Source organism: Rhodamnia argentea, chromosome 11, assembly GCF_020921035.1.
Source record: "Rhodamnia argentea isolate NSW1041297 chromosome 11, ASM2092103v1, whole genome shotgun sequence".
In the NCBI taxonomy this organism is placed as follows: Eukaryota; Viridiplantae; Streptophyta; class Magnoliopsida; order Myrtales; family Myrtaceae; genus Rhodamnia; species Rhodamnia argentea.
In genome coordinates, this window is record NC_063160.1 from 15298585 (window position 1) to 15508939 (window position 210355).

General features: G+C 40.7%; 20 protein-coding genes, 2 long non-coding RNA genes and 2 other non-coding genes across 42 annotated transcripts; 8 read left to right on the forward strand and 16 right to left on the reverse strand.

The window, feature by feature from the left end:
- The first annotated feature begins 11533 nt into the window (after nucleotides 1-11533).
- Nucleotides 11534-24866, forward strand: LOC125312767. The gene is made up of 3 exons (XR_007196814.1): nucleotides 11534-12155; nucleotides 19932-19934; nucleotides 24855-24866. It is a non-coding gene; the product is annotated as an uncharacterized LOC125312767 (long non-coding RNA).
- On the reverse strand, nucleotides 18341-27430 carry LOC125312765. The gene is made up of 5 exons (XR_007196812.1): nucleotides 27279-27430; nucleotides 27181-27190; nucleotides 25101-25110; nucleotides 24029-24031; nucleotides 18341-18351 (listed from the first exon to the last, which is right to left on the reverse strand). It is a non-coding gene; the product is annotated as an uncharacterized LOC125312765 (long non-coding RNA).
- Nucleotides 27431-32955: 5525 nt separating this feature from the next.
- On the forward strand, nucleotides 32956-51532 carry LOC125312762 (MDIS1-interacting receptor like kinase 2-like). The gene is made up of 4 exons (XM_048272126.1): nucleotides 32956-33187; nucleotides 35206-35210; nucleotides 49729-50716; nucleotides 50983-51532. Exons 3-4 carry the CDS (start codon nucleotides 50009-50011, stop codon nucleotides 51028-51030), a joined length of 756 nt encoding a protein of 251 aa, XP_048128083.1. The 5' UTR covers nucleotides 32956-33187; nucleotides 35206-35210; nucleotides 49729-50008; the 3' UTR covers nucleotides 51031-51532.
- Nucleotides 51533-54023: 2491 nt separating this feature from the next.
- Nucleotides 54024-57973, reverse strand: LOC125312924 (transmembrane protein 33 homolog). Its single transcript, XM_048273002.1, has 9 exons — nucleotides 57659-57973; nucleotides 56843-56960; nucleotides 56597-56697; nucleotides 56309-56434; nucleotides 56108-56228; nucleotides 55919-56003; nucleotides 55163-55276; nucleotides 55019-55058; nucleotides 54024-54560 (listed from the first exon to the last, which is right to left on the reverse strand). Exons 1-9 carry the CDS (start codon nucleotides 57833-57835, stop codon nucleotides 54408-54410), a joined length of 1035 nt encoding a protein of 344 aa, XP_048128959.1. The 5' UTR covers nucleotides 57836-57973; the 3' UTR covers nucleotides 54024-54407.
- Nucleotides 57974-58674: 701 nt separating this feature from the next.
- Nucleotides 58675-63246, reverse strand: LOC115731055 (proline-rich receptor-like protein kinase PERK8). Its single transcript, XM_030661679.2, has 8 exons — nucleotides 62029-63246; nucleotides 61211-61621; nucleotides 60743-60829; nucleotides 60254-60324; nucleotides 60066-60142; nucleotides 59791-59938; nucleotides 59341-59502; nucleotides 58675-59238 (listed from the first exon to the last, which is right to left on the reverse strand). The coding sequence occupies exons 1-8, from the start codon at nucleotides 62984-62986 to the stop codon at nucleotides 59026-59028; spliced, it is 2127 nt and encodes a 708-aa protein (XP_030517539.1). The 5' UTR covers nucleotides 62987-63246; the 3' UTR covers nucleotides 58675-59025.
- A 4203-nt stretch (nucleotides 63247-67449) lies between these two features.
- Nucleotides 67450-91500, reverse strand: LOC115753447 (probable endo-1,3(4)-beta-glucanase ARB_01444). Of its 3 annotated transcripts, XM_048273000.1 has the most exons (3): nucleotides 88432-88437; nucleotides 85270-85273; nucleotides 67450-69711 (listed from the first exon to the last, which is right to left on the reverse strand). In XM_048273000.1, the coding sequence occupies exon 3, from the start codon at nucleotides 69657-69659 to the stop codon at nucleotides 67590-67592; it is 2070 nt and encodes a 689-aa protein (XP_048128957.1). In that variant the 5' UTR covers nucleotides 69660-69711; nucleotides 85270-85273; nucleotides 88432-88437; the 3' UTR covers nucleotides 67450-67589. The 3 variants fall into 3 exon arrangements, with proteins under 3 accessions (XP_048128957.1, XP_048128956.1, XP_030547914.1); XM_048272999.1 differs by lacking the exons at nucleotides 85270-85273; nucleotides 88432-88437 and adding an exon at nucleotides 91458-91500 and having other exon boundaries at nucleotides 67450-69707; XM_030692054.2 differs by lacking the exons at nucleotides 85270-85273; nucleotides 88432-88437 and having other exon boundaries at nucleotides 67450-69807.
- Nucleotides 70888-72602, reverse strand: LOC115753470 (protein trichome birefringence-like 19). Its single transcript, XM_048273001.1, has 2 exons — nucleotides 72043-72602; nucleotides 70888-71942 (listed from the first exon to the last, which is right to left on the reverse strand). The coding sequence occupies exons 1-2, from the start codon at nucleotides 72595-72597 to the stop codon at nucleotides 71130-71132; spliced, it is 1368 nt and encodes a 455-aa protein (XP_048128958.1). The 5' UTR covers nucleotides 72598-72602; the 3' UTR covers nucleotides 70888-71129.
- LOC115753438 (protein trichome birefringence-like 19) lies at nucleotides 74602-77281 on the reverse strand. The gene is made up of 2 exons (XM_030692042.2): nucleotides 76666-77281; nucleotides 74602-75463 (listed from the first exon to the last, which is right to left on the reverse strand). Exons 1-2 carry the CDS (start codon nucleotides 77266-77268, stop codon nucleotides 74675-74677), a joined length of 1392 nt encoding a protein of 463 aa, XP_030547902.2. The 5' UTR covers nucleotides 77269-77281; the 3' UTR covers nucleotides 74602-74674.
- LOC115753462 (protein trichome birefringence-like 19) lies at nucleotides 86712-91659 on the reverse strand. The gene is made up of 2 exons (XM_030692080.2): nucleotides 91117-91659; nucleotides 86712-87613 (listed from the first exon to the last, which is right to left on the reverse strand). The coding sequence occupies exons 1-2, from the start codon at nucleotides 91630-91632 to the stop codon at nucleotides 86795-86797; spliced, it is 1335 nt and encodes a 444-aa protein (XP_030547940.1). The 5' UTR covers nucleotides 91633-91659; the 3' UTR covers nucleotides 86712-86794.
- Nucleotides 91660-101864: 10205 nt separating this feature from the next.
- On the reverse strand, nucleotides 101865-110044 carry LOC115753476 (E3 ubiquitin-protein ligase rnf8). Of its 3 annotated transcripts, XM_030692103.2 has the most exons (8): nucleotides 109952-110044; nucleotides 109506-109648; nucleotides 109215-109348; nucleotides 108220-108406; nucleotides 106321-106989; nucleotides 105287-105466; nucleotides 102915-103089; nucleotides 101865-102124 (listed from the first exon to the last, which is right to left on the reverse strand). In XM_030692103.2, coding segments are annotated over exons 1-8 (1524 nt in total). In that variant the 5' UTR covers nucleotides 109986-110044; the 3' UTR covers nucleotides 101865-102122. The 3 variants fall into 3 exon arrangements, with proteins under 3 accessions (XP_030547963.1, XP_030547964.1, XP_030547965.1); XM_030692104.2 differs by lacking the exon at nucleotides 101865-102124 and having other exon boundaries at nucleotides 102559-103089; XM_030692105.2 differs by lacking the exon at nucleotides 101865-102124 and having other exon boundaries at nucleotides 102559-103089; nucleotides 109973-110031.
- A 667-nt stretch (nucleotides 110045-110711) lies between these two features.
- LOC115753450 (protein FLX-like 2) lies at nucleotides 110712-114685 on the reverse strand. Of its 4 annotated transcripts, none has more exons than XM_030692060.2 (5): nucleotides 114575-114685; nucleotides 112615-113213; nucleotides 111990-112135; nucleotides 111818-111915; nucleotides 110712-111713 (listed from the first exon to the last, which is right to left on the reverse strand). In XM_030692060.2, exons 2-5 carry the CDS (start codon nucleotides 113175-113177, stop codon nucleotides 111219-111221), a joined length of 1302 nt encoding a protein of 433 aa, XP_030547920.1. In that variant the 5' UTR covers nucleotides 113178-113213; nucleotides 114575-114685; the 3' UTR covers nucleotides 110712-111218. The 4 variants fall into 4 exon arrangements, with proteins under 4 accessions (XP_030547920.1, XP_030547919.1, XP_048128469.1 ...); XM_030692059.2 differs by having other exon boundaries at nucleotides 112615-113203; nucleotides 114569-114655; XM_048272512.1 differs by lacking the exon at nucleotides 114575-114685 and adding an exon at nucleotides 114248-114271 and having other exon boundaries at nucleotides 112615-113203.
- Nucleotides 114686-116545: 1860 nt separating this feature from the next.
- LOC115753448 (probable inactive ATP-dependent zinc metalloprotease FTSHI 3, chloroplastic) lies at nucleotides 116546-122177 on the reverse strand. 4 transcript variants are annotated; one of them, XM_030692056.2, is made up of 5 exons: nucleotides 120722-122174; nucleotides 118680-119003; nucleotides 118031-118331; nucleotides 117539-117768; nucleotides 116546-117191 (listed from the first exon to the last, which is right to left on the reverse strand). In XM_030692056.2, exons 1-4 carry the CDS (start codon nucleotides 121826-121828, stop codon nucleotides 117566-117568), a joined length of 1935 nt encoding a protein of 644 aa, XP_030547916.1. In that variant the 5' UTR covers nucleotides 121829-122174; the 3' UTR covers nucleotides 116546-117191; nucleotides 117539-117565. The 4 variants fall into 4 exon arrangements, 3 of the variants coding, with proteins under 3 accessions (XP_030547916.1, XP_030547915.1, XP_048128349.1); XM_030692055.2 differs by having other exon boundaries at nucleotides 116546-117286; XM_048272392.1 differs by lacking the exon at nucleotides 116546-117191 and having other exon boundaries at nucleotides 117333-117768.
- A 5355-nt stretch (nucleotides 122178-127532) lies between these two features.
- LOC115753414 (EVI5-like protein) lies at nucleotides 127533-132625 on the forward strand. Of its 3 annotated transcripts, none has more exons than XM_030692017.2 (9): nucleotides 127535-127731; nucleotides 128360-128586; nucleotides 128682-128877; nucleotides 129292-129462; nucleotides 129541-129657; nucleotides 130927-131124; nucleotides 131216-131275; nucleotides 131352-131450; nucleotides 131892-132625. In XM_030692017.2, the coding sequence occupies exons 2-9, from the start codon at nucleotides 128444-128446 to the stop codon at nucleotides 132003-132005; spliced, it is 1098 nt and encodes a 365-aa protein (XP_030547877.1). In that variant the 5' UTR covers nucleotides 127535-127731; nucleotides 128360-128443; the 3' UTR covers nucleotides 132006-132625. The 3 variants fall into 3 exon arrangements, with proteins under 3 accessions (XP_048128785.1, XP_030547877.1, XP_030547878.1); XM_030692018.2 differs by lacking the exon at nucleotides 127535-127731 and adding an exon at nucleotides 127758-128077; XM_048272828.1 differs by lacking the exon at nucleotides 129292-129462 and having other exon boundaries at nucleotides 127533-127731.
- A 607-nt stretch (nucleotides 132626-133232) lies between these two features.
- Nucleotides 133233-135681, forward strand: LOC115753409 (pentatricopeptide repeat-containing protein At5g38730). 4 transcript variants are annotated; one of them, XR_004016868.2, is made up of 3 exons: nucleotides 133233-135208; nucleotides 135294-135415; nucleotides 135573-135681. XR_004016868.2 is itself a non-coding variant. In XM_030692011.2 (2 exons), the coding sequence occupies exon 1, from the start codon at nucleotides 133429-133431 to the stop codon at nucleotides 135205-135207; it is 1779 nt and encodes a 592-aa protein (XP_030547871.1). In that variant the 5' UTR covers nucleotides 133233-133428; the 3' UTR covers nucleotide 135208; nucleotides 135573-135681. The 4 variants fall into 4 exon arrangements, 1 of the variants encoding a protein (XP_030547871.1); XR_004016867.2 differs by having other exon boundaries at nucleotides 133233-135420; XR_007196965.1 differs by having other exon boundaries at nucleotides 133233-135415; nucleotides 135557-135681.
- A 466-nt stretch (nucleotides 135682-136147) lies between these two features.
- On the reverse strand, nucleotides 136148-143032 carry LOC115753415 (WD repeat-containing protein 43). The gene is made up of 9 exons (XM_030692019.2): nucleotides 142796-143032; nucleotides 142047-142105; nucleotides 141282-141428; nucleotides 139947-140102; nucleotides 138153-138388; nucleotides 137958-138040; nucleotides 137133-137244; nucleotides 136843-136917; nucleotides 136148-136762 (listed from the first exon to the last, which is right to left on the reverse strand). Exons 2-9 carry the CDS (start codon nucleotides 142102-142104, stop codon nucleotides 136583-136585), a joined length of 1047 nt encoding a protein of 348 aa, XP_030547879.1. The 5' UTR covers nucleotide 142105; nucleotides 142796-143032; the 3' UTR covers nucleotides 136148-136582.
- Nucleotides 143033-145502: 2470 nt separating this feature from the next.
- On the reverse strand, nucleotides 145503-153133 carry LOC115731559 (kinesin-like protein KIF21A). Of its 2 annotated transcripts, XM_048272826.1 has the most exons (10): nucleotides 152911-153133; nucleotides 152136-152194; nucleotides 151366-151512; nucleotides 150046-150201; nucleotides 148788-148931; nucleotides 148366-148518; nucleotides 147974-148123; nucleotides 147695-147792; nucleotides 146909-147119; nucleotides 145503-145734 (listed from the first exon to the last, which is right to left on the reverse strand). In XM_048272826.1, exons 2-10 carry the CDS (start codon nucleotides 152188-152190, stop codon nucleotides 145649-145651), a joined length of 1200 nt encoding a protein of 399 aa, XP_048128783.1. In that variant the 5' UTR covers nucleotides 152191-152194; nucleotides 152911-153133; the 3' UTR covers nucleotides 145503-145648. The 2 variants fall into 2 exon arrangements, with proteins under 2 accessions (XP_048128783.1, XP_048128784.1); XM_048272827.1 differs by lacking the exon at nucleotides 150046-150201.
- A 2909-nt stretch (nucleotides 153134-156042) lies between these two features.
- LOC115753417 (putative ribosomal RNA-processing protein 7 homolog B) lies at nucleotides 156043-158344 on the reverse strand. The gene is made up of 3 exons (XM_048272829.1): nucleotides 158242-158344; nucleotides 157456-157666; nucleotides 156043-156290 (listed from the first exon to the last, which is right to left on the reverse strand). Exons 1-3 carry the CDS (start codon nucleotides 158329-158331, stop codon nucleotides 156205-156207), a joined length of 387 nt encoding a protein of 128 aa, XP_048128786.1. The 5' UTR covers nucleotides 158332-158344; the 3' UTR covers nucleotides 156043-156204.
- Nucleotides 158345-166938: 8594 nt separating this feature from the next.
- LOC115753418 (stress-induced protein KIN2) lies at nucleotides 166939-168046 on the forward strand. Its single transcript, XM_030692022.2, has 3 exons — nucleotides 166939-167094; nucleotides 167427-167495; nucleotides 167685-168046. Exons 1-3 carry the CDS (start codon nucleotides 167035-167037, stop codon nucleotides 167757-167759), a joined length of 204 nt encoding a protein of 67 aa, XP_030547882.1. The 5' UTR covers nucleotides 166939-167034; the 3' UTR covers nucleotides 167760-168046.
- A 4400-nt stretch (nucleotides 168047-172446) lies between these two features.
- Nucleotides 172447-174680, forward strand: LOC115753413 (zinc finger protein CONSTANS-LIKE 2). Its single transcript, XM_030692016.2, has 2 exons — nucleotides 172447-173348; nucleotides 174091-174680. The coding sequence occupies exons 1-2, from the start codon at nucleotides 172554-172556 to the stop codon at nucleotides 174448-174450; spliced, it is 1155 nt and encodes a 384-aa protein (XP_030547876.1). The 5' UTR covers nucleotides 172447-172553; the 3' UTR covers nucleotides 174451-174680.
- A 5705-nt stretch (nucleotides 174681-180385) lies between these two features.
- Nucleotides 180386-180469, forward strand: LOC115753489. Its single transcript, XR_004016880.1, has one exon. It is a non-coding gene; the product is annotated as a small nucleolar RNA R12 (small nucleolar RNA).
- Nucleotides 180470-180605: 136 nt separating this feature from the next.
- LOC115753487 lies at nucleotides 180606-180695 on the forward strand. Its single transcript, XR_004016879.1, has one exon. It is a non-coding gene; the product is annotated as a small nucleolar RNA SNORD24 (small nucleolar RNA).
- A 1130-nt stretch (nucleotides 180696-181825) lies between these two features.
- On the reverse strand, nucleotides 181826-185101 carry LOC115753411 (6-phosphogluconate dehydrogenase, decarboxylating 2). Of its 2 annotated transcripts, none has more exons than XM_030692012.1 (2): nucleotides 184821-185101; nucleotides 181826-183604 (listed from the first exon to the last, which is right to left on the reverse strand). In XM_030692012.1, exons 1-2 carry the CDS (start codon nucleotides 185084-185086, stop codon nucleotides 182131-182133), a joined length of 1740 nt encoding a protein of 579 aa, XP_030547872.1. In that variant the 5' UTR covers nucleotides 185087-185101; the 3' UTR covers nucleotides 181826-182130. The 2 variants fall into 2 exon arrangements, with proteins under 2 accessions (XP_030547872.1, XP_048128264.1); XM_048272307.1 differs by having other exon boundaries at nucleotides 181826-183608; nucleotides 184821-184925.
- A 4926-nt stretch (nucleotides 185102-190027) lies between these two features.
- LOC115753412 (probable galacturonosyltransferase 9) lies at nucleotides 190028-193456 on the reverse strand. Of its 2 annotated transcripts, XM_030692015.2 has the most exons (4): nucleotides 193056-193456; nucleotides 191407-192639; nucleotides 190827-191130; nucleotides 190028-190118 (listed from the first exon to the last, which is right to left on the reverse strand). In XM_030692015.2, the coding sequence occupies exons 1-3, from the start codon at nucleotides 193209-193211 to the stop codon at nucleotides 190855-190857; spliced, it is 1665 nt and encodes a 554-aa protein (XP_030547875.1). In that variant the 5' UTR covers nucleotides 193212-193456; the 3' UTR covers nucleotides 190028-190118; nucleotides 190827-190854. The 2 variants fall into 2 exon arrangements, with proteins under 2 accessions (XP_030547875.1, XP_030547873.1); XM_030692013.2 differs by lacking the exon at nucleotides 190028-190118 and having other exon boundaries at nucleotides 190547-191130.
- Nucleotides 193457-197070: 3614 nt separating this feature from the next.
- On the reverse strand, nucleotides 197071-197936 carry LOC115753416 (basic leucine zipper 43-like). The gene has a single exon (XM_030692020.2). The coding sequence runs from the start codon at nucleotides 197832-197834 to the stop codon at nucleotides 197259-197261; it is 576 nt and encodes a 191-aa protein (XP_030547880.1). The 5' UTR covers nucleotides 197835-197936; the 3' UTR covers nucleotides 197071-197258.
- Between the last annotated feature and the right edge of the window lie 12419 nt (nucleotides 197937-210355).

A 210355-nucleotide genomic window follows, 5' to 3' on the forward strand; every position in this document is an offset into this window, starting at 1 on the left:
ACGGTTATAGTCTTCCGTGACCCGCAAAAGGAAAATGTTCATTCTTTACCACATTGATTTAAGCGTCATGCGTGACATTCTAAGTGTAAGTATCTTATTCTTGCACAAATAATGACAATACAACTATGGAAGAAATGTACTAATTTAAATTTCTACCAAAAATTATTTGCCCAATAATGTAGTTAAATATCACCGGAATGTTTTGACAAAGTTAATCACATAATAGTCCTAGTTTTTGTAATTACTCGATTAAAATCTATCGCGACGAACTTTCTCGACATACTATTATTGCATAAACCCAAGGAGGGTATTTAAGCTCCCAAAGGAGCAAGAGATTTTACCGAGGTGGAGAAAGCAAGCTGGTTTGTATCATAATGCGACGAAGTTAAACTGGGAGTACTCCCTCTAGACCTTTGTGGTAATGAAGTAGCCTAGAGATCATTATAATTTGGGGATGGTTTCGCCTGTTTCCCAACGAAGCGGGCTGCAATCCTCTAGAATTCTTATTTGTCAATCCAAGGCCGACCCTCAAGCCCTCCAATCCCTATCAAATTATTTTTTCTTTCCCTGATAGGATGGAAAGACCATAAAGTCTTATGAAACGCTTTTAAGTTTTCGTTAAGCCTTTTTAAGTATATGCTCGAGTCCACAACTTCTTATAAGGAAAAGATGGAGACTCTGCAAATATTGCCAAAGTCTAAGATTAACTATTTTTTTTTTTTGGTAACCGAGGTGTCCGCGCGGCCGGCGAGCTATGGCTCAAACCAGCGGTGAAGCACGACTAGTCCTCGGGGGTGGCTAGCGCAGCATCCCACCACCACGACCCCCCACTTAAATCACCGACGCCTACGAGTTTCGAACCCAGGACCTCTCGTGAAAGGAACCGAGCTCAAACCATCGCGGCCACCGATGGGTGGGTTCTAAGATTAACTATTCAAATGTTAGAAAAGTATGAAATCATTATTTTTACATTTATATGCCAACATTTGAGAGTTGTGAAAGATCTAGGAGTTGTGGATTTAAAAAAATAAAAATAAAGAGCGTGAGTGCGATTTAAATTAAGTAACATAGAGTTGACTTTCTTTTTGGACGGCACGTAGTATTTGAAGAGGGGCAGCGGCTGCGGCAACTGAATTACGGATTTGAAGAGCATGTCTAGGATTTTCTAAGTATAATTGGCATGGAAAAGTGGCAGGTGCAATTTCGGTAAGAAAGTTGGCAATTCAGGGTGCGTATGGAAACACTTTTGCCCTATAAATTAACTTCTGGATAAAAATTAATTTTTTAACTTGAGAAAAGTAAATATTTTTTCACTTCTTCAAGTGGCTATAAAAGTAAAAAAATAAAACTGTGTAACCAAATGAATTTCTGTTTCAAAAGTTGCGTTATCAAATAAATTTCTGCTTTAAAAGTACTTTTAGAGCAGAAATTCTACTTTAAAAGTATTGTTATGCGCGCCTTTGATAATCAAAATCACGTGATAATCTGAGGTGAGATGAAATCTTGTATCTAATAGAAGTGAGGCTCCGAATTTGTAGTATCAAGAAGAGATAACAGAAGATAGTAACGGATTGGAAACGCGTGATACTTTTGAGTCGGGCATATATTGTGAAATTTTGTCAATTCACTTGGCCCTATGTCGGGTGAAAAATTGACGAGAAGGATGTTTTCTGGGTCCACTGAGATTGATGTCTCCGAGCCCTCACGAGCTTTCTGTCCAGATCAACTTTGATCTTTCGTCCCGGTTGAGAAGACTAGGGATAAGCCCGCGAGTGAAAAAGAGCCAACTCAAAAGTAATTTGTCTGCCATATGGTCATGGTCATAGCCGGTCATCGCCCTGCCTGTCTTTTATTATGGACGCATTCTGCCAGAGACTTGATTGATATGCCTTCCAGAACAGAGAACGTTCTACAGACTTCTTCGTCGCGTCTTACGTGGAAAGATTGAATGATAACGGACGAAATTCGCCAGCAAAACGAAATTCCTGGTTCTCGGAGAACTACGTGCTGCTTACAGAACCAACTGTAGTTTGTTTTTTGCGGGAAAGTAGAGTGAACCTTCTTTCCTTTTCCTCTTCTTTTGATAAGGAGAGATCGCGGCGTCCGTGAATGGAAGCGGTTCGGCCCCGGGTCTCCAAGTCCCAGGTCGTAGCGGCGACGCCATTGGACAACAAAAAGGGCAGTCTTTGAGCTGTAGCGGGGGGGGGCGCGGGGCTTCGTGTTAGAATTATCCTAATATGGGCTTATATTAATTGAGATTGTAATAATTGACTTGGTCTAATAAAGATTGGATATAAAGATTCTTAATGGGCCTAATATGGGCCTGGCTAGTGTGGGCCGAGTTCGGCCCGGCCCGTGATGAGAGGGCCCGCCAGAAACTCTATAAATGGCGCTCGGTCCCTCCTCTAGCCCTTAAGGATTTAGAAATCACTTCACATAAAGTTTAGAGAAAAAGTGACGGGCGTCTCATCGAGCTAGTCATTCGGAGGGTGATAGAGGAGAAGATCTAGAGCTTCGAATCATTGCGATTCCGCCTGAAGTACAATGGATTCGAAATCGGGTGCACAAACTCTTTATTTTCTCCGTATAGAGTTCTATTTCTAGTTATGGTGATCATGGGTTAGCCGCATTAAGGTTTATAGCGGCCAACGGTTAGTATTAGAGCGGTTCCATAGTCCGGATCCGGAACGTTCGGTTTTTTCTTGTTTCCGAAAATTTGGACGGATGAAAGTTGAATTTTATTACATTTTTGGGTTCTACTCGTCATTCCGAGCGTTTCAAGGGGTGGCCGGCCGCCGGAGGAGGCGGCACGGCGCCGCGCGCGCGCCACGCACCACCACGGCATCGGACGACGCGAGCCACGCGCGCCCACGCTCGGCGTGCGTGGCACGCCTCAAGCGAGTGCGCAGCACGCGTGCGCCGAGGCGGCCGCCGCGCGCGCTCGTGACACGCTTGCGACACGTGTCGCTTTAGGGCGACATGGCGCGCCCACGTGGCCGCCGACGTCGGCGGGTCACCGCCTTTGCCCCCGCGACCCAACCCGGATCCGGCAACCCGACCCGGATCCGGCGACCCGACCCGTTGACCCGACCCAACCCGTTGACCGTTGATCGGCTTGACCAGATCATTGGTCGGACCGAAACCGGTCGGACCGATTTTGGGGTGGACCGATCGGACCGGTCGTTGGACCGGCCGAGGAGGGCTAGCACGTGCATGGCACGTGCGGTGCGTGAGGCCCACGCGCCGAGGCTTTAGGCGGCGCGTGCGGGTGCATCCGGGCTTCGTTTGGGGCGTTTTTTGTATCGGCGTGCTCGTATGAAGATTCTCTACATTGTGGTATATTTATTTTAAATATTTTGAGCTTTTAAGGATTGAAAAATGCATAAAAACCCTATATATGTGTATTTCTAGGGGTATTTTTGGCATTTTTCTTATATTTCCATATAGTTTTGGAAATACTAAGGCTAGCTCATATGAGTATGACCACATACGGGATGTGTAGAGTATTCTTAAGTATTGGCATGTATAAAGGTTAACATGCATCAATAAATGAAGCAATATTATTGGCATCATATGTAATTTTAATGACAACTGCCTATGTCTTTATGTTTAAAATTACATATATATGATGAAAGTGAGACATAAAGATTATATCCTTGATATGAGAGAGTTTCAAAGATTCGGTTAGGTCGTGACCGCCAAAGTGGCACACTTGATTGAGTTTGAGAAATATCAATCTCGTATTGTGGTGGGATGTCTCCTATTCTAATGCATGATCATACTCCCAAAGGAGGTGATTGTGTATTGATTATGGAGGGATACATGTACAGCATATGGTTAATGATTGACTAATTCTAGTGGCTCATCTACCCAAAGGTGGTGATTCACGAAGATTGGAATATATTCTGATAATCGCTGACATGTGGAGAGTTTACAATCGCACGTTATACAATCCGCCCAAAGGTGATTGTATGATGGTACATGTAACTCTCTAGTTGTGTACTTATACGGTTTTTTAAGTTACACAGTACTCACTTGATGCTGATTATATGCACCGCTTGTTTTTCCCAGTCACCTTCTCTGTGAATGGCAACTCAATTACGATTGAGGTTCTTCATGGTTCAAATTTTAAGAAATGGAGAGAGGATTTTCTGTTTGCTATGGAGCTGGCGGATGTTCATGTGGCTCTTTATGAAAATAAGCCAGCCGGTCTCGTTGAGACCAGTACAGCAATTGAGATGGCACGTTTTGCCGCTTGGGAAAAGAGCAACATGATCCGCTTGTTATCAATGAAGCGATCCATACGGGAACATTTAAAGAGTAGCCTGCCAATTGACCGCACTACAAAAGAAATGATGGAAGTTTTGATGGCCAGAAACCGAGTATCATCTAATGCTGATGTTGGGACACTCATCCAGGTACTTTTTAACATGAAGTATAATATGGGTGTAGGAGGAGTTAGGGATTATATCCCGAGAATGCTGGATTTGCAAACAAAACTTAAGATTCTGGGTATTATAATTCCCGATGCTATTATGGTACATCAAGCCTTGAACACCCTTCCCCCTGAGTTTGGTATGATCAAAACTAGTTTCAACACACGGGATGAGACTTGGTCTATTAATGATTTGATAGCCAAGGTGGTGGCAAAAGAAGAAAAGCTGAAAAAGGAAGGGGGCATTATGCCATGGTTGCCTCCGGTTACGGCACTAAGAAAGGTAAGGGGTTCAAACTTCGTACTCGTAGAGGAACTCATCTTGCCAATGGTTCATCCGACAAGACGAGTCATAAGAAAGCGTCCTTTAAGAAGGATAATGACCGCTGCTTCTTCCGTAAGAAGAGAGGTCACAAGAAAAAGGACTACTTAAAGTATAAGAATTGGATGTCTAAACGTGAGGATGCAGGTATTGATTCTTTAGCATCTGTTTGTGAATCCAACCTATCTGAAGGCCCATCTAGTTCATGGTGGTTAGATAGTGGTGCAACTAATCATGTTGCGTTTACCATGCAGGGATTCATAAACCGGAGGAAGCCAAATCAGGATGAATCAAACCTCAAAGTGGGAGATAACAATAAAGTCGACGTTGAGTTCGTGGGAGATATAATTTTGGTTTTAGAATCTGGTTTCAACTTAATGTTAAGGAACACTTTTTATGTACCTTCCTTGAGACGGAACTTAGTGTTTGTATCATGTTTGGACATGTGTGGTTACTCTTTTGAAATAAAGAATAATGTGGTTTCCATGTTTTTTAATTCGGATAAAGTTGGGTACCGCAATATGTCCAATGGAATATACAGATTGTGTTTGACTCCCAATGATATATACGTCGTTTATACAATTGAGAATATTATCTCCAAAAGAATTCTACCTAAGGAACAATCTTAAGCATTGTGGTATAAACGTCTTGGTCACATTTCTAGGGAAAGAGTGGAAAGGGTGATAAAAGCGGACATCCTACCTACTCTTAAAAGTGACCTTGAAACTTGCGTGAGACTTTGTAGAGGTAAGATGACTAAGATAAAGAAGAAGACAACAGTCCCATGATTCGACCTATTGGAGGTCATTCATATTGATATCAGCGGACCTTATATTGCGACCTTGTGTAGAAATTTTTATTTCATCACTTTTATTGATGACTATTCCCGATATGGTTATCTGTACTTGATTAAGAAAAAGTTTGAGTCTCTTGACAAGTTTAAGATATTTCGGATTGAAGTCGAGAAACAGTTGGGAAAAGTCATAAAGGTTGTCAGATCTAACCGAGGTGACGAATATTATGGTCGACATGGTGATGCTGGACAGCTTAAAGGGCCATTTGCCATATATTTAGAGGATTCCGAGATAATAGCTCGGTTTACTATGCCCGGGAGTCCCGAACAGAATGGTGTAGCCGAAAGGCGTAATCACACCTTTATGGATATGATGAGGAGTATGATTACGGGAACCAACTTGCCACTTTTTCTTTGGGGTGAGGCTTTGAAAACAGCCCTTTATGTTTTAAATCGGGTTCCCACCAAAGCTGTACCATTGACTCCTTTTGAATTATGGACTGGATGTAAACCCGACTTAAATCATCTAAAAGTTTGGGGTTGTCCTGCTGAAGTGAAATTATATGATCCAACATTAAGTAAGTTGGACTCCGTAACTACTCGATGTTACTTCGTGTCTTATCCGGATCATTCAAAGGGGTATCGGTTTTATAACCCTAATGGAGGTACAAGAATTGTGGAGTCACAGACAGCAAAGTTTCTGGAATTTGATGTAGCTGAAAAGGGTAGCTGTTCGAAGACTATAGAAGAAAATAGTATGGTGGAGACTATCGTATCGTTTCCTCTACCAATACAGACAATTATGGAGCCTCTTATACCTCGGACGGAGCCTGTTGGGCTTCGGGATCCAATTATTCCCGATGAAGTTATTCGGACCCCACTATTGCGGGATCAAGCCGAGGTAGCTCCACTTAGAAGGTCTATCGGGCAGAGAAGATCAGCGATTCCACCGGACTATATAGTCTATTTGGGAGAGCAAGACTACGATATCGGCTGTATGGTTGATCCAGTTACTTTTACGGATCTTGTTTCTTGTCCTCTATCGGATCTATGGATGGATGCGATGAAAGATGAGATGCGATCTATGAGACATAATGGTGTCCGGAAACTTGTTGAATTGCCTGACGGTCATAAAGCAATTGGCTGCAAATGGGTGTATAAGACAAAAAGAGACTCTAAAGGAAAAATAGAAAAGCTTAAAGCTAGACTAGTAGCCAAAGGTTTCACTCGGAGAGAATGAGTGGACTATGAAGCAACCTTTTCTCCAGTCTCTTCTAAAGATTCTTTCGGAGTGATCATGACATTAGTAGCTCATTTAGATATGGAGTTACACCGGATGGATGTAAAGACTGCTTTTCTAAATGGGGATCTTGATGAGGAAGTCTATATGGTACAACCCGAAGGTTTTGCGGCCGATAATTCGGGTAAACTTGTGTGTAGACCGAGAAAGTCTATTTATGGTCTCAAGCAAGCTTCCAGACAATGGTATTTGAAGTTTCATAGTGTTATGACTTCTTTCGGTTTTGTGGAGAATAGAGTGGATCAATGTATATACTGTAAGGTCGGTGGGAGGAAATTCATTTTTCTCGTTCTTTATGTGGACGACATTCTACTTGCGAGCAGTGATATTGATTTCTTGCGTGAAACAAAGCAAATGTTGTCAGAAAACTTTGATATGAAGGATCTTCGTAATGCGTCTTTTGTTCTTGGCATTGAGATCCATAGGGATCGTTCTCGCCGGGTATTGGGTTTATCTCGGAGGGCATATATTGATCGTATTCTGGAAAGATTCAATATGCAGCATTGCAAGCCAGGTATTGTTCCTATACGTAAAGTTGATAAATTGAGTCTTTCACGGTGTCCTCATTCGGACATTGAGAAAGCCCGGATGAAGGATGTACCTTATGCAAGAGCAGTTGGTAGTATCATGTATGCACAAGTTTGCACAAGACCGGATATTACTTTTGCAATAGGACTTCTAGGCAAATATCGGTCAAATCCAGGACACGATCACTAGGTTGCTGCCAAGAAAGTTTTGAGGTACTTAAAGAAGATGAAAGACTATGTGCTGATTTATAAACATGTTCAAGACCTACAACTAGTTTGATATTCGGATTCGGATTATGCTGGCTGTCAAGATGACAAAAAGTCGACATCGGGAGACATTTTCATGTTAGCAGACGGTGCAGTATCATGGAAAAGCGAGAAGCAGAAAACCGTATCATCCTCTACCATGCAAGCGGAGTTTATAGCATGCTATACAACTGCTACTCAAGCTATTTGGCTCCGGAACCTCATTAGGGAGTTGACCGTATTTGATTTTGTTGATAGGCCCATATAGTTGTACTGTGATAGTAACTCTGCAATGTTATTTATTAACAACAACAGAGGTCTCAAGGGGTCTAAGCACATGGAGGTCAAGTTTTTGACCATAAAGGAATCTATGCAAAATGGTGACGTTCAGTAGAGTATATTTCTATAGATGATATGGTTGCAGACCCATCGACTAAAGGTCTTCGCCCTTGTGTATTTGAACGACATGTCATTAGCATGGGCTTAGTGGCATCGTTGGATGCTGTTGTCTAGTGGGAGCCTTTTTGCTTTGCTCTAATAAAGATTACATATGTGATTGTTGCATAGTGTAACATTTTCATATGTATTAAAGTTTGTATACAATAATTGTGATGAGTATATACATATGACGAAAATCTTGAGGTGTGTGTAAACCTTGAGTATTGGCTATGGGCATTTGGTTACTAGCCATATTGATATGTCTTGTTACACATGAAATAAAGTTAACTATAAAAATAAGACATATGAAGGTTCATCGGAACCATATGGATATCTCTCCGCGACACATTAAGGTTTGTGACACATAAGGTGAGAGAATGGTGACTACCAAAGGGAATGACACAAAAGATATACCTATTTTATGAAGTGTCATTCAATTGCCACACTATCATATTGAATCCATATCGGTAGAGTTAAGAGCACTCGTGACCATGGATGGCTCTGTGTATGATTTTATGCGATTCTTGTCATGATTCGGTGTTTGAGACTCTATGGGATCGGATTGGCCGTTAAGAATAATTCCTAGACCAACATAAAGGTGCACACTACAATACACTTTCAATTAATATAGCCCAAGTGGGAGAATGTTAGAATTATCCTAATATGGGCTTATATTAATTGAGATTGTAATAATTGACTTGGTCTAATAAAGATTGGACATAAAGATTCTTAATGGGCCTAATATGGGCCTGGCTAGTGTGGGCCGAGTTCGGCCCGGCCCGTGATAAGAGGGCCCGCCGTAAACTCTATAAATAGCGCTCAGTCCCTCCTCTAGCCCTTAAGGATTCGTAAATCACTTCACATAAAGTTCGGAGAAAAAGTGAAGGGCGTCTCATCGAGCCGGTCATTCGGAGGGTAATAGAGGATAAGATCTAGAGCTTCGGATCATTGCGATTCCGTTTGAAGTACAATGGATTCAAAATCGAGTGCACAAACTCTTTATTTTCTCCGTATAGAGTTCTATTTCTAGTTATGGTGATCCTGGGTTAGCCGCATTAAGGTTTATAGCGGCCAACACTTCGAGCCGAGCGTACGGCGGCACGGACGCGTTGCGAGTCATCCCCTCTTTGTCGCTCCGCCATTGCATCTTTGCAATGAAATTGTCTCACTCGTTGATAAGGAGGATATATATATTTGTATGCATCTTGAAGAATGTTTTTCTTTAATCTCTGTGGCTGTTCTGAAAATTTAAATCATTCAATAAATTCGCGTTTTAGCATTTTAACTACTGTAATAAATTAATCGGACAATAGTTAATTGCGGCAAACACATTTAGATGATTCATCACATTGGAATTTGAAAGAGAAGACTGAAACCTGAGACAGGCCCTATCTCCATCCCATCTTTCCTCAAAAGATACAATCTCCATCCCTGGATTTTTTTTTTTTTGGGGGTGGAAACGAGTCTCCATCGAAATAATCGACTTCACTCGCTCCTCTATTCGGTTGTCACGGCAGCGAAGTCGTCAAAACACTTCATATTATGATGCGATTTGGCTGCCATGAGCAGCTTAATTTAGCTCGCTCGTCTCACGGCCCCGTAGGGCTAGCCAGCAGACTACGCGGAGGGCCATGGTGATTGGGACCACACCTTGCCAGGGATGATGGCAGTCGGCACGGTTTATCTTTGGGCCCATGTCGTCCGCACGGCGGTACTGTCTCTATCGGTCCTGCTTACATTATCAGCCAATACACACAGATTTTCAGATGATGAAGAGAGAGAGAGAGAGAGAGAGAGAGAGAGAGTTCACCTTTCTGAAGGAGTGCTCGAGCTTCGGTGGAGGGAAGGAAGAGGAGCAAAGGAGGTCAAGAGAGCCAAAACAAGAAGAAAGACCTTCCCCATTATTAACGTTGGAGAGGTATTTTTGTAGTTTTGGCTAGGCACATTTTGCTTCCCATCAGGTGGCTATTTATAATGTAGTAAGGTCACAAGCTAGGAATTTGATTATGTTAAGTTTATCCTATGCTTGATATGAACCTAACAAGTTATTTCAATGAACATTGCAGCCCAGAGAGGGAGAGAAAAGAAAAATTTTAAGGGGATTTATGTAACACGCAACGATTTGTGATAGAAGCATGACGCAAATAAAAAACATTACTATAACTAATCGTACTATTAGCATTATTACAGGGAAAACTGTCCAAAATTTTCTAAATCTGTTGTACGGCGGCCAGTTCAATCATAAACATTTTCAATTACCTCGATTTAGTCCTAGACTTTTTTATTGTGTCAGTTTAGTTCAAAATCTTTTTATAATTTGTCAATGTAGTACATAATAAATTTATAACTAAATTAACACAATCGAAAGATTTATAAACAAATCGTCAAAAGATTTAAGTCTATATTGATATAATTAAAAAGCGTAGAAGTGAATAGACCGCCGTTGCGGGCAATTGTCCTCGTTATGACATGCGGTGTAAAGACCTCGTTGGCCTGCAGATTGACTAACCATGCCATTAGCAGCATCGTCCTATGAGGTGTGAAGACCTCGTTGGCTAGCATGTTGACTCCAAGTCGTTGCACAGTCAATAAAGAAAGATAAAAGTTCTAAAATCCTAATACAATATGGGCCACATGTGTCGAATATCAGATAGATAGATACATCACATCATCCAGATATGCCAAATTCAATTGACTCCAAAGTCTTGGCAATCTGTCTCTACCCTGGTGACACAAGAGCCCAATTGGGATGCGATTATACCCTCCATCTATTGAAAAGCACGAAATTTTTAACGGGACAGCTCCTTGAAACGCCACAGGACTTTTACGGTTCGAGTTAATATCTTATAATTAATTTGAGTTTAGGTCCATAAATATCTACCGTACCGACCATATATGATTTTTTTTTTAATTGAGGACTGTAACGAAATGATAAAAATTATTAATTATAGTGGAATCCTCTACTGTATGTAACCATAATTTAAAGGCGAGCCGAGATAAACTCTGTATCTTGATTTCGCTTATTGTCTTTACTCTATATTTCATTGTGTTTATACATCTAATCCTAACAAGTCAAACTATCAAATGACAAGAATGACACCTCATCAACATCGCTCAGTCTTTCTTTTGCCCCAACAAAGAAAATCTTCAATTGTGATCTGTTCGAGTGTGATGGATAAAGCTTTGATGCTAAGAATTGCAATGTTGGATAAATAATACATTGCAACTACAGAAAAGATAGTACTGACTTTAACTTCTACTTGAAATTATTTACCCGGTAGTGTAGTAAAATACAATTGGAATATTGAGACAAAAACTATCGCGCGATAGCCTACTTCCTTTAAATACTCGATTCAAGTTTACCATGACATGTCGTGAAGTAACTCCGAGTGAACATTCTCGGAACGTAAACCCGGAGGAGCTCCTAAATTGAACGAGGGATTTCACTGAAATCTTGCCATCAAATTTGACACTTTCTCCACTTTTTTCCTCATGTGGCAGTGCAATGAAATAGTCTTTCCGATCATAAAAGAGGATACATATGTATGCAACGTCAAGAATAATGATCTTATTTCTGTTTTCTCAAAAAAGTAGAGAATAATACTTCTTATCAAGAGTACGGTGCCGGCTATTTTAGAAATTCGAATTATTACAGAAATGCGTGATTTGATAATCAAATACTCCGACAATTTTATCAAGATGACAATTGATTGCAACAAAAGAGCACTTCATTGCACATACATCTACATAATTCATTACAAACTTGAAAGGGAAGATGGAAACCTGAGACGGGGCTGTCTCCATTCCTTGTTTGTCGCTCAAAAGACACACAGTACCTTAAACCAAACGGTTCTCCCGTTGCTTTTATGGTTTTATACCTTAAAATGCATCTTACAGTAACATTCTTTATTCGTTAAGTAATCGACTTCACTTGCTTATTTACTCTTTAACTAGGACGGTGTTCACGAAAAGTGCTTCGTATTGTGATGCGATTTGGTTGCCATGAGCGGCTTAATTTAGCTCCCCGGTCTCATGGCCCTCTAGGGCTAACTGGCGGAGAGCATCCTGTCCTCTCATAGGGAGAGCATGGCAGAGTTTTTGTCGGAGTTTTTGGCGGTATGCATGGTGTATATCTGCCCACAGGTGAAAATCGTCCGCATCCCGACGCCTGCCGCCCCGGTCCTGCTCACATTAACGTATAGAGGAAGATTCATCATATTTCTTCGACCGATACACATCGATTCAAAACAAGAGAGAGAGAGAGAGAGAGAGAGAGAGAGAGATGGTGAGTTCACCTGGAAGGACTGCACCTTTCTGAAGGAGTGCTCGAGCTTCGGTGGAAGGGAGGAAGAGAACAGCAAAGGAGATCAAAAGAGCACAGGCAAGAAGACAGGCCTTCCTCATTTTTATTTTTTTTCAATAGCTAGAGAGGCATTAGGTCGTTTTGGCTTGGCACATGTTTCTGCTTTCCCCAAAGGCGGCTACTTATAGTGTTTTTCCTCCCGTTGAAGTGACAAATTGTGAATTTGACTTAGTATATCATCACGTAAAAAAGTTGTCTTTTTTAACAGACAAACCCTGTTGACCGCCGGGAACCACACAGGATGTGTTGTCATGAGACCCAATAATTTTCATGTAATAGGTGTTACTAAGACCAGCTGTGTAATAGCTACAACCTCAAGTTGGAACATATAACGCAGTAATTGATCTTGTGATGGAATTATGATGCAAACAATAGACATTTGCTATAAGTAACCGTGCCATTAGTGTTGTCCAAAAAAGTCATAAACCTACTGTACGACGGTCATTTCGATCATAAATCTTTTAATTGCACGAATTTAATTCTAATCTTCTGACGATTTGCCAATTTAGTCCTAAAATCTTTCAATTGTACCAATTTAGTCCAAATTCTTTTGATGTTTTCACAATTTAATCTTGAGTCTATTGAAAATTTATCGAAGTAGTTCTTTCAGCCAATTATTCAAATAATAGATTTATGACTTTTAAAAAATTTAAGACTAAATTGATAAATTATAAAAAAAAATTAGGATATGATAAGTCATCGTATAATAGATTTCGGATTTTTTGGACAATTATTTTAGTGTTTAAAGGGTGTAGATACCTCATAAACAAGTTGACCCCAAGTCGTCTCGAGTCAATGGAGGAAAAAGAGAGAGAGAGAGAGAGAGAGAGAGAGAGAGAGAGAGAGAGAAGGAGAGAGAGAGTTCTAAGTCCAAGTCTGTGTAGCCATACCTGTCACGATCGGATTGGTACACCATCTAAAAATGCCAAATTCAGTTGACTCCAAAGTCGTTGCGATGCAAAGTGTTTGTATTGTGTGACGCAAGAGTCCAACCCTCAAGTGACCAGTACTGTATACCACCTCATCGAGATCGGCCCTAGTCTTAAAAGGGGGAAAAAGTACACTAGAAGTGTCATAATTTATGTACGGTGTTCACTTGAGTACCATAACTTTCAAAAATCGTTCACTTAAGTGCTACAGTAACTTTTCCGGCATGCCACGTCAGCTTTCCGGCGTGCCACATCATCTTTCCGGCGTCTACGATAACTTTTTCGGCCGCCACGTCGGCTTTTCCAACCGCCACGTCAACATGACACTCAAGTGAACGATTTTTAAAAGTTATGGCACTTAAGTGAACGTTTTGAAAGTTATGGCACTCAAGTGAACACCGTACAAAAGTTATGGCACTTCTAGTATACTTTTCCCCTTAAAAGGAAACCCAAGTAGACTTGCTCGGAATATGCTCATTGGAGTTCAATTTTCTTTTCTCTTTCCTTCACTGTTTTTTAACTTTTCCACTCAATCAATGTAGCCCACGTTAAAAACACGGTGGAAATGCTAAATCTAATGGTGGAAATGCTTTGGGACCATATTGCATATCAATAACATGATTCACGACCAGGCTCCCGAACTATTTCCGCCATTAGATGCATGAACCTCTTAGGCATTAACAGAGAAAAGGGAAAAAGAAAAATTGTTTGCTAAATCTAGCAATTGAAATGCGAATTTGGAGTGCAAAGCTTAGCACCGGATGATACAGTGAGATGGTAATTCAAAGTAGTTCATTTGGATCTAGTCAAACATAAGCTATCTATACTTTATTGGGGAGGGACAATTTCTTCTCAACCGAGAGCCATACGGACGCTACACCGTAATCGACACGTTTTACCGATTCACTAAATGAAACAAGATTAAAAATCAGCATAGCTCGTTTTCATTGCATTACCTCACATATTAGAGAACGTGGATTATTTTGTCAACTTCAAAATCAATCGAGGTTTTTTTCCAACAGCAAGAAGACTTCAAAGTCTACTTGAAGTCTTTCGAAGAACGACACAAAATGCCAGAGAAAAAAGGTTGGACGAAAGAGAAATTGCGGGAAGACTTGAAAGTGTACTAAATCCGGAGGACGACTTTTCTCAATGACTTGTGATGTGTGATTAGCAAATTGGAGAAAATGCGGTAGAGGCTAAAAGTTTACCCCGAGCACCAATTATAAAGAGCGAGAAGCGGCCATCAAAAAAATCGTTTATCTATAGCCTTTTCAGTAAGATTAAAACGAACGCTGGCCGATAAATTGAACTGCTGATAAATTTAAGGGTTTGTAAAAGAGACAAAGAAAAGCCAGGAAAATTATAATAAAAGTTGATAAATTTAAAAAAAAAACAAACAAAAAAAGATCAATATATTCATATAATGGTTGGGAAATTTAAGGGAGCAGTAAGAAAAACAAACAAAAATTAGTAAAAGATAAGAACAGTTGATGATTTTGAAAAGAAGTGATGATGATTTGTCAGCAAATTGCTGAGAAATCGGGTGACTAGCAACTTAATCATCGGGTTTTCAACGCATACCGACTATTCGTGGAATTTACCTCGATTTCTATGGAGTGAAGCTTTGAAAACAACACTTTATATTTTAAATCATGTTCTTATGAAATTTACACCACTTACTCCTTTGAATTATGGATTGGACGTAAGACTGGTCTAAATCATTTGAAGGTTTGGGGATGCCTTGCATAAGTAAAATTGTATAATCCAAATTTTTAATAAGTTGGACTTCAAAATCACTCGGTGTTATTTCGCGTCTTATACATATCATTCAAAGGGACATTGATTTTATAATCCCAATAGAGGTATAAGAATTGTGGATTTATAGATAGCAAAATTTCTGGAGTTTGATGTGGTTGGAAAAGGTAATTGCCTACATATTATTGAGCATAATAATACAATGGGTACTTCGATGTCGTTTCTCTACCTACACGGACAATGGTGGAGATTCCTACATCCCGAGCCCGTTGAGATTCGGGAACCTATTGTTGAAGCAGTTCCTGATTAAGTTCTTCGAGCCTCTTAGGAACAGAATAAGGTTGAAGATACTCCTTTAAGGAGATCCGTTAGGCAGAGACGATTAACTATACCACCAGACTATATAGTCTATCTAAGAGAGTGGGATTATGATATCGATTGTGTTGTTGATGAAACATAATGAAGTTTGGGAGCTTGTTGAATTGTTTGAAGGTTATAAACCTATCGACTGTAAATTGGTGTATAAGACTAAGATGGACTCCAAATGAAAGATTGAAAAAATTTAAAGTCAAATTGTAGCCAAGAGATTCACTCGGAGAGAATGAGTAGACTATGAGACATCTTTTTCTCCAGTCTCTTCTAAAGACTCTTTTAGAGTGATAATAGTTTTAGTAACTTATTTTGATATGGTGCTTTACCATATGGATGTTAAAATTGCCTTTTTAAATGGAGACCTTGATGAACAGGTATATATGGCACAACCCGAAAGTTTTGCAACAGATGATTTAGGTAATCTGGTTTGTAGATTGAAAAAGTCTATTTATGATTTGAAACAAGCTTCTAGACAATAGTACTTACAGTTTCACAATGATGTTACTTTTTTGGGGGGTTTAACGAGAACAAACTGGATTAATGTATATACTACAAAATCAGTGGAAGGAAATTGATTTTTCTCATTCTTTATGTTGATGCCATTTTGCATGCAAGCAGTGATATTGAATTCCTACATAAAACAAAGCGAATGTTATCAAAAAACTTTGATATAAAGGATCTTAGTGAGGCGTCTTTTGTCCTTAGTATTGAGATCCACAAGGATTGCCCTTATCGCATTTTGGGCTTATCTCAAAAGGAATATATTGATCGTATTTTGAAAAGATTCAATACACAACAATGAAAAGTAGGAATTGCTCCTGTCCGCAAATGTGATTGATTGAGTCTTTCACAATGTCCTCATTTAGATATTGAGAAAATCCAAATGAAAAATATACCTTATGCTAGAGCATTTGGTAGTATCATGTATGCTCAAGTTTGTCCTAGGCCAAACATTGCTTTTATAATAGGACTTTTAGGCAAATATCAGTCAAATCCAAGACGGGATCACCGGGTCGCTGCCAAGAAGGTTTTGAGGTACTTAAAAAGGACTAGGGACTATAAGTTGATTTATAGATATATTTAAAACCTGCAGCTAGTATGGTATTTAGATTCAAATTATATTGATTGTCGGGATGACAAAAAGTCAATAACATAGTATATCTTTGTGCTAGCAGGTAGTGCATTATCATGGAAAAGTGAGAAACAAAAATTGGTATTATCCTCTACCATGCAAGCGGATTTTATAGCTTGCTTTTTAGTTGCTACTTAGGTTATTTGGCTCCGGAATCCCATTTGGGAGTTTACCGTATTTGATTTTGTCGATAGGCCCATACAAATAAATTGTGACAATAACCCTGCAGTGTTGTTCATTAACAACAACATAGGTCTTAAGGGGTCTCAATACATGGAGGTCAAGTTTTTTATCATAAAGGAATCTGTATAGAATGGTGGCGTTACGGTAGAGCACATTTTTACAGATGATATGGTTGCCGATCCACTGATTAAAGGTCTACGCCCTTGTGTATTTGATCTACATGTCATTAACATAGGCTTAGAAATATCGTGGGATGCTATTGTTTAGTGGGTGGTCTACAATTTTTGCTCTAATAAAGTTTATATCTGTATTATGTTACATTTAGTAACAATTTTGATATGTATTGACTCTTTTATATTCAATAAAGTATTTATGAATGTGTTATTTTCATTTTGAATACATATATGTTTAAAATGTCCAGATATTATGTGAATCTTGAGTGATTGTAAACCTAATGGCTGGGGCAATTATTTTTTAGCCATATACATATATCTTGTTACACATAAAGTATAATTAAAATGCTTATGACGAAATTGATACCAATATAATAGATTGGGGATTCTTTTTTATACTTTTCCCACCAAAGGAGGGTATCTTGACAAAGCTCCTAAAGGAGCAAGAGATTTTACCGAGGTGGAGAAAGCGACATGGTCGGTAACGCGACAACTTATAAGACAAAAATTGTGCAAACATTGCCAAAATTTAAGATATACTCTTCGGATGACAGAAAACTATGAAAATATTGTTTGTACATTTATATATCAACATTTGAGTGCTGTAAAAGATTTAGGAGTTTAGATTTAAAATAAATTCAAAGAGCCCGAGTGCAAGATTCAAATTACTTAACGCAGTGGAAGAGATAACAGGAAATTCTTTCCTAAGAACAAACTCAATTTGATAGAATGATAACGTGTGGATTACATAGGGCGGGCGTCCATTATATAGAGAGGACTCCTTTAGGAATTAGAATTACTAAAAGATAACATTAATGAAATCAAATCTAATCTAATCAAACAGAATTCAAATCAAATATTGCAATTATCTATACCTCTAAGTTTCCTAAAATAAAAGAACTGCGTGAAAACCTATCTAAACGATCCCAAACGCGAAAATACGACGTACGTCACAGCATAGCTGTGAGTATTGATCGGAAGGCCGTTTCGCTTCAGCCGACCAAATTTGAGCGCAATCCGAGCTCGTCCGATCCGATCAGTGAATTAGCGGCGAAATCGCCCTGATTTCTGCTGATCACGCTTCTCCAAGAAATCACATGCTAGATGTTCTACATCATTACTTAAGATTTAAAAAGTAAATATCAATCCCAGCATTGAAAATTATCTAAGAAGTATTAAATATATTGTACTTTTTCTAATTCAATCCTAAATCATTTACTTTTGTCAATTGAGTTCTAAACCTTTTTCACATTTAAGAAGAGAGAGTCATGCCCTCTTTGTGAAGTGCGCTGCTGCTCAGACGCATTGCGAGCATGTCTTCCATACAAAGCGCATTGGTGAGTGGTGGTCAGAGAGCAGCGATTCATGCCCTCTTTGTCCCTCCGCCATGTTAGTCCTAAGCTTAATCCTATTGACTCTTCCCTACTGTTCTACGCATCAGTAGCTTCAAACAGATTGGGAACAAAGCTCGTTTTGCCTTCTCCGATTTCGTGATCACAAATCTCGCAAAGACGACCCCGCGCGTTACCTCCTCAGTAATCAAAAGTAACACTAATAACCTCCTTAACCTCCTTGCGTCAAGCAAGAAGTTATATTTTGCTTCATCGCCATTGTTTTTGCTTCTCTCTTTGCCCTAAGAAGTAGAGATTTATCTTCTTTTCGAAAGAGATAAAATTCGCAATTTAGCACTTTAATTACTCCAACAAGTTTGTCGAGCAATGGTTGATTGCAGCAAAAGCCCATCATTGCACATACATCTAGATAATTCATTACGTTGGAATTTGAAAGAAAAGATGAAACCTGAACGATTGTTTCATCGCTTTATTTCATACACCATAAAATGTGTTGTAATATAACACGCAGAAATTAACTCAGATCTTACAAATAAGTCAATGCGAAAAGCCTAGAGAAATAATGATGAACAATAAAAGATACCGGAGATTACGTGGTTCGGTCCGAATATCGGTATCTACATCTACGGGAGAGCCAGCACGAATAATCCACTATAATCGAAGAATCGGAATTACAATCGCTCAATACGCTCGTGTTTTCCGCACCTAAATTATACCCAATCCAAAGTGTTTACAAATAAATAATTTAATTGAATATATGAAAACTCACGCAGCACAAAACGATGAATGTTCAAGCTTGAACAAAAACTCTCGCGCACGACCGTCAAAACCAAAACACTATACGTGCTCACCTTTTTTTTCCTCTTCGCGTGGCGGCCGCTGCTCTCTACTGCAAAAGGAACTTGGAAATAAAAGTCCTATATTTTATTTCCTTTGTTTGTGCAGCTTTAAGAAGTCAAAACAACTTCTTTCTTCATTGACCGACCAATCACGGCTAAAGGTAGAGTCCCCTGTACGAGCAAAGGAGTAATTCTCTTGGGTGGCAATCTTGGATAACCTTCCTTTAACAGAATAATAAATCTTCACGTGATTTGATGAGGTTTAAAAAAAGTCCTAATCCAAGATTTCTTTTCTTCTCAAATATATCCATTTACGAAATTGATATACTTTCGTCAATCTGTTCGGATTCCGCAAACGGTTCAAACTCGAGACATAATTAACAATTCTCCACCTTGACTCGAAGTTTGAAACCAAGTCATAATGCTCATCATCCATGCTGCTCTTCTAACGCCCCAATGGGTGATAATTCTTTACAGACGCCAATAGTGCTCAAGCAAAGCTTGAGTTTCGCCAACGGAACAGGCTTAGTCATCATGTCTGCTGGGTTCTCTTTTGTAGTAATCTTTTTCACAACAACTTTACCCTTTGCCGAGACATCTCAAATGAAGTGGTACCTGATATTAATATGTTTCGTTCGTTTGTGATAAACCGGATTATACGCCGGATATATCGCACCTTGGTTGTCACAGTGTATATCAACACTTTTTTGTTCTAACCTAAAGTCCAAGAGCAAACTTTGTAACCATATCGCCTCTTTCGCTACAAAAGTCGGTGCTATGTACTTCGTCTCAGTAGATGACAAGGCTACGTGGTCCCGTAAGGACGCCTTCCAACTAACTGCACCACTTGTAAGTGTAAATACGTACCCGGCTAAAGATCTGCACTCATCCAAGTCACCTGCATGATCGGAATCCACAAAACCAGTGGTCTCACTGCCATTATTGTCCCTCCGGTACACTATACCAATGTATGTTGTCCCGTTCAAATATCTGAGGATCCATTTCATGACTTCCCAATGAGTTTTACCAGGATGCTTCATATAACGACTAACTACACTGATGACTTGTGAAATATTAGGTCTAGTGCATATCATAACATACATAATACTACCCACGACACTAGAATAAGGAGCACAAGACATATGTTTCTCCTCCTCCTCGGTCTACGGTGATAACTTAACTGAAAGTTTAAAGTGATTCGCTAATGGTATACTCACAGACTTCGCTGATTACATATTAAAGAGTGCAACAATTTTCTTAATATATTTCTTTTGAGACAGACGTAATAATCCTGCAATCCTATCATACAAAATTTCCATACCCAATATTTTCTTCGCGGCACCTAAATCTTTCATCTCAAACTTAGCACTCAACCGCCTCTTCGACACATCAATATCGGACATATTTTTCGATGTTATCAACATATCATCAACATATAACAGCAAATATATCAAAGACCCATCCTTCAATCTCCTAAAAGAAACACAACTATCCATCTGGCTCTTTGAATAGTCTTGACTAGCCATGGAAGTATCAAAACGTTTATACCACTGCCTAGGAGATTGTTTCAGCCCATATAATGATTTCTTTAACAAGCAAACATGGTCTTCCTTACCCGAAATAGCCAACCCCTCTGCCCGCCTCATGTAAATCTGCTCCTCCAACTCACCGTGAAGAAACGCCGTTTTCACATTAAGCTGCTCCAACTCGATATCCCGTGTAACAACTAAGGCAAATAAAGCACAATTAGAAGTATGCCTTACCACGGGAGAAAACATCTCATTGTAGTCAATGCCCTCCCGTTGGGTATACCCTTTCGCAACAAGCCTCGCCTTATATCTCGTTGCCTCGACACCGGGAATGCCCTCTTTCCATTTGTAGACCCATTTACTTCCGACAATTTTCTGGCTCTTGGGTACTTTAACTAGCTCCCATGTTTGATTTCGATGGAGTGATTCCATCTCTTCACTCATAGCCCCTAGCCACTGCGACGACTCGGAACTAGCCATCGCCTCAGAGTAAGACGAAGGTTCAGCTGTCTCCACCTCGTCACCTACGGTTAAAGCATAAGCAAAATCTGTATAAGCATAACGTGCTGGTGGTTTAATTTTCCTTCTCTGTCTGTCTGCGACTATACTATGATGTGGCTATACTGGTTGTTCACTACCACCAACTTCAAGAATTGCAGCCTCATCTGCAGTCTCAACATCTATTACCTCCGAGGTCTCCGGAGTCTCCACCTAAAGCTTCACCTCACTACTAACACTATGATCCGTCTACTCTCTTGGTTGTGTCTCGGAACTCCTCTATTGAAGCATTGCGGTCTCGTCGAAGATCACATCTCTGCTGATTAGAAAATCGAGTGATCTAGGATTGGTAGACCACAACCGGTAGCCTTTCACCCCATGTGCATAACCCAAAAATATGCACTTATTCGTCCTCGGCTCAAGCTTACCATCACTCGCATGAGCATACGCGGGATATCCGAATATTCGTAATCCGGAGTAATCAACAAGTTTCCCCGACCATACTTCTTCGGGAGTCTTCCACTCGATAGCAGATGATGGAAATCGATTAATTAGGTAACAAGCCATGTTCTCTGCTTCAGCGCAAAATTCCTTGCCTATTCCAACATGTGAAAGCATGCTCCGAGCCCGCTCCAAGAAAGTTCTGTTCTTTCGTTCTACCATGCCATTCTGCTGTGGTGTCCCAGTGCTTGTGCGGTGTCTCACAATCCCTTCTCTCTCGCAGAACTTAATAAAATCTTTACCACTGAATTCCATGCATTTATCGGTTCTCGGGCACTTGATCCGTTTATCCGACTTCTTCTCAATCAATGCCTTAAACTTCTTGAACCGATCAAACACATCAGATTTGTGCTTTAGAAAGTATACCCATACCTTCTTGGAATAATCGTCGATAAATGTCAGCATATAACGAGCACCTCCTTTTGAAGGAACCGAAGACGGGCCCCCAGACGTCGAATGAATATATTTTACCGGTTGCTTAGTCGAATGAATACACGTAGCAAACTTAATCCCGCATCGCTTCCCAAAGATGCAGTGCTTACATAAATCTAACTTACTTATTTTTTGACCCTTTAACAACCCTTTATCACTCAGCATCATTATACATGCCTTACTCATGTGCCCTAGACACATGCCATAAATGAGTTAAATCAAAATCTAACTCACCCGATGAAACCGTAGCAGCTCCTGTCACGGTCTCTTCCAGTTGATGATAGAGAGAACTCACTTTCTTCCCTTTCATCATTGTCATGGCACCTGGAGAGATCTTCAGCACTCCACCTTCAACGGTGTACTTACATCCGATATCATCGAGTATCCCCGGAGAAATAAGGTTCTTCTTGAGCTCCGGTACATGCCTCACGTCTGTCAATGTGTACACTACACCATCATGCATCCGAATCCGAACTGTCATCATCCCCACAACCTTGCAGGCTGCGTTATTCCCCAACAGAACTCTACCACCATATGTAATATGGTAAGTAGTAAACCAGCTCTTACAAGGTGTTATATGATAAGAACACCCCGAATCTAGCACCCATTCATTTCCCGACGAACCCGCAGTCACACACAAGACAGCCTTTGCATCACTAGTGCTCTCTTCGAGAACGTTCGCCACACTGGTTGTGGCTTTTCGCTTATCACCTCTTTTTCTCAACTTGGGACAATCTCTCATGATGTGCCCCTCTTCGTGACACTCAAAGCACTTCACGCGTCTCTTGGACTTTCTATGGCGTGACTTAGACCTGCTTTTACATCTACTGCTATCGGACCCTCGCCGTTGCTCTCTACCTTGAATCACTAGTCCTCGCGCTACATCCTGCGCTAGGCTGTCATCTCGCAACTTTCTCTGCCACTCTTTAGAAAATAAGGCGGACTTTACCTCTTCCGAGGTAATCGTAGTATGCCCCCGCAATGCTGAATCGGTAAAGTACTCCCATGACTCTAGTAGGGAAGCCAACAACATCATACCCTGCTCTTCATCATCAAGTGTCTTATCGATATTCTTCAAATCCATCATGAGTTTATTAAATTCATCTAGATGGGTTCTAATAGACGTACCTTCAGTATATCCGAATTGGAACATCCTCTTTAACATATATAAGTGATTGTTCAAACCTTTCGTTACATAGAGCGCTTGAATGCTCACGGTGCTACAGTATCCTTCTCCTCGCCTACCTCTATTAACACTTCATCCAATAAATTCAACAGAATTAAACTTTTAGCTTTCCTCATTACTACATCCTTTTCAGCATCTGTCATCGTTTCGGGCAACTCGGCCTTGCCTTCCAATGCTTCTGCTAAATCTTGAGTTGTCAATAATGCCTCCATCTTGAGGCTCCATAACCCAAAGTTGTTCCTCCCATTAAACTTCTCAATTTCAGCTTTCACTCCAAACATAGTTGCAATCACAGAATATCTAGATAATAATTAGACAAGCAAAAGGCCCAAATCACAATCTAGAATATCCGAACCTGGCTCTAATACCAATTGTTGAGAGCGCACGGAAATTAACCAAGATCTTGCAAATAAGTCAATGCGAAAAGCCCGGAGAAATAACGATGAATAATAAAGGACACGGGAGATTACGTGGTTCGGTCTAAATATCGGTACCTACATTCACGGGAGAGCTAGCATGAATAATCCACTATAATCGAAGAATCGGAATTACAATAGCTCAATACGCTCGTGTTTCCCGCACCTAAATTATTCCCAACCCAAAGTGTTTACAAATAAACAACTTAATTGGATATATGAAAACTCACGCAGCACAAAACGATGAATGTTCAAGCTTGAACGAAAACTCTCGCGCACGACCTTCAAAACCAGAACACCGTACGCACTCACCTTTTTTTTTCTCTTCGCGTGGCGGCCACTGCTCTCTACTGCAAAAGGAACTTGGAAATAAAAGCCCTATATTTCATTTCCTTTTTTGTGCAGCTTTAAGAAGTCAAAACAACTTCTTTCTTCATTGACCGACCAATCACAGCTAAAGGTGGAGTCCCCTGTACGAGCAAAGGAGTAATTCTCTTAGGTGGCAATCTTGGATAACCTTCCTTTAACAGAATAACAAATCTTCACGTGATTTGATGAGGTTTAAAAAAAATTTCTAATTCAAGATTTCTTTTCTTCTCAAATATATCCATTTACGAAATCGATATACACTCTTCAATCTGTTCGGATTCCACAAACGGTTCAAACTCGAGACATAATTAACAAAATGTATCATCCTAGATACCATTCATCCCTAGATTTTTTTTTTTTTAAGTGTGGGAAACGGGTCTCAATCAAATGATCGACTTTTGCTCGCTTCTTTATTCGGTCATAACGACGTCGTCGTCGTCTTACACTTCATATTACGATGCAATTTGGCTGTCATGAGCAGCTTAATTAAGCTCGCTAGTCTCATGGCCTCGTAGGGCTGGCCGGCGGACCGCGTGGAGGGCAATGGTGCTGGGGACCACACTTTGCGAGGGATGATGGCAGTTTGCACGGGGCATCTTTCGGTCCATATTGCCCGCACGGCGGCACCGTCTCTATCGGTCCTGCTTTCATTGCCGTGATAAAGTTTCAGCCACTACACAGAAGTTTCAAATAATGGAGAGAGAGAGAGAGTGTGTGTGTGTACCTTTCCGAAGGAGTGCTCGAGCCTGGGCGGAAGGAAGGAAGAGCAAACGAGATCAAGACAGCGAAAACAAGAAGAAAGCCCTTCCTCATTCCCAATATTGGAGAGGTATTTTTGTAGCTTTGGCTTGGCATGTTTTTGCTTCCCATCGGGAGGCTATTTATAATGTTCTGGCCAGGCGAGGGCCATTAGTGACCAGATCTAGCCATAGTGGGGATGGACGAGGGCTGCGACGCCTTGCCAGCGGCCACAAGGGCGTCGCTGCCCTCGCCCGGGAGCCGATGACCCTTGCCGGCCTCTGAAGCCAGAAAGGGAAAAAAAATTTAAAAATAAAATAAAAATTATAAACTTTTTTATGAAATTATCAAAAATTGTCAATGTCGTCGTCAACAGCACTATATAGGCCGACCAGCGTCCACTTCAGCAATTTTCGGCTAATAAGACTAAATTGAAAAAAGATGAAAAGGTTTATAACTGAATCGGCAAACTTAAAAGATTTATGATCGAATTGCCAAAAATATGAAAGGTTTGGGACCTTTTGTCGATCATTTTTAAGATCAACAAATTTTCATATTAAGGATATTGTATTCTTGATATGAACCTCACAAATGATTTTATTTTAAAATTGCTGGTAAAGAGAGGGAGAGAAAAGAGAAATTCAAGGGGGTTTATACGATCACGTGACCATTCTGCGACTGAACTATGATGCAAAATAACAGACATTACCATAACCAATCGTACCATTAGCATTATCTTTTGAGCTGTAAGGACCTCGTTGGCCGGCATGTTGACTCCAAGTCGTTGCACAGTCAACTAAAGAATGATAAAAGTTCCAAACCTTTCAGATAGATACATCACATCCTCTTAAAAATGCCAAATTCAGTTGCCTCTGAAGTCAGTTGTAGCCTGTTTGTACTAGATGCCACGAGAGCCCTATTGAGGGTGGGGTTCATACTCTCCATTCCCATCGATATGAAGGCGCGGGAGTTTCAACGGGACAGTGCTCTCGCCATACCAAAGGCTTCTATAGTTTGAGCCAATATTTTATAGTTAGTTTGAACTTAGGCCCATGAGTATCTATTGTGCCGCCTATATATGAGTTTTTTCTTTTGTAATTGAGGGTTATAATGGAAGGGTGGGAATTGTTAATTATAGTGGAATCCTCTACTGGATGTAACCCTAATTTAAAGGCGAGCCGAGATAAACCATATATCTTGATTTCTCTTATTATCTTTACTCTCTATTTCGTTGTGTTTGTACGCCTAATCCTAACAAGTCCAACTATCAAGTGACAAGAATGACACCTCATCAACATCGCTCAGTCTTTCTTTTGCCCCAACAAAGAAAATCTTCAATCGTGATCTGTTCGAGTGTGATGGATAAAGCTTTGATGCTAAGAATTGCAATGTTGGATAAATAATACATTGCAACTACAGAAAAGATAGTACTAACTTTAACTTCTACTTGAAATTATTTACCTGGTAGTGTAGTAAAATACAATTGGAATATTGAGACAAAAACTATCGCGCGATAGCCTACTTCCTTTAAATACTCGATTCAAGTTTACTGCGACATGCCGTGAAGTAACTCCGAGTGAACTTTCTCGGAACGTAAACCCCGAGGAGCTCCTAAATTAAACGAGGGATTTCACTGAAATCTTGCCATCAAATTTGACACTTTCTTCACTTTTTTCCTTATGTGGCAGTGCAATGAAATAGTCTTCCCGATCATAAAAGAGGATACATATATATATGCAACGTCAAGAATAATGATCTTATTTTTGTTTTCTCAAAGAAGTAGAGAATAATACTTCTTATCAAGAGTGTGGTGCCGGCTATTTTAGAAATGCGAATTATTAGATAAATGCGTGATTTGATAATCAAATACTCCAACAATTTTATCGAGACGACAATTGATTGCAACAAAAGAGCACTTCATTGCACATACATCTACATAATTCATTGCAAACTTGAAAGGGAAGATGGAAACCTGAGACGGGACTGTCTCCATTCCTTGTTTGCTGCTCAAAAGACGCACAGTACCTTAAACCAAACGGTTCTCCCGTTGCTTTTATGGTTTTATACCTTAAAATGCATCTTACTGTAGCATTCTCTATTCGTTAAGTAATCGACTTCACTCGCTTATTTATTCATTAACTAGGATAGTGTTCGCGAAAAACTCTTCATATTGTGATGCAATTCGGTTGCCGTGAGCGGCTTAATTTAGCTCCCCGGTCTCATGGCCCTCTAGGGTTAACTGGCAGCAAGCATTTCCTCACATGGGGGGGGCACGGCGGAGGAGGTGGTGGTGGGCATGGTCTATATGGTACCCCAGGTGGTTGTCTTATGCATCCTGACGTCTGCCACCCCGGTCCTGCTCACATTAACGTAGAAGAAGATTCATCGTATTTCTTCGACCGATACACATCGATTGGAAACAACAGAGAGAGAGATGGTGAGTTCACCTGGGAGGACTGGACCTTTCTGAAGGAGTGCTCGAGCTTCGGTGGAAGGGAGGAAGAGAAGAGCGAAGGAGATCAAAAGAGCACAAGCAAGAAGACAGGCCTTCCTCATTTTTATTTTTTTTTAAATAGCTGGAGAGGTATTAGGTCGTTTTGGCTTTGGCACATGTTTCTGCTTTCCCCAAAGGTGGCTACTTGTAGTGTTTTTCCTCCCGTTGAAGTGACAAATTGCGAATTTGATTTAGTGTATCATCCCGTAAAAAAGTTGTCTTCTTTAACAAACAAGCTCTGTTGACCTCGTGGAACCACAAAGGATGTGTTGTCATGAGACCCAATAATTTTCGCGTAATAGGTGTTACTAAGACCAGCTATATAATAGCTATATTCTCAAGTTGGAACATATAACACAGTAATTGATCTTGTGATGGAATTATGATGCAAATAATAGACATTTGCTATAAGTAATCGTGCCATTAGTGTTATCCAAAAAAGTCATAAACATATTGTACGGCAGTCATTTCGATCATAAATTTTTTAATTATGCGAATTTAATCCTAAATCTTCTGACGATTTGCCAATTTAATCCTAAAACCTTTCAATTGTACCGATTTAGTCAAAATTCTTTTGATGTTTTCACAACTTAATCCTGAGTCTATTGACAATTTATCGAAGTAGTTCTTTCAGCCAATTATTGAAATAGTAGGTTTATGACTTTTAAAAAATTTAAGACTAAATTGATAAATTATCAAAAAATTTAGGACATAATAGGCCATCGTATAATAGATTTAGAATTTTTTGTACAATGATTCCCGTGTTTAAAGGGTGTGGATACCTCATAAACAGGTTGACCCCAAGACGTCTCCAGTCAATAGAGGAGGAAAAAAAAAAGATGGAGACTTCTAAGTCCAAGTGGAGGCCATACGTGTCACGATTGGATTGATACATCTTCTAAAAATGCCAAATTCAGTTGACTACGATGTCGCTGCGATGCGAAGTGTTTGTACTGTGTGACGCAAGAGTCCACCACTCAAGTGACCAGAACTGTATAGCACCTCATCGAGATCGGCCATAGTCTTAAAAGCAAATCCGAGTAGACTTGCGCGGAATATTCTCATTGGAGTTCAATTTTCTTTTTTCTTTCTTTCACTGTTTTTTAACTTTTCCACTCAGTCAATGTAGCCCACGTTAAAAACACGGTGGAAATGCTAAATCTAATGGGGGAGATGCTTTGGGACCACATTGCAGATCAATAACATGCTTCACGACCTTGCTCCCGAACCATTTCCACCATTAGATGCATGAACCTCTTAGGCATTAACAGAGAAAAGAGGAAAAGAAAAATCTTTTGCTAGATCTAGCAATTGAAATGCGAATTTGGAGTGCAAAGCTTAGCGCCTGATGATGCGGCGAGATGGTAATTCAGAGTAGTTCACTTGGATCTAGTCGAACATAAGCTATCTATACTTTGTTGGGGAGGGATAATTTCTTCTCAATCGAGAGCCACACAGACGTTATGCCTGCATTGACACATTTTACCGATTCATTAAATGAAACAAGATTAAAAATCAGCGTAACTTGTTTTCATCATATTAGCTCACATATTAGAGATCATTGATTGTTTTGTCAACTTCAAAATCAATCGGGGATTTTTCCCAACAGCGCAAGACTTGTGACGCTTTCTCGGCGCAAGAAGACTTCAAAGTCTACTTGAAGTCTTTCGAAGAACGACACAAACTGCCAGAGAAAAAAGGTAAGACAAAAGAGAATTGCGGAATCCACTGGGTTCCATCCGGAGGACGACTTTTCTCAACGACTTGTGACGTGTGATTAGCAAATTGGAGAGAACGCGGTAGGGGCTAAAAGTTTACCCAAGTATCAATTATAAAGAGCGAGAAGCGATCATCAGACAAATCGTTTAGCTTTGGCCTTTTCAGTAAGAGTGGAACGAACGTTGGCCGAGGAATTGAAGTGCTGATAAATTTTAAGGGTTTGTAAAAGAGACAAAGAAAAGCCGGGAAAATTAAAATAAAAGTTGATAAATTCAAAGAAAAAAAAACAAACAAAGATTAATATATTCATATAAGGGTTGGCAAATTTAAGGGAGCGGTAAGAAAGACAAACAAAAATCAGTAAAAGACATGAAAAGTTAATGATTTTAAAAGAAGTGACGAGAATTTATTAGCAAATTACTGAGAAATCAAGTGACTGGCAACTTGATCATCAGGTTTTTGACGCATACCGACTATTTGAGGAATTTATTATTATAATATTTTATAGATAGTGCAATCCCACATTTGATTCTTTATTTGATTATTTCATTAACGTTTATTGATCGCATTAACTTGAGTGATAACTGTTCTTGTCCAAGAGTCACAACGCCCAAAGGTTACGATAACATCTTGATGGACGACGTTATCCGAAGGGGTGCGAAGGGAAGAATATAAAAGAGTCATCTAAGCCAAACCCTCTGTCGTCAGTTTTTATTCTAACGTACATACAAAACGTACGTTTCTACAAAAAAGACACACCATCGCATAGAGAGGGCAATTGGCTAGAAGCACCCATCATTGATCGTTTAACGCTCCACAAATTCCGATTTTTCAATCGTCTGCATCAATGGCTGGAAGTAAGTAAAGATTCCTTGCGTTTCCGCATTCGGTTCTGATTATACGTGATTTTGTTCGACAACGTATAATCGGGACATTCGGTCTTTAGATTTTCTTACATTTGGTATCAGAGCATGTAAAATCTCTGCCTTGATGATTAGCGTTTATTTATGATTGAATTATTGAGAATAATACTTCTTTTCAAGAGTACGGTGCCGGCTATTTTAGAAATTCGAATTATTAGATAAATGCGTGATTTGATAATCAAATACTCCAATGATTTTATCAACACGAGAATTGATTGCAACAAAAGAGTACTTCATTGCACATACATCTACATAATTCATTACAAACTTGAAAGGGAAGATGGAAACCTGAGACGGGGCTGTCTCCATTCCTTGTTTGCCGCTCAAAAGACACACAGTACCTTAAACCAAAGAGTTCTCCCGTTGCTTTTATGGTTTTATACCTTAAAATGCATCTTACTGTAACATTCTTTATTCGTTAAGTAATCGACTTCACTAGCTTATTTATTCGTTAACTAGGACGGTGTTCGCGAAAAACGCTTCGTATTGTGATGCGATTCGGTTGCCATGAGTGGCTTAATTTAGCTCCCCGGTCTCATGGCCCTCTATGGCTAACTGGCGGAGAGCATCCTCCCCTCACATAGGGGGAGCACGGAGTTTTCGGCGGAATTTTCGACGGTATGCATGGTGTATATCTGCCCCCAGGTGATAATCGTCCGCACCCCGGCTGCTGCTGCCCCGGTGCTGCTCACATTAACATATAGAAAAAGATTCATTGTATTTCTTCAACATATACACATCGATTCGAAACAAGAGAGAGAGAGAGAGAGAGAGAGAGAGAGAGAGAGAGAGAGATGGTGAGTTCACCTGGAGGGACTGCACCTTTCTGAAGGAGTGCTCGAGCTTCAGTGGAAGGGAGGAAGAGAACAGCAAAGGAGATCAAAAGAGCACAAGCAAGAAGACAGGCCTTCCTCATTTTTATTTTTTTTCAATAGCTGGAGAGGTATTAGGTCGTTTTGGCTTGGCACATGTTTTTGCTTTCCCCAAAGGTGGCTACTTATAGTGTTTTTCCTCCCGTTGAAGTGACAAATTGTGAATTTGATTTAGTGTATCATCACGTAAAAAAGTTGTCTTTTTTAACAAACAAGCCCTGTTGACGTCCGGGAACCACACAGGATGTGTTGTCATGAGACCCAACAATTTTCATGTAATAGGTGTTACTAAGACCAGCTATATAATAGCTAAAACCTCAGGTTGGAACATATAACGCGGTAATTCATCTTGTGATGGAATTATGATGCAAATAATAGACATTTGTGATAAGTAACTGTGCCATTATTATTTTTTTTTTTTGGTAAGGTAAACTGTGTCATTAGTGTTGTCCAAAAAAGTCATAAATCTATTGTACGACGGTTATTTTGGTCATAAACCTTTTAATCGTGCAAATTTAATCCTAAATCTTCTGACGATTTGTCAATTTAGTCCTAAAACCTTTCAATTATACCGATTTAGTCCAAATTCTTTTGATGTTTTCACAATTTAATCTTGAGTCTCTTGACAATTTGTCGAAGTAGTTCTTTCAGCCAATTATTCAAATAATAGGTTTATGACTTTTAAAAGATTTAAGACTAAATTGACAAATTATCGAAAAATTTAGGACATACTAGGTCATCGTATAATAGATTTAGAATTTTTTGGACAATGATTCTCATGTTTAAAGGGTGTGGATACCTCATAAACAGGTTGACCCAAGTCGTCTCGAGTCAATAGAGGAGGGAAAAAAAAAAAGAAGGAGACTTCTATGTCCAAGTCAGTGGAGGCCATCCGTGTCACGATGGGATTGATACACCATCTAAAAAGGGTGGGAATTTGGAGTACAAAGCTTAACACCGGATGATGCAGCGAGATGATAATTCAGAGTAGTTTACTTGGATCTAGTCGAACATAAGCTATCTATACTTTATTAGGGAGGGACAATTTCTTCTCAACCGAGAGCCATACAGACGTTACGCCGGCATCAACACATTTTACCGATTCACTAAATGAAACGAGATTAAAAATCAGCGCAACTCGTTTTCATTGCATTAGCTCACATATTAGAGAACGTGGAATGTTTTGTCAACTTCAAAATTAATCGGGGTTTTTTTCCAACTGCAAGAAGACTTCAAAGTCTACTTGAAGTCTTTCGAAGAACGAGACAAAATGCCAGAGAAAAAGGGTAATACAAAAGAGAAATTGCGGGAAGACTTCAAAGTCCGCTAAATCCGGAGGACGACTTTTCTCAACGACTTGTGATGTGTGATTAGCAAATTGGAGAAAATGCCGTAGAGGCTAAAAGTTTACCCCGAGTACCAATTATAAAGAGCGAGAAGCGGTCATTAGACAAATCGTTTATCTTTAGCCTTTTCAGTGAGATTAGAACAAACGCTGGCCGATAAATTGAACTGCTGATAAATTTAAGGGTTTGTAAAAGAGAAAGAAAAGCCCGGAAAATTATAATAAAAGTTGATAAATTAAAAAAAAAACGAACAAACAAAGATCAATATATTCATATAAGGGTTGGCAAATTTAAGGGAGCGGTAAGAAAGACAAACAAAAATCAGTAAAAGATAAGAAAAGTCAATGATTTTGAAAAGAAAAAAAGTGACGATAATTTATCGGCAAATTACTGAGAAATTAGGTGACTGGCAACTTGATCATCGGGTTTTTGACGCATATCGACTATTTGAGGAATTTATTAGCACGGAAGAAGATCCTTTTCCTTTTCTTTGCTTTTACTTTGTAAGTGCCGTCGTCCCATGAATATGGCAAAACACAAATATTTCTGAGGATAACAGGGGACTAAACAATTGTCCGACCACAGCAAAAGAAGAGGTCGACTCAAGATGAGCATAATCTGCAACATGTCCTTGGTTTTACTGATTACATTGTTGCAGCACCAGCACCAGCACCAGCACCTTCTAATAAGTCAGAGGCAAGTGCTTGGGAACCTCACGAAATTGAATTATGTTGATTTAGGTTGGAACAAGTTTACTCGTCCGATTCCGATTCCGTCTGCTAACGGGAAATGGACGAGATTGACTCATCTCTATTTGCAAGAGAACAGCTTTGCTAGATCTATTCCTCCGGAAATAGGGAACTTGACGAGGTTGACCCATCTCTATTTGCAAGGAAACAAACTCAACGGACCTATTCCGTCGGAAATAGGCAAATTTAAAGTGGTTGAGCTTGCTGAATTTACGGGAAAATAGATTCGATGCTGCCATCCCATCGGAAATAGGTTATCTATGTAATCGAGATAAAGTACATTAAAAGTGTCAAAACTTGTGTACGGCGTTCACTTTAATGCCAAAACTTTCAAAACGATCACTTCGGTGCCAACGTTTTTAAAAAACGATCACTTCGGTGCCAACTCCGATTTGAGCTAACGCGGCTCGCTGGAAATCCAACATGACCTATTTTTTATTAATATTTGAGCTGACGTGACTCCCCGGAATTGTCACCGAGGTGATCGTTTTTCAAAAATTTTAGCACTTAAGTGATCGTTTTTAAAAAAGAAATAGCATTTAAGTGATCGTTTTTCAAAAAAATTTGACACTTAAGCGATCATTTTGAAAGTTTTGGCACAATATGGGAGAAGTATCAAAAAAGTCCTAAATCTATTGTATTAGTGTCAATTCAGTCTTAAACCTTTTTTTAGTTCCAATTCAATCCTATACCTTTTGCGTTGGTGTCAATTAAGTCCTAAACTTTTATTAGTGCTAATTTAGTCCTAAATCTTTTAGATTTATACCAATTGAGTTAATCCTGTCAATTTTGATCGAAAATCGCTGACGTAGACATTGATTGTCCTACATGGCACGGCTAACGCTAACTTAGATATTTTTTAATATTATTTTAATATTTTAAATAATTTTTTAATCATTTTTTGGTTTTTTTTTTCAAAATTATTTTTAAAAATTATTTAAAATATTTAAAAAATTCACATTAGCACCAACTGTGCCACATAGAATAATTAACGTCTATGCCGGTGACTTACTATCAAAATTGACCGAGTTGACTCAATTGACGTAAATACAAAATTTTTAAGACTAAATTGGCACTACTGAGTGGATCCTGAAGGAATCGGCAAGAGGAAAGAAGGAGAGAATATCTCCCGGGGATGAGTCCGAATCAGAAGAGTAAGTTTCAATAGCACACAAGGTGTTTGAAGACGGTTCTTCTTCAATGGAGAAGATGGATTCAACGTCTTCATCACCGAGAGAGATCCCAGTGTTTTGAGAGATCTTCCGGATCATGTAACTGCCCTGTTTCTTTGCTTGGGGGCATTTCTTTGCAAAATGACCTTTCTTGTTGCAAATATAACATCCGTCGGACTTGGGTTTCTTGCGGTGCTTTGCAGAATGACCGCGAGATTTCTTTCTGAGGAATTTCCACTTGCTTCTGCGAGGCTTCGCAAATGAAAACTTCTTGAAATGGACTTTCTTCTTATGACCCGAACAAGACGGATCATTACGGTCTCCGGTGCACTTGATCTTCCATTTCGGCCTTTCACAATTCTTGTCATATTTGCGGTTTTCTTTCAAGAATTGGTCGAACTGTCTTTTTTCTTCTGCATTTTTCTTCAATGGCAATATGAACGACTTCTTGTATTTCTCCGAGTGTAGATTCAAGGAGAGGCCTTTGAAGATGTTTATCAACTTCATCTGCAATCTCTTTAGGAATGGAGGCTAAAAAGATTGGTTTAAGATTGATGTCTGCTCCGAGATGATAAAAGAGTCGAATCATCTCTTTGAAATGTCTGTCAAGATCCTTTGGAGAAGTGGAGCAGCATTTTCTTTCAAAGAACTCCTTTCGCTTGAGTTCTCTTTCACTGGTGGGTTGACCAACAAAATACAAGTGGATGCCCCGCATAGCCTGATTGAAGTTCATCGGGAGAAAAGCAATTTGGTCCTGTTCTGAGATGGAGGTCCACCAGTCTTTCGGGGTTCCAATGAACTTGCTAGTGAATTCTAAGAGAACCCCATAAGTGCTTTGTTCAACTAGATTTTCGGCAACAAGCCATGTATGGAACTCCTGGATTTTCATAGGCCAACGATGGTAAGGAACATCGTCAAGAGTAAAATATGTGCTTGATGAGGAATGGATTTGGACGAGATGATGGACTCGGATCCGAAGGGTTTTTTAGATTGACAAATTCCACTTCTTCATCTTCTTCTTTTGGGACTGCTGCAGCCATCATAATGGCTGGGATTTGTTCTGAAATGTGTTCGGGGTCATTTTCGGATTCTGAAGAAGGAGATGTTTCTGATGGTGGTGCAGATGATGTCGAAGAGGAATCATCTTGTTCGGTGGCTTGGATTGTGGAAATGGATGGAATTTGTTTCCTCAAAAAGCTTTCAATAGGATTAGAGACCATGAATGAAGGTAGTTTCTGTGAAGGGGAATGTGGGGGTGAGTCGGGAGGTTACGGTGGTGCTGTGGGAGGAATTGGAAAAGTAGGAACCGATGATGACGTATCGGAGAATTTTGTTCTTTCGGCATCAGCTTCAGCCTTCTTGATTGCTTTGAGACGAGCACGAAGAGCAAGGACATTTAGACCTGAGTCCGAGGGTACTGTCTCAAGAACTTCTTGGAAAGGGGATGAAGAAGTTTGGCTAGAAGCTTGGGACGAACGAGTAGCATACTGTATATAGGATGGAAATGAAGTAACGGGAGGAGTGAATGAGGAGAAAGGTGGTCGATACTCAAGTTGAGCTTTACGGTTTTCAAGGATGAGGATCTGTCTCTTGAGCTTCTCTATTTGAGGAGTCCGGTCTTCTAAGTAATGGTGATGGAGCTGCTGATTTTCCATCATGTAGACTCTCTTCCGAAAATCTGCGAGCATTTTGCGGATATGTGTGGAAGCTTGATCAACTCGATCGACTTGAGTGGAAACTTTCTCAAGAGCCACATTCTGGGCTAAGGCATTTTCTATTTGCCAATTGAGAACAGTTTCGGATGGAGTTGGACCTTTCTTTTTCCCATGTAGGTCGATCTCGGTGGGTGCGGGTATCTTAGGAGCATGGTAATACTGTTGCTGAGGGTCAGAAAATTTTCTAAGTGGTGGAAAATTTAAAGTGGATGAATGAGATTCATCTCTGGGCTGAAGTGGAGGAAAATCGCCAGGTTGAAACATACGGATGCCTGGAAGTGGTTCGGGGATAGGAACACATGTGTATGGTTTTGGGAGTTCAATGGAGCAAGTTGGATTTTTCTTGATCCATTTTTGGATGGGTTTATAAAAGGGACCGGTAACAGGTTTCTGAGGCGGTGTTGGTGGAGATTTTGGGGGGTCTGGTTTACAAGAGGATGAAGAGGGAATTTGGGGTATTGGAGGAGTGCCATACTGAACAAGGTATTGCCAATTTCCGCCATCTTCGCCAAGAGGACCTACGGTGGGATCACCGTCAAGGTATCGTTGGTACAAAGGATCTTTCTTCTTTTTCTTTTTCTTTGAAGCGGGCCTGTCGTCTTCTTCAGCGGGAGAAGTACAAGAAAGACAGGAACATTACGGATCCCAAAAGCAATGACCTGAAGGATCCTTAAGGGCATGAATCGGTTGTCCATCGGAACCAAAAGATTGGACAAATTTCTTTGGATCCGGGTCTTCCATACTAAGCATTTCGGATGGACATGGAGTGAAACAGAGAATAGTAGGGAAAGAAGGGAAAAGGGACGAGGAGTCCTCCTTTTCCTTTGCAAATTTGATGGTCACTTGTACCATCTTTCTTTTTAGTGAGCGAGGTTCAGGTGATTGAACCGGCCTTGTATTCTCGGTGAAGCTTTTCATAATTGGTTACCTAGCTATCGGGAGAAGCTTGATGAGTCGTTCTCTGGGTATTTGTCGGGAACATGACCACAAGATGTCCGGTCATGGTCTATTGAGATGATAAGGGCATCATCCGAGGTGGGATGGTTAAGATCAATGGCATGATTCTGGACCCCGTAAACCATCTGATAATGGAGTGTAGCAGCCAATGAGTTAGGAGTCCGGGGAGCTCCGGTAATTTGCGATTGAACTTTCAAGGCCGACGGTAGTCCTGGATGCGCTAGTGCCATGTTGAAATTTGGAAACAAAGTAACAAAGACTGCCCCAGCATTTAAAGTAGTCTGGATTGTGCCAATACGGGCATGCTGGTAGTCTAAGAACCGTGTGTCCAAAAGAGCAATTCTGGCTACAACAGGGAGACCTTTACGGCCATGAAATGAGAGAGCAAGTCTGATGGCTCCGAAATGAAGATGGGTGAACCCTTGCTGGATCCATCGGAGTGGGAATTCGGGAGGAATTTGGAGCGTTACAAACTGTTCTTGTTGTGTAGCTAGAATATGATGCTGGTCAAACTTGGAGGATCGAACATACTCCTTGACGGAGCGGGGAGTCCGTCGGATAAGGTGTTTGATGGAGCGGATTGGGGAAAAAGAGGTGGGTTTGGCAAAGGCTGAATATGGATTGATTAGAGGAAGATGTGTTTGAGAGATTTTGCTATCTTCAGAAAAAGGCTACCTCATAGAGATAGTCGATTTTGGAAGCAGTTGATTTTCGTAACTCTAGAGGTGATGCAAGGGAAAATGGAGACGATCTTTGTATAGGAGCGAGCATGCTTTCTTCTTGTTGAGTTTCCATGGTGTATAAAAGTTTCTCTTCATCACGGACCTTCAAACACTAAAATATCAATACTAATCTATCTTCAATGGCATATGGCTCTGATACCAAAAAGGAGCGGAAGCAAGAACTTGATCTAAATTCCCTTTAAGAAAAATGGAGAAATCAATCCCACCAAAGCAAGTCATTCGGGCATGAACCCGGATCACCTTGCTCTGGCACAAGCAGAATGTGCTCGGCTTCTTTCTCGGGGACTCATTGAGCCCTCTGACTCCCCTTGGGCATGTGAGGCCTTCTATGTCAACAAAAGAGCAGAACAAAATCGTGGAAAGCTACGGTTAGTCATAAATTACCAGCCTCTCAATCTGTTCATCCAAGATGACAAATTCCCATTGCCCCATAAGAACTCTTTGTTCTCCGGTCTTGCCCAGGCCAAGATCTATTCCAAATTCGATCTCAAAGCAGGCTTTTGGCAATTAGGAATTCATCCCTCAGACAGATTCAAAACTGGTTTTCGCATCCCTAACCAACACTTCCAATGGAAAGTCCTTCCCTTTGGACTTAAAGCTGCTCCGTCCTTATTCCAAAAGGCCATGTGCAAAATTTTCCAACCCATCTTTGCTAATGCCCGGATCTACATTGATGATATCCTCTTGTTTTCCCATGATGAACATTCTCATGCAAAACTCCTTCGACAATTTGCTGAAATTGTGCATACTCATGGCATCATTTTGTCACAGAAGAAGATTATCATAGCTCAATGAGAAATTAAATTTCTCGGTATGCGTCCGAAAAATGGAACCTATTGCCCAGGTCCACATATTGCGGAAGATCTCCAGAAATTCCCGGATGAAAACCTCTCAATTCACCGGATTCAATCCTTTTTAGGAATTGTCAATTATCTCGGAGATTTCATCCCAAAAATTTCCCGGATCCTTTCTCCTCTGCAAAAGATGTTGAAAAAGAATCCTCCTCCTTGGTCACAAAAACAAACCACTTCCATTAAGACTTTAAAGGAAATACTGCAAAATTTGCCCCCTCTCCAAATCCCTTCCACTGCAACCGGAATCCTTCGGACGGATGCCGGTGACAAACACTTGGCAGCCATCCTCCTTGAAGAAAATCAAGGTAAGCGAAGAATTTGTGCATACAAAAGTGGAAAGTTTTCAGCAGCAAAAATGCATTACCACTCCACTTTCAAAGAAATTCTTGCAGTCAAAAATGGAATCAAAAAATTTGAATTTCATCTCATTGGTCATCATTTTCTAGTCGAAATCGATATGTCCTCTTTTCCTCGGATGCTCAAATTCAAGCAAAAGCAAGGTTCTCATCCTCAACTCTTGCGTTGGGTAGAATGGTTTTCTAAATACTCTTTCGATTCAAAACACATTTACGGAAAGAAAAATATTTTGGCTGATTTCTTTTCTTGGCCAAAAGAACCTTTCGAATCCATAAACATGTTTATTCGAAAAGAGTTTTCAGGATCCTTCAAAACCCAGAATATGCTTGAACACCAGTGGCCATCACACCGATATCCACACGATATTCCTCCACTCCTCAAACGGAATTCCCTCTCCGATAATTTTCACAGATTATTTTGGAACTATCATTATGTTATCTTTAAAGATTATGGTGGATTATTCCTCAAACCAGGTCTCAATTGTGATTATCCGTTCATACATCCACTAAGATGGTCTTCTACCATCCCCTTCCCTTCTGATCTAAAATGGATGTTTTGGTTCATGCTTCATCTCTACCAAGTTGCCATAGAGTTCCCTTTAGACGAAATCATTAAGGTTTTGTCTGATTCTCTTTTTGGAAATTATCGGAACCATCCCCAGAAATTCTTCCTTGATATTCTCACTTGGTTTCAACCCCTTCAAGCATGGAAACACTTGTTCACACTTCAAAGACAAGTTGGTAGACCCGAACCGTGCGGACGCACGGTGGTCCTCTTCCATCACCCCCGGTCATTCATCGGACCCTCGGGAGATAAAAGATCCAATGCTGCAGAGACAGGCACCACCGCTTTCAAGCCTGTACTTCAAGATCAAGTCTTCAAGATTCACAAGACGTACTCCAGGATTGTATTTGACATTCCTCATGAATACAGAGAACTCCAGCGAATACTCTGCCAAGAGAATAAGGTTATACCACCCGAGATATGGCCTTACAGCTCGGCGAGCTATTCTTGGGATACACCCAGGACCCATCCTCATGTATTTGAAGCTCTCCGGGAATACAACAGCAATCAACCAAGCTCTTCCATGGATACAGATACTCGGTCCTTTGACCCATGGGGCGGACATTGTCACAAGATCCATACTGCCCACAACCCGTCATGCCCGACGTCCCTTCCTCATCCAGAAGCACCTCGGGCGTTCCACATGATCCGCACTTGGACCGGATCATCTCGGACTATGAAAAAGAGCAGTTATTGCGAGCCTATAGAAGTCAGAAAGACGGCCCCTCTGATTATGATGGACCAGACAGCTCTAACTCGGACGACGCCAATTATCATCCCGACCCGGACGGGAGACGATAAGGCCACCTGCTCCACCTCCAACAGACAAGGCCATGTGCTCCATCGGTCTAAAAAGAAGACGTGTGTTTACCTGCTCTCCTGCTCCACTTTGTAAAAAGGTCAACAAAGCAGCAGAGTTTGCGTGTATGTTTGTCTGTAATAATGGCTTCCTCCGAAGTCAATGTTTGTTGCGTGTGCTTGTTGGACCTCAATTATAGAGGTTCCTTTGTGAGTTCGCCTTTGTAAGGCATGTTTACCCCTTGTAATGGCCAAGACTTGGCTTCCTCTATGAAATCCAAGTAAGAGTTTGCTTCATAATGAGTTTCTAAAAACTTCCTGTTTTCTCTTCGACGAGATCCTTTCGTGCTAAAATGTCTCTACTTCTCTATTACAATGGTTGGTTCAGTATGCTCTCCACTTGCCACAAATTCTGTGATCATCCGGAAAGTTTATTAGATCTAGTATTGGGTTAAAGCGCGTGTAGAGTCCGGCGGGGCCTCTCTCCACTTGTTGATTAACTTCGCAAGTGAGCGCTGGATCTATCCAATATTGTGATCGGGATAAACCTATGGTGGTAATGGATAGTGGATCCTGTGGATCAGAAATCGATGTCTTAAAGGATTAGTTCCAAGAGTGAGATCTAGAGACTAACAGGCAGTCCCTTGAGTGGCCAGAGAGCTCGTGTGGGATAGCATACCTGTCTTAGATCAAGTTCTTGCTTCCGCTCCTTTTTGGTATCGGAGCCGATACTCGTGTGATGGCCACTGGTGTTCACGCATGTTCTGGGTTTTGAAGGACCACGAAAACTCTTTTCGAATAAACATGTTTATGGATTCGAAAGGTTCTTTTGGCCTAGAAAAGAAATCAGCCAAAATATTTTTCTTTCCCGAAATGTGTTTTGAATCGAAAGAGTATTTAGAAAACCATTACGCCCAACGCAAGAGTTGAGGATGAGGAACTTGCTTTTGCTTGAATTTGAGCATCTGAGGAAAAGAGGACATATCCATTTCGACTAGAAAATGATGACCAATGAGATGAAATTCAAATTTTTTGATTCCATTTTTGACTGCAAGAATTTCTTTGAAAGTGGAGTGGTAATGTATTTCTGCTGCTGAAAACTTTCCACTTTTGTATGCACAAATTCTTCGCTTACCTTGATTTTCTTCAAGGAGGATGGCTGCCCAGTGTCCGTCACCGGCATCCGTCTGAAGGATTCCGGTTCCAGTGGAAGGGATTTGGAGAGGGGGCAAATTTTGCAGTATTTCCTTTAAAGTCTTAATGGAAGTGGTTTGTTTTTGTGACCAAGGAGGAGGATTCTTTTTCAACATCTTTTGCAGAGGAGAAAGGATGCGGGAAATTTTTGGGATGAAATCTCTGAGATAATTGACAATTCCTAAAAAGGATTGAATCTGGTGAATTGAGAGGTTTTCATCCGGGAATTTCTGGAGATCTTCTGCAATATGTGGACCTGGGCAATAGGTTCCATTTTTCGGACGCATACCGAGAAATTCAATTTCTCATTGAGCTATTATCATCTTCTTACGTGACAGCATGATGCCATGAGTATGCACAATTTCAGCAAATTGCTGAAGGAGTTTTGCATGAGAATGTTCATCATGGGAAAACAAGAGGATATCATCAATGTAGATCCGGGCATTAGCAAGGATGGGTTCGAAAATTTTGCACATGGCCTTTTGGAATAAGGACGGAGCAGTTTTAAGTCCAAAGGGAAGGACTTTCCATTGGAAGTGTTGGTTAGGGATGCGAAAACCAGTTTTGAATCTATCTGAGGGATGAATTCCTAATTGCCAAAAGCCTGCTTTGAGATCGAATTTGGAATAGATCTTGGCCTGGGCAAGACCGGAGAACAAAGAGTTCTTATGGGGCAATGGGAATTTGTCATCTTGGATGAACAGATTGAGAGGCTGGTAATTTATGACTAACCGTAGCTTTCCACGATTTTGTTTCGCTCTTTTGTTGACATAGAAGGCCTCACATGCCCAAGGGGAGTCAGAGGGCTCAATGAGTCCCCGAGAAAGAAGCCGAGCACATTCTGCTTGTGCCGGAGCAAGGTGATCCGGGTTCATGCCCGAATGACTTGCTTTGGTGGGATTGATTTCTCCATTTTTCTTAAAGGGAATTTAGATCAAGTTCTTGCTTCCGCTCCTTTTTGGTATCTGAGCCATATGCCATTGAAGATAGATTAGTATTGATATTTTAGTGTTTGAAGGTCCGTGATGAAGAGAAACTTTTATACACCATGGAAACTCAACAAGAAGAAAGCATGCTCGCTCCTATACAGCATCGGTCTCCATTTTCCCTTGCATCACCTCTAGAGTTACGAAAATCAATCGCTTCCAAAATCGACTATCTCTATGAGGTAGCCTTTTGCTGAAGATAGCAAAATCTCTGAAACACATCTTCCTCTAATCAATCCATATTCAGCCTTTGCCAAACCCACCTCTTTTTCCCCAATCCGCTCCATCAAACACCTTATCCGACGGACTCCCCGCTCCGTCAAGGAGTATGTTCGATCCTCCAAGTTTGACCAGCATCATATTCTAGCTACACAACAAGAACAGTTTGTAACGCTCCAAATTCCTCCCGAATTCCCACTCCAATGGATCCAGCAAGGGTTCACCCATCTTCATTTCGGAGCCATCGGACTTGCTCTCTCATTTCATGGCCGTAAAGGTCTCCCCGTTGTAGCCAGAATTGCTCTTTTGGACACACGGTTCTTAGACTACCAGCATGCCCGTATTGGCACAATCCGGACTACTTTAAATGCTGGGACAGTCTTTGTTACTTTGTTTCCAAATTTCAACATGGCACTAGCAGATCCAGGACTACCGTCGACCTTGAAAGTTCAATCGCAAATTACCGGAGCTCCCCGGACTCCTAACTCATTGGCTGCTACACTCCATTATCGGATGGTTTACGGGGTCCAGAATCATGCCATTGATATTAACCATCCCACCTCGGATGATGCCCTTATCATCTCAATAGACCATGACCGGACATCTTGTGTTCATGTTCCCAGACAAATACCCAGAGAACAGCTCATCAAGCTTCTCCCTGATAGCTAGGTAACCAATTATGAAAAGCTTCACCGGAATACAAGGCCGGTTCGGTCAGCTGAACCTCAGTTCACAAAAAAGAAAGATGGTACGGTGACCATCAAATTTGCAAAGGAAAAGGAGGACTCCTCGTCCCTTTTCCCTTCTTTCCCTACTATTCTCTGTTTCACTCCATGTCCATCCGAAACAGTTAGTATGGAAGACCCGGATCCAAAGAAATTTGTCCAATCTTTTGGTTCCGATGGACAACCGATTCATGCCCTTAAGGATCCTTCAGGTCATTGCTTTTGGGATCCAGAATGTTCCTGTCTTTCTTGTACTTCTCCCGCTGAAGAAGACGACAGGCCCGCTTCAAAGAAAAAGAAAAAGAAGAAAGATCCTTTGTACCAACGATACCTTGACGGTGATCCCACCGTAGGTCCTCTTGGCGAAGATGGCGGAAATTGGCAATACCTTGTTCAGTATGGCACTCCTCCAATACCCCAAATTCCCTCTTCATCCTCTTGTAAACCGAGACCCCCAAAATCTCCACCAACACCGCCTCAGAAACACGTTACCGGTCCCTTTTATAAACCCATCCAAAAATGGATCAAGAAAAATCCAACTTGCTCCATTGAACTCCCAAAACCATACACATGTGTTCCTATCCCCGAACCACTTCCGGGCATCTGTATGTTTCAACCTGGCGATTTTCCTCCACTTCGGCCCGGAGATGAATCTCATTCATCCACTTTAAATTTTCCACCACTTAGAAAATTTTCTGACCCTCAACAACAGTATTACCATGCTCCTAAGATATCCGCACCCACCGAGATCGACCCACATGGGAAAAAGAAAGGTCCAGCTCCATCTGAAACTGTTCTCAATTGGCAAATAGAAAATGCCTTAGCCCGGAATGTGGCTCTTGAGAAAGTTTCCACTCAAGTCGATCGAGTTGATCAAGCTTCCACACATATCCGCAAAATGCTCGCAGATTTTCAGAAGAGAGTCTACATGATGGAAAATCAGCAGCTCCATCACCATTACTTAGAAGACCGGACTCCTCAAATAGAGAAGTCGAAGAGACAGATCCTCATCCTTGAAAACCAAAAAGCTCAACTTGAGTATCGACCACCTTTCTCCTCATTCACTCCTCCCGTTACTTCATTTCCATCCTATATACGATCCGCTACTAGTTCGTCCCAAGCTTCTAGCCAAACTTCTTCATCCCCTTTCCAAGAAGTTCTTGAGACAGTACCCTCGGACTCAGGTCTAAATGTCCTTGCTCTTCGTGCTCGTCTCAAAGCAATCAAGAAGGCTGAAGCCGATGCCGAAAGAACAAAATTCTCTGATACGTCATCATCGGTTCCTACTTTTCCAATTCCTCCCACAGCACCACCGTAACCTCCCGACTCACCCCCACACTCCCCTTCACAGAAACTACCTTCATTCATGGTCTCTAATCCTATTGAAAGCTTTTTGAGGAAACAAATTCCATCCATTTCCACAATCCAAGCCACTGAACAAGATGATTCCTCTTCGACATCATCTGCACCACCATCAGAAACATCTCCTTCTTCAGAATCCGAAAATGACCCCGAACACATTTCAGAACAAATCCCAGCCATTATGATGGCTGCAGTGATCCCAAAAGAAGAAGATGAAGAAGTGGAATTTGTCAATCTAAAAAACCCTTCGGATCCGAGTCCATCATCTCGTCCAGCCCATTCCTCATCAAGCACATATTTTACTCTTGACGATGTTCCTTACCATCGTTGGCCTATGAAAATCCAGGAGTTCCATACATGGCTTGTTGCCAGAAATCTAGTTGAACAAAGCACTTATGAGGTTCTCTTAGAATTCACTAGCAAGTTCATTGGAACCCCGAAAGACTGGTGGACCTCCATCTCGTAACAGGACCAAATTGCTTTTCTCCCGATGAACTTCAATCAGGCTATGCAGGGCATCCACCTATATTTTGTTGGTCAACCCACCAGTGAAAGAGAACTCAAGCGAAAGGAGTTCTTTGAAAGAAAATGCTGCTCCACTTCTCGAAAGGATCTTGACAGACATTTTAAAGAGATGATTCGACTCTTTTATCATCTCGGAGCAAACATCAATCTTAAACCAATCTTTTTAGCCTCCATTCCTAAGGAGATTGCAGATGAAGTTGATAAACATCTTCAAAGGCCTCTCCTTGAATCTACACTCGGAGAAATACAGCAAGCTGTTCATATTGCCATTGAAGAAAAATGCGGAAGAAAAAGACAGTTTGACCAATTCTTGAAAGAAAATCGCAAATATGACAAGAATTGTGAAAGGCCGTAATGGAAGATCAAGTGCACCGTAGATCGTAATGATCCGTCTTGTTCCGGTCATAAGAAGAAAGTCCATTTCAAGAAGTTTTCATTTGCGAAGCCTCGCAGAAGCAATTGGAAATTCCTCGGAAAGAAATCTCGCGGTCATTCCGCAAAGCACCGCAAGAAACCCAAGTCTGACGGATGTTATATTTGCAACAAGAAAGGTCATTTTGCAAAGAAATGCCCCCAAGCAAAGAAACAGGCGCGTTACATGATCCGGAAGATCTCTCAAAACACCGGGATCTCTCTCGGTGATGAAGACGTTGAATCCATCTTCTCCATTGAAGAAGAACCGTCTTCAAACACCTTGTGTGCTATTGAAACTTACTCTTCTGATTCGGACTCATCCTCGGGAGATATTCTCTCCTTCTTTCCTCTTGCTGATTCCTTCATAATCCACTCCCCAACATTCTACCCCCCACATTTTCCGGTCCAGCTCCACCTTCCGTAAAACACCAAATCCATCCAAGTCATTGCTCTCATTGATACTGGCGTAGCTGCATCCCCGCTAGACACCAAAATCCTCCCAGAAGAATACTAGACACCATATACCGGATATTTCCAAGCGGCCTCGGGAGAAACTTTTACTACCAAACTGCGTAGTAAACCTCTCACCATTCATATTCTCCCTGGTTGTGAAATCACCACCCAAATCCTTGGATGTCCATCTCATGACAAGGATCTCATCATTGGTTGGAATATTCTCTCTAAACTTCCACAGCTCAAGATTAACCCTAAGGGGTTAAAATTCCAAAAGAAGTTCCAGGAGTTTGTTGAAATCCAGAGACTTTTTCTCATCCAACCGGAAATCCTTGATCCCATCTATCAATCTCTTCTCTCTCATTGTTCGGAATCTCATCAGCGGTTTGCTCGGATTTGCTCCAACCCTCTTTGGCAAAATTCTGACTTTTTTGTCAAAATTCCCTTTAAGAAAAATGGAGAAATCAATCCCACCAAAGCAAGTCATTCGGGCATGAACCCGGATCACCTTGCTCTAGCACAAGCAAAATGTGCTCAACTTCTTTCTCGGGGACTCATTGAGCCCTCTGACTCCCCTTGGGCATGTGAGGCCTTCTATGTCAACAAAAGAGCAGAACAAAATCGTGGAAAGCTACGGTTAGTCATAAATTACCAGCCTCTCAATCTGTTCATCCAAGATGACAAATTCCCATTGCCCCATAAGAACTCTTTGTTCTCCGGTCTTGCCCAGGCCAAGATCTATTCCAAATTCGATCTCAAAGTAGGCTTTTGGCAATTAGGAATTCATCCCTCAGACAGATTCAAAACTGGTTTCTGCATCCCTAACCAGCACTTCCAATGGAAAGTCCTTCCCTTTGGACTTAAAACTGCTCCATCCTTATTCCAAAAGGCCATGTGCAAAATTTTCCAACCCATCCTTGCTAATGCCCGGATCTACATTGATGATATCCTCTTGTTTTCCCATGATGAACATTCTCATGCAAAACTCCTTCAACAATTTGCTGAAATTGTGCATACTCATGGCATCATGCTGTCACATAAGAAGATGATCATAGCTCAATGAGAAATTGAATTTCTCGGTATGCGTCTGAAAAATGGAACCTATTGCCCAGGTCCACATATTGCGGAAGATCTCCGGAAATTCCCAGATGAAAACCTCTCAATTCACCGGATTCAATCCTTTTTAGGAATTGTCAATTATCTTAGAGATTTCATCCCAAAAATTTCCCGGATCCTTTCTCCTCTGCAAAAGATGTTGAAAAAGAATCCTCCTCCTTGGTCACAAAAACAAACCACTTCCATTAAGACTTTAAAGGAAATACTGCAAAATTTGCCCCCTCTCCAAATCCCTTCCACTGGAACCGGAATCCTTCGGACGGATGCCGGTGATGTGACACCGGCAGCCATCCTCCTTGAAGAAAATCAAGGTAAACGAAGAATTTGTGCATACAAAAGTGGAAAGTTTTCAGCAGCAGAAATGCATTACCACTCCACTTTCAAAGAAATTCTTGCAGTCAAAAATGGAATCAAAAAATTTAAATTTCATCTCATTGGTCATCATTTTCTAGTCGAAATGGATATGTCTTCTTTTCCTCGGATGCTCAAATTCAAGCAAAAGCAAGTTCCTCATCCTCAACTCTTGCGTTGGGCGGAATGGTTTTCTAAATACTCTTTCGATTCAAAACACATTTACGGAAAGAAAAATATTTTGGCTGATTTCTTTTCTAGGCCAAAAGAACCTTTCGAATCCATAAACATGTTTATTCGAAAAGAGTTTTCGAGGTCCTTCAAAACCCAGAACATGCGTGAACACCGGTGGCCATCACACCAGTATCGGCTTATACCAAAAAGGAGCGGAAGCAAGAACTTGATCTAAGACAGGTATGCTATCCCACACGGGCTCTACGGCCACTCAAGGGACCGCCTGTTAGTCTCTAGATCTCACTCTTGGAACTAATCCTTTAAGACATCGATTTTCGATCCACAGGATCCACTATCCATTACCACCATAGGTTTATCCCGATCACAATATTGGATAGATCCAGCGCTCACTTGCGAAGTTAATCAACAAGTGGAGAGAGGCCCCGCCGGACTCTACACGCGCTTTAACCCAATACTAGATCTAATAAACTTTCCGGATGATCACAGAATTTGTGGCAAGTGGAGAGCATACTGAACCAACCATTGTAATAGAGAAGTAGAGACATTTTAGCACGGAAGGATCTGCTCGAAGAGAAAAGATGAAGTTTTTAGAAACTCATTATGAAGCAAACTCTTACTTGGATTTCACGGAGGAAGCCAAGTCTTGGCCATTACAAGGGGTAAACATGCCTTATAAAGGTGACCTCACAAAGGAACCTCTATAATTGAGGTCCAACAAGCACACGCAACAAACATTGACTTCGGAGGAAACCATTATTACGGACAAACATACACGCAAACTCTGCTGCTTTGTTGACCTTTTTACAAAGTGGAGCAGGAGAGCGGGTAAACACACGTCTTCTTTTTAGGCTGATGGAGCACATGGCCTTGTCTGTTGGAGGTGGAGCGAGTGGCCTTATCGTCTCCTATCTGGGTCGGGATGATAATTGGCGTCGTCGAGTCGAGCATGCGGTCCATCATAATCGGAGGGGCCGTCTTTCTGACTTCTATAGGCTCGCAATAATTGCTCTTTTTCATAGTCTGAGATGATCCGGTCCAAGTGCGGATCATGTGGAACGCCTGAGGTGCTTCTGGATGAGGAAGGGACGTCGGGCATGACGGGTCGTGGGTAGCTGTATGGATCTTGTGACAGCTGTCCGCCCCATGGGTCAAAGGACTGAGTATCTGTATCCATGGAAGAGCTTGGTTGATTGCTGTTGTATTCCTGGAGAGCTTCAAATACATGAGGATGGGTCCTGGGTGTATCCCAAGAATAGCTCGGCGAGCCGTAAGGCCATATCTCGGGTGGTATAACCTTATTCTCTTGGCAGAGTATTCGCTGGAGTTCTCTGTATTCATGAGGAATGTCAAATACAGATCTGGAGTACGTCTTGTGAATCTTGAAGACTTGATCTTGGAGTACAGGCTTGAAAGCGGTGGTGCCTGTCTGCAAAGCATTGGATCTTTTATCTCCCGAGGGTCCGATGAATGACTAGGGGTGATGGAAGAGGACCACTGTGTGTGTGCACGGTTACGGTCTACCAACTTGTCTTTGAAGTGTGAACAAGTGTTTCCATGCTTGAAGGGGTTGAAACCAAGTGAGAATATCAAGGAAGAATTTACGGGGATGGTTCCGATAATTTCCAAAAAGAGAATCAGACAAAACCTTAATGATTTCGTCTAAAGGGAACTCTATGGCAACTTGGTAGAGATGAAACATGAACCAAAACATCCATTTTAGATCAGAAGGGAAGGGGATGGTAGAAGACCATCTTAGTGGATGTATGAACGGATAATCACAATTGAGACCTGGTTTGAGGAATAATCCACCATAATCTTTAAAGATAACATAATGATAGTTCCAAAATAATCTGTGAAAATTATCAGAGAGGGAATTCTGTTTGAGGAGTGGAGGAATATCATATGACCGAATCGACACTAATAAAAGGTTTAAGACTTAATTGGCATCAATACAAAAGGTTTATGACTGAATTGATATCAAAAAAATGTTTAGGACTGAATTGGCATTAATGCAATAGGTTTAAGACTTTTTTTGACACTTTTTCCCTAAAGTGAGCATCGTATATAAATTTTGACGCTTGTAATGTACTTAAGCCATATAATCTAGAGATTCTAGATTTGAGCTCGAACGACTTGGTGGGGATAATCCTTATTGAACTTGAGAATTTGAGCAGGTTAAGCCATCTCCATCGTCACAACAATTCTCTTTCTGGCTCGATTCCCACGTTTAAAAACACTACTTTCTTAGGTCACCTTGACTTATCATGCAATCATCTCAAGGGCCCAATTCCAGATTAATCTCAGGGTTGCTTTCCCCGACACCTCTTTCATCGGCAACGAAGCCCACAGGAGAAGGTCCAGCGTTCGTCATTACATGACGCTGTTCATTCCGCTGGCTGCAGTATTCATTTGCTGTATAGTTCTTGGATCGTGCTTCCCATTTCGACGTGCCACCAAGAGCGTGCAATCAGAGACTAGAGAGACAAGTGGAAATTTCTTGTCAATATGGAATTATCACGGGAGGATTGTATATGAAGATGTAATTAATGCAACGGAGGACTTTGACATCAAGTATTGCATCGGGACCGGAGGCTATGGTAGCGTCTACAGAGCTCGATTGCCCGATGGGAAAGTCGTGGCACTGAAAAAACTTCACCATGTCGAAGCAGAGGACCTGTCCTTCGGCAAAAGCTTTCGGAATGAAGTGAAATACTTGACAGAAATAAGGCATAGGAGCATACTCAAGCTCCATGGTTTCTGCTTACATAGGCAGTGCATGTTCTTGATTTACGAATGCATGGAAAATGGGAGTCTTTCCTGTGCTCCGAGAGATGACGTCAGAGCAGTGGAATTAGATTGGTCCAAAAGAGTCGATCTCATCCAGGATACCGCACACGCTTTGTCTTACATGCACCATGACTGCGCTCAGCCAATAATTCATCGAGACATATCTAGCAACAACATCTTACTCAGCGGCAAGATGCGAGCTTTTGTATCAGATTTTGGCACCGCAAGACTTCTGGATCATGATTCCTCATCTAATTTCATTGCAAATATCCCCGGCACCTATAGATATATTGTACAAGTCAGATACTGTCACCGTTACGGTTTAGTTAAACGACATTGTTGAAGTTTCCTCATCTATGCCCATCAATGAGTTGTAGTGTACTAGCCAACAATATCCAAGAATTAGTTGTTCCGTGATTAGGGATGGCAAAATGTCCCCGTGAAAAAGTTTCCCCTCACGAGGCAGCGACGGCCGATGGGGCAGGGGTTAAGGGTGCAGCGATCCCGTCCAAAGCATCGATCAACGTAATTTCTTATGTCTTTTGTATTCTTTTCTTTTTTCCAGAGCTCGCATATACTTTGGTCGTTAATGAGAAATGCGACGTATAAAGCTTTGGAGTCGTAGCAATGGAAACAATGATGGGCGGGCATCCAGGAGACAATTGTATCTACGTTGCTGACATCCCTTGGGGAAGATATCATGCTGGATACAATCATAGACCCGCGGTTGCCTTTTTCAAGAGAGAACTCTGTCGGAAGAATTATTGTTCTGATAGTTTCTCTGGCGCTTGCTTGCTTGAGTGCAAACCCAAAGTCCCGACCAAGTATGAAGCAAGTCTCGGAAGCTTTTCTAGCTCGAAAGTCACCATTGGCGAGGCCCTTCCATGAGATCTCATTGGAAGGTGGATCGACAGAAGCTTCATCGGGATTAAGCGATGAGTAAGGGTCATTGAGTGTTTGTCCAGTAAAGAGATAGATTTAATACAATGAAGCTGCAATTTGGTGAAAGTGATTGAGGTTATAAAAGTGTATGGGCTTCTGCAAATTATTTAGGTCGTGTTAAACGTTTTCCCGGACTATGCTAGAGCAGTGAGAAGCAGTATATATAGGACAGCAGTCTATTTTTCTTATTTTCCATAAGATCGAGATGTCCGATCTAGGAACTTAAGTCCAATGCAACGTCATTCATGAACTTTTGATTTGGTCAATATGGTCCGTGAATTTTGGTCTAATATTCAATTGGATCCACAAACTTTTAAACTTGTTCATATAGTCTAGGGACTACATCAAGGACCATATTGAACAAATTATAAATTTGGGGACGACATTGCTCATTGAGCCAAAGTTCAAGGACCGCATTGCACAAATTAAAAGTTCATGGACGATATTGCATATTGAATCAAAGTTCACGAACCATTTGTACCATTGTCCCCAAATTCTATCTTGAGAAAGGTTAGTTTTTTTTTTTTTTTCTTCTTTTTGTTTGGCTGAGTTGGAAAAGGTTAGATTACTGCTCAAGTTGTCTGTATTTTTTGTGGCCACATATACATATTAATAAAACTCTTCCAGGAAGAAGGCCATGTGCATGATTTTTTTGTGGTGCATTACTGGGAAGGGAAATGACATTAATGAGTCTTAATTTTTGGCTCAACATGCAATATCACTTTTAATTTGTTAAATATACTTCCCGAACTATTAACAAATATTCAATGTAGTCTTTTCATTTGCTCAAACGACAAATTGAACGTGAAAGAGGAGATTTAAAGAGTCTTACTTGTCTAGATGCGAGCTTTAATGATTTGTCCGAAAGAATCCGTGTTGAACTATTGAGAGTTTGGTTGAGAAGAGGCTAAGCTTAACCTCCTTCACGTGCCCCATACCTCCATCCTTGGCCAATTTAACAAGCTTGACCGTTATTTTGATAAAACGATGCTGCAAATTGGTGAAAGTGGTGGAGGATATAAGCTTTCTATGGCATCTCCGATTTTATTGCATAAAAATTTGTCCAAACTAACTAAAGTTGTAGGAGTCATGAGAGGCAATTTATATGGATTACTGTAACCAAGTACCCCAAGGAAGTATGGTAAGAAAGTGCTGCACAATTATAGCTATGCTATGATCAGAGCTTATTTTACCTAGTACCAGTCATCTTAAAGGCGAGCAAATAAGACAACAAGTGAGTTGTAATCAATAGAACAGTTCCAATAAGGTTGGAATTCATGGTCAATGTAATTGGTTTAATATTTGCACGATGTGTGTTTGTGTTACATGGATCGTTTTTTTTCTAAGTTAGAGGCTTGTTACTCAAAAAAAGAAAGAAAAATTGCGAAAAGTGTTAGAACAGTACTAAACTTATTGCGGTTGTGCCAATTATGCCTAAACCTTTTAATGGCATCAATTTATACCTAAACTTTTTGATCTAAAGCCAATATAATCCTTCCGGTTAATATTGGTCGGATATTGTTGAGGTGGACATTAAACGGCTTACGTGGCCAACCAACGCTAACAAGGAAATTTGTAAATAGGGATTTCATATTTTTCTTTCTTTCTTTTTTCCTCTTCTTTGCCCCTTTCCTCCGGTGGCCCGCATGGCCATGGCTAGCAAGGGCTGGCCTCGCATGAGCAAGGGTGGCTCTCGCTGGGGTGACGGCGAACACCGGCGAGGCCGACATTGCCGTCACCCCAACGAGGCCGACAGGCAACGCCGGCCTCGCCAAATCTAACAAGGCCGACCGATAAGCATGAAATTACATATGTTCAACTTTAATGTTTTGCCGACCAAAAAAAAAAAAAAAAAAACTTTAATGTTTTGTCTCCGGAGGAAGACCGAGTCTACAGATGATGTTTCCTTCCATTAATAATAATTCGTAAGAAAATAACCAGTAGTCACTTCAAAAGGGCACTCACCACCAAACGTGCCATCAGATTTGACACTCCTATGTTGCACTGCAAAGGTAATTAACGTCGAATTTAGACCTTATGGATCTGCTCAAAGGCAAATCAATCACAATTGCACGAGGACATTTAACAAGGTAATACATTGTTGATTTAAGTTTATATGAGGTTCTTCCGAGATAGGAAATACTTTTGCCACTAGTTAATCGAAGCAACATCACTGCCATGTCCCCTGTGATCGCTTGAGTTACTGTCTACTTTATCGTCATCCCTTTGCTTTTCCATCAATATAACCATGGAAGAATATTTTTTTCCTGATATCAATTGCCAAAAATATAATGTCGCGAGTTACATTGCAATGATAGTTTAGGTCACGATTGTTGGCCGAGTTCATGTGATTGTGAACGTCAACAAATACACTACAGCAGTGAAAAAAGACGTCACATGTGCGGACAATGCCTCTTGAATGATTATTCTAATGTACATAAATTCATATCTTGATAATGGCTTTCTATCAATCTCAACGCTAATTCCTATGCTCGTAACAATCAGATGAAACATGAAGTGTTGAGAACAAACATAATAGATCCCCAAAAAGAAATCCAAAAGTGTCTAAATACTGTAGATGACGAATATTTTCAATACTGTTAAGACAGGCTTTAACAAGCAAAACATAATGAAATACACGAGCATACATATGACTCACGAGTAAAATAAGGCAGTTATTTGCCTAGGACATGAATGCGTTTCAGGTTTCATGCCAATCACCAAGAGGAGATTGCAGAGTATCAAAGACAACGTGCCATTTTAAATGATGTCAAGGCAAATTCCAACCTCCAGATTTGGCCTACCGAGCAGATGGATCAAACTACCGACGACAAAGCTAGGAGGACATCAGTGAGAAAACAGGACGTGATGGCCCACCAGAACCAATCAAGAATCAAGAACAGAGACACAGTTTCAAAGTATTAATTACCATCCATCTACAGTTTAGGATGGCTTTCTCAGACATTTATCAGTGTGTCCCCTCCGACGAGTCACCAGAAGTCCTAGCAAGAAAATGCCCCCCCGAGTCTCCTACCTTTTAGGCACTACCTGAACCACCATCTCTGAGCAGCAGATAATGGAGTGTTCAAGAATGGAGCATAGCATTGAATAAGCGGATTTACACTCCTTCCAACCTTAGCCCATGCGCTTTGATGATAGCCCGCAGTTGCAGGGGCATGATACATGAGCTTTAAAAGCTGCAGAGGAAAAAGCAAAAATCCTCATGTCAGAACTCATAAATCTGCAGATAGGCAGACTTTTCATTCTCTGAAGCTCCTTCTCTTTTTGAGGCTTCAAACCAGAAAAGGGATAGAAAACACCTAATGTTTGGAGTGGCGAAAAGGTCTTTCTCAAGTACTAGAATAACAAAAATGTGGTCCACTCATCACAACCTCCATCTAAAATTTTTGGACTAGCCAAGAAAAGGTTATTAGTCCTTTTGGTGCCAAAAAAAAGAAAATTCTAAACTATTAATCGCATAATACTACGCATGGTTCTGTCAGCAGCGTCTCAGGTCATCCACATTCTCTCATCAGCAGCACATTTTTCCAATACCATAAGCGAATTCATAGATTCAGTACATTCTCCTAAAATGGTACTAAGTAGTCTGGTCCTTATCAGCTGAAGTAGAAGAAAAAGGGATAATAAGACCTACCTGCCAGTACATGAATGTCTGTATGATGTTGCGCTGCCACCTGAAGATGCACAAACACATAAAGTCATGTGATCATAAAAATTGACAGTGAGAAAATCAAGCAGCTCAGTGAGCTTAAAAAAACAAATTCCATAAACAACGTACGATAACAACGAGATAAGTAGCAAAATGCCAACTCCAATCTCAGCTTGGGAGGACAATATGCTAAGTGTAGTTGTGTTTGACTCCACCCATACACAAGGCTCTTCCAAGTACTTTCTATTCAGAAAAATTGAAACAGCAAAGTCAGTTGCAAAGGGAAAAAAGAATACAAACAGAAAGACATGGCATTCCACTCTGCCTTCCAAACTACAGCGCAGATGAGCAACCGTGCATTTGAGGAACTTTGTGAATGTTGCTCACTACTGAAGAACCAAGATATTCTATCCACTCTGCCTTCCAAACTACAGCGCAGATGCGCAGAGAGAGTTCGCATGGCATTCCACTATAGACATAGTAATCTCTAGAACCCAATATGCAATTAAAGTCAATGGCAAGTCGCCCGGTCATCGTTTATGTAATATTGTAAACAGAACTCAGATAACTAGAAGAAGAGCACATGAACTTGACCTTGTTGCAGTGGATGTATAGCATCCAAATACTTGTTCACATGTCAGAAAATATTCACTTCAGAAGAAAATGATTCCTTTAACCAAGAGGGTTGAAAATACAAATAATTCTAGCATGAGTTAATCATGGCAGAACACGAATGTTACGAACTCATGACAAATTTAATAGCGACATTACCAGACAAGAACATAATAAATATAATAGGAAATGAACGATGAAGATCACTTCAACCCGGATGATCAAAATTACTCGTAAACCAAATAATTCTAGCACGAGTTAATCGGCACTTACCTGTACAAGGAAGAACGGCTAAAATTACGCCTTAAAAACTTGGCCACATGCTCAAGAGTTCGGCACATGATGGGGATTAAAGCGACTGAGGCGTAAAGCAATGTCATAAGAACAGGAGAATTAACAAAGCAGATCTACGAACAGTCAGGAAAAACCAAAATAGAAAACTAGAGCCCAAATTCTGCTCACATTTAAGGTAAAGATGTGAAGTGACAAATGTCAGGCAGTAGATGAAGTAGATGAAGTCCTTGGTCACTATTATTGTTTGGAAGTATACTTGCAGAGCTTGCATATTCCATGCCCTAGGTTTCTGCAATTTGTGTGAACCATTAATGGGAGCATAATATAGCAACAGTCTGAATCAGCAGATTAAAGGATGGCAGATCATACCCCATATAGTGAGTACAGAGAATACATAGAGGAACATGCGGTGCCCATAAATGAAAGGCGATAGGCCCTATTTGAAAGATTTCGAGGCACAAGTGGGAATATGGCCAGTACAGCCACAACAAATACCTGCCACAAAATGACACAAGATGGCAATCAGCATGTGCCTGATCAAATACAACAGCTGGTTGACAAAGTTTATCCCATGAAAGCTTTTACAAGGGTATCCTTCAATGGAAAGCGCAACATATATAAGCACATAATGCAAAATGGAGAGAAATCTCATTGTACCCAAGCATTGACAGAAAATTGTATAGTTTGCCGATCCCAGCGCAAAGAAGTTGGATTTGAAGCTGAAGTTGCCGATGCACTAGAGCTCCTGGTAGTAGACCCTAAACCAAAGAATAGGGCTCAAAATCATCAGAAAGAATTTGAAACTGGTACCTGATAGTGTATCAAAGTCGATACATATTATAGAATTCCATTGACACATCCAACGCAATTCCTATCACAGTGGCCAATGTCAATATAATTTACCTGTGTTATGGGATCGAGGCTGCTCATTGGTCGTTGATGAAGCTGAGGATGGAATAGATTGCCTTGCTGACTGAGAAGAACTACCAGAAGACATTGGCTCAACAATGAGATCGGGATCCTGCATACAAGGAGCTAAATTGTCATCACGCAGAACATAACTGCGATAGCCAAAAGAGTAGAGATATCACTGCAGCTCAAAAAGAAAAAAAAAATTCTATTTGTGCTTTAAGCACAATGTCCCATCATCATTACAATGCTTTCTCTCCAAATTATCCACAAAGCCAATGTGGTAAAGCCCAATCATCTAAAAATGTCCTCCTTATCACCCTCATTAAAAAAGAAGAAAAAAGGAGGTATTCACGCAGGAACCCACTAAAATGGAAGGCAGAAAAGTCTCCCAAAATATAAACGATTGCAGATGAACTTAATAACAAAAAGAGCCCCTTAATCGGAATACTTGACCAACCAAAGACACAGACTCAACAAGTTAAGATACACCCACATCTTAAGATTAATTCCTAACAAAACAGCAGTCGCAATTTCAACCAATAAATTACAAGCAACCACAACCGTCGACATATCCAACCACAGCACTTCACCATATCAAACTGAAGAGGCCAACTCGAACGACTGAAATAACCTAAGCAGCGCATCATCTACTCAATAAACCTACCGCGAGCTTCCAATCCTACCAGAACCAATCCAATTCTCAAGTCCAATTAAACATCCATACTCTCTCGACAAAAATTAAGAACATCAAATCGCAAGAAAATGCAGGAGAGAGAGAGAGAGAGAGAGAGAGAGAGAGAGGAATACGATGAAGCGCTGATAGAACTTGCGCTTGTAGTGGCCTACGACGTCCGGACGAGAGGACATCTGAGGAGGGATGAGGATGTTGGACCAGTAATCAGCCCATCTCGGATCGTTCTCGTAGTCGTACGCCCCCGCCGCTATCCTCTTCAGCTTCTGCGAGTCCTCCTTCTCCTCCCCCATCTCTCTCTCTCTCTCTCTCTCTCTAGAAGTTTCCGTGTTTCTCCCAGAGACCTTTTTCCCAGAAGAGAGAATCCAATCGAAGATGACGACGCCGACGACGAAGGTGGAGATCACAGGGACCCTAGGCCTAGAGTCTCTGGGACTCCTAAAACGCTTCGTCGTATTTCTAGTGCTCCGACGTCGCCGTTTCACAATTAAATTGGCTCCACATATCTTATTATTCTTTCCATCTTTTTCCCTCTTTCCTTTTCCCCTTTCTATTCTTTTTGGTTTTACCATCCTCCCTTGGTCAACGGTCAACGATTCAATGCAAAAATGATGATTGAGGCATATTATCAGTCAAAATTATTGTTGCCAAACAAAAATTGGTCTTTTTTTTTTTGGCCAAAAGAAAAAATTGCAGCCCGATGCATCAAATGAGGATTTATCACTATTTCATCTAAAAACAAAAATTATTACCAAATCAAAATAAAAGAAAATGTTTCGCGGATCGATTTCGGCTCCCTTAAAGGATCGATTTTAATGGCCCAAACGAAGAAAAATCTCCACTGAATTTCGGATCTATTTGTTTCGAAAAAAAATAAGTGATTTGAAAAATATTTTTTTAAAAAAATATTACTTATATTGCTAATAAAAATAAAAATAAAATTCATCGTTTGTACAAATATTTAAATACAAATTACTGTCGATGAGAAAAATATTTTTTATTGACTAATAATTTAAAAATATTTTTCAAATCACTATTTTTTCATGAAACAAACTGAACCTTCGATTGCATTATCTTTCTCTTCCATGTCTCCAAGGAATTAAAAGAGGCTGCTTTATCAGCATTTCAGAAATCAGCCGAAGAGCCCATATATATATATATATATATATATGAATGATAGATGGATACAATGCAACCAATTGCTAAATCAAATGCTGAACCAAACGTCTCTCTAAACATAAACGGATCTTCCCAAACAAAATCATCGTATAGCGGGAAGAGCAAGAGCGCGGGAAAAAGAATGTCGTAGTTCACGAGATTTTACACGGGAGTTGCCTCGTTTCCAGGAAGATGCGACAAAATGGCTCCTAATCCGGCATCAGGTTGTTACGACTGAGCGTCGCTCGGAACGAGCAGTTCTGTTTGTACTCGCCTCAGAATCGACCCCCAGGACGAGTTCGTTTCGGTACTCATGAGTCCGGCACTACATACTCTGGTCAGCAGACCCGCGGCTTCTCCAACTGCTACGAGTTCTGTCGAAAAAATCACTGCTATAGTCTTGACTACCAAACGCCATCCGCCTGAACATCCTGATCTGCGCGGATTGCTCTCTCGAATCGTAGATTTCGCTTTGCCCTGGTCTCATTCCATTGCTGAGATCTGACAATTCGTCCAACGAATCTAAAGCCCTAACCACCTGCCCAAAGACAAAGGACCCGAACAGTGCTTGGAATTCAGCATAAACCTTCACAATAGACCGAGAGCAAGAAAGTAACAACAGGTGAGAAAAAGGAAGTACCTGACTCATACGTGGCCTTTTTGTGGCCGAATGCCGAACACAAGCTGCAGCCGCCTCTATCATTCGGAACATCTCAATTTCAACGTACTGTTTTTGCAGCTTTGGATCCACCAATGCCTCAAAGTCCTCATCTTCAAGTGCTTGAGTGAGCAACGGTCGGGCCTGACAAATGAGGTCCAACCGGATGAATCTGTTGTCCAAGGATTTACAGGAGACGTGTGTTCGCGAATACAATCGCCACAGAAAGTGAGGCCATTTAAATTATAGTTCCAAAGCTTCCGAGTATTTTCTAAAGGTGTAAAACAGTCTTACACATGTCAAACACTTCCAGAAGGGTGACCAACCACAATGTGTTAATAATGTCTGAATGTATGCTGATTCATCCTAAACGACAAATTTGCGCAGAAACAGTATGGCAGTAATAACCAACCAACATTCACCATAGCTTACCCATTCAACCAGGCTCTCATCACCAAGTGGCTGAGAGGCATCTACAGGCTTGCGTCCAGTAATCAGCTCCAAAAGAACAACCCCAAAGGAATAAACATCAGACTTTTCTGTCAACTTTCCACTAGTTGCATACTCAGGAGCCATGTATCTGAATTGCCGATAAACTAGTTAGGGCCAAAAAATGACATGAAAAAGAAAGCAAAAGCAACTTCTAGCTGAGCAAAAATGACATGAAATCTTGCATGATGGACTGATGAATGGAAGCATTTACATACCCAAAGGTCCCCATGACACGTGTCGTAACATGTGTATTTGAATCCAATGCTAACTTCGCAAGACCAAAATCTGAGACCTGCAGTAAGAGAATGCATCTTGCCAGAATTGGTAAAGCTAAATGCCAAACATAATCCAAGGCAAAACTAGTCCATCCCATAGAACTTTCATTTGCAGAGTAATCACCCACCTGAGCTTCAAAGTTCTTATCAAGAAGGATGTTCGATGATTTTATATCCCTGTGTATAATACGAGGATGGCCTGATATGAGAGAGAGAGATCAGCATTGAGTATAAATCTGCAATAATCTGATTAAAGAAAGGCAAATGGACATCATATGTAAGCTTTTCATCTTATTTCCATGAAGTCCACTGCTTGGAGATGATGATAAACCAAAATAATCAATTGATGAAGCTCTATGTTGCATGAAAATATTGCTAAATAATTCAATAGCTCTACTGCCTGTTTCCTTCTCATTGTGAGCCGTCAAAGTCGTTCATGCGCCTCTGTCAAAGCACTGGTATTTGGGAAGACAACACATCAAATAAATTTTTAACTCATTATCACATGTCAAAGTAGCAGGAAATATTTGTTAACAGGTGTATGCATGGAGAGGAATCGAGGGGAATTAATTTAAAAAAAACGAACTGGGGATTGACAGAGAGAGAGAGGGCATTACAATCTTCATGCAGGTAAGCTATCCCACGAGCAGCACCAGCAGCAACCTTCACTCTAGTTTCCCAATCCATAACAGGCCGGCCTTGACCTAAGATTAAAGAAGAACGAAAAAGTAAGGAAAGGAATCAAAATAACAATGATGCTGAAAGACTCAGTATTGAACTAACTTAATGGCTAATTGAGAAGCAAGATGGTAAAGAGGACTTGCAAGTGGATCATCTGCTTTCAAGGAAGTAAAAGGATCATAATGGAGTAATCAGCACATTATTTGCCGAAATTTGACTACTCCTAAAATAGAAACAAATGGGCAGTGTGGTTAGATATCTAAAATTCAACCTGTGAATCTAACAAGAGCAACTATTAGTTCATGATGCCATGCTCATTTATGAGCAATATACACATATGAACATTGTAAAGCACAAGGATTCAAAGTTGATTCTTTGACCTCTGAATCAGAAGTATGTCTTACCATGGAGATGGTAGTGAAGGGTGTCATTTGGAACATAATCATAGACGAGCAACCTATCGTGCTCAGATATACAGTACCCCACCAACGAAACTAAATGACGATGGTGCACTCTGCTAATAATCTCGACCTCTGCTCTAAACTCTCGCTCTCCTTGTCCACTGCCAATCTTAAGCTGCTTCACTGCAATGTCTCTTCCATCTACCAACACACCTTTGTATACACGACCAAATCCACCTTCTCCCAAAAGATTTTGGGCTGAAAAATTGTTAGTCGCGTGAGCTAGCTCATCGTATGTGAACCATGACTTTGAGTTGTTTATGCCTCCTTGCTCTGAGGGTGAATACATGAAATTGCTGCCAGAAGCACTTCCTACTTGTATTATTGGCGAATGGGGCTTCAAGAATAACGATTCTGCAATTCAAATGAAGGGATCAAACTACCAATGTAACTAGTATTAGTGAGGCAGATGTTCAGCTACTGTTCTCTTCAGTGTAGCATCACGGACTCGGTTTCATAATGGAGAATTGAATTTTTTTTACCGTCTGGATATGTTGGATCACTTACTGCCTTTATAAATGTGATTAGTATCAGAACAGACCAGGAATGAGTAAAGACCAGTTATTGTTCACGCCAAATTGATATTTTTCCTTCAGGTGAATTTTACCTATTGGAGATGTCAACTGTCTAGCCACTGGATATGGAACCCAACTTGGACTAGTTTAGCATAAAGAGAGATCCAACCATAACATCATTAAGAATGAAGTCACAAGATAAAAACCAATGGACACAACTTATCCATCAAATTTTTAGTGCATTACCTGAGTTTTGGGAGGAGGCCATGGGGGAAGGCATATTGTATCCATCATTTGACTGAGCACCCCGTCTCTTCCGTTTTCGTGCAACCCACACAGCCATAACAAGAAGACTCAGAACCAGGAATCCAACTACCAGGCCAATCACCACAGCTCCACCAGTCTTTAGTCCCCCTGTGTCCGTGGATGTAGAATTTGCAGATATATTTGTCCCGTTAGTAGATCTCGCTGTTGGCTTTTCCGTGGGAAGGGAAGGCAATGGTGACAAAGTCGGACTTCCTGCTGCTGATGAGTTGCTGGGAGGAGAAGGAGGGGACGGCGGGGGAGAGGACGATGAGGGAACTGAAGGAGGTGAAGTGGACTCCGGTGGTGAATTTGTTGTTGGAGCTGGAGAAGTTTTAGGACTAGATGGTGGTGGAGGTGGATGGGAACTTGCTGGTGACTTTGCTCGTGTAGGAGGTGGAGATTTAGGTGATGGGGGTGAGGGAGGACTCTTCGCAGGTGAAACTGCTTGAGGAGGAGGAGGACTAGGAGAAGGTTGAGAAGCCGGCGGGGTCCCTGCTGGAGGTGTTGGGGGGGTTTGCGGTGGAGATTTGACCGTAGATGGTGGCGGGGGTGATGGCACATTTGGAGGAGGTGGTGAGCTCACAGCTTGGGGAGGGGCAGCCAGAGGTGATGGCAGGGGTGATGGTGGAGGAGATGCTGGAGGTGATGGCGGAGGAGATGCTGGAGGTGATGGCGGAGGAGATGCTGGAGGTGATGGCGGTGGGGAAGGTGGCGCTGTGGGAGGCGGCGGCGGCGGTGATGATGGAGGTGGCGAAGGAGGTGGCGCAGAAGGAGACTTGGGGGGTGGAGATGCAGCTGCCGCCGGCGGAGGCCGACTGGCTGAAGAATTGGAGGGATTAGAGGATGGAGGTGAGGCCAGGGAAGGAGAAGAAGTTGGAGAAGATGAATTTGATGCCATCTTCCGCAAACAATCACCTCAGAAATGACATGTCCCAAGTGCTAATCCATCTCCAAAGATTTTTGAAGACTAGCAATAGCAAAAGCTCCAATACCCCAGTCAAACTAAACAAACACTAATGCATCAAACCATACGCAGGGGCAAAACAATCTAGTTATGCGCCTCCAAACCCAACAATAACCAGCCTCGTCAGTCAACCACAGAATCGCCAGTCAATGACCTTTTTTTTTTTTTTCCAGAAACGCTTTCTTGAAGGAAAACCAGATGAACAGACTAGAAATCCCGTCCTTACCCAAAAAAAAAAAAAAAATAACAGACTAGAAATCCCGAGCAGCAAGCAGATCAAGAGACGCACCTTTAACTACCCAACTCAAAAATGGCAGAAACTGCTCAAACAACGATCCAGATGCAACTCCACTAAGATCACGAAAACCGTAAGACGGGCAAATGCAGCCAGCCCAGATCAGCCAAAACCCATGCCCAAGAAATCCCAGAAACTCGAAATTCAGCAAAGCCTTACCTTTCCGTTGTCCGGGTCGAATTCTATCGTACTGGAATTGTGAGGGAATCTCGAAATTCCCAGTGGGGTACAAAAGACGAGATAGCTTCTTGGTCGGACAAAAAAAAATGGTGGCCAAATCGTGCAGCCTCAAGAAATGAGGACACTAACGTGGGGGCGACTTGCGGCGGAGTCTTTCCACATGTAGTTGGCAAGAAAGAGAAAAGGATTGTAAAATCCTCGCCATGTTCGCACAAGAAGATGAACAGTGTAAACTGTCCCAGCTGTTTTCTCTCTCTCTCCTCTTCTCTTCTCCTTTTCTTTTCTGGCTCCGAGAATTATTGAATCTTTTGCTCCTAAATTCACAATTACCATTCCCAAAAACGAAGGAAATCATCGACGGTGCTACATGTTTTAATTCAGAACATGCTCGTCGAGAATATCTCTGTCCAAATTCTCAAGGATTCTTTGCTTATATATACACAGTATACACACATTTACGCCGGTCGTTACTTTTGTACTGTATTCGATAAGTATTTTCGGACACTCGTTAACATAACCATGTTTTTGCTTATGTTTGAAAAGAAAATGTGGGCATCGATTTTTAGGCAAACTAGCCTATTTCATGTTTAGCCCTCTTTAGATTGTGGCAAAGACGGGTAATTCACGACACGGGAGATTCAATTCGAAAATGCTTATTCTTCAACTAGTGCTCCCTTTCAACCCCAAAAAAAAAAAATAATAATAATAAAAAAACAGTGCTTCTTGAAATTAGGTGATGTTTCAATTATGTTATCATTGCGACGCTCGGAATATCACTCATCTTATGAGTGCTCCTATCTAAGCATTGCCATTACATAAAAAAAACTTTTTCGTGAGTTAATTCCAATTTTTCACGTATATAATCCACAATCGCTCTCTCCATGTTCGGTATAGTTTATTCCTGTCCTTTTTACCATCTTAGAAGCATGATGGGTACTGTTCCTCGTCTAGACCCGCTAGCTCTGTCGATCACTCCCCGATCTCATCGGACCGGGTGGTTACTGTCATTGCGGTTTATGACCTAATTACTTGTATTCTTCCATTTATTTTTTCTTTGAGTTTGTGGGACATATGTTGTGACTTTCATTTTACATGAAGACGCCCAAAATAATCCAAAACGTAATATGCATAGATTTTTCATAGTTATTTTAAAGCCCAAAATAACTTTTTCATCGAAATTTAATCGGTGAACGAAAAAAACAAAAAAAAAAATGCTCGAGAAAGCTACTCGAATGCCCAAACGCGCTCATCAATTTTACAGGTATTTTCATTTTTAGTGTATTGATTATTCGTCGTGGAGAATGAATGAGATCGTGTTTTAAATAATCAAGGAACAAGACATTAACCAGAGCAGAATAGAATTGTCAAGATATCTATAAACAAAACAAAAACAAAAAATTCAATTATTTACACCGACAGCATGGTTTGACGAGGTCGGATTCATGTTACTGGATCGGTTTTATGGCAGTCCGTTGCGGACAAAATGATAGAATATATTGTGAAGACAGAGCTGGTTTGCTATTGTTGACGCTGTTTTATGGTACCATTTAAGCCAAAACACGTCGGTCCATGCTCCTTGTAATCACATATCATATGCTTCCCAGTTTGACTTTCGAGTCCCTGGATTTTTGTTTTTTTTCATATTCATCAGTGCTTGTTCAACAAATCTGCACATTCTCGTTACACAAAATAACAATCTCCCGACGAAATCAACTGCTGATGAACCCGAAAACCGTGCCCGACGCGCGGGGCTTCCGTCTCGGGGATTCGCTTCATTTATCGTGGGTCTCTCGAACTTGCGTTTAGCACTCGTGCGAAGACATACTACAGACCATTCCTGGTGATTATGGACCGGATGATGCCGAGTAGTTGGGGGATGAGATCTGTTGTTTTGGTGTTTTCCTGGGAAGATGGTTCTTTCACCATATGTTTAATCCAGGGCAGTGTAAAGAAAACGCCACAAAGTTTGTTGATCTAATGATGGAAGATGGGTCTCTAATTGCTGTCTTACAAGCCAAGAAAAAAAAATCGTTGTAGCTTGTCTTGTTCATTTTATTGCCCTCCCGAGGGAAAACCAGAGTGGGTGTTATCATCATCTAATCTTTAAACTAAGCTTCTGAATTCCCATGCCAGGCAAGAGAAGAAATAAACAAATGCAATCTTTCAGCTTTAACTCGACTCAACTTGGGAGTTGATACCTGTTCCTAGTTTCTACATGCTTATCTCGAGATCTCACACGGCACAACGCAGAACCAGACCCCGGATTAAAAATCTAGAGAAAGCAAAGAAAAACGGCAACTCGTGGAGCGTTTTCTGCTGTTTAGATTTACACGGTTGAGTAATGTTCATTCTCCCTATGAGTCTAAAGAAAGTTTGATCAGCACGACTGTTAGTGTGGCGATTGCCAGTGATGCATACGAAAATGGCAATCTTCAACCCATTTTCACTGGTTTTACCAGGATGACTGCTATGATGATTGAGCAAGGCCTGGCTTTGCTGCCGGTACAAGATCCACATGTTCCACGAATTCCACACTGAGACCAAAGAAGCAGGCAAACATCACTTCCCATAAATCTTCACAATCTAATATGAGGTGGAGTCCTTAAGGGGATTGCAGATTTGTTATTTCCAGGGCGTCAGCATAATGTCCAAAACCAGGTGGCATAATTGACCTAGAGGAACATAAGTCTCTTCAGTGAGAGAAATTAGTGTACTGGCTCGTTATACGAAAGAGAACTGTAAGAACAAATTCAGAAGGAATGACCCTCACCAGAGACATTACATATGGCTTCGAATCATTAGCCCCCTCAAACCGTAGACAAGGCTTCATAATTCCCTTGTACTTCGCCAGAGCCACAAAATTGACGATGTTGGACACCGCACCGGCCTGAGGCAATTACTTCTCTTTCTGAGCACTGATAGACAAAGATTTCACTTTAGCAATAGCGCAAGATAACCCTGCAATTTACGAATATCAACAGAAGAGACATTGTTCCACTGAAAGACAATATTTGGCAGGGCCACTTCTTGGAGACACATGAATAATAAACCAACAAGGCAAAACAAACATCATGAAGTCCTTAGGTCATGAAGTTTCAATTGAGTGAGCGGTAGCTCCACAAATGCAAAGAGTTGGAAATGAATAGGAAATGCTGTTCACCACCAAGCCTGCCAGCTCCAGCATTTCCAGCACACTAAATAGCAATAGCTTTAGCGCTTGGCATATAACTTGAACATTTTTGGTGAGATATCCTACCAAATGTCCATGTCAGGCAATCAAACGGGCTAGCAGAAAACATCTTTGACGACTCTCAACATCGACAACATACAAAATCTGTGTGAGAGCATGTGCGCATGTGACTGTTTCCTGAGGTATGACATACCACCGCGTCATATAGAGGATGAACAATACCTGTATGTTTAGAACAATAATTTAGCAAATTAGCTTGGCATGTACTTGCAAGAACTGTAAAACACATTGAATATGAACAAGCCGTCCTAAAGCCAATAATTTAGTTCGCTCTCTACTTATTGGCCCCCTAGAACCAGCAGATTTACAACTAGTTGCAGTTACCAGAGCAACGAAGGTAACTTTAGGGTAAAGTTGTGAAGTTTGAGCTGCATAAGACCACTTTCTCTCATACCTTGAAATTCAAAAATCCACCAGGTAATGAACGACTTGTTGCATGAAGAAGTGTATGTGGTCTCCTTCCATCTAAAGGAGGAATTTAATTGGGTATCAGTCTGATGGAATACTAGAATCAATTATGTCAGATGAACCTACTTTTCCTTTTTAACTAAAACAGAGTGCAAGAGATTTAACTGATATCAGCGAGCATCTCACAGGCACAGAAGTGTTCGACAGAGTGAATAATGCAATTGTAGTGACGTGCGACAATAATGAAGGATCCCAGAGAGAAGAAGAGTTATTGAATCATTTTATTCCGAAAATAGATACACCACGCAAAGCGATTCTCGTATAAGTACATGAATGCTCCAAAAAAATAAACAGCAAAAAGATCTCATCTACCAGCAATTTAATCGGTCCCTGAAAGAACAATTTCAGTGACAATAGTGACCAAACCAACAGTACTTCCCTCCATCACTGCATCCTGTCTCTTCTTCATCACCTCTACTATGAATCCACCACAGAAGATTCGAAAGAGAGTTCCCATCATCAAAGCCGCTCAAGCTCCTCACTTTTTCCAGCACACTACCTTTGCCAAAGATCCCTTCCAAGGCATACACAAACCCTTTCCATCCTTCAATTCCCTCCCTGTTCAGTGCTGGGTATGTCCAATCCACTAGCTGTTTCACAAACTGGATATCTGAGAATAAAACCTCAGTGATAGGCAACAAAGGCAAAACCTGAATTCCAAGCCTACAATCTCTTCGCTCTGGTCCAGCGAACCAAAGACCACTGTCCCTTTTGTTAGCCCACAGAACACCCACCACCCTGTTCTCCCTAGTGAAATCTTCCTCGTATAGATTATCACCTTCTCTAACATGCCACCATGTTTGAGCTGCGTGAATTTCCATTGCAGCGAGCGTCGACCCGACGGCAACAAGATGGGTGTCTCCATAGGCCAATCCCATTAAAGCAGCTGAATAGTAAGCATTCACAGCCTCACTCGTGCTCTCCTGGTTCCGCCCATCCGCAAATTCAGTCAATCCACCAGCCCAGGAGTGCAATTTATACAGGTCAAAGCACCTCAGACGCGGATAATTGGAATTTGTTCTTCTCCCCAAGTTCATGAAATCCGCCATCAGTGAATACGCCTGAGGCCTGTACTTCCTTCCCCATGCAGGATCAATCTTGGCGAGGACAGCAATTGCATAAAGAAAGTACCCTAAATGATAGTGATGATCATTGTACAACCCAAAGCCAAAATCTTCACCAGGATTGGTCGATCCTAGCTTGGTGACAATCCCACCCCATTTGGCATCATACAAGAATCCATTACGATCAAAAGTCCCATCCAACCATGGCTCTATTGTGCTCTTCAAATATTTTCTGATCGCCGGGATAACTTCAGGATATCGCACCTCCTCAGCAATCAAAGCCAACCTCGCCGCTCTGGCAATCAATTTCCCATAAAAATAAGATGAAGCTGTAGTTATTGCAGCTGGATTAAGGGACTCGACATCCCTACTAACGGCATGAATAATTTCATCGTATGACTCTTCCTTGATGCCTCTGATTGAATGCCAAGTAACAGAGACAGGATCAGATCTCAACACCCAGGAATCTCCAACCACACCAACAAGATCACCATCAATACTCCTGTACCTAAAATCCTCCAACACAGTGACACCCTCACGGGACAAAAGTCGAGCATGTAGCGGGTGCGCAAGCATGAGCAGATCCCCCCACCCTTTCTTCTCCCATTTGTACTCCAAACAAAACGGCCTAGTCAACACTGCATCACCAGATAGAGCATAGGAAGAACTGAACCTATCCAAAACCTCCTCGCTTAACGACCCACCATCGGGCAAACAAGCAATCCTAATAACCCCCGAAAACCTTCCGGAAGTAATGGAACTGAGACTCTGACTGAAACTGATCGGCGAAGAAGTGTAAACAAGCCAAGTCTGATTGTTGTTGAGCTTCACAGTATGCTTGGTGCGACTACTGTTCGAAGAGAGCGAGAGGATCGCGTGAATCGTGGAGATCGCAACCTCCGTCCCGCGGTTGACCAAGCAGGTCAAGTAGGGGCTCCCTCTGACGAGGACAAACCTCAGCTTCGAAGCCGCGAAGTCCAGCGTGACACCGAGGTCGCTGTACGACGAGATCACGTGCCGTGGCGCCTCAGGCGACGAGCCGAGCGCGGCGTCGTCGCCCGAGACGGCGGCGGAGATGGTGAGGTCGGCGACGAAGACTTGGTACAGAAAAGCGGAGGTGGCGAAGCGAGAAGGGAACGAGACGGAGACAGAGGACGGGGAGGGCTTGACGAGGTAGGGGTGGATGTACTCGGCCTGGTCGCCATTGTTGAGAGCGAAGTTCTGGAAGAAGGAGTTCGTCGGAAGCGGGGCGGAGAGGAGGCTCGGTGAGAAGAAGGGAGCAGGATCGGGGAGGACCGTGGACTGGACGCGCGGGAAGACGAAGGGGAACTCGGGCTTCGGCGGAGGCATGGGTGGCGGCGGCGGGGGCGGGGATGGAGGAGGAGGAGGAGGAGGAGGGGGACGGCGTTTGCGGAAAGGCTTAGTGACGAAGGTTTCGACTCTTCGCAGCAATTTATTCCCCATCCCTAAATTTTATTTATTTTGTTTGGTGGTTGGCGGGTTCGTTAGGCCCGTTCAGCAGATTTCTCTCTGTTTTTTTTTTTTTTTCTTCAGTTGAAAACGACTCACCAGAGAAAGGGAAGAAGAATAAGGAAATGGATTATTACAATGAACTAGGAAAATCAAACCTCTCGAGTTTAAAACTCGTTGTTTTCAACTGGATCGCGATCAAATCATCAAGAATTGATTTCTCATGAGCTTTTTTCTCGGTTCCAGAAGGTCTATTTTCAACAAGATCAATGAGAAGAGCGTGATGTTTACCTAGAGAAGCTCGACGAAGACTTAGGATGAGGACGAGGATGATAGAAATGGAGTTGGTGAGTCGACATCGTGTTTTTTGTCTTTTCCATTGGAGAGAGAGAGAGAGAGAGAGAGAGAGGATTGGAAAGGGATTGGATTGGATTGGAAGTGGGGTTGTGGAGGGACTGGGAAGGCAATTTAAAATGGATCTAGGAATGTGAACGCGGGAAGCAAAGGATCAATGCAGGGGAACTCCCGGAATCCTTCCAAGGCAAGGCAAGGAAGAGATGAATGCTCGTTTGGAAAGGTCTAGTGAAGGTGAAGCCACGGAAGATTGTGTGGAAGATTGAAAAGGTATGCAGACAAAAGAGGAAAGAGCCTGGACGGAGGACCTACTAAACTTTGTTCCTAGGAAAAAGGCCTTTTGGACGACATTGTACTGCAAGTATAATCGTTGAGGATGTCCAAACTCCTATCCTTGGCAAATCCTCTCACTTCCCTTTGAGAGGAAAAAGGGCAAGTCGTGCGATTCGGCTACTCGGCGAGGAAAACGTTTTCTGAAGAGAAGGAGCTTGAGTAACTGGTGTTACAAAATTCGGACACTGATCCATTGCCCTAGAACCATCTCCAACAACTGCCGCGTGTTGAACCGAGGCAGCTCGCACCTTTTGGAATTCCACCTCCCCTCCAAGAACTCGGTTCCGGGCATCCGACAGACTATGTGGTTCGTTCTATTCAGTGTAGTACGTGTCGTTGGGGTTATCGCATCACGTCGCTTGATTTGCCTCGCTTATCAAGTACCACACGACAGACTATGTGGTTCGTTCTATTTCGGGCAATGGCTTTTTCATGAACCAAACTGTTTATTCTAATAACAAGTGAGAATCGTTTTTAGGTCCAATCAAAATCGTTTAAACGTACTAAGGGGACGGACATTGTTTTAGTTCTGCAACTTCTCATCACACCAGTTATGTTGTGTGTACTGTGTAGCAATGGCAGAGGGGTTTTACAGATGAGTGCAGAACATTAGGTTTGGATAAATTCTGCAACGTCTAGAACAAACAATCTGCGGTTTTCCCCTCATCGTCCACTCTTCCACGTCTGCCCCTGAAGAGATTCTCGACTCTCCGGCCTCATAACGTGAAACAAGAACTCGTTCCACAAGTCGATCGGACCCGGCACACACCAATGCACGCAATCGGCCATCGTCGTGTTCCTCAGCGACAAACGCCCGAAACGGTCAGGGTGTCCATCGGGTCTCTGGATCATCGCCTCGGTAGTGTCCAGCAACCTAAATGTCAGGCCCCTCTTGATTCCCTCCCTCTGGGCCGCCCTGAACTCCTCCACTTGGGTCAAGTAGAACTCCAGATCGTCCCCTTCAAGCTTGGCCTCTCCACTCGCAAATGGCCTCATCCTTGCGCAGCTCCCGCCGGTGTTCCACGTGCCGTTCTCAAAGTGCGCAGGAGAGAACGTCCTCAAAAATGTCATGCCCTTATAGGCCTTTTGACTCAGGAGTTCTCTAAAGGCGGTTCGAAAGGCCATTCTGTAACCGTAGAACCTGGTGAGGTCGGTGATGTTGTTCAGCTCGCAAGAGCAGCAACCGACGACTTCGCCCTTTTCGTGGAACATCAGTGGCCGGAAGAACCATTGGCCTGCCGAGATGATGACGAAGTCGAAGTTTGCGATCTCAGAAGCCCAAGATGGCTCGGGCTCGTCTAAGTAGAGGCTCATGATGCTGTTGAAGGAGCGGCCATTTGGGTCCGCATCTCTGGACTTCACCAGGAAGGGAGCCCAGAATGCGGCCAGTGTGAACTTGTGATCTGAGAAGTACCACCATTTGAAGTTCGTCGTGTCTAGTGAGTGTTTGTAAGATATTTCCTCAGGAAATTCCACCTGAAAGATCATCTTTTGAAGCTGAGAACCAACTTCTTATATTCTGCATCATCCAATGCACCAAAGAAGTTCTCAAAAAGGACACTGAAACGGCACTTACGTTGGCCAGGAGGCAGAGCAGTGACTGCATTTGGTTCCTACCGACCGAATCCCCCACGAACGCCAGCGATCTCCCTCGAGCCACCTCCAAGAACCGGCCCCCATCGAATCGAGGCAGATCACACTCGTCAGGCTTCCACCGCCACTTCAAGAACTCGGCGTCGGGCCTCCCCAGCTTCAGGCAGTTGTGCTGATCAACGATCAAAGGGCAAGTCACATTGGTGTAGTAGGCGGCATTCGGGGAACGGACCCATTTTCCTCTGAACACATCGCATCGCTCGTCCACCCGCTCTATTCCTTTCGAGACGCTGGTGCTGATATCCAACTCCCGAGATGACAGGACATTAAGACGCGGGCTGGTGACGAACAAATAAAGGGGAATCACAGCGAGAAGAACCGGCGTAGAGGCGAGCATCACTATCCTCTTGGTGCCAGTGGTCCTCTGCGGCGGGATTTTCACTGAGTGAAGCTCAGATACTGGGAACTTCATGGTTGAGTGAGGCAAATGTGTTGTACAAGAGAATAATCCTTCATCTAGATCCATATATACATTCATGAGGACACTGGCTTTGTCACAGTTACTTCGTTAGGACATTAATGTTTGTATTACATGGGCCGTAACATGTCGTTTGTACCTTCACTGTCCCTCTTGGGGTGTGCTGAGAAATCGCGTGCCACGCGCGCTAGGGCAACCAAGCCGTCCATTATCAGGCATCATTTCTCGAACTGAGTTAGCGCCCGCTTAATCAGTCGAGCGCGCGCGTCGCGCTCTGCTTCTCTCGGCAACTCTTCGAGCACGACCCGACCGACGCGCTTTCGTTCTACTTTCAGCCGCACATCTCCACGAGCCGACAATTTACGGTAGTATGAGAATCTGAAAGAAGCCGGTTCTTTAATTCAAATAGCCGCCGTGTGTCGTGGTCGAGTTAATTATGGCTCATCCTTGGCTATGCGCTCGTTGAAGGCCTTGTCTTGGTCACAAGCAGTCATTTTTTAGTCCTTTCGATTCAGTTCATTCGCGAAGAAATCTAGTGGACTAACGGGACATCAAAGTTCACTCAAAAGGGTTCGTAAACGACTTAACAGACTCTACGTTCTTCATCATCAACTTGAGGTCACTAGAGGGGAATGACTGGTTCAGTTGATGAGCGAGTGAGATCCTGTAGAGTGGCTTCGGAGCCAAGCAATGATCGACTGATTTCATGAAGGGAAAAGGGAAAACAACGACATGCCTGGCTATGGCCCGTGCGCGCACGACAACTCCGCGCACCCGGGCCGAGAAAAGAAGGGCTTAATAACACTGCAAGTACCCGACTTTCGCTCGTCATCAGAAAAAAAAAAAAAACAACTCCTTTTTAGTTCGATCGAGTATTTCGTCTTTCGAACGCGACTCGACGCGGAGCACCTTTGTCAAATGAAATCGCTATGTCGTGTGTCCGAAACTCGAATGAAATGGACGAGTGTAAAGATCCGAGGCGAAACCGAGGAATCATTGGACTCCATCCATCCGAAAACACAGAAACTTTCGAGGACCACAACGAAACGAAGTTTTATTCCTTCGCCAGATGTGAAGCAAAGCGTCGGGTCCCAAGTGCCGACGGGACCAGGCGGGCGCAACTGGCAGAAAGCATCGAGACCCCACCGATCCAATCTCGGCCAATGTTCCATCGATACGCCATCCGGGGTTCGACGCCACTACGTCAAGCAATCTAAACTTCATTCGCAATCTTTTGCCGCCCGTATATTCCGAAGCAAAGCAAACCATTTTTTTTTTCCTTTTTCCGCAGAAGCACACGTCCCCTGTGGCAGCAATTTCGTCCGTCATTAATTCACGTATGATTCATTGCTTCAAGAATTTATGTCTCGCATAATGTTGTTATTCTAATAGTTACTCAAAAATCGTTATGCTAGCAAAATCCTATACTGTACCTCATGATTAGACCTGTTAAAAAAGCATTTAATGGGTTTAATAAAATAAAGAGATTAAAATAAATGGGTTATAAATTGGTCCGTTATGAACTCATTTACATCCCACTTAAGAAGCCTCCACTCTTTCTTTTACTTTTACTTTTTACTTGTTTCTTCTTGCTTTTTTCTCTCTTTCACTTTTCTTTTTACTTCTTTCTTCTTTCTTTTTTGCTCTCTTTTATTTTTTTTTTTATTTTTTTTTTGTTTTTTGCTGTTTTACTTTTCTTTTCCTAGGAAGTTGGCGAGGCCACCAGCCGACCCTCATTGGTCACGATTGAGGGCTTCACGGCCCTCGCCGATCTTAGAAGAAAAATAAATAAATTACCAATTTTTTTAAAAAGAAGTAAAATTAAAAAATATAAATATATTAAAATTATCTACAATGATTTAGTAATATAAATTTTTTTATAAATTTATGATTAATCTTTCTTAGATTGGATTAAATATAGAAATATTTTGGTAATATGAGTTGGGTCGGGTATGGGTCAAGGAATTTGCACTACCTATTTATGCGTTATATATAATTTAATGGGTCAATTTAGATCGGACCATTTACGACCTAACCCAAACTCGATCTGATCCACATGTTTGACATGTGATTGCCTTTTCCATTCCGCCGGATACATTGTACAAACAACCATCAGCTACGCACGTTTCGTTGCTTCCTATTGAGCAAACTTTACACCTCTGTCCGACTTCATCACATAAAGCAAGAGCTCGTTCCACGTATCGATCGGGCCGGGCAAGCACCAGTGCACGCAATCGGCCCGGCCCACGTTGCTCCTGGGCCAGTTGCACTGGCGGTTCGGATGTCCGTCGGGCCTGAGCAGCATGGCCCGGGTCGTGCCGAGCAGCCTAATCTTCAGGCCCACCTCCCTCGCCCGCCTCTCAGCTTCCAAGAATTCCTCCACTTGGGCCAAGTAGAACTCCAAGTCGTCGCCCTCCAGCTTCTTCTCGTGGCTCGCGAGCGGCCTCGTCCTCGGGCAACTCCCTCCGTCGGTCCAATCGCCATCCTCGAAGTGCGCGGGCGAGAACGTCCTCAGAAACGTGATGCCGCCCTCGCGGTCCTTCCTTTCCATGACGGCTTTCAACGCGGTACGTAACGCCATCCGATACGCCTGGAATCTCGACACTTCGGTAGCATTCTCCCGGCCGCACGCCGAACAGCCCAGGAGTCGCCCGTTCCGGTAGTAGATGAGCGGGCGGTAGAACCATTGGCCCGCTGAGACGATGACATGGTGGAAGGCGCCGATCTCGGCGGACCAAGAAGGGTGGGGCTCATCTAGGTGGAGGGTGAGGATGCCCTCGAGGGTTTGGCCGCCGCGGGCGTCCGTGGTGCGGACCAGGAACGGGGCCCAGAAGGTGGCTAGGGTTAGGTTGTGGTTCGGGAAGTACCAGCGCTTGAAGTTGTAGTCCGTGGTGTACCTCAGAGAGATGTCCTCGGGTTCGTCTACCTAATGATTTTACACAGAGACGATAAGATATGAAGCAAGAGAGAATATAAGATAAAAAAAATAAAATGACAACACACTATTCTTAATAATAACTCGAGTCAACCTTAGTAGAAAACTTAGAATACATACGCTAGGATCAATATGAATACACTTGTCACTATCTAGGCAAGTATTTTCGTAACCTAATTCTCTAAAAAAACTCAACTTTAGATCCAGTCTCAAATTTATCCCGAACTTTTTTTTAATCTAAAAAAAAATTTCAAACTTTAGGTACTGTCCCAAATCTATCGCGAATTCAATGTATTCTCAAATCTATCCCGTGGTTCATTGCCAACTTGACGTAACATTTATACATGGTTGAAAAAACTCACATTAGCAAAGTAATGGTGCAATAGGTACAGATCAACGTGACATTTCCACAAATCCACCCCGATAATAATCTCCAAAATGAAATCATTCTAAAATATGAAAATTAGGGACGACTAACAGAGATTTTTGGACAAAGGGCTAATGGGGTAGATTTGAGATTAGAGTAAAAATTGGTGATTTTCTCCGAGACAAAAAAAAGTTCGTGGCAGATTTGAGATCGCACCTAAAGTTTAGGATTTTTTCTGTGACAAAAAAAAAAAAAAAGCTCAAGGCAAATTTCGAACTAAACCTAAAGGTATAGGTTTTTTTCTGAGACAAAAAAAAAAGTTCGGAGCAAATTTGATACATGACCTAAAGCTTGGGGTCTTTTTTTTTTAGGGAATTAATTCGTATTATCCTTGGGCATAGAGGATAGATTTCTAACTACATCCCCTCAAATATCATTAGTCGTCGTTTAGATCTCACTTTCTCACTTGTGTCCTTTTCAGAACAATAATTAGGAGAAAGGAATTTGTGGACATGTGATTTTCGTCTCTTCGATATCCAAATGAAATATAAAAGGTCTTTCTCAGAACAGCTCATATTGACGTTGCACCCAAAAAAAAAAAAATTTATTTTTGCAAGCTCATGGCCATACCGGAGTAAATCGGCCATATCAAACATAAAACTAAGTTACTTAGACGAGAATTCTTAGGGCTAGGCTCACCGCTTTTAATAATCACATGATAAACATGGTCGATCATAAATCGTTTCTCCTGTTTTTATCAGAGAACGTGATTAGCTTGTCGCTCCTAGAATAATCTGGACAACCATTAACTAGATCGAGCACTTACGCTGGACAGGAGGCACAACAGGGACTGCATGTGGTTCCTCCCCAGCGAGTCGCCGACGAAGGCGATCGACTTCCCCCTCGTCGTCTCCATGAACTCCGCCGCGGCGAACCACGGGAGCTTGCACCCGTCCGGCTCCCACCGCCACTTCAAGAACTCCGCGTCGGGCCTCCCGAACTTCATGCAGTTCTGCTGGTCGCTTATCGCGTGGCAAGTCTCGTTCGTGTAGTACGCCGGCGCATCCGGGCGGTACACCCATTTCCCCCTGAACACGTCGCACTTCTTCTCCCCCGCCACCGGCACCGCCGCCCAGGCCGCCGCGCCCGGTTCCTCGGGGCTGCCGTTTTGGTCTCCCATCGCCTGAACTGCGGGATAATCCTGTGGCTGGACGGGCGAGCTCGCGAGGAGGAGGAGGAGGAGGCACAGAGGGATCGCGGCAAGAAGAATCGCGGCCGGGGCAATCGTCGCCACCCTCTTGAAGTTAACAGCAGCGCTTTGTCGCAGCTCGTCCTCGTCGCCGCCGTGGTGCTCCGAGAGTGCGACCTTCATGGTGTACACTGTACAGTGTTCGTGCAAGCGCGAGGAGCGCAGCTTCTTGGCGTGCATGAAAGCTACGTCGCAATATAAGAGGTTGTTTAAGAGCTAATGCCTGGGGAGATTATTTATCATGAAAAAGGGTTTTTCTTTTCCGACAAAAGATAATGTTACAGACATATATATTATTTATTTATATTCAAACGACACCGCGGGCTTATTGTTAGGCATCGTTGTTCACGAATTTAATAGTAGAATAAGAGTAGACATAAGACAAAGCCAATAATTGATCAATGGACCATAGAATCTCTTCTGGTGAGGCATCGCTGTCCACTACTTAAATAGCCAGAATAGAAACACCCGCGGGCTTATCGTTGTTCGCATGGGGGGATTATAGAATTAGGTTAGAATGGCAGCGGCACGTCATTCTCTTTCTATCGTTCTATTTAGGGCTCGAAATCTACTTTCATAATTAGCAATAATGTCGATGGATCCCGTTGTTTATTTTATAACTCAATGTGCTTAGCTTTCCATACCGAGTACGATGACGTCATCTTTTGCTTTTTTTTTTCCCTCCCCTAATTGATTTCCCTCATCAATCAATACACATGTGCAAAATTGAAAATGGAGTTGACTGGGCATTTTGCTCTTACTAAAAGTTAAGGGTAAAAGATAACTTCTTCAAAATTTTTTTTTTTTTTTTTTGTGTTCCAAAGTTCTCTCGTTAATGAAGCGCATTGATTGGAGGACACAGGTTTAAAAGAATGTATATAGATTGAGAAATACCGTTCACGCTAACTATTACTCTTTCTTAAATTGATGGCATTCATGATCAGAAGGTATACGTTTTTAGGATGTGGCCGAAAATGTAATGATCACAACCTAACCGGATCTATAAACACGACAAGAACAATAATTAGGACATATGGCTGCCTTTATTTTATGAAGAATAGACGATTTGAAAAGTATCTTTCTAAAATTATCGCTTGTATCACTTGAAATAATTAATCAGTAAAAGATATTTTTACTGTCGGCAATAATTTTTGTGAAGAAGATATTTTTCGTTCATTATTTTTTGTACGTTATACTCGTGATCATTTTTAGAAAAATATTTTCAAAATCATTCAATTTTCGAGAAACAAACGGAGCCTAAGAAACAAGGTAAAAAAGTGTCGTTCAACAATCATTTAGACTTGTTAAACATATGTTTTCAAAGCTTAAAATTAGCTATTTGAGTAAGTAATTTTATTTGTAATTCTCCATTTTCAAAGTGCCTACAATGTTATAACCAGTCGGAGTTGAATTAATTAATGCCTTAGAAGCTTTAAAAGTGATTTTGAATGCACATGATATCACCGGCCCGGTGAAGACCAAGGAGGAAGGAAAAAAAGAAAAAGGAAAAAAAATCTTGATGGAGAATAAATGTGGGGCACAAGTCTAAATTTGGGATTTTTTGTGCCATAAAAAAATTAGGGTAAATGTACCACATGGATACAAGTTGGGTTTTTTGTATCGCAGAAAAAAAAAATTTGCGGTAAATGTGTCACACATGTATTAAATTTTGGATAAATACATGGATGCAAGTTTGGGAAAGTATATCACATGAGTTAGCACTGTTCATTTTTCATCATCTATGTGGGCAGCCACATAAGATTTTTAGTAGCATTCCATAACGGAATTTTAACAAAGAGTCAATGTGTCACATAGGTATAAGTATGGGGTTATTAGGGTCACCAAAAAAAAGTTTAGGATAAATATGTCACGTAAGTACATGTTTGGATTTTATGGTATCACATAAAAAAAATTAAAATAAATGTGTCGTAGTGGATATATTTTGGGATTTTGTGGCCTTTCCCTTGAATTTTATCAACTCTTATATGACAATAAAGTTGGTAATTTACAAACTATCAAAAAGAGAGTGTGCTTTCATAAAACTCTCACTATGTATCAAGAAGTAAAAGGAAAATCAGATGATCGGTAACTTTTTAGTCAACAGTTTTTTAACACTCACCATCTCTTTCAAAAATCTGTTATAGGAAAAAAAAAATCTATTTTTCTAAACAACCATACATATAAGAAGAATAACTTAAGACCTGTTTGGCAATGATTCTGATTCTCTAATTCTGTTTTCCGGAACAAAAAAGGATGAGAAATGTGTTTGGTAATGTAAATTATTCTGATTTTGATTTTGTTCCAAGAAACAATTTTGAAGCAAAAACAAAAGTTTATTCTGGAAAAAAGAATCACTTTTGAAAATCATAAAAAAAGAACAAAGTTTCAATTCTTTTAAAAAGATTAAGTCCACATGGACTTTTGAATATTAAAAAAAATTAGAATTAGATTTGAAAATTTACTAACAACTAATTTTTTTAAATACATTTTTTCAAAATTATATTTAAAAATGATCTTTAAAATTTAAAAAAAAATTAAAAAATTTTAAAGTGGGGAAACTAAAATATTTAAAATTTTCAAAAAAAATGAAAAAATAAATAAATAAAAGGGGGGAAATTAAAAAAATTTAAAAAAACTTTAAAAAAGTTGAAATTTTTTTTAATTTTTTTTAAAAAAGATGAATAATTATAAAAAGAATTTTCCCCACCTAGTTGTTCCCGGGAACATAAATTTTGCGCAATTACTAGATGTGTTTCTATTTCGGGAACATAAATTTTGTGCAGTTACTAAACATATTCTAATTCTCTATAAATCATCCGGGGAACAGAATCAGAAAATATGATTCTAATCAAGATTACTTTTGCAGATCGGAATCGTTGCCAGGCAAACCCTTAATAGCTCCCCACAATTTGAAAAGTTCGAACAATTTTTCACCATAAGGACTTAATCGAGAGTGAGGGTCATCAAATATGTAGTTCGATCGAAAATGGTCTCGACCCAAATTGATCTATTTAACATATTTGGACCCATTTATATGCTAGCGAATCCTACTTGTACCTAAATCGACTATAATCCAACATATGAAAACATGTATCCACCTACTTAACTCATTTTATGCTCTTAATGTGTATATATTACGTGGACAAAAACTTCATATCAAATTAAACAAAGCAAATTAGCACCATAAAAAAATGTAAGTAAACAAAGTAAAAAACGTATGAAAAAAACCTATAGATTGAAATACTTCTAAAGTATTAGAAATGTATGTATGTGTTGCGATGACACATTGTCGCGACCTAAAAATTTATTTAAGGTTAATGGATTATAAGGTTAATTAGATGAATTAACTAACCCGATACGGACTCTCCCAAGCCCTACCAATTCGCAACTTAGGTTTGAATGATTTAGATTTTCGGAGCCGCCACTAATCTTTTTTTGTAGGTAGATTAGATACCTAAATAAAGTATGAGAGAATACTTTATTTTCTGCTAACCAGAGATTTAGGGTTCGGGGACTTGATTATGTTAATTAATTTTTTTAATTAACACCATTTTCGTACCGGATTCCATGAAATATGTCTTTTGGATTGATTTACGTGACTAGATTTTTTTGGTTTTTCTTTTTATTATTTTTTTGTTTTTTTTTTCGACTTTCTTTTGAACATGGATTTGAACAAAGTTAAACAAAAATGCCCATAATATACCTTTTAATCCGATTTTCCGACAAATCTTCTCATTCCCGAAGATCCGGGCTAGAACGAGATTTTATCTGCTACATTCTCGAGGATTCGAGCTAGTATGCGGATAATGGTAGAAGACGTCATCATCCCTTCTCGCCGGAGGGCAGAATACGAAATCTTATACTAAATTGTCGTCTCATCCCATAAGATCATGATTAAGGCTTGCAATTTAATATTCCTAAGGGTCGGGCTCAAGGGAGCATATATTATGGGCAGTTTTATTTAAAAATGTTCAAACATTTATTGAATTTTCGAAAATCCATAAAAGATTTCGAAATTTTCAAGGAGATAAGCTCCTATCCACGAAGGATTGATATCTTTTAAAATGAGAAAGCTTATCTTCTGAAATTCTCAAAGTATATTAGATAATTCCCAAATTTTAAAGATGCATTCAATATTCCTAAAAAAAAAAAATCTGATTGAATGTTGAGTTATTTGAATATTCCGAAAATATATCAATATTCTACAAGATATGATTATATAAGAATAATTCGAAATATACAACAATATATCTAAAATATATTCATATTACAATTGTTACCTAATTCGTAGATAACTTTCCGAATTCAAATACCGAACCAATCTCGTGATTCAAGCTTGAAAACTGAACGGATTGGCTAAGGGGATTTGCGCACGAATCAAAGGTTTCGGTGAAGGCGCATCTCGACTTGCAGCAGTAATTTTGACCACAAATCCACCTAAAAATCTGCACAAAACAGTCAAGAAACCATTCGTAAATAGCAGTAAAATTGATTATGGACAGCGGGCAAAATCTACATTGAATAGTTAGTGAAATTGTCCAAAAACAGTGCTGTTTTTGGTCACGAACAGCAGCAAATTGGACTCCCAACAGCAGCGAACTGATCCCTCAACTTGTAGCAAAAATTCTTGGAACAAGGCTATAAGGAACCAGAGACTTAATGGGATTCACCGGGAACCACGATGAGCAACTATAAGAGAAACCTTGCGACAAAAATTTTGATCACGGGATGGCTTATTAATGGAACCTGCAATTCAATGAAACTTGCAATAATTTCAAGGCTGGAACAGAAGCAACCATTGGGTCAATAGCAAGTTTATGAGACAATGGTCTATAATGGAGAATGGGAACTCAATTGAGACTTCCTGTTGGATTCATCCTGCTGTCCTCTCCTGCCCATGCTACGTGTGTCTCCTTCAGGGTCAAATTGGTGGAGGAATCTTGACTGGATTTGCATTCTTCTAATTCGGTGGTGATCTGGGATTCATCATGTGACCATCTCAGCCAAAAAAAAAACAAATCCACAGCCTTTTCGTCGAGCGCATGTTCGGAGAGGTCACGAAGGTGTTCCGCGAGGGAGAAACTTCATGGACTTGAGATTGCAGCAATATTGATCACGGAAGGGAGGAATCGGTGTTGCGAGCGTGCTTGAGTAGTCTAGGCGTCACAGCTTTTGAGCATGACAACCATGAACGTCCTCCCTTTTCTGAACACCTCTGCCTCTCTCTCTATATGCCGTATGTTATAATGTGTGGCCTCTTCTATTTTGTTTGCTCTTTCAAGCAATCACAGCCCAGAGCACACCATGTGGGCGTGGTTGGTCTCAGTACACCTACAAAATAATATTAACCTCAATTAAGCTGCAAGTGGAATCCACAAAGGGAACCTAAAAGAAAGTGAGAAAATGCAAAACAATAGAGGAATTGGAATAACGTGATACTGATGAAGGATCACTTCCCCTTTTTCCTTGTCCCTTTCCTCTCTCTTTGTAATTGGCACCTTCGGAATTGCGTAATGAATTTTTTAACGATGGAAACACCCAACCACTTTCTTTTCTCTAATCTCACCATGGAGAACACGAGTTCTCCATTGGTTTCTGAAGCTCTCTCACTGTTCCTTGAATCTCCAATTGCCTATGGCCGTATATTCAAAGGATTGGCCCCAAACCTGCAGAAAAAAAAAAGGGCAAGACAGAGGACCCTCTCTCTTTCTTTTACCTCAAAAAGTGCCGTGTTTGACAATGAATTGGCCTCCCCCTAAACCCTAGGCTTAGCACTCTATTTACAGACTAAGGGTTTTCTAGTCCTAGTTGAAGTAGGACTCATCATCGACCGTCGGATTAAAAATTCTGATTTTCAAAAGTCCGATCTCATTAAAACTCCTCAATAATTTTGGCCACAAGAGAGATTGTCATGGGCTAGCCCAATTTTATGCTCTTGCGGGCTTGATTGTGCATTCTTGGGCTCAAATTGGGCTTTAATTAATTAAATGAATAATTAATTATGAGCTTTTAACATTTAAATGAGCATAAATGGGCTGAATTAAATCAGAAAATAGGTTCAAGCCCTCTTAGAATTTTCGGCAATCTCCTCATGCTTAGCCGAATTTTTCATGCGATGCCTAGTTGGTCCGCTTGTCAATTTAAGCTCAATTACTTTCTCCGGCCCGAATACAATGATACGCACGATCGACAAAAAGTAAATATGCAATGACAAAAAGTAAATATGCAATGCATGAGAAATTTATTTTTTGTGAGAACTATGACTAGTTCTCATTTTATGCTCAAAATGAATGATTTTTAGAAATGTCAAAATTTAGGTGTCAACACACATACTGTGAATGCATGCTTATTCATCCAATCCAATTTAATCATTTTTTTTTCTTTAGTCACCAAATACAATTTCTCATCGGAACATTTAATAAGTGGAAGATGCATAAAAACTTGTTAAATCAATATGTGAGAAAACAAAGCCTCGATAACTATGCTTTTTCCCCAAATTATTTACTTATATTTAAACATAGTTTGATATTCATTTCTATTACTCTTATTAATTCTTACCTTGTCAAGATCATATAAACATGATCTCATAAGATGATGAGTTTCTTTTTGTGAAAAATAGGTTGAAACTTAACTAAATTCCGTCGCTTTCAAGTTATTAACTTTCATTAAGTTTCGTAATCAAGTTTGATATTTCGATCTAGATTCCGGACATGAAATAAATATCGAAAACATAACATCTTTTTGACATGTCTTCACCCGTTTCAATGTTTGACATCATCGGTATACAAAACTCCTAGAAAAAACAATGACAAAATAGTCAAGGCAATGCACTATGGACCCTCCTATTGCCCCTCACCATCAACAGCGCGATAGTTACTCCCGTCAGTACAGCCACAACAACATCCAGCTCAGGAATTTCATCGTACCCCTTGACAACTGCTCGGCTTCCACACCGCTAACTCAGATGCAACGAACAATTCAGAACAGTGGTCAAGCTATACTGGTTCACCGCCAATCCAAGCCGGCACATTTCCACAAACACCTCCTTCGCACTCTCATACTCTCCATTCCACACACAGCCACTAACCGTAGCTACCCAAACCACATGGTCCACTCCTTGAAATCCTCAAAGCACTTCTCCGCAAACCCAACCTCGCCACAACCCGCATAGTTCTCAACGAGCCCAATCACCATACAAGGGAGAATTATTAAAAAAGTCTTACACCTATTGAAATCGTGTCAATTCAGTCATAAATTCCTTTTTTTGCCAATTGAGTTGTAAACACTTTACATTTGTCCCAATTCAGTCCATCCGATCAATTTTAATCGGAAATTGCTGACATAGATGTTAGTCGTACCACATTAGTCATGCTACATGGCACAACGACGTTGGCTTGAACAAATTTTTAATAATGATTTGATATTTTTACCTTTTTTTCTCTTTCTTTTTTTTTTTTCCCCTTTTTCCTTTAGATGGTTGCCGGACCTCAACAACCAACCAGCGACAAGGGCTAACAAGGTCACCTCGCCATCGCCGGGCGTGGGGGGTGAGCCCCTAGCGAGGCCGACCTCGCCTAGCGAAGGCAAGATCGAACCTACCAGCCCTCGTCTCTAGCCGATCACCGAGGTCCGGTGACCGACTAGAGAAAGAAGGGGAGAAAAAAAAAGAAAGAGAAAGAAAAGAAAAAGGAATAAATAATTAATAAATAATTTAAATAATATTAAGTATTATTAAGAAAATTTTCACGTCGGTGCCAGCGGTGCAGCATAGGAGCACGCCGGTTGCACGGTCGACGTCCATGTCAGAGACTTCCCCTCAAAATTGGCCGGATGGATTGAATTAGCAAAAATGTAAAAGGTTTAAAACTCAATTGACAAAAAAAAAAAGATTTAAGACCAAATTGACACAATTACAATAGGTTTAGAACCTTTTTTTGCAATTTTTCCCATGTAAGCCCCGAAGAAAACCCATTCTTCAAGCAAACCTCAAGAATGATCACATTTCTCCGAACGCTTCCACGAGCATTGACCAAGGAACTGAAGTACACATTGGGGCAGAGACCCGGAAGTCTTATACCTATTACAATCGTGTCAATTCAATCATAAATCTCTTTTTTTGCCAATTGAGTTGTAAACACTTTACATTTGTACCAATTCAGTCCATCCGATCAATTTTGACCGGAAGCTGGCGACATAGATGTCGGTCGTACCACATTAGCCATGCTACATGGCACAACGACGCTGGCTTGAACAATTTTTAATAATAATTTGATATCTTTACCTTTTTTTCTCTCTTTTTTTTCCCTTTTTTGTCCTCTAGATGGTTGCTGGACCTCAACAACCAGCCGGAGACAAGAGCTAACAAGGTCACCTCGCCATTGCTGGGCGTGGGGGGTGAGCCCCAAGCAAGGCTGACCTCTCCCGGCGAAGGCAAGATCAAACCTACCAGCCCTTGCCTCTAGTCGATCACCGAGGTCCGGTGACCAACTAGAGAAAGAAGGGGAAAAAAAAAGAAAGAGAAAAAAAAGGAAAATAATAATAAATAAATAATTCAAATAATATTAAGTATGATTAAGAAAATGTTCACGCTAGTGCTGGCAGTGCAACGTAGGAGCACGCCGGTTGCACGGCCGACGCTCATGTCGGCGATTTCCCCTAAAAATTGGCCGGATGAATTGAATTGGCGAAAATACAAAAGGTTTAAAACTCAGTTGACCAAAAAAAAAAGATTTAAGACTAAATTGACATAATTGCAACAGGTTTAGATTTTTTTTTTTTTTTTTTTTTTTGCAATTTTTCCCATGTAAGCCCCGAAGAAAACCCATTCTTCGGGCAAACCTCAAGAATGATCACATTTCTCTGAACGCTTCCGTGAGCATTGACCAAGGAACTGAAGTAAACATTGCGGCAGAGACCCAGAAGCCTCAGCTCGTCCAGAAGGGCAGGAGCGGGCTCGGGGCGGCAAAGCCATAAATGAGAGGGCGTTGAAGGCAGCAGTGTCTAGGGAGGTGGTGTCGAAGAGGAAGAGGGAGGAGCACGAGAAATCACCGTTTTTCGCGGAATGAAGATGAGGGCTTGGAGAGGAAGGGGGTGGCGGCGGTGGCCGGACTTGAGGAAGACAGCGTGGGGCGGTGAGGGCGAGTCACGGTTCTTGGAATCGAAGAGGGAGAGAGAAAAGAGACTAGCGAAGAACGAAGATGGGCTAAACATATTCATTTAAACCCATTTATTTGGACTTTTCTTTTCAAGGTCCGTTATGGTTCATACGACAAATTTGAGTTGACATTCATAAACTCATTTTTTTTTTTTAAATAAGGTTTAAAACACAAGTTGACGGTCCATTTTTTTGACAGTCCTGCGGAGAATTCCCGATGTAATTTGAGATCCCTACAATTGTCGTGCAGTCAATCTAATTCGCAAAAACATTGCAGTTTGATCGGATAATTGAATTTGTTTTTTCTTTCCTTTCTTTTTTACCATTTTGCTACCCGATCGAAGGAGAAAAGAAAATAAATATAACTAAACTTGCTTCACCTAACTGTCGAGGACACATAATTATGGCCAATGCATGAAAGCAATTCATCTATTTCTTGAACCTGGGGATCAAACCAATAGGACAACCAATTTCTCCAATCTCCCTTCCCCAACAAAGAAGTGACATTACCAATCGACAGATTAAACTTATGTACTAGGACTATTGCGTGCGCTAGGCCTTCAACTTCCGGTCGCTGAACCGGAGCTTCTCTTCCCTCGACCTCCGGCCCTCGGTCTTCAGCATCTCGAGCAGGATGTCGCCCCACGTGTCGATCGCCCCCGGCAGACACCAGTGCACGCAGTCGTTGTACAGGGTCACGTTCTCGTGCGCCCAGTGCCCGTACCTGCTCGGGTGGCCGTCGGGCCGAAGCAGCATCGCCTGCGTCGTGTCGAGCAGCCGGTACTTGAGCCCCTTCTCCCTCCCTTCCTGCTCGGCCTTCCGGAACTCCTCCACTTGGATCATGTACAGCTCCAGGTTCTCGTCGGCAAGTGTGGTCTCGTTGCTCCGGGACGGTCTCGTCCGCAGGCAATTACCGCCCTGGTTCCAAATCCCACCTTCAAAGTGAGAAGGTGTGTAGGTCCTCAGATAGGTGATGCCCTTGTAGTTCTTGAGCCCGTTAATGGCCTTGAATGCCGTCCTGAACGCCTTCCTATAGCCGTAGAATTTGGTCAAGTCCGGGACGTTCTCTAGCAAGCAAAAATGGCACCCCACAATTTTGCTGTTCTCGTAAAACACCAGCGACCGGTAGAACCAGTGTCCGGCAGAGATGATCAGGTAATCGAACTCCCCGGCCTCGGACGTCCACTTGTCGTCGGCCTGGTCGAGGTGGAGGCTGAAGAGGCCGGTCTTGCTCGGCCCGTTTGGGTCCGACTCCATGGACTTGACCAGGTGGGGCGTCCAAAAGTTGGCGAGCGTGAAGTTGTAGGTCAAGTACCTCCAGCGCTTGTAGTTCTCGTCCGGCGTGTGCGAGACATCGATCGGATATTCCACCTGCCATCATCAGGAAAATGGTACAACTTATGGCAGAACTTCTTCAAGCAACAATACGACATCGTTTCACTTCTGGCGCACAAGAAAATTCAATGCCTTTTAAGAACCAAAAATTAAGAAAGACGAATTTCAAATTTTAAAAAAAATAAAAATTTTGGAGCGCAGGGATGTGGGGCTGAATAGGGGGTGTGCCGCCGCCCCCTCACTCTAGTAATTAAGGGCCGCATAGCTCCCGGCGACTAGGCAAGGGCAAGCACCCTCGCTAGCACGGTGCCACCACCGAGCAAGGGCAAGCAGCCCCCTCGCCCCTGCTCACCGGGAGGGCCGTGACCCTCGCCAGGCCATCCACACCATGGCCCTCACAGTGAGCAAGTGAGAGGGGTTGCTTGCCTCTCTTCGGTGAGGGCTGCGAACCTCTTCACCGGCCTAGCAAGGGCCGAAAACTCTCATCCCGACCTTGGGAATAGCTTACACGCCGCCTCTGTGCTGTTCCCAATTGACGGAATGTCGATATGGCATTTGCTTGGTGCCACATCAGCACCACGTGTCTAAAACAAGAAAAAGATCATAAAAAATTTTCACCTGGGTCCTAAACTTTCTCTCTTCATTTGAAACTAACGTCGATAGCGGAATCAATCATACGACGAACTTAAACAAATTTTAGAACTTAAATGATCTAAAAAAAAAGTTTAGAATTAAAGCGATAGATCCACATAAAATTTAGAGCTTTCGTCGTCATTGTCCCATTCGAAAAAAAAAATGAATTCTATCAGAAATTATTCCGAAGGGACAAGGACAATAAGATGTGGTGAAATCACGAGATGCGAGATTTATCTTTTCTAATGGATGGTCGATAAATTAAATGTCATTGGCCCCTCAAGTGGCATCAATCCCACCATGGAACATGTGTGTGCATGTGAGCCTTACGTGCTTCTCGGCTTCTTCTGCTTTTATTGTTTTATCTGTGTTTGTCGTTTCTAGCAACCTTTTTCCTTGCACAACATTATCATAAAAGCAACAAGGAAAAAATATTCTAATAGGACAAGCAATTAGCATATGTATATGTTCACACGGAATAAGAGATAATTAATACTTAATAACGCATCATCGTGGGGTTACAGTCTTTAGGTTAAATATTACTTCAAATAGCGGCATGCCGACACACAAATGCAAGATGTAGTACTTTGAAATTGAAATACTTATCTGGATCCAAATCTAAATTGACCAATGTTCCCTACTTTAAAACATCAAAGTCTTTGAAAAGTTATTAATCCAGAGAGCGAGGACGTCCGAAAGTTCAAAATAAATAAATAAATAAAAGAAAAATGCTTCTCAGACAATACTATCAGAGATGGTACAATCTTAACTATAGATCTACACGTCATCACCGCTTATTTTGTATAAAATACACATTGATTGGCCGGATCGTGTGACCAGAAATAACCGACAATCTTGTCGGACCGTCAGGTTAGCAACTTTCTAAATAAAGTGTACTCATGATTGTTATGATGTCCTCACTCTTCCAGTTGGATTGGACGAATCAATCAAAAGGTCGAAGCCTTTAAAAACTGTTCGGTCCGAGAATATAAAATCGTGGTCACCAGCAAATGGCCTTAATTAATATGCCAAAAATCACAAATCTTGACCATCGCTAGCCTTATTAGCTGGCTACACCCTATCTTTCTCCTATTTTCTAGTATGTCTTACTATAATCTCAATGTCACCCATTAATCAGACAATTATATACATATACGTATATGAGTGTGTGTTCTGCGCGCCCATTAAATCAGACTTGACGTTTCAACAAATTAGGTAAAATATGTGCTATAGCTGTGCATCTAGAAAACGGTGGTAAAAGGGGAAATAAAACGTCTCAAAACATCAAGTGGATACTGATACAAATTGAGCCGAGCTAAACAGTTAAATTTGATGGATCTTAGACTAAATTTGACGGATCTTAGACTAAATTTGACGGAATTGATCGGACTCTTAGGGTTCGTACATGAACCAGAGGCGCTTGTACTGTAACTTGCGTCTCTACCCTGCTCCGAATCGAAGACAAAAACTTTGATATGCTAATTGAAAGTCATGCATGCTTGAAGTGAAGGCAAAATTGATTGACTAGGCCATCTATGATGAGGCTGCTTGAGCTGATGTCTATGTAATCTATTGCAACATATGATGATGATATGTAGCAAGTGCTCATCATTTATGGCTGCTAAGTGACCAAGTTTACTTGCACCTCAAGAGGCTTCAGCGGCAAGCATGTCTAGCCAAATCTATGGAATTAGGGCAATTTCCCTTTGCTCCTCTATCAATTGATGGGTCCCAGCAATGGCGGGCCAAGATTTAGAAAGCAAGAAAAGGAGGAAAATGACAAATTCTCAAGGCTCTCATTGTGATATTATCCTCCCCATTTTCAAACCAATTTTGAAAAATAAGATGATTTTTTTTAATTAACATTTAAACCTATTAAAGAAGAAGCCATCAATGAATGGTTTCGAGGTATTCCAATGCCATGTTATCTTCACCTGCTACATCTACCTAAACCTTGGAAAAAACAACATTTCTCCGTGGGTTTTGGTCAACAAACCCATTACTTTATTGGGATGGATTAGTTCAGGAAAAAAAAAAAAAAGCAGTCTCAGAAGATGTGAGAACAACTATGTCTGAGGAAACTTCACACCTAAAGTCAAACATCTAGCTCCAAAGTCTAGATCACATGATCGTACTGTTCCTCAAAAATGAGAGATCTTTTAACTCGAGCAAAGACGTGCAAACTTGTCGTAGCTAACGCTTGTAAAATTACCAAACGCGATGACGTGATAAATACTTTCAGCTTGACTCGAGTTACTCGAGTGAATAACACAAGATCTAATCTCGAAACACGCTTGGTTGGTGGGCACTGTGTATTCTTTCTGGCCCTTAACTATCTAAGTTTAGTAAGCTATTGAAGTCCAAGCTAATTCCATTTTCCGGATTCTCACACGTCGTTAATCGTGACCTTAGTAAAATGAAAAAATATTAATAATTTATGCTGTACATTCGTGTCCTAAGCCACATGGGTGGTGAAAAAAAGATTACTTTCAATCGGGCCACGTGATGTGTAGCATCAAACTTCTAAACACACCTTACGCCACTCTAGGATGCTTAATAGGACAGATGACCACAATGTCCGTCCTGAAAGAGCCAGATCTATTGCACAAAAAAAAAAAAAAAAGATTGAACTATATAATAAGGAATTTACTTAGTTTTTCATGTTAATCATTGTTTGGTCACGGGCATTTTTATAGCAGGGGAACAATTAGATTTCCATATTAAAATCTGCCCATGTGAACCAGTGAAAAACCCTTTATAGTCATGTTAATTAGAAAGAAGAAGAAGTAGTGAACCTAATGCAACTCCTGAAACGAAAGTAGCAAGTACGGAGAGAGATGCACTTCAATGGGGGTGACGAAGAAACCAAGAAAAGCAAGGCTCCGCCAGTGAAACTGTGTACGTACCCTAGAAAGGAGGCAAATCATGGACTGCATTTGGTTCCTGGCCACGGAGTCACCCACAAAGGCCATGGACTTGCCCCTCACCAGCTCCAGGAACTGCGCCGGGTTGAAGAGGGGGAGCTCGCAGCCGTGGGGCTTCCACCGCCACTTCATGAACCCGTCGTCGGGCCGCCCGTACTTCATGCAGTTCTGGTGCTCGTGGATCGCCCAGCAGGTCTTGTTCGTGTAGTACGGCGCCCTCGGGTTCGGCACCCACTCCCCCGTGAATATGTCGCAGGTCTCTGCCGCTCTCGGGTCAACAGCGAGGTCATCTTCTTTGCGGGCGACGACAACGGCATCGTCCGAGGAGGAGGAGGAGGAGGAGGAGGAGGACGTGGTTCTTGAGGAGAGGAGGAGGAGGGGCTGAGAGAGGAAAGGGTTGTAGAGGGAGATGATGATAAGGAGGGCAAAGAGGATGGTGACGAGGAGGACTATCTTCGGGGTGCTTCTGTGGTGGTGCGACTGCGTCTCTCCTTTCATTTTTTCTGTGTGTGTGTGTGCGTGTGAGAGTGAGAGAGAGAGAGAGAGAGAGAGAGAGAGAGGTGTAGAGATGGGGGAACTAAATGAGCATGGGGATGAATGATTATGACCACATTGGAGCGATTTTGGTAAACGAGGTGGTGATAATTTATTAGGGTTTCGGCAGACAGGCTGAGCAAAGAAACTATAGTAAAATGGAAATGATGAGAGTTAATACCATAATTTGTACACGTACTTCCAAGTTGTAGCTGTGCTTAATGACGCTCTATAATTAAATGGCACCACATGCACATATATAATCTATAGTTTCTCACTGATCGATGGCACACTGATCTTCCTTCTCTCAAGAATCCAATTATACATTGGTGGGTATTTGTAATGTCTTATCAGAAAAGAAAAAGAGAAAAAAAATAGAACAGCACCACATATCCTTGAATCTACTCCTTTTTAATTCACTAATGATGTGAGGTTGTATATTAGATGATGGTAAATTGGTGAGGACAAGAAAATTGTGTCCAAACACGGCGCCATCACTAGCTACCTAAAAACATTAATAATGATTGGTGAGAGTTTGAAAGCTCTTTTTTTTTTTTTTTTGTTTCATGATAAATGGATGATTCGGAGCTAACATTTTCCTAAAAATGATCGTCCGTAAAGCTTAAAATAATTGGTCGATAGAAAATGTTGTCATCGTCGATGACAATCTATGTCTAAATATGGTCGCGGAACGAAAAATATTTTCGTTTATTCAATTTTCGTAGGCGATATAAGCGGTCGCTTTCGAAAAAAATACTTTTCGAAGAATTCATTCTCCGTGAAATAAAGAAGCTTTGACGAGGGATATTAAGTAAGTATAACTTCAATAAATTTGACATGGTCGCTTGGATGAATCAAGTGCAAAAGAGCTCACAAAAGAAGCAACAACTCTGCTTAGACTAGTTAGTACAGCTGGGAAGAGTTGTTTTTGTCTTGAGAGCTGACTAATGACTCGGTCCGAAGATAACGTGCACATGAGCAGTTGAAAAGCCCACGAGTCATATAATTCCTGGCTTCGAGAGGGGCCTCGCACCAACTAGAGGGTACGCCATTCACATCAAAATAAATTAAGTTAGGTTAAGGAAAAATGAATACGATAGGATAAGATAGGACGGGGCAATAAAAGCCCGCGTTTCCACCCTCGGTACAAGGTTAAAAAGGAATCTCGAACCCGATGTAATTCTCGACTAACCCGAGTCGGCACGACTATATCCTTTCGCAAGAACTGACTCTAATGTATTGATAGAAGGTTCGGTTTTGTGCAAACACAATGCGCATGCTTGTGTATGTACGTTTTGAAGATGCACGAAATGCTACGGAGTGAAATTGACAAGGGATTTTCCATGGGCACGGCGCATCAACATGCCAACCAATAATCCCATTTCTTGGAATTAGCAAATCAGTCAAAGTTCGAGGCGCGTCGTTTGAAATGAATGGCGACTAAAACATAAGAATCCCAAAGCTGTTGAAGTTTTGACTTTATTAATTTCATGAAAAATGAATGATTTAATATATATATTTTTAAATTAGTTGCTTGTTTCAATTTATATAATTAGCTAATAAGCAATGCTTTCATAAGATAACATTTCATGTCTAAAGATTTTCGTGAACGATGAAATAATTTTAATTGAATCTTTTATGTAAGTAACACAAACGATTATTTTTTGAAAAATTATTTTTCAAAATTATTTATTTTTCACAATAAAATAAAATAAAGTAAACTTATTGTTGCAAGTGCACAGCAGAAATCCGATACATTCATATGGGGATATCGCCAAGAGGAAAGCCAAGTCTGAATCCGTCAATATATTCAGTTGGACCTGCATTTCACCAATCAACCATCGGCTATGATACCATTTATTGCCGATACCGTCGGTCAGAACATCGTCAAGGGGGAGCCCGAGTCTAAGGGCGTCAACATATTTAATTGGACCCACATTCATTCAAAAATTTAAGCTAATGATTTATGGGGTAACTAGGATATATTAACGATTCAACACCATATTAATTTTTCGATGTGAGACTTTTCTAACACAAGTCACAGGTCCCTCTCAACATTTACGTCAATTTTGCATTGTGGGCCTTGGATTTTTATGAACAGGAGAAGACAAGTAGGTTTTTAGGGTATTTATTGTCGTCGTCGGAAGGTTGGCTAACGATTGCTAGGACCGTCGCCAAAAATCTTCAATTTCCTCTACAGGATGGTCCCCTTCCTCCACATGCGTGTTCGTTAACCTCGGCCTTCTTCGCCATCAAGGTTGTGTACGAATTCACTCCTTTCGAGCCGGTCATAGGCCGCTAAATAAGCACCGTCGATTTGTGATGCAATAGATGAGGCTCTTTTGAATAACCTACGACACACAGCTCTACGAAGGACGAAGGATCGTGTTCTAAATGTCAAAAAAAAAATGCTTGATAAGGATGTCGCGATTAATTGTACTAACATTCTAAGATGCGCATTTAAATCGCACGTGTGGAAAATTGAGGATGTAGTTCATTTCCGGCACGTTTTAAAGACACAAACGAATGAAACCCGAATTTAAAGAGCTCTCGTCATTATTAACAAGTGCCCTCCTAATCACTTCTCCAACATGATCAATAATCAACAAGAACCATATTTCTAGAGCCTAGTCGTGCGTTGGCATGTTTTATTTTATGTTTCCGTCGCTAAAAGTGTGAACCTTGGGCTACACAAAATTTAATCTTTGTTCTATGAATTTAAATGGCTAAACATGAAGGGGCCGTGTACTGGCCCAAAAGAAAAACTTGATGGGCCAAATTGGTACTGGAAGTTATTGGGCCTAACCTTCACTTCTCTTATGGACATGTCCAAGTTTCGGTTCACGTCCAATTGGAGCATGTGGAAGTCATTGATGATTGTCATCAATCACCAGCATGTGACTGTAGCTAACAAAATGCATCTAACATCCCAAAGATAAAAAAAAAAAAAAAAAAATTGCCCAACCAATTCTAAATCCACGCCAATTCAGATCTAATTTTTTCAGTTTTGCCAATTTAATTCTAAGCCAATTCATGAAATTCCAATAGAGACTTTCCAAGCAATTTTCGCCGGTTGTCGACATGGTGGTCTCATCCTACATGACACATCATTGCGTTAGCAGATTTTGACGAAAATTAACTGGAATTACTATTTTGGAACTTGGACAAATTTTCTGTAAAAGCACTAAGAGAATTGAAGCTCTTTCTTCTCCATAATTCTTTGATTCATGCCGAATTATCACAAAAAGTGGCGAGGGAGTTAAAGCACTATACATTTCAGAATCCTGAAGGTGAATCGTAATGCTTTCTTGCCTATACAAGATCTGTCGTTCTTTGGCTAATATATCTCTTTGATACCGTTTCAACCCGTCAATTTCCTATCGTAGTCGATTTTTGTAGGTTTTAACATGTTGCGACGAACTCCTTTGCATGTTAAGGTTTACATTGTACAATAATTACGAATTGATTGTTGGAGGTCGCCTCCATTTGTGCATTTTCGAAATTTTTATTAATAAAACATGAGATATTCTCAGTATTTCCAGCTATGCCTTCACAATGATAAGTCAATTTCTACCAAATAATTAATAAAATAGGAAATGAAAATATTTAACTTTATCGTTGCGATACATTAAACAATGAATAATATATATAGCAAAATCCTCAAATTTCTTACCAAAATTTGCATGCATGTGTTTTTTTTTTTTTTTTTTGTCGGAAAATTTGCATGCATGTAGCTCGGTCCAAAGATAAAGGAAAGAACAAAAGAATAAAAATAATCAAAAGGTAAAATTCAAAATAGAAATAAGAAAAAGAAAAAGAAAAAGAAAATAAATAATGCGGAAAATTTCAAAAAAAAAGGCTCAAAGTGTCTTCATTTTTTCAAATAAGAGCCTGAAGTGGACTTTGTTTCAAATAAGGGTCCGAAGTGTCATCATTATCTCAAAAAGGGCCTGAAGTGGTTATGGTTGTTTCAAATAAGGGCTTAACCTCGCAGGCCTGTCGACCAACCAAATTTTTCCTCCAATCGAGGGTATTTTTCTAAAAATATAAATTTAATCTCATTTTTTATTAAATTAAATTAAAACTAAAAAGCAAAAACATAAATAAAAAAAAAAGGGCACCCACCCCGATCCTATCCTTGCCGATGGCCGCGGCCCCCACAGAGGCGTCGGCTACCCTTACGACCATAGCCTTCGCCCCACCAACGGTGGGGTGGAGGCCACAATCGGGAGGTCAAACCTCCCACCTGTTCTTCTCTCTCTCTCTCTCTCTCTCTCTCTCTCTCTTTTAATTTTTTAATTTGTTTCAAAATTTCTTAAAAAATAAACAAATAAAAAAAATAATAAATGACCAAAATATCCCTACCTAAAATGACGCAGGCCTTTTTTTAAGACTAATATTGTCACTTTATGCCCTTATTTGAAATAATGTGTACTTCAAATCATTTTTGGATGTAATCAAAGCACTTTAAATTTTTATTTGAAATAATACCTACTTTAAATTCTTATATGAGAAAATAATAGCCGTATGACTTTTTTTTTTTTTTTCTGGTAGTTTTCCCTAAATAATGCCACCACGACACAAAAGGCTTCCACTGAAGTCCGGAAGCTCATCTCTTGCTCTTCGCTCTCTCTCCGTCTTCTTATTGCTTCTCTGCGACGCTCAAAACTCAAACCCGGTTCATCCCCCCTCTCTCTCTCTCTCTCTCTCTCTCTCTCTCTCTGTGAGTACCCAAGAACTGGTTCTGTTTCCTCACGTTAAAAATCTCTCCTTTTTCACTTCTTCTTGTTTCCAGATTTCTCGTCTGCCGTAATGTTTTCAAGCTCTGGTGTTCTTGACCCGCTCTTGTTTTTTAACAGGGTTAATCGGCGGCAAAAAAAAAAAAAAAAATTTGGGGAGATGGCGATGATGGGCATCGAGAGGCTGATGGGGAGCTTGAAGTCGAAGCTGAGGTCGCTGAAGATGAAGAAGCCCTTCTACGACAAGATCGAGAAGAGCGACAGCATGAGAGTCGAGATCAGAAGCCGCAAGGCCCGCAAGCTCATCGAGGAGACCCTCAAGATCGCCGACTCTCCCAAGACCAACAAGAGCTACTACGCCTTTTGATTCGTCCCTCCCAAACGATAAGCTCTGTTTTTCCTTGGTGGAGAGCGTCCGTGCTTTCTCACAGTAAAGATTTCGAAAGGCGTGATTTTTACGACTCAATTCGAGCTTCGCGACGAAGCAGGGAGTGATTTCTCTTGATTTTTTTCTAGTCGTCCCGAAATGGTAAAAAAAAAAATCATCAATCGGTAAGCTTTTCACTCGATTACGGGTGAACGGGAGAGACAACTTCGAGCGGCGCGCCGCCTGCGGTTCGAGAAGTACGATGACGTGGCCGGTTCCATGGAACCGCCGTTTTCGGTTCTTAAAAAAGGTGGAACCACCGGTTCCGGTTCCAAGACTCAATTGTTCTTTTCACCAGGCCTCGTCCCTTTTTCTTTTTTTTTGAAACCGGCTCGGAACCGGTCCTCTTGAGGGCCGGTTCCGGTTCCGGTTCCGGTTCCAGGCCCGTGGGTCCATTTGGCCACCTCTAGGTGGAACTGTTGGTGTTAGTCTTTGTTCGCACATAAAGATAAAGATATGGTGAACATCAGGGAATTGGCAAAAAAAACGGGTCGGATTCAAAATTGCCTGGATCGGACCATTCGATTCGGTTACCGATTCTAAAATTGAAATCGACAATTATCGATCCGGTTTCGAGCTCTACAGGGTGGAAATGCCTTCCATATCGAACCGATTTTTTTTAAAAGAAATCATTTAAACTCTTAATTATTATGGATATTTCTACACATTTAAAATGTGAATATGTGTTTCAAGCATACGTAATAGATTTAAGACAGAGAACCTATGAAAGCTCTAGTCTCTCTTGTGTAAGCTGCGGAGAGCAAAGCATGTAAAGTACAGCCTGGAGAACGTAATTAGGCACCAATGCTGATTAGATGATTCGGTCGACCCAATTTCGAAGCGGACAGAGTCGAGTCGTCTTCTGCTTCGCAAGCTGCGGGATGTCTTCTGCTATGGAGCTCGACATTAGGCTTCGCACTCGAAATTCGGCCGGAACCGGAAGGTCCGCTCGCTCGGGCGCGTCGAATTGTGGCCGTTACCTCTTGAACGCCACCAAAACAAAAAGCTCTCGAGACTGGACTTTGTAAGTGATGTGATGAATTTCAGTTACGTTACTACCAGTGAGATCCACAGAGGCTAAAGGGCGCACTCAGTTTTAGACCTAATTTCCTGAAAAAAAAAAAAAAAAAAAAAAACCCTTCAATTTTAAGTCTCGTCTCAAATCTGTCCCGATCTTTATTTTTTTGTCTAAAAAAAAAATCACAAACGTTAGGTCCAGTCTCAAATCTTCCCTAAATTATTTTTGTCTAAAAGAAATCCTCAACTTTAGGTCCAGTCATAAATCTGCCCCCGCATTTTGTTTTGTCTGAAAAAAGATCACCAACTTTCAATTTATTTGCAAATTTACCCCAGTGATCCAATCCCAACTTGACATGGCATTTTCACATCAATAACAAATCCACATAAGCAAAGTAACGAGGCGATAGGTACGGATTGATGCGGCATTTCCACGTCAAAAAGAAATCTACCCCAATAAAAGTTATTAAAAGTTCTCCAAAATGAAACCGTTCTAAGGTATGAAAATCGATGACGACTAATAGTGATTTTTAGACAAGACCAAGGGGGGTAGATTTGATATTAGAGTAAAAATTGATTATTTTTTTAAAAATTTGGGGTAAATTTGGAACTTAACCTAAAATTTGAGGTTTTTCTTGGATAAAAAAAGCTCGGGTAGATTTGGAATTGGACTTAAAATTTGGAATTTCTTTGGGAAATATGCCTTGGGTTTTGTCCAAACTCGTGGAAAAGTCTTTCCGAACCAGCACCGTCAAACAAAAGATGCGTGCACGACCTAGACGCGCACGTTTCTCTATCATCCATGCTTTTGTGGGGGTATTTTCCTTCCACGCTCGACAAGCACAAGCCTAGTAAATTCTTCTGCATCCATCATCTCCCCTTATCCTCGTCCACATAACAAAAAGCTGTAATTGACTTGGGATGAGCCGAGCTGCTTTTGCTGGACTTCCCTCATGGAAATTGCTTTCTATCAACGTACTCTTAAGGAGATATTCCACCTCGCAATCACGTCACGTGACGCGACGACGACACGAAAAGAAGCCATCTATAATCCCAAAAAAAAAAACCGCAAAACTTACGCGCAATATCCTTCAAAATAGATTTCGATGGGCACTTCGCCACTGTCAGTTCTCCAGCGAGGACAAGAGCGTGAGAAGATAGAGAGGACAAACGGGAGTGGGAGTAGATAGTGACGCGGCAAATTGGATGCACGCAATAAAGCACCGGTCACTTAGGCTGCGCATGGTAACTATTCTGTTCCGAAAAACCTGATTCGATTAAAATGACTTTTTATGATTCTGATTCTGTTCTTGAATGAGTTTTAGAGAATCAGAACGCGTTTGATAACTTCCCAAAATTTATGTTCTTGGAATAGAAATGCGTTTGCTAACCGCACAAAATTTCTATTTCAAAAAGCTGTTTCTCTTCCTAATTTTTTTCATTTAAGTCAAATAACTATCTAGTTACTTTGTAAAATTTCATTCTAAATTGAAGACTAATTTTCAATGCACACTAAAATAATTTAAAATACATTATTTTTTAGCATGTCATAAATGAAACACAAATTTTAATACATTACATTTGAAGTTCGATTAAAGCATGGGACAATTCCCATATTAAAAACTCCTTTTTTTTCTTTAAATGTTGCGTTATCCAAAATACGTACAAACATAGCAGCCGAATAATCAAATTATTCAACGATAAAAAAAAAAATTTCTCCTTAATACAAAGTACAAGTCCTTCACAATCATTTTGCAGCTTTTATCCTAAATCCAAGTGGGTGTTTAGCTTCAGCTCAACGTGCAAATGTTTACATTTTGTGACACACGGTTACGAGTATATATGTTATCATCCACATGTTCGATGCCAACATCTTCTGTGACATTTTTTGTAGAAGAGTGAAATCTAAGAAATTTAGCCCCAAATTTATGAAAATGACATCAAACTAGTCTAATATAAGCTTATTATATTTTTAGGGATTTTCTAAATTTTTTGTGATTTTTTTAAAAATTTCCAATTTTTTTGAATTTTTTTTTTATTTTTTTATTTTATTTTTATTAGGTTGAGGGAAAAGTAACGAGAGAAGCGAAAGGGAAAAGTGAGGGATCTGAGACTTCATTTTGTTTTGTGATTCTTTTTTCAAGAACTAACTTTTTTTTTGTTCTGGACTTTGCTCTAAAACCGATTCTGATTCTCTAAAACCGATTCTAGGAACAGAATCAGAATAAAATTTATTTGTGTTACAAAATGCGATTCTCATTCTTTTTTGTTCCCAAAATCAGTATTAGAGAATGACAATGATTACCATGCTAGCCCTTATGATGCGCATGACAACACTTTTGTTTGAAAAATTAACTTCGGGCTAGAAGTTGATTTTTTTACTTCTGCTCAGAATCAGAAGTTGATTTTTCTACTTCTGCTTAGAATCAGAAGTTGATTTTTTTACTTCTGCTCCGGAAGTTGATTTATTAGATAAATTCGTTTGGTAACGGCTGAAAATTTCTACTTCTGAAACATTATTAACACATTCCATAAAAAATTATTGTTAGCGTCGGAAAAATTTATACTTCAATTTCTTAAAAAATAATTTTTATTATTAAAAAATATTATTTTTACTTTTTTAAAATAAAAAATAATTAATTATTTTTTACGCCGACGACCGAAGATGGTGACAAGTGGCAGTGGTCACGGTGGTGGTCGGCGGCTCCCAACGGCTAGCGGCGACGAATGTCGGTGGCGGCCGGTGGAGGTAGGCAATAGATTGCGGCGTGAGCAAGGTAGTGGTCGACGGTTGGTGACGATGGTAGTGGTAGAGGGGGGGCGGCGGCCTGCTGCGGGTTGTGATCAACATGGACGATGGTCGATAGATGGCGGTGATCGCGGGTTGCGGGCGCGAGAGGTCAATGATGGACTATGGTTGGTGGTGGGTGGCGACGGTTCTTGGCGGCGATGGGCGGCGATAAGTGATGGTCAACGATTGACGATGGTTGCGGGTGGCGGTCAACGGGGGTCAGAGGTGGGCGGCAGCAAGCAATGGTGGGCAGGGGGCGACGGGTGGTAGTGAGCGGCGGCAGGCCATGGTCGGCATAAGGGTAAGGGAGGCGGCGGGCGGCGGCAGGCGGTGGTAAGTGATGGACGGTGGCAAAGGTCGGTGGCAAGCGGAGATGGACCCGATCAAACAAAAGATGAGGACATAATGAAAAGAGAGTAAGGCGAAAAATACCTCTTGAGTTGAGAAGCAATTTTTTTTTAACTTCTTAAATTGCGAAAAAAAAAAAACTTTGACACAAAAAAGGGAGAAAAATTAACCTCAGAAATAAAAAATTTTACCAAACGAATTTTTGCTTTAAAAATTATATTAATAAATAGATTTTTGCTCCAGAAGCATTTCTGGAGCAGAAATTTACTTTTAGAAGTGTCACTATGCACACCCTTAATAATCAATGGTTGGAAAAGGCTCTGTTGTTAGAATTTACTAATAAAGCAAATGGTTAATACCATGAAAAACCCTAAACTGGAACACCCGTGACAAATTTTCCCCCAAATTATTTTTTTACCACAAAAAACCTCAAACCGGTACACTTGTGACAAATTATCTCAAACTATGTTTTTGACCACCAAAAACCCTAAATTGGTATATCCGTGACAAATTTATCCTAAACTAATTCTTTTGACCTCAAAATACCCAAAATTGGTACACATGTGACAATTTTACCCATGTTAAATTGATTTAATATCATAAAAAATCACAAATTGATAAACCTATGACAAACGGAGGGTCAAAACCTTATAGTGGTATATCCGTCAACTGTCACGTGTTACCAAATCAGCAATTTAACAGTTAAATTTAACGAAAATTAACAAATGGTAAATTTGTCACGGGTGTACCAGTTTATGATAAATTTGTCACAAGTGTATTAGTTTGACCTTTTTTGTGGTCAAAAAAATAATTTATGGTAAATTTGTCACGGATATACCAGTTTGGGTTTTTTCGTAGTATTAATCCTAAAGCAAAGTCCAAGTTGATCTTCCCATTTTCCACTCCTGTTGAACAGAGACGACAGGAACAGTACAAAGCATATGACGCCCGAGCCATACTGCTTTTCCGGAGAATATTCTCAATAATACTGCAATCCATCCGGGGTCCTTCCAAGCACAACGTGACAAGGATCTCACGAGACAACATTGTTTGATATTGAAACTCCTAGTTTCAACAGATTGCGTTGGAAATTAGGGAGATCCAATCTCGATCCTGTTATGAGTAGATGGACTCTGCAGGATTCCTATGTTGTGATTAATTTTGTCGATCACGACATACACGAATTGCGTTTGTACAATCCTTTTGAATCTCACAAGCAAGAAAGGACGGACATGGTGGTTTTTTCGGGAGGAGTTAGTGTTTATCACGAAAGAAGAAGCTTGGTTCAAACTGTTATCATTTCGTTCTTTGCGTAGTCTAGGTCAAGCTTCTGGACAATGGGACCTAACGTGCTGAGGGAAGGAACTTTTCTTCTTTCAGAGCAAGAATCTATCGTGGATTTAGCAAAGGGATCTATCACTAGAGCTGGGCAAGTCCAAAAAAAGATGAAAACATGAAACCATGAGTTTCACAAAGAGACCTGATTGAACAGATTAATTGATGGAAAAATAGAACATGCACGGTTAGTGCAAAGGAAATTACATACAAGCAGCCTTATCCGCCTTTCATTCAAGGATAATAACTACCAATTCTTTTGAACCAATGATGCATAAAGCCGCCGGTGTAACATACTGTTTTTACCACGCCAACGGAGTGGAACCTCAGAAAATGATTGCATGCTGGTGTATCAACACAATTCCTATGGATAAACCTGATAGCAAACTATCAAAGTGCACAAAACTTTGCTCATGGTATTGAGATGATCAGTAAGAGCAGCTATCTCGACAAAACTAGTACAAATTACAAACTAGCCATCCCAGGGAGGTTACTTCATTTGAAAGTGGGCACAAGTGAATTGGCTTGTGGTTTTCAGATAACTATCAAGAATAGTCGATCAATATTTGAGTTTGACAAAATACATATTAGCGGGGAAGATGGAAAAGCATCTGGAGATCCTTGCAGTGAACGCATGTCCACGGTAGCAAAGGGGGATCCAAGCAGTAGGAATGGATGCAACGGGTATGGCACAGGTGGCAACTGATGAGAAGATCCTCCGGTTCACGAGAGTGACATTCACTACAAACTTGTGCTCCAAATGACTGTGGCACAGATAAGGAAAGTTGGATGTGCAATCAGCATCTAGAAAAGTCCAATGAGAGTATATTGATCTCCCCCAACAGAAAATTGAGAAGTATTCAAATGATGAGCAAAGGAACTACCAGCTTTCTCTGGTTGGTGATTTCAGACAAGCAGAATTTCAAATTTCCGTACTAAATTTAAGCCAGTGTCCCACAAATGCTAGGCTGAAAAGAACTTGTGGTAATCGATCTTAACGACTCCTAATTCCAGTAATTTATCCATGAAAACTTGATCCATTTTTATTTCCTTTACCTTTATCTTTTATCTTCCGTCAATTGGTGTTTTGTTGCACCATCATGATTTAGGTCTCAGGATCTGAATTGTTATGTTTTTAGTTTGTCTGAAAGGAAAGGAAATGGAAACAGATGCATCTTTATTTCCTTTTCCTTCTATCTAGGTCATCAAAGTCTAGCATGCCCTTGGACAAAGATAGAGGCATACTAAGGGCTTGCATGACAATCATTCCGATCCAAAAAAGTGATTCCGATTAAAGTGACCTTTTCTGATTCTGTTCCGTGGATGAATTTTAGAGAATCAGAACATGTTTGGTAACTACCCAAAATTTATGTTCCTAGAACAGAAATGTGTTTGATAACCGCACAAAATTTCTGTTCTTAGGAACAATTGCTATTTCTAATTTTTGTCATTTAAGTCAAATAATTTCATCCTACATTTCGTATTAATTGAAGATTGATTAATATTGATTCTCTTATATAACATATTACATATTGAAATGTAAAAATAAATATCAAGAATCATCACGAGTCATTTTCGTCATTTATTGTAGGGTTTCATCAAACTCTTTTGAGCGAGCGGACAACCAATACGAGTGACACATTCGTTTCTGCAAGGAAAATGCACCGCACTTCTCTAAATTATGTGCGTTTTTGGTTCTAGGAAATCAAATCTCGGTCTTAATTCATCGAAACTTAAGGACGAGAGCTTGCTAAGTGCTCACAATGGCTATTTTTGTCTTTTTCCAAAAAAATTTAAAACTAGACTAAGTCTAAAGTATATAAACCTAGGCAAATCACAACCAATGAAATCAAGTGTACAGCCAAGGAATCATGGAATTGATAAATCACATCATAAAACCCTAATGAAGCCCTAAGGTCTTAGAGAAATATGGTTTGAGTTTAATTGTAAATGCGTTTATGATTTTTCTAAAAAAGAACAAAATCTATTAAATCTACGGGATCTAGGCCCAAATTTATGAAAATGAGATCAAATTAGCCTAATCTAACCTTCTTTTATTTTTAGGGATTTTCTGAAATTTTTCTTATTTTTTAGAATTTTCCAAATTTTTTCAAATGTTTTTATTTTTTATGTAATATTTTCTTATCTTATATATTCTTCTTTGAAAATGAGACCTTGTTCTGTTTTAGCTTGAGGAAAAATTGAGAGAACTGAAAAGGAAAAATAAGAAATGTGGGATTTCATTCTGTTTTATGATTCTCAAAAGTGATTCTTTTTTCCGTAACCAACTTTTTTTTTGTTATTGTTTTTGCTCCAAAACTATTTCCGGAAACAGAATCAAAACCAGAATCATTTACGTTACCAAACAAGATTCTCATCTTTTTTTGTTTTGGAAAATAGAATCATAGAACCAGAATAGCTATCATGCAATCCCTAAGGCACTGAAAGGTGCTCTACCATTTCAGAGAAACTCCGGCACCTCAACTTAGCATCAGCAAATGATATTAAACAACATTTCCAAAGTTCGAGTGCATGATGTTCTAAACTTCTATATAAGCAACAGTAGTGTGACCTGATTTATTCTCCCACATTAAACATCTACTGGAAAACTCATTCTCTAACCTCATATGCCCGATTACTAATAGATAAGCCTCGAAGTACTAGCACCCATCCTTCATATTTTCTTTTTTCTCCCATATTAAACGTCTATGGTAAAACTCATTCTCTAACCTCATATGCACGACTACTAACAGATAAGCCTCGAAGTACTAGCACCCATCCTTCATATCTTCTTTTTTCTTTTTCCTCTTGGAACAGCAAAAATAATTTCTGTGAAATGACCCCAAGGAATTGACGGTACTTACCGACCAAAAAAATGTGAAACGTGTACTTATCAAGGAGTGTTAGTAACTGTCAAATGAATATGCAGAAACGGGACAAAACAACACAGTTAAGAAGTACCTCGGATCTGGAACTTGTTCTTTCTTGATCAGTCACAACATAGACTTCGCTAGTTGATTGGTCATGTGGAATGGTCTGGGAGTATACTTTTTGCTCTGAACCAGAAGAATCTTCCACCTTTGTGATGCTAACAAAACTTATCTTACACAGGGGACAAGTTGAAGTTTTTCTCCTTGAAGACTGCAAACAACAATTTCCCTAAGTTCTGATCACTTTCAACTCAAACCAAGGAGCATAGTGTTAGCAAAATAAGAGTCCAGAAAGTAGAATATGACACTTTGAAGATGCAACTTAAGCAGCTTAAGCTGATTCAAAACTTCCATCAGAAAAAAGGACAATGTGGCCTGTTCCCGAAATAAGCACCAAATAGCTAGTTTTAGAAACTTTTATAAAAAGGTTCAGCTTCTTCTGTCACTCCAATATACAAAATTCAGCTTTGCAAGTGACATTTGACTAAAGTAACAAATAACCAGTTCAAGAGAGAGAGAAAATATGATCATTAGTACTTCAACAAATATTTAAAGATAGAAGGCCAGGTGTAATGCAGCACACTTCTGCCAAATGGTTGCAAATACATTCTATGAACTTCACAGGACGAAGTAGAAAAAATTATATCCAGTCAATGCAAGAGTATCCATTGACAGTACCAGGTGAAGAAAACTAAAGAGGTATCGAAAACTAGATGGACCCGACATAAATAACACTAGGTACAAAGACAGATATTCGAACTCTTTCTTTACTAATTAATCCAGAAGGAAAAGTTAAAGAAAAGTTTCACACTTGTCATGGGGTGCTAAGTATATATAAAGACATCTATATAAACGATCTAGGCTTGTGTTCGGAGTTTCCCTAGGGTTGGTAAGGCAAAATGGGGCTACCCTAGCCCATTGAGTGCTCTTCCTCGGGCCAGCAACATGCCCATGTACTATCATGAAGAATTTTGTCACACTGGCGAGTGTACAAGAACCGAAGCAATTTTTAGGTCATTCACTATTTTGGAAAATGGACAAAAATGACACCAAAAGAACACATACCATATGGTCAGACCAATTCCGAATGCATGAATAACAAAATCTATGTCCACATGGTAGTATCCCTCTGGTTGAACTGTACTCCGTCCAACATATAACACACGATAACTCCACTGATGACGGTAAACTGTTAATATAATCAGTCTGGCTTACATCATCAATCTCAATACGTAACTTCTCTGAATTTGGTTCATCTTTTGAAACTCTTTCAAGGGTATCCGCTAAATCCTTTAGAAATAATTCCTCAGGAGAAGGCCGATGATCGTGATTCCAATCCTGAATCTCATCAACATCTTCAATAATGCCATTCATTGCTCCCTCATGCCCATAAAATCCATTTCGTGTCCCTCCTTTTCGGGTACCGACAAACTCACCATTCAAATGTTCAGATGGAGTTGTTAAGTCCCTGTGTGTGTCATCAACTCCAACTACATAGCATTCCCGGTCAGAGTCTGAGGCAGTTAACTTCAAAGTCTCTCTTTTAGCATTCCTTTTCACCAAATTTCTGCGCCTTTTAGAAGATTCAGCCGAAGAAGAATCTCCTTTGCCACTGAATAACTTCACTTCTCTTCTCCCAAAACATCTAGATGGACTAACATGTGACTCTTCATGCGGGGTAGTGATTCTTTTTCCTCTCAACGACCTTTTAGATGACCGATTCAACTCTGGACACTTCACAAAATAGAGGAGGTAAAAGCTCATTAGTGGCAATCTGACTTCAGCAGAATAAACATCTATCATAAAATAAAGAAAAAGGTGAAAGAAAAATATGTGGAGAAAAACCGGTAAAACTAATTTCAAAACCTGGCCCATGAGACTAAGACAAAATTCATCTCATGCTGCTGAAATACTGCACCTTGTGAGTATAGAGTAGTTCAGAAGAGAAATCATTTCACTAGATGTACAAATTATTGGATGGTAAATTTGATTCTGATGATTGGAAAACAAAACAAGCTGAAAAGGAGAAAAAGTTAAAAAGAGATTATGCTCAATTACTTAACATAAGCTTTTTACACAAAAACAAAGCAAATCCAGGTAAACGTTGGCAGTGAGAAATTTGCAATTCAAAGTGACCATAATTATGTATTCGAGTTTTGAAACTCCAAAAGGAAATGTCATCTAGACTGAGTTCCACTATGCTATGCTGTCTTCTAGATCGACCTGTGTCTTGAGGGAGAGACTCTCAGCTTCTTTGTACAAAATATAAAGTGTCTCTGTCAGTTCAGTGAAACTTGATATCATAATTCTAACAACATGAAGTTTTACCGCTTGGTTTTTCCTAGTTGTACATTTCATGAGAGTGTCAATGGAAGTATTCAGAATGTCATACAGAGGATAGAACAAAAGTATACAAACTCAGCGAGTCATGGAAACTACAATGGCAGGAAAAGATCAGTTTGATCTAAAATCATTACTTCCAAAGTATCTTAGCTACCACAGATAAAAATTAAGTTGTCGCTGAACATCATTTTCTCAACCAAGTGCAAAATTCATGAGCATCAGCATGTCCGTCAGATTAGCCAAGTCTCGTATGAGAATAAGTCATGGCACCTGCGTAACCCAGACAGATCAGGATTCTGTGTAGTAGCTATTAAGAATGGTTACTGCAAGAGCCTTCCGCAGTATATATAGAATACATTATACATATACAACTCATTGACTAAGAGACTGAAAGGTAAAGCATAATGCTAAGCAGGAGCAGAAGAGACGAAATCATCAGCCCCATTACATTCAACGAATGATACGAGTCAATTTGACGAACTAGGAGCGCACAAATGCAGCAATCAATGGCAAAGCCAAGTTATCCACACAACAGAACCACAGAAAAGTACATAAAAACTGCAGGACATGATGAATTTCAAGAAGCAAAAGACGAGATTCAAAATGCAGTCTGGGCCATACCTCCTTCAACAAATGAGAGTCAGTCCAAACATCAGTTCCGTTATCTTCAAAAGCTGAATCAGTTATTTGTCTCATTGATGAACTGGCAAAATTCGACCCATCAAAAAGTACTTTATGCTTCTTCACCATGATGTAGGGGTTAGGATTTATGGGGACTGGCAACAGCAATGGTCCCGCTTCTTCCCCACTACATAAAATTCATCAGCATCAGCACATTGTAATTTAACAACAAAAACATGATTAGCAAATAGCAAAGGTAACAATTTTCTGAAACAATTTGGAGAAAACAATGACCTCTACAGACGATAAAACAAGGGTGCTAAGGCCATTCATCTTGAGTCAGAAAAATTATGTAAATCAGCCAACATCATTTTCATCCGTAGCAACTGTCACATGAAAAGAAAAGAAAGAAAAGAAATAGATGGATGGCAGAGCCACTATGACTATTTGAGCAAACTTACAGAACTTCCTCTTTTCGTAAACGTGGAGCAAACTCAATCCAATAATTCTTTTACCACCTCATAATCATTATACAGAAAGGAGAAATCAGGGCGTATCAAATAGTCTCATATTAAATGACATAGCTTCTATCGTGTACAAGCTTCTACATCATGCATAATAGTTGCCATGAGATATTAATTTTGCTGTCGGACTGTCATCATTGTGAGGTTCACAGACAAAAAAAAGGCATAGTTACATCTAGTGCATGCATTTTCCTTCAACCGGAGGCAATGCTAACCCACATCTAGAGCTATCTTAAGGAGAACTACGAAATTTTCATTTAAGGAGATCTCCTTGTTTGTAATGTTCAGAACACAACGCATCTAATGTCCACAATGGAGAGCAACAAGGAATTTTTTAGCTTAATTGCCTGTGACAGGAAAGTTTTAACAGTAACATTCAGATCAATCTGATAATAAATCAAACTGACAGAAATTCTAGATTGTATCTCATATCCTCATGTCTACATCAGCTAAATCGACTATCATCCACACCTTTCCAATGTGTAGGGATGTTCTGGAACACGCTTTCCTTGCTTTATGCACTCTTCCACCCACCAATGATTGACTACATGTGTTTTAAACTTCCTGGCGAGATCATATTTTTGCCCTTCAAATCTTCTGCAAACCTGTTAATCCAGACCCAGAACAAACCATAAGACCAAATTGTAAGTCAGTCTACGACTCCATATCATGCTCTCGCGACCGGAATTCCACCGCATCCAGCCAGCCAGGCACCAAATGAGTGCGGATATTCAATTCCGAGATCGGGGAACCAAAACTCACCAAATGCGTGGTCGAGCTCGACATGGCTCCAACGTAGCTAGCTCCAACTGAAGAAATTAGCTTAATAAGATCAAAGCGCTCCGAACCATGGTATCCACTGACGGAAGCCACAACAGATTCCATGCCTCGGACAGGACCAATAACTGAAACAACAAAGCAAGAAAACAAAACATCAAGGAAAATGCCATAAACAGACAAAACCATTCAGGAGCTTCACAACTGCCCTTCGGGCAGCATCTATCGACGAATGAATCCACTTACTCCACATATGCTACCGAATGGTGCAAAATCGAATCCAAAATGCAAATAATCTAGAAGAGGCAGTTCTCAGAATGAGAAAGCCCGAGTGCAAACCCTAAAAGCAAAGCGATCAACAGCATGCTCGAAAAGAGAATTTCGATTGGGTGCTCGCGTGACTACTATTGCACAAGCTAAGAACGAATCACCATGCGTGGGATCTGGGGGACCTTCGTGCGCCATGGAGACGAAGACGTTTTGCCGCGAAATCGAAAGTTTGAATTGTGAAGCGATGACTGTCTGACTCCTCTGACTACGGGCTCGGCCAGCCAGGACGGATGTAAATACCGGGTTAAAACAAACTCGCGGTTCGGATCTTAAATCGGGTCAAACAATGAGAGTGAGCCCATGGGCTTTGTTCCCAGAGTCCGTTTGCTTCCCCCCGCGCCCCCCCTCTCTCAATTCAGCGATTTGATGGACCGTACGCATGACAACCTTTTTTGAAGAGAATTTAGAAGTCCTTTTGAAGCAGAAAACTATTTAGCAACGCAACTTCTGAGACAAAAATTCGTTTGATTACGCTTCATTTTTTTACTTCTGATGCATTTATTTTGCTCGAAAAGTAATTCCAAGGCCACTCGAAGACGGCAAAAGTAGAAAATTTAATTTTTAATCAAAAGTTAATTTTTAAAATAGAAATGTTGCCATACGTGCCATGACTTTATGCCAAATTCTTTCACCGCTAAATAATGTTTATTTGGGTTAGAAAATACAGTTATGCCTTATCATCAGAACTTAAGAGCTTACTAATTTAGATACTATTGATATTCGAGCAATGTTCGATTACAAGGTCATATGACCACCGGGGCTCTCCTTAGGACCCGACTCTTAATAGTAATGAAGCTCGGTTGGAGTAGTTCTTCGTAGGAAAGAATTAAAACTCAAGACCTCTAGACCAGATCAATCAAAGCCCGCTAATGATGATTGCATGAACAGCAACCCAATTTGAAACCCAACATACATTGGATGCAATGTTCTCGAAAGGCCTAATGATCACTGTCATCAGCTTGTGAGGAAGAATGACTAAACTCCCAACCCTCGCGCGATGAAGGGCTCGGCTCAATCAACACGGCGAATCAATGAGAGAAGCTATCCTCTTCGCTTGTACAAACATCTATGAAGGAGCTCCAAAGAACGTAAGCGAAACAAAATCGGGGTCTTTGTATTTTCTTTTCCCCTTTGAAATGCGAGTCGGATCGGTGACAATGGTTTTTCACAAAAGAACCCCTCGTCCCATGTCCAGGAATACATCCTCCATCACGATGGGAACCAAATCGAATCCCTAAAGTAGTGCCCATTTCATTGCCCCGATGCTCTAGGAAGGAGATCCATATTCCAGGCAAGAGGCTGCACAGATTTTGATACTGTCACTGAGAATGTCGAACAAGCCCACCACCAGGTTGCAATGTTATGAGCCTATTTCCAAGCTGGGTTTCCACCTCGAGGTGGTGCATCAGAAGCACCCCCAGGGCGAGGAGGCGGGGTTGAGGATGCATGGGGCACATTGTTCACCGGAGGGACGGGCCCATGCTGCTGTCCAGCAGCACCTCGGGATTGTACATCATATGGTGGACCCTTGGATGCATCATAAGAAGGTCCACTCGGCACCTCATGACCCGGTGCCTTGTACACATTATTGTAATTTCCTCTCTGCATATCGAAACCAGCTCCTCTCTGTGCATCATAACCGAGGCCACCTTTCTGTGGATCATAAATGGGGCCTCGGTATGGATCATAACTGGGTAACCTGTGGGCGCCATAACCAGCCGCAGTTGCATCATAGTTGGGCCTCGGAGGAGCAGGCCTAGATGGAGCTCCAGGATATGCGGGAATTCCAGCGGGCGGAATGGGAGCGGTGGGAGGATTAACCCCAGCATTACCAGCCGCATTTGGCGGAGGAGGTCCGCCAGCCTGTGTACAAAGCAATAAGTGAAGTGAACCAATGCAGTCAATTTGGAATAACAAGAATGCTGCAATCGAGAGAGATTTTGGTGGGGCAAATTAATGTATTTTACCTGAGGAACACCGTAACCATCTCCATGTGCAGTTTGCGCGGAAGAATTTCCAGTAACCTCACTTCCAGCATTTACACTGGGGCCACCTTGTGGTCCTAATAAATTATGACCACGTGTAAATATTTTACAAAACAATGGTAAAAGAAGTAATTGAGGTTGCTAAAGATGATACCAGCTCTTCCTTCAACATTAGATGCATTCGAAAGCTCAGCTCGTAGTTTTTCGACTTCAGTGGCCATGGTAACATAATTCTTCTCCATCACCTGAAGCTGCTGAAGGTGATCATCAAATAATCTCTTCTCGTAATCGAAAGTGATCCTGAAAAATCAGGACAAAAAGCAATGGTGAAAGGACCATCTTAGATGAAGTGAATGAGCCAGAAACATTAGAAGATCAAGCCAAATCATAGATCACCACAAGAAAGAACGGTCAATTTCACCTTTCTCAGAAATGGTTTATCAAGAAAACATTGTCCACGCAATCACAATGAGAGCTTACATGGAGAAATCATGAAAATAGGGGAAAATAGAACAATTTCGTAACAGAGCTATACCGAGTTTTCCGACCTAAAAATTCGAGTCCGCTCAAGAAAAAATAGCCTTTTCTATTGCAGAACCTGCCAAATTCACAGTACCTCACTTGACCGCCTTCTATGTTTCAGTTTAAGGATGGACCACTAAAAAAAGCAACCTCTCCAAGAAAAGTAAATTTGTAATCATATAAATTTGTCAGTCTATAAACTGAACTTTATCTAGAATTGCACATCTATGAACCTGAAAAACACCACCTGTAAGTACCTGCAATGATGGTACTCCTGCCTAAGGCCCTCAAGTTCAGACATCAGAGCAGGAAGCTGTTGCACATCAGCATGTGCCCTTTGAAGATCCTGAGTCAACTGTTGTACTTTAGCAAAAAGTTCCTGCCTTGCTACAATTAACTTCTGAGCATCAGCTCGAGCCTTCTGCAATTCCAACTTAAGAGGTTCTGCCGCTTGGATATCAGCCTCCATCTTAGCAATCCTATCCAGAAGGCTCCTCATCTGCTGTTCTCTCTCAGACTTCACAGCTCCAACTTGAGCATGTAAAATCTGCAACTCATGTTGAGCAGCAGCAAGTTCCTGTCTCAATGCCCCATGAGTATTAGCAAGCCTCTGGTTCTCTGTAGCAAGTCTTTGCATCTCCACATGCTGTGCAGCAAGCTTTTGCTCCATAACTTCTGGTGGGGGAGGCAACATATCTACAGGAGAAAAGGAACCTGGTGGCCGACGTATTCCTGACACAAATGACTCAGTGTGCACCAAGCCAGGACCTGGTATAGGACGTCTTAAATGAGGAGGTGGAATGCGGCTTTTGCTTTCCATTTTTTTGATCAGATTGTTATGATTTCCTGTAAAGAAAATAGCACAGAGAAGATATAACAGGGGCACTTCAGGAAAAAAGGTGACTATGCTAATGAGAGAGCAATAATCCCCTCCAACTCTCATAAATCCTTGGACACCTTAAGCAATAAATGAAAAAAAGAATGAAGAATACCTCACTTGAGAACCAACACAACACAATCCAAGCCAAATGAAGCATCAAAAGATGGATGAATAAGAAGAAAGGAAACTTATGCATCCACAGAAACCACAGGAATGGAACGGGCACAGCAAGTATCAGATAATATTTTTTCCTTTAATGGGCCCACAAATTGCAGCAATAGGTTGGAAGTTCGAACATAGGTACGGTCAGAAAGCAATTGTAATTTGCAGCTCTCGCAGAAATTTCTGTTCGCCAGTTGTTCCAAGAAAAACTATCTATTGCTCTTACATGAAAACTCTGCTAATATATGCATACAACGCATTGGTTTGGACAAAACTAAGTGTATATTATAGATTGTCAAACAAGCGTTACAGCATATAGAGTAACTTAAATTATCAATTTAACAACAAACTCTCCATATATTTTTAACTCTTAAAAGGATAAAACGCATATTACAACTGTGGAGATTATTCATTAACCAGAAGTCTTGAACCCAAACCATACAAGAGATGTCAATGCTCAGGAAATGCATATAGATCCAGAGTTATGCATTTGCTTGAATATGCCAAACTTCAACTTTCCGTCCTATGTAAAGCCCACAGCAGGGGAAAGGAACGAAAATTCTTTAAAACAAGCTTTCTAAACCTCTATCCCAGTATTCATTCCTCAAGTAGTTCTAATTACAAACAGAAATTACACTGATGCCTCAACACATCGAAAGCGAGCTTAAAATGACCAAACACCCACATGACACAAAATATAACCCTTAACACCATTCTAAAAAGACTTTACTATAGAAGATGCCATCTTGTAAGCATATACATGAATCCAATCCCAGTAAGAACATATTCTGCAAATCCCAATGTTCTATACCAATTACCCGCACCGACTCACTACACCACAACTTTACTCATAATTTCCAGAAATTCGCTAGAATCATCACTCTGAGCAACCAGCGTGGACAACTGAATCGAGCAATTTTCGTTCGCGCGCAAAGAAGCGCAAATCAAAACAAGAAAAATAATAAGGGTAAAAGGAATTTGCCCATTCGTCGTCTGTGCATTCTAATCAAAGAAGCGACGAATAGATTGAGATATCACCTGAAACAACCCACAGAAACCGATGACCCACGCCACATCAAAATCACGTCCGAATTTCACGAGCTAAACATGATAAGGAAACAGGATTCTCGACCTCGATTATTAAGGTTTGCAAGAGAAAAAAGAGATACCTTGGAGGAACTCTCTTGGACTGAGAAGAAGGTAAACTACTGATGCTATTGCTAGGAAAACGAATTTGGAGAGGAAGAAGCTCTCCTCTCTCTTCGCTGGTAAAATTGCAGTTTTTATTACTACCCAAGCCCATTTAAAAAAAAAATCGACCAAAAAAGCCTATTTAAAATTGACCCAAAAAGAGCCCATTATAAAAAACAAAAAGCCCATTTAAAAGTCCGGTCTTTCTTCTTTTTTTCTCGCAATTATAGATACATTAAGAATAATTTTACAAAAAAAAAAAAATGTGTATGTTTGTTTCGCGGTGTCAAAAAACATTTTCCTCATTCTCCGAAAAAGTACGACTTTGATCCCGACACTAGGAGCTAGGGCAGAGGGATCCTAACGCCCTTTGCTTAGGTCCTCGGAGGTCAGGCATAAGTCCACAGAGGTTGGGCCTAAGTCCTCGTTGGTCATGCCCAGATATCGGGCTCTTGTGCGCAAGTCACCAATGTCGGAGCGCTGGCCCGTCTAGGCCAAGTCTGAGTTCTCGGCACCTATGCCCAAATTCCAATCCACTACACCTCGAGAAACCTCAATTCTCGAGCTCGGGATCCCGACGCTCGAGTCTGAGGACCCTAGTGGTCAGGGCCGAGCCCCCTGAGGCCAAGGGCCTAGTCCGAGGTGCCTGAGCTTGGGTCCTTGGCACACGAGCCCAGGACCTTGGCAGCCGAGCCTAGGTCCCTCAAGGTCATGCCCGTGACCTCGATGCCCGTGCTCAAGTCTTACCCAGATTTGGAGCTGATGAATTTGATTAGAAAATCTATGCATATTCAACGACTCGGTTAAAAAAAATTAAAACTTCTAAGGCGATTAGGAAAAATACACAAATAGTTTATTACGCAAACATATGCAGCTCTTATATCATGCCCGTCTCTCGGGGAAAATAAATGCAAGTTTTCCTTGTCAAAGATGCAAAAATAATATCCGAAAGTATTATCATTTTCCTGAAAATAATTTATTGGAAAACAATTGCAGGAAATGTCGAAATTTTTACGAAATAAACGGAGCATGAACACGATATACTTTACATGTCACATTGATATTCGTTTTTCCCCTTATACATGACTCTAAAATCATTAGACGCTGAATTCCTTAACACTCATTATAGATATTAATCCTATCCATAACATTTAAACGGTATTCGAAACTTCTGACTTAATTAATCTTTAGAATGCACATAATTTACTGCATTCACGTGTATCGAATAATGAATGGATGATGCTCCATTCAATGCTAGCTTGAGCTAACCCAAAGCACAACTCTATACAAGAGATAAATTATGCGAACGTGGAATTTGTTCATATAAATGAACTTATATGCCTTTTGCTTAATTAGTCTACTAACTTCGATAGCATATGTACATCATTTCCAAAAGTCGTTCTTCTTTTATCTATTGATAAATAAATTATATTTTTTTCTGTAAAATATTACTCCTTTTTGGCCCAGTAAGATCTTATCTTGTTGACTGTACAAGGAGCAACTATCTTTTAACGTGCATTTATTTCGCCGAAAACTTCATAGTAAAGGAAAATATTTTTCATAAAACTCGTTTTCGAGGAAATTAATTAGTTCTTATTTGGTAGACGGTTTAGAGAAAGCGATTTCCTTCCTACCATAAGAGGAACTCGTTTTCCCCTTTTCTCCTAATCTAAGCTTGTTATTTTTCATGAATCGATTAATTTTCCGTCATCCAAATACCAAAAAGTCGAAAAACATCCCACAACAAGTTTCCTTCAAACAAATAAAACCCTTACTATTCATTCATTTCCAAGTTAGAAAGCGAACACGAAAAGTCTTTCTCGATCGTCGAGGTTTTATGGGAAATTTTTATATGCTCTTGGAATTCGACATTCTATTCACCTTTACATAATATAGTACATTAGAATTTGCAACACTTAATATGAGAGATATGAACACATACATCACACTTGGAATTCTCTGAAGACATGTTCAAAAGATTTCTACATAATAAGAAAAAGAAACTCCCGATATGGAACGTTTCCGTAACATCCAGTTACAAAGCATAATATCTCGAAATCAAAGGGTGTTTTGAAGCTACAGGTTGCAAGCTACAACAAAGAAAAAAGGTTGTAAGATGGCTTTATACTGTTTTCAGTGAAAATTGTGTCATGTTGGGAATGTAGTCCCAGCTTTACCCAAACCAGTAGAGGTGCCATTTCATGAGCATGTCGATTGCTCAACCAAACTCCAATGCTAGGAACAAATTTGAAAATTCGCCGAACATTAAGGACCGTTATTCACAGAGTCCGTCCGATGCTATCTTCAGATAATGAAAGGACAGTTTGACATCATGTAAGTATCACGCTCGACAGAAGATGGATCTTGAGCACGTAATTTTGTCGCACAACACTTGCATGATCAAAATCATAGACCATATTCTCACAATTGTGGTGTAAGACTAACAGGAGATTTTAAGGCACTCAATAAGATCATTCAAACAGCAGTTGGCACGCAATCGCAAGGCGAATTCCCAACTGCCAGCAATTATGTTTCCATCCTCAGATCATCTTCACAAGCACATATCCTCTCAAAGGCACGCATTTTCCCCTGCGGAAAAGCCTGCTTATAAGTGGAAAGGGCTCATCTTTCTCGCGGTCTCTTCCTCCAATACATGATGTGAGGGTCCAAGGCACTCGGTGCAATGGCTTCTCTGTCTGTTCATGATTGATATAATAAAAGAGGATCACAACAGATTGCTGAAGGATGAACCAGCAGTTGCAAGACAAATAAAGACGTCCCATTCTTACAGATGTGATCCAGGTCAAAGAAATCGTGGACATTAGTGTTTTTGTGATATTCATATACAAGGTTCTCAACAGAAGTGGTGAGAGATTATATGTATGCCGAATTGAGGAGAGAATCCCATTTATGCTATGTACTAAATTACATCGAAGAAAAAAATGTACCTGAATGGACCGAAAGGCTACCCTTTTTCATCCGCTTAGAGTTTGATAACCCATGGGACCTTGAAGTCCATCTTCTCTTGTGTCATTCCTTCCCATCATGGATGGAATCCAAGGAAACAATTTTCCTAGCTCCTTGCTGATTGTATTTGGCCTTAGTTGCTTGTCATTGATACCATATTTAGCTCTTTCAACCGCTTCCATAATATCCTCCCTTGACACTGCTTCACCGCCTGCAAATTTCCAGAAATCACCATATATCCCTATTCATCATTTCAGCCTTCTCACTTCATGAGATGAGAGAAACCACAATAGATAAAGAGAAAAACAGGGATTTCAAATAGGTAAAAGCAGTTTTCAATATGCCTGAGCCAAGTTACTCAACTTCCAAAGTCCCTTCTTCAGTTTTTGTTTGCAAAAAAGTTTTCAAGATGATTCTTCGTCTGGTTAAGCAATAGCATGAAAAAAATTTGTATAGCAATTCTTTTGACACACCTCTACGAGCAGCAAGCAGAGCCGCTTCATTCACAATATTTGCAAGATCAGCGCCCACAAATCCTGGGGTGAGAGAAGCTACTAGATCACAGATAAGCTCAACGCCTTCCTCAACAGGGACTCCTCTCAGATGTACACCCAAAATCCTTCTCCTTCCTTCCTCATCTGGCTCTCCCACAAGAACTTTTCTTGAGAAGCGACCAGGACGGCAGAGAGCCGGGTCCAATGCTTCAGGTCTGTTGGTTGCTGCAAGAACAATCACTTTTGTGTCTGACTCAAATCCATCCATTTCTGTCAGCAGCTACAGATGTAGAATATATTTAGAATGCAGTTGACGCTAAGTAAGCAATAAAATGACATATCCTTCTACATAGAATCCAATATTTGCATGATGAAAATTCTACCATTCATTTGACCACAGGAAGAACTTTCATACTTAACAAGAGTAGCAGAAGGTCAGCACTACAGATCTCTCAGAATTTTCCAATGTATTGCATGACTAATCACCTCCACCAGTGTAAGCATTGACCAAAGAAGTCAGCCCTCATATAACTGACGTGACGGAATTATAACGACCCTCAACTTCTCTGGTGTTAAACAGCAAATTAAGATAACTGAAATAATTCTGAAAGTTCCATAGCTAAGTTACCTGGTTCAGTGTTTGGTCCCGCTCATCATTGAAGCTTCTACCACGCTTTCCCCCAACAGCATCCAGTTCATCGATAAATATTATTGATGGGGAACATTTTCTCGCAGCAGTGAACAAGTCTCTGATGCGAGCAGCTCCTCTCCCAACAAACAACTCCACAAACTCGCTGGCAGAAACAGTGAAAAAGGGTACTCCAGCTTCTCCCGCAACTGCACGGGCCAGCAGTGTCTTCCCAGTTCCAGGAGGACCCACCAGCAGCACCCCTCTAGGCAACTTAGCCCCTAGCTTTTTGTAGTTAATTGCCCCTTGAAGGCAGGACACTATCTACAAATTGGGACAGATGAGACGCAACGTAAGTATACATTAATTAGCAAAGACAGCCACATTTAAGTAACGTAAGTACTAAGCAGTGAAAAACATTGATATGTCTGGAATGTTTAAGGTCCAACCAGCATTTTATATAAAAGCTATCAAATCAAATGAGCTGATATACCACTTCAGTGAAAAAACTGAAGGACCTTTCCCAGAATGTGTATTAGTCAAACCAACGTAGATAACCAGAAAGACATGGAGAAGGACAGAAGTAACCACACAGAACATTAAAGGAACCAAGCTTGTACAAGCTCCAAGCCTAACTTCATAGAAAAAATCCAAGGAGCCAAAGTAAGATCTATAAGTTCCATTCCGGCATAGCTTTAGAGTGCTCATTACCCAAAGACATGACTTTGAGTTCAAACCAATTGTCAGTAGGAATGACCATCGAATCTTTCACTGGTTTGAGATAGAAGCCAAGTTAGAAGTGTATTAGAATATGAATATTGAAGTAATGTCTATATCTAGACATAAGGATATTCATGATATAAGGTTGGATCTCTCTTCATTCGCTCTATTCGTCACCTCAATGAAATCACAGTAATTGTTGCAAAAGCAAGCAATCTAACAATAAAAATACACAGGACAAAAAAATAAATAGGACACACAAATTTACGCGGTTCGGTCAAGTGACCTACATCCGCGGGAAAAGCAACAACGAATTCTACTATCGATCAAGCGATATAATAGAGATTACAACCATACTCGAGTCGCTCAAACACTTTTAGCGTTTCCCAACCTCCAATTACACCAAACAGCTCATGCAATGTTTAGTCCCATAATTCCTTAGGAAATAATTTCTCAATCTCACGAAGGAATTCATAAATCTTACTCACAAGATTTATTTGGCTTGAACACCAATTCTTCTTGGTTGTAATTCACGAACAAAACCCACGAAGATAATCCACTATCAAGTACTGAGCGGCGCTATATATATATCTTCCAAAGGGACGATCGGTGGCCGAACTCAACATTAAAAGGAAATCCAGGCAAGATATTGTTAACCAAAGTTCAAGTTGGATTTCTTCTTTTAAATTCCATAACCGACTTCAGCTTCAAGAATCTCACATCAACCAGAAGACTAATTTGTGTGCCCCTCCTTTTATTTCAGTTTCACGGCAGAACCATATATTCCCTTTTACGTGACCATTCATCACTTCGCTTCAGCCCGGATTTTATCCATCCATACCCAAGTTGTGGAAGTAGGCAAGTCAAAGGTAACTATCCAATCCCAGACATCAACAATGTATAGCTGAAAATGGACCAGTCAATCAACATGCTATATTCTTAATTGCCACTCATTAACTTAACATTAGTTACTTTTGTCGGGACCAGACAGTTGTAAAGTCCTTCAGCAAGAGCCATCGGGTCAATGGCTGTCAATTTGGGATAAACCAGTTAATCTTGTGGTTAGGAACATATTTGAATGAAATGAACATTTCTGAAGCGTACGTTGTACACTTGTGGAACAAGAGAAACCTTCTCATTGGGCTTTCCTGTGCAAAATTTTGTGCAATGAACGTTTTATCACAGTCATCAAGGCCATTCTGTACTGTTATTGGTGTCTGAGCAGTATCAGAACAATGACACGTAACCATTAGATGGACGAGTCCAACTATAAGCCAAATTAAAAACATGCAGTATTACATGTCCAAGAGAGAACAGCTTACCTCCATAAGCTCAACCTTAGCAGCGTCAACACCCTCAACATCATCAAAGTTGACTGTCTGATTATTAGGCCGCGTCTTTTTTGCGGGGCTATTAGCAGCAGAAAGTTGTCGATAAAGAAGCCACATCAGTGGAGTCAAAGGAATCCACAATGATATTATAGTTATCAACGTATTCCTGACGGACATCAATACCGACTGAGGGGCTGAACTATACGTTGTTCCTTTTTCTCTCATCAAACTTAGAAGAAACTTTTCATCATGATCAATCTTCCGAGTGGAAAGCTGCCACTGTGGCATAGCAGCACGTGCTCTCAATGATTTCTTAGGCATGCTTGCACCAATCATCTTTCCAGCTGGAACAACTTCCTTCTCTTCAGTTATATCATCCCAAATTCCAATCGGAGCATTACTCTCTGTCGACTTTTCCCCTGGAAATTTATCATCTACACCACTTCCTGAGCTTGTGTTGTAATATATCCGACGAGACCCTTCTTCGAGCAAAACCTTAGTAACATTGCCATTTTGAAGGCTCATGATAAAGTCCGAGTAAGGAACAAGTTTTGGAGAAGGCAAAGCCGTTACTTTCAGAAAAATATAACAAAGAGCCAACGCTACAGAAACTGAAGCTGAAAGAGTCACTCTCTTCAAATTCTTCCTCAAGAACACCCCCAAATCATTCAACGTGGACATAGCAGAGACCCTCTTGAATCTCGAGGCCAACAACCGAAGTCTGGGGCGCAATCTCAGCGAGAATTTCCTCCTAATACCACTGCGTCTTTTCCTCACATAACCCCGCTCAATATCACTAAGTTCACCGCTCCCGGTCTCGTTTCTACTTCTACAGGACAACCCGGGGGGCGACTTAGAACTGCCGCGAAACACCCACGGCCGAATCCAATTATGTCTAGAGAGCTTTGGTATTGAATCAATATTACACGACAACCCATGTTCAGATTTGCACAAAGTTTGGAACTTCACTAGACGAAACAGAGCAAGACCGCCGCGAACACTGCGATCCGCGCAAGAACCGGTCTTTCCAGCGTGAACGACCAAGAGTTCTCGAGACTTGAAGAACCGATTATTGCAAATGACAGAAAGACAAGCCATGTCCTAGCATACACCAAGAATGTCTACATACACATCGTTTCCAATACTATTTGCAATCTACCACAGTGGAAGAACGCGAACTTTGGCAAAAAAATTGGAGGTCAATATAGTCTGCGGAGAAGAAAGATGGAACCTTGAAAGCCACTGATAATGGTGGGATTTGGGGATAACCAAAAGGAGCCAATCTGAAATCACCTTGTTGTCATCGGTTCGAGGAGAGGGAAATCAAGAATGAGCACGAGACGGGGGACTTCTCAGGCTGAGTGACACTGACTGCGTTACTCGCCGCGGGCCGTGAGAGGATAAGAAACGGCGGAGCATTTTGCCGAAATGTTGGGCGTAGTTGGAATTTTAAGCCATCGTTTATTACACAAAAAATAAACGATTAAAAAGTATTTTTTTTAAAAGATTTTTGTGGTCGAAAAATATTTTTTATTAATAAATAATAAATTTTTATTACTCACAAAATTAATATACATATTTTTTATTGATTAATTATTTCAAGCAATACAAATAATTAATTTAAATAAAATATTTTTTGAACCACTTAGTTAGTTTCACAAAAAATGAATAAGTAATCATTTTTAAAAGAGTTTAACCAAAGAGCATTTTCGTCATTTATTTTTTTTAAATACTTTTCTATTTTTCATTTCATTTCTTTTTTTACCCGTTTATTTTTCCTTTTTCTCCCCTCTTCCCTTCTCCTCCCCTCCCTAGGCCATTGCCGGCCTCGGGCAAGGGTGTCGGCGTCGGGTGAGGGCGATCTCACAAGCCGAGGGGAGGGCAAGGGCGACCCTCGCCGACATCGACCGAGGGAGCCCTTGCTCGATGCTGGCCCAAGCGAGGGTAGCCCGACCTTGGCCCAAGTGAGGACGGTAATGGCTTGGGGATGGGAGAAAAAGAAAAAGAAAAGAAATGGCAAAAGAAAAAAAATTAAAAATTTAAATGACAAAAATTTCCTCCAGTCATTCCCTTCTTTGAAATAATTTACACACTTCAAGTCCTTGCTCAAAATAAGGCTCACCTTAGGTCTTTATTTGAGAAAATGACAGATCTTCAAGCCCTTTTTTGGAAGTTTCTCAAAAATAGATGAATGAAATTATTTTTCGTCGTCCATGAAAATGTTTAAATTATTTCGATGGATAATTATTTGATGTGATGCATGCGATCATTTTTTATGAAATTTTTTTTAAAATTATTTATTTTTCTCAAAACAAATAAAAACCGATATGTTTTTTCGATGCATTTGTTTTCCTTATTTTGGCCAGCGAGACGCATGGAAATTGGAGAGAGTTTTATCATCGCATGGATTCGAGTACATGCATGCATCCTCTGTCTACTTACACCACTAAACTTGGTAATTTCGTCACGAGACTCTTTAAATTAAGTGGCTTAGATACATTTAAGACGCATACTTGTGAGTTTTACAAGCTCAAAGATTGCAGTAACGTACAGGTCGATTGACATTGGGAGACACTCCACTTAAAAGTTAAAGACTCGTGGTACATAAAATTATTCACACTCAATAGTGTCAAAAATCAAACATGCCATGAGATTAATCTAAGATCCTGTTCCGTTCATTTCGCGAAAAACAACTTTCAAAAAGATATTTTTCGAATTTATCAATGTTCATTTCATAGCAAATAAATAAGTCAAGGAAAATATTTTTCACTCATCGAAAAACTATTTTCAAAAGTGGGGAAGATCATTTTCTCGTTTTCACGAGAAGAAATCATTTTCCCCTCATTTTATCTCCGTTTATCACTTCACCTTCAATTCCTTTTTAAATATTTAAAAAAATTACAAAAAATTAATAAGTCTTTATCTTTATGTTTTATTTTTGAGGAATCATTCATCAGTGGTTGTGAATGAATGATTTTTTTTTTTTAAATCTTTTCGACCTTGGTTATGTAGGAGCAATTCAGAAAAATTGAGAAATAGAACCATCCGATTTGATTCGTTCTCAACATCCATGAGATGATCCTTTTGCCGACAGATGCTCCTATTACACTCGTAGTCTCAGAAGGATGAGAACCAACTATGTCGCATTCACATTGAGAATTCAAGTATTATATACGTCATTAGTTCGATCCTTTGTAGGAATACCCACTTTTAATGATTCTTGATTTTTCTCTCTTTTTTTTTTTCTTCTTCGTCGGACGATGAGCTTTGAGCTCGTCATATCTCGGCAACCCTTGAGCTCATTAGATCATGGCAAGCCTTGCTGGCATGTGGCGAGGCTCTAGCTCACCCGCAACCGATTCCCGTGACCGCAGACCGGCCGAAGAAGAAGGGAAAATTTAAAAAATGAGAAAAATAAAAATAGAATTTAAAAAATGTAAAAAAATAAAGAAATAAAAAATAAAAAAAAAACTATTAGAAGGAGTGCACGGACAAAAACCAAATTTGAATTTTCACGACGAAAAATATTTTTCAATTTATTTTTAGGTTCCAACCGAACACCGCAAAATATTATCATTTTTCTAAAATGCATTTTCCAGCAACACCTTAGTTTCCACGAAACGAACCAACTAACATTTTTAACCTTCGCACTCTTGATAATGAATGCTTTCGCAACTCTCTTATTGTCCACCAAATAATCAAAGGCATATAACGCAAGGGTGGCTTAACCAAAACCTTCAACCTCCATCACTTCTTTGTAGAGCTCGGCAACATTCAATTGATTTTTACTCGTCATAAAATGCCATTCATGAATGACTCTCTTCTCAGAATATCTGTCGCCCCATGAAATTGTCATCCTCCATAACTAACATACCAAATGCCGTCACCGGCATTGTTGCACCCATTATTGCTCCATTAACATCAATTTTTTTCCTTCTACAATCAATAATAAGAATTCTCACTTCTTAATCTCAGAGCCAATCAAGACGTATATTTATCTCAAAGGTAAACCCAACGACAAACGTTCAAACGAAATAAAAAAAGTCATAAAAAAGTAAAGACAAATGCAGCTTAACTTACATTTTAATAGACATCTTGCAAGCTCAAAATGACTAGACTTTTCAGGAATCCAAACTCGATCCGTTGAGTTTACTAGAGAAACTATAGAAAGGTTCAAGAGCTTTGGACTCGGTGCAGTAGCAACACATGTGCGCGATGGCTAGATTATAGACAAAAAGGCTTATGAATGATTTCAACGAGGCATTGCAATACATTATAATCAATTGTTTTCTTTCCATCTTGTCATTTTAACAAACACTTTTCATGCTTTTAATAATATGAATTGCACAGTTCAAGGAAACAAAAAATGATAATGCTGTCTATCCCCCAAGTGAACCAAAATATGAAATGCAAAATCTATGAACTACTTTATCAGATTCTACACAAGAAACTATAGGAAAGTTCTTTCAATCAAATTCTATGCAGCAACTAGCCAAAGAATATTCTCAATGTTGCCAAAGAAAGTGTCAATGCTATGAAAACTCTGTCCGATCGAAATCATAAAACGAACCATGATAAAATTGGAATACTCGTCAAACCATGAAACACGGATGACTCGACTCATCTTGATAGATTACCTCGTGTTTCATAAAAGCACATATTGCCGAAAATTTCGAGCAAATCAACGAAAAATCGGGCAAAGAGTCAAGCGGTAAGATATATTACATTATAGCTATGCGGTGACGTAGAATCTCCAATAAGCTTGATAAATGGAAAATCTAGGATCTACGAAAATTTTGAAATTGATTTTTAAGATTTTGCTTGAAGAAGATCATCGAAAACGATAATCATCAAATTTTCAGAAGTTATTTTCAAATTGGAGAGGGGAGAGAGAACCTGGGGCTATGTTGAGCATCATTGAAGAAGAGCTAGCTTCAATGACGAAGATGAAGAACGTTAGTGAAGAAGAGCAGAACCTTCCATGACCAAGATGATGAGCAAAGTAGAGGCTTTTGTTTTTTTTTTTTTTTTTTTTTTTGCGCGGGGGGGGGGGGGCATATGAAAAGAGGAGTACATAACTTCAAGACGAAGATGCAAATCCCACAAATTAAATAAAATAAGTAAATCTGAAAAGTGAATCAACTTATTGCTGCTTGCAAAGATCGGCTTCTTTCCTAAAGATGGATTTGTTGAACCATCAAAGCTTGTACGACGGCCAATTATCGAATCTCACGTCATCATCGGTGATGACCACACATCGAGAAATTCCTCTTTAGTAACTATGGTTTTGTCATTAGGTAGTGCGCGCCTAGGTTCGGAGTCCCCATCATCATCATCGTATTAAAACTATAACAATACTAATATGTTGTAGAAACACAAAAAACATCTAATTAATCCCGGATCTATCTCTAGATCGGGATACAAGAGCACACAAATCTAAATCTAGCTTTAGATAGGGAGAGAAGGGCTACTAATTAGATTGCAAATCACTCTCAAATAAGCCCATTCTGTTGAAGACAGCAGCAAAAAAAAAACCACCAAGACTTGTGGAGTGCTCGACTATTTGGGACAAGCACTCGAAGCCGAATCTAGCAAATTCTTTCGAGGTAGAGTTGAAGAAAGGAAAAAAGAGCGAATGAAAGAGTGTCCCTACATAGAAAGCAAAAGAGTGAGATTTGGGAAAGTGTTTTCACCTTCTTATTTTGGGAGTTCACTTTTCTTAATCTTATGAATAAATTTTCTGTTGACCGAAAAATATTTTTCGCATACCACATCATTTTCAACAAATCAAACAGCATTGAATCAAAACGGATGAAAGTCCCGAAAACACTTTCCCTGGAACAAACACAATCGAAGCACACAAATTCAATCCTTAACAAGTCAGCCAATTTTGTGGACATACTTTCTATTTTTTTTCCCCTTTTGATCTGTAAAAGCTTAAGGGGGAGGGGAGGTTATTCCATACTAAGGTCAGGATATGATGATATGCAATAAGCAAATGTTAAAAATAGTAGTCTTCCAAGTCCATGTGCCCGTGGTGCTCACGAATGAACCAACTTCGGACACGGTACTCTCCAGCCCCAACCCCCAATCGCTCTACAAGCAATGCGGCATGCATGTTGGCTAATGTGAAATTAGAGAAGTGATTATTTGAGTTATTGGACTCATCTAAGCAATTGATAATAATCCGTCGCATCACTTGGTATATTAATTTTTGGACGAATTTCAATATAGGCAGCATAATCATAATTCTTTCTTTATTAGGATGAATTTCAACTCATCTCATCGGCACTATGTTTGAAAGAAACAGTAGAAGGTGAAAAAGTAAGGTAGCGCACCGCGCATGTCCCTTGAACGGGGACGCGAATTTGAAAAGCCAAATTACCAATTTAAGACAAGTTTCAACTTGAAATAAATATATGGTTAATTGTATAAGACTTGTCTACTTAGTATATTGCTAAAAAGAATAGGTGACACATCAATTTGCTTTAGGACTAAATTGCAAAATCACATGAAAATAAGAATCTAAAATGGAATTGGCCGCAAATTGGAAAAGCCAAATTACCAATTTAAGACAGGTCACAACTTGGAATATATGGTTAATTGTATAAGACTCGTCTACTTAGTATATTGCTAAAATGAATAGGGGACACATCAATTTGCTTTAAGGACTAAATTGCAAAATCACATGAAAATAAGAATCTAAAATGGAATTAGCCGCAAATAACGTGCCGGAGAAATATATGAAAAAATCGTTTTCTCTGGACCGAATTAACTGTAACGAGCCAATCGCCATTTGTTGTATCTGCAACAGAACGAAAGCGAAAGCAAGGAAGCTGCCATTTTCGGAAGCTGTCTTATGATACTGTACGATGCTCCTTAGCTGTTCATCCTCATTTCGCCCTTTCTCAGTCGATTCGACCCGACACTGAGCTCGATGATTTGATTCGCCGATCACGCTCGCAAAGCCTTTTGAGAGGAGAAGAATCTCCAATTCCCAGGTTCGTCCTCGCGAAATTTTAAAAATTCCCATGTTAATTCACTGATTCGCCTTCGATTTTCTTGCCATGCTTCTTAGGTCTTGTTCTGAGTCGGATACGATGAAACGGAATTTTTTTTTTTGTTTCCTTCGGTTTTCTTGGCTGTAGTTGTTTGTCTGTTGAATTTGAGGTGACGATTGACGAGTCGTTTGTGCTGGCATTGATACGCGCTTCTGTCCTGTTGTGGCGTGAACTGGGTGGAATTTCGCTCTGAATATTGATATTGCCTCCTGGGTTTGTTTTCTCTGCCTGGAGTTTGGGAACTTTCTGGTGTTCCGCTGGTTGTCTGGACTCCGGTTTCTGTGAGGTGTGTTGCTGATATCGTTGATGTTAATAGTCTTTTTGAGCTTTTGCAGCTACTGGTGATCTGTGCCTAGTCCTTCCTTACTGTGTATTGCATTTTATGCCGCTGTGATGCTTTCATTAGTTTGATGTTGGTATCTCAGTTTAATTAATTGGGCCCCACTTTTCTTGTCCGGTTTGTAGACTTGCAAGGCCGGGAGGCCCTTTTTATCTTTGTGATGATATGTTGTCAACCTTATGTCACGGTTTTCCCAAAAGATTTTGCGTTTTCCTTTTCCTTTCCCAGGTCTTGAAAGATGACCATGTAGTAGAAGAAGATTAATCCGTGGTATGTATTTTGATACGCTGGAGCTTCGCTTTGACATTTGACATGGAAAAGAAACGAACAGACGATTGCGAAGTGGGGCCACTACCTTCACCGAGACCATTGGACAGATTTGGTTTCGTCAAGCAGGATGTAAATAGCTCTCCTGAAGGCGTAAACAAGGGGAAGTCAAAGGATGAGTTTGAAAGGTATGATCTTCATTCTCTTCAACAGGTTTGTTGGATCATTCAATAAAAAGCAGTGTGATCACGAGAATCTGCCAAATGAATTTCTCTGTTCTCAGGGAGGAAAGAAGGGTTAAGAAATGGAGGAAGATGATTGGGGTTGGAGGTAGTGATTGGAAACATTATGTTAGGAGGAAGCCTCATGTGGTAAAAAGACGAATAAGGAAAGGAATTCCAGACTGTTTGAGGGGTCTTGTCTGGCAGCTGATATCTGGAAGTCGTGATCTTTTGCTGATGAATCCTGGGGTTTATGAGGTGATCATCTTCTGTACTTGTTTCTGCTTAAATAATTTCCTAGCGTATGTGTTTTTCTGCTTGGGACTCTAAGCATTTTTCAGCTAAATAAACCACAAGTCTGCTAAATTTCCATTGAATTCTCAAGCATGTCATAGATAACTAAGCAATGCGTCATTCCGAAATTTTTATGCGTACATTGGGAAACAGGAGGAGGGAGGGAGGCTTAATGGAATTTTAATGACATACGGCAAGCCTGCAGTTTAAAGATATCAACTGCCTGAAAAAGGGAAAATATAGTCCTTTTCCAGAATTTGTTCAACTTTTTCTAACTTGTGCATTTATTTAATTCACGACAACTTAATTTCCTACATTTTCCCCCCAACATCAAGCAAGGCCAATCATGCTGATACGATACAAGCATATATTTTGCAGCAATTGGTGATATACGAGACATCAGCTTCGGAGCTGGACATAATTCGCGATATTTCTAGAACCTTTCCTTCCCATGTTTTCTTTCAACAGAGACATGGACCAGGTCAGAGGTCCCTGTACAATGTTCTGAAGGCATATTCTGTCTATGATAGGGACGTTGGATATGTTCAGGTTTGACTATTTGTTGTATGAGCATATGGCTCGTTTTATTCTGCTTTAAAGTGGCCAACATTATTAGTTCAAATGCAGGGCATGGGCTTTGTAGCTGGGCTATTGCTTCTCTATATGAGTGAAGAAGATGCATTTTGGTTATTGGTAGCATTACTGAAAGGAGCTGTTCATTCTCCCATGGAAGGCTTGTATATGGTACTTCGTTGGTGCTTGAGATACCCACTTTGGCATGTTCAACCTAGAATGTGCTAGCTTTTATATATGTCTTACAGCTCTTTTTATCCTATCTAGAGCTAAGCAGAATCTTGTTACCTATCTTAGACAATAAACTGCAGCTATCTGGTCGAAGCATAACTGCTTTGCGTAGTTCATCTGGTCTAGCTGTGTGACCATTTTCCTTTCTTTGGATGGGCAAACTGAGGATCCACTTAATGATTAGTGGTCACAATTCGAAAGCAACCCCACTTCCTCTGCTCCTGCTGTTGCAAATGATTTTCCTGTCCAGTGCTTGTAATGTTTCAAACAACGGCCTCTCCTGTTCTCCCGCACAAGCCTGTGAGCTGGGATGCTGGGATTGCGCAAGCAATAGGGATGCACTTAGCTCAAACATACAACAATAAGCATGCAACTGGCAAATGTTTGCACCTTAAGCACAAAGGGAGGTTGGACATTTCAGTGAACTTAATATTCCCATTTCTCAGATAATAAACTTTGAGTCCTACGAGCAAATTCAAGATAGCAGTTGAAGCCCCTAAAATTGCCCACGACTTCAACTGGACCATGCCAGGCTGGAATGCTATATGGAAGGAAACTCCTAAAATAAGGGAAACATCTAATTTTTTAATTACAAATTAGACAAATATGTTTAAGTCTAATCCTTCAACATGGATGTGGAGGTGGCTACACATTATTTTTGTGGCATTATGCTCTATGTTGTAGGAAATTGAACGCCTTATCCTTTGGTCAGCACTATATCCCCCTCTGCTTTGTGTGAATTGTTGATTTTTCTTAGCATATGGTTGCTTTCTTGTCTTTATTATCATCAAAATTTGTTTCTTAGATAGGCTGTACTGCTGACTCCTGTCAGAAGCAGCCGTCTCTTAGGGAACATGAGGTTGCTAATTGAGATTATAAGAACAAATTATTTGCTGTTTTTTCTCTTGCTTATTTCATTGTTCTGATGTAAAGAAGGTAATATATTTCTTCTGCATTGTTTAGATCTAATACATTCCTCATTCATTTCTTTAGTTTGCTGCTTCTTTCTAGTTTTTGATAGAACGTCACAAGGAGAATGTTTGATGACTAGTTAAATTGCCTATTTTAATGTGGCCCCCAGACAAAAAAAAAGAAAAGAATTGCCTATTTTCCCTTGTTGATCTGGGCTTTGATTCAAATCGTGTCTAGGATGAAGAAAATTTCAGTACTCTCAGTCTCTGAGAACTACTCTTTTCATACCATTGTTAGGTGGGGCTACCATTGGTTCAACAGTATCTTTTTCAGTTTGATCACTTGGTGAAAGAACACTTGCCAAAGCTGGGGGAGCATTTTAGTGAAGAAATGATAAATCCCAGCATGTATGCAAGTCAATGGTTCATCACAGTGTTTGCGTACTCTTTCCCATTTCACCTGGCTCTTCGAATTTGGGATGTTTTTCTCTTTGAGGTTGGTAGCTGGCAAAATTAACATTACTTTCTCTTTGAAAGCACCATTATGTTGTTGGAAATTCTTAGACAATTTTGTATGTTTTGAACAGGGTGTCAAAATTGTCTTCAAAGTCGGTTTGGCTTTGTTAAAGTATTGTCATGATGAGTTGGTCAGTATCTATGCACATACCTCCCCCAATGCTGTTAGTTTCTGCATGCTGATGAGGAAAATTTCTTGTTTGTCAGGTCAAATTACCATTTGAGAAGCTTATTCATGCTTTGCGTAACTTCCCTGAGCATGCAATGGATCCAGATACATTATTGCCGATGGCTTACTCAATTAAGGTTTGACTTGCCAATGCTCATTGTTTCTTCTGGTCATGTCAACTTTTGCAGTCGCAGATTCCATTTTTTTTTTTTTAATAAAAAAGATGCTTGTTACTACAGTGACATTGCAGGATCTTTTTGCTTCAGGAATTATGGTTGCCTGACCATTTGGTCTGTGCCTCACTTATTAAGAGAGTAAAATCCAAGGGACAAGATATCGATTTCTTTTAAATAAATGTTTCTTCAGTTTTGTTCTTAATGAATTAATCTTCAATACGACATGAAATGGAGATTATTGATCTTGTTCGCTTATATGTTGCATGACCAAATTCAAGACTCTTTCCCTGCAAATGCTTCAAGAGTCGTATAGTTTTGTCGGCCAAGGCCTCAAGTGCTTCTTGGATGTTTGTGGTTGATTCTTGTTCCAGCTCTCTGTCATAGATCTTTGTGTATGATCAGGTAGCAAAACGCTTGGAAGAATTGAAGGAGGAGTATGAGAAGAGGAACGGAAAAGCACTTAAATCTGCTGAGAGTGCTGCTAAACAGAACCACAATAAAGGTTTCTCCTCGTAGATATTCAAGGCAGAACTTGCTCATTCACATGGAAGAGAATCTCCCTGCTCTATTTTTCGTGGCCAATGATGTCAACAGAAATTCCAAATATGACCGAACGCTGTGGCTTGATGTACATTTCATGATTGGTTCAAGGTGAAGTTTGGCATTAAAATTGGATCACGTCACCTCAATAAGAGCGCATTGCGAAGAAGCTTTCTTGGAGTGGGAATAAAACGGGTGTCATGCGCTTTAGATGTTTGCTGATGTTCTTCCAACTTGACACCGGAAGCTCTCACAGTGGTTCGCGTGACTTCCTTCCCATCTCACGTCTCCTGGAGCTCGTGCTACGTTTGAGGCATTATAACTCGAGTACAAAATTTTGTCAATCCTGTGGCTTAGGTTTCTTGTTTGCCCTTCATCTGCGGCTACTGTTTGATCCGCAAGAGGTACCACGGTTGCTCCTGTGTGCTTACTGCTCGGTGTGGCCAGATGCTCTGTTGTTTGCTGAAGTCGTCCGAGTGATTCACTCGTCTCTCTGATTATTTTCTTGCTTCGATAGCTTCTCGTAACCGTGATTTCTTCTGGGATTGCTCCTCTACACATTGGTGCTAGCAAAGATGGAGGGGGTTTATTGACCACTGTTCTCTCTCTTAGTATCTTCAAAATTCTGTGTATATTTTTCAGCATTATATGCCGATGAATGCATGAATCCGATAAAAGTTTTGGGGCAACTGTTTTTGATGTGGCTCTAGAAAACGTATTTGGGACTATGGAAGTACGAGAAAGATGCTGAATGTTTCATTTTTATTTTGTCGTTCCGGGTCAACTTTCAAGGAAAAAAGAAGCAGCACGAAACCCAACTCAATTTTGATTTCATTCAATTTCCGGTCCATTTAACAATGCGATTTGGTTTGTAAGTTTCCAAAACAGAAGTTAATCAGTTCAGTTTTCGATTTGGCATCAAGGAGAAATGGATAATAATTTTTAAAAAAATGATTATTAAAAATGATTATTTATGATACTTAAAAAAATTTAACCAATTAAAAATATTTTCATTATCGATAATAATGTATACCCAAATAATTTCTTAGAAGGTAAAAATATTTCTCGTTGCAATACAATTTTTATTATTTGAAAAATATTTTTTAAATAATAATTTTTCGCAAAATAAAGAATTTTTTTTTGAAGTTGCATATTATTTGCCTAATCAAGACCTTAGGATCGAGAAAGGTTCTCCGATTGCCATCATCAATTAGAATCGAGAGTCCATGGTTTTACTCGTTAAAGAGCTCCGATGTTGGTTCATTTCGCGGGCACAGCTCTCCTGTTCCTGACCCCTTCGTGGAAAAAGTTTTGACCCATCGCCATGATCGCTGCTGCGAGCTTTTCGTCGTAGCGGCCGATCTCTGTCTCCGTCTCTGCGATTTTGCTTCGTGCGGGAATGGCGGGCTCGACTTCCTTCAACACAGAAACCCAACTCGTACAAAGCATCTGTGGACTCATAATCAAAGGTCAAGGGAACTGTCCCTTCCACTCGAAGCTCTCTTCGGTTCTCACCTCCGCAATCATTCATCAAGTTCTCCTCAGCTTCTCGCTCCATTGTCCCAGTCCTTCTCATTTGTTGGCATTCTTCAAGAACGTGGAATCGATGCCCGGGCACAAGCACTCTTTACAATCCTCGTGGACGATGATTCACATCCTCACCAAGCACAAACACTTCAGGAGTGCCCAGGACCTGCTCGAGAAAATCGCTCGAAGAGATTTCTTGTCGTCCCCGTCAGTTTTGGGAGCTCTGGTGAGGGCACATGATGACCCGGATGCCAATTCGCAGGTTTTCAGCTGGCTGGTGATATTTTATGCGAATTCCAGGATGACCCAGGATGCGGTTCAAGTGTTCGAGCACATGAGAGTGTGCGGCCTTAAGCCACATTTGCATGCCTGCACTGTGTTGTTGAGTTCTTTGGCGAAGGATCGACTGACTGATATGGTGTGGAAATTATACAAGAAGATGGTTAGGCTCGGGGTTGTCCCGAATATTCACATATACAACGTGCTGATTCATGCTTGTTGCAAGTCTGCAGACACGGAGAAAGCGGAAAAGATATTGATTGAAATGGAGTCTAAATGTGTTCATCCTGACCTCTTCACGTACAATACGTTGATAGCGTTGTACTGCAAGAAGGGCATGCATTATGAAGCTCTATGTGTTCAAGATAGAATGGAAAGAGGAGCAGTTAGTCCTGATATTGTAACCTATAACTCTCTTGTGTATGGACTTTGCAGGGAAGGCAGGATGAGAGAAGCTGTGAGGCTTTTTAGGGAAATCAAAGGTGTTTCGCCTAATCATGTGACGTATACAACCTTAATTGATGGGTATTGCAGAATAAATGACCTCGAAGAGGCTTTAAGGTTGCGAGAGGTGATGGTGGCCAAAGGTCTGTATCACGGTGTTGCAACGTACAATTCCATCCTGCGAAAATTATGTGAACAAGGTAGAATGAGGGATGCCAACAAGCTCTTGAATGAGATGAGCGAGCAGAAAGTAGAACCTGATAATATTACGTGCAACACTTTGATTAATGCATACTGCAAGATAAGGGATATGAGGTCTGCATTGAAAGTGAGGAATAAGATGCTCGAGGCTGGACTTAAGTTGGACCAATTCACGTACAAGGCACTGATTCATGGTTTCTGCAAGGTTCAAGACATGCACAACGCAAAAGATTTCCTCATTAGCATGCTTAATGCTGGATTGTCTCCCAGCTACTGCACTTATTCCTGGCTTATAGATGGGTACTGTGACTTAAATGAGGAAGAGGCGATACTAAGACTCCCGGATGAACTTGCTAAGAGAGGTCTTTGTGTCGATGTTTCTCTGTACAGGGCGCTGATAAGGAGGTTCTGTAAAAGAGAGAAGATTGATTATGCTGAAAAAGTCTTTTCAATAATGAAAGAGAAGGGCATATCAGGAGATAGTGTCATATACAGCAGTCTAGCCTATGCCTACATGAAAGTGGGGAACACTACAGCCTCATCAGCCATGATGGATGACATGTATAAGAGGAGGTTAATGATAACTTTAAAGATCTATAGAAGCTTAAGTGCTTCCTGTGTAGGTGATGAAAACATCTCAAGGCTCTTTTGGAACGAGGTGGTTGACAGAGGCCTAATGTCAAAAAGCAGTTTGAAGGATATTCAACACTCTGCTTGGCATTCATGAAGTAAGAGCATTAATTCATGGTAAATTGATTATTTTTAGCTCTGCAATGTGAGTTGCTCAAAAAACTGGTAAGTTGTTTAATGCAGCTGCAAACCTCTATGGAAAAGAAAAAGGTCCAGTGCAGGTTTTCTGTGAGCTGTCATTTTAGCTTTGAGATTGCTTGAATGCCACAGCCCGATCAATTGCACAAGGGTGTCTCCTCAAGAAGGTGTAGTATGTCTACTTGATGCTTTTCTGGCACACTGGCTTTTGTTTTTCATTGCTTGTAGTGAAGACTCCGGTTAGCAACACTATTTCATTACTTAGTGTTTCTGCCACCCGTGAACTATCAATTTAATTGATTTAAAAGCTATACATTGTTGCAGTTACTTGTCACATAAGAGCAACACCGATGAGTTGGACATAGGTTGGGACATCATCTTGATCCACAAGACAGACCACTGCCACGCGAAGGTTCTTCAACAATTTTCTAATGGGAAGATACCGGTATCTTCAGGTCCTCTATTTCACAAGCAACCAAAGTAAGACCAAGGAGACAAGGACCAGTCTGGCAAAGGCCAGTGCTGCCAAGCAGTAGGCCTCGCAGGCAGCAGAGCATGTGAAGAGAATGGCTCGTGGTGCTAAGGGAACTGGGAAGCATACTTGGAATTGCTGGCAATGCCAACAATGATGACGGGAGAATGCGTTAGGGAATGAGATCCATATAAATACTAAGGGAAGTAAACAGTTACTGCTATGGTCTGCTGTATTTTACTTCGAATGAGGTATTTTTTAGGTCCTATCATGGAAGTTTGGAGTCGTCTCTGGTCCTGCCAGAGGCAACATTCTACATGTATGCATTGGTTGATTTCAAATGAAATAAGATTCTTCCCCTTTCTTTTCCACCCTAATTCCCCAACTTGATCAAACTAGAGAAAAGAAAGAGATGGAAGATGGTTTATACACGAGTGGAAGGAGTAGTGATATCAAACAACACTAAAAGCCTCTGTTATCAAGAGTAAGGCATCAACCGGAAAAGGGAGGAAAACAGCAGCTCTCTGAGCATTTCTTGGTAATAGAGTAGGAGTCTATGGCACATCGCATAAGGACAACAAAAATGAGATCAGAACAAAACTTGAAGGAATTAGTGACTTGACATGCTGCGCTCATTTCTGCAGTATTCTAGTCACAGCCTGAGTCCTCCAGCATCTTCACTAAGTCTATATCCATGTAAGAATAGTGTCTCCTCTGACATAACCACCTAGGGTCCGTAAGAACAAACGCATCCTTGTGGCCACTGCACTCTGCTTGGACCAGTATCAAATTCCATATAAGGAATATACACTTCCTTCTAATGTATCCCTATGGACCTCATTCTTATGGCTTGTCAACCAACTTAGTCGCTCATTTCATCAGCATCACTATCTCCTTCGAATACTATGTCAGATGTTTCCTCCTCGGGGCTATGATGGTCGATGTCCATTATTGCATCTTCTGATCCCTCTTCCTCACTGTCATGGTCTTCATAAATCACTGGTTTCACTGGAGTATCTTCCTCCTCTTTCTCATCGATTACCTGCTCAAGAAGTACAGACGGGGTCAGATGACACACCAAACTTTAGTACAAATCCCAACTTCGCATTTAGTTATACGTACTCCTGCGTAAAGGACGTCCAAAGAGACAGATAGTTGAAGAGCTGGCCGAAAGGTCGACACTCTCGATTCAATGAGCTGCAAACAACCACAAGCAAATCAGAAACCCAAAGAAAAGAAAGTCATGTTACGAAATTGGACAAATCTTCCTACACAACCTTGAGATTTTATTAAATTTATCCACAGCAGTACGAGTAAAAGAGATGATATTGGAAGGTAAAACATTCTGCTGAAGCTCATATATACTTGCGCTCAAAAGTTTCTTAACATGGTAACCGGCCCCCATTTCAGACCTGATACAGAGAATTCAAGGCAGCCAGCGAAGCTTCCTGTGACACTATTCCACTAGAGTGCTGAAGCAGTAGTCTTCTCAGCCAGGGAAGAGCACATACAAGCACAGCACCCCTGCAGCAACAAAGCAAAACAATATTGATGGAGCAGTATCTTCAACAAAAATTTTACAGCCAGGAGGAAGGCCCCCATAGAACAGCATTAGTGCTGAAAAATCATTCAAGATAATGATTGCATAATCGGAGGCAAAGATTGATAGTGGGAATACATAGAAAGGCTGCCCAGCATCTAGACCAAGTTCAAAGAGATCACACATCGAAGTCACACAAAACTCTGCAAGAGTACCTAGACATTTATGGCCAACCCTACACGCTATGACAGCGGAGGACAGTAAATATTGACTACTCTAATTCATATGATAGTTTGGCCAGCAGGTTCAGTGCCGGTATTCTGCTATATAAGATGAATATCCTACATTATAAAACATAAATCATGTTTTATTTTACTGACAAAACAAGCAATTGACATGAAGGGAGGGAAAAAGATGGCTTTTGGTCGAATAAGATAGCAACTGTAACACCCATACATTTGCAAACAGGACAGTTCTTAACGTCTATATTAGCAAGTAATTGAGCTTCCTTGGTCAATGAGTGTTTTCCTTCAATTTGATGTCGGTAACTCTTGGCGGTGGATTACAAGTTTAAGATCATCCAGCACAAAATGCCTAAAAATTAATTAGAATAACTTATATATATATATATATATATATATATATATATAGAGAGAGAGAGAGAGAGAGAGAGAGAGAGAGAGAGAGAGAGAGTCACCTGGATTCAACTATGGATATGAGGAATTGCAGAAGCTTAAGAACATCAGATGGGTTCAAAAGAGAGATAGAATTAGCTATAACCTGCCAGTACAAGCGAGTTTGACACAATTACCATGTGCCTAAATGATCTATCATTATCTTTTCCAGAAATAAATAATTATCCAGAAGCATGAAGATAAGATTAAAAGAACACCTTCTCGTCTTGTGTATATAAGCAATCTAAGAGGAGGGCACGGTCATCAGCATGCAATGCTTGCTTGAGCAAAACATTAACAGAGTCAGCGCGAGGCTGGGCAAGAGGGGTGAGGTCTTGTTTTTCATGGCTCATGTTTATTCCACCATCTACCAAATTTAATTTTTCAAGCTTTTCTCCCATGGTTGGCTCATTCAAATCATCCTCCACAACCCCATCACCAGTCTCACCATTACCTGCCGGGAAAGCGAAACTATGTTTTCATAATGATGCGACAGTGCTGTTCTACGCATTGTACATACATTCATAAAATCTGACAACCACCATGAAAAACACAGCCTAAAAAGAAACCATAGACAACACTAACCAGAGACAAAATAGACATGCAGTCTATGCACATGAGAATGAGAGGCTTCAGCAATGCTATGTATTCTTCAGTTTACTGGAAAAAGAAGAAGAAGAATGCCATCCACACAGCAACACGCGTCCTACATTTTCTCCTTTTTGGCAATTTAACTAGTGCACCTAATAGCACCATGAACATTGCTACATGCATGCATCTCCTTTCTGTTGTTAAATTACTATCGAGCATAATCATATGCGAATTGGCTAATGCAGAGACGAAATAACAGCGGCAACAATATATCATGCAACTGAAGCACAAGCATATTACAGTACAAAGGCAGGTGAAAAGTAACTTGTAACTACCTTTCCTTGCAGTAACCTTACGGCTTGTTTTCATCATCTCCTAGAAATGCTAACTTTTACAAGACTTAACACAATGGAGAATCAACTAAACCATGAACTGTGATCTGATCACCGATATTTGATTATCATCCTTCTTTGAACAAACCTTGCCTTGAATCTTGAACAATAGATTCCAATCTTCCTTATACCTAACTTCAAAATTGCTAAGACGACCGACACATATTCCGTGTTGAAACCAATCATGTATTCAACCTTCCTCTTGACAGTTGGGGTCTTATTGCTTGAGACAAGGTTTGCCGCGAAAAGCTCAAGCCAAAGCTAATCCAGCTGAATTCACTATTAAATTTTTCAAGAGAGTGGTACTTCCATTACCACTGCAAGCAAAAAACATCTCGACCAGTGGTTTTCATAACTCACGGTTCAGTTGACCCTACATCCTTAACCATTCTTAAGTGTCACATAAAAGACTACTTTTTTCAAGTTTCTAGAGTCTCCTCTGTGTGAATACCAAAGAGAGGAGAGTTCTTCACCCTCTGAAGTACCTGAATAGAAAATCCAGAAAAACATCTCATGTTTTCAGTCCAATCCCAAGTCTTAAATGGACATAACAATACTTCCCGCTTGGTTTTGTTGTGAAAAGCATAAGAAATTAATCATTCCCTTATTTGAAGAGAAGGTAAATCTCTGACTCAAAGGTGGTCAAACAAAATGTGGGATCAAACTTAAGGAACTATTATGTTTTTGCAGTAACACAATGACATGTTTTTCTTTGTATTTTCTTGGTAGTGTAAGCCCTACGTCTTCCTGCCAATAGTAGCATCAATTTACTCCTCATGGAAATTCCTCAGTAGCAGTTCAATAATATATCACATAATTTTGATCCTTTCTACTAGGCCATGTGTGTGTGCACAACACGAATACACATGCACGGGCACATGCTCCCACCCACCATACACACAAACACCCTCCAACCCGCATGCACACATACACACAGAGAACATACCCCCACACACACGTACACAGAAAACATGTATTGAAAATGAATGGTACGCAGCACTTTGCATAAGAAATAATTCCATTTCTTACTCTTCATTCCTTCTGAAGTATCCTTGTTCCCTGACGAGATACGATAAACCTCCTCCTTATCAGTTTCATCATTCTTTCTCAGTAGCAGATCACCTTCTTCTGACAAGTTTTGATTGCTTTTCTTCCTCTTCCTCTTGTTAGCCTTCTTAGACATGCCTGCAACATGTTGAGGTAAGTATCAAAGGTGTGATATTCAATGCTTTGAATGAAGTAAAACGGATATCTCACAACCCTCATCATGCAGTAAACAATTATTCATAGTCATCAAATTTCAATCCCACTATTGAATTCATACAATTCTAGGATCCAAAAACCAGATTGTAGTATATGATCTTGCTACAAAGAGCAGCTGAAAAATTGTAGGATCAGTCAGACCAGTAGACTTCTCATGAGTCTCTTGCCCTCTAGCAAAGTAAGTGTAGTTTCCCATGTCGCAAGCCCATGAAGTATCTTTTTTTTGCTCAAATTCATTATTAAAATAAAAAGGCATTTTCCTAGCATCAAAAGCCCAGTCTTCACCCCTACCACTGTCGAAGTAAACACGAGCAAGAACGAAAAGAAATCATCATAGATATCAATTTCCATACATGAAGCCATAATGTGAAGGACCTCAAACACAACTCAAACATCAGAATTACCATCGTCCTCCTCAACAACAACCACAGCATCAACCCAACAAACACCAGCAAAACCTTCACGTACTCTCAAGATTTCAGTTTTCATAACATTGTGCCGGTATTTTCCAGGAAAAACATGCAAAAAGTGTCTCCAATACTCTCGTTCTTTAACTTTACTGCATCTTATTTAGTCTCAAGTCAGGTGTTCAGCGTTGCTTCATTTGGTTCTGTTTGCACATAGGTGGCTTTCGGTGTAGATTCAAGGTTCATGATGATTTCGTGTATTAGTGCCAGCAAAATACGGTCACCTTCACTTTGTTCTTCAACCCAGGAAGGTCTATTCAGTCAGAAGTCTTGCATAGAGGCGTCAAAAATTACGCACGAGAGAGGATCGCCATAATGCAAAACCAGAATGGTGAGTTTTAACATCCTAATTGGAAATAATGCTACAATTTTAGTTTTTCTAGCTTAATGTAGCACGTAGCAGGAAACCAAGATCATAGATCTATGATGTGATCCACCGCTTAATCCTCAAAGACACTGCTCCAGCTTTTACGACTTCTGCTACGAGTAAATTTTCATTGCAGGCACCGACAAGCAAACAACATCACAACCTTATTGCTAGTTATAAACTATATAATCCAGTATTCGGAACTTCTGGATGAAAAAAACAAAAAATATTGGCTAGTATTAGCTAACAAAAAGTACAGCTACATACTACTGATTCCTTGAGAATGGTCATCCACCACAGAAGTATGATCGACCTCGCTCCTGTCGGGTGCACTGTTTGTTTCCTGTAATTGGTCTCCTTCATCCCTTAACTTGTTATCCTTCTGTTTTTTCCTGACAAGTCTCTTTGACTTACCTACATTGCAGAAAATGCTAGAAACAATGAGAACTTGGTAACAAAGTGCAATAGCCAAAGTTCACTTCTACAGAGTGCATACTTGCGAGTCTAGTACCGTTATGCCTTGAATATGGTAATGCATATTCTATTTACAACTGAGTATAATCATGACAATCACTAAGAACAGTAAGATACTCACATAAAGAGGCACGTCAAACTCCAAAGCAAATTAAATACTAGGTAGCAAAGTGAAAGGCCAATAATTGCTGGAAGCATGGTGTACCCATATGCAGAAACACAACAGGAGGCAAGAATACCATATGCTTGAGCAAAAAGAATTCTAGGCTAATGAAGAAGGAAATCAAACTGAAGTCAGACAGGTTTGTTCCAAATACAAACTATCGACGGAACAAATAGATCACTAATACCATGCTCAGCCTCCCATCGACCCCATTGCCCACTAGATCCTTTTTCTCCATTTTTCCCTTCTTACCAGATGATCCGCTTTTTTCCATTCATTCACTGATCTAACGAACCTACTATGAGGGAAACCAAGAGGAAGGTGGAAAAAGACAAAACAAACATACTACTCCTACGCCATCTGACTTGCCAATTGCCATTATTGAAAATATTTACCTTTCTTCTCTCCATGCTCTTCCATTATGCTTCCAACTTCCACTTGATCTGACATCATCCAATAAGCATAAAAAGCTGAACAAATTGAGTCCATCAGACAAATGCTACATTGAATTCTATGCATGATATATCACTTGTAGCAAGAGTTTCACATTTTGTGGACATTAACATGTAGGGGTATGGCATGCACATGCTAAAAAACCAAGGCCGGTCACTCACATCAAGTACGGGACACGAGTAACTACGGTTTCTGGGAAAATCGCTAATCAAATAACAAAATGAGGACATCAAAAGCATTGCCAGAGGAACATTCTCATACACAAAATACATACTCCAACCCAAATCAGCATGCACAAATCTACTCTGATACAACACAGCTTCATTAAACATATATCGAACAATTGGTAACACGGGTTCAGAAGGTAAAGGAACAGGTCTCTACTGAGCGAATTCCCCTGCTTGCATTTGGCAAACAAAAATCCGCACCACAATCATCATATTGAGTGAACCAGGATCACTTATGCTCTTGAGCTTGAGTAAAGTTGGATTCTCATAATAAGACATTTGCATACCCTCTCTTGTCCATGAAAAACAAGAATATTTGGCTAATGGGACAACAAAGAGTGTTGGCGAAGGAAGACTAAACTAATGAAGGATGTCAAACACGGACAAGTCCTCAGCATTCATTAAAAGTTGGGAACTAAAATTACTAACCACAGACAGACAGAGAGAGGGAGAGAGTATCGAACCAGAGGCGCGGGTGGTTGCCAACGAGCTTAGCCGCCGAGGACGTGCAGCGGAGAGCGAGCGATGGCGTGGGTTGTTGCGGGGAGGAGAGGCGTGCGTACGGTGGTCTAACGTTGAGGCTTCGAAGGCGCGAAGCCGATGGGGGCGGTGGCGGTGGCGGTGGCGGTGGGAGGAAGGGAGAGGGAGAGACGAGACGAGAGAGACGGGGCGAGTGAACCACCTTTTCTTTCCCTAGTCTCTGTTTGTCCAACCAAGTTGTTCATTTTATACTAAACTATATTTCACTTTTACCTAACTGAAAACGCTTATTTAAAAAAAAAAAACGGATTTAGAGTAGAATTAAAACTTATAAACTGACAAAAATCGGAACGAGAATAAAACACACATTAAAATTGAACTGAAAAATATCGAGCACATATTTAATTATTTATCTCAATAGGGAGTTCGTTGTCACTTTGAACTCATGACAACGGAAAATGGGACGATAAAGTTAGTTTCGGATCCAATTTACTTTGGAATTTCTATTCTTGAATCGTGATTGTCCTGCCTTTTTTGTCCTACTTTGAAAATCAATTTGCTAATGAAAATTTTCAATAAGGACATGAAATGAACTCTGTTTCAAATAAAGGTCCGAAATGCTTTGTTTGTTTCATAAAAATGGCTTGAAATGTCAATATCAGTATCAAAAAAGAGCCTAACTTAGTAGCTGATTAAGGACATTTTGGTCATTTTATTTAATTTTTTTATCTTTATCTTTTTTCTATTTTTTTAAATAAAAAAGTAAATGTAAACAAAAATAAAGCAATAAGAGAAGACACGGGCAGGAGGCAACGCTCCCGCCTATGGGCATTGGCGCTTCGACGAGGGTTTGCGAGCCCTCCCCAAAGTCGGGCAGGGTTGGGCGACCCTCGCCCAAGTTTAGGGGAGGGTCGCGGCCCTAGGCCGGACCTTGGCGAGGGTCGCCGGCATCTTCGAGCAATTCTTGGACATGGCACGGTCGATTGTTTTGATCCATGTCAACTTCGACATCATGTCGTTGGACGGAAGGTAGCCGTTGGAGATAGATGCCAAGGTCAAGGAAGACAGGAAGCTCCACTTGACAGTGAGAAGGTCCAATGCTTCGAGGTCGGACATCTTCTCGAGGAGGTCACAAGGACTGCCCTCGATCATTCGTAGGCCCTCGGCTCTAGTCGATGGGGTCGTTGGTCCACGCCGAGGCATCAACAACCCGCCGACAATGCCCGACCCCCTACCTGTGGTGGGGCGGCGGCCAAAGGCACCTATGTATTATTCTTCTTCCCTCAGGTTGCTGCGTGTTCTTCTCCTTCCAGTTTTTCCTTTTTTTAGTTTTTTTAGTTTTTAATTTAATTTTACTAAAATTCAAGTTTAAATTGTATTTTTACAAAAATGACCTTTGTTGGCCGAAATATATAGCCTACCGAAGAGGTCAAGCCCTCATCCGAAACCACCACGGCTATCTCGGGCTCTTATTTGAAATAACGAGAGCACTTCAGGCTCTTATTTGAAACAAAGTCCGCTTGAAGTCATTATTTGAAAAAATGATAGCACTTCGAGCTCTTAATTTAAATTTTTCCATTTTCTAACCATCACGAAGTTTTCACTTTCTTTGAATATTGTTTCATTTCAAGTTCTAGTTGAGTCCGTTTGGAACAAGGGCTTGCTAATGGGCCAGCACAGACCAAGCATAATAGGCCCGGTAATATAGCGGGCTGTGCCAAGTACGGCCTGTTTGACATGGCACCGGCCACGTGCCACGCTGGCCTGTCAATGCTACCGGGCGGGTTGCTGGCACGGTCCGCTACATATGGGTTGTGCCGGGCAAGGCTCAAAGAAAGCCGGGCGGAACCAAACCGTGCCCTGGCCCATTGCCCACCCCTATTTGGAGCTGCTTGATAATCCGGTTTTCTTTTCTCGTCGCTGAACTTGTGTATTTTTGTTTCAGTTGGGTCGCTCTCATTAGTAAGAGAGAAGAACGTCTTCTCTCTTACACGGCGTTTGGAGTTTTTGGCCCCGAGTCACGCCCTGAGCCACTTTTTTCTTCCTCTCTCGGTTAAGTCCTTGAAAGGCCACTCTGAGGCTTCATCGTGCAGCTCCGGAAGAATGTCCGGAGGCATGCCGGTAACACTTTGGATCCATTTCGAGTCAACCAACGGCCAATTTGAGTTTTGCCGACATAATACCAAGAACTTACCAGAAGACTGCAGGATCTAACAGCACCTTCGACCCCCTAAAGGTAGGATGAAGTCCCACTACGTCGCTCCATAAGGCCGAGGACGAGGTTGGCACTACGGGATCCGCAATCCAATGCATTTCCTCTTTCACCCATTCTGTTAAGCTCTCCGCTGCGGGCGTGAGAAGTTAAGACAGGGCATGCCATCTTTTCTCAGCTCAAACGGTTGCTGCATTGTTTCTGCAACCAGTGTCCTAGACTTTCCAGAGAACCGACTTCTCGTGTACATAGTAATAATGCTGTTTTCTTGTTTCGATGCTTCAGATAGATGAATGATGCATGCAACCTAAGGAAAAATAGTATTGATTACACTTCATTTCAAAGTGAGATTTCCAGCCTTGGAAATGCTAAGATGAAAAACTCCAAGATCTCTCTCAATGTAACTACGTATGAGAATGGCCGAATGGTCCTAGAAACAAATAGATAGAGACTGGAACCCAGCGGCCAGCCTTTTTCTATTTTCTCTTCAAAAAGAGAGCAAAAGACAAGGTGGCGACGCCTTAAATTAGCCAATTGAAGTTCCTGGTGTTTTCAAAGAGAGTAGTCAAGGTAGCATATTCATCACTTGAATGCCTTTGCTAGGACACAGAGTCCTCTAGCTGTTTCAGTAAGGTCGGAACTTCCTGGCAGCTCTCAACTGTTGTATTCGTTTTCTATCTTGCTCGAATTTACTCTGCAACATCATTATCTCTGCACCAAACGAAAATTATAAGAAAAAAATAACAAAAACCACATCGCCAGGAAACATCCTAGCTCATTCAATGATCAGATTGCCCATTCAGCAGGAAACTGTAGTCAAATGGTCCCCAATAATTCTTGACAGGTGATGATGCTTTGTATATGCAAACTAAAACCAGTAGCCGAGTGCCAAATAAAAGTCGACTACATGGACGTTTATGTGCCACATCGACAAAGATGCATTTCCTATATCCAATCGAAAGTGTTTACAGCAATATCAGACAGAAATCTCTCTTTTTGTATGTGCTAACCAATATTTGATGTTCTTTCTCCTCACAAAAGAAACCATCTACTGAACAATGAAATGGAGAAATCAACATGCTGGAAGAAAATGGAAACTTTATGAATGCCAAAAAAATTAGACAGTGGTAGTCATTGAAGGTTATACAGCAGTAAACATCATGAAGGCTTAAAACCAGGATAAGAGAAGCACACACAATTGGGCAAACAGGATAATAGACAGGCCATACAAGCTCGAATGCATGTCATGCATGATGTGCCTGCATATAGCTACAGACAGACAACATATGCAAATAGACATGCATAGGGACACATCCGAATATGGCCTATAGTATGCAGCTCCATACAGCTAGGCAGCTATTTTGAATCTTTGATGAAACAACCAAAGAGCGAGGAGATTTCTATTTAATGGGTCAGATCTAGGCAAAATATTGAAATGTCACATGCTCGATCATCCCACTTCAGAAATTAGCAGATGACACTATTTTGGCAAGTTATTGCATCGTGAAACATATGCTCCGTGTACGTGTTCAACATTATAGAAGTGTGAAGAGAAGCGCAAATAAAAGTAACAAGTATCCTCCTGATTTTCTGAATGCATTTCATCACCCCAAGGACCTATCTAGCATGTCTGATGTTAGTTTATTTAGATATCAGTAACAGAAAATCAATATGGTATGTTAATGAAGTAAAATTTTACAAACAGGAGCAAATAAGGGAGGAGAATAAAGCTGAAACAATGTGAAAAAAAGCAACTAAAAAAACCTACTATCAACATTCCAAAGTTGCTCGTACTATTGTCTTAGCAACAAAAGAAGTTTGGCTCTTACCCAAGCAGTAGTCTCTAAAAAGAACGAAATTAAGCTACAAGAGAAACTCATCATACCGCTCCTCTGTGCTTCTCGTCTCTGAAATCGGTAAAAATCCGACCCAACTTCCTTGCGCTTCTTCTTAGCCAGCTTGTCCTCCAAAGCAGCCTGGGAAACAGAGCCAACAACAATTCCACTTTCACTATCTGTGGTCTTCTTCCTTCCTTTGTGATGGGTTACCACAGTCCATCCTCCCTCTGCAACACGGGCTTCTCTTTCTTTTCTTTCCTGTGGAGCGAGAATGATAAATGTGAATACAAGTGTGGCTAACTGAAAACTGCCGACAAACTGAAAGAAATAAATTAAAAGATCAAGCATAGGTAAATAGAAAATGATGATAATTTATCATTCAGCTCGGTACAAACACCAACCAACATGTATCTGAAGTAAATATCACTCATACAAGAATGAATGCACAAACATTTGAGTCTTGCAAAACAGGGAAAATGTCCACACTGAACCAGCAAAAACCAGTAAAACATGGCAATAACCTCATGTTGCTGACAAGAGGGCACTTGATCATTTCATTCACCCATGCCATGTTAAACCCGACTCTTTAGGTTTAAACTATATTCAAAATTACATCATCAGTGAACCTAGTTGTCCCGCTGGGCAAGCATACCTTTGAGATGATGGCGAGGTACATAAATTGGGGATACTCTTTTATTCATGAAACATAGCACCTTAAAAGGATATGCTGTCACTTTACAGGGATAGGTGCATGACCATTATCCACATCAGACAATACTAAAGGACACTCGAAAAACCAAATAAGAAGTAAAGAATCGATAGATCTGCAATACCTGTTCCAGTGTCGCCTCGTGAGTGGTTATAAAATCATCAATTCTTTGTTGCAATACCTCTATTCCCGGTCTTTTCTGATAGTATTCCATCACCCACTCTGCATGTCAAGTTCATATGAGGAGGTCCAAACAACGTGGTTCCATGTGAAAAATTTCCCTATGATTGCTCCAAGAAGTTGACAGTGACAAGATTGAAACAATTCTCAGCCCTATTTAGCAAGACTCTCAGAGTGCATCTTGGCGATGAAAAATAATCAAAGGAGGAGTTAAATTTCATACTCTTCATTCCTTTGGATTCGTCCTCATCCCCAGAAGAAATTTGATGAACATCATCCGGATCAGGTTCAGAGTTCTTATCCACTACTTGGTCAATATCTCTTGGAGACTGTAGGAGCTTCCTTTTCTTTCTCCTAGCTTTCTTAGACTTACCTACAGCGTGGGAAGAACAATGAATCACTGCTCACAGAAAAAGAGTTATCGTCAACAACCAATATTGCATCTGTCAGGTAAAACAACTACTTTGCAAGCCACTAGTTATATTCCCAAGGTAAGGAATAGGATTCAGCTACTACCAGATAACCTCAGAGCCACCACCATATCCTTTTCAAGAACATCTTGATAATGGCTCTTACATACCCCTCATAGTCATAGGCAAATGTCTGATTCCTTACGTTTTGTTACTTCAGAAGTATCTCCATTCCCTGAGGAGGAGGCAGGATGAACCTCCCCAGGATCAGGATAGTCATTCTTTTTCAGTAGTCGGCCAAGTTCTTCCAGAAAGTCGCGATCCTTCCTTTTCTTTCTCCTAGCCTTCTGAGTCTTACCTGGTACAAAGGTGAAACAAGAAACACCAGTAAACAATATAATTTGATCCACAATATCTATATTGTAAGTAGGGTGAAACATTTATCTGCAAGCCTTATCTACATTAATTCACAATAAGAGCGTCTCCTTCCATAACTCCTTTAGAGCATACTATCATTTTCCTATTACCAGACAGTCTCAAGGCCAAGATGATATATTCTTTCACAGGACATATCGAAATAAACTGTATGTATCACTAATAAGCATAAGCAAGCATCAAAGTTTTTACTTTTCATTCCTTCAGAAGCATCCTCAATCCTTAACAACATATGATGAACCTCTGGATCAGGTTCATCATACTTTGTTGATGGGTGGTCACCTTCTGACAAGTCATGATTCTTCTTCTTCTTCCTCTTGACCTTCTTCAATTTACCTGCATCATGGATAAGGCGAATAACAATGAGAACAAATGCTTTCTAAATAAAGTAAATGCGATACTTCGCAATCTTCATGACGCATTGCCCCCAAAACATGATTATTCATAGTCATCAAACTTCAATCAACAGTAGTGAGATAATAGAATCTAAGGATCCTACCAGCTGCATGACCCTGATAAAAATAGGAGACAAATTGTGGGACCAGTCGGACCATTAGACTTCAGTCTTCTACCACCTTCCGCATACATATATTCATAGCCTCAAACCAATCCCAATGGGTTAATCACTTTCTGGATTGAATTATTTAGTGAAAACAATGAACTGTAAGGAATATTCTTTTTGCAAAAAAAAAAAACATATCACTGTAATCTAAAGAAGGAGCTAGCTGTGAGGAAGATCCTCAAACACAACTCAACAATCAGAGTTTGTTGAATCATAAACAATAACCACAGTACTGACCAAACTAAATCCTACACCACCTCACTTTGCTCTTCATGTCTATTTTTTCGCTTATAAGGGGAAATACGCGACTGAATTCTTTTCAGAGTAGCATGCACATATCGTAGGACCACTCAGACCATTGAAATTTGGATGAGTCTTGTGTCTTCTTCCAACTAAGTACATTTTCCCATTAGGCAGGCCCAGGAGTATCACTTTCTCGATTAAAGTTATGATAAACTAAATGACATTTTCCTAGCATCAAAATCTCAGTATCGACCCCTACCCTTAAAATCAGAACTATTATGTTTTTGCAGTAACACAATGGCATGTTTTTCTTCGTATTTTCTTGGTAGTGTAAGCCCTATGTCTTCCTGCCAATAGTATCGTCAATTTACTCCTCATGGAGATTCCTCAGTAGCAGTTAAATAGTATATCACATAATTTTGATCCTTTCTACTAGGCCATGTGTGTGTGCATGACACAAATACACATGCACAGGCACATGCACCCACCCACCATACACACAAACAAATGCACACACAAACACCCTCCAACCCGCACGCACACATACACATAGAGAACATACCCCCACACACACATACACAGAAAACATGTATTGAAAATGAATGGTATGCAGCACTTTGCATAAGAAAAAATTCCATTTCTTACTCTTCATTCCTTCTGAAGTATCCTTGTTCCCTGACGAGACACGATAAACCTCCTCCTTATCAGTTTCATCATTCTTTCCCAGAAGCAGATCACCTTCTTCTGACAAGTTTTGATTCCTTTTCTTCCTCTTCCTCTCGTTAGCCTTCTTAGACGTGCCTGCAACATGTTGAGGTAAGTATCAAAGGTGTGACATCCAATGCTTCGAATGAAGTAAAACTGATATCTCACAACCCTCATCGTGCAGTAAACAATTATTCATAGTCATCAAATTTCAATCCCACTATTGAATTCATACAATTCTAGGATCCAAAAACCCGATTGTAGTATATGATCTTTGCTACAAAGAGCAGCTGAAAAATTGTAGGATCAGTCGGACCAGTAGACTTCTCAAGAGTCTCTTGCCTTCTACCAAAGTAAGTGTAGTTTCCCATGTCGCAAGCCAACGAAGTATCTTTTTTTCGCTCAAATTCATTTTTAAAATAAAAAGGCATTTTCCTAGCATCAAAAGCCCAGTGTTCACCCCTACCACTGTCGAAGTAAACATGAGCAAGAACGATAAGAAATCATCATAGATATCAATTTCCATACATGAAGCCATAATGTGAAGGACCTCAAACACAACTCAAACATCAGAATTACCATTGTCCTCCTCAACAACAGCCACAGCATCAACCCAACAGACACCAGCAAAACCTTCACGTACTCTCAAGATTTCAGTTTTCATAACATTGCGCCAGTATTTTCCAGGAAAAACATGCAAAAAGTGTCTCCAATACTCTCATTCTTTAACTTTACTGAATCTTATTTAGTCTCAAGTCAGGTGTCCAGCATTGCTTCATTGGGTTCTGTTTGCACATAGGTGGCTTTCAGTGTAGATTCAAGGTTCATGATGATTGCGTGTATTAGTGCGAGCAAAATACGATCACCTTCACTTTGTTCTTCAACCCAGGAAGGTATATTCAGTCAGAAGTCTTGCATAGAGGAGTCAAAAATTATGCACGAGAGAGGATTGCCATATTGCAAAACCAGAATGGTGAGTTTTAACATCCTAATTGGAAATAATGCTACAATTTTAGTTTTTCTAGCTTAATGTAGCATGTAGCAGGAAACCAAGATCATAGATCTATGATTCCTCAAAGACACTGCTCCAGCTTTTACGACTTCTGCTACGAGTAAATTTCCATTGCAGGCACCGACAAGCAAACAACATCACAACCTTATTGCTAGTTATAAACTATATAATCCAGTATTCGGAACTTCTGGATGAAAAAAACAAAAAATATTGGCTAGTATTAGCAAACAAAAAGTACAGCTACATACTACTGATTCCTTGAGAATGGTCATCCACCACAGAAGTATGATCGACCTCGCTCCTGTCGGGTGCACTGTTTGTTTCCTGTAATTGGTCTCCTTCATCCCTTAACTTGTTATCCTTCTGTTTTTTCCTGACATGTCTCTTTGACTTACCTACATTGCAGAAAATGCTAGAAACAATGAAAACTTGGTAACAAAGTGCAATAGCCAAAGTTCACTTCTACAGAGTGCATACTTGCGAGTCCAGTACCATTATGCCTTGAATTTGGTAATGCATATTCTATTTACAACTGAGTATAATCATGACAATCACTAAGAACAGTAAGATACTCACATAAAGAGGCACGTCAAACTCCAAAGCAAATTAAATACTAGGTAGCAAAGTGAAAGGCCAATTTGCTGGAAGCATGGTGTACCCATATGCAGAAACACAGCAGGAGGCAAGAATACCATATGCTTGAGCAAAAAGAATTCAAGGCTAATGAAGAAGGAAATCAAACTGAAGTCAGACAGATTTGTTCCAAATCCAAACTATCGACGAAACAAATAGATCACTAATACCATGCTCAGCCTCCCATTGACCCCCATTATACTGCCCACTAGAACCTTTTTTCTCCATTTTTCCCTTCTTACCAGATGATCTGCTTTTTTCCATTCGTCCACTGATCTAACCAACCTACTATGAGGGGAACCAATAGGAAGGTGGAAAAAGACAAAACAACCATGCTACTCCTAAGCCATCTGACTTGCCGATTGCCATTATTGAAAATATTTACCTTTCTTCTCTCCATGCTCTTCCATTATGCTTCCAATTTCCACTTGATCTGACATCGTCAAATAAGAATAAAAGGCCGAACAAATTGACTCCATCAGACATATGCTACATTGAATTCTATGCATGATATATCACTTGTAGCAAGAGTTTCACATTTTGTGGACATTAACATGTAGGGGTATGGCATGCACATGCTAAAAAACCAAGGCCGGTCACTCACATCAAGTACGGGACACAAGTACCTACAGTTTCTGGGAAAATCACTAATCAAGTAACAAAATGAGGACATCAAAGGCATTGCCAGAGGAACATTCTCATACACAAAATACATACTCCAACCCAAATCAGCATGCACAAATCTACTCTGATACAACACAGCTTCATTAAACATATATCGAACAATTGGTAACACGGGTTCAGAAGGTAAAGGAACAGGTCTCTACTGAGCGAATTCCCCTGCTTGCAGTTGGCAAACAAAAACCCGCACCACAATCATCATATTGAGTGAACCAGGATCACTTATGCTCTTGAGCTTAAGTAAAGTCGGATTCTCATACTAAGACATTTGCATCCCCTCTCTTGTCCATGAAAAACAAGAATATTTGGCTAATGGGACAACAAAGAGCGTTGGCGAAGGAAGACTAAACTAATGAAGGATGTCAAACACGGACAAGTCCTCAGCATTCATTAAAAGTTGGGAACTAAAATTACTAACCACAGATAGACAGACAGATAGACAGACACAGACAGACAGAGAGAGGGAGAGAGTATCGAACCAGAGGCGCGGGTGGTTGCCAACGAGCTTAGCCGCCGAGGACGTGCAACGGAGAGCAAGCGATGGCGTGGGTTGTTGCGGGGAGGAGAGGCGCGCGTACGGTGGTCTAACGTTGAGGCTTCGAAGGCGCGAAGCCGATGGTGGCGGTGGCGGTGGCGGTGGGGGAGGGAGAGACGAGACGAGAGAGACGGGGCGAGTGAACCACCTTTTCTTTCCCTAGTCTCTATTTGTCCAAACAAGTTGTTCATTTTATATTAAACTCTATTTTACTTTTACCTAACTGAAAACGCTTATTTAAAAAAAAAACGAATTTAGAGTAGAATTAAAACTTATAAACTGACAAAAGTCGGAACGAGAATAAAACATACATTAAAATTGAACTGAAAAATATCGAGCACATTATTTAATTTTTTTTTCTCAATTGGGAGTTCGTTGTTCCTTTGAATGTTTCTCAAATCTCATGACGACAGAAAATGAGACGTTAAAGTTAGTTTTAGATTCGGTTTGCTTTTGAATTTCTATTCTTGAATTGTGATTGCCCTCTTTTTTTTTTTTTTTGGCCCTATTTTCTAGTGAAAATTTCCAAATAAGGGCGTGAAATGAATTATGTTTCGGATAAGAGTCTGAAGTGCTTTCTTTGTTTGAAAAAAAGGATTTGAAATGTCAATATCACTATCAAAAAAGGGGCCTAACTTACTAGCTGATTAAGGGCATTTTTGTCATTTTATTTTATTTTATTAATATTTTTCTTTATATTTTACTTTTTCTTTTTTTGAAAAACTTTAAAAAAAGTAAAAGTAAACAAAAATAAGCGACCCACCTGCGCATGGCGTAGTTGGTTGAGCTTGAGCCCTTCTTCCTCTCATAAAAAGTTGAGGGTTCAAATCTTCTGGCCGAGTTCCTCGATTTAAGAGGAGGGCCCCGGCGGTGGGTTGCTGGGCTAGTCTCCCTCAAGGTATAGTCACTAGTTGGCCCTCGGGCCAGACGCCGGGCAAAGCCTGGTGGGGCCGATGGATCTTAGATATAAAAAAAAAAAACAAAAATAAGCGAGAAGAGAGACACAAGCGGGAGGCAACGCTCCCTCTTGTGGGCATCGGTGCCTCGGCGAGGGTTTGCGAGCCCTTGCTAGAGTTGGGCGAGGTTGGGCGACCCTCGCCCGAGTCCGAGGGAGGGCCGCGGCCCTAGACCCGACCTTGGCGATAGACGTGGCCAAATGAAATCGTGGGCTCGGAACCGGCCCTTGAAGGGGGCGGTTCCCCCCTTCCCCCTAACGGTTCTTTGTTGCTTCAACAAAAAAAAATTGATTTTTTTTAAAGTTAAATAACCCTCCCATTCTCTATAAATACATATCCTCTCCCTTTCATTTTTCTCACAAATCCTCATATTCCTGGATATGATTCTCGTGAGTATACATATTGAGAAGACGACGACGATAATATCAACGTTGTTCTCATTCCGAACGTCGAGCACGTCCCAACACAAAAAAGTCTTCATCCTCCTACCGTTATTGAAAAAACATCGACGGCAAATGAACCGGAATGGAAGGGCCGAGAGAGTACATCCAACTTGTGGCTGCACTTCGACAAGCTATATGATGAAAGCGAAGGTATAAATTGTAAATATTGTTAACAAACATACAAATTTACCAAAGGAAACGGTTACGGAACATTCTGTCGGCATCTAATGAAAAAATATCCAACACAAGCGAGGATCGACATTACGCGACAACAAATTTCCAGGTACGCCAATCCTAATACTCATCCTTTATTCCGTTATACCGATGTACTTTATAAATAAACATTAGCTAAATATGTTGCCCTTGATCATGCTCTATTTACTACTGGTGAAAATTTTAATTTGAAATTTTTGATAAATACTTGCGTTGGTTCGCAAGCACCAACTATTCTGAAAACCACTCTTAAATGCGAACTTTCGCATCTTTATAACAAATAAAAAAAATATTTGGCAAAATTTTTTGCGGAATCCAATGGACGTGTGCATTTAGGTAGCGATATTTGGAGTGATCTTTGGCAAATTCATTCTTATATGGGTGTCATGTGTCATTTGATAGGTGACGATTTGGACAATTCAAAAAGACTTATTGCATTTCGAGTTTTTTATGAAAAGCATTCGGCTCATAATATTTATAGAATAATTATGCAAGTTTTAGAATAATATAATTTGATAAATAAAGTATTTTCAATTGGTTTTGATAATGCCACCGCAAATACTGCTTTCATTCCCAAATTAGAAAATATTTGTAAACCCTCTTTTGGCGGATAATTTTTTCACATTAGAAATGCTTGCAATGTTTTAAATTTATGTGTACGAGATGGTTTACGAACTCTTGAGACTTCTCTAGCCCCAATAAAGGGTGCAATTAAATTTTTATAGAGTCGTGCCCATTTTATGAAAGCATGGAGAAAATTTTGTAAACAACATGAGAGAAGAGAAAAAATGTTTTCAAAAGATATTCTGACTCGTTGGAATTCTACGTACGAGTTGCTTCATCAAATTTTTGATTATAAAGATTTATTATGTATGTTTATTTCGCAAAATATTCCCGAAATGGTCGTCCAGTAACACTTTGGATCCGTTTTGAGTTGACCAACGACCAATTTGAGTTTTGTTGACATAATACCGAGAACTTACCAGAAGACTGAAGGATCTAACCGCACCTTCGACCCCCAAAAGGTAGGACGAAGTCCCACTAGGTCGCTCCATAAGGCCGAGGACGAGGTTGGCACTACGGGATCCGCAATCCAATGCATTTCCTCGTTCACCCATTCTGTTAAGCTCCCCGCTGCGGGCGTGAGAAGTTAAAGACAGGGCATGCCATCTTTTCTCAGCTCAAACGGTTGCTGCATTGTTTCTCGAACCAGTGTCCTAGACTTTCCAGAGAACCGACTTCTCGTGTACATAGTAATAATGCTGTTTTCTTGTTTCGATGCTTCATATAGATGAATGATGCATGCAGCTTAAGGAAAATAGCACTGATTACACTTCATTTCAAAGTGAGATTTCCAGCCTTGGAAATGCTTAGATGAAAAACTCCAAGATCTCTCTCAATGTAACTACGTATGAGAATGGCCGAATGGTCCTAGAAACAAATAGATAGAGACTGGAACCCCGTGGCCAGCCTTTTTCTATTTTCTCTTCAAAAAGAGAGCAAAGGAAAAGGTGGCGACGCCTTAAATTAGCCAATTGAAGTTCCCGGTGTTTTCAAAGAGAGTAGTCAAGGTAGCATATTCATCACTTGAATGCCTTTGCTAGGACACATAGTCCTCTAGCTGTTTCAGTAAGGTCGGAACTTCCAGGCAGCTCTCAACTGTTGTATTCGCTTTCTATCTTGCTCGAATTTACTCTGCAACATCATTATCTCTGCACCAAACGAAAATTATAAGAAAAAAATTTACAAAAACCACATCGCCAGGAAACATCCTAGCTTATTCAATGGCCAGATTGCCCATTCAGCAGGAAACTGTAGTCGAATGGTCCCCAATAATTCTTGACAGGTGGTGATGCTTCGTCTATGCAAACTAAAACCAGTAGCCGAGTGCCAAATAAAAGTCGACTACTATATGCCACATCAACAAAGAGGAATTTCCCTATATCCAATCGAAAGTGTTTACAGCAATATCAGAAAGAAATCTCTCTTTTTGTATCCGCTCACCAATATTTTTTGTTCTTTCTCCTCACAAAAGAAACCATCTACTGAACAATGAAATGGAGAAATCAACACGCTGGAAGAACATGGAAACTTTATGAATGCCAAAAAAATTAGACAGTGGTAGTCATTGAAGGTTATACAGCAGTAAACATCACGAGGCTTAAAACCAGGCTAAGAGAAGCACACACAATTGGGCAAACAGGATAATAGACAGGCCATACAAGCTCGAATGCATGTCATGCATGATGTGCCTGCATATAGCTACAGACAGACAACATATGCAAATAGACATGCATAGGCACACATCCGAATATGGCCTATAGTATGCAGCTCCATACAGCTAGGCAGCTATTTTGAATCTTTGATGAAACAACCAAAGAGCGAGGAGATTTCTATTTAATGGGTCAGATCTGGGCAAAATATTGAAATGTCACACGCTTGATCATCCCACTTCAGAAATTAGCAGATGACACTATCTTGGCAAGTTATTGCATAGTGAAATATATGCTCAGTGTACGTGTTCAACATTATAGAAGTGTGAAGAGAAGCTCAAATAAAAGTAACAAGTATCCTCCTGATTTTCTGAATGCATTTCATCATCCCAAGGACCAATCTAGCATGTCTGACGTTAGTTTATTTAGAAATCAGTAACAGAAAATCAATATGGTATGTTAATGAAGTAAATTTTACAAACAGGAGCAAATAAGGGAGGAGAATAAAGCTGAAACAATGTGAAAAAAAGCAACTAAAAAAAGCTCCTATCAACATTCCAAAGTTGCTTGTGCTATTGTCTCAGCAACAAAAGAAGTTTGGCTCTTACCCAAGCAGTAGTTTCTAAAAAGAACGAAATTAAGCTACAGGAGAAACTTATCATACCACTCCTCTGCGCTTCTCTTCTCTGAAATCGGTAGAAATCCGATCCAACTTCCTTGCGCTTCTTCTTAGCCAGCTTGTCCTCCAAAGCAGCCTGGGAAACAGAGCCAACAACAATTCCACTTTCACTATCTGTGGTCTTCTTCCTTCCTTTGTGATGGGTTACCACAGTCCATCCTCCCTCTGCAACACGGGCTTCTCTTTCTCTTCTTTCCTGTGGAGCGAGAATGATAAATGTGAATACAAGTGTGGCTAACTGAAAACCGCCGACAAACTGAAAGAAATAAATTAAAAGATCAAGCACAGGTAAATAGACGATGATGATAATTTATGATTCGTCTTGGTACAAACACCAACCAACATGTATCTGAAGTAAATATCACTCATACAAGAATGAATGCACAAACATTTAAGTCTTGCAAAACAGGGAAAATGTCCACACTGAACCAGCAAAAACCAGTAAAACATGGCAATAACCTCATGTTGCTGACAAGAGGGCACTTGATCATTTCGTTCACCCATGCCATATTAAACCCGACTCTTTAGGTTTAAACTATATTCAAAATTACATCATCAGTGAACCTAATTATCCTGCTGGGCAAGCATATCTTTGAGATGACGGCGAGGTACTTAAATTGGGGATACTCTTTTATTCATGAAACATCGCACCTTAAAAGGATATGCTGTCGCTTTACAGGGATAGGTGCATGACCTTTATCCACGTCAGACAATACTCAAGGACACTCGAAAACCCAAATAAGAAGTAAAGAATCGATAGATCTGCAATACCTGTTCCAGTGTCGCCTCATGAGTGGTTATAAAATCATCAATTCTTTGTAGCAATACCTCTATTCCCGGTCTTTTCTGATAGTATTCCATCACCCACTCTGCATGTCAATCTACTCTGTTGATGGGTGGTCACCTTCTGATGAGTCATGATTCTTCTTCTTCTTCCTCTTGATCTTCTTCAATTTGCCTGCATCATGGATAAGGCAAATAACAATGAGAACAAATGCTTTTTAAATAAAGTAAATGTGATACTTCGCAACCTTCATGGTGAGTTGTCCCCAAAACATGATTATTCAGTCATCAAACTTCAATCAACAGTAGCAAGATAATAGAATCTAAGGATCCATACCAACTGCATGACCCCGACAAAAATAGGAGACAAATTGTGGGACCAGTCAGATCATTAGACTTCAGTCTTTCACCCCTTCCACATACATACATTCATAGCCTTAAACCAATCCCAATGGGTTAATCACTTTCTGGTTCGAATTATTTAGTGAAAACAATGAACTATAAGGAATATTCTTTGTGCAAAAAAAAAAAAAACTTATCACTGTAATCTAAAGATGGAGCTAGCTGTGAGGAAGACCCTCAAGCACAACCCGACAATCAGAGTTTGTTGAATCATAAACAATAACCACAGTACTGACCAAACTAAATCCTACACTCCCTCACTTTGCTCTCCATGTCTATTTTTTCGCTTATATGGGGAATACATTATTGAATTCTTCCAGAGGAGCATGTGCATATTGTAGGACCACTCAGATCATCGAAATTTGGATGAGTCTCGTGTCTTCTTCCAACTAAGTACATTTTCCCACTTGGCAGGCCCAGGAGTATCACTTTCTCGATCAAAGTTATGATAAATTAAATGACATTTTCCTAGCATCAAAATCTCAGTATCCATCCCTACCCTTAAAGTTATTATGGGGCAAGATTGATAAGAAATCCATCACAGAGACTACCATCCATGAATGAAGTCATAATATGAAACCTGTTACGCGACTCAGCTATCAGAATTTGAACCATTATCTCCTCAAGAATAACCCCAACTTTGACCCAATAAACACCAGCAATAACTTAACGTACTCTCAACATCCTGTTTTGCATAATATTGTGCATATATTTCCAGGTAAAGCATGCACTAAGTGCCTCCATTACTCTGGTTCTTCAACTTTCATGGATGTTAGTCTCAATTTCAGGTGTTCAACATTGCTTTTTTTGATTCTATTGCTTATAGGTGAATTTCAGGATAGATTCATGCTTCATGATCACGTATCCTAATCGCAAGCAAAATACAGTCACCTTTATTTTGTTTTTCCCACCCACTGGTCATATATTAAGTCAAAAGTGTTGCGCAGATGTGTCAGAAAGCATGCACAAGTGAGGGTAGCCATATTTCAGAACCAGAAATGATCTTTTATCCTAATCAGAAAAAATGCTACAATCCCAGTTTTTCTAGCTTAATTAAGCATTTAGCAGGAAAGGAAGATCATAGATATAGATGTGATCCACCATTTAATCCTCAGAGACACTTCAATTTAACTAAAAATTTCAGCTTTTACAACTTTCAGATACCAGTCAATTTCCATTATAATCATCGACAAGCAAACAATATCAGACAGTTATTGCCAATAACAAACTATATAATCCTGTCTTGGGAACTTCTTGATGATACATGCAGACCTGATATTGGTACATGCTTCCTTCAGAATGGTCATCCACCATAGAAGTATGATGAACCTTGTTTCTGCCAGGTCCACCGTTCGTTTCCAGTATTTGGTTTCCTTTATTGCCATCCTTCCTATTTTTCTTGATAGATCCTTTTGACTTACCTACATTATGAAAAATGCAACAAATAATGAAAAGTTGTAGCAAATAAGGCCAATAGCCAATGTTGACTTGCCAAAGAAATCAGGTACTTGCAAGTCTAGCAGCATTATGCATTTCAATTTGCTACTCAGTTTTTTCATAAAAGTATTTCAATATGTCACTCTAGTCACAACTGAGCATTATCATGATGATCATTTAGCACAATTAGATACTCACACAAAGGGGCAAAGTCAAACTCGAGAGAAAAGTAAATGCTAGGTGGCCAAGTGCAAGGGAAATAACTGCTGAAAGCATCATGACAGGTGTAACCTTCATTAGAACTCTCCCCTTCTAACCCCCTAGACTTTCCAAAGCAAAAACACAACAACAGCGAAAAAAAAAAAAGCGTATGCTTAGCGAAAAGAAATTTTAGGCTAATGAAGAAGGAAATCTAACTGCAGTCTGATGAATTTATTCCAAATGCAAAACTATTGAATCAACACTTGGTTCACCAATAACATGCTCAGCCTCCGACAGACCCCAATAAACTTTTTACCCAGTAGATCATCTTTTCTATCTTTTTCCTTCTTGCTAGGCAATTCCATTTTTTCCATTCTTTTACCACCTTAACCAACCTAGTATCTAGGACAGGAAAGGCAAGGAGAAAAAAGACAAAATAATGGTGCTAAATCCTAAACCATTTGATCTGCCATGAATGAAATTCTTTACCTTTCTTCTCTCCTTGCCTTTTCAATATGCTTCCTACTTCCCCCTTGATCTGACATTGCTCTATAAACATCAAAAACCAAAAACTTTTAGTCCATCAGACAAATGCTATCAGCACTCACTGATATGTGTAATATACCACTTGCAGCAACAATTTCACATGTCGGGGACATTAACATGTTGGGAGATGGCATGCACATGCTTAAAAACCAAGGCATTTTGAACAGATGTGCCAAGCAAGGCTGAAAATGGACAAAGGACAGATAATATGCGACTGAACCATGAGAAAGCTCGGTTTGATGAGGCAGGAGGAGTACTCAGATATGTGATTAGAGAACTGGCTGTTTCGGGGCAAATCACCAATGAATAACAAAATAAGGACCTCAAAAGCATTGCCACAGCACTGTTCTCATACAGAAAATACATGCTTCAACTAAGACTAGCACGCACGAATCTGATATGAATTTGTCTTCGTTCAGATAATCTGAAAAAGAATGAATTTAACGTTATTCGCCTACGGTGGAAACAGGCAACACGGTCTCGGCAAGAACATGCCTTCGACCGAGAGGCAAATTGTCCTGCTTGAAATGGGAATAAAAAGACGCGTCCGCTTAAGTATCAACATCATGTTAAGAGCACTTCACAACGAACGTTAAGGGGGCGAACCTGAGCTCGGTTAAAGTTCAATTCATATGCGCAGCAAGAAAGGTACTCGTCAAAGAACAGTTAAGTAATGAATGATGCAACAGATGATCACGCGCAAGTCCTCAGCACTCATATACTTTTAAGCCACCGAAAATCACGACTGAGAGAGAGAGAGAGAGAGAGAAACGAACATGAGGCGCAAGTAGCTGCTAAGGGCGTAGCCGCTGGAGGACGCGCTGTGGTGAGCGAGCAACGGCGTCGCTAGCTTTCAAGAAGAGAGGCGCAGATGTAGTGGCGGTGGTGGTTTCGAGCGAACTTCGAGGCGCGACGCCGGCGGTGGCGGTTGCAGAGAGGAGAGCAGCGGGACGCGAGGGGGGGAAGAGAGGCGCGCGGGCCGACTGGAAAGAAACTACCTTTAAAGCCCGTTGCTTTCCCTAGTCAAGTCGGGCGACAATATTGTTCTCGTTAATTTTATCCCCAACGACAATACAATGTCCGGGTATTTATCTGTCTAGTACACTCGCATGATGCTGGAATAATTACTCTGAACTTTTGGTCAACATGTAATATCGTCCCTAAATTTTTGATTTATACAATATGATCCATAAATTTTAATCCAATATATAATGTCGACCATTAACTTGTAATATGATTGATGATTCACGAACTTTTGATAAATATTCAATCTAATTTTTAAACTATATGAAGATGTCTAATGTTATCATTCTGTTAATTCAAGTTTAAAGACAACATCGAACATTTTCATAATTATACTTCTAAAGACCAAATTGATATACCAAATGTTCACGGACGATGTTGCATATTTGATTAAAGTTTATAGATCACATTGAATAAATTAAAACTCGGGACACATTGAATAAAGTTTGGAGACATTTTTCCTTATGATTTTCAAAAAAAATTCTCTTTAGGTTTTTTTTACTAAATTCACAGACAAGTACTCGTTATTTTATTAACAAGTTCAAACTGGTACACCCGTTAACCGTCACGTGTAATATGTTGTGGCAAGCACTATCCTAGGTGATTTTGAGCAATCTTGATAAAGTAAAGCCGAATTAAAAGCAGCCAAGGCAAATATCACTTGAAGCCAGAATCTAACCCTAACTGGTGTTGGAATCAAATTCACTTGCGTGCAATATACTGTCAAAGGCAATAATAAAGAGTTAAGGCTGCGTTTGGTATTCTGAATATCTAGACATAAAACTGGATAGAATATGATAGGATAAGAAATTCAAGGATTTTGTCACATTATATTTTTTGTTTGGTAAACGATGGATTTAAAGTCGGATAAGAAAAAGCAAGGAGCGACTAAAATCGACTCTATTTTACTAAAACATCGGGATGCTTTAGAAATTATTTAATGATGAGTTATTGTTGAGCAGAGGTTTTGTGCCATTTGAATTCGAGCACAACAGCAACATAGAAGACGTTGTACAATCATGGGTCTTGATTTGGAGTCGAATCCTTTGAGAATGACCCGTCGCTCTTGTGCGTTGTCTTCTCAAATTATTCAGCTTCTTTTTGCAAGTTGAAGATGCACTCATGCAAATCATCCAAAAGAGCCCTTTCGAATGTTCAAGAGAGCCATTTCAAACGTCGAGATCTCTTTTGAAAGGCGAAGATCAATCTCGAATTCTTCGTAACATGTTTAGACCCCTTTCTAATATTGGAAAGGTTCAAGCAGTTAAAGAACAATGGACGTGATATCATATCACGCTAAACAATCGATTGAATAAGGTCACGGAGATAACCGGTTTTGCGATCGAATACCCTAGCTTGGCGGCACCGGAGCAACGACCACACTTGATGGTCACTACCACCGGAGAGGCGGCCCCTCCGCTAGAGAGGCGGCCCGGCTTAGTGGAGAGGCAGTGATTGTAGAAAAAACCTGCTCCTCCTCATGTGTAGAAAAAACCTGCTCCTCCTCATGTCTACTTTCTTGAGAAAATCCTGTCCTGGTATACCCTACTCTCTTCCCTAGGATTTTTTTTTTTTTTTTATCTTGGCTATATTCTCTTAAATCCCTTTGTTATCCTCTCCTAGACAACTACCAAATACATGATAAGATAATTCGTATTCTATTCTAGCTTATATTCTAACGACCAAATGCAGCCTAAGAGATAAAAAAAAAAAATTTGCACACATGTTATAGTGGTTCAGCTTATTACAAGCCCACGTCCACTTTCTACACACATATCTTACTAGTTGTATTTCACTTGTGAATCTGTAAGAGATTACAATGTGTAAAGCTTCTTGAGGGATTACACTTTCTCACGTAACCACTCTTCTCAGATACTCTCGCATAATACGATTGAAAAGCTCTCAAAGACAAGTGTGTAAATTTGTCATTGGATAATCTTTAGAGGATCATTAGTCTATCAACCCATTGTACTCCAATTCAAGATGTAGTTGTTGCTAATAAAATCAGAATCACCATGATTCAGTCGCCCATAAAATTAGTAGTGAGTTTCCAAAAGTAGAGTTCTTCATGTGGAAATGTCTTTAGAAATAGCGTCAATCAGTCAAGATACTTTGCGTGATAAGTTGATTTGCAAAACAATCTAATTGATTGAAGATCGATGCTTTCTAAACGTGAATCCTGAGCCAAATCAATAGCTGTGTTGCGATATAAATATCTTTGCTAGATTGTGAGTCTGAATAGGCTTCACATTCTAATGAAACTTCCGATTCTGAATACCCACATAATCTGAATAGATTTAGCATAGTCTTCAGACGCAATGGGCTACCTGAAAATGCTTTCATTAGATTCAATAGAAACAATGGAAGGTTTTGTCAATTTTCAAAACATATAGGTAGATTTCTCAAAATCATGTAACTCAGTAATTTGAGGTGAAATTTAATAAAAACTAATAAAGGATAAATTTTTCACAAGTGCATAGTTTGGGATTTAAATTTTTCACAGGTGTACAATCTAAGATTTTTTGTGGACAAAAAATTAATTTGAGATAAATTTGTGATAAGTGTATTAGTTTGGAGTTTTTGTGGTATTACCTGTAAATGACAATAAGTGGTGTGGATGATTTGGAGAGTGAAAGGAGATTTCTTTATGAGGGGTGATCGGTTTCGGGATGGGTCGGTTCCTACCTTGGAACTTGGAACTAGATCGGGTGGAGTCAATTCCCCGGGAATCATCCCACATCGCCTTGGAATTGGAGGGGTCAGTCCTAAAACTGATGATTTCTTCATCTTTTTATTTCTTCTATTCCCTACATGTGAGAGTTTCCCAACATTAAAACAAAAAATAATTTGCTAAACAGGGTTTGCATAAAAAAAAAATTAAGAAATCTTAGCTGATCTATCGATCCGATTCCTTATGTGGATCAGAAATCGGATCAATTATTCCCGATTTCAAATTTTTGGAACTCAGAACCGGATCAATCTCCATTGGAATCCCCCAGAATTGGGCAATTTGGTCCGGTACGGTTCTTGGGTTGGATTGGACCGATGCACATCCCTAGGTTTTGTGAAACCTCTGAAGGTATGGCGTAGTTGGTTCAAGATCTAAAAGAGAGACGAATCCCATTTTTTTAATTATATAGTGCAAATAGATAGATTGTTATTCATGTTGGTTTTTGTATTTTGGTGACGAGGAGTACCAATATTAACACAATCAGAAATTAAAACACGAATCGCTTTTGATATCAAACCAATCACAATTTTCAATAGGGTCGCTCTCCTTAATGCAGACTTGTTACTATCTGTAACATCTTTGATCTCTCTTTTATGGCATTGGAGTGGGACAGATGATTCAAGGCCTGAGCCATTTTGGCTCTGTGAGGAGCTTGCAATGCTGGGTCAATAGCCAACTCTGAGCTCGTGAAACAAATTTGCTGTGTTCTATCTGCGATTTGTCCAGAGGAATGCCAGACTTGCTAGTCACCCTGCGTCTTCCTTTTTCCATCCTCAAGTTTGAAGATGGCGGATTTGTGCTGTGCTGCCGAACTCCGCAGAGGATGGTGCATGCCCTTGCCATTTTCCTTTGCTTCTTGATCTGGGGTCCTAAACCTTTTGGTAGCAAACCGGTCCTCGCGTTTTCGCACATAATAAGCAAGGTCGCTTTCTTTATCCTAATGCTTGTGTAACTGGTATGGTGCATGAACTGAAAGAAAAGTACAATGATCACATTCCACTCCGACTGCAGAAGTTTCTGCTGATTTTCTGAATGCATTTTCATCGGCCACAAGGACTTCTCTAGCATGTGCCATTGAGATTCATTCGTGGAGCTTACATACACACTAAAATGCAGCAAAACAGAAGCAAATGAGGGAGAAGGATAAAGCTGAGGCAATGTACAATTTACAAAGTTCCTCGTACCAACGACAAGTTTGGCCCTTACCCAAGAATGGAAGTAAGCTACAAGAGAAAGTTATCATACCATTCGTATGCGCTTCTCTTCTCTAAACTCGGTAGGAATCCAACACAATTTCCTCACGCTTCTCTTTCTTTCCTTTCCTGTGGAGAAAGAACAATACAAGCGGGGATAACCGAAATCCGCCGACAAACTGAAAGAAACACTGAAAAGCTCGAGCTTAGGTGGGTAGAGAGTTATGACTTCTTCACTCAGCTCAGGACAAACCCCAAAACCACACATACAATGAATGAATGCACAAACATATTCAACCACCTCGGCAAAAAGGGACAACGTCCACGCTGAACCAGTAAAACATGGCAATAATTTCACGTTGATGACAAGAAAGGCGCTCGATGGTCACGCATGCCAAAAGTTGATATATGTTCAGTTTGGCCCGTCATATAATTTAGGGAACACATTGAACATGTACAAGAATTTCAGATGCTAAATTGAAAAAATTTGAAGTTCGGAATGACGTTGCAGATTGGGCTAAAGTCTAGAAGCTAAATTGAATAAATTAAAAGTGCAAGGATCGCATTGCACGTTGAGCCTAAGTTAAGGGACCATTTGTGTCATTTTCCCTTATTCATAAAACCAAATCAGGGAACCAGTAATCCTCCGGGTGCTCTTTAACTCATGAAAAATCGTACCTTTATAGAATATGCAGTCCCTTCCCAGGGGACAGTTGCACCTCAATTACCTTCGCTGGTCAGATTACGAGTTTGTCCATTTTGTTATATCTATCTATGACGGTAACAGATCTTACGATCCGGTATGTTTTCTGGCAAAAGTTTGATGTTGGAATTTTCACGGCTGACGTTTTCTATGTGGTAGAGAATCTGGAATGAAGAGTTTTCATTTTTCGTGAAATGCAACTAGAGAGCAGAGTGATCTGTATTGATAGGAGCTGAACAAGTGCGCAGACTCAACTGAATTTTGTCCTGCCAAAGCATGAGTTTCTGATTCCACAACAGGCCCAAGTCAAAAGGCAAACATGTTTCCTCATCACAAGCGCGAGGCGACATGTGGCGCTCCCCGGTGCGAGCTCTCGGCTCTTTGACCTGGCACCACCATTTACACGTGTCGATATTTGAGACTAGATCCAAGAGCTATATAATGTTCAAGCTAATTGCAATGAGTCACAAACTCACAACTGACTATCTAATCATCAGTGTTCATAACATTTGTCGTTCTAGTCTCTCAGCAAATCATCCGAAACAATGGCAGACAATTCTCACAACATGACCTTCCAAGCTGGTGCGGCCAAGGGCCAAGCTCAGGTCTGGCTTTTCTTGCTTAATCACTCTGTCCTCTATCGTTTTAAGGCATTAAGGATGAGGATTGGACCAATCTATTTTGTGATTTCTCCCCGAGACGAGTCTGAATATTATCATTCGGGCGGCTAGATAGATCACATCTTGAATATAAATTTCGATTGTGCGTGTTGATTGTGCTGCCCATAACAAAACAGTGCTGACGCTCAATGAATTTTCCCTGCGTGCATGATGAACATACCGTGGGAACCATACGATCGAAGAGTTTGCCAGCAGATTGATTGTCCTCTTTAATCAGTCTTACGGTGATGCTAAGATGGTGTCTATCTTTAAATCAGGAAAAGGGGAACCAAATGATGGACTCAGTCGCTAATGCTGCTCAATCAGCTAAGGACTCAATGCAACAGGTAATTATTATTTTTCGCCAAATTAGGACTCCACCATTGCAATGCTTGATTCACCGACTTCTCGCGGCATAAGACAGCACGCCTTAATCTTGGTCCCTCATGATGTGGTTACCCTGCCCACGCATAACACATAGATGATTTAGTCCTCAATTGAAGGGTAATTTTTTGGATTCCCTTTAACATCTGCAGGCTGGTCAGCAGATGATGGCTAAGGCACAGGGTGCTGCAGATGCAGTCAAGAATGCGACTGGCATGAACAAATGAAGCTGAAAGGGAAAATAGATTCTGTTTTTCCTGGTTCTTGCCTTCCCAATTTTGCGCTTAGAATAAGAATTTGGCATTTTTCATGGAATTCGTGTCTTGTCCTGTTCCAGAGCATTACCTTAACATGCTCCTTAGTCCTTTGTTTAGGGACTTAATTAGGGAGGGGCTTTGGTTGTTTTTCGTTTTTTGTCTTCTTTGATATTCAATGAAAGTGGAAAGACTCTGTTCATGGTGGATTCCACCTCATAATGTTCTAAATCAATGAAGGTTCTATCCGAGTTTGTTCACATCTTCTGGAGATAAACATGTGAGTGGCTTCAGTTCTTGCTTTGTCAATTTTGAGCTACCAGGACCAGAGAATAATTTCAATCACAATTGCCTCTCCACCCATGATGACAGTCAATGTATTCTTTGTATCATAGACAAACTTATAATTCGAAAAGATAGATTGCCTCTACACATTGTAAGGAGATTGAAACTGCTTGCGGAAAATTTTTCTTCGACTACTTAGCGTCTAGTTTTTTTTTTTGGTTAAGGTTGTCTATGAGCCTGAAAAGTAGTTAAGGGTCTTGAAGTTGTCTCTGATTGATGTAATTGGCCTCTTCTAGACTTTGAGATAATGTCCTGTTTTATCCAGGGGTTTGCCATGGCAATGGAGACAAAAGAGTCACCTGGTCCCGTGCCTGTCTTTACATACTGGCAAATCGCCATTAGAGCCTAAACGCAACAATTCACACATCAGTGGCCAAAACTTGGCCAAGTAAAACCGATACCTGACAAAATTGAACGGGAGAATTCCAGGACAATCAAGGGTCAATCTTGCCTTTGGATGCACTCTAATTTTCGCACGGTTGATGTCCGAAGCGCTAGCTATCGGGATCGCCTTTCTTCATAGAGTAAACCATCGGAGACGAGAGATGACGATGACGATGACGATGATGGAGTTCTACCTTTCATATTTGAAAAGAGTTTTTAGTTCTTTATAATCTTTGGCCAGAAACAGAAGGACTGTACTGAGCATCCATGTTTATTCTCTCTTAACATTAGCAGCACCAAAAAAGAAAAAGACAAAAAACATTTAGCAGCACAAGGGCATAATTCTCTTTCCCTAACTCAATCTTCTGACAACTTCATGTTACTGTCCAGAAGCAAAAGCAGATAAATCCTCAGTGAGAGTCTGCTGATTTTTCTCTGTGAAATGGTAGCCACTCCATGCTTATCCAGAAACATGGCTCCTGACTCGCTACAAGAAAAAAGGACAGAAAGAAAATGCTTGTTGTCTTAACTTCTGCATTAACCATGGTGGCATCTCGCAGCAGCAATCAAATGTTGATTTAGTGGGCAAGAGAGGCAAGAAAATGACAAGGGTTGAAAGAAACCCTGTTTTTTCTTGGACCCCCCCCATGCAATGTCTCATTCCAATAATGACTACTCGTGGTGGGAAGGAATCATCAACGCCGACAAAAGCCCACTGTGATTATGGCGAGGCGAGAGAGGGAGTACTCCTCTTGGTTAGGGCTAAAACGCCATGGCACATCATCAAGTATGGCCCCTTCCACAAGACCCCAGAGGGCCACATAGCAGGAGAGATCATGTCCCTCTTGCTCCTTAGTGTCGTTGAACTTGTGGAGGTGGTTCGTCCTCATCTTCTTCCTCTTCTTCTCTTGGCACTTTCCTATTGGGGTGGGGGGCTGGAGTTGCGACCCCCAACTTGGATCTCCCTCCAACTCAGCTTTGCTTTCTCTCATGGTGGTGGCCACAACTGGTTCCACGTCTGCACCTCCTGGAGGGACATGGAAATGACACCAAAGCGAGAGAGACTACTGTTTTAGGCTCACTTTTCCGAGCTAAGTTAGGGGCATTCCAAGAAACAGTAAAAGTCACCGTTCTGTATCGAACCTCGAAAGGAAAAAGATGATAATTAAGAAACGCAAGCTCCATGAGAATGACAGGGGTCAGCTTCACTCCTATTGCTGTTGTGTGTCTCATCATATCTGGCCTACTTGAGAAGTAGATAATGTAGGATTTGCTAACAGTGAACAATTGTAGGCTAACTAAGGTCTTTAGTGCTAATCGTCTAGAGAAAATCACTCTCCTGAGGGAAGCATATACAGTTTCTTCTTAGGATGGCCACGCTTTTTCGAATTCAATCATAGATGTTATGCCAATACCACCCACTTGTCACTCCTTTACTCTGGATCTTCGACTGCTTATGCTAATTGGCAAGAACCTTAAATAACAAGCTGAGGTTGTATATCAGCCTATCATTCATTTACCAGACTCCAGCGCAAGCACACATGATGCCTGTTAATATCAGCAATCTAATCTCGAAAAAATGTCACAGAGAGAGAGAGAGAGTAGGTACAGTAGTGTGTCATGGCCAAAAGAAAGATTAGATGCAAGACGTTGAGGTAGTGTTCATAATTAAGGCAAGAATTACACAGTAATTAATTCATCTTTGCAAACGTCTGAAATCAAATAAGTGAAACAAAAGAACTATGTAGTTAATAATATTCGTGCTAATACAAAGGTAAAGCTTGAGTCAGAGGTTCTCAACCTCCTAGATTGATTAAACCGAACCAGTTAGTAGAAGCCAGGGCGCTTCTTAAATCTACTGATTTATAGTTCAAATCCGGCTTTGGTCTTGCCTTGCTTGGAAATGGGAGGCTTCACAGAAAACCAATCGGACCTATAGTGCGTTGCTCAATCACCGGAGGGCAGAAAAAGGGCTAACTAAGCCACAAATGCTACAATTTTACAGCAAATGACTTCTAGATGGTGCCAAAGTTGCAGTACAATTCATCACAAGGAAGGACTCTAAACTGCAAAGAGAAGAGAAGACTAAATAGGAAAGAGGAAAACGAAGAAGCCCCCAAGTAAAGAAGAGCATACCTCACAACTGTAAGTGTTTGCCAATGTGGCAACAAAAAGCCTCTAAGTTCCTGACAAATGGGCAATGGCCACGTGGACTCGCGTGATACCCTACAGGATTATATACCAATATTTAGCGTGACTACCACGTGCATACGCAGAACCTAAGGCTCTGTTTGGCGGTGATTCTGTTCCCAAAAAATGATTTCGATCAAAATCACTTTTTTTGATTATGTTCCTTGGATGATTTTTTGATAATCGAACGCGTTTGGTACATTGTTTACAATTTTTTGTCCCTGAAACAAAAACGCGTTTGGTAGTTGCACAAAATTTCCATTCCCAATTTGTCATTTAAATCAAATAATTATATAATCACATTTGATGGCAAAGAATTGGGAAAATAATCAAATAGTGATTATGGAGAAAAAAAAAAAACAGCAACAAAATTTCCGTTCCCAATTCGTTTGTCGATTTGTCATGAGTATGCAGTTGTTTATATTGTTTGAAAAGTAATTTGTATTACATTTACAGAATTTGTCTAAATCATTTGTTTGTTATTATTTCTTGTGACTTTTAGATTGATTACCAAAAAAACAAAATGAAAGAAAAGTTCATCATTGTGAAACCGCCTATAGTTTTGCACTCTTGTAATTACACATCGTACAAGCTTACAAGACCCGCAACTCAACTACATTGATTTTTTTTTTCACTCGACTCGAGAAATTTTTTGTGCGGCTCGAAAAATGGAGAAAAAATGGATATTTAGTTCGCGACGAGGAGGGTTGGGTCCAATCTTTAATAAAAAAAAAAGATAAAAGTTGAAAAAACATAATAGGAAATAAAAAAAATACAAACTTAATTAGAACAAAAAATAAAATAGCTAAAAATTCGAAAAAAAATATGCGTATTAAAGGTCCCATAATAGAAAAAAATAAATTAGATTTAAAAAAAATTTAATTTTTTTTAAATATAAATATAAATATAAATATAAATTGAATTTAAAAATAGGCTTAAAATTTTACAAAAAAAAATAATTTTTTTTATAAAAAAAAAAGGGTAGGGAAGAATCTGGTGACGAGAATTTTTTTCAAAATTTTAGCTTTTTTCAATCTTAAAATTTTTTAATTATTTTTTAATTATTAAATTAAAAATATAAATATTTTTATTTCCCCCATTTATTAAATTTTTAATTTTTTATTAAATTTACCTTAAATAAAATTTTTAATTTAAGAAAATTATTTTTTAGCAATTTTTAAAATTGAATTTTAATTTATTTTAATTTATGTAAAGTTGAAATCCACGTGGATTTTTTTTGTAAATAATACCATTTTATATTGAAAATTTAATTATAAGTATGAGGGATAAGTCAAAGTATATCGTGCAAAAAAGTGATCCCCAAAAGTGTTTCAAAACACTAGAATCATCTTTTTTTTGCTTCTGAAAAGTGATCCAAAAGTGTTCCCGGGACCATAATCAAAATCATTTTTTTTTTTCATTACCAAACATGTTTCTGATCCTTTTTTATTTTTGGGAACAGAAACAGAGGATCAAAATCATTGCCAAATAGAGCCTAAGCCTAGGAAAAAACTATGTTGATTCAAGCAGCTCCCCCCACCATGAAGACAGTCCAGTAATGTGACTCTAACACTGAAACCAAACAGTCCTCCAACATAGATGGGATTCAGAGAGAAAGGCCAAAGCAGCAAAAATGGGCCCCCCAACTAGAACCTCTGACTCGACCTGGACCCACCGAGAACAACAGCCAGCCACAAAATAATGTAACGACTTTTTGCGGCCGCTAACTTCTCGCCAAGTGGCACTGCTTGGATTCCCTTCATCTTGCCTACACTTAACCCCCATCCTCCCGCACTCACACTGCATTCCAGTTCATACACTCCCCAACTTCAGAGTTCGTCGAGCAATATGTTGAAGGAAGACCAAGGTGGCAGCGATGGCGGTAGCGGCAGTGGCGGTAGCGGCGGTAATAGCTGGGCACGTGTGTGTGACACTTGCCGCTCGGCAGCATGCACCGTGTACTGCCGTGCTGACTTGGCTTACCTATGCTCCAGCTGCGATGCTCGTATTCACGCCGCTAACCGCGTGGCCTCGCGCCATGAGCGCGTGTGGGTGTGCGAAGCATGCGAGCGCGCCCCAGCCGCCTTCCTCTGTAAGGCTGACGCAGCATCACTCTGCGCCGCCTGCGATGCAGACATACACTCAGCCAACCCACTTGCACGCCGCCATCATCGTGTCCCCATCTTGCCGATTTCTGGGTGCCTTCACGGACCACCCACCGGCAACGTTGGAAGGCCTGTGATGGGCCTCGCAGCAGATACTGAGGAAGGTTTTTTAGCCCCGGAGGATGAAGAAGCCGTTGATGAGGAGGATGAGGATGAAGCAGCTTCATGGTTGCTGATAAATCCGGTCAAGAGCAACAATAACCAGACTAACGGGTTCATGTTTGGTGGTGAGGTTGATGACTACCTGGAAATTGTGGAGTACAATTCTGGCGCTGAGAATCAGTACGTTGATCAGTACAGCCAACATCAGCAGCAGCGGCGGCACCAGCAACATTATGGTGTTTCTAGGAGGAATTATGGAGGTGATAGTGTTGTGCCCATTCAGTATAATGACTGTCAACAACACAATTTTCAGTTGAATTTGGACTATGAACCCTCCAAACCTGCCAACAGCTACAATGGATCGCTTAGCCACACTGTAAGCCTTTTCCTGCTAATCCTTATCAAATGCACAGAAGTAAGCATCATGAACTATCTCATCAGTTACTGGGTCCTAGGAGCTTCACACAGCACTTGCTTAATCCTTTTCCGTATGTTAATTACTGGATTCTAAGCAATTCAATCCTAGGATCCTCATTGAATAGAGAGATATCGCCTTTCAAGTGGTATTCAACTAAAAGTTTTCTTTTTATTGCCTTTGAAAAGAGAAAAGAGCAAAAGAGCAGTAAAAGTGTTCTTTTTATTCCCTTTGTAAAGACAAAAGAGCACTAAAGTTCTCATTCATTGCCTTTGTAAAGAGAAAAGAGCGAAGCTGTTATCCAGAGAATCTGCACCTTCTACTACAGACACACACAAAAGTATGCATACACATCAAACATGCAAGCGCAGGAATCACAAGTACTTAAGAGGCACTAATATCCTTGATACACGTAATAGCCTTTTCTGAGTAGCGAATTCATTGAGACATTTTCACCTATTGAAGTTCGTGTAGATGTTCAATAAGATGAAAAATCATTCAGAAATATCTCAACTAATTCACAAGGAAAAATCTTAGCAACAGACATGATGTAACGATTATAAGTCACGCTTTCCATGCTTTCGTTCATATAGTATTCAAGTTTTCAAGTTTAACAAAGTATCATGGTTCAGTTTTACATGACCCCCTCATTTAAGTTATTCCACATATTACTGTATGGTGATTTCTGTGAGAATGATACTAGGTTTGCATTTCATCCATGGATGTGGGCATCGTACCGGAATCAGCTCCAACTGACATCTCAATCTCCCATCCAAGGCCTCCAAAAGGAACAATTGGCCTTTTCTCGGGACCTCCTATTCAGATGCCATCCCAACTTTCACCAATGGACAGGGAGGCTAGGGTCCTGAGGTACAGAGAAAAGAAGAAGACGAGGAAATTTGAGAAGACAATTAGGTATGCCTCAAGGAAGGCATATGCAGAAAGCAGGCCTCGGATCAAGGGACGTTTTGCCAAGAGAACAGACATTGAGATCGAAGTCAACCAGATGTTCTCTGCAACTCTAATGACAGACAATACATATGGCATCGTCCCATCATTCTAGCTTCAGTGGGAAATGAGTATCAGACTATCAGATTGGAGTTGTAGCAGCTAAAAGTGAAGATCTTTTGCTTATACTGTATCTTTCTTGATCTGTTGCGTATAATAGAAATAAATGTTCGGTGATTCTGTTTTCTCACTTGTAATGGTTAATGTCTATATTATGCAACTCCATATTGTAAATGTGTTGTAATATTTTATATAGTTCTAATGAGTGGTTTTTTTTTATATCTCCAATTGAAGTTTCTTCAATTAGCTGTAACCGAGGTCTTTTAATGAGATATTTCAACAACATTCACATCCACAGATCGCAATAGCAAAATGTTTAAAGTAGATTGAAATTACTGAAATGGAAATAATTACCTCACATAAAGGATGACTAAAGGAAATAAATGTGAGATAAACGTAATAAATATCTGACATTCCTACTGAATTGTTGAGCCCCACAGGCCCTTTTGTCTATGCGAAAGCTTTATGGTATTCTCCTGCTTTATTCAAGTCTCTGTTGCAGCATCCTTTTTGTACCTTAAAGAAGGATTCTCTCACTAGAGTGTGAACTCACTAGTAGCAGTCAAATATGCACTGGTAGAATAGACATCCAAGAGACAACATGATGCTGCAAGAGCTCAAAGATACTGAAGCCTGCAGGCGAAGGCAAATAACTATTTTCATCGTGTACTAGGAGATGATCTTAAGCCCTACAAGAATATCGAAGAAATGAATGTGAATTAGGTGAATTTGACAATCTTTAGTCCTACAAGGCAAATGACCTTTCACTAAATAAAATCCATTTCCAAGACTTGTCTGAGAACACTTGAAGCAGGGAGTGACAATGAGAAAAGCACACGACTCTTACTGCATTGACTCTCAAGTGTTCAGAACGCCCCGCCGCCCGAAAGAGGACGATTCTTAACATGTGATATTCATACCAACTGGCAGAAATTCATTACTGGTTGAGTAGATCAGAATTATCAAATTAAAACTTCTCTAAAAGGTCCACCTTATGAAATGAGGAATCTTCACTCTGCTTTCCGTGCCTGCTGCAATGATGGACATATCACTAGCTCTGTAATTAGATGACAGAGGTTAGACAGAATATCCCCCAGAATACAGCCTCTTTTAATGAAGAACTGATATACAATCTTCATCTCTGTGCAATGGATCAAATGGATATCTCTACATATCATGGTTTGTCATTATGAGACTTCTATGTTTAAATTATCCTGCTTCAGTTGTGCTTTTACTAGTCATTCTTCTACATGTTCTTTTTTCTCGATCAACTGAGATGAGAAGGAATATCTAAAATGGGCCAAAGGCTGCAGCTTAGAGTATATTTTTGCCACACTAGATTTGAAGGTTGATCTTAGTATTGGTTCTATAATCTACATACAGCAACGGCCTAAGATAAAATTTTCATTAGAAATATCCTTGAAGTTGGAGGATGCAGACTAGAACATTTGACTGTTGAATAGTTTTTCTACTAAGTGGGACGCTTACCAAATAATCCTAGAAGCCCATGGCACTGGCAATATTGGAAAATCATATGGACACTCAAATTACCTACGTAACTTGAGGCTCATGCAAAATGTTTTCTTCGACTTGTACCACAAGAATTTTCTGCACCATCAAAAGCAGTATATTCTGGTTCTAAGGGACTTAGGTCAAGCTGAAAAGGAGTGGCATTGTGTCTTGTCATCGATGAAAATTTGTGAAAAAAAGAAAAGATAATGTTAGATTCAAAAGGAAGTAAAAGTACAAAATTTTTTGGAGGCCACTAATTCACGGCTGTAAACACTTGATGCCATTTGTATGCTCTGGGTATCATCCATTTCTGAACTTTTCCTCTTTAAAGATCAGGTCCTCAAAAGACCTTAGAAAATCCATATCTGCGTTTCCATTTGTCAGGTGCAGGTGGTGCATTTCTCTCCATTCAATAGATTTTGAAAATAAAGTTCCATATCAAATTACAGGTTCAGCAGCGAGCACAGAGCATACAACTTTAACAGAGAATGCCAAAATGGACCACAAAATTCCTCATCTCAGCGCACTTTTTCATATGAAAATGCCTACTTTTGGCTCAAAATCGTACACTGTCTAGATATGATGTACAAGCTCAACCACAAGATGCTTTATATTCAGCATCACCTGTAAAGGTACTTCATCGTGGGTTATAACCATAAAAACATCAGCCAAAGATGCTCTCTGTCATAATGGAATTCCCAAAAGGTGGCACCATATTTGAAGCTATAAACATGGATTGATTACGCTTTCAGTCCTATGCAATTATATGAAAATAGCATTCGCAAACTAGCAGGCTGGATTGTGGTGTAAACTCCTTAAACAGAGAAGAACAGTGGAAAATGGGCTGAAGGGACTAAATACAGCAGGAAAAAAGTGATGATTATCTCACCTGTCAAAGAGCCAATGGACCCGCATCTTGTATAGCATTTTATTGCTTAGGGAGCTTTGCTGCTTTTAACGAAACTATGCATATATCTTTGTGCTTTAAGGAACAGTTCTTCCACTGTATTATGGATTGGCTAGGCCCACTTTATTATGCATAAATGTAATAACTTTGAGACTTCCAACCTTGATGTCTCCAGATAGAGACTGAACTAAGCCCAAGTCTGTGAGGGAAAGATGAAAATTAAAGCACAATACCCTCTTCTAACATTACAAGGCACTTAATGGAATTATTAAGAGTTCATAAAGTATCAATCTCCACAACACTTACGAATACCATTTCCAAGAGCTTTACTCTAAGAAGAAACTTATAGGACTTTAACATACACAGTTCCAACCAAAGTTTTTTTGTACACAACTGTTCTATTAAGCATGATAGTCCGCTGTTTCAGAAGTTCAAATTTCTGGGCAATCATTATCCTGCTTCAGGAAAGTAAAGACATCAACCAACTGCTAATACATTTACCACTTCAGCCTAAAAAGGTGAATCCAACTTCATCTAATACTTTGTTCAGGTCACTCTGTAAAAGCAATTGGTGTTTGAGGGTGCAGCCTTTAATGCTGACTCAATATGCTCCTGGGAGAGGCTGCTTCCACAAATCAATTCGGCATAGTGCAATATAGCACAGACAAAGCGATATTGCAAAAATCACATCACAAGTCAAGCTCCACCCAAAGCCTCTCCTCCTCCCTGTACTGGGAACTACCTCCACACCTTAAAAAACAGAATAGATATGAATACTCAAGTTTTGTAGAAAAAGCACACGGCACTCTTTGCTGTTATGCATGAAAATAGCAAGGACAATAAAAGCTAGAAACTACTTGGCAAGCAAAGAAAGGAAGAGATTGCTTCAGAAGCTTTATAATGCCACCAGGACTTAGGAAGTTTTGCACTCCAGTCCTCAACCACCTCGCCAAGCAACAAAAAGAGGAAAAAGAAACAAACTGTTACAAAGTCTCCCTCTCTAACAATCCATGAGCACATAAAATCTTTTAAAGTTTCTAGAACTAGTTTCTCTACTTTGTCCCCTTCAATACGTGAAAATATCAGTGCGTGTTGATTCAGTACTCACTGCACCATAGCTGCCACCCATGCTTGATCATAGAAGAGGCCATGAGCGAACTGTGATTAAGATTCAAAAGTTCTGTCTCTGCCGGAAAAGAAAAATGTATTGAAGAATATGTAGATGCAAACAATTAAGATTTACTCAGCCCAAGATCCTAGCACAGCAAAATTTTTTTTTTTTTTTGATGACCCGGGGAATCCCCGCACGGCCGGCAGCCGGGGGGTAAACCCTGGGGGCAACACGTGCTAGCCACCACACACGTGCCACCGGGTAAGTCACCCTGCGACGCCCCTGGAATTCGAACACTCGACCTTTTGCGAGAGGAAGAGTGCGCGAACCAGCGGCGCCACCCGGGTGGGTGGTAGCACAGCAAAACTCTATCATCACAAAATAAAAGAAAAAATTCTTTAACTGGTAGTTTCTCCTAAAAGCATCGATTTTGTTGGTTGTTCTCAACATTAATCTGATGCTTTCAAAAACTCGAGAAATATTGCCATTGCTGCATTAACTATGCTTACAAATAGCAACTATCTGTTTCACATACATCTTCAAATAAAAGTCTTCCCACAGTTGACCAGATGATTCCCCTTAGATTTTCTGATGATACCTTGTAAGTTCTTAGGATATTCGTAAGATTCATTTATGTTGTCGAGATTCATCGATTTGTTTCAAGATATTTTGACAAAGATTGTTATAGCTGCATTGCCTATGCTTAGAACCAGGAGAGAACTGCTTCATCATGCATCCTTCATGTCCAAACCTACGCATAGTCTACCTTGTTTTATACTGATTTTCCAGAATGTCAGTTCTCATGCTTAAGATGAATAATGATCAAAACTGAAAATGTTAGCAGTATAAAGCTAGATCAGAAACCAGTTCTATGAGCTCTTTCCAAACACGGATTTCCATGCTCCTTCACAAAGTTTTTACATTTTTTTACGGTTCAAAAGGAAGGAAAAGATTCCCTAGATCAGTAGCAAGTTCCTTAGGGTGCTTATTAGTCGAATAACTGTTTGCCTGAGGATTCCCATAAGAATGCATCCAGTCTCAAAACTTATGGGCCAGCAGACTCATTTGACAAGAACAAGATGCATGTACCTATTCTCAACTCACATTCAACCGATACATTATTGTCACCAGCATATTAAACCTACTCCTGCAAAATGTGATGGAACTCGTAATGAAGATTAAGGAGATAACCTGAACAATCTTCCCACTCCAGCCAAGAGTTGGTATCAGCGTTCAGAGTTCAGACAGCACTGACTAAGACCGGCTATTTGTTTGACAAGACAGTGCCACTTTCTAGCAAGTAAAGGCATCATAATTGTCGATCATGCGCATTAGTTAGATCGTAAATGCCCCAATTGACACTCCCACCTAGTCTTATTCCAAGGTCTGCTCTTCATAGGGGGCAAAAAAAAAACACTGCAAAACATGACAATCGACAGCAATGTTCAATCCAGCCTAATTTCACTAGCAACTGGCACAGGCCTAATTCAAACTGCTCTTATGAAGAACACAATGAATCTCCACACTAGAATCAACACTAGTCAATCGAAGAGCTGTTCATATAGTGAGCATTCATAAACCTACACAAATTCATACCCCAATCTCTATTTCTAGTCAGTTGCAAAAGGCTTCATAAGATCAGATCATTCACTTGTTTTGATCGTCTTCTTGCCCGAATTCACCTGCTGATCTATCGAGACGGATAACAATCATAACACCACTTCATCCTCAAGTCGTTAAAGAAGAACATCCAGATAGAGAGAGAACCCAGAACCGCCCAAGGCCCACCTGCCGAAGGCCTAACGATCGAGCCCATCAAGGCTTCGGATCGGGCCCTTATCGGATCCAGTCCGGTTCGGTGCCGTGGCCTGCAAAAGGAATTTGAGCTCTCCCCTCTAGTTGCCGAAGCACCCACCAAGACCAAAACCCTAATCGGACCTCCTTCGTGTGTCCCCCCCACTATAAAAACCCTCCACACAGCCCCCCCACCTCCGTCTCTGCGTTGCGTCCGCCAATCGGCACCCTCGCTCTTGATTGTCTTCCCAGCCCCTCTCTACTGCGAAAAATCATCTCTTTCTCTTCTCTCTTTGGTTACGATCATCAACGCTATCTGCGCGGAAAGCCTAATATTGCAATTCCTTGATCTCGGTTACATGGTCGGTCAACGAATCTATCGTTAGGCGATAGCGACGCCACGAGATACATGTACGCATTCCTTACGTGTATCGTCTGCCTTTAGCTCCGATCATCTTCTGGAAAGTTAGGATTTTTCGGTGACAAGGCAGACACAGCCCTCCCCATTCCACCATCAGATCTGGGGTCTGAGCTTTTTTGTGTTTTCTTGTTTGTGATTTCTCCCATCGAAACGTTTTTTTGCACGAGGAGGTCGGCCGCTGCATGATGATGGATGATGAGAAGAATCATTCGGATTCCCAATGATTTGCTTTGAACATGATATCAAACAACCAGCTACTTCTGACACATCGTCGCGATTCGATCTCCTTCATGTTCTTGTTCTTGCCCGTGTCTTTTTTTTTTTATAATCGATTGCAGATATTTATTGTTGAAAAAGAATGGTTTTTTGTGTGTGTGTGTGTGTGTTTTGACCGAATTGGGTCGTGGCCTGTGATGTGAGAAAAAAGATATTTGCTACTCTTGATGGGTTCTTGACCCATTTGATGACTCCTGATCCACCAAGATCTCTGAGGCCATGATTAAAAAAAAATGTTTTATGTTATTTTATTTGTACATTTTGATCTTTTTGTCAAATAAAAAGTTAGATCACTAGAGCAATAGATTTTGGAAAATTAGAAGGAAAGGTTAAAGCTAAGATTTTTGTTGCATCCGAATTTCGTTCCAAGCCCAATTAAAGATTTTTGTTCATTTTTCTGCTATGTGATTTCGATTGCGAGCGAAAAGAATTCGTTCCAAACCCAAATCAAAGTTAAAAAAATGAATTCCCAATGCGACTCATTTAGGTATGAGAAAATCCAATCCCAACTCGTCCAAAATACCAATAAACACAGACAAATGAAGACTGTGTCTTATGGATAACGGCAAGAGGGAATTTTTCTGGTTTTAGGGATTTTTGAAACTATATGGACAATCTTTATATATAGACATCTGTGCTGTTAAATTCAAAAGTTTGAAGTCAGATAGGCCATTTGCTTATGCAAAACTCAAAAAGTTTGAAACAAGATAGGCCATTTACTCATGCAAAGACGAAACCATCTTGGGCACAATTAGAGCAACATACCTCAAGGACTAAAGCAAAATGGGAAACTTGATGGCTCAAACTCTTTGGGATCCTCAATCACTCTGAAGTGATACAGAGGCGATACCGGTGGTCGCTTGAAATTCCACTTGCGCTCCTCTCTCTCTATTGTAGTATCAACCGGTGGTGGTCGAATTTGATCGCGGCGGCGGCGGCGGCGGCAGCAACTGCAACCCTAATCTTGGGTTTTCCAACCCTAATCTTGGGTTTTCCACTTCAGTCTTTTAATCTAATTGACTTTTCCAATTTTCAGCTTATTAATATAATTGAATTTCCTATTTGTTTTTCAGCCTTACCTTAGTGCGGACCAAACACTGGATCCGGATATGTCCACAATGACTCTCTGGAAACCCCAGTGGATCTGTCTAACGTGGGGTCCTGAAATGCTGGTACGCAGCGAACCCAAAATTTGATTAATGGCCTATGAGGACACGATTGAGCAGAGAACCAGATTCCGATCATGCTTGGGTTGAATAGCAACTGTAGCATACGTCAGTGGCCCAGTGAGACACTTTATCAAGATTATCTACAATGATCTCTACGAAGTCAAACAAGTGAGGCACTCGAAGATAAAAAAACATTGTCTTTGATATGCATGACAGAGGATTAGAAGTATAATGTAGCAGCAAAAGACTCCCACAAAACATGGGTACCAATGATCAATGTCTCAATCACAGAAGCAGCACCATCCGGAAAACAGTAACACAACAAAACATCCTATGCTTAATTTTGGCTGTCGAAAGCAAGTTCGATACAATTATTGAGGAGTTTTGCCGTGAAAAGACGACGGAAAATAAATGGGCCCTGAAAATAGCATCCTTGGTAGCAGTTATTGGCACAAGTAGAAGGGCTGACATACGTGGCGTGAGGCCTATATCTTCGATTGCTTAGCAATTTTGAACCACTCTGTATGGAAAGATCCCTCCATGTCGATCCTTTCGTATGTATGAGCACCGAAATAATCACGTTGGGCCTGAACAAGATTGGCCGGCAGTCTCGCCCTCCTGTAAGTGTCGAAGTAAGCAAGGCTGGAGGACATACCCGGGACGCTGATACCCGAGTTGATTGCGAGGCAAACCACTCTGCGCCAAGCAGATTGTCTATCAATGATCTCCTTGGCAAACTCCGGATCCACAAGAAGACTCGCAAGATCTGCGTTCCTGTCATAGGCCTTCTTAATCCTGTCCAGGAAAATGGCTCGAATAATGCATCCCCCCTTCCAAATCCTAGCCAGCTCGCCCAATGTCAGGTCCCATCCCTTCTCGACGCTCTTGGCGCGTATCAAATTCATTCCCTGGGCGTAACTGCAAATCTTCGAAGCATAGAGAGCCTGCCTCACATCGTCAATCAATTTTTTCTTATCGACTTCTTGATCCGCAAGAATATCACCAAAACCGCCCGATTTAAATACTTCGGCAGCTTTGACCCTTTCCTCCTTTAACCCGCTCAGGAACCTTGAATCCAATGAAGACGCGATAGTGGGAGCTGCAACTGACAAATCAGCAGCTTGCTGAACTGTCCATTTACCTGTTCCCTTCATGCCAGTCTTGTCCAAAACCTTATCAACCAAATATCCCTCGCCCTTATCATCCTTAATTCCAAATATATCACCAGTGATTTCAATCAAAAAGCTCAGAAGCTCCCCCTTGTTCCATTCTGAGAAAACACCTTTCAGCTCCTCGTTTGATAGCTTCCCAACAGATTTCAGCACATCATATGCCTCCGCGATGAGCTGCATATCACCATACTCAATACCATTGTGAACCATCTTGACGAAATTACCAGATCCACCTTTTCCGACATATGTCACACATGGCCCACTGTCTGGAACTTGAGCTGCCACCTTGAGGAGAATATCTTCAATGTACTTGTAGGCCTCAAAAGATCCTCCGGGCATCAAAGAGGGTCCATATCTAGCGCCCTCTTCACCACCAGAAACTCCCATCCCAAGGTAGAGCAAACCCAACTCTGCCATAGCCTTCTCCCTCCTCTCGGTATTCTCATACCACTCGTTGCCACCATCAATTATGCAATCACCCTTCTCCATGTATGCAGAAAGTGTCTTAATGGTTTGATCTACAGGTGCCCCAGCCTTAACAAGCATAATGATGACTCGAGGTTTTTGAAGTGAGTTAACAAAAGATTCCGGATCATGGAAGCCATATACGGGGAGGTTTCCTTCCACCTTAGCTCTCTCAACTGTCTCATCAACCTTTGAGCTTGTCCGATTGTAGACAGAGATTGGAAAGCCTTTCTCAGCAATGTTGAGTGCTAGGTTTTGGCCCATAACAGCGAGGCCAGCAAGGCCAATTCTAGGGGGTTGTGATGGGGCAGCCATTGTTTCCCTGCATAAAGCAAAATATTGTAAGAAAATATACAGTTACTCCCTGAATGTCCTTTCTAAGCAGATTGTGCTGGATGAAAATTCAACAGACCATGCATGAAGTCATTGGTGGCCATGATGACAATGGCTGTGCAAGGGTTGTTTTATGCTTCCCGCATCACCAATGTACCTGGTTGGTCTGTCGTGCACGTGAAAGTGATGGGCATCACTAGCCTCAGCCCTCTACTAGTGACAAGTCCTCGAGTGCTACCAAATATTGTTATCCTTAATCATTATTCACATGGTTCAAATTTTAAATGCGAAGAGAGAATCGCAGGCATCATTTACATTTAATGTGGCAAAGCAAGGTAGGAGTCCTACAATGGACAATAGAATCAGAATGTGTATGTGCATGTGTGCGCGAGCGCGCACGTGTGGTAACCCAATCTATCGGATGAGTAGATGATTTCAAGAAGCTCTAGCAAGATGAGAACATGCAACTACTTCATGGCAGGTGTGGATGTCAAAGGACTAGGGGGGAGATTATGGAGGTCCACCCTACCAGTGCGGGAAGACAACTGCCGTCTGTTGTCCTGATACGGCCTTCTCAAAAGACTATGAAAAATCTAGACATCTTTAGCAATCACGAGCTAACGCACCCATCCTCATCGGGAAGGCCTCGAAATAAATGAAGTAAAGAGAGAATATGCTGAATGAACTAAAGAAAGAGACAGGAGACAACACAAATTATGAAAGTTTTCAGCAGGACAAGGATCTGAAAATCCCCCGATTCGTGCAGAACAGAGGGAAATCAGAAGTCATGTTAAATCAGGAGGTACGGAAATCTACACGCCTTGAATCACAAGCACTGGATCAACTCCGTCTAAAAGCTGACCAAATCCTTATAAGAGCAAAACCCAGATCCAGATCGCAAATTCTAAACCACAACCAATCCCCTCGGGCAAGCTGGGCCATCAGTGAAACTAGTCATCAAGGACCCAATTTGACTGTGGACACCGCCAAAATTGACCGACCCAGATAAACTACTACTCGCAGTACAAAAAGCCAATCATCACACGAATCACCGCAAAACAAAACCAAACCACCGAATCCGACGAACTAAGCTCGTCTGATAATCGATCTCCCTCGTCCTATGATCACCGGAACGAGCGACACGGCGAGGAGAAAACTGCGAGAGAAAACGAAAGGAGCAGGGGGGAAAGAAAGAGGCACCGAACCTGAGAAATGTCTGTTCCTGTCTCGTCGACGTGCGAGGAGAGAACCGGTTCGAGAGCGGGACGGGAGGAATCGGTTCAACAAGACCCAGGAAGATCCCAAAACCAAAATCCAAGATCTGGGCTCTGAAGAGGACGGAGGGGCTGCGGTGAGAGAAGGGTAGGAGTTGAATCGGGTGCAGGGAGATGGTGGCCAACAGGCAACAGCTACCAACTACCCAACGCAACAACACAACGCGAGCACAACACAAAGACGACGCTTCGGGCATAAAAAGATCGCAGGGAGCGACTGTTGGGCGAGTCAAATTTGGCCACCTTCCGGTAGGTGTGTCCCAACACAAAAAAAAAAAAAAAAAACGGGGGGATATTCTCCTAAAAAACCAGCGCCCCACCGTCGGGCCTTGCCACGTCATCATGCGGGCCCATGTCGTGCTGACGTGGCAAGCACGAGGACCGTTTTGTAATTCCAACCCCCCGCGCCGGCCCAACGGCGGGGGCGCGACACGAAATTCATGCAGCCGGACGTTATGTGGATTCAATAAAAAGGGGTCAATTTAAAAAAACTCAACTCAACTCGGGGGAATTTGCGAAAACGAGCAGCTTCGAGGGGTTATTCGGAATTTCAAGTGTCGGGGTTATTCGCCTAAACAACCGCCAAAAAATCCCCAAATCCCGGGTTGTGGTTATGAGTCAAATTACACGACGACGATGTTATTTTTTTTGTCCTTTTAAATCCTTTTGACTCTACGTTTATTAGCTGCGAAAAATTCTGGATTATGATTATGGAACAACCTGTACGACGTCGATGCTATATTTTGTATGGTGGGGGTGGAGAAAGAAAGGGAAGTTGAGACACGCAATGAAATTAGACTTTACTATCTGGGTCAAATGATAACATATGATTTAAATGAGATGCTGCTAAGGCTAGCTCTTTTGCACGTTTTACTCAAATGGAACGCCCCCAAATTTGGAAACGTATGTAGTGGGCCCCTCAAAATGGGGGAAAATTTATGTAAATGATTTATATTTTAAAAAAAAAAAAGTTCAAATTTTGAATTGGGGGATGCGAGGCGGGTCCCAGCCAAGTAATTTTTTTTTTTTTGGTCATACAGCCAAGTAATTTAGTCGGAGGTCGTTACCAACTTATACAATAGTCAAAGGTCAAGAAAAGCGCAATTTGCCCCGCTTGAAGTGAGACGTGACGAAAAAAAGAAAAAGTGAGACGTGACGTGATGCTTGCGTGAGAGAGAACGTGAGAAGTTTTGGAGCGAGGCCAAAATCTACACCGAATGTGCCAAAAAAAAAAGAAAGTGTTTGCAGAGACAAAACTGCCCCCTCCAGGAAAAAATGATATAAAAGATTCTTAAATTTTGGTTCGATATAGTTTAGAATCGTTTGTATTCAAGAATAAGTGGACTGAAATCCTAAAATTTGTGTGTGCAATTGAATGCTAAAACTTACAGAAAGTCCAATTAGATCTGAAAACCTATCAAATTGGCACGATCGAATTATTCCATTAACTCCGTCCAACTTGACTGATGAAAAATATCGACGCGACTTTAGTTGTTATATTCTCTCTCTTAAGTGGCAATGATGTGGCTAAACATGAAAAATAGGACAAAACCAACGTCGTTTTGATATAAATATGATTTTTATTTGAATAATTAAAATTAGACTAAAAAATAAAATATTCAAAAAAAATATGCAAAATTGCGAGGGCCCGCCGCTGCCACACCATCATCACCGGAATGGGCCAGCAATGGTGGACATAGCCGGCCATTGGTTGGCGAAGGTCGCTAAGCCCTCACCAATGGTCGACGACCCTAGGGCTCGGCGACTTTCGCCAATCGCAAGCGAGGGCCTCGTCGTTCCGCATACTCTCGCTCTCTTAATTTTTTTTTTTAACTCTAATAATATTCAAATAAAACATTAAATTTGGACCTAAAAATGAGGTCGTTTTAGTCTTATCCTTTATGTTTTAGCCACATCAATGCCACGTATGGTAAGAAAAATATAATAAAAATAATTATAAAAAAGACATGCTAGCATTTTACGTTGGTTGACAAGTTTTAGGGCTTGATTGCACTTTCTGTAAGTTTGGATACTCAATTATACTTTCATAGTAAGTTTGAGGACTTCTAGTGCATTTATTATTTAAATAAAAAAATTATTTGTGGACCAAAACGACATCATTTTAGTCTTTTCTTTTATGACTTAGCCATGGCGGCGCCACGTAGGATAGAGATAATAATAATAATAATAATAATAATAATAATAATAATAATAAGCAACGTCAGCATTTTTTATTAATCAAATTGGACGGAATTAACAAAGGATTCGACTAAATTAATTTGACAAGTTGTAGGAATTGATTACAATGAACTTTCCTAATAAATTTTAGAACTTCTGGTGTACTTATCCCTTTATTTTATTATCTCACCTTGAAATAAAGATTGTCAAGGAGTGGTGGGCCCCGCCTTTTGTTGTTTTCATATTTCGCAAACATCTTTTTCTTTCTCTCTCTTTCAATCTTCGTCCTCTGCTTTATTAGAACCTATTTGATTCCACTTTGGAGCAATGCCTTTGGGAAAATGCAAAGGCTTTTGGGCTAAAAGGAATTTTCAAAATGCAAGTAGTGTATGGTATAGTGTATTTTAGAAACACACTAGGAGTACAACTTTGGTTAAAATGGTGTTTGAAAAAATCACACTTTGTAAATTCCTTTTACTTTTATTTAAAAAAAAAAAACTCAAAACCTGCGAAGGGCTGGTGGCTGGCGAGGTCTAGGTCGCTTGACCTAGGTGGTCGTTGGCTTGAGTTGCACAACCCAAGCGATGGCCACCTGGGTTGGGCGACCTTAGGTGAGGCTAGCGGCAGCTCACCGACTAAAATAAAAGGAAAAAAAGAAAATAAAATAAAATTCAAAAAAATTATAAGAATTCAAAATATTATTAAAAGATATCAACATTTGTGCCGGTCATGCCACATAGGTTGGCCGGATGACCAGCATCTATGTCATTGATTTCCGGTCAAATTAGTCGGATGGACTCGATTGGCAAAATGCGAATAGTATGGAGACTCCATTTGTTTCGCGGAAAGTATGACATTTTTTAGAAAACTATTTTCCAGGAAAATGACAATCTTTTCCTTGTTTGACTAAAACCTGAAAATGAGTAGGAAAATATTTTTTGCCATCTAGATTTGATTTTCTTGGAGAAAATTACCAAAAAATCTGAAGCTTCAATTATTTTATTTATCTTTTCTTCTTATTTTTTTCACTTTCTTTCTTTTTTCCTCTGCCAATCGCTCGTCACTACGTCGATCAGCAACCAACCATTGTTGAGGGGCGAGCTCATCCCTCGCCTGTGGCCCTTGACAGGTTGAGGAAGAAGGAAAAAAGAAAAAAAAAAAGAGAAAATAGTAATTAAAAAGAAAAGGTAGGTGAAGGAGTAAAAGTAGGAAAGATGGTCCAATGCTGGAAGACACGGTTGATTTTGAATACGCAAATGCCGAGTCGGAGTTTACCCAATCTGCTCACATCGCGGCCGCGTACACGACTCCTAGCGGCTTCCTCCGATGATCGACCACCTTCCAACTTCGGCAAGTCGATATCTGTCCTCGCCCCTCAAGGCTGCCCGGTCGATTGCTTTGAATGAACAATAGGAGTCCCATTTTTCTTTCAAGAGGCTGTCATTCTCCTACAATCGGTTAATTCTACCACCTCCCGAAGGAGGCGATCTTTGTCGTTAGGCAAAGATTTGCGACTAAAATTGGTTCCCGTGAGCAAATTTGGACAAATTGGGATCGGCAAGTGTTGGCACCCACCTATGGTTCGTCTTCTGCCCCTCTCGATCGACAATGTCGACGAGGCTTGATTGCTGAATTTTGAATGGGCTGGGTTGTCCTCAAATGATTATTCGAGTCCAGCAGATCTTGCAGTACTACTCACAGAAAAAAAAGGCACAGTAAAACTGAAACATACTCTATATTATACTGCGGTAAAAACATTTTCATCCTTAGCTTATTTATGTATTTCTTCCGCAGTCAATTAATAGTGCAACCTGTCGCTTATTATTTATATACGAAAAAACATTTGATTTCTTATTAACTAACAGGGGGATAAGCAATTAAAATTATATATGCGCCTTTATAGATTATCCTGATACACGAGCTTTTCTCGATCACGATATGCTCGATGTAAGTTTACGGTAGAGGCCAGAAATTGCTAACAACTGCGTATTGCGCTTGAATGTGCCTCTGTTCGCGATATGACCGTGTCAATACTTTGCACAACTCACTTGTTTTCGAGGAAAAGATATCTCAAAACGTCGATCCCCAAGGAAGGATCCGGAGGGGTTAGCCATGAACGAAACACCCGCAGTCCTTAAATGTTCATGGTTTTCGCGTGCTCAAAATTTGGGCATGAGTTATCCCAACATGAATATGATTTCAATGGAATCACTAAAGGTGGTAAATGGACGAGTCAGGACATGAGAGAGAGAGAGAGAGAGAGAGAGAGAGAGAGAGAGAGAGGAGTCAGGAGTCCGAGCTCTGGTGGGTTGACGAAGAGTGCAATGTACAACCTATTTAAACTAATTTAATTTAGGCTTTAATATTTTGAAAATCCATTATGGTCAGGTTCCCCAAATTCGAAATGACTCACACACGAGACCCATTTCAACCAGTTTGGTTTAATAACCGGATTTAAGACCTGCCAAAGCAGGTCTAATCAGGGAAGCAAAAGGATCATGGAATCTCCCCTAAGGGCTCATAGGAATGTGGAAGAACCACGGGGCCACAAGGAAGGCATTGCCTCCGAGTCTGCCAAGCGGAAAGCCGGAGCACGCAGAGTACTTTTGTCGTAAAAGACAAGGCGTGAAGTCGCGTCGGAATACCTCTTTGGATCGTGGGCCTCTCTGCTTTTAATTGGCTTGGCCTTCAAGAGAATTTTCTCGCACTGTTGTAACCACGTCCATGAAACTCGCAAAGTACAAGAGACTCAGCTCCGATCCTGAACGCGTATCTTGGTCCCCCCCCCTTGCTAAAGAGATCAATCAATAATTGAAACCATAGACCTGTCCCCGACTCTCATCAGTCCTTTTCCGACACCAGTCATTCCACGGCCGAAAAATTCAGATTCTAGGAAAGAAGAAATGGACGGCCTCTTAAATTTTCACATACGTAGGCACCATGAAAGCAAAGCACAAGAGTCCCCCAACTCTCCCAGACGCCTTGCAGCTTCGCAAAGCATGAATTTCAAGCATCGTTTGCAGTAATTTCGCGAAAGAAATGATAAACTTCCTATAGAAAAATGAGCTAACTGTATACGTCTCCCTCGCGGTCTTCTGTTGTTAGGAGCGAAAAGCTGAGGCTATTACCAAGCTATGAGAGTAAAATATCCACGTTGAACAGCAAAAAGAGTTTCCAGGATTACTTACGAGCAAAGAATCAAATGCCCAATATCCCTTTTCTTGCCGGATCCATTCTATAAGAAAAATTAGTGCTGATAGCAATGTTTGACAGAACTAGCCATCAGATTTCTTTAGACAAGTTTCGAATTAGTAATTAAGGACATTATAAATCCAACAGCATTTCTAGCTACAGAAAGCAGAGTCTTGTGTTTTATAACCAGCAAGCCAATCCATGGAGCCTTCGATAAAAAAAAATGAAAACCCGTAGAGCCAACCTTCCTATGACAGGCTTCCTCATCATATAAAGGAAATTGACAATCAGACATAATGGCGTCCGTGATGAATTGAAAAACTGAGACTGAGTCAAAATGTGCGAGCGCCTTAATCAGACAAACGAGTTCAGCAGGTACAATGAGCAATCAAGTAGATTATGCTTTGATGAAATTCTTGGAAAAAGAATTTAAAAGAATCTAAAAAGACCAACTCCATAATTTAAAGAATGGATCACACCACTGAGCTTTGCTCACAGGGTTACAACTTACAACTATTGGCTCCAAAACTTTTGAAAGAGGAGAATCATGATGAACAAGTATTTCACCTCGTCTCATAGGGCATATAGTTCTTTCTCAAAGGCCAAAATTGCACATTTGGACAAATTCCATATCATTGTCGACATACTTGGTCCAGAGATTTTTATATTGGTTCAAAGCAACATCTAGCCAAGGTTTCATGTTTCCACTGTAGTGTATAACTGCCGCATGGTTAATCTCATCCATGCTAATGCTTGGATTATACCCAAGCCCCAGAACATGCCAAGACTTGTCCAATGATTTTGTTGAAGAGTAGAAGGTGATCAGGCCAGGTGGAAGAGTGCCTGATTTCCATAATGTCTGATCTTCATTCTGTCAAGAAAAGTCAAACCAAAACAGCCAATAAATGATTTCAGCTGCCACTATCTAGCATCGGTTGGTAAAATTTTAACGAGAGCGCGAGATTCTAAGCAAATAATGAGGTTCCAGCTTTTGAAGGAACCACGGGTCTTGGCACCACAAGATAATTGTTATCTACTCTCAATCAGTGGTTAAAGATGCATTCCAGTTTGAATCAACACTAGTAGATATTCATCCAAAATAATCGGGAGGAAACGTGTATTGTAATCTGACTTGATTTACACTTACCAAGTTCTGCCAATAGTGATACTCTTCTGTGCATTTATCACCCCTCCAGGCATCAAGATCGAATAAGTTCATTCCATAAGCCCAGGCACAGGCCTTTGGATTGAATCTTTCCTTGATGAGTGGGTGAGAGAAATTCAAGTACTGCGAATAGCGATGAAAAGACCCAAAGCAGGTTTCAACAGCTCCATTCACCTTCCCCGCCATGTCAATATTCCACAATCCTGTTAAGTCCTTCTGAACCACCACATCGTCGTCCAAATACAAAATTTTGTGCAGCTTAGGGTACATCTCTGGCAAATAAAACCGAAGATGGTTCAGCATGGACAACTGACTGGGGTTCCTTGACTTAACGCTGCTTGTTTCCTTATTAGGATCGTCGCCCTCATTTGGAAAATTAGGTTTCTGGAGTTTAGCAGACTCCATCTGCCTCAACAATGGTACGTATGACGAGTTCAAGAACGAGAAATCTTCCACTGCCTTCACCTCGACATGCGCACCCCCTTGGACAGGCCTCATCCTGAACCAGACCTTCATTGCCGCAACAAGCATCTTATTCGTCACAATATGGAACACATGCTTCCATGGCTCCTCTGCATTCTTCATGACTGAATTCACTACCACAGACACAGCAATCACGTTATCTGAAGCTATTGCATAATGATACAAGCTTGGATCTTCCAACTCAGGTTCTGGCTCTTCATCTCTGTACTTTTCTGGATGAGCGATCCTCTCCTCCACCAGCCTCATAGCCAAGCAGTGCAAACTCTTTGGTATCGACTTTGCAGCGATCGAACTCGCGATAACCCCGTTCTTCTTGGCTTTAATAAGCAAGTCATGAACAGCGAAGATAGTATCCTTTAACTTCTGTATTTTCATCTGATTATCGTAGTTCTCCTTCGCCTCCACGATCATCAACCTTGCGACCTTCACTCTATCTTTAACCTCCTTCTCAAACTGCCTCAGCACATCCTCATCCACTGCACCTTCCGGTTCAAACAGGGAAGCCCGATAAGTCGGCTTCATCGGCAGATCAGAGAAGTTCTTTGCCAGATCATCGAACATCCTCAATTGCCTAGAAATCTCAAGCTTGAGCTTTCTAGCATATGCAGCATAAGCATTCACGAGAGTAACGTGGTCGTTGGCTTGCTTATAAATCAAATCTAGCCTCGTCTTCAGCGGGTCAGAGTTCAATGCTAAAATTGTGTGGTGAACATATCCTTTCTCGCTAGGTGTCTGCGGAGAAAATTGGACGATTGCAATAACTTAGAGAACCCAAAAAAAAAAAAGAGGATCTAGATGAAGTCTGCTATTTTCAAAGTTCGTTCATTTAAGCGTTCCAATTACAGGATTCGAAAAGCTGAGCAATTACACTAATTTAGCCAAAATCAATAGAGAAATTAAGCCTTCACGCGACGCATACTTCACTAAATGAACAAAGAAATGCAGTCCAAAGTCCAAAGCCATTTCATTTTACAGTCACAGACGGAATCGAGATCAACTCTGCCAATAACTATTACGTCCGATTCTCGAGATGCGATCCCCCACCTTCCGGCACCACCATTTCCAGCAACAAACACCAGAGTTTTGTCCAATCCCAACTTGTCCATAGAATTTTCTGGAGGTGAAGAGAAAGAGGCAGAGGTACTTACGGAATCGTGATGAGAGGAGAAGAGAACGGAGACGGTGGCGAGGAAGAGGATCGAGAACATGGCGGAGATGAAAATCCTGTAAGAGAAGAAGCCGCGGAGGCCGTTGGCTCCCCCGAATGCCGATCCTCCTCGGCCTCCTCTCACCGGGACCGCCATAGCTGCGAGCTCCCTCAGCTCCCTTTCTCACCCTCAAACGAACAAACGCACGCGCGCCCCCGCACTCTCTCTCTCTCAGCTACCTCCGGTTCGATTCGTGCTCCCTTAACCGTGTCGGATCTCGACAATGGCCGCCTTCAGCTGCTTCTCCTTCTCGCGGAGCTCCAATCGCAAACTAGTAGCAGAAAAGTGAAGTGAGAGAGACAGAGAGAGAGAGAGCTGAGATCTGAGATTTGCGTCGATCGAGGAAGAAGGAACGACCTGAGACTGTATGACAGAGATCATACCGCGTCGGTGACGTTATGTCGTTCTTTATTATTATTATTATAGTTACAAAAAAAAAAATAATAACAAAAAATAACGTGCTTTTTCTTTTCCCTTTCTGGCTGATTTTTTGATTTGCGACTACTTTTTTTTTCATCATAGTATAAAACTATAGTCTACAACCCAATATTTTAATTTTCTTCAATAAAGAAAAATGAGAAAATGATAATTTCTAAGTGATTTATTTTAAATTTATTGTGAATTTAACGTAACTCGCGTGTTTTTGAAATTTCATTTAATTGGACATATTCGTAACTTCTGAAAGTATCGAAAATTTCTATACCTAGAATTGGGCAAAATCCCTCACATTCAATTATCAAGCTTGGTCGGTCCGGGACTCGGATTGCCGTCATTGATTCGGCAAAATTCTCCTCGCCAGGGCCGTGGTCCTTATTTCAACTGTCAACTGCCACCCTGCCACTGTCACCAAAGGCGACTCTCCTTGGTTAACATTCCGAATCTGTGCAGAACCCCGCAACCCCAACTCCCCCGCCAAAACCACAATCTTTCGCCTATCCGGCTCTTTTCGACAGCTTGGTGGTCGGCGATGCTGGAGACCTGTGTCAAGATGATCGAAGAAGACGGAGTGAAGCGGTTTGAGCGACTTGGCAACGCAAGGTAACGGCGAACAAAGAAAGCGATGTCAGCATAGGTCCCGATCTGTTGGGGGAACGCCTAAGGTGGAGGGGATGGAACCGGAAGCAGATCAGTCTCTCGACAGGTGTGACCGGTCATCGCGAGGACTTGCCTATTCGTGAATCGTCGTTGTTGGGGATCGAATGATGCTTATCTAGTTATCTTGAAGAAGCGCTAGTTGCATTGTTTGCAGAGAATAGCTAGAGAATGTGGGCGATTACAGGATCTGATTTTGGTTAGTGAACGAACTCTGCAGTTGCATTTTGTCAAGCCGCTCTAGTCAGTTTCTCATCACTTTCGTCTGCGGAAACACACCCCCCCCCCTCTCTCTCCCTCGCACAAGGGAACAGGTACATGGATTCGAATTGCAGCTTGTTTCCTAGTTGATCAATCAAATGCGATCCGAAGTGGTCTCTGTACTGTTCATTCAACAATGATTCGCTCACTTCCTAGAACCCCTTAAAGTTCAATAGATAGGCGAATGATGCTTTTGCTGGTTTAGGACCTGGGAATGTACTCCAAAACTAGCATGATCGATTTATGAACAAGCTGTTCGTCTCTTTACTAGAACATCTCTTCCTCCGAGTAATCCTAGACGCTTGCAAAAAATCAACTGGAATATTTACACCCAATGTCACAAGTTCTTTAATTGGTAAGGTGATCGGGGAGCATGTGATTGGAGAGTCCATTGCCAGGATGTTATTCCCGATCAGATTCTCGGTTAAGGGATCTCAGCATTGTTCACGGTGTGATTTACCGTTCCGGATATCGCTAGCTGAACTTGTAGACGCCTGTCGATACACAGCAACGGAGAAGACTATGATGCAGAGGGATAGGAATGTCTGAAGCCCGTGATTTTTCTGTGTTTTATTCGGATCATGTCACGGGGACATGGTTACGTAGAGTTATATGCTAAAGGCGCAAACTCCTTCGAGCGAAATTTATGCTTGAGAGAATGCACAAATCTACAAGAAACAGCAGGCAATTACTGGTGGTGCATGTATGTTGAGCTAACATTCAACTTCGGGATCTTCTTGACAGTAAGTCTAAGACAGTCGGGGTTCCATACATCATGTCGGAATTTGTTAGTGCAGGAACCAGTCAACTATTATTGTAAAGCACAAAAAGGTCACGGAACCTCAGGTTGTAGCGTGAATCGACTTGTCTGAACTTTAATTTGAAAGGTGATTGAAGAGTCAATAAAATGAAGTGAATTTTGCCCGTAGCCATGACAGGTTCTTTGTCCATCTCTTATTTTAGTACTTTGCATCTGCCGCTAAACATAGTCTTACCTGGAAAAATCCGGCAATTCTGTACTTGGCAATCAACTCTTTGTAATTTTTTTCCTGGTATCATGTATGTCAAGTATATTTGCGGCCATGTGAGCAGGCTACAGCTTATACCTTTGAAGACAATTCAGCGAGGACAGGAAAACAGGTGCATAGATTAAGAGAATCGCTCAGAACAAAGTTTGAAGGCTCCCACACGTTGTCGGTTGGTTGGAGTGTCGACATAGATTCATGACTGGAAAAAATTTTATGAACATCTTGTCGAATTAAAGATAGAAAAGGAGGTTTGGAGCAATGGTTAGCTCCTTCCATCGCAGTTTCCCGGGTAGTAAGTCGAACTGGTTCGCTCTGTCTTAAGAAGGAAAAACTCCTAGAGAATACCGTAGTAGAAGATATACGCAGCTTGATAAGACAAATCCTGTGCTTGAGCGGGACGGCCAAAGCAATTTTAACAATCAGCGCAAGCTCAGACTATTTTCGCCGTTTGTAAAATCTTCCGGTATTCTCAATATCGAATAAGTACCGTTCCAATCAATATTGCGAAGGTCGCCCTGATTTTAACGTTGTCCCAAGAATTAAAACCGCCAAAGGTTACCTGCACAGATTTTAACGCGACAACCTGATGGTTGGTCGAGTCATGGAGATACTTGGAAATTGCTTAATCTGCTTTAGGATGCCCTTTAATTAAAAAGGAAACTCCCGGCGATCGTCGAATATGATAAGAGGTAAGGCGGAATACAGCCATGATATGGAGGAATACATGTATGTATTATCTGCCGAGGTAAATCCAAGGCATTGTAAGCAAAGTACGGATTCCTGGAAAGGGAGATAATAAGATGCCGGCGCTTCAGGAGCAGCTGCCAATACCCCACGACAGTTTGCGTGTTCCGGCACTTTGTGTAGGAACCGCAACGAAAACGCATTTAGGCAAAAACTCGATATGAAGGTGGAATCGGTCTCTCGAGGGGCCATACAGAAGCCCCCACCACGACGGGGCAGGGGAGATTCTGGACCACATTTCGATGGAAAAAGGAGGAGATGAAATCAGCACGGCACCTGAAAAAAAGGCAGGAACAGTTCTCTCCTTTGGGAGGAGAGGGAGATAGATGATCAGTGGAGAGCACTTTCGCATGTTTTTACCTTTATATGGTCGCTGTTGGGTTTTCGGTGTTGTGTGTCTGTGCATGTGTATCAAACAAAGAATGACAATGCCCAGCCCCACCACCTCTTTGAGACCTCTCTATGTCATCTCCCAAATCGCCCACTAAAAACATTTTTTCCTCCTCTGCTTCCTGCATTCTCACATGACGCCAATTGATTGGTCCCTTCTCTTTTTCTCTTCAATAATGCATCTTGTATTGTATGCATCAGAAGTTTTTTGACTTCATTCGTTCGTTCACTCCTCAAGCTTCCAGATCTGGGTTTCGCGTGACTGTCGGAGCACGGTATGATACGCCAGGACTATTCCTGGGGAAAGGGGGGATCGATCTCGAAGCCTCTTGCAGGGTTCCTTCCAGGAATTCTTTGCAGTGACTATGTTATGGCTCTAAATGAGATTTAGGAATCTGGTTTAGTTCAGACAACCGCCCGGGAACTAATAATGCTACCGCGGGATCGATAGGAATGGTCGACGGAATCCTTGGAACATGTTATTGACAATTCATTTGGTTTCATACATGCACTCAGAGATAGAGGGGGTAAAAGGACTGGCTCACCTCCAAGAAAAAAAAACCAGGACAAATCCACTTGGTGGGAAGAAAAAAATTGAAACCAGGCCATTTCCGGCTTTAAAACTAGCCTAAGGAACAGAGCAGGCATTCAGGTCCGAGGATTGAGTTCCGAGATTGCAAGGAACGTCTTCCAGGTCCCTCAGAGTCGAGTAAGTGTTATTCAGTTGCATATCGGTAATCATCTGGCGAAGCCCGCAGTTGTCCTCCTTGAGCTGGGCATTCTCCTCGAGGACCTTGTCGTTGATCTCCGACACGCGGTTCAGCTTGTCCATGAGCTGGTGGTTCTCGTTGCGCAGCCAGACGACCTGCGACCAGAGCTCATCCAGGTGCCGCTGCTTCCTCATCCGGGACCGGCGGGCCGACTCCCGATTGGATATCATCCTCCTCTGCTTCCGCTCGTTGATCAGCATCAGCTGCTGCTCGTCCCCCTCGTCGGACGTCGAGGGGTTGCTGCTGAAGCAAGGTGAGGGCGCTCCGAGCTCCTGGACCTGAGATGGGAATTGGCCATTGTAGAACGTGCGAGATGAGGTGCTGTAGTGATTGTACGTGCTGGGTTGGTCATGGATCATGCTCAAATGAACTGGGAATTGGGATGTATTGGAAGATATGATGTAATGGAGTCCTGCAACTTCATTAGGCTCCATTCTTTTGCCCCTTTTAAGCGAATTTGGTTGTCTGCAAATTCTTAGAGGAGGTGGAATAGTTAGAGAGAGAGGGAGGCGAGGGAATGTGGAGGAGGAAGATGGGGCTTTTATAGGCTGAGAAAAGGCTTCAACACACCCCACCACTTGAGGAAGAAACAAAATCAAGTTTGATTATAGGCGAGGTTTCATGAACCCTAGGCCATTTGACTATGAAGAAGGATAGATTGATCTGCCATTTATGTGTTAGACGCATGAATTTCTCCTAAGGAGTTTCAGGTTGTGTCCAATTGGAGTTTCCTTCTTTTAGCTCGGTTTTAGTTCTTAACAAGGACCCTCTGGTCTGTGAACAGTAGGGATGTGCATCGGTCCCGGTGCAACTCGAGAATCAGATTGGAACAGACCGGCCGGCTCTAAGTGGTTCCTGGTTCCAAAAATATGGAATCGGGAATAAGCGGTCCGTGTCCCTAGTTCCACATAAAGAACCAAACTGACGAACCGATCAAGATTTATCAATTTTTTTAACCCTGAAACAAAGCCTAATTAGTAAATCATTTTTGTCTTTTAATGTCGGGAGACTCCTACTTGCAGGAGTAGAAGAAATAAGAAAAGAAGAAGAAATCATTGGTTCCAAGACCGGATGGACCGGTTCCCAGTTCCATAAGTTGGGAACCGGAACCGATCCTACTCAGTCCGGTTCCAGGTTCCAGAATGAAAACTCCTCCACCCTGAAATCGATCACTTCTAATGAACAACAAGAACGACATTGAATTCATCTCGCTTCAATTAGCAGTCTAGTGTGCATCCATCAATGAGTCCATGCCTAGAAGAAGATGTGCATCTTCTCAAGGTCATGCCCTTACATATGGATCACAATAATTATGAGATGGGGACAAGGCCAATGTGGGTTTGTGGATGATCATTTTTTTTCAGACAAAATATGCTTACATCAGAGAGAGAGAGAGAGAATGGCTTTCTGGGGAAATTAATCATGTTGTGGGTGGCGTTATTATCTGAATGGAGAAATATGATATGGCCAAAAAGAGGGGAAAAAATAGTGACAGCAATACTAATAATAATGATCATAAAAAGAGGAGAAGAGTGGATTTTTGGAGAAGTCAATCTCAGAAAAGAAGTTGATGGTTTTACTTAACCGTTCTTAAGCCAATAAAGCACTGTGACGTATGGAATAGGATGTGTAAAGAGGTTGAAAAGGTGACCCATTTCCCTATAATTTGCAGAAAAAGATTTATGTGTTCTAATGACTCAACAAACCACTTCAGTTGATGAAACACATCATGACAACTTCAAGAGTAAATAGGAGCAAGCGCAGGTGTTGTTTGTGCAAATCGAGGCAAACACATGTCCTGAAGATTTTCCACTCAGATGAAAGTCAAGACGAGGTTTAACTGGTAGTGTATGAAAGCGGTAACTGTAACTAACAAGAACTCCTGAAGCAAAAGGCTGTGAGCTGTAGCGTGCTGTCGAAACATCGACCGCAGACCCAGATTTCAGATGAGCCTTGAGAAGTCATTAGATTTCAGAACTAAGGGTGCTTTCGCCAGTCAAGTTTCGTGCAGAAATATAGCTAAATTAGATGCCCCAGAAGCGTACTAGATGCGATATGCTTAGACTACGGACCACGGAATCAAAATATGTTATCAAGAAACTCAAAGTTCTTAATCTGCAGGTACTGAATATGTCATCAGAAGAATATACTATCTAGTTACTCTTTGAGTTACAGCAGAGCTTGGTGCTCAACTCAAGGAGGTCTTTGGACTATGGGTTCCCTCAAGGGTGTCATTATCTTCTCATTCTGGTCAATTCCTCTCTCTGCCCATGGACATGGGTAAAGTTTTGCAGGACCGCCTGATTTCATGCTATACGATTCCGTCCATTTAGCGCGTCTATATGGCCAACAGAAGAATCAGCCATTTCTAATAAGTACGAGTATGCTAGCAGAGTTGTGAAAATGGGCATATATCCATGACCTTTCTAGGCTTTCCATTTCTAGAATGTGCTGGCAAATGCACCGCCCTGCTTCATTAATATCAAGTTGCATTTTCCTGCTATAGATAGGAATTGCCTCTCAATCTTGCAGAAAGCCTAGACATATAATTGATATCGATGACAGAAGCAACCTCTCTTTCAAGATACATATATCCATGAATGAAGTAGAGAGAGAGAGAGAGAGAGAGCGAGTCCTAATATTAACTAATCCTATGAAACCAGATCACATGTGAACTCAAAAGGAAAGAAAAGGAGGGAGAAAAGCTGGCAATCAAGTAGTGGGGGCTAAGCTGGAGTGTCCAAGTTGCTGCATTTTGATTTTAAATTTACTTGTAGGAGGACGATGGTTTCTCTCGGCCACTCATTGCTTAGCTTAAAAAGGTTGCTGCATTTGTTTAAACCCAGAAAAATGCCATGAATTGGCTGACCTCAATAGGACAAACCAAAGTACAAGCAGTGCAACTGAACTTGGCAGGGAAAGGATGAAGATGATGTGCTAAGCTTAATATAATGCTTCAACTAATTTATCCAAAAGGAAGCTACACCTAACGGGAGATAGGTAACCAGTTTGGCCGAGATCGACATCGGGGCTTATTAACTTAAACTTTTAGCCTTGGAAATCTAATATGGCAATAGAGTCCGATTACGCATCTTCTTTAGTATATTAGAAATTATTTCGCATTTAGTTCTTGTCCGTCTTGTTCTCCGTTCGCGTCATCCGATTTGCATGTAAGATGGGATGTTCAATTTGTTCATCACTACTTGCACATGGGATTTACTTGGGTCATACATACGTAGTCTCTCTCCGCGCCTAAAAGTTTGAATTCTTAGGTGATAAATCCAAACAATATGCAATAGGAACCGAAACAGCCTCACGCTCTATTTATGCACCAAGATATTGATCCTCCATATGAATTTCTGAAAAGGACGAATAGTATGGGGGCCCTAGAGCTAAATATGAGGTGCCAAATACTTCCAACCAACCCCATTCCCCATGGTGTGAGAAAATGTGCAGTGCATCTGGGTCTGATGTCTGACTGTAGCATGATCACTCACTTCTGGTCAAAATTATTGCCACAAACATGGAGAAGATTGATCTCTCCATCTATTCATTTTGCATTTTGACTATTTTGGCACTGGATCACTCAACTTGGTCTCAGTCACAGCGAATGGGAGATCGAGTGAAGGAGGGAGGGGGATGGTGGTGTGAATGTACTTTGAAGGCAATCTTTCCATTATATGTGAAGCCCCCAAAATGAGTAGAGCCACTCATGCTGCACTCCTCGAGACCGATTTATAAAGTTAGTATACCGAATAGGAAGATATACTGCGAGTCGGTATCGAGATAAGTACTTCATGTACGGCCTCTCTATGAGCCAACCAATTGAGCAAATCAATCTTAAATACATTAAACGAGTCATGAATTAGGAAATGTGGTGTAAATGCACTAGGAAATGCCATCCTTCCATCGAATGCAAAGCTCTAGATCGCGTTTTCATAAAAAAAAATAATAATAATAGGAAGATACGTTTAAAAATTGGGGTGCCAATTGCGACGATTAGTGGATATTCAAATAAGTGGATCATACAGGGCACTTAAAAAAAGGACCAGCTGCATCACTAGTAGATCCGTACCGTTAATTCAATCTTAGTACACCTAATCTTTCTCTTGAAGACAATGCTTGGGAATACTCTCTCTCTCTCTCTCTCTCTCACTCACTTTGTGGAAGGAATATAGTCAACAAGATCATGAGACAGACACAGACTAGTCTTTCATGTCCTGTCTTGCGATTGCTCTACCTTTACTCCTTTCTCTCTCTCTCTCTCTCTCTCTCTTCTTTTTTGCTCTTGACTGGAGCTATTCTTTTGCTCCTCGTCTCCCTCCGATTTCTTCTTCCACCTTTGAATTCGCTTTGCTTTGTTGTCCTTTTGTGAAGAGTTGAGCGTGTGGGTGCGACCGTGTGGGATGTGGATGACTCATTAAACACACGCTTTTGTCAAAAGGACCTTATGCTTAGCCAAGCAGAAACTATATAAACTACTCGGATTAGACCCAAGTCCTTCTGTGGTCAAATCCTGGTCAGTTTTTTTTTAATTGTGTTGGAACTGATTTCGGCCATTCCATCGCTCATGCCTTGTTGCTATGTCACGGCTCCAATTTGGTCCTCGTGGTATCACATCATAAGATGTGTTTTCAGGGTTTCCGGTTCCAACCATATCAGTGAGTGGGGTCTTGGGATTGATATTTCTTTTTGGTCCTTTTCTTTTTTCTCTCTCTTTTTTTTTTTTTGTCATCTTGCCTTCAAATTTGTATACTGATAAAATTGATCTTGAGGTTGAATGAAACTACAGTTTGCTGGTCCATAAGGCTAATGGGTGTTTGATGCTGTCTTAAATTTATCTGCCAATTAGAAATTCCCATCATACAAAGCAAGAAAAAGTACTAGAGTTTGCTCCCTGGGATGAGATCCTTTCCCCCTAATCAGTGTCTTTCCATTCAAATTATTGATCTCTCTTAATAAGGGTGGGCATGAAATTGATCCATTCCGACGAGGCGGAAGTGACCGCCGAGGCAAGAGGGTCCGAACAAGGTGTTGGGAGCGCGCAACTAAAGTCCGATACCTTCAGTCAAGGAGATCGGTAAGAGGGAGCTCAAGTCCGAGCCTGTCAACATATCCAGTTGAACCCACATTCACTCAAAAGCTTAAGCCAATGAGATATGGACCAACTAGGATATATTAACTGGTCAACACCACGCCAATTATCCAATGTGGAACTTCTCTAACACAACTCACACATGCATGGCCCTATCCATTAGTTGGTTGGTTCGAGAACGAACCCCGTTGAGCCGATAGGCCTATCACAACCCAATCCGACGTGTATGTAGAATGATCGTGGGGGTTAAGAGGGCTCGGATAAAGTGCGACTATCGGCACACTTTTAAGATGGCGGAAGGAGCAAAAAGAAACTACATAATATACAAGAATAGGGTATAACTTTATCAAATTATGGATGTAAAACCAAGCGGCGCTTTTCTAAGTAACAACATCATTCAACATTGAAACTCCAATATTCGACATACTAAGATTAGAGCACTACAAGTACGGGTAACCCTGCGGAAATGTGCTTACCTATATGCCAAATGATAAAACCATCATACTCAATCGCCTTGTTATCACCCACTTGGTATGGATACTTAATCGACACCTCTAATACACGAAGATATTAAAATATATTTAGAGAATCGCAATGTGCGCTAAATGGTTAGCTACACATACCAGGTTACTAAAAATTTCGTACTAACCGACATAGCGGCCGATGCGATCTGCGTCATGCCATCAAATGGCGTAAAGTTAGCTATCGGAACAAAGATTGTGAAAATGAGGCAAGATCAATTAGAGGGAATCTAAACTTTCTTCATTTCCAAAATTACATTTTCTTCCAAAGTTGTAACCGGCGTTTTCTCAAACATTATCGCGAGCAACCAATGAAGCGTGCGCGATAATCTTTGAAGCCTCTCTTCATCTTCACATTTGATGGGTAACTATGGAGAGGAATATGCAAAAATCGATGGAGTATGCGATCGGTGATACGACGGTATCTTCACAAACTACATTCAATACGTCCCTTTTCCCTTTTTCAATCATGCCCTTTGTTCTTGGGGAATCATGCGCTATCATGCGAAATAATTGCCGAGGACTAGTGTTTGGGAAAAAGGAATGAAATGGTTCGGCTCTCAGCGCGGGACACCGCCCTAGAATTCGGCAAGTGGTCGTGGAGGGAAGGGTACTTTGATTTAACGGCTGTGCCTCTTTTTAGTACCAACCCAAGATTCTCTTTAGCCCTAAAGAGACCTCGTACGAATCTCTCCCACGAAATCACCGCCCCCCTCAAACACCGAGGATCCGTTCCTACGCCTCTCCCATTATTGCGAAACTAGCCTCATCATATCTCATCGACGAAAAATTCAAGATGCGGCCCGGCCTCGGAAAAAAAAAAAAAAAGAACCCGTTTCGCGTTTTGGCGGAATACTTTCATGGATGTGGTGTCTCGCGGATCCGATGGATAAATTAGGAGACCCTTTTTTGGTTATTTATGCTTGGTTGATTTTGTTCCGAGCAAGTTTTGAGGAGATCCACTTTCGTTCCAAGTTCTGTTCTAGGTATCCAAACCGGCTTAAGATAAGTTCTTGGTTTGGTTCCAAGTTATGCTTTGGGAAGCGAAACCGGTCGGGATCGATTCGATTCTTCGTTCCAAAGTCACAGTTGCCAGGTCGAAAGCTAATCGAGTACTTTTAACAAATAGAAAAAGAGAATCCGGATGGGTGTTGAGTCTTGACTCTAGGTCAAAATTTATTGTTATAGCAATTGATTAGGTAATTTATTATATTACATGTGATATCAAAATGATATGAGTTAGGCTTGCACTACATAATATGGAGGTCCTAGAAAGATTTCCTGCAAATATACATATGCAACAATCATGAGAAATGAAAAGTAGGGGAGAGACGAGAAAAACTTGGGCGCATGATAGATGTCACGTCTGGGTCCCGTGCTAACAAGCGCGCGTGGGCGTCTGATGCACCATTCCTCTCCCTCATTGCTCAGCCTGTCATCTCATCTCCAAAAGCAAATCCCTCCCTCTCTCTCTCTCTCTTATTTTTCAAGGTTTGCCACGACCATGGAGGAGGAGTTTGCAAACTTTGGGGCAACGTCACCTGCAACAATTGTGCACCCCACTAAGGTGACCCAATAAAAGAAATTTTCACCCATGTATCTTCAATTCTGACCAATCAGGACATAAATCACTTTCTAATTATACTTCCCCGAAGAGGTTTAATTAACGTTAACGGTGTAGTTATCATTGATCTTTGACTTAATGCCAAAACAAAAATTGGATAGGTTATGGTTCAAAGCTTTTCAAAGACGGTGTTGCCAGTAGTAATCTTCGAGAGGCCACTCGAGATCGAGAATAGTGGAGGGATAGTCGGCTGTTACGTCTGGGACAAGGAAGCACGCACAGATTGGGATGCTTCAATTGTTTAAGTGGGCATAGATGTGTACGTGCTACCGTTCTCCGTTGTCCATTCGATTAACAAAAGCATTTTCATAATGATGTAAGTTGCGTTTTTAATCCTTATACAGCAACTCAAGAATAACACGTATAGATATGCGAATCGCAGTTTCACAAAGTAGAATAATTGATACACGTTGTTTAGGATCCATCGTTCTTGATACGGAATTGCGATGATCCGATGCTCATAAGTTTCTCATCTATGAATACTAGCTTCAATGGGACAGCCTCTCACTTATATTTTTCCAACAACTCTTTATGTGAGGTTATGTGAACATTAGGGTTTAGAGGAGGGACTTGAGCTCTATTTATCGAGTTTGTAACATATCCTCTCATTATAAATAAAGTTTAACTCAGCCCATACTATCCAGCCACATATCCAACTAGGATTAGGAAACCTTATATCTTTCCTTTATTAGACCAATAATTAATTACAATAACAACTAATAAAGCTCATATAAAATATATTATAACATTCTCCTACTTGGGTTATATTAATTGAAATTATACTGTACATGCGCATCTTTATATTAGTCTAGAGATAATTCCTAATAGTTAATCCGATCATAGAAAGTTTTAAACACCGAATCATAGTAGTAATCGCATCGGAAGGCACAGAGCCATCCATGGTCACAAATGCTCTTAAGTTTACTGGTGTGGATTTGATATGCTAGTATGGCAAACGAATAACATCTCAAATAATAGAAAAACTTTATATGTTATCCTATTTGTCAATCACTATTTTGTTACTTTAAGTCTCACGAAACCTAATCCGCCATTAGAGAATATCCTTATGGTTTCAGTGAACCAACATATATCTTAACTATACTTATGTGTAATGAGTTGTATGTATATAGCTAAAAATAAATGCCACAGCCATCGCTCAAGGTTTATACAATGCCTTGAGATTTTCTTTAAATACATGTATTTTTCTTGATAACTCTACATTCATAAACACTTTATTGAATGTAAAACAATTGACAAATGTCTAAATGTTACAAAAGTGACAAACACAGATGTAAACTTTATTAAAGCAAACACAAAGCAGCTCCCCCTAAACAACAACATCCCATGATGCTTCCAAGCCTAGTAAATGACTTGTCGTAATAGCATCCGATAATACTTCTAAGCCCATGCTTATGACATGTCGTTTAAATATACTAGGACGAAGACCTTTAGTTAGTGGGTTTGTAACCATATCATCTGTGGAAATATGCTCTACTTTAGTATCGTCATTCTCATATGTTACTTTTATGGTCAAAAACTTGACCGCCAGATGCTTAAACCCTTGACCCCTCTGTCGTTGTTAATAAATAATACTATAGAGTTATTATCACAATTCAATTGTATGGACCTATCAACAAAGTCAAAAATGGTCAACTCCCTAAGGAGGTTTTGGAGCCAAACAACCTGATTAGCAGCCGAAAAGTATGCTATAAACTCCGCTTACTTCGTAGAAGACAACATATATTTTGTTTCTTGATTTTCCATAATACTACACCCATCGTTAGCATACAAATATACATAGTTCTCAATTTCATGTCATCCTAATAGCTAACAAAATCTGAATCCGAATAAACTACTACTTGTAGGTCTTGAATATGTCTATAAATCAGCATGTAGCCCAGTGATTGTGTCCTAAATTTAACCGATATCTGCCTAGAAGTCTCATTGCAAAAGCAACATTTGGTCTGGTGCAAACTTGAGAATACATGATGCTTCTAAGTGCACCAGTGTATGGTGCATACTTTGTTTGAGTTTTTTTAATATATTTATGAAGACACCATGACCGATTCAGTTTATTGCCCTTGATGATAGAAGCAATTCCTAATTTGCAATACTTTATCCTGAATCTTTCCAAAAATATGATCACATGTATCCTCTAGAATAAACTCAATATACGGCAAGAACGATCCATATGGATCTCAATACCTAAGACAAAATACTCCTCACCAAGGTCAATCATGTCAAAATGTATTGACAACATCCGCTTTACCTCATACGGTAATTCAAGAAGACTTCTTTTAAGTAAGAAATTGTCTACATAAAATACGAGAAAAATAAATTTCCTCTCACCGACATTGTAATATACACACTAATTTACTTTGTTCTTGACATAACCGATTAAAGCATCAACAATATGAAATTTCAAGTATCATTGTCTAAAAACTTACTTGAGCCCATAAATAGACTTTTCAGTCTAGAATTCCTATGAATAGGATCAAACCTTATTCTATGGTATTTATATGAGTTTTCCCTTTCTCTATCCACAAGCTTACTTGAATCATCTGCTGCAAAACTTTCGAGTTATTTCATAGACTTTCTTGTTAATGCCATCCAAACAAGAAGTTTTAACATCCATATGGTATAACTATGATACCACATGTAAGCTATGATTTTAATCCTTATGCAGCAACTCAAGAATAACACGTATAGATATGTGAATCATAGTTTGATAATGTAGAAGAATTGACACATCTTATTTAGGATCCATCCTTTTTTATGCAGAATTGCGACGAAACGATGCTCAAGAGTTTCTCCTCTATGAATCCTCTTTAAACACCGACTTCGATAAGACGACCCCTCACATATATCTTTCTGACGGCTCTTTATGTGAGGTTATGTGAACATTAGGATTTAGAGGAGGGACTTGAGCTCTATGTAACCGATCCCCTCATTATAGATAAAGTTTAACTTAGCCCATACTATCTAACCCTATATTCAATTAAGATTAGGAAACCTCATATCTTTCATTTATCGGATCAATAATTAATTACAATAACAATTAATAAAGCCCATATAAAATATATTCTAACAAATGAAAATTGGGCCGGATTAATTGAGATACGCGAAAACCAGCCCAAACACCATCCTTGACTATCATTTCAAAAATTATGATGATAATCTTTCTTTCTTCCTTTATTTAACAAACACCCATTTTTCTTAGCATTGGTGGTTAAGGAAAATACCACTTTACCCCAGCACTCGCAATGCAACAGAGATTAAAATCAAAAGCATGTTTCATCACCCTAAGGCACCAAGCAATTTCATCGCTTGTGTCAAAATGGTCCAAGCTCCCCTTTACCTAAAAGTCATTTGGGTATCCCTTTTTTAACGTCTAATTTTCCCATTAGCACGAGCAAAAGGTATGAAGACAATTGGCCAATTGTGGATAAGCCCCATCACAAATCTTGTGCTCTCCAAGACCTTCATCACCTAGTCATTGTTTAATAACACAACTTTATATCATAAATTTACTATTTTTTTTTTTGTTCATGGAAGGTGCAATGTATTCATGTGGTTTTTTGTTCTACGAAAGTTGGGTGCTTCATTTGATTTATTGGTTATATTTTAATTAGCACGCTGAGCTAGAGCTTCTTACGTACTTGGAGCTGATGAGGAGGTCTCAATCCATTGGGGTAAGTGGATTAATTGTTAATTAGCTTTAATTAATTGCTTCGTGCTGCTGCTTCTTCTTCTTCTTCTTCTTGTTTACTATATGCGTGGTTAAGAGACCACAGTACTTTGGTGACTGATGGTGTTTTGTCGTTATCGTTCTTGTTTATGCGGTCGCTATCGGAATTCAGATCATCTTAGATTATCCAAAAACTAGAAAAGAGAACTGTTCATGTTTCGGCCATTTGTCATGTGGACAGCAACAAGAGCACGACATGAAGGTGCCAATAGCTCTTGTATTAAGAACAGTACCTTTTTTTATAAAAAAAAAAGGAAGATCATTGTGTGGTTACATCCAAATTTTTCAACGACTACTAATACCGACCGACCGCTCTAACGATCTCTTCTTGACCGTCCGAGCAGATTTCGGATCCCTGAGCAAATGGCCCTTGGACTCCCAAGTGAAAAAACTCCTCACTGACGTGATTCTTGTTATTACTCACTTTATCCCGAGTTCACGGAACCCGCCATTAATCAAACGTTTCCTCTTCTTCATTTCTCATAAGTTCCTCAACGTCGACAATCTATTAGAACGCACCCTTGACGCTGGTGGGCGATTATATCCTTACACGGGCAGTTGGCATACATTGGTAGGGGATCGAGCGAAATAATCTCTGCTCTCGACAGGACAGATAAAGCTGCAGTGATTGTTGAATACTTCATCAATTTTTAAATATTTGAAAGTAATAGCTTTGATAATAGTTTTGACCATCATGAAAGCCATCATTTTGTAAAGGTTTTGTAACGGCTGCATAACGGCTTTTCAACGGTCATGTAACGGCCGAATAGCAGCTTTGTAACATTTGATTTATTTCTTCACGTACTCTCTATTATTTTTATAACGGTAATATAAAGGTCATCGATTAATTATTAATCTATTCTTATCAACTTTTTTGTTTGAATATAAAACTACAAACCAGAATTCCAAAAAGTGAGACTCCAAATTACAAAAGAGAATTTTTTCCCTTCTTTCTTTTCTCTTTTTTGCTCATACATGCAAGGTTGTTCATGTTCCTTTTACTATTCAGTGTGGAATATAGAAGAAGATCTATTGTCTCTTGAAAGGATAATCGCTAGAAGCCTATCACACTGAGTTTCGTACTCTGAGAAGCAGAATTATCTTAAGGACGGTGCTTGCATGTCTCGGACATTTCGATCTTATTTTCTTTTATCTTCCGATAGATTTACAATTATTCTTATTTTTCATATTATCTAATATTTTTCTTAACAGCGATATCACGAAACGGGCGAAATTATCTTAAGGACAATGCTTGCATGTCTCACACATTTCGATCTTATTTTCTTATTTCTTCCGACATATTTACAATTATTCTTATTTTTCATATTATCTAACATTTTTCTTATCAGCGATATCACGAAACGAGCGAGCCTATGAGCCGTAGGTACCCTAGTCAGATGGCAAACAAGATTTTCCAAATCCCGAGCGTATATCTCGGGTGAAGCGTCGCGTTACGGTCTCGAAAATCCATCGCCACAGTGAAACTCCACGGGTCATGCCTCGCTCGAGAGAAGCAAAATGTTTGTGATGTGCGTGTGTTTTGGCAGACAGTGTGCTCAAGTACAGACTTGAAACACTCCTGAGTTGCTCTTTCATGTGCCTTATCATGATATCCTATCCTACTTTGTTTCTTACTTAGTTTCTGTCCCTTTATGGTTTTTTCCCCGTCTTACCATTTCCGGTTCAGAAATGCACGAGCCGTGATCATTTCCCTGACCTCTTTTTGTTGACGAGCGTGGTCGGCCAACATTGTAATGAGACCCTCCTTGGAAAGAACCGCCGTCGAGAGACTACAGAGCGTGCGGGGGCGATTTCTATGTCGAGCACCCTAGCCACTGTTCAGAAAGACCCGGCCGCTTGCGCGAACTAGACCGCGCGACTCTTGCTCGATTCCCCCTCACCATCCGATGCAAACAACCCATTCGCGCTGCCCCGATTGCTCTCGTCTCGCCTTGGCCTCGTCGAGT

Excerpts from the sequence above, each read along its gene's own strand:
- LOC115753462 (XM_030692080.2), bottom strand. The coding sequence starts at position 91,632 with ATGAAAGGAGAGACGCAGTCGCACCACCACAGAAGCACCCCGAAGATA. Across the intron at positions 87,614-91,116 it reads TGATTTGCCTCCTTTCTAGG|GTGGAATATCCGATCGATGT; the intron begins GTACGTACACAG and ends TGATGATGGCAG.
- LOC115753448 (XM_030692056.2), bottom strand. The coding sequence starts at position 121,828 with ATGGCTTGTCTTTCTGTCATTTGCAATAATCGGTTCTTCAAGTCTCGA. Across the intron at positions 119,004-120,721 it reads CTAAGGTTGAGCTTATGGAG|ATAGTGTCCTGCCTTCAAGG; the intron begins GTAAGCTGTTCT and ends CCCAATTTGTAG. Across the intron at positions 117,769-118,030 it reads TCTGCTTGCTGCTCGTAGAG|GCGGTGAAGCAGTGTCAAGG; the intron begins GTGTGTCAAAAG and ends GGAAATTTGCAG.
- LOC115753417 (XM_048272829.1), bottom strand. The coding sequence starts at position 158,331 with ATGGAATACTATCAGAAAAGACCGGGAATAGAGGTATTGCTACAAAGA. Across the intron at positions 157,667-158,241 it reads ATGAGGCGACACTGGAACAG|GAAAGAAGAGAAAGAGAAGC; the intron begins GTATTGCAGATC and ends CTCGCTCCACAG. Across the intron at positions 156,291-157,455 it reads AAGAGAAGCGCAGAGGAGTG|AGATAATGATGTTGCAGAGT; the intron begins GTATGATAAGTT and ends CGTTTGGTGCAG.
- LOC115753447 (XM_030692054.2), bottom strand. The coding sequence starts at position 69,773 with ATGGGGAATAAATTGCTGCGAAGAGTCGAAACCTTCGTCACTAAGCCT.
- LOC115753411 (XM_030692012.1), bottom strand. The coding sequence starts at position 185,086 with ATGCCCGAAGCGTCGTCTTTGTGTTGTGCTCGCGTTGTGTTGTTGCGT. Across the intron at positions 183,605-184,820 it reads CAGGAACAGACATTTCTCAG|GGAAACAATGGCTGCCCCAT; the intron begins GTTCGGTGCCTC and ends TGCTTTATGCAG.
- LOC115753438 (XM_030692042.2), bottom strand. The coding sequence starts at position 77,268 with ATGCACGCCAAGAAGCTGCGCTCCTCGCGCTTGCACGAACACTGTACA. Across the intron at positions 75,464-76,665 it reads TGTTGTGCCTCCTGTCCAGC|GTAGACGAACCCGAGGACAT; the intron begins GTAAGTGCTCGA and ends TAAAATCATTAG.
- LOC115731055 (XM_030661679.2), bottom strand. The coding sequence starts at position 62,986 with ATGGCATCAAATTCATCTTCTCCAACTTCTTCTCCTTCCCTGGCCTCA. Across the intron at positions 60,830-61,210 it reads CCTTCACTACCATCTCCATG|GTCAAGGCCGGCCTGTTATG; the intron begins GTAAGACATACT and ends CTTTAATCTTAG. Across the intron at positions 59,503-59,790 it reads ATGAGAGCCTGGTTGAATGG|GCCCGACCGTTGCTCACTCA; the intron begins GTAAGCTATGGT and ends CTCATTTGTCAG.
- LOC115753450 (XM_048272512.1), bottom strand. Across the intron at positions 112,136-112,614 it reads CAGGAGTACCATCATTGCAG|GATCACTTTCGATTACGAGA; the intron begins GTACTTACAGGT and ends CTGATTTTTCAG. Across the intron at positions 111,714-111,817 it reads ATGGTTACGGTGTTCCTCAG|GCTGGCGGACCTCCTCCGCC; the intron begins GTAAAATACATT and ends CTTTGTACACAG.
- LOC115753409 (XM_030692011.2), top strand. The coding sequence starts at position 133,429 with ATGGCGGGCTCGACTTCCTTCAACACAGAAACCCAACTCGTACAAAGC.
- LOC115753412 (XM_030692015.2), bottom strand. The coding sequence starts at position 193,211 with ATGGCGGTCCCGGTGAGAGGAGGCCGAGGAGGATCGGCATTCGGGGGA. Across the intron at positions 192,640-193,055 it reads TCTCCTCTCATCACGATTCC|ACACCTAGCGAGAAAGGATA; the intron begins GTAAGTACCTCT and ends TTTTCTCCGCAG. Across the intron at positions 191,131-191,406 it reads ATCACTATTGGCAGAACTTG|AATGAAGATCAGACATTATG; the intron begins GTAAGTGTAAAT and ends TTTTCTTGACAG.
- LOC125312924 (XM_048273002.1), bottom strand. The coding sequence starts at position 57,835 with ATGGGGGAGGAGAAGGAGGACTCGCAGAAGCTGAAGAGGATAGCGGCG. Across the intron at positions 56,961-57,658 it reads AGTTCTATCAGCGCTTCATC|GATCCCGATCTCATTGTTGA; the intron begins GTATTCCTCTCT and ends CCTTGTATGCAG. Across the intron at positions 55,059-55,162 it reads CTACTTATCTCGTTGTTATC|GTGGCAGCGCAACATCATAC; the intron begins GTACGTTGTTTA and ends GTGCATCTTCAG.
- LOC115753415 (XM_030692019.2), bottom strand. The coding sequence starts at position 142,104 with ATGATGTCAGATCAAGTGGAAGTTGGAAGCATAATGGAAGAGCATGGA. Across the intron at positions 136,918-137,132 it reads CCTTGAATTCTCTGTATCAG|CTCATTGAATCGAGAGTGTC; the intron begins GTCTGAAATGGG and ends GGTTGTTTGCAG. Across the intron at positions 136,763-136,842 it reads TGGACGTCCTTTACGCAGGA|GTAATCGATGAGAAAGAGGA; the intron begins GTACGTATAACT and ends CTTCTTGAGCAG.
- LOC115753418 (XM_030692022.2), top strand. The coding sequence starts at position 167,035 with ATGGCAGACAATTCTCACAACATGACCTTCCAAGCTGGTGCGGCCAAG. Across the intron at positions 167,095-167,426 it reads CGGCCAAGGGCCAAGCTCAG|GAAAAGGGGAACCAAATGAT; the intron begins GTCTGGCTTTTC and ends TCTTTAAATCAG. Across the intron at positions 167,496-167,684 it reads CTAAGGACTCAATGCAACAG|GCTGGTCAGCAGATGATGGC; the intron begins GTAATTATTATT and ends TAACATCTGCAG.
- LOC115753416 (XM_030692020.2), bottom strand. The coding sequence starts at position 197,834 with ATGGAGCCTAATGAAGTTGCAGGACTCCATTACATCATATCTTCCAAT.
- LOC115731559 (XM_048272826.1), bottom strand. The coding sequence starts at position 152,190 with ATGTCAGATCAAGTGGAAATTGGAAGCATAATGGAAGAGCATGGAGAG. Across the intron at positions 150,202-151,365 it reads CCATTCTCAAGGAATCAGTA|GCACGTCTAAGAAGGCTAAC; the intron begins GTATGTAGCTGT and ends AACATGTTGCAG. Across the intron at positions 148,519-148,787 it reads TGCTTCTGAAGGAATGAAAA|GTAAGACTCAGAAGGCTAGG; the intron begins GTAAAAACTTTG and ends CCTTTGTACCAG.
- LOC115753413 (XM_030692016.2), top strand. The coding sequence starts at position 172,554 with ATGTTGAAGGAAGACCAAGGTGGCAGCGATGGCGGTAGCGGCAGTGGC. Across the intron at positions 173,349-174,090 it reads ATGGATCGCTTAGCCACACT|GTTTGCATTTCATCCATGGA; the intron begins GTAAGCCTTTTC and ends GAATGATACTAG.
- LOC115753414 (XM_030692017.2), top strand. The coding sequence starts at position 128,444 with ATGGAAAAGAAACGAACAGACGATTGCGAAGTGGGGCCACTACCTTCA. Across the intron at positions 128,587-128,681 it reads TCAAAGGATGAGTTTGAAAG|GGAGGAAAGAAGGGTTAAGA; the intron begins GTATGATCTTCA and ends CTCTGTTCTCAG. Across the intron at positions 129,463-129,540 it reads GGGACGTTGGATATGTTCAG|GGCATGGGCTTTGTAGCTGG; the intron begins GTTTGACTATTT and ends GTTCAAATGCAG.
- LOC125312762 (XM_048272126.1), top strand. The coding sequence starts at position 50,009 with ATGACGCTGTTCATTCCGCTGGCTGCAGTATTCATTTGCTGTATAGTT. Across the intron at positions 50,717-50,982 it reads GCACCTATAGATATATTGTA|CCAGAGCTCGCATATACTTT; the intron begins CAAGTCAGATAC and ends CTTTTCTTTTTT.
- LOC115753470 (XM_048273001.1), bottom strand. The coding sequence starts at position 72,597 with ATGAATGTATATATGGATCTAGATGAAGGATTATTCTCTTGTACAACA. Across the intron at positions 71,943-72,042 it reads TGCTCTGCCTCCTGGCCAAC|GTGGAATTTCCTGAGGAAAT; the intron begins GTAAGTGCCGTT and ends ATGATCTTTCAG.
- LOC115753476 (XM_030692103.2), bottom strand. The coding sequence starts at position 109,985 with ATGGCGCACGAAGGTCCCCCAGATCCCACGCATG. Across the intron at positions 109,649-109,951 it reads TCCCCCAGATCCCACGCATG|TTATTGGTCCTGTCCGAGGC; the intron begins GTGATTCGTTCT and ends TTGTTGTTTCAG. Across the intron at positions 109,349-109,505 it reads CGAGCTCGACCACGCATTTG|GTTTGCAGAAGATTTGAAGG; the intron begins GTGAGTTTTGGT and ends CTGGATTAACAG.